The 233,192-nt window shown below is 48.3% G+C and overlaps 4 protein-coding genes across 18 annotated transcripts; 2 read left to right on the top strand and 2 right to left on the bottom strand.

The window, feature by feature from the left end:
* Positions 1-23,656: 23,656 nt before the first annotated feature.
* On the bottom strand, positions 23,657-161,070 carry RGS3 (regulator of G protein signaling 3). 11 transcript variants are annotated; one of them, XM_007968341.3, is made up of 23 exons: positions 160,871-161,045; positions 139,066-139,116; positions 135,422-135,480; positions 134,377-134,471; positions 132,977-133,045; positions 123,091-123,151; positions 121,534-121,624; positions 120,858-120,913; positions 113,511-113,592; positions 112,575-112,680; positions 111,427-111,778; positions 110,475-110,514; positions 104,409-104,605; positions 101,134-101,217; positions 95,704-95,815; positions 89,526-89,569; positions 81,845-81,967; positions 37,065-38,039; positions 30,057-30,121; positions 26,912-27,013; positions 26,464-26,525; positions 25,680-25,846; positions 23,657-24,626 (listed from the first exon to the last, which is right to left on the bottom strand). In XM_007968341.3, exons 1-23 carry the CDS (start codon positions 160,947-160,949, stop codon positions 24,441-24,443), a joined length of 3,258 nt encoding a protein of 1,085 aa, XP_007966532.2. In that variant the 5' UTR covers positions 160,950-161,045; the 3' UTR covers positions 23,657-24,440. The 11 variants fall into 11 exon arrangements, with proteins under 11 accessions (XP_007966532.2, XP_007966534.2, XP_037839801.2 ...); XM_007968345.3 differs by lacking the exons at positions 23,657-24,626; positions 25,680-25,846; positions 26,464-26,525; ... (1 more) ...; positions 30,057-30,121; positions 37,065-38,039 and adding an exon at positions 69,089-77,445 and having other exon boundaries at positions 160,871-161,070; XM_007968343.3 differs by lacking the exons at positions 120,858-120,913; positions 121,534-121,624; positions 123,091-123,151; ... (3 more) ...; positions 139,066-139,116; positions 160,871-161,045 and adding an exon at positions 117,370-117,572.
* A 26,786-nt stretch (positions 161,071-187,856) lies between these two features.
* On the bottom strand, positions 187,857-207,903 carry C12H9orf43 (chromosome 12 C9orf43 homolog). 2 transcript variants are annotated; one of them, XM_007968338.3, is made up of 14 exons: positions 207,438-207,903; positions 204,985-205,184; positions 204,735-204,870; positions 198,646-198,703; positions 196,577-196,677; positions 195,195-195,231; positions 193,963-194,135; positions 193,130-193,280; positions 192,373-192,430; positions 192,033-192,103; positions 191,723-191,810; positions 189,229-189,305; positions 188,506-188,569; positions 187,857-188,291 (listed from the first exon to the last, which is right to left on the bottom strand). In XM_007968338.3, the coding sequence occupies exons 2-14, from the start codon at positions 205,133-205,135 to the stop codon at positions 188,062-188,064; spliced, it is 1,395 nt and encodes a 464-aa protein (XP_007966529.1). In that variant the 5' UTR covers positions 205,136-205,184; positions 207,438-207,903; the 3' UTR covers positions 187,857-188,061. The 2 variants fall into 2 exon arrangements, with proteins under 2 accessions (XP_007966529.1, XP_037839786.1); XM_037983858.2 differs by lacking the exons at positions 204,735-204,870; positions 204,985-205,184; positions 207,438-207,903 and adding an exon at positions 199,185-204,728.
* A 111-nt stretch (positions 207,904-208,014) lies between these two features.
* On the top strand, positions 208,015-211,498 carry POLE3 (DNA polymerase epsilon 3, accessory subunit). Its single transcript, XM_007968351.3, has 4 exons — positions 208,015-208,212; positions 208,299-208,384; positions 208,701-208,819; positions 209,441-211,498. Exons 1-4 carry the CDS (start codon positions 208,147-208,149, stop codon positions 209,611-209,613), a joined length of 444 nt encoding a protein of 147 aa, XP_007966542.1. The 5' UTR covers positions 208,015-208,146; the 3' UTR covers positions 209,614-211,498.
* Positions 211,499-216,976: 5,478 nt separating this feature from the next.
* Positions 216,977-230,423, top strand: ALAD (aminolevulinate dehydratase). 4 transcript variants are annotated; one of them, XM_007968356.3, is made up of 12 exons: positions 216,977-217,086; positions 224,240-224,426; positions 225,379-225,429; positions 225,927-226,023; positions 226,622-226,757; positions 226,875-226,958; positions 227,059-227,147; positions 227,737-227,792; positions 227,889-227,976; positions 228,050-228,136; positions 228,468-228,597; positions 229,216-230,423. In XM_007968356.3, exons 2-12 carry the CDS (start codon positions 224,287-224,289, stop codon positions 229,275-229,277), a joined length of 1,020 nt encoding a protein of 339 aa, XP_007966547.1. In that variant the 5' UTR covers positions 216,977-217,086; positions 224,240-224,286; the 3' UTR covers positions 229,278-230,423. The 4 variants fall into 4 exon arrangements, with proteins under 4 accessions (XP_007966547.1, XP_007966545.1, XP_072877964.1 ...); XM_007968354.3 differs by having other exon boundaries at positions 225,213-225,429; XM_073021863.1 differs by lacking the exon at positions 216,977-217,086 and adding an exon at positions 220,936-221,227.
* The last annotated feature ends 2,769 nt before the right edge of the window (positions 230,424-233,192 follow it).

Here is a 233,192-nt window from a genome sequence, read left to right as displayed (position 1 = left end):
AGAACATCTTTATTTCTGCCTTCATTTCGTTATGTACCCAGTAGTCATTCAGGAGCAGGTTGTTCAGTTTCCATGTAGTTGAGCGGTTTTGATTGAGTTTCTTAGTCCTGAGTTCTAATTTGATTGCACTGTGGTCTGAGAGACAGTTTGTTATAATTTCTGTTCTTGTACATTTGCTGAGGAGTGCTTTACTTCCAATTACGTGGTCAATTTTGGAGTAAGTACGATGTGGTGCTGAGAAGAATGTATATTCTGTTGATTTGGGGTGGAGAGTTCTATAGATGTCTATTAGGTCTGCTTGCTGCAGAGATGAGTTCAATTCCTGGATATCCTTGTTAACTTTCTGTCTCGTTGATCTGTCTAATGTTGACAGTGGAGTGTTGAAGTCTCCCATTATTATTGTATGGGAGTCTAAGTCTCTTTGTAAGTCTCTAAGGACTTGCTTTATGAATCTGGGTGCTCCTGTATTGGGTGCATATATATTTAGGATAGTTAGCTCTTCCTGTTGAATCGATCCCTTTACCATTATGTAATGGCCTTCTTTGTCTCTTTTGATCTTTGATGGTTTAAAGTCTGTTTTATCAGAGACTAGTATTGCAACCCCCGCTTTTTTTTGTTCTCCATTAGCTTGGTAAATCTTCCTCCATCCCTTTATTTTGAGCCTATGTATGTCTCTGCGTGTGAGATGGGTCTCCTGAATACAGCAGACTGATGGGTCTTGACTCTTTATCCAGTTTGCCAGTCTGTGTCTTTTAATTGGAGCATTTAGTCCATTTACATTTAAGGTTAAGATTGTTATGTGTGAACTTGATCCTGCCATTATGATATTAACTGGTTATTTTGCTCGTTAGTTGATGCAGTTTCTTCCTAGCCTTGATGGTCTTTACATTTTGGCATGTTTTTGCAATGGCTGGTACCGGTTGTTCCTTTCCATGTTTAGTGCTTCCTTCAGGGTCTCTTGTAAGGCAGGCCTAGTGGTGACAAAATCTCTAAGCATTTGCTTATCTGTAAAGGATTTTATTTCTCCTTCACTTATGAAACTTAGTTTGGCTGGATATAAAATTCTGGGTTTAAAATTCTTTTCTTTAAGAATGTTGAATATTGGCCCCCACTCTCTTCTGGCTTGAAGAGTTTCTGCCGAGAGATCTGCTGTTAGTCTGATGGGCTTCCCTTTGTGGGTAACCCGACCTTTCTCTCTGGCTGCCCTTAAGATTTTTTCCTTCATTTCAACTTTGGTGAATCTGGCAATTATGTGTCTTGGAGTTGCTCTTCTCGAGGAGTATCTTTGTGGCGTTCTCTGTATTTCCTGGATTTGAATGTTGGCCTGCCCTACTAGGTTGGGGAAGTTCTCCTGGATGATATCCTGAAGAGTGTTTTCCAACTTGGTTCCATTTTCCCCCTCACTTTCAGGCACCCCAATCAGACGTAGATTTGGTCTTTTTACATAATCCCATACTTCTTGCAGGCTTTGTTCATTTCTTTTTCTTCTTTTTTCTTTTGGTTTCTCTTCTCGCTTCATTTCATTCATTTGATCCTCCATCGCTGACATTCTTTCTTCCAGTTGATCGAGACGGTTACTGAAGCTTGTGCATTTGTCACGTATTTCTCGTGCCATGGTTTTCGTCTCTTTCATTTCGTTTGTGAGCTTCTCTGCATTAATTACTCTAGCCATCAATTCTTCCACTTTTTTTTCAAGATTTTTAGTTTCTTTGCGCTGGGTACGTAATTCCTCCTTTAGCTCTGAGAAATTTGATGGACTGAAGCCTTCTTCTCTCATCTCGTCGAAGTCATTCTCCGTCCAGCTTTGATCCGTTGCTGGCGATGAGCTGCGCTCCTTTGCCGGGGGAGATGCGCTCTTATTTTTTGAATTTCCAGCTTTTCTGCCCTGCTTTTTCCCCATCTTTGTGGTTTTATCTGCCTCTGGTCTTTGATGATGGTGATGTACTGATGGGGTTTTGGTGTAGGTGTCCTTCCTGTTTGATAGCTTTCCTTCTAACAGTCAGGATCCTCAGCTGTAGGTTGTAGCTGTAGGAGATTGCTTGAGGTCCACTCCAGACCCTGTTTGCCTGGGTATCAGCAGCAGAGGCTGCAGAAGATAGAATATTTCTGAACAGCGAGTGTACCTGTCTGATTCTTGCTTTGGAATCTTCCTCTCAGGGGTGTACTCCACCCTGTGAGGTGTGGGGTGTCAGACTGCCCCTAGTGGGGGATGTCTCCCAGTTAGGCTACTCAGGGGTCAGGGACCCACTTGAGCAGGGAGTCTGTCCCTTCTCAGATCTCAACCTCCCTGTTGGGAGATCCACTGCTCTCTTCAAAGCTGTCAGACAGAGTCGTTTGCGTCTGCAGAGCTGCTGCGTTTGTTATTATTTACTGTGCCCTGTCCCCAGAGGTGGAGTCTACAGAGACAGGCAGGTTTCCTTGAGCTGCTGTGAGCTCCACCCAGTTCGAGCTTCCCAGCAGCTTTGTTTACCTACTTAAGCCTCAGCAATGGCGGGTGCCCCTCCCCCAGCCTTGCTGCTGCCTTGCCGGTAGATCACAGACTGCTGTGCTAGCAATGAGGGAGGCTCCGTGGGTGTGGGACACTCCCGGCCAGGTGTGGGATATGATCTCCTGGTGTGCCTGTTTGCTTAAAGCGCAGTATTGGGGTGGGAGTTACCCGATTTTCCAGGTGTTGTGTGTCTCAGTTCCCCTGGCTAGGAAAAGGGATTCCCTTCCCCCTTGCGCTTTCCAGGTGAGGCAATGCCTCGCCCTGCTTCAGCTCTCGTTGGTCGGGCTGCAGCAGCTGACCAGCACCGATCGTCTGGCACTCCCCAGTGAGATGAACCCAGTACCTCAGTTGAAAATGCAGAAATCGCCGGTCTTCTGTGTCGCTCGCGCTGGGAGTTGGAGACTGGAGCTGTTCCTATTCGGCCATCTTGCTCCGCCCCCTCTGTTTGTTTGTTTTTTGAGATGGAGTCTAGCTCTGTCACACAGGCTGGAGTGCAGTGGCATGATCTCAGCTCACTGCAACCTCCGTCTCCTAGGTTCAAGCGATTCTATGCCTCAGCCACCTGAGTAGCAGGGATTATAGACGTGCGCCACTATGCCTAGCTAAATTTTTTTTTGTCTTTTTAGTAGAGATGGGGTTTCGTCATGTTGACCAGGCTGGTCTCAAACTCCTGACCTCAGGTGAACCACCTACCTCAGCCTCCCGAAGTGCTGGGATTACAGGTGTGGTCACTGTGCCCAGCCTGTGTGATTCCTCTTCTACGAGGTACCTAGAGTCATCAAAGTCATAGAGACAGAAAGTAGAATGGAGGTTGCCAGGGGCTGGGGGAGGGGGAAATGGAGAGTTGTTTAATGGGTGCAGTCTTGGTTTTACAGGATGAAAAAGGTCTGGAGATCCTCGCACAATATGAACATACTTATATATGAATATATTTTAAAATATACCGTGGAATGATACATTTAAAATGGTTAAAATGGTTTTTAAAAACTTATCAAATTGTATTTTTTGAAAATATGCAGTTTATTGTGTGTTGATTATACTGCAATAAAGCTTTTTAAAAGTCCCTTCATTAAACTCTCTTCAGGAAAACTGGTGGTTTCCAAACCTGTGTGCATGTTAGAATGTTCTGGGATCTTTTAAAAATTCCCAATCCCGGGCCACTCCCCAGAGCCATTAAAGCACAACCCCTGGGAGTAGGATACAGGCAGAAGGCGTATCTGATACACCCCAGCTAATTTCAACACACAATGACACCTACAGAATTGCGTCCTTCAACTGGGCCATGTGTTTTTTGTCAGGAATCTGCGTAATTAGCTACTTCTTAAGCTTATTGTGAGGATGAAAGGGGATGGTGAGTGCAAAGCATTTAGCACAGCTGCTGGCACTGACAGCGCTTATACAATGTACTGAAAACATCGTTGGTGGTGTTGTTATTGTTATTAGTATTATTTCTCTGGGCCTCCAGGTTGCTGTGGGTCTCAGAGATACTACAGAGGAAGGTAGAGGGGGTATCAGGACCAAAGGCGAGGTACGACAGGAAAGCAAGCAGGGCAGGAAGGAGGGGTGCACTCAGAGGCAGAGAAAGAGGGGAATTCCGTGCTGGCTGGGGAACCTGGTTGCAAGACTGTGAGGAGCCCAGGGCAAGAGGATGGCAGATCTGCCATGATGCCAGGAAGTACCTGCCTCCAGGGGCTGCTGCCAGGCAGCAGGCACCACTCAGAAGCTTCAGAAAACACTGGGTGACACCCAGGGCCATGGAAGAGTTGATCCAGGAAGCAGCAGCCTGCAATGTACATACGCTTACCACTTGAGGACTTATAGCTGTCTGTGCTTGCGGGACTCCTTCTAATTTTTCAGGGTCCCCAACAACCCTTGGCAGCTGTGACAGGCCCTCTCTCAGCCTCTCCTCTGGGCTCCCTGGTCTGAGGCAACCACAGACTGCCACCTCCGTTTACCTGCAAGTGTCTGCCCTGGGGCCCTTCACCTTGCTGGGCTGGCCGTGGTTGGGGGACAGGGGACGCGCCGTCAGGGAGGGAGACGACATTACCTCCCTTGGTTGCCACGTGGGAACTGGAAGATGGTGTAAGGCCATGGTATTGAGGTTCACCAATATGGTGAACTTTTCCGGCCAGCAAAGGATTCTGGTCAAGGAGATGGAGCCACCGGCCCAGCCTGGATTTTCCGCCCCGCAATGGTAGGCCAGGCATCCACTCCAAAAAATATTTCCTAGGCTCCCACTACATGCCTGGCCTGGGGCCCTGAGATCCGATAGTGAACAAGACACCCTGGCAGAGCTCAGGTCTGGCTGGAGGGAGCGGGAGTGCGGCAGGAAGGAGAGGGCCCCGTAGCAGAGCAGCCAGGGGCAGACAGACAGGGCTGACATCCCAGCTCTGCTCAGTACCAGCTGCAGGTCTTGGGAGAAGTCGATCCACCTCTCCAGCCTGAGTTTTGTCTTCTAAAAAGAGGGTGACAAACCCAGCCTCACAGAGCTGCTGCTGGAGGGAACGAGACAAGATGACATGAGGGTCCCATTTGGCACAACTTGGAGTTCCTTTCAGGAACGAGGAGCGAAGAGCAGGCGCCTCCACCCGGTTCCAGCAGAGGCCGCTTGCAGGGGCCTGAGCTGCAGATGAGAGAGGCAGCTCTCTGGGGACAGAGCTGTAGCCAGAGGCCAGCACCTGGGGCTCCAAGAACCACAAACCCACAGCAGGAAATCCTCCTCTAGAGCCTGGAGCGTGGGTGCCTGGGTCCCCACGCTGCTGGCTGCTGACAGCGCTGGGTGAGTGTGGGCAGTCCCTTCCCCAGTCTGGAGTCCACCTTCCTCCTCTGGCCAGCAGAGCTCAGGCGGGACACCAACGAATCCTCCAGCAATGACATTCCAGGAAAACGGAAAGCCCTCACGATCCCTTCTTGCAGGTAGGAAACCAGAGGCCTAAGAAGGACAGTCTATTCAAGGGCACACAAGTTCACACAGCAGAGTCAGAAGTAGAAAGCCAGATCCCCTGACTCCAAATCCATAGCACCTGTCCACACTAGCACCTCTCCAAAGGCTTGTGTCAAAGTACCAGGAAACTCAGTTAGAAGCTGTGGCTCCTTCTCTAAGGAACTCCTCGACAAAGCTCTCAGCTCCCATGAGGTAACCAACCTCCCCTCCAAATACCCTCCAAGATCTAGAGAAGTCACTCCTTTGCTCAAGAACCTTCCACAGCTCTCCATCACCCAGTGAACATCTCACCCAGCATCCAGGGTCCCAACCTTCCTCTCCAGCGGCTCCCCCGGGTCCCCCACCTTTGCCTTCCATCCTGGTCGCCACACAGTAATGACTATCCCCATCTCCTGGTCTTTCTGATTCTGTTTCCCCACCCTAGAACTTCCCTTCTCCTTCCTTTAAGACCATCTGAATGTTACCTCCTCCAGGAAGCCTTCCTGCTCCCCAGGTTAAGCATGGCCTCTCCCTCCCCCAGGCTCCCAGAGGAGGCAGGCTCAGGCTGTATCTGGATACCTCATGTGCCCATCTGTCTCCATGACATGGGGAAGTACTTGGGCACAGAGTCTAAGAAACGCCCACTTCTTGTCCTCTTCTCATCCTCTATGCCAAGAACTGAAAGAGGAAGGGCTAAGTGACTCCTGGACCCACAAGAGGACAAATAAACAGGGACTGTTTGGTGCCCATTTGGGACACAATTCCAGGTCAGAGGTGGCTAGAGGCTGGGCCTGGCGCCCAAACACAGGCGTTGATCCCGCCTCCAACGGCTGTTTCTGTTTTCCTTTTCCCTGGGCAGAGGTTGCGGGGGCGTTCTGGGCCACAGCTGGTTTCTATTGCATCAAGGCTCAAAAAAGCCCTGAGCATATTTTTAGAGAGAAGGGGAAAAAAAGAATCTTTTCTTCCCTGACCCAGGATGAGGGCTTGCTCCAAGTTTCCATCTGCTCTCTCTTCTGGGTGGAGCTGGCCGGGAAGTTTCTCTGCAGGGGGATCCTTCAGGACGGCGGTTTGTGAGCTCATAGTTAGGGCAGAGTGAGAGGCTGCCGGCACGATGCCCGCCTCCCTCCCCGACACACATACAAACACAAATGTGCACATGCACACAACCTCGGGCATGTGATGTGGAGAGGAGAGCCATATGCCTGAGTAAGAACAGTGGAGGAGCAAGAGGGACTTGGAGCCACCAGTGGCTCCAGCCCAATCTTCCACTGGAAGCAGGTAGCTGAATGGTGGCCTGAACCAGGGGTTGCCGCACTTGCACTCCAGAGCCCTGGGATGTGCCGCATTCCCACTGGGGTGCCTGGATCCCCAAGACCTGGGCACATCTGGGCCTGGAATACAGAACGTGTTTGATGCATCTTTGAATGGCTGGTTTTCAATTGTCTGAAGATGCTGTTGGGAGGAATGAAAGACCAAATCATTTTAAGACTCTGAACTCTTAGAGCTTTTGTTGAAATGCATTTTCTCAATCAAAAAATACTAAATGCACTAGCGCTCTGCTGGTATGTGTGTGTGTGTGTTTGTCGTGTGTGGTGTGACATGTGTGTAAATCTGTGTGTGATGTATGCATATGTCCTCTATTTGTATAACATGTATGGTGTATTTGTTGTGTTATGTGGTTGTGTGTTGTTTTTCTATGTGTATTGTGTGTATTTGTAGTATAATTTGTGTGTGGTGTGTGTATGGTGCATGTGTTTGACATGTTTCATATGAGATGGGGTGTATATGTGTGTCATATGTGTTTGAAATGTGCTGTGTGTGTATTGTGTCTGTATGATACATGCTGTGTGTTTGATGCATGCTGTGTCCGTGCTTGATGTGTGCTGTGCCTATGTGTGTTGTGTGTGTCAATGCATGTCGTGTGTGTTGTGTGTTTGATGTATGTTGTATGTATAAGTGTGTGTTGTGTCTGATGTGTGTCGTGTAGCATGTGTGCTGTGTGTGCTGTGTGTCTGACAGAGGCTGTGTGTGTCTAATGTGTGTTGCGTGTCTGATGTGGGCATGTGTGGATGCTGTAATCAGAGGACATTCTTGGTACCAGCCAGAGGCACATCTGAAACTGAGGGAGGGGGCCGTGCAGAGGAAAGTGTCCCTGTTTCCCCCAAGCACACTCTCCAAAGTGACACCTTTTAGAGATGTTCCAGGCCAATCTGTTGAGCAAAGCACCATGGGGAGAGAAGGTAGTTGGAGGGAAAGAGCCCTTTTCTTTTCTTTTCTTTTCTTTTCTTTTCTTTTCTTTTCTTTTCTTTTCTTTTCTTTTCTTTTCTTTTCTTTTCTTTTTCTGAGACAGGGCTCTGTTGCCCAGGCTGGAGTGCAGTAGCGTGATCTCAGTTCACTGCAACCTCTGCTTCCCAGGTTCAGGTGAGTGTCCTGCCTCAGCATCCCAAGGAGCTGGGATTACAGGCGCCCGCCACCACGCTTGGCTACTACCAATTTTATGAACTTGCTCCCCACCAGCCCCTGCCCCTGATGTCAGACCAGTCTTTGCCTCTGGTGGCACCCAGTTTTAAAATCCTCCAGCCCAAACAGCTGCAGGCCACAAAGCCAAAGCACAGAGAAGCACATGGCCCAGCATTACCGACAGGACAGGGATCAGAGCCCAGACCCTTCCTCCCCCTCATGGTCAACCTGGCCTTTAAGGCCCTTCAGTACCAATGAGACAGCCTGCAGAGAAGAGGTAAGGCTGTGACAACGAAAACCACAGCACACCCAGAGTCATCATTACAGCCCAGCAATTGTACCTAGAGCTGGCTCTCAGGGGCCTGAGCTCTCTGCAAATGCAGCCTTACTTCCCTCTTGCACTCACCCATCAAGGGAGTATCATTGCGCCGTTGTACCAAAGGAAACAGGCTTGGACGGGAGACAGAGGTGAAGGCAGGCCCCTGAGCCAGGAGGGTAACTTCCTGGCTTTGGGGATCAGGTAGGGAAGTCGGCGGCAGCTTCCAGGGTCCAGAGGTTTACTCCACCAAGGGGCAGTGCCTTTTCTGTCCTATCTGCAGAGACACAGGCCCTGCCCAGGGTCAGAGCCAGGAGGCAGGTGGGCACACCAGCGTCATGGGCCTTTGCCCTGCCCAATTCTCCACCTTTCCCAGGCAGCTTGGTCAGGCCAGGCACCCTCTTCCCCACAAAGCCCCTTCTGTCCCCAGGCCGGAAGGGCTGCTACAGGCTCACCCTCCAACTTCCTGGAAACCGAGGCAGCCCAGGTAGGGCCCAGGGGAGTTTCTTGGAAGATGGGCTTTTAAAAAAAAGCCCAGATTCAATGCTTCCCCAGTCCTTTGGCCTTAGGCAAATCCTTCTCCCTCCCTGAGCCTCAGTTTCCTCCTCTGTAAAATGAGGCTGCCACCCGTTCCCTCCTGGGATGGTTGGGAGGAACACATGTGGGTGCATGAAGTTCTTGGCACAGGCCTGGCACAAGGGAGGCGTTCGATCCACGTGTGTCCTGTTCCCGTCTTCAGCTGCTCTGGCCAGCCACGAATTGGACTTGACTGGTCCAAAGGTTCCCCTCCTGACCCCAGCAGAGGCTGCAGGGGAGAAATAGTGATTCTTGGAAAGTCACCACCAAATCCTTCCAGAAACTGGAGGGCCACTGGTCAACATGTCACCTGGCATCCACACCAACCGCCAGGCCCTGAGTAGCCCTATCTGACCTCTCAGCTGACCACATCGAATGCCACAGTCCTGCTCACCACTCCATGTCTACCCCGCGCTGGGCACTGGGGACTCATCAAACACCATCAGGCCCTCCCTCTCTAAAGTCATCTCGCTCAGCTCTCCCCTGCTCAAAGCTGCCAGGCTATGTATCAGACAAATGGATGATATCCGTATACATTTACACACATGCCACACCACACCTGCAGAGCACTGCTGCATTTAGCACCAAGTCCCTAGTCTGCAGCTGGGCATTCCAGGCCCCTCTTGGTCAGGCCAGCTTCCCCTGTTGTTTTTCCTGCACCTCTTCAGCCTGCACCCCACACCCAAGCCACAGCCAGCTCCCCACTCCCACATGGCCGCCTGCTTTGGTCACCATGGAAAGAGCTTAGTTTGGGGTCTGGGCCACAGGAAGATGTGATCCGGAGTCTGCAGAACCTCCAGGCTTCAGCCTCGCAGGGTCTCGTGCTTACAATGCCACTACCCTTCTCTAGCAATCTATGACACACGTCCAGACCCACCTTGGTCTTCACCTCCTCCAGGAAGCCTTCCTTGATGCCCACCCCTCCAGGCCAGTATAGGTACCTTATTCCCAGGGGGAGCTGCCTGGTGTCCCCAGATCCTCCTGTCACTGATGTCCCATCAGGATGAAATAGCACTAGTCCCCACCCACCATCCTGGTGTGTCCTCTCCCCATAAATGTGGGTGTCCACCTGCCAGTCCTCCTTGCTCTCAGCACCTGCAGCTGTCCTCTGCCCAGCAGCCTGCTGGGCTCCATTCTGGAGACACCCCAACCCTCATCTTATCCCAAGGGCCTTGCAATGCTGAGTTAACTTGGATAACAGCAATCCCAATGCTGGCTACCAAACAACTTGACATTCAGGGTTAGACATGATGCTTCTTAGGAATTTGTCAACCATCTTTCCCCACAGAGAATCTCTCACAAGCTGGGAGTCGGGAAACCTAACCTCTCAGAGTGTTCTGGAAACTCCTTCTCCCTTCTCGGGTCCCCTCACCCTTCTCATTTCTAATGCCAAAACTATTCAGAACTTCTGCTCCTTGGAGATCCCAGGAGGGGCCTCACCTGACAGGATTTACTCTCTGCCAATATGCAAAAGTGGCTACTGTCAGTCATTTTAAATCGACATTGCTATGGAATGAAAGGTGTCTCCCACATTTCCAATGTTGAAGTCCTGACTGCCAGTTCTGGAGAATGTCACTGTATTTACGGAGGTTATTAAGTTACAGTGAGGTCATTAGAGTGGGAATGACTGTCTTCCTAAGCCAATGTGACAGATGTCCTTATGAGAAGAGGAGATGAGGACACAGAAGGGTGCACAGGGAAGACCCATGGAGACACAGGGAGAAGATGGCCAACGACAAGCCAAAGAGAGCAGCCTCAGAAGAAGCCAACCCTGCTGTACCTGGATCCTGGATTTCCAGCGTCCAGAACTGGGAGGAAATAGATTTCTGCTACTTAAGGCACCACCAGGCTTGGGACTGCATTCTGGCCGCTCAAGCAGACTCATGTAGATGTTTCTCATGCATCTTGCTCATTGTGCTGTTCTCACCTATTAAGGAGCCTGGGCAGATCAGACCATTCATCCCACAGAGCCTAGAAACCACTACTCCCAGAATGCGTGTCCTGGGTGAAGAACTTCTGTGATGAACAGAACTGGCTTCACCGGCTTTTTAAATCGTCAGACACGGGAAGATGGCAGCCGGACAATGTTGCTGCCTCCCCATCTGTGAAGCACCATCCCATACGCCCTGAAAGAAAGGCTCCCCAACATTTTACCAATGAGTAAACCAAGGCCAGGGAAGACAAGTGACTTGCCTGAGGTCATTCATGGAGTCAGAGTCATTAGAGAGGAGAGACTGAAGCCCACAGGTCCCGGGGAGGGGGGGCCTGAGAGGTAGCAGGCTGGTTTGGGTAGCTCTGCAGTGTCCACACTCTGGAAGGAGACAGAGAGGGCCTGGGTTTGAATCCTGACTACTCCTCTTATTTGCTGTGTGTGAGCAGGTTCCTGGCCTCTTTGAACTGGGCCTCAGTTTCCACATGTGAACAATGAGGCTGATAAATATGAGAGGACATGCAGTGCTCAGCACCGTGCCTGGCCCACGGCTCAAGAATTGTTGGAAAGGCTGCTGCCACCGCTAACAAACACAGCATTCCCAAAATACTTGCCGACTCTGCACCTGGCCCCACAGGAAGTCTAACAAAGAGCTTGGGTAGAAGCTTTTCCTGCCAGTCGGCATGGGGGAGGTGGCCACACAACCTCTGTCCACCTCTGAGCACTGCCCCCACTCGCTCTATCATTTACCCTCCTCCTGGCCTTACAGGGCCCAGGCGCTCGATAAGGTTCAATGGCTCATTGTTCTCCATCCAGGCCCAAACCAGGCCAGGCCTGCCGGGAACCAGCAACTAAAAATAGCCCCACCGGGTGTTTGGGTCCAGCTGCTTCTCTCAGTCCGGGGGTCAAGAGGTGCCTGCGCTCTTCCTGGTCACTGCTTTGGGTGAAGGCCAGCTTGGCCGACTGCCAGATCACCCTGACTGGAGAGCCCAGACTCACACCCGCAAAATATTTAATGGAAAATTCAAGAGCTGCTATGATTCCCCAAGGGACAGAGCCTTGGTGCAGACTTTCAGAGGGAGTTCAGAGTTCAGAGGTGGGGCGGGACTCAGCCTGCCAAGGACTGGGAGAAAGGGCTTGGAAGAACAGGCTGCAATTGGCAACGCAAAGAGAGACAGGGAAGGCATCCCAGGTGGCAGGGACAGCAGAAGCAAGGGGTGAGGAGGAGGCTAGGTGTGACAATGAGAGGCTGCAGGAGAGCTGTTTGGCAGAGCAGGAGCGGCATCTTCAAGGGGAAGCCCAGGCTCATTCCAGAAGGGCCCTGAATGCCTGGCGAGACTTAAAAAAAAAAAAAAAAAAGAATAAAAGAATAAAATGGGAAGACTCGCTCTACCTGATTTATTTATTTATTTATTTATTTATTTTATTTTATTATTATTTTTTTTTTGGCGGAGGGGACACAGTCTCACTCTGTTGCCCAGGCTGCAGTACAGTGGCATGATCTCAGCTCACTGCAACCTCTGCCTCCCGGGTTCGAATGATTCTCCTGCCTCAGCCTCCCGAGTAGCTGGGATTACAGGTGCCTGCCACCTCAGCTGGCTAATTTTTGTGTTTTTTTTAGTAGAGATGGGATCTCACCATGTTGGCCAGGCTGGTCTCAAACTCCTGACCTCAAGTGATCCGCCCACCTTGGCCTCCCAAAGTGCAGGGATTACAAGCGTGAGCCACCATGCCCGGCCCACTCTACCTGATTTTAAGACATCATATAGTACAGTAACCAAGACTGTGTGGCACTGGCAGAGAGATGGAAATACAGATCATTGGAACAGAGAACCTAGACATACACCCACAGGGTGTGACCAACTGATTTTTGACAAAGGTGCAAAATTTCACACCCACTGGGATGGCTGTAATAAAAAAGACATCATACGTCCCGGTGCGGTGGCTCACACCTGTAATCCCAGCACTTTGGGAGGCTGAGGTGGGCTGATTGCTTGATCTCAGGAGTTCGAGACCAGCCTGGTCAAGATGATGAAACCTTGTCTCTACAAAAAGTCCAAAAATTAACTGGGCACAGTGGCGGGCACCTGTAATCCCAGTTACTCAGGAAGCTGAGGCAGGAGAATCAGTTAAGCTGGGGAGGCAAAGGCTGCAGTGAGCCAAAATCATACCATTTATACTCCGGTGAGGGTGACAGGAGTAAAACTCTTGTCTCAAAAAAAAAAAAAAAAGTCATAACAAGTGTTGGTGAAGATGTGTAGAAACTAGACTCCTCACACACTGCTGGTAGAGATGTAAATGGCAAAGTTTGGCATTTCCTCAAAAGGTTACACACAGAGCTTGTTTATGACTCAGCAGTTGTACATCTAGGTAAATACCCAAGAAAAGTGGAAATGTAAGTCCCCCAGAGAACTTTGTACATGCCTATTCATAGCAACATTATTCGTAATCGACGAAAAGTAGAAACAATCCAAATGTCCATCAACTAATGAATGGATAAATCAAATGTAGTCTGTTCTGTGGTATGTAAAATGTGGTATACACAAATGGAATATTATTAGGCAATAAAAAGAAACTACTGATACACGCCACAACACGGTGAACCTTGAAAACATTATGCTAAGCAAAAGAGGCCAGTTGCAAAGGACCATATATTGTGTGATACCATTTACATGAAAGGTCTACAACAGGCACATCTGTAGAGGCAGAAAGGAGATTCGTGGTAGTCCCAGGCTGGAAGGGTGAGGTATATGGGAGGGAGTGACTGTTAATGGATATGGTGTTGTTTTAGGGGCTGATGAAAATGTTCTAAAATTGATTGTGATAATGATTGTACAACTCTGTGAATACGCTAAAAACCACTGAATGGTAACCTTGAAAGAGGTAAATTGTCCCATATGTACTTATACCTCAATAAAGCGGTTTTTTAACAAAACCAATTCGGCAAAAGAAGGATAGTCTTTTCAGCAAATGGTGCTGAAGCAACTGGCTATCCTTTTTTATTTTTTATTTTTTTGAGATGGAGTTTCCCTCTTGTTGCCCAGGTTGGAGTGCAATGGTGCGACCTCGGCTTACTGCAACCTCCGCTTTCCGATTCAAGCTGTTCTCCTGCCTCAGCCTCCTGAGTAGCTGGGATTACAGGCAACCACTACCATGCCTGGCTAATTTTTGCATTTTTAGTAGAGAGGGAGTTTCACCATTTTGGCCAGGCTGGTCTTGAACTCCTCATGTCAGGTGATCCAGTTGCCTCAGCCTCCCAAAGTGCTGGGATTACAGACGTGTGCCACTGCTCCCAGCCGCAATTGGCTATCCTTGTGCAAATAAAAAACGAACCTCAACCTAAACCTCACATCATACAAGAATTAGCTCAAACTAGATCAAAGATTTAAGTGTAAAACAATACAATGTTCAGAAGAAAACATATGAAAAAATCTTCAGGATTTTCCTGTACAACCCAGTAATTGCACCCCGGGTTATTTATCCCAGATAAATGAAAAGTCACGTCCCCACAAAACTCTCTCTACAATAGTTCATAGCAGCTTTATATGTAACAGCCTCACTACCTGTACAGCTCCTAGGGCTTAGTGAAAAGCTCTTAGACAACAGCAAGAGCATGATCCACTTTTTAAAAAGGACAAATTGTACTTCATCAACAGTAAAAACTTTTGCTTTGCAATGACAGTGTTACAAGGATGAAAAGACAGGCTACAGACTGAGAACATTATTTGCAAATCGTATATCTGACAAAGGATTCATACATAGACTGTATAAACTCTCAAAACTCAACAGTAAAAAAGCAAACAATCTAATTAGAAAATGGGCAAAAGACATGGAAAGACATTTCACCGATGAGGACATACAGACGGCAAATAGTACATGAAAAGATGTTCAATATCACCAGCCATTGGGAAAATGCAAATTAAGACCTGGATGAAAATCACCACGTATGTGTTAGAACAGCTAAAATAAAACTTTGGGACAACATTAAATGCTGGCAAGAATGCAGAGACATTGGATCTCTCGTGGTACAGCTACTCTGGAAGACAGTTAGTTGGCAGTTTCTTAAAAACTAAACCTATACTTACAGCACAACCCAGCAATTGCACTCCTGGTCATTTATCCCAGAGAAATGAGAAGTTACATCCACACAAAACTCTCTCCACAACAGTTCATAGCAGCTTTATATGTCATAGCCCCAAACTGGAAATGACCAAAATGTTCCTCAAGAGGCAAATGGCTAAACAAACAGTTGTACATCCACACCACAGAATGTTACTCAGCAATAAATAGGATTGAACACAACATAAATAGGATACCCACAACATCTTGGATGAAGCTCAAGGACATTATACTGAGTGAAAAAAGACAGTCTTAAAAGGTCACATACTGTACAATTCCATTTATATCACATTCTTGAAATGACAAAATTATATAGATAGAGAACAGATTAGTGGTTGCGAGGGGTTAGGGATGGGGAATGCATGTGCCTATAAAAGGGTATTGAGGGAGATCTTCGTGGTGATGGGATAGTTCCATATCTTGATTGCGGTAGTGTTTATACAAATCTACATGTGATAAAACGGCATAGAACTCTACATACGTATTGTCCCAATGTCAATTTCAATTTTTGATATGGTACCATAATTATGTAAGATGTGCTCATTGGGGCACACCAGGTGAAGGGTACATGAGACCTCTCTATACTATCTTTGCAATTTCCTGTGAATATATAATTATTTCAAAATTTAAAAGTTTAAAACACATACACACGCTTTCACTGCAGTGAGAACTTTCCCCAGGTAGACCCTGACCCTTCTGCCTGGGGGAAAAGAGTTACAGTGAGCAGATCTGAGCCCAGCCCACAGGGAGGGGCCATGTCCAGCCCAGCTCCTCCTAGGTCAGTTGACTACAGAAGCATAAGAGAGAATAAGTGATGGTTATTTGAGGTCATTGTATTTTGGGGTGGGTTTGATTGATTGATTGATTGATTGATTATTATTATTTTTTTCGAGATGAAGTCTCGCTCTGTCGCTCAGGCTGGAGTGCAGTGGCGCAATCTTGGCTCACTGCAACCTCCACCTCCTGGGTTCAAGCGATTCTCCTGCCTCAGCCTCCCAAGTAGCTGGGATTACAGGCATGTGCCACCACACCTGGCTAATTCTTTATTTTTAGTAGAAACAGGGTTTCACCATGTTGGCCAGGCTGGTGTTTAACTCCTGACCTCAAGTGATCCGCCCCCTTCAGCCTCCCAGAGTGTTGGGATTACAGGCGTGAGCCACTGCACCCGGCCCGGGGTGGTTTGTTTTGCAGCACTGTTGTATCAATAGCTAGCTGACACATACCCACTTGCCCCACTTCCTCTCCATAGCCCTACGAGGATGGACATCTGTCACTGATGACAGTGGCGGAGACAGCTTGTTGTCCCCAACATCTGCTCTGCCTTTGTATTACCCGAGAGTAACAGAACCTCTGATTTTTATCTGGTCATGGCTATCTAGATTAACACTACATTTCCCAGCTTTCCTTCTTCTCATTTATTTACTTATTCATTTTCAGAGACAGGGTCTCACTATGTCACCCAGGCTTGAGTGCAGTGGCACCATCATAGCTCATTGCAGTCTTGAACTCCTGGGCTCAATGGTTTCTCCCGTCTCAACCTCCTGAGTTCACTACCATGCCTGGCTGATTTTTATTGTTTGTAAAGACAAGGTCTCACTATGTTATCCATAGTGAGGCTCATAGTGAGGCTGGTCTCAAACTCTTGGCCTCAAGTGATCCTCCCACCTCGGCCTCCGAAAGTGTTGGGATCACAGGTGTGAGCCACCACTCCCAGCCTCCTTCTAAACAGGTGTGGCCATGTGCTCAGTTCTGGCCAATGGGGTGTAAGGGAAAGTGTCATGTGACAGTTTCTGAGCACCTTCTCAGACACAACTGAAATTTACCTTTTACCCCCTCTTTCTTGGCCTCCAGCCTTGGGTGATGGCTGGAGCTCAAGTAGCCATCTTGGACAGGAAGCGGAAGCTACATTTTGAGGATGGCAAAGTAACAGAAGAGACAAAATCAGGGTTCCTGATGATCACAAAAAGGCCACTAGGCTGCTTCTACCCAAGTTTCCTTTATGGGAGAGATAGAAACTTCTGCCTTGTGTTTTTGTCACTCACAACAGAACTCAGTCTTTACTCATGCAGTGGCTTCTTATCCAGACTTTTTGTTCATGGGCTTGTCCTGTGCAACCCACCGTGCTAAGCAATATATGGCCTTTTATCCAATAAATAATTTATTAAGCACCTCCTATGCACCAGGCACTGTGATTGATAAGGCTGGGGATACAGTGAGAAGTAAGACGGACAGTGTTCCTGCCCTGAGGGGCTTATGGTTGAAAGGAAGAGACAGCAATGAATGAACACATGCCTGTGTATAATTACAACCTGTGACAAGCGCCGTGAAAGAGGAGCAGGAGACTTTGGGAGCAGTCAGCAGGGGCCTTCTTATAGTCAGGGTTATCAGGGGGAAGGGATACAGCCTACTCAAGAGCACAGGCTTCAGAGCCAGCCCAGCCTGAGTTCAAATCCCATTTCCTCTTGCTACTATGGAACCTTGGACAAGGCGCAGTCTCTCTGCGCCGCAGCTGTTTTATCTGAAAAATAGACATTTAGCTGATAAAACATTGATACCGCATTTACAATGTGCCAGGGATGGTTCTAAGCACTCTGCAGGTAGTAACTGTGGAGTCTTACAGCTACCTTCTAGTACAGGACTATTCCTATCCCCATGTACTGAGTACTGGGTAAACTGAGGCCCAGAAAGTAAAGTCAGTTGCCCGAGTTTACACAACTAAGTGGAAGAGCTGGGAGTTCCCCTAAGCCACCTGTGCCCAGGCCTGGCCTCGGGGCACTATGCTGTGGTGATTAATAATAACAGCTCTTAACCCCCAGGATTTTTGGGAGCATGAAAAAAGAAAACGTCAGTCAAGTACTTAGCACAGTGCCTGGAAAATATTACATGTTAGCTATCATCCTTCTCCTCCTCATCATCATTATCATTAACTAAGGGAGCGGGGGAAAGAGTCTTCCAGGGAGGGAGGACTGCAAGTGCTAAGACCCCGAATGGAAGGAAGCGTGGTGCATTCGAGGACCAAAAGGCAGACCAGAAGGGCTGAATGCAAACAGCTCACCCCTATACTGTATTTTATTTGATCACAACAACTGTACTAGGTAAGAACTATTATTAGCTAGTTATAATCTCTTTAATGCTCTATAAATGCGGAAACAGTGGCCCAGAGAGGTTAAGTGACTTGCCAAAGGTCACGCAGTAAAGAATCATCTGAACCTGGACTCAAGCCCAGGTCTGTCAGCCTCCGAAGCCCATGCCTCCAGTGACCACCCTCCCCTGCCTTGGAATGGACGGAACTCGAGAGCAAGCCAGTTCCTGCTGCAACAGCAGCTCAGAAGGAAAAGCTATACAGCCTGAGGCGTCAGAGTCGGATGGTTCCTGGAGAGCACTTTGAACATGCCCCACCCATTTTTAAGATGGGGAATGTGAGGCCCAGTGAGGAAAGGGACCTGCCACAGACAGATTGGCAGCAGAACTGGGCCCAGAGACTGTATCCCCCTCCAGTCTTGGGGGCGCCATCAGCTTTGCCTTTGTTCAGGCCCTTCTTTTTTATATCTCCCTGGTGATAGCAAACTGCGCTGACTCCCCTGAGAGGGGCAGCTCCGGTGGGTGCGGTGCTTGTGTGCGCTGGGGGTAATGTGGGGATGGACTTTGCCTCAAGGGCAGGAGCTTGTAAAAAACCAGCAGATCAGGTCCCCAGCCTGGCTGGAGGACACAGGGGCAGTGCCCCCAGGGGCATGAACCCTGTAGACTGTGGGACTCCTTGGTGAACAGACTGCTCCATCCAAGTAGGCCTTCCAGTACCCTGGGAAGCAGCTCAGCAGAGCCCTAGCAACTCGAATACACAGCTCACATACACACGTGCATACACATGCCCATGCACACACCCCCCGCCGCGTACAGAGGCAGCTTGGCCTGGATCCCAGCCCCTCACACCCCACAGAGCACCATCTGCCCCTTCAGAAGGTCCTCACACAGGAGGAAAAGCTGGATTCTCCTTGTGTGTCAAGAGAAGAAGCCAAGGACCAGAGCAGAGAGGGGCCTCATCCAAGGTCACACAGAGGTTTGGGACAGATCTGAGCGCAGAGCCCAGAACTCCTGACTGCCAGGCCAGCTACCTGATGAGGCAGATGCTATTCGGTTGCCTTTGAAACAGCAGGCAGGCAGGACCCCGCTGAGCCCATGTGGAACCTAGGGCGCAAACCCCACCCCCTTGGGACCCTGCCCGTGTCGCTGAGTCACTGGCCTTGGAGCAGATGCGGGGGCAGCTTCCTCCTGCACAGCTGGTTGGGGCTTGGCCTGACAGCGCCTCCTGGACCAGCCTCCCTCCCTCTGCCCCGCAGGGCACGCTCCCTCTGTGCCTGGCCCTGTGCTGAGGGTTCACACATATTCGTGAACCTGCCGAGTCCACACAAGTCCCAGGAGGTAGAATTATCATTCCCATTTCATAGTTAAAACAACTGAGGCTTGGAGAGGTAAAGCAACGTGTCACACAGTTCTACCAAGAACTGAGATTCCTTGCAGGACCGGACATCCGCACATTCATAAGCTCACTTATTCCTCGAACTTCCTTAGAAAAATTCTGCCCACAAGCCAAAGAGAACCAGCATCAAAAGCCCCCATCTGCAACTCCAGCTGAACCACTAAGTCTCGCAGACTGACTGGAGATGTGGATTCTTTTGGAAAGGCCTGGCTGAGGCTGCCTGGAAGTCAGGGATAGAGGTCCCCGTCCCTGTTCAGCCACGACGGGCTGTCCACTTTCTCTAAACCCTAATTTTCTCATTTGTAAACTGAAAATAATACTCAGTCCTTCCTCCCAGGACTTTGTGAGGATCGATGGCAATGAGGTACGGAATGCATGGTGTGTGCCTCTGCGTGGTCTAGGCTCCTGTTGCTACCTGCCGCCTGGTACCACCCTCCCCACTCCCAGCCATGCCTCCACTCTCTTCTGTACCCGGCAGATGGGATCAGTCCCACAGCTGTTCCTCAATCCCCCACTGCCTCCTCCCACCCAAGGAAGGGGGCACCACCGCAGCAGGGGCCCCAGGGTTTCCTCCTCCCTTCCCCGGCTAGGGAGAGGAGAGGCAAAGCCAGATGTTCCACAGATGTTGCCAGTTGTTAGCAAAACAACAACAAACAAGTGACTTTTTTGAGACCCCTGTCAGGTCCATTGCTTGAGGGCCTGAGAGCTCTGAGGGAAAGGTGGGGCTGTGGGGGAGTCGCCAGGAGCCGGAGGTTTGGACAGGAAGGGAGGTGAAGCAGAGAGGCCTTCTGGGGTGGGACGTCAGTGGGAGGAGTTTGGGGAGGGGACAGTAGGCTAAGGGACCCAGGCGTGCAGAGGCAGGGAGGTAGGGCGGGGAGCTGAGAGCTTGGTGCAAGCGAGAGGAGCAGGGAGGTGTGAAGCTGGAGAATCTGGTAGGTCCAGGGGTGGCTGCCTGGGCAGGAGGCCTGCAGGGATGGTACTAACTTATCCCTCCTTCCCCACCCCGCCCCAGGACCCGACTTCAGATGGAGAGAACTTTGGAACCCCCAAGGGGCTCCCAGGCCCTTCTGAGCTCCGTCATGGAAGGAATCAACAGAAATCCAAGGGTCCTAAGCGCTGGGCAGCAGTTTGAACTCAATGGTCTCTTCCAAGCTGGAGAGTCTAGGAGGCCGTAGCTGGCCCAAGACAGGTCAAGAGAGCACGTCACTCACGTGGCAGAGGCCGAGAGCGTGAGGGACTTGACTCTCCCACCAGGAGCCTGGCTGCAGTTGGCACCTCTGCTGCTATCATCCAACTGAGTGGCACTGCTGTGCCCTCTTGCCTCTCCACCCACCACAACCTATTTGCCAACTGACCCCAACTGCTCCCGGCAGGGCCAAGACTGGGCAGCAGTACGGAACAGGCTGTTTCTGACTTACTCCCTGGAACTGGCTGGCTTTGTCCTCCAGCAAAACTGTTCCTGGAAGGACAAGGATATGGGGTCTGAGACTAAAGGGCCCCTATCTTCTCTGGCCTGGGCAGGTGGAGAATGAGTTTTGCCACTCATCCTGTGACCCTGAATAATGAGATTGCTAACAGCAGCTCATGTTTATGAAGCACCTACCCCACGCCATGCACTGAACTAAACTTGTTGCATGCACGACCTCGCTTAGTCATTGCAACTCTGGGGTAAGTGCCAATGTGCACAATTTATACATGAGAAAGCCGAGGGAAAGAGAAGGTACGTGACTTCTTCAAAGATTTGCAGCTAGTAGTAAATGGTGGAGTCAGAGACAGAGCCCCAGAGCCTGACTCCAAGGCCCTTCACCTCTATGGTGAAGAGTCCGGCTTCCCTTCCCTCCCCTCAGTCTTCCCATCTGTGGGATGGCGAGGAGCTGGATGGAATGACCTCACAGCTTTGCGATCCCACATTGACCGCCTGGAATTGCCAGAGACCAGAGAGCACTACTCCTTCCTCTCCTGTGAAAGAAAATGGGAACCAGCCCAAATGACACTGTACAGATGAGGCAACTGAGGCCTAAGCAGGCAGATAATGTACCTAAAGTCCTCCAGGGAGCCCAGGCAGGGCCCAGGGAAGGGGGAAGGGGGAAGGGGACCCAGACACCTTTCTAGTCTGCCCTCCAGCTGCTCTGCACAGCCAAAGCCGCTCGGAGGCCAAGGGAACCAGGGTGTGTGTAATGGAAACCAAGCAGTGGGGCCTTCCGAAATGGGAATTCCATCTGCCTGACTTTGTTCTCCCGGACTTTGGTTTCCATGGCAACTCTGGGAACCAGGAGGTTGGGAAGGTGGAAGAGGGAAGGCCTGGTCCTAAACTGAATCCCTAGAATCTAAAGAACTGGAAAGGTGGGTCTCCTTGTGGACCCAGTGGCTCCTCCCAGCAGAAGATGTGAGAGAGGCCAGGTCAGGCAGGGAAGTCCTAGGCTCAGACCCAGTGCTGCCTCTACCATTTTGGGGGAGTAGGGAGTAGTATTATAGTCCTCCCTGGGCCCCAGTTTTCCCAGCTGTCAGGCCCCCACATCTCAGGCCTGGAAAAAACCTGGAAGGTGCCCTTGTTCAGAATTAGGAGCATGACTGTTCCCAGGCCCTTCCAGCCTCAGTGAGGCCGTGAGTCTCTACAGTGGGAAAGCTCTTCATAGTCCGTAAAGCCCAATGACACTCATTGCGAGGTCCTGGAGAAAGACCCAGTGCCGCTCCTGGAGGGGCTCACACTCTGGTGCCAACACGTATCCAGCACCTACGGTATACCTGACCCCAGGTTAGGACCCTGCTGCAGAACTGGCTCACCAGCTCTTCATCCCAGCGCTGAGAAGACAATAGAATCATCCCCATTTTTGCAGGCTCAGGGATGGGCAGTGACTCGCCAAGGTTACAGAGCAAATCAGTAAAGACAAGACTCAAACCCAGGACTGCCTGATTCCAAAGCCTGGCAGCCTTTGGAGACAGAAGAACCCATGCCTGACTCAGTACACGTGGTAAGGGCTAGTCAAGGAGAGGCCACGGCCGCTGGGGAGCAGAGGGAAGGGGTTCTCTGCTGACCCGGGCTACTGTTGTTGCACAGAAGATTCTTCCAAAATGGGTTTCAAGGTTTGAAACCAGTTACAAGGTTTCAATTGTTTGATCTGCTGGTTTTTTACAAGCAATGTTTCAAGCAAGCATTAGGGATCCCATTTGCAAGAGGGGCAGGAAAAGTCAGGTGCGGTCAGAGCGGCAGTCAGACAGCCCACCTCTCCCTCCTGATGAAGGTCTACCCAGCACCTGCTCCACACCCAGGCCCTGGCCCTAGTCCCCTGTAACCCTGAAGAGGGCTCAGTCCAACTCCCTGAAGGCCTCCAGAGACCAACAATTCTGATCCTCTCACTGTGCAGAGGGGCCAACAGGGCTGGCCTTGCCCAGGGAGATGAATGAGGGGAGGCAGGGCAGGGAGGAGGGAGCTGTACATGTCGTCTGCAGCTCCAAGTCTCCAAGACCCTGGGCAAGGAAGAAGATCCAAGGAGATAGGGCCCAGCTCCTCCTGCATCAACTCCATCTAGCTTCATCTAAGACAGCCCTGCTGAGCCAGACCCCACCCTGGGCCATGCCCTGGCCCCTGGGAGGTTGTATGTGTGGGGTCAGCTTTGGCATCAGCTTATACTGGGCTCTTGGCCTCTTCTGCCCACTTCTAGGCAAGTGGCCCAGGTCCTCTCTTGAAGGATGCCCTGGGCCGTTCCTAAATTTGCATCTTCTGTTAGGTAGGAGGGGAAACAAAGGTACAGTGGGGAAAGCCTTGCCCAGGGCCACAGAAAGACTCTGTGAGTCCTATCTCCTGTCTCTACAGCTGTTCCTTCTGTCCAGAGGCCTCCACAAGCTCACCACCACCTTTCCCGAGATTCTGGCCCCATCCACCTTCACCAGCCATCCCTGCACCAAGTGAAAGTTCTATTCGAACCTCAGGGTGTGGCGAGGCAGAGAAGTGAAGGAACTTGCTGAAAGACATGTGGCCAGCTGGCGACAAGCAAGGACTCCATCCTGTAGCCGGCAGAGTGCAGGCTTTGCAGCCAGTCAGACTTGGGCTGAACCCCTGCCACCTGCTGGCTACGTGACCTTCCCTGTCAGTGCTTCGATCTCCTCATCTGTAAAATGGGGATAAGCCCTACCTCCCAGGCTTGGGGAGGAGATGCAGTGACCACTAGAATGAGTGGCACGGTGCCTGGCACAGAGGAAGGCGTGCGAGAGCAGCCCTCACTAGTGTATCAGTGTATCTGGCTCCAGGATGGGGGCAGGTGATGGCCAGAAAGAAGTGGCTGAATCAACAGCCCAATGACCAACCCTCCCAGCCCCAGCCACCCTGGGAAGGCTTGAGACCAGGAACACACAAAAAGGGTCATGAACAAGAAATAACACAGGCCTTTTATTTGCTCCAGAACTCGGCTACTGTGTGGTCTGAGGGTGCCATGCTTTCCCAAAAGCCCCCAAGGGACACCCCACCCAGGGGGTGCCAGATCTTTGTGTGCAGCCAGACTGCAGTGTCCCCCAAGGCTGCCTCAGTCCAGAAGGCCAGCTGCCCACCACTGGTGCCCGGGACAAGCACATCCCCTGAAGCTGAAGAATGATGTCCACCTTTGCGTGGTAGCTTCTCACAAGGCATTGGCTAAAATATTGCACTTGTAAATCAGGAAAACTGATGAGGCAAGGGTTTCCTATTACAGGACAACGTGCCAAGCATCCAAGTACTATTTAAATAAATAAAACTCAAAGTGGGGGTCTGAGCTGCGAGCTCCAATGGCCCTCCAGGAGGGCCCGAGAGCCCAGGCCTGGACTTCCTGCCCCATCAGCCAGTTCTTTAAGGAACTTGGTCAACATGAAGCCTCCGCGGTCTCCGAAGCAGGGAGCAGCAGCTCCAGATCTGGCTCGGCCGGGGCCCCTGAACTGCCAGGGTCCTTGGGCCCCCTCGTACCGGGGCAGTGGGGACCCCACGGGGCCCATCCTTCTACTCCTCCAGTAGCCTGGGCCTCTCTTGGTCCAGGCCTCGCTCCCGTATGTCTATCCATCTGTCCAGAGACACAGCCTCTGGGGGCTTGCTTGCCCCCTCCGTCACAGTGGGGAGGGAGGCAGGTGGGCAGGAGACCCAGCCCGCCTGGTGTGAACGCTGAGCTCGACTCCAGTGGCCGGCCCCTAAAGCGAGGGACTCATCTTCTTCTGGTTAATAAGGTCCAGGTAGAGGTCAGAACGGAGAAAGCGAGGGTACGAGTCCTTTTCCATGAGCCCGAAGATGCGCTTCTGTGCCAGGTCGAAGCAGCCCCGCGTGACGCTCTGCAGGTTGTCCTTGGTGTGCTCCCGCGTGTAGGAATCCAGGTTGACCTGCGGAGGCAGAGGGGCACGTGGTCAGGGTTGCCTGCTGGGGACTGACCGTAGGGCCCATGTGCCTGGAAGGGACCCATCCAGCCTCTCACCTCCAAGCCCCTCTGCCCACATCTTAAGGTTCATCTGAAGTGGAGACCCTCAGACCAGAGGATTCAAGTCCTGGCTCAGTCATTTCCTGCGGGGCTGGCAGCATTTATAAGGCTGAAAATACCACTCCGAGGGTTAGGCTTCCTGGGTTCAAATCCTAGCAGTGCCACACCTGGGTGTGTGACTTTAAGCAAATCACTTAAGTGCACTGAGCTTCAGTTGTCTTATCTACCAGCTAGCAATAATAGTACATTCCTCAAAGTGTGAAAACCAAGCAAGATCATCCATATAATGTGCTTTGCACATCCTGCCTGGCACACAGTAGACGCTAAATAGATGGGAGCAATTAAGATTTATCTCTCTGAGGCTGTCTCCTTTTTCTTTTTTTTTTTTCCAAGACAGGGTCTTGCTCTGTCACTCAGGCTAGAGTGCAGCGGTGCGATCTTGGATCACTGCAACCTCTGCCTTCCAGGTTCAAGCAACTCTCCTGCCTCAGCCTCCTGAGTAGCTGGGACCACAGGTGCCTGTCACCACACCTGGCTAATTTTGTAATTTTAGTAGAGACGGGGTTTCGCCATGTTGGCCAGGCTGGTCTCGAACTCCTGACCTCAAGTGATCCGCCTGCCTCGGCTTCCCAAAGTGCTGGGATTACAGGCATGAGCCACCGCACCCAGCCTGTCTCTTTGTTTCACAGGTTGTTGTGAGGATTAAACCTGAGAGCACATACATAAAGGGCTCAGCACATGCCTGGCATGTGGCAGTGCCTTGGTGGTGGCCATTTTTATTACTAACTGGGATTCTGTTCTTCCCCTGATCTTAGCTTGCATCTTCCCCGCTGGGGACCTGGGCTCATGGAGTCATTCTGGCCTCTCCCCTTCCTATGCTGCTGGCTGCCACCTTGCAGCTGAAGAGCCACTGGGTCCTGGGGATTGGAGGGGCTGAGGGTCTGCCCTGAGGTCCTACCTCCTTGCATGCCTGGATCGCAATGTATTCAGCAAAGATCTTCTTGGCCTTGGATGCCATCTTGGACTGTGACTTGACCTTCTTGAAGTCCTCACAAGCCAACCAGAACTCCAGATTCTCCTCGCTGAACTCAGTGCGAAGGAAGGCTTGGAACACTGCTAACCCGTCTGTGAGGAGAACAGATCCTGGGGTAAGAGGCAGAGTCAGCTTCTCCTACCCTTAAGACCCCCAGCTTACCCCTACAGGACTTTGAATATGGGCGTGCTGGGAACTGAGTACAATGCCCATCTCTGACAGCCAGGAGCCCTGGGATGTAGCCCCAGCCCTGCCACTGCCTCTTTCAAGGTCTCAGCCGGGTCTCTCCCTCTCTATGCCTCAGTGTCTTCATCTGTGAAATGGGGACTATCGATTCTGTCTCACGGAGCCATGAGAGGAGCCGATGGGACCAAGTCCATGAGATGGCAGGCACATTACTCCCCGTGAAAGCCCTCAGTACTTAGAAATGTTTATTCTTATTCTGGGAATATGGATCTGAGCACACAGGTCCCACGGGCCTCCGGCAGGCAGTGCCAACTCCCATGGATGGGGAGGGGCTGGCAGAAGCTGGCTCAAAGGCCAGACCAAGGGCCTTGGCTTGGGCTCAGCCTCTCTGCAACAGCAAGGACACCCTGACAGCCCAGGAAAGGGAAGGCAGCCTCTCTAGCACCAGCTACACAGGGTCTGGATGGGGGCGAAGGGGAGAGGGAGGGAGGGTGCAGGGAAGGGGCAGGCCAGCCCAACTTACATTTGTGAACCAGCAGCTTCTCCAAGGACTCGCCCCACTTGAGCGCTTCCTCTGAGGTGGGCCTGAGGGGTGAGGGAAGAAACACAGTGAGGGCACTGAGAGGCTTGGGGACCTGGGGGGAAGCTGGACCTGGAGGCCTTTGTTTACTGCCCTGGGCCCAGGCTGTAGCTGAGCCCAGCTGGGGCGCCCAGGAAGGAGGCCCACCCTCTTTCTTGGGGCCAGGGTCCCTTCCAGCCCCCACCTCCATCCCACCTAGCCTGTCCCCTAGGGCAGCCCCTCCCTGTGAGGGCAGCTGCTCGCCAGGTACCCGGCTCCGTCTGTGAGAGCCTGTGTCTCCCCAGAGCTGGATCACGCTGGCAAGCCCCTTCCCCTCAACCCAGCACTCAGTCCTACTCCCCGGAGGGACAGTGAGTCCCCAAAGGGTCCCAGGGTGCCAGGGAGGACCTACTTGAATGACTTCATCATTTTGTCTGCCTTGCCCGCGGGAGGGGCTCCAGGGGACTCGTTCCGCCGTCTGAAGATGCCCAGCTTGTTCTTCATGTCCTTGGCTCTGGGGGCAGAAGCAGAAAAGAGGATTGCTCAGCCTGGCCCACTCGCCCCCGCAAATACAGGGTCGGGAGAGCTGGCTCAAGGGCACCTACTCCTTCATGGTGTGTCGCCTCTGCAGGTTCCCGTTGCGAGTGAGGTACATGCCTCGGAGCATCTCTGTAGGGCCCCCCACCTTGGGGCCGCAGAATGGTCTGCAGGAAATACCCCTCTGGCTCCTGTCCCCTACCCCGCGTCCTGGGCAGCTGGCAGCAACGGTGCAGGCTGCAGCCACACGCGCTCGCTGGAATCCCGGCCTGATGACTGGACTCCCGGGCACAAGCCGGGCTGGGACTCAGACAGGAGGAGCCAGGAAATGGGAGGGACCAGGACGGGGAGCGGAAAAAAAAATTCCTTCTGGCCAACCCTGAGAGGGAGCCGTGAAAGGGGCATATGTCTGCAAGGGACAGCCTCTGGGGCCGCCCCGGCAGGAAGCCAGTCCCAGCTATTTGTGACTGGCCTCCTCGTTACTATGGCAGCAGGAAGACAGTGGTTGGGGGTGGGGGACAACAAGTCAGCAAATTGCTGAGAGGGAAGGAGGGAGCCAGGGGAGGCTCTGCCCACCAGGGTGGCAAGACTGGCTATTTTTAGCCAAGAACCATTTTTAGTTTTGTCAGTCCCCAAGGAGGCAGCAGAATTCAGCACTGGGTGAAACTGCTGGCAAGAAAGGGGTTAAATGCCTCTTGCTCACGTTCGCCCCCGTTTCCCCCAGACCCCCTGTACAGGGCACCTCCCAGAGAATGGCTCCTGCCAGCCGGCCTCTCAGCCTCAGTCACCCGCATTGGCGACTTCTAGTCATGAATATACAGCAGTTCCCCAACGTCTTAGTAGTTTTAAGCCTGAATAACTTCAGAAGCAGAAGTCCTATAAACTTACAAAAACACCATTTTAAAGTTTAATTATGTAATGTTGTGTGCATAGTTTTGTGATTTTTGAATAATTAATTTTTCACTTTAAGTTTTGGTCTCCATCCTCCCAAAGATGGAAAATGCTCACTGAAACCAAAAATGAAAATGAAAAATTGATTATTCAAAAATCACAAAGCTAAAGACATGCAAAAGAAATTTTAATTTTAATCTTTCAAGGGGGTTTGGTAAGTTTGAAGCATTTATACCTCTGAAGCTCTTCAAGCTTAAAATGGCACTAAGACCTAGACACCCTGTCTAATGAAGGAGAGTCCTACGGGGAGGCTGAGCCCAGGCTTTGGAGCCAGACAGTCTTGGGTTCAAATCCCAGCTCCAGCAGTTACCAGCTGTGCGCCCCTTGACAAGTTTCTTGACCTCTCAAGTTTCCTATCAAGCTTTTTTCTCCGTCAAGCTGTTTCCTGTCAAACAGAAGCCAGCAGGCCAGGTCTCCAGGTCCCAGCTCCACCACTTTCTTACCATGTAACTTAGCCTCTGCACAGTAGTTCATTCATGTGTAAAATAAGGGTAAGGTCAATAAGAAAGAACGGAATGTGAAATAAAAGTAGTGGTAAAGATTACATTAGATCACATATGAAATACGCACAGAACAGTGCCTGGCATAATAAACAATAACGATTATTTTTATTATTACCCTAGATGTTCTAAGACTCTTTGTCTAAGCTTTTAAGAGTGTGAGCTTCGGAGGCCAGGCGTGGTGGCTCATGTCTGTAATCCCAGCACTTTGGGAGGTTGAGCCTGGAAGATCACTTGAGGCCAGGAGTTTGAGAACGGCCTGGCCAACATGGCAAAACCCCCGTCTCTACTAAAAGTACAAAAAAAATTGCTGGGTGTGATGGCACACACCTGCAATCCCAGCTACTTGGGAGGCTGAGGTACGAGAATTGCTTGAACTTGGGAGGCAGAGGTTGCAGCCAGCCAAGATCGCACTCCAGCCTGGGTGACAGAAAGAAACTCTGTCTCCAAAAAAAAAAAAAAAAATGTGTGGGCTTCAGGCAATTCAAAAGGCAGCACCTACACTGAAAGGAATCTAGACAGGGCAGCTCCAGCACCTGGGGTGCCTGCCCTCTGCTGCCACACACTGCTTCCCTCACCTCCCACTTCAGCGCCACATTCAACAGTCCTGGCACCCCCTGGACCCTCTCTCATCCTACCAAAGGTTAAGTGAAGATGGCTGGTGCAAAGGACTGTTTTGGTTTGTGCATTTCACCTTGCTAAGAAATTGCAACTGGCTGTGGAGTAAGAGAAGCCAACAGTTGCTGCAGAAAACTGGAAAGGTCAAGGCAGCTGGGGCGAGAAAGGTTTTCTAGGGTAGTGGACCCCACCCAAGGTCAAAGCTAGGGAAAAGGGTTGCAAGAGGCTCCTCCCCATAGACCAATTCCTGCCTAGTGGTGGGTGCTACAGGACCTGGAAGGGAGGGGCTGCCTCTGGCCGAGGGGGGGGTCACTATGCACGTACCCCACTGCCTCCTCCCTATACCTCCCCCGAGTCTCCAGGGCCTTAGGCCTGGGGATACAAGGAGACCTGAGGAGAACCCACACACACGTCTTTTTCATTGACACATCTAACAAACCCCCCAAAATAAGAAGGCCTGAGTGTGGCCAGAAAGGCTTGGGGAGTGTGGGATTTGGCAGCTGGGCCAGCAGCGCCCCCTCCCGGCAATGCCTGAGACTATTAGCATTCAGGAACTCAGGAGGAGAAAGAGGAGCCCCATGACTGTTAGTTCCACCCTTTCTCAGGTCACTCGTGGGCCCAGAGGGAGCAGAGGAGTTGTCGAAGCCATTTGGCCCATGCTTGGCTCAGAAGCTGGGCTAAAGCCAGGGCAACCGGACTGGTGGCCTCTGGTTCACTGTCTTCCGGGTACTGAATCAGCACTTTGCCTCACTTGGAGAGAATGCTCAGGACCCAGGTGACCCCACTCTGGGGTCACTGCAAAGTTCCAAGATCCAGATTTTCCCTGGTGTCTGTCTGGGGTTGTGGGCGGGACCAGGCGCAACCCCTTCTCCCCACCAGGACCCCTAGAGGAGAGACCTCTGGGGCAGGGGAGGAAGAGGAGTGCAGAAGCCAGTGATCTTCCCAACTTACAGGTTTTTGCTCTTTCTCTTCCGGGAGGCTTCGTCATCATCCCCAACGGTGTCGGCCCCGCTCACCTGTGGAGAGAAGACAGACACGATGTAGTCTGGGCACTCAGGAGCTCCTGCCTAAGCAAAGAGAGGCTCGGAGACCCAACAGTCCCTGCCACCAGCTCCTCCCATCCCCAAAGCCCCCACCCCCGGCACACAGGTGAGGGAGGGAAACCCCCCTGCTGGGAACAGCCTGGCCATGAAGTGGAATCGGCCTGGCAGACCCTCTGGCCACAGCGATCTCCTCCTGGGACATTCAGGCCCCCAGCTTACTGGGGAGAAGCCAGACAGCTGGCACTCATGACAGAGGCTTCATTGCAGGCAGTGAGCAGGTGAGAGAGCAGGGCTTCTGCTGCGTCACTAGGCCAATCCCTGCCTCTTTCTGCACCTCTGTTCCTTAATTTCTAAAATCAGGATCATAATGATTAAGTCAGGATTCTGAAGCTCAAAGGAAACCTCAGATGGTCAGCAGTGTATAAAATAAATCATTACATAGGCCTGAGCGCACATCTCTTGCCTTATAGCTTTCCATGGCTCCCTAGTGCCCTCAGGATAACGTCCAAACTCCATAACATGACTGGATCTACCATCTTAGGATTAGGGCAGAAAGTTCCATTTTAATGTCAGTTATAACTCCTTCAGTTATCTCTCCAGCCTGGCCCCTACTTCAGCAACCTCCTCAACTCTGCCTTCCAACCAACAGAAGGTCTTCATCTCCATGTGCAATTCCTTCCCTGGAGAATGCTTTTGTGAGTCTCCCACCTGCCTGCCTGGATGGATGGATGGATGGATGGATATAGATGGATAGGTGAATGGATAGATGAGTGGATGGATAGATGGATGGATGAATATATGGGTTGGTGGGAGGGTGGGAGGGTGGATGGATGGATGAGTGGATGGATGGATGCATGAGTGGATGGATGGAAGAGTGGATGAGTGGATGGATATATGAATGCATGGGTGAACAGATGGGTGGGTGGATAGATAGATGAATGCATGGGTGAATAGATGGATGCGTGGGTGGGTGGGTAGGTGGATGGATCAATGAGTGGATGAGTGGATGGATGGATGAATTATACCTTCATTTAGCTCATACTATAGGCCAGACCCTGGATGGGGCATAATTCAGATACTATCTCATTAAACCTCACAATAAACCTATAAAGTAAATAGAGGCTCAGAGAATTTAAGTCACTTCCCCAAGGAGACCCAGCATGTAAGTGACAGAGGTGGAATCTGCCTCAATTCAAGACCTGTGTTTCTCCACCAGAGGATGCTGCTACTCAAAAATGCAAGGTCAGAACACATTTTAATGTTTCCCGTGAAAGACTCGGGAAGTGCTGCCTCCTTCCTGAGAATGCTGCCCCACCAGAGTTGTAAACACACGTGTGTATGTGCACACAGAGGCACACACCATATGGTGTGTGATTTCAGAGCAAGGGTTTAGAACCAGACCTGGATATAAATCCTGCTTTCATCAACTTTGGGTAAGTTTCCTAGCCTCTCGGCTTCCGTTGTTTTAGCTATGGCTTAGGCATAGTGACAGCCACTTCACAGGGCTGATGGAAGGTTCACCAGGATAAACTCTGCACCCCAAGGCCCAGTCCTGGCACCTACACTAACCTCAGTAACCAGTGGTCATTGCCCAGTGAGTGTTACCACTGTCACCATTCAGTGCACCCTTCAGTGCACACACAGGCTGCAGTCATGCTGGCCCGGTGAGGCCATGCCCAAGGCCCCCACCCGTGGGAAAGAGCCCTCGGGCCCTGGGTTTCCTCCCATTCTAACCTCAGCTTCCGTACTTTATCGGCTCCACACAATGGGCCTGGGGACCACTCCCACCCAGCGGCCATCCCCAGCCTCTGTGCTGCTTTGAAATGGGCTCTTCCTTCCACTGAGGGGAGGAAAGTGTCTTCAGCAGGGACTGACCCAAGCCCAGCAGCCTGACAGAGGTGCTGGGCAGCTCTGGCCCTGGGAGTCTGCCCCCTGGGCTGCTGGGGAAACCCCAGCACCAAGAAGAGGCTGCGGGCCAAGGAGAAATTGAGGTGAAAAAATTGGGTTCTGATTCCCAGCCCTAGGGACTCCCCATAGCTGCCAGGAGGCTTTGGCCTCTGACCTTGGAGGGGGCCAGAGTGGCCCCCCCGACTCCTCCCTCCCACAGCTGCAGCAAGGCCTGCCCAGGGCCCAGCCTACAAAGGCCCTCCAAAGCAATTCTCCTTTCCATCTTCTCCCTACTGTCTCACTATGCGACCCTGTCCGGCTGAAAAGCAGATGGAGGTGAGTCCAGGATCACGCAGCCCTTCCTTCACTCCAGGCAGAATCCCCGGGCCCTGCCCAGCCTCATCCAGCCACCTCCAGGGACTAGGAGCTCACCACCTCTTGGAACAATAATTATAATTCTTACTGTAATTATAGTAAAGTTAAGAGTGTAGATTTTTAATTGCCTGGATTTGAAGCTTAGCTCAATCATTTATTAGCTCATTGACCTTAGCTCAGTTACATCCCTCTCTGTGCCTCAGTTTCCTTATTTGTAAAATGTGGATAATAACTGGACCTCCCTCAAAGGGCTGTGGTGAGGATTATGTAAGCTAACACAGGGGATGTGCTCAGCACAGCAACCAGCACACAGCAGTGAGCAAGTACTCTCAGCTAATGTGGGTTTTGCTATTATTTATTGAGCGTTCACTACATGCCAGGCGCTGGGCCAAAGTGTTTTAATATACTTTATCTCATTTAATCTTGGCAACAATTCTAAGAGCTAGTTACTGATATTTCCCTCAGTATGCAGCTGAGGAAACCGATGCCCAAGGCAGTTTGGTAACTGTCCTGGGCTCTCTGAACTGGCAAGTAGCAGAGAATTGTGGTCTGGGTCCAGAGCCCACTGGTGACAGAAGGCTCGTCTGTAAGCAGGGCTCAGCTGGTTTCCCCTATTGGTCCTGGTTGAACTTCTGGGGCTCCCTGGCCATCCATGGCTGCCCTCTCTGATCCAGCCCAGCCTGGCAGGCCCCATGGAACCACGTGGAAACAGTGGATCTAAACTCTATACTTACTTGTTTACACATCCGAAATAATTCTTTAGGCTTTTTAAAAATAGGAGACTTGAAGGTATTATCATCTTGGAGCTGGAAGGCATTTTTTGGGTCCTCCTGTCGGACCTCTGACCTACATGGGAGCTTATGAAACAGGGCTGGCACCCTCTGTGGACCACCTCTGCCCAGGCCAGTCCCCTGTAGGGGAGGAAGGAAGCAGGGCCAGGGAAGGGCTGCAGCCTGTGGTCTCCTCACTGTCAAAGAATAGCCCTGACCCTCTGAGCTGAGCCAGAAAGGCTGGAATAGAATTCAATGGCAGCATCCTGGACCCAAACACAATGATTCTTCAGGGCTTCCTTGACTCCCCAGGAAAAACGCCTGTGGATCTGCTCTGCAGGGCCTCCAGGGAGCAGCCAGGAAGGCAGGGGTCTGGCGGCAGGGGGCACCATGAGACCACTCAACTCAGCACAGGGTGCCAGACCCAGAGGACGGACAGCTGGAGAATTGTGGGGGATGGGGGGTGGCAGCGGGGGCGGGGTGGGGGGGGTAGCAGAGGGGGTGCTCTCCCTCTCTGGACTCAGTTGGCCTATCTGTGAGATCACCATGGCTGAGCTGACCATCTCTGAGGTCTGCCTGTTCTGACATTCCTACTTGCAGTAGAAATTGCTCAGCACACAAGACAGCAGGATAACAGGAGTGTGGAGTGGTGACAACAGCGAGACTGAATGTCATCCTGTGGCAGGCAGCATGCACTCTGGACAGCCTCAGTTTATTTGCACGGCAGCACAAATGACCAGCCCGAGCTTTCTATGTACTGCTCCCTGGAACCCTTGGGACAACTCCTGGGGGACTCTGTGTTCCATTTATAAGAGAAAACTGAAGCTCAGAGAAAGAAGCAACTTGGCCAAGGTCTCAGAGCCAGGGAGGAGGAGGCAGAGCTGAGACTTGAACCTGGGTCTGTCTGACTCCACAACCTGAACACTTCACCCCTCCCCTCTTTACCTCTTGCCTGGCATTGCCTGGGAATAGTGGCCCATCAGCATCAGGGAACCCTCCCAGAAGAGCCGGGCCAAAGCCAGGAAGACAGAAGTCATGGGGGAACCCACCGCGGTCCCTCTGCCAGTCCCCCACCCCTGGACCCTCATCAGCATGAGGTCACAGGGTCTGCAGTAGAGCCACAGAGGAGTGACTGGACAAGGGTGAGACCTTGTCCAGCGCCATCATCACTTGCTGCTGTGTGGCTGGGGACAAAACATCTCTTGCTAGCCTCAGCCTCCCACTGTAAGACAAGTGCCTGTCCACCTTGCAGCAGCGTCAGGAAGGTGAGAAATGGGGTCTGCTGATACTTTGAATGGTGGCACAGCCAGTACTACCCTGGTTACTGCTCTTCTCTCCCTCCCCCTCCTCATCACATGATTACCATTTATGCAGCACCCCCCAGGTGCTGAGCGCCAGGTACTCCCCTAAATGTTTTACCTGTGTTAAGCTATTTAATTTTCCCAGCAACCCTAGGAAGGATTATTACCATACCCATTTCACCAGTGAGGAAACTGTGGCTCACAGAGGCGCAGGGACTTGCCCAAGGCCCAGTACCAGTAAGAGATGGAGCTAGACCACGGTGTTTGTCCCATCTGGGCTTCATCTCCTTCTGACAAGGGTGGGTTTCGTACTGAAAGCTGCTGGCAGGACAGGGCAGGATGTGAATGGCAAAGGGTTCAGGGACTGGGGTGTGGAAGCCACATGGAAGGGTGGCCACCACCAGGCTGGAGGCAGTCTCAGATGTCTCTGCCAGCTCAGCCACTCAAACACAAGAAAGGAAGTGACTGGCTAAAAGTTGGTGGGACAGGGGAGGGTGCCAGTGGGAACCTTGGAAACCCAAAGGAGGAAGCTGAGACAAAAGAGAGCTTGTCCAGGCCTGCTGGACTCCCAGGCATAAGTATCTGTCCCAAAATAGAAGCTGAGGCCAACAGAGCCGGGGAATTAGATAGATGCATACACATGAATGTGTGTGAATTTATCTGTATATAAATAGTTTTATTGGAGCAAGTGTGGTGGGGGGAATGGAACTGGGAAGGGTGTAGTGGGGGAATCAGGATTGGGAAGCCCAAGGCAGGTGGGCCTCAACCGCCCTCCTAAGAGGAGTGGCCAGGCCTGATCTGAGTGAGCCTGAGGCCTTGCCTTGGAAGGACAGCATTCCGGACTCTCTCGTGTAGAAACCATCAAGAAATGACCTAAGATGGTGATATTCAAACTTTGGCAAGATCATGATCCCTCAGGGCATGTTTAAAATACAGGGTCTGGGAACCACCCCTAGAGATTCTGATTCTAGAGTTCTGGGTATGGGGACTAGGAATCATATATTAATAACCTTCCCTTGGTGATTCCGGAGCACACCACAGTGTGAGAACCACACATGCTTACAGATGAGGAAACGGAGATTCAGTTCCCAGGCCAAAGTTCAAGACCCTTTTCTGGAGGGCCCCAGCCTGCCCTTTGAGAATGACTAGCTTTCAGCAGAAGGCATCTCCCCAGATGCCAAGTCTGCCTTCTTGCTAGTGGCTAAGAAGCTAAGCAGGCTTCTGAGGACATGTCCCAACTTGGTGAGGAAGTATGCTGGAATCCGTTAGTGATGTCTGCTGCTGGTTGGAGGGAGGAATAGCAGCACCTGTGCCAGGCATCTGCCCTTTAGGAATGCTCTGCTCTAGCCAAAGAATGCCTGCCTCTACCTCTCTGTTTATTCTAATCCTGCTCAACCTTCAAGGCCAGGCTGAGAGGTATCTTCCTCCAGAAGCTTTCCCTGATGACCTTAGGCCCTGGGGTCTGTCCTCCTGAAGTTCTAGATCTCTGAGTCAGTTGCACTCCATGGGCACTGACCATCCCTATTCACCTGGCCTCACACCAACACCTTGCACAGGCTGTTGCATTTCAGGAGAAGGAGTGGGGCCCATCATTCCCTGAGGGCCACCGCTCATGGGGCTAGTGTTGTCAGACACCAGCCTCTTCCATTCATCCTCAACTGTTCTGGGATGTGAGTGCTATTAACCCCTACTTTTCAGAGAAGAAAACTAAGGCTCAGAGGAGTTGAGTGACTCAACCAAAGCCACGTAGTAAGAAACAGAGCCCAGACCCAAAATAGCTGGTGGACTTCAAGATCATGGCACAATCTGTTCACTGTTAGGCCACTTTCGAGGCTCACACAGATAACTTATTTCTCTCAGGCTGAGACCGGCCTCACACACTTCTGTGGCTCCTGCCTTGTTGCAGAGCGCAGGGCCTGGTACACAGCAGGAAATCAATAAATACTTATTTATCTACATACAAATATTCATGAGAGGCAAATAGTGTGGTGGTTGGTTAAGAGCACTGGCCCTGGAACCAGATTCTAATTCTGGTTCAGACACTGATAAACTGTGTAACCTGGAGCAAGTTAGATAACCTTTCTTTGCCTCAGTTTCCTCTGCTGTAAAATGGGCACCAAAATACTATCTACTTCAAAGGGCCGTTGTGACAGTTAATGAGTTAATGTAAACTGCTTAGGATAATGCGGATATGGAATAAATGTGCATTGTCGTTGTGACTGGCTGATGGATTTCTAGTCTGGCTAAGCTGTAACTCTGTTTCTCCAGCTACTACCTCAGATCTTTTAAATCCAAATACACAATGGCCTGGGCTAAGCTACACCTGTTCTGCTTTCTGTGGGGACCAGTGAAGCTATAAGAACATAGCATCTAGAGTCCTAAAGTCATGGGTTTAAGTCCAGGCTCTGCCTTCTTGGTCCCATTGGGCCTCAGTTTTACCTTCTGTCCAACAGGTGGAAGGTTCGCTGGGAGGCTGCTGGGACAGTGGGGGTGGAACATGGTGACTGCTCATTCCCTGCAGCCCCTGGACCAGCCCTCCCCATATTGCATGTATCCTTCTCCTTCCCCGTTTAGCTTTCTCACCTTCCTGTGTCCCGTGAAGAAGAGGGAAAGGTGGTGCATGGAGCCACCATTGCGGCCCAGCTCTTTCTTGAGGGTGCTGGGCGAAGGCATGCCCCAGGTGGAGGCGGCGCCCTCACCATCTGAGCAGTGCAAGGTGGTGTCGGAGGCGAAGCAGGGCCCTCGGGGTTCCTGCAGCAGGCTGCCCTCACTGTGCGTCCGGCGCCGCAGCGAGTTCTGCACACGCAGTGAGAGGCCACCCTCGGCCCCCTGGCCCGTCTCGATCATGCTGCTGCGCTTGGCCTCACTGCGCTCTCCATAGTTGTCATCGCTGGTGTCCTCATCCTCGTCCTCCTCCCCTTCCTCCCCTTCCTCCCCCTCCTCAGCCTCTTCCTCCTCCTCATCTCCTGAGCAGCCCCGCTCTGCCCCTGCCTTCTGGCTGTAAGTGCTATCCAGCCGGACCTCGGGGATCACGAAGGCTGGTCTGGAGGCCGCAGGTTGGTCCCCGATGGTTGCCAGTGGGTCCCCAGAGCTCACGGTGCCCTCAGTAAGGGCCTTGGCCGGCAGGGAGACCTGGCTAGGAGGCAGATCTTGACAGGGTGGAAGGTCCTGGGTGGGGGGTTCCTGGACGGCAGGGAGGTCTTTGGTGAGTAGAGGGTCCTGGTGAGGCAGGGGTTCTTGACCAGCAGGCAGGTCCTGGCAGGGTGAGAGGTCTTGGGCTGGTGGGGGTTCCTGGCATGGTGGTGCATCCTTGCTGGGTGGGGCGTCTGGGCCTGGAGGGGACTCTTCACAGGTAGCTGAGTCTTTGCTGGACAGTGGTTCTTGGCTGGAAGTGGATTCCTGCCCAGAAGGGGAGTCCTTGTTGGGTAGAAGGTCTTGTCCTGGAGGAAGCTCCTGGCCAGGAGAGGGCTCCTTGCTGGGTGGGGAATCCTCGGCACCAGGCCCCTTCCCTTCCTCCAAGGACATCTCCGTCTTCTCATCTGCCTCCGTCTCAAACATCTGGGAAACAAAAAGAAAACAAGAACGGTTCAGAAGAGGAGGCTCCGAGATGCCAGACACCATGCATGAGCTGACATGAAATCAGGCAGTACCCTGAATCCTGGCCCCCCAGTCTGAAAGCTGAGGTGCCAGATGGAACCCCAAAAGCCCCTTTGACTTAGCTGTGTAACAATTCTCACCCTGTCTTCTTGCTTGAACTTTCTGCTCCATCGAAAACACAGCTGGTCATTTACAGGAGAAGAGGGAGAGGTAACCACTGTCTATCTAGCTCCTGCCTTGGCAGTTGCCAGGGCAGCTTGACCCCACTCTCTCATATGGCCTTCCCAACAACCTTATAAAAGAAGCATCACTGTCTCCATTTTACAGAAAAGGAAACAGGGTCAAAGTCGCCTCCGGGGATAAAGGAGAACAGGCAGTTTCTGCTCATGGACCAGAACCAAGTCAAGCCCCAAACCCAGGGCAGTCACTGAACCCAGCCCAGGGTGTCTCCTACCTGAACAAAAGTTTTAAAAATCCTAATGAGTCATTCAAACAAGAATATGCTCTGAACGCTTAAGTATCTTTTTGAAAACAGTAAACTGGAATGAAACCGGAACTTTAAAATATTGTCCATACCTGGACTCACCAGATGTCACAGAAACATGGAACCTCCCTGAGAAATCACCCACCCAGGGATTTTTAAACTGCTTGGAGGAACCTCAAGGATTCCTCAAAAAACACAGCATCTCCTGCCTCACACACAACCCTCGAGATCCCAGGGGGTTTTGCTGAGTCTCAACAGTAGATTTCATGCACAAAAAGAAGAATGTTTCTCTTGATGAAAGTCTGAATAGCAGCTATGTCACCAGAAGATTCGGGCCCCGAGAAAGTCAGGAGTGTCCATGGTGCCACAACCACACAGGGAGGCAGTTCTCAAGCCTGGGCTGGGCCCCTCCCACTCAAGGTCCAGGAATGCGGGAGGTGGAACTATTTAGAGCCCAGGTTCTGTCCTTCAAGAAGCCATAGCTGCTGAGAACAAATGAAAGAGAAATACCCCACTCATACTCAGGAACTGAACAGATGCTTGGGAATGTGTGCACATGTGGGCACATGTGCACACTGGCAGAAAACTTCAGAGGTAAGTACCCCCAGAACGTGGGTTAAGACTCTCATTGTAAAAATTATTAATGTCCATTTGATGGATGACAACACTGAGTCGAAAGGCCAGTGACTTACTCACTATTATACAGCTGCCCTGATACCCAAAAGGCCATGCTCAAAGCTGAGAAGTCTTTGAAGCCCCGGGGGGTCTGTAATGGTGAAGCCCCACAGCTGGGAGTCAGTGATCAGCCATGGCTTGGGGCAGCTGCAGGCTGCTGCACACACGTGTCAGGGGTCACGCTGGCATCTGGGAGCACAGATGTGAGCGGATGTGAAAGCGCGGCACGGGTAAGAGCCACAGCCTGGGAGCGTGAAAGTGAAAGTGGAGCCCTGCAGAGCAGAGACGGTGGCTGGACAAGGGAGGGGAGGCCTCGGAGGACTCTAGCATGATCTGGCCAAGGTCAGGAAGGGCATGCCTTAGGCTGTGGCTCATAGGCCAAAGACAGGTACCTGCTGATGCTGTGGCCTTCTTGCCCTGGAAATCCTGCCTGCAGCTCAGAGGTGACTCCACACAAGGGCCCTCTCAGATCTTATAGTCTCAGACTCTGGAACAACAGCGATCTGAAATCCCCACTGCATAGACAGAAAGGCTGAGGCCCAGAGGAGCAAAGGGCAACCTAGAATCACACAGGGCTGTCAGGTAGAGCCAGTCACCAACCTTCAGGCCTCAAGGTGTCCACCTATGAAACGGGATAACCAGCGTGTCTGAGTAACAGATCAGGAGCGTATGCTGGAAAAGGCGGAAAGCTCCTACAGGAGATGGTGGTGTTGGAGGTAGTGATTTAAAAAGCATTGATCTAGAGGGAAATTCTGAAGTTAAGGACCTTAACCAGTGGCACATGTTTCCCACGTACCCCAAACTCTGTCAAACACCAGAGTCAGTGTTGGCAATTGTAATGTCAGGGCCTCCAGTCCAGAATTCTCATCTGAAAACTAAGGGCTGTGCTTCAGTCCCATCAGGCTGTTCCCAGGTGGACAGAAAGACCCTCCATTGGGTAGACAGGAAGGCTGAGGGCCCAGTCTGGACAGTGACTTAGTGACTTGCCCAAAGCCACCCTGCACAAATCTGGGGCTAGGCTGGGGCCAGAGCCTAGGCCTTCTGGCCCTGTTCTTCTCAAGCCCACTTCTGATCTCTGTCCCCATGAGCAACCCAGTCCCCAGCCCATCTCTCCACCCACCAGGGAGCATTCTCCATCAGGAGGAACAAACTGCCCTGCAGCCAGCTCCCTGGGGCCCCTCAGTCCTATCACCCTACCGCATGGCCAGACCTCCCCCTGACCCACCCCCCGGCCCAGCCACCTGCCTCTGATAGTCCTTGGGGAAAGGCGGAAGGAAGCAGCAACCGGGTGCCCTCAGGGCCTGGCACGGAGTGGCACTGAGTGGGGAGCAGGCTGCATTTCCCCTTTCCTGGGTGGTGAGGGTGGGGCCCAGGCCTGTCCCAGCGGTGATGACAGTCGGAGCCCGCCCACCCCTTGGGGAAAGTGCAGCAACAAACCCAAAACCAGAAATGCAAGTCAGCCTGCCTCTGCCAACTCTGTTCTAAATCGAGGCCAAACCAAACAAAGCCAGGAGGGGAAGTGCCGCTTAGGCAGGGGTGCTGTCCCCAGAGGGCCCCTACCCAGAGGGATCAGCTGAGAAACTAACCAAGACGGAAGGTTCGCAGAGGACCCAGTGGTTATGTGCTCAGATACCCGAGCCAGGCTGATTTTGATCCCAATGGGGCCACTTTTTAGCTGTGCAACTCCGGCCAAGCCTTTCAAAGCTTCAGAGCCTCTGTTTCCTCATCTGGAATTGAGCCCAATGATATCACACTGGACTTACAGGACTATTTGAGTCTCCTCACAGTGCCTGGCCCTGGAAAAGCTTTTGACACAATGGGAGCTATCAATGGTCTTATTTTAGAGATAAAAAACCTTGGGTGCCAGAGGGTATGGGAATTACCTAAGAATGAGAGGCTGATTCAACATTAGAATTCACATCTCCTGCCCAGGGTCTCTCCGTTTCCTTGCAGCCTTACACACAAGTGTTTGGGGCCCTCAGGGGGCTGTAGAGGGAGGAGGAACAGCTCGGAGTCCTGCCTGAGGCCCCTCACCTGGGTGCATCCCACACCAGCAGATGCTGGTGAACAGGGCCTAGAGCTCATGGTTTTCTGTGCTCCCAGGCAGGCCTGTATGAACTGGGACTGCATGCAGGTTTGGTACAGCCTGTGTTCTTGGGAGAGCTGGGGTGGGAAGTGGTTTGACGGGAGCTCCGGAACAATTACAGGACACCCGAGAACCCAGGGGTGGGGGTGGCAAGTGTAGGAGAAAATTAGGACAGGAGGGGAGGCAAAGATGAGGGGGAGGTTGCAGAACACATGGTGGGCATGGGATTGCCCTGTGAGCAACGAAATGCCACAGGCAGAGCTGTGCTGTGTCAAAGCTGCTCTGGGGAATGTGGGCAGGATTTGTGGGTGGCAGGGAGGACTGGGGCATGCACACATTCATGCATTCATTCATTCATTCTCCAAGCACTGAGGTAGGTACTTGGGGGATGGCAGGGAACAAGTCAGACACAATCTCTGCCCTCACTTAAGCAGAAAAAACAGAGGTTAGACAACTAGTCTCAAGGAGCATGGGATTGCTCTGATAGAGGAAGTACAGGCAGCTGGGGACCCTGTGAGGCAGCTGTTACAACCAGCTGGAGTAATAAGAATCCAGCCAGGGTGCCAGGGAGACCAGCCTGCTCACCCAGGGCCTTGGGTCCAGAGTGCTGGAAGCCACTGCCCCGCCCTTCCGAGGTGCGGGTCTGTGTCTTTCCCATCCATCACTTCTTTGGCTTGACTAGACCAGGTTAATTCTGCCCATGTCTCATCTGCTGTAAGCACACAGGAAATGAACCAGGCCCTCTAAATGGAGCCACTGTTTAGGACCTAATCAAATCCTCTCCCAAATCCAATCCAGAGCTCGGAACAGGCTAAGGAGGGATGGCAGCTGTAACACCCAGAGTTCACACTCATACCAGCTTTGGCTCCTGGGCCCCAGACGCCTACTGGCTGTTGAGTTGGGGGTAGTGGTGGGCTGCTGGAAGTGACTTGTCCAACATCACACAGCTACTCACTGAGCAGCCAGGTCTGCTGACCCAGGGACAACCTGCAGCTCTCACTCCGATGATTCATCACAGCCACCATGGATGCCGGGCTCCGCATCTGCCCTCGAAAACCACTTCCTGCACTGGGGGGTGTAAACTGGGGTTTGCCTCTGTCTCAGGGTGGCCCTTAACAGCCAGGATTTTACCAACAGAGCACTGGACATGCAGCCAGAAGACCTGGACTGGAATCCTCACTCCATCATTTGCTAGCTGTGTGACCCCAAGCTACCCCACTCCAAGCTTGGTTTTCTCTGCCACGAAAGAGGGTGAGGATGCCTGTGGCTTCCTATGCCAGAGACTAAGGGAACCAAGTCTGAGAAAGGGCAGGAAGGCACTCTGTGAACTGTAAAGTCCTTTGAGAAAGGGAGAGGCTGTTAGAATTCCTGCCCCGCATTGGACCTCCAGGCTTTCAAGATGGGCTGTTCCTTCAAGCATGGCATGCTCTGATTCCCTAGCTTCAGGTCCCTGACTCAATGCTAGCTTTCAGGAACCTTGACGGCTCAGCTAACACTTAGCTCTCCCAGCTCAGCGTCAGCCCAGCTCCTCCAGCTCTGGCCTCTTGACCACCCAGAGGCTGGCACATCCAGTGCTTCCTCCATCACCAGCTCAGAGACCCTCCAGGCCATTCTCCTGTCCCCTCTACCTCCACTCTCTCCAACACAGCAGGTTTGGCAAAATTTAGGAGGATAGAGGCGGTGCTTATATTATGGGGAGCTCCAGATACTAACTTCACACTTACTTGCTGGGTGACCTTGGTCTTAACCTTTCTGTGCCTCAGTTTCCTTAGCCATAACATAGGATTTCTAGAATACAGGATTTCTAGAACCTCCTCACAATGTTGAGAGGAATAAATGAGCTAACGAGTATCCAGAGCTCAGCACCATGAGGGCACACATGAGCACCCAATAAACAATAGCTACGGTCACCCCAGCACGGCGTGGTTTTAACATCTCCCTCCCTGAATTTCCACTGACCCCTTCTCCATCCTCTCATGGGCCTGTCTGCCTGTCCCTCAGGACCTGCTGCAGGGCCCCTCTCATCACAGTCCTGTCCACTCCCTTGGGAACCCATCCACTCCCCAGGCCACAATCACTATCTGTACCATCTCGCTACTGATGACTCGCAGTCCACACTGCTAGCCCAGACCCCTCTCCTGAGTTAGATGTCACAGGCATTCACCAAATCCTCATGGAATAGTTCTGCATCCAGACACTGTTCTAGGCTTTGTGCATAAAGGAAGGAATAAGAAAGACACGATCCCTGTCCTTGTGGAGCCTACAAACTAGAGAGGAAGGAGGGATATTAACCAAGTCATCACTGCTGTAAACACAGGATAAACAGAAACCAAGATCTGCGGTGTGAAGGAAAACCCTCGGGTGCTGTGAGAGAGTCCAGGGGAGTGTTGGGAAGGCCGCCCTGTGGAATGCCTGGAGACTGAAATCTGCAAAAGGGGCAGGGCGGGGCTCACTAGAGGAGGAAGAAGCATAGGCCAAGGCCCCAGACCAGGAAGAGCCTTAGCATGCTGCTGAGACAGAGGACAGCCGTGTGGCTGCAGCCCAGGGACAGGGATGGAGGCCTCCTTCTGCATATCCCATCAGTGCCCCCAACTCAACAAGCCTTACACTGAATGTGTGATCTCCCTACAAGTCCATCATCCCTCCTCTCATGACCCCTGTATCAATGAAGCCACCACCAGTTGCCCAAACCAGGGAACTGGCCAGCATTTTCTCCTCCTTTTCCTCCACGACCACCCCCATGGTCAGTCCTCAAATCCTGATCATCACTTATACAACTTCAAGGATCTTTCCACTAGGGAGGTTGGCAATAAGGAGGACAGAGTATATGGGAACTCTCTGTACTTTGTGCTAATTTCTAAGGCTACTCTAAAAAATAAACATTGAGGCCGGGCACCATGGCTCAAGCCTGTAATCCCAGCACTTTGGGAGGTCGAGGCGGGTGGATCACCTGAGGTCAGGAGTTCGAGACCAGCCTGGCCAATATGGTGAAACCCCGTCTCTACTAAAAATACAAAAATTAGCCAGGCGACATGGTGTGCACCTGTAATCCCAGCTACTCAGGAGGCTGAGGCAGGAGAATCCCTTGAACCCAGGAAGCAGAGGTTGTAGTGAGCCGAGATCATGCCACTGTACTCCAGACTAGGCAATACAGTGAGACTGTCTCAAAAAATAAAAAATTAAAAAATTAAAAAGTTGATTCATCTTTTTTAAAAAGAATGTTTCTACTCTCTCCATGTCCACCGCCACCACTTCCCTCCAGACCACCATCATCTCCCATCAGGATGATGCGCGGCTCACAGTGGCAGTGCAGACCCTGCTGGCCATTCTTCGTGCTGTGTCGGGAGCTGTCTACATGCAAACCTCAACTTGTCACTCCTCTGCTTAAAACGTTGCTGTGGCTGGCTCCCCAGTCCTCTCAGATAAAGTCCAAATTCTGTGGCCCTGGAAGACCCTGGGCTCTGTCTCCCTCTAGCCTCACATCTGATCACTCCCTACCTGAAGTGTTTGATGAATGAATAAATGAATGAAAGAACAATCGCCGGGCGCGGTGGCTCACGCCTGTAATCCCAACACTTCAGGAGGCTGAGGAGGGCGGATCACGAGGTCAGGAGTTCGAGATCATCCTGGCCAACATGGTGAAACCCTGTCTCTACTAAAAATACAAAAATTAGCTGGACGTGGTGGTAGGTGCCTGTAATCCCAGCTACTCAGGAGGCTGAGGGAGGAGAATGGCTTGAACCCGGGAGGGGGAGGATGCAGTGAGCCAAGATCATGCCACTGTACTCCAGCCTGGTGACAGAGCAAGACTCTCTCTGTGTCTCAAAAAAAAAAAAAGAAAAAAAGAAAGAAAGAACAATCCAGTGAACTTCACAGGACCATCTAGACTCTTAGCCTCAAAGTGCAGCCCAAGAGTCAGCAGCAGCAGCACCCAGGAGCTTATACAAAATACACACTCGTTTTTTTAAAATGCTAAGGAGCATCTTAAAAATGCCTGTCTGGACCCAATCTAAGACCTACTGCATCACATTCCCTACGAGTAAGGCCCAGGCCTTTTTACTTTTTTCTGACTCCCAAGACAATTCTGGAGAGTGGCATCAGGTAACAGGCAAGGTAACTGTCTGTTATGTGAGGCCCAGAGAAGGGAAGTGATAAGGCCAAGGTCATACAACAGAATCAGCACTAAAATCCAGCCCAGAACCTTGCCCAGGACCAGTTCTAACACATAAAACCCTCTCTATAATGAGGAGCCTATGCAGAAGAGGCATGACCTTGGAGCAGGATTGGGGGCTGGCAAGTTCCCTGGAGGCAGCTACCCATTCATGTTTCCCAAACAGAGGCCCAACTGCAGGAGGAGAGAGGGGCAAAGGAGGAATTCAACCACAGACTGAAGCTCCTCTGTCAGAGGTTCAGGAGGGCGGCACACCACAGCAGGGAGCACACCCACTATACAGAAAGCAATACTGAGGAACAGAAGGTTAGCTCACCCCTGCACAGGGACAAAGCCAACACTCACGGAAAGGGAATCCCTGAGGAAAGAGGAGATAGGAGGGCGCCTCAGAAACCCTCCCTACTCTTGGCTATCGCCTGACCAAGCCAGAAGGACATGCCATTTGCAGCCTGCTGGAGACCCACCACCACCTGCCTGGATGCCCAGCTTCTCCCTGGGCGGGGAGGCGGCTCCTGGGGTCTGGGTTTCAGCATGGTGCTGCCCTGTCACCCCCCCACCAGGCCCCTTCTCCTCTCGCCTCTGTTTCTGACACCACTGCTTCAACGTGGGGTGGACTTGTAGTCTCTGTCCCCACCCACCACCCCAAACACCCCTTCGACACCTCCAACTCTCTTCTCTGAAAGGCAGAGAGTTGAGAGTTGAGAGCAGGGGAGTTCCCAGTCTCTTCCTGAGCTAGTAGTGACTGACACCTTGTAAGAAGGGGAACTCCAGGCCCCCCTGGGGCTCTGCTGAGGAATCGGTTCGCCTGTGGGATCCATCCTCACTCCCCTTCCCACCCGACACTCTGCTTTTCTGCCTGCTCCGTGTGTGTGTGTGCTGGGGCCATCTCATTTCCCTAAGCTCTCTATCCCTCAAGTCCACTTCCTGCCTATCCCTGTGAGGACTGGTTCAATCTGCCTCAGATGCCCTGGCTAGAAGGCTCTCTGCTGCCCTGCCAAGACCCAGCCTGCCCTGCTGTCATGGCCCTGGGCAGGTCCTGTTTGGCTCATCAGAATCATGTCTGGCTTATTCACACCATTTCCCTCAAGACTTACTCAGCAAATACCGACAGAGCTGCAGCCATGTGCCAGGGCCTGTGCTGGCTATTGCTGCCAAACAGCAGCAAGCCATGTTCCCTGCCTTGGAGGTGCCAGATCAATCTCTCACCCACCTGCTACCACCCTAGGAAGCTGTGGAAGTAGAGGCAGCAGCGACAACTAGGATGGCTCTGGGAGGAAGTACTGGGAGAAAAGATGGGACAGGATATTCCAGGCTGAGCCAGAGCCAGCAGGGAACATTCAAGGAAGTGGAGGTGGTTGGATGGGGCAGGAGCATGGATATATTAAGGAATTCCGACGTTACCCTGAAAGCAGTTTTACTTAGTGCTGCAGAGGTAGGGAAGGTAAAGCTAGAGGTGTTTGAAACAGGTAATGATGACAAAGAGGAGAGCGAGCGAGAGATCATTAACTGAGCATCTACTGCACACCGCACACTGTGACAGTTGCCTTATACTTCAGGCTCTACTTCCAACAATCCTGTGAGATCAGTATCATTTTTAATAAGAAAACTAGGAAATAGAGACGTTAAGTAACTTACACAAGATCAAAAAGCAAGTCAGTGGAAGAGTCAGAATTGAAACCACTGTCTGCCTGGCTCCAAAGCCCTGCTCTTTCTACTCCTCTGTGATCCTCTCTTCACTTCCTCCTTCCCTTCCTTCAAAGGATGCTTCCTGAGGACAAACCTGGGCCAGGCTCTGTGCTAGGCAGTGGTGAGCAATACCAGACGCAGGGGCCCTGCTCAAACTCCACATGGTTGGATATTGAGGGGCAGGAAAATGACACCTGGTGTTGGGAGGGGCAGTGCAGAATTCTGTATACCTGGTGACCCTCCCAAATCCTCTCCCTCCCAGGAGCCCCTTCCAGGTGGGGAGAGCTAGAAGCGTGTGGCTTCTCTGTGATGTTTTATGCTAGGTTAATCAGAGAAGCTCTGCCATGCCAGGACGACCTCAGGGAAGGACACAAATAGCGCTGCAGTCATGAGGTCAGCATTTGGAAGCAGGAGGGCCTGGGGGTGAATCCCACTTCCTACCCACGTGCCACCTCCCTCACAGCCAGTATGCCGCTTCCTCACAGGGCTGCTATGGGGCATACGGAGGCAGTGCCTGGCACACAGTAGCCCATGGTGGTGCACCTCTGCTCCTTGCCTTCCTCTCCACAGCTTGACTCTCTCATGAGTGGGCACCAGGGACCAACCCAAAAACTAAGGTTTTAACTCCAAGCAACAGCTCTGAGAATAAGGACAACTGAGAGCCAGAGGTGGAAGGAAGGAAGCCTATTGCTGATGAAGAACTGGGGCTTGGAGACCAGCAAATCTAGCTTCAAATCCTGGCTCTGCCACCTCCTAGGTCAATGCACTGCACAGGCTGCTTAACCTATTCAGGTTTCCTCATCTGTAAAATGGCAACGTGAATACTGAGTATCTACATCACAGCTCTGTGGGGAGGGCTTAGCATAGGGCCTGGCACCTAGTAAGTGCTCAATAAGCATCTGCAATTTCTATAATCATAATTGTTACTCTCATTATGATCACTGACATCATCAGCTCCCTCTCCTGCATCCAATTCCGGGACAGGGCACTTGGCATATTCTGACCCTTACAGCAGCCTAGAACAGGAGTCCTATTAGTTGCAGGTTTCAGGGAAGGAAACTTGGAAAGCTGAGAAGGCAGAGGAGTCTGTGCTCAGCCTGCCCCTAGGTTGGGTCGGACTGGCTCACTGCATGGCCTGGGCCAAATCACTGCCCTCAGTGGGTCTTGCTCTCCCCAGCATGTCTGTCCAGCTCTGCAGCTCAGCTAGCCTAGAAAGATCAGAGTTCAGGGCCCAAGGCATAGCCAGGTCTCCTTGTGGGGGCATCAAGGGCAGGAGGAACAGAAAGGTCCCCCTTTCCAGATATGCTCCCTTCCTTTTCTGTCTGCCCCAGTCGGCCCCACTGCCCTCCTCCTTCAGGGCCTGCAGCTCTGGGGGAACTGGGTGGTGGTGGGGGGTCCACCCAGAAAAAAGAGGCTTTTTCACTCGAGGACACTGGAATGGACATGTGGACATGAGACTAAGCCACAGCCCTGTGGCTGAAGGTCACCCTCCCAAGCCCCTGGTACCCTTGGCCTCACTGCTGCCTTCTGAGGCAGGCGCACCCTATCTCTGCTTGGGGGTGATGTCAGGGTTAGGTTTGGCTGAATTTACCATCTTCTCCAAACCCACCTTCCTGCCTCCCTCTGTCATAAGACTTATCTTATCTCCCTCGGCCCTGCACCAACTTGCCTATATTGTTCTCCTGCTCAAAATGTCTCCATCCCTCTAGGATAAAGTCCCATCCTCTAACCCTGTGTGTTCTGCCCCCGCCAACTTCTCCACCACACTGTTTCTCCTCCTTTCCGTCCAGCCAGTCTGATACACTGTACCCTCAGGCTCCTCTAAACCTATGCTCACACCATACGTCCTGCCTAGAGCATCTTCCCCTCTCCCATCCACCTGCCGAAGCTCTACTCATCCTTCAAAATTCAAGTGACCCACACATGTATTGCCCCTCAATTTCTGACAAAGGTGACACTGCCCTATAGTGAGACAGGATAGATTTTGAATACATTGAATATTTATCCAGAGAAAATGAGTCTTGACCTGTACTTCATATAGTGGACAAAAATCTATTTCAAGTGGATTTTAGATCTAAATATGAAACATAAAACATCTAAAAGAATACATAAAAGTATATGTCCATAACCTTGTAATAAGCAAAGAAACAGGACTCAACAAACACTCTCCATAAAAGAAAAAAGATTAACAAATTGGACTGCGTTAAAATTAAGAACTTCTGTTCTTCAAATATACCCTTAAGAGAGGGAAAAGGCAAATCTCAGAGTGGGAAGAGATATTTGGAATGTTCATATCCAACAATAAACACATATCTACAATATTGTTTAAGCTCCTACAAATTAATCAGAAAAAAAAAAAATCCAATAGGAAAATGGGGGAAAGACTTGAACAGGCACTTTTCAAAACAGGTCATCCAAATGGCTAGTCAACACATGAAAAAGGGACTCGACCTCACCAGACATCAAGGAAATTCAAATTAAAGCCACAATTAGATATCACAATATCTAATACCAATAATGTTGGTATGGACATGGAATAACAGGCTCTTTCATGTACAGCTTGAAGTGAGTGTATTCCCGCCACACTTTGGAAAATAATATCATGGTATTTACTAAAGCTAACTCTGTATAACTCTATGACTCAGCAATTGCAAAACTTAGGTATTTATCCAACAGAAGCATCCATAGTACATCAAAAGATATGTATGAGAATATTCATAGCAGCACCATTCACTATAGTCTCAAACTGTAAACAACACAAATGTTCATCAACAGTAGATTAGATAAACTGTGGTGGTATATACAAGGAAATACCACAGAGCAACAAGAAAAAACAAAATAAAACTTGATACAATATTATTGATGAATCTTGCCATCAAAATGCTGATTGAAAGAAGACAGCATTAAATAATATGTACTCAATGATTCCATTTACACAAAGGACAGGCTACACTCATCAATGAGAGAAGTCAGGACAAGGGCCAGGTACAGTGACTCATGCCTGTAATCCCAACACTTTGGGAGGCCGAGAAGGGCGGATCACCTGAGGTCAGGAGTTCGAGACCAGCCTGGCCAACATGGTGAAACCCCGTCTGTACTAAAAATACAAAAATTAGGTGGGCATGGTGGCACGCGCTGGTAATCCCAGCTACTGGGGAGGCTGAGGCAGGAGAATTGCTTGAACCTGGGAGATGGAGGTTGCAGTCCACTGCAACCTAGCCTGGGCAACAGAGCGAGACTCTGCCTCAAAAAAAAAAAAAAAAGTAAGTCAGGACAGGGGTTACTTTTGAGGTCACAGAAACTAAAAGAGGGTTATTTGTGGGGATACCTAGGGTACCAGAATGTTCTATTTCTTGACCTGCATGGGGTCTATGCTTTGTGAAAATTCATTGGCTGTATTCTTCTGATTTTTCTGGAAGTATGCTATACTTTGATTTAAAAGGTTTATTTTAAAAACAAAACCCCTCATCCCAGTGTCTCCTCCTCTGCTCCCTGGGCTGAGGCTCACTGCTCCTCAGTGAGTTCCTTGCTTTGTACACATCTCTGATTGCGCATTCCAACTGCTTCCCTCCAGCAAAACGCTGCCGTGCTGCCTCCTGAATGCCTGCTCATGCCAAGCGCCTCACGTACATCGCTGCATTTAATTACAGCCACCCATGAGATAGGCGCTAGTGGCTCTCCCACTGCTAGCAGGACACAGAGTCCATTCACATGAAACATGTCTAAGTGCTTTACAGCTATCATCTCATTTAACCCAAGGAGGCTAGACCACTGCTTGAGGACATGAAGGCAGGAGAAGCTCCATTCTTGTCCGAGAGCACATGACTGTAAGGTAGGAGAGAGCCTTCCCTCAAGTCCAGAGCCCATATTCCTATACAACCTCCCTAGACAAGGAAGAGCATGAGGCTGGACTCACAAAAACAATTTCCATGGAGGGAATCACATCTACATCTCAGAGGGGTGGATAGACTGGAATGGAGACCTGCTCTTCAAAGCGCAAGAATCTGTACAATCACCTTCAGCTTCACCACTTGTAGGAAGCTTTGCTGAGGCTCCCAGTCTGAACTGGGTGCTTCCCTGGCAGGTCCCACAGCTCCCCCCCACCACCCTGTGCCTCTCCCTTAAAGCTGTGTTGTTAATGTCCATTACCTGACCATCCTGGCACTAAATTAAAGATTGGAACTTTTAGATCTATGCCTCCAGTAATTTGCAAGTACATGGCACACAGTAGGTGCTTAACACACATGGAAGGAAGGAAGGAAGGAAGGAAGGAAGGAAGGAAGGAAGGCAGGCAGGCAGGCAGACAAGGAAGGGAGAGAGGCAGAGAGTACAGCACAGAGCTGCTGCTGTTTAAATCAACTGGGAACTAACTGCAGGAAGTGAGGTCTGAGAAGTGAAGATTTCATGTTCTGGTTGGACATTGCTTACAACCCTTGACTTGAGGGGTGGCACAGCCATGCCACCTCCCATTCCATGGTCCTTCTCCTGGCTGCCTCTAGCCTGCTGTCAAGGTTCCTGCCAGTCATTTGGTCCCCAGAGGCGCTACCAAGACCTTTCTCTGCCTCTCCCCTTGTTCCCTTACCCTCTGCCACCCTTCCCCAAGTCCCCGAGCTCTGCTATTTGCCCAAAGCTAACCCCAGTAAGAGGTAACTGAGGACACCACAGAGAACCCTGGTTATGTAGTGAAAAGCATGCCCAGTTCCAAGTAACTTCCTGCACACCCCCCTTTCTAAGTTGGGAGCCGCTGACAGTTCTCCAGCAGCAGCCTGAGCCATGGTGCCAGGTGCAAGCGGGCTGGCCCATGGAGGGCAGGGAGAGGGGAGAAGCCCTGGGCCATCTGGAGCACAGGGCATACCTGACAGCTATCCACACATCTCAAGTGATGACTTAGCCCACTGCCAGAAGGAAGAGGGTATCCTGGGACCCTCTTCCCTCTCGTCTGTGCCTGGAAGCTCTGATTTCCCAAGAGGCTTACGGCTCTAACACCCCTCCCACCATCCTGCCCCCATCCCCACTCCAATCCTGGAAGCCAGGGTACAGCTGGTTGTGTAGGGGCAGGCAGCACTCCATGGGGCTGAGCCTGGCTGGTCTGCTGTGAGTGGCTCCAGCTTCTCCAGGCTTAGGGGGCTGAGCCATAAGTAGCCTTGTTTATTCCTGGGAGGAATGATGGTTTTCCCTAAGCAATGACATCTTGGAAACCATCTGGCTCCACAAACAACAACAAACCTCCCAGCTTCGGCTTGGGCTGCAGCTTGCAGTGAGAAGCCTCCTGCCCAGAGGCACCTGGGGAACAGGCTGGGGGCTGCTTCCCTGCTGCACCAAGCCCTGGCCCTGACCATTGACTCTTGGAAGCCAGGAAGAGGAAACGGCCTGCAGAGAATCAGAGAACTGGATATTTGGAAGGCACCTGGCAATACTTGGCCCAGTCCCTGGTTGCTACAAAGGGGAAACTGAGGTGAGAAACAAGGCATATTTGCCTGAGATCATCAGTAAGAAGGGACTAGAAGGTGCTGCAGTCTCCAGCCCACGGACCAAGGGCTTTGTCTATTGCACATGCTGCTTTTCGCAGAGGATAGCAGGGCTCTAGTCAGTAAGCCCGAAGGTCCAAAAGGGACATGTAACTGGTGAGTCCAGAAAAAGAGAGCCCCAAGATGGAACCTGGATACTCAGACATCCAGTTGGTGCAGTACAGAGAGGCCTGGCTTGGGGAACCTGAGCTTTTGTCTCTGCTTTCCTGCTGAGTCGCACGTCACCTCAGGCAAGTCCTTCCTCTCCTGCCTCAGTTCTCTATCTAGCTATCTATTAGGTTGGTGCAAAAGTAATTGTGGTTTTACATTACTCTTAATGGCAAAAACCGCAGTTGCTTTTACACCAACCTTATAGAAGGCAAAGAGACTGCCATCTCCAGGGCCTTAAGAGGCCAAATGGGAAGCAGCTGTTGGCCCCCAGGGACCCAGCTGGGGCTAGGCACTCTCTCCTCAGCTGTGCCTGTTCTGAGGAAGCCACACAGATCACTGACTTGAGGATCAATCCCCCCAGACCTACTCTGGTTGGCACCATCCCAAGAGGGTCCAGGGAGCTGAGTTCCAACCCCCTATAGTCTGTTCAAAGGACCTTGAGCACTGCATTTCAACCAGCCAGGGATACCCCTCCACTCTTCATGGCCTAGGCTATGTTGTGGATACCACCTAGCCCAGCATGACCCCTGGTCCCTGACATGATGAAGCCAAAATTCTCCCCGCCTCACCTCCTATTAAACCCAGCCCACATCCCTTGGCCCTATGGACACAACTTTGACATTCAGAGCCTAGACCTCTCCTAAAGGGGCTCCCTGACAGGCCCTCTATGCCAGGCACAGAGCTAGGAAATGGGCAGACACAGCTGACTTGCACGTCAGTGTTTGTCCTCAAAGAAAACCTGCCCTAGCCAGGACAATGCAAAGCCCCTCTCCAACCATGCCCCAGGCCCCTGGCCAGGTCCTTGCGACTAAGGGATGAATAAGGCCCAGATTCTGCATAAATAGGATACAAAACAATATTCATGGGTGCCACCACCAATGGACAGACTCATTCTGGCTGGAGTATTTGCTCTAGCTGTGGAAGTTTGGATAGAATAAGACATGCAGAGGGGACGGGAGGGGAGCGGGGGGGAGAGGAGGGGAGAGAAGGGGAGAGGAGGGGAGGGGTTTCCAGGTAGCCGGAACAGCATGTGCAAAGGCAAGGAAGGCTGGAAGTGCAATGATTTCACTGATACCACGTACTTATAATCAGAAGCCCCATCAACAATTTCTGGCTTAAAGCCCTGGAGACCTCTCACAAGGAGTGGTCACTTGCCTCAACTGCCTCATCTTCACCATCTGCCTGCTTCTCAGAAGCCAGTCTGGGCTTGCAATGAGCCCTGTTGTGGAACTCGGCTCCCTGAAGGACCTGCCCTAGGCTAAGCCACACCACGTGCTAGGGCGAGGGAAAAGGGGAGGTGCCCCTTGGCTGGGCGCAGAGGACTCAAGGGGCCTTGGTGGAAACTTTGACTATGCCTGCAGTGCCCTGGCTGGGATCCCGCAGGCACCAGCAGGGCAGCCTCTGCAGCTCCTTCCCTCGAGGAGATGTACCCACTCTAGCACTGGGAGAGGGAGCCAGATAGCCACCCAGCCAGAAGGCCTGAGGGCAGCAGGATGTGGAAAGTTTTCAAGCATCGCTGCGGGGCCTGGTGTACCAAGCTTCTCAGGCCAGGAGGGTCAGATTTAAAGTTGAATTATAATGCTTAGCTCAGGTCAGGGAAATGATTTCCCACATATCCTGTTCTTGCTGTTCTAGGAGGCAGAAGTCCTCCATCCTGGTCCCTGCTCAGCCAGAGACCTGCTGCTCAAACTTGGACTAGGCTCCTCCCTTTCTGGGTCCAGGTTTATCCTCCTGCCCTGAGTCCTAGGGTTCAAGGGTTCTTCCTGAACACCCCGGAACAAGAATAGAGATGTGGACCCTCCAGGCTGGGAAAATAATTAGCTTCTGTCTGCTCACAGTGGCCAACTCTGTGGTGTTAGCCTGTCTCTACCACCACCCCCTGCCTGATGGGTCTCAGCTGGAGCCAAGGAAGCAGGTGCAGGTCCTCTCCCACGGGGTTGGAGCTCGGAGGCAAAGCATCTTTGCTTGTGCTTCCAGTGGACATTTCAGCAGAGGCCGTCTCTGGGACCAAAGGCTACCCACTGAGACTAGTTCCAGAGACCATCTCTTCCCCTGCCAGTGAAACTAGACACAAGCTTCCATCCCTGGTGCCTGGTGTGCGGCCAGCACCCCTGACACAATAGCAAACCCTGCTGACTGAGCGCTCCCCTCCCATGCAGTGTCCTGACTTCTTGGCCACCAAACATTTCTTGTTTCTCCCAGAAAGAAAAGCTGGCCAGCCTAGAAGTGGGGAGCAGCCAACAGAGGAAGCATCCCCCCAAACCTGCAGGGCTCCCAGCCCCTGAGACAGACAGCTGGACAGACACACACACACACACACACACACACACACACACACACACACAGAGCTATCTCAGAACATAGCACAAATGGTTTGGTTGCAACATGCCTATCAATGGCTGCCCTGGGGAAGAAACAATAGAAACAGGGGCACAGGGTGGCTTGGACTCCCGCCCACCACATACACAGCCCTGTCACCAAGGCACCTACCCAGCACACTCCAGCAGGAACCCAGGCGGCTCCTGGCTGCTGCTCCTGCCAGCTCGCCCGCCCGGGTCTCCACCCGGCTCCTCCCGCAGGCGGGCGGCCGTGGCTGTGGCAGCTCCTGGCGGCCGTGTCAAGCCGCCTTCCCCAGACAGAGCTCCTTTGTGTCAGCAGAGCTATTTATGGACTTACCCAAGTTCCCCAGGGGAGCAATACCTGCTAGGAAAAGCAGAACCAAATGACCAGGTTCCACCTCCCACATCTAGGTAGCGCTTTAAAAACCCTTGCATCACCCATCCCTCCTCCTCTTCCTCCTCCTACTTGTCCTCCTCCTCTTCCTCCTCCTCCAGCGTCTTTCCCAAACACACACCCTGTCCAGCCGGCCACCGCCACTCTGGAGAGAGGCTGGATTTCTTTCTTCCATTAAACAGAAAACTCTGTGGTTTCTCAAAGCACTTTCATCCGAGATGGAGTCCGGGATGTCTCAAAGAAGAGTCCTGGGCCAGCCCGTCCTTCTGCCCACCCTGCGAGGGGCCCAGCTGGCTCCCAGGTTACATGCTCACACGCATGGGCTGTGGGTCCCCTGCGGCTTGTCCCCAGGGCCCAAGCTGGCCCCAAAGTGCTGCTCCAGGGGGAGAGGCGTCCATCCCTCACAACAGCACCCCGTGGCACTGGGATCCCTAGCAGGCTCCACCCCACACACATCCTGAGGGCTCCCAGGCTGGGGCAGCGCAAAGCCGCCTCCAGCCAGCCTGCCGGCAGCCGCTCCCTACAAGACCAAGCCAATCATCACCGAGGCTTCCCTGTCACACCCCCACCCCGATGCCGTTCCTGTCCCAATGGGAGGCTACAACTGAACCCAGGGTCCTGAAGCCAGCACACGCTGACTTCCAGAATGTGACCGCCCCCAGGGTGGGGGGCGGGTGGCAGCTTCAGTCCCTTCCCAGCACACAGCTGAATCTCTGAATGCTAAACTCTGGGGAATCCTAGGTGGAAAGAGAACTTGGGGCTTCCTCTCCCGGAAACAGACAGCTAGGAGGGCAATTTGGACTGTAACAGCCCATTACAATTAGTGAATGACAGACACATCCCCAAGGAGGAACTGCGGGGGCAGTGGAACAAGTCCTGGACTGGGAGGAGAGGGTCCCCAGCTCCAGTTCCAGCTCCAGCACTAGTTGATTGGGTGTCACTGAACAAGTTCCTGCCCCTCTTTGAGCCTCAGTTTCTTCACCTGTAAAATGGGGCTGCTAACCTTGACCCACCCACCTGTGGGATGAGATGAATAGAGGATTCTCTGAGCTGGCTCTTGGCTACCCTTTCTTGACCATGAACTCCATGCCAGGCCCTGTCCCCAGAGCTCTGCCTGCATTAATTCACTGAATCCTCACCAGCAGCTTGTGAGGAGGACTATGATTATCCCAGTTACAGATGAAGAGTCCGAGGTACAGAATGGCAAAGGAAGTTGCTCACAGTCACACAGCCAGTTGGCTGTATAGCCAGGACTGAAAACTACTTGCTCCTACTCACCTTGCCCACTCTTAACCACCATACAGCCCGACAACTGCAAGACGCTGCTGTGCCAGCACAGAGCTGTTCTCTGGCACTGCAGCTTGTCACGATGTCAACAAATGCACCCTGGGCTGTCCCTGAGACCCAAGTTGGGAATGCCCAACTTGTGACTGGCTCCCACCAGAGCAGCAGGCATCCTGGGATGATGGCACAGAGAAAATGGACTGAAGGAGCCTCTATTTTCCCGTGCCCAGCCCGCCCACCTTGGCCACCTAGGCTGAAGCACAGTCTCTCTGTCTCTTTCTCTCCCTATGGTAGAGACCCCCCCAGGGTCTCGGGATGTTTCTGCCTGTATCCCTGCCCCTGTCTATCTGTGACTCTCTGTTCCTGACTCTCTCACATACACAAGCATACACATGAACACTGCTACAAGAAAACATTCTTTATCAGGTCGACTCGCCCTCCTCTGAGTTGGTCACTCACAAACTCCAACCAGTGTTTCATCTTGTCCCTGGGGGCAGAACCAAGGCAGTCCTTGCAGGGCCCAAGAACCTTCTAGATTGGAAGGCTGTCATCCTGCTGGCTCCTGAAAAGCAGGATTCACCCTTGGCCTGGGAAGCTAAGGAGGTGAGTCTCAAGAGATGGCCAATTCCAATGGAGCTGACCAATCACCAATGAGGCTGGCTGGTTTCCAGGATGGAATTTCTGGTGCATGGGATAAGATTTTCTTAAGGTAGGGAGCCTGAATATAGGATTCCTTCACGTCAGAGGTGCCCTCGAGCTTCAGCTGAGGTGTCACCATCTTTCAATCAACAAACAGTTACAGAGCATAGACTGTGTGCCAGGCACTGTGCTGGGCACCAGGGATGTGGTGGCGAACTGATAGGCTGGGCCCTGCATTCACAAAGCTGACAGTACAGTGAGGGAGGCAGACATTAGCCATGGAGTGAGACTAATGACTCCAAAATTACACCCTATGCTGTGATGGGCAAAGCAGCTCTGCCAACCCAGTGCGCTAGGTCCAGAACGAGTCCAGAATACATTCATCAAAGCTCTGGACCATAGCATGGTGAGGAAAGGGTAGAGCAGCTCAGTGCCTCAAGGCCCAGAGCCTGCCAGGCCCGGATAGGACAGCATCCAATGACTGGAGGAGCCCTGGGGCAGCCACTGCCCTCTGCCTCCCATAGCTCCAGACACAAATCAGCAGGGTTGGGGGGCCTCCCAGTGTATAGCCTAGGGCAGGATAGGGGAGTCGCTGGCAGCCAGGCTATCTAAGCCAGAGGGCCCTCAGAGATCTTTCACTGTTGTTTCCCATTTACAGTCAGTGAAACTGAGGCCCAGAGAGGGAAAGTAGCTTTCCCAAGGAAACACGGCAACTGAGTGGCAGGGCTGGGATTGCTAGCTCCCAGTCCAGTGCTCCTTTCACCACATCCCAATGCTTCTCAGAGGTACATAAGTGATTGTGCTGTTCAGTACGGGATAAATTGGGATCTCAAGAGTGGTAAGATCTAGGCGGCCCACAGGCCCAGGGGTCAGCACCCGGGCACTCAGGACCTGGGCCCCAGTCACTGATCCACATATTTCACATAACAAACACTTATTTGACACATGATAGCACTGCTCTAAGTACTTTCTGAATACTGATTGATTGATTGATTGATTAAATCCTCATAACCCTATCAGATATGATTTCTTTCTTTTTTTTTTTTTTTTTTTTTTTTGAGACAGAGTCTTGCTCTGTCACCCAGGCTGGAGTGCAGTGGCACGATCTTGGCTCACTGCAACCTCTGCCTCCTGGGTTCAAGCAATTCTCGTGCCACAGCCTCCCAAGTAGCTGGGACTACAGGCGTGCACCACCACACCCAGCTGATTTTTTGCATTTTTAGTAGAGATGGGGTTTTGCCATGTTGGCCAGGCTGATCTCGAACTGCTGCAGGCCTCAAGCAATCTGCCCATCTCAGCCTCCCAAAGTGCTGGGATTACAGGCAAGAGCCACGCGCCCCACCTCAGATATGATTTCTAATATCCCCATTTTATGGATGTGTAAGCAGAGGCATAGAGAAACTATGAAACCTGCCTAAGGTCACACTCTAGTAAGTGCAGGGCTACAGATGAAGCCCAGTTCACTTTCCACTATGTCCTGCACCATGGCCCAGGGCAGCCCATGGAGCAGATGAGCCCATCGGTTACACGGAGAACTGTACAGCCCAACCACACAGGTCAAGTACTGTGCTGGGCCCTGGGGATGTGGTGGAGAACAAACTCCCCACTGTTCACACAGGTTGGCAGCAGCTCCCAGGGCTAGGACCAAGGAGGTTCAGCAGGGACCCGCCTCCTATTTTTGGAATACAGTACCCTCAAGCAGAGCCCAGGTCTTTAGACAGAGATGCTGCAACAGCCTGGGATGCAGCCAGGTGCCAGAGACGGGCTGTTCCCCTACAGTCCACACCACAGCGAGGTTTCCACTGTCTTCCTTTACTGCTTCCACTGCGTGAAGACCAATGCACCTTGTGGGTTTATGCTCCCAAGACCCCATCATGAGCATGTAATTCAGCACTTTGGGAGGCGGAGGTGGGAGGATCATTTGAGCCCAGGAGGTTGAGACCAGCCTGGGCAACATAGGAAGACTCCATCTCTACAAAAAAAAATAATAAATTAATTTAAAAAAATAAAAATTAGCTGGGTATGGTGGTGTGTGCCTGTGATCCCAGCTACTCAAGAGGCTGAAGTGGGAGGATGCTTGAGTCCAGGAGGTTGAGGCTGCAGTGAGCCATGATAATTGTGCCACTGCATTCCCACCTGGGTGACAGAGCAAGACCCTGTGAGAGAGAGAGAGAGAGAGGGAGAGAGAAAGAAAAGAAAAGAAAAGAAAAGAAAAGAAAAGAAAAGAAAAGAAAAGAAAAGAAAAGAAAAAGAAAAGAAGGAAAGAGAAGGGAAGGGAAGGGAAGGGAAGGGAAGGGGCCGGGCACAGTGGCTCACATCTGTAATCCCAGTAGTTTGGGAGGTGGAGGCAGGTGGATAACTTGAGGTCAGGAGTTTGAGACCAACCTGGTCAACATGGTGAAATCTCATCTCTACTAAAAGTACAAAAAAGTAGCTGGGCATGGTGGCATGCGCCTGTAATCTCAGCTACTTGGGAGGCTGAGGCACAAGAATTGCTTGAATCTGGGAGGTGAAGGTTGCAGTGAGCCGAGATCACATCACTGCACTCCAGCCTGGGCAACAGAGCGAGACTCCATTTCAAAAAGAAAAAAAGAAAGAGAGAGAGAGAGAGAGAGAAGCCAGGGAAAGGTGAAGGTGTGGTCCCAGGAATTCACTAGCCCCTTGCCCCTACTAAGCTGCTTAGCTTTCATCACCCCCAGACACCCCAAGACTGTGCTGGGTACACACCAGCTTCAACTTCTGCAGAGCCCTGCCACTGTCCCAACTCACTACAGAAGAAAGTGACTACCCCAGGCTGCTCTTTGAAACTCTGTGGAAGTGTCTGTACATGGCCACCCCAGTCCAAGCTTTGAATCTGCTAACTCGCTTAGAAAGTTCTGAGCTTTTACTCCCTGGGGCTCATAGCCCTGGTTTGGGGGTCTAGAGATTCTATGCAAAAAGGCCCTCCCACTGCAGAATCGGCCAAGAAACGTTAATTAGTTATTTCAATAACCACTGAATCCCTGCTCTGTGCTGGAGCCGGTACTAGGAACTAAGGACACAGAGCTGCCCGGAGCAGCCCACCCATGGGATGGAACTTGTAGGGGGTCATGGCAGATGAAGCCACTGATGCTGCAGGCGGGGGCTGCCTTGCCATGTTTTGGACTCTAGGACCCTAGCCCCTGGGCAAGGGACACATTCTCCTACTGCTTGCTTGGTGTAGGTCTTGCTCTTCCTGGTGGCACGGGCCTTGTTCTGGGGCACCTGCCACAAGTGGTGGGGTGGGGTAAGACAGAGCAGGCATCCTCAGGTTCAGGTTCACAGGGAGCTGTGGCTTGTGGCCTGCAGAACCCAGGGTAAGCCCCTTCCCCTTCCTGACCTCAGTCCTCCATCTCTAAAATGAGACCAGGAAGTGGGTGTCCAGTGGCCCTAGCCCTACTCCTCCCCTCCCATGGACAGTCCCACGCCCCTCCAGGCCCTCTCACTAAAGGAATCAGCTCAGCCAGTGGAATTTAGAGAGAGCATAGTCTTTGGAGTCTAAACAATCTGAGTGTGAATTATCCTGGGCAAGTCCCTTTACTATCTCTGAGTCTCAGTTTCCTCATCTGTAACATGGGCCTCACTGGACCCTGAGGAGGACTAGACGACGTGGTATATGTGGAATGCCTGATTGTTATTGCTATGATGTCATTGTTGCTATCATCTGTGAAAAGACAGAATTCACCTTGACAGGGTTAATGTAAATAGTAAAATTAAATGTGAGAACACCTGTTGAGGGGCTAACAGATGAGGGCCTGGTGTGTTCTAACAGCTGAGAATCATTTCCATTTTTTGATAAACAGGCTATTCTCATCATGCCCAGCTTACAGATCAGGAAACTGAGGTATAGAAAAGTTACAAGGCGGAAGCCCAGCAGGCAGCATGGCTCCCAGGCCCATGCTCTTAACTGTATATTCTGCCCCTAATCTTATTCCCCAGCTGTCTCCCCCTTGATATCTGCCTCTTCCTCAGCAACTTGAGGCAGCAATGGACGATTCCCAACCTGCTAACGGAAATGGTGGCTCCCAACCCAGCAAGGAGAAGCCCACATGCAGCAAAAGCCAGGAGACCGAATGTCCCCCTACAGAGCTAGCCCCGAGGCCTGCTGCTGGCTGGATTCTGCCTCCATCCTGGGGCACGCTTTGCAGTCACCTCAGTAGTATCAGTCTGACCTTGGGCAGCTGTAGCAGCTCAGGATGGCTGGGAGCCATGACTGTCTCCCTTCCTGGCTCCAGTCCAACCAGCCACATGCTGGCCGGAGACTTCGGGGTTTTGGGAGCAATCCTCGACCCACTGTGCTTGTGCCAGCTCCAGGGCCAGGCTGTGTCCTGTCAGCCCATGTTCCTGGGAAGTGTTCAGCACAAAGCCACTGACTCAGCTACGGGGAGACCAGGCCTGTGACCTTGGTTGCTGGAAACAGTTCTCCACACACTCCCCTGGGTCCACCCACTGCCTGGACTGTTGGGGTTGAGCCCAAGCCATCAAAACAAAGGGTCAGTGGGGGAAAGACCGAAATGCTAACTTTGCTGCTGCCTTCTGTGAACCCTGGGGCAAGGCCAATCCCCCCTACCACCTTCAAGCCTCAGTTTCCCTGTCTCTAAAATGCACTGGGGTTGAACTAGATCAGTCCACTCAAAATGTGTTCTGCAGAACCATGTGGGTTCACAGGCTGCTTGTTACCAGTCTGCAGTGAGATAGGTAGCAAGACTGAGTGTGTTTAAAGACCTTCAACTTGACATTGCCACGTCCAAGCATGAGATGAGTGGAATGGTCTCACTGAATGGGGCATGAGCTGGCTCGGGTGTTCTCAAGCCAGCATAATAAATCACATGCAGTGTGATGCTACAAAATGTCAAAGCCCCTCACCATAGGTAGCTTAAGGAGTCCTGATATAAATGGCTTTGTGTCACGAGAACTCACTAACTCAGACCCTATCATGATACTTACATCTACAGTAGGACTCAATCCTGCCACCCAAACCACTCCTCCTCCACTGCTCCCAACTCAGAGAATGGCACCAACTGTTTCCCTGAGCTAGACTTTTTTTTTTTTTTTTTTTTTTTTTAGGATGGAGTTTCACTCTTGTTGCCCAAGCTAGAGTGCAATGGCACAATCTCAGCTCACTGCAACTTCCGCTTCCCGGGCTCAAGCAATTCTCCTGCCTCAACTTCCCAAGTAGCTGGGATTACAGGCGTCTGCCACCACGCCCGGTTAATTTTTTGTATTTTTAGTAGAGACAGGGTTTCACTATGTTGGCCAGGCTGGTCTCAAACTCCTGACCTCAAGTGATCCACCCGCCTAGACCTCCCAAAGTGCTGAGATTAGATGTGTGAGCCACCGCGCCTGGCCTGAGCTAGACTTTTGAGTACCATTCTTCTCCCAAACATTCCCCGTGCAATTAATCACAGAATTTTGCATACCCTTCCTGCTATACATCCCGTGGATCTCTCATCTCTCTCAATCCCTGGTGCCTCCGCCCTAATCCGAGACGCCATCAGTTCTCCCTGGCCGAGGGTAATAGCTCCATACTGCCCCCTGCCTCTCACCTTGCCTTCCTCCTCACCATTCTCCCCTATGAGGCCAGCATCAGCAACACCCATCAATACCTGCGCTCAGGATAAAGTCACACTTCTTCCTACAGCTTCTCAAGACCAGCGCTGTCTGATCCTGAACACACCTCCAGCTTCATCTCATGCTCTGTTCCCCTTCCTTGTCTTCCCACCTACGCTGGCCTGCGTTAGGGTCCCCACCTAGAACAATCCTTACATCCCAAGCCTCCCCTGCCTCAGAAACTCTCCCCAGGTCCTCCCAGTAGGCGCTCTCATTAGGCCCTTTGTCACCACTGTCATCGATTTATTATATGCTGTTCATGACTAGTATCCTGGCCCCACATTAGACTGTCAGCTCTGTCTGGTGAGGATCATGCTGTTTGATGAGCCGGGAAGTAGAGGACATCTGAGATCTACCTAACCAGACCCCATTCACTTGAGGAACTAACCTTCCCTCTCTCATTCTCAAGCCAGGTGATTCACAAGGAACCGACCCATCTCCTGCTCCAGGGAAAGGCATATGACCCAGGACTCAGTCCATTAGTTTAACCCATCCCACTGTCCTCAGTGGCTGGGATGGGCTTGTGATCCTACTTGGGCCAATGAGGCTCAGGCCCAGGGACTTTGATGAAATGATTGAGGGAGTCCAACTCCAAGGCCATGGCCATAACCCTGGCCCTTCTGGCAGCAGCACTGTTACCACTAAGGGAGTGAGCTAACACCTAAGTAAATAGAACCAAGAGATGAAGAGGCTGAGGCCAGTTCTCAGTGACATTGCTCAAGGGTCTGAATCCATCTAGGCCTGAAGGCTATCCCTCCTAATCCAGTAAATTCCATTTACTGCTAGAAGCTAATCTGAGTTGGGTTTTTGTCACTTATGCATACTGCATTGCCAGTACTTAGCACAGTGTTTGATGCACATTAGGCACTGTAAACTTCTTTGCTCACTCACACAGTCATTCAACAAACACTCAGCAGTGTGAAGGTGACCGCGTGTGTTCTATAAGAAGAGTCATCATGGCTGCTGTTGACAGAGGTGACTACATGGACAGGAGTAGGAAGAGGGAGACCCACAAGAAGCAATGCAGCAGTCCCAGTGACAAAGAGGAGGCCTGAAGAGGGTGGCTGAGACCAAGGGAAGAAGAGGGAGGGGAAGAGTCCCAACTCTAAATTCACTGGAGAACGTTCTCTCTGACAATCCCTGCCCGTCTCCGGCCTCAGTAGCCCAGTCTGTTTCAGATCCATCGTCCTAGCATCCCCAAGCTTTCCCCCACTGATTACAGAGTCCCTGCCTGTTGATACTCAACACTGTCACTGGAAAGTACTGAGGGGAAGGGCAGGGTGGGCTCTGGGGTTGGGACCCAACAGGCAGGGAGTATAGTATAGCAGCTAAGGACACAGGCTGTGGAGCCAGGTGCTCGGGATTAGAACCTGGCCTGCACCTCCTAACTAGGAGACCTTGTATAATCTGCTCAATCTCTCTTTTCCTTTGTTTTCTCATCTATGAAATGGGGATAATAACAATAGTGCTGGGAAGATTATATATTATCACAGAAAGAAAGCACATTTTAATGTTAGGCACCATCATTATTATTATTATTATTATTATTATTATTATTATTATTTGTAGTAGGAAGTCCAGAAAGAGGAGATTGAATACATAGAATAGAAACCATTCCTAAATTAATAGAAAATTCCCCTGAACTAAAGGAAGACTTGGGTCTTCAGACTGAAAGGACTTACCTAGTTAGGACCAGGAAAAATTACCAAAAGAAAACAAACAACTAGAAATAATCTAGGGAAATTTCTGAATTCCAAAGATTGGAAAGAGGAATCCTGGTTGTTTCCATAAATAAATTTTAGAGAATCAAGGAAAAACTGCTCTTAAAACACTAAATACTGGGGAAACCATAGAACACTGCTCTCAGGCTTCTGGGAGAGAAGGACAATTCACTCAGAAATTTCTATTCAAGCAAACTATGACTCAAACATGAGGACAAATATTTTCAGGCTTACCAGGATAAGAAAGGATACCGCCCACAGACCCTTTCTGGAAAAATTACTCAAGAAAGCTCTACAGACAAAAATGAATTAAAATCGAGAAGTCAAGAATGAGATGATGTGGTATGTGAGAGACAGAGGCAAGCCATGAAAACGGAAACATTTAGAGCCTTAACTACTGATAACTAAAAGTGCAATTTTAAGTAAATGATTCTTAAAACAGAATGGTGCTAATGTTTAAAAATAGTCACAACCGGCCGGGCATGGTGGCTTACACCTGTAATTCTAGCACTTTGGGAGGCCAAGGCAGGCAGATCACAAGGTCAGGAGTTCAAGACCAGCCTGACCAACACGGTAAAACCCTGTCTACTAAAAATACAAAAATTAGCTGGGCGTAGTGGCAGGCGCCTGTAATCCCAGCTACTCAGAAGGCTGAGGCAGGAAAATCACTTGAACCCGAGAGGTGGAGGTTGCAGGAGCTGAGATCGCACCACAACCGGAAACTGAAATTCCAGATAATTAGAACAATACCTAGGAGGTATGGAGGAAAGCGGAGAAGTATGGTCCAGCCGACATGATCATTATGGGTTAGAGGCCATGAGGACAGGCTACTATGGATCTGGTGTCATTCCTAATGTTGAAATATGTTTGTGACAAAGGTAACGGTAAAGCCACTAGCAGACTAGAATTAGGATGTGTAACTCCAAAGGAAATTTTGCAGAAGAATAATAGGGGTTGGCCTTGGGATGTTTACTACTAAACCATATTCTGAAGCTAAAGTCATTAAGTCTAACCTGATGTAGGAATAGACAGATCAATGAGGGAGATGAGAGAGCTTAGAAGACAAACCACCTATATGTGGAAATTTGGTCTATGATAAGTGAAGAAAGGAAAGACAATTCAAAAAAATTGGGTTGGAAATGCTGGCCAAACCATTTGGGGGAAAAAACTAATAAGAGTTCCATCTGACACCAGGCACTAAATTAATTGCAGATGAATTTAAAATATAAATGCAAAAAATAAAAGAATAAAAGTACCTGAATAAAATTTAGATGAATATTTCTCATAATCTAGGGGTAGGAAAGACCTTAGAAAACATAGGTGCTCCCAACCCCCCCAAAAAAACTTGATTACAAAAAAAGTTTACTTCTAAATGATAAAAGATACTATAAAGTTAGAAGGCAAATGACAAACTAGAAAAATAATTATAACCCATATAATAAGCACATGATTAATATTCTAACCACATAAAGAGCTCTTACAAATGAGATAATGCCTCAGTCAAAAACTGGGCAAATGACATGAACTGACAAGTCAAAGCAGAAATATAGGTGACTGATCAATATAAAAAGAGGCTGGGCGCAGTGGCTCATGCCTATAATTCCAGCACTTTGGGAGGCTGAGGTGGGTGGATCACTTGAGGTCAGAAGTTCAAGACCAGCCTGACCAACATGGTGAAACTCCATCTCTACTAAAAATACAAAAATGTAGCTGAGTATGGTGGCATGTGCCTGTAATCCCAGTTACTCAGGAGGCTGAGGCAGGAGAATCGCTTGAACCCGGAAGGTGGAGGTTGCAGTGAGCCGAGATGGCGCCACCACACTCCAGCCTCTGTGACAGAGCAAGACTCCATCTCAAAAAATAAAATAAAATGAATCTCAACCTCACTAATAATGAAATAAATGTAAATTAAGATTAAATATATATTTTCACTTCTTGTACCAACAAAGAATTAAAAGCAATTTAACATTCCATTTTATGTAGGGTGAACTCTCATTCACTGTGAGTAGGAATGCAAATTGTACATGTACTTAACCTCTATTCCTTTGGTTTCTCAATTATAAAATGGGATAAGAACAATACTGTTGGGGAGATGACATGTGTAAACAGAAGGAAAGCATTTTTAGAGCACTTCGGCAGTGTGTGCCACACTCTCTCCTAACAGAAAAGTGCAGCAAGATATTTATTGCAACATTGCTCAGAATATCAAAACATTACAAACAATCTAATCATGCATCAGTACATTAAATACATTATGGTAACTGGGACTACAGGTGCCTGCCACCACACCCAGCTTTTATACATATATATACATATATTTTTAGTAGAGACAGGTTTTCACCACGTTGCCCAGGCTGGTCTTGAACTCTGGACTCTGGATCGGCCCGCCTCAGCCTCCCAAAGTGCTGGGATTACAGACTTGAGCCACCGCGCCCAGCAGTACAGCCACTTTGGAAAACAGTCTGGTAGTTTCTCAAAAAGTTAAACATTAGTTACCATTTGGCCCAGCAATTCCACTCCTAGGTATACACGTAAGAGAAATAAAAATATATGTCCATACAAAAAAACTTGCACACAGATATGTATGGCAGCATTACACAGAATAGCCAAAAGGTGTAAACAACCCAAATGTCCATCAACTGATGAACGATTAAACAAAATGTGATATTCTATACAACAGAATCTTATTCAGCCATGAAAAGGAATTAGGTGCTGATACATGCTACAACATGGATGATCCTGAAAACATTACGCTATATGAAAGAAGCCAGTCACAAAAGTCCAAATATTATATAATTCCCTTTATATGAAATGTCCAATATAGGCAAATCTACAGAGACGAAAAGTATCAACTAATGGTCGCTTCGGGTTAGAGGAGATGGGGGAATTAATGGATGATAGCTAAGTAGCATGATTTCTTTTTGAGATAATGAAAATGTTCTAAAATTGATTGTGGTGATGGTTACACGAGTGTGTGAATACACAAAAAATTATTGAATTGTGTACTTTAAATGGGTGAATTGTATGGCATTTGAATTAAATCTCAATAAAACTACTCTAAAACAAATTATAGATATGACTAATAAGTCAGAAACATCTGTAGTTTAAAGAAATTATAAAAATAAAAGGCTAACATACAAATATCCTTATTATAGAAAGAGCTCTTTGTGAATTAATAATTAAACTATAAAAGTCTCAATAGAAAAATGAGCAAAAGACTTGCACAGGCTATTCCCAAAAGAGGCAACACAAGTGACTAGAAGGCATATAAATAAATGTTTAACATCTTTAATAATGAAAAAAAGAACCTATTAAAAAATGTAACAATATACCGTGTTGGTAATGATGAGGGGGAATAAACATTTTCTTATCCAGACTATCTCAGTTTGCTTGATTTGACAAGATTTTCAGTGCTAAAAAGGGAAAATCCAGGCAAAGCAGGATGAGCTGGTCAATCTAGATGAGATTAGAAATCAGTACAAACTTTCTGCAGGGTAATTTGGCAATAGGATCAATAATCTATTTTATAAATATATAACCTTTGACCCAAAACTCTACTAACAGGCGTTTATTCTAACAAAACACTCATTCATTCAACAAATACTTGTTTATTTCATTCCTTTTTGAAATGAAGTTTCACTCTGTTGCCCAGGCTGGAATGCAGTGGCACAATCTCGGCTCACTGCAACCTCCACATCCCAAGTTCAAGCGATTCTCCCACCTCAACCTCCCCAGTAGCTGGGACTACAGGCATGCACCACCATGCCTGGCTAATTTTTGTATTTTTTGGTAGAGACAGTGTTTCACCAAATTGGCTAGGCTGGTCTCGAACTCCTGACTTCAGTGATCCACCCACCTTGGCCTCCCAAAGTGATGGGATTACAGGCATGAGCCACTGCACCCAACAAATATTTATTTAGAGTCAAATGTGTATTAGGTGTTGAGCTGGATGCTGGTGATGCCAAGATACACCTAAGAGGATTTTTTTTTTTTTCATTCAGAGACAGGGTCTCACTGCTGGAATGCAGTGGTGTAATCATAGCTCACTGTAACCTCGAACTCAGGCTCAAGCCATCCTCCCACCTCAGCCTCCTGTACAAGGACTTTTATCTGAGGTTTTTGTAACAAAGAAAAATTGCAAGCAACCTGAATGATAAACAACCGAAGATTACTTAAATAAAGCATGTTTCATCTACACAATGAAATACTCCACAGGCACTAAAAATGATGTTGTAGAAGAATATTTATTGAAATGGAAACATGGATACACTACGCTGTTAAATGGGGGAGAAAAAGCAGGTTAGAAAATTGCACCAGTAACCCCAATTTGCAAATAAGATATATGTATGTATAAACGATTGCCTGACAGGACACATTCCAAAATGTTAACAGTGGTTTATCTCTGGGTGCTGGGATTAAGGATGAACTTCATTCCCTGTTCCTGGTTCATCTGTATGAAATGTTTTCTTCATAATAAACATCAATCACATGGATTACTTTTGCTACAACACAACAACAACAACAACAACAAAAGTCAACTGCATTAAAACAAACAAACAAAGAATAAAACAACTTCCCATGCCCCATGAGTGGAGGCCCCAAGGAAGGGGGTTATAGAAAGTCAGATACATGTTCATGGCTTGGTTTTGCAACAAGAGCTACTATTAAGTACCTACTGCATGCCAGGCATTACAACAGATCCCCTTTGATCTTCACAAGACCCCAGTGAAATCAGCGTTCTTGTCTCATTTTACAGATGTTCTGTGACCCACCAGTAATCCCACGGCTAGTGAGAGGAAGAGCTAGGATTTGAACCCTGGCCTGTCTGTCTCTAAACCTGCAGGAGCCTGCTACCACCTCAGCTGCCTCTGTTCCTGGGGAGGGGCAGGGAAAGGTCCTAAGCTACTAAGGCCTGTGTCCTGCAGGCCAGATCTAGGCTGGTCCTTGTCCTCCCTCCCTGCAGGCAGTCCAAAGAAAGGAGGACAAGTCAGCAAGGGAGGGGACACCAGCAAGAGGAGGTGTGGCACGGACAGTCGGCTGGCTGAGGTCAGGGCTCAGGATGGGCTAGCTAGGGACTCCTCGCCTGCCAGGCGACTCTCAGGAAGCCTGACCACATCCGGTCCCAGGAGTTCCCAGGCTCTGTGCACCCAAAGGCAGTGACAGCAAACCTCACAAGGCCTGCAGCCACTGTGCTGAAACAGCCAGGGAAAAACGGCCTGCCAACTGGGCCCTTCTCCCTGGGTTTGCTCGCCACCAGCCAGTGCTTTCTGCTCTCCGGGCCTCCAGGGCCCTCCTCGCCTATATGAGGAGGGGGTGTGAGAGCTGATGGCTCCAGGACCCTCCCAGATGGAATTATGTGACTCCATGGGACTTGCGCACATCAGGCCTGGCAGGAAGACGAAGGGGGTGAGGTCTCCCCACCCAGCTCCTAAAGGAGCCCCCTCCTCTTCCCCTCAGCTCCATTCCCACTGCTATTTTTAGAACAGACCTCAGGGAACGTCTCCACCAGTCCAGCCATGCTCCTAGCTGCAGGTAAAACACAGCAGCCCCATTCATTCTACTCCAGCAAGCACATGCCAGGAATTTACAGACAAGCCAGAGGACTAGACAACCTCTCCCCGCGCCATTAGCTGAGCTGCTTTCTCACTATTTCCATTACAGCCCAACATGGTGACTTGTATTTCCTAAGGCCAACACAGTGAGTCGCTGAGTGAGACAACTCTGAGACCATCGTGCCCCTCCTCCACCCCCAGCCCAGCAGAATCTTCAGAAGTCACCAACTACATGCCCTTGGCCAAGTTTCTGCCTCTTTCACTTGGTTTCTACAATCTAGCTTGTTAATCAATTGATCTCAGTGAGGGAGGGAGGAGGCTTTCCAGCTCCATGTTCAAAGTTTCTATGGTTCTAGCAATATTCTAGTCACTCATAAAATAAATGTTATATTCCCAAAGTCCACCTGAGTATTGATTATAGGCCTCTGAATGCATTTTCCCACTCAAAAGTATGTTATAAATGGTGGTCAGCTTCCTAGGCCAGCCTACTTAACCTTTAATAGTCTTCCATCAAGTAGAAACAGTAGAAAACCATATTGCAATAATAGACTTAAACCAAAACAGAAACCCACTAACATTTAGGACAATTTTTTTGAAAATTTATCTTGGGTAGGGTTATCCCAGCAGAAGTGGGTAGGTACTAAAGGTAATGAAAAAGTCAATGGCAGCTTATGGGGAAGAGTCTGAAGGAGACTTCTGACCACACCAGAAATGAAAGGACTGCAAACCAGTGACCACAAATTCCACACGGAAATTAGCCTGATGCCTTGGACTGGGAGTTGGAAAGGTTAAAGAATGTACTTGCATACATATTCGGTTGGTGCCAAAGTAATTGCAGTTCTCATCATTACTTTTAATGGAAAACACCACAATTACTTTTGCGCCAACCTATATATACGTGAAGTTGAAACAAAAGAGTTCAGTGTGTGTGTCCAGCCACCTGAGCAGAAAGGAAGGAGGGAATGGGAAGATACAGGGTTGGAGAGCCCGTCTTGTGCTGGCCTCCCACGAGGGAGGCTGGAAGAGGCACCTCTAGGAGAGAGGAGGCAGTAATGTGCTCATAATTTGGGTGTCTGTGATGAGGACCACTTTCTGTCTAAAATATACCTATGTGTGATGAGTACATGATGAATATTCACCAGGAACAACATTTGCATAGGGCCATACACATATACTCTGTTTCAATGTGAAAACTAAAATGCCTGTTCCCTTTCTTCTTTTCGCCTGGTATTAGAGTACCGAGGCTTTGCAGTCTGCCCATTCTCCCCTCTGAAATCCCTCATGGAACTGTTTCTATGGAATACGTATGTGTCTCTAGACAGTGACTGTGATGAAGAACCTAGCCAATTCTCCCCCTAGACCAGGATCTCCACCTTTTCTGAGGGGAGTAGCTACTTTATCATACTCATCTTTATTGTTATATCCTGATAATCTGGAATCAGACGACTCCTGGAGACCATCTGAATTCAACTCCCTCATTTTTCTTGGTAAAGGAACGGATGATCAGAGATGTGAAGCAATTTACTCAAGGTCACATGGTGAGTACCAGCAAAATCAGGACTCGAGGCAAGATTTTCAGAATCGCCCTCTGGTTTTCTCTGCGAGCAAGGGGCCCGGTGAGAGGTAAGCTCCGCAACCCATAGCAGCAGCTCCAACTGGGTTTCCTTTCCCTCTGGGAATTCCCCAGCGTCAGTGTGGGAACACGGTGGTATCCATGACCCTGAAGTGAAACTGGTCAGACCTTCATAAACCAAGTGTAGATCCATGTTCTGGTCTCCACAAAGCTGAGGTGCAACAGAAAAAGCTCTGAATCCAAAGAATCAGGAGACGTGAGCTCTGGTCCTGGCTCTGATACTAACCTTTCTCATGATCCTGGCCAGGTCATTTCTCTTTTTGCACCTGTTTCCTCGTCTAGTTCTAGAATATAAGAGAGTTGAACTGGACAGCCTGATTCAATCCTACCTCTACGGAGCACCTACTATGGACCACACAACAATAGAACCAAAGACAAATAAAATATAACATCCACTTGCTCCCAAGAAGGAAGCTCATAGTCATCCAGGTGCTAAGGATGAATTGTGCTAAGGCAGAAAAAGTACTCTGCGAACCACGAAGGGGGAAGTCAGGACTCCTGATGCATGCCTGAGAAAGGTGTTCTCAGAGGAGCCACTAAGCCTCGAAGGTTGAGGATTACATCCGGCGGGGACAGCCAAGCAGGGCAGTCAACATCAGGCACATCAAACACCCTAACTGTGAATGTATACAGTGAGTTTAGAGAAGGGGAAATAGTGCGGTGTGGCTGGGCTCCAGGTGCAAAGCAGGAGTGTAGTGTTACCAAGGAGAGCCTGGAAAGCCAAGCTTTATTCTGAAGACAGTGGCCTCCCACAATGGTCTTTAAGCAGGAGTATAACAGCCCAGCCTCCCTGGCCCTCCCAGCTTGGATGGTCCGCACTTACAGGAAAGCTGTATAGCTAAATAATCCAAAGCAGGTATCCTGGAGCTGGGCTGCCCAAGTTTCAATCCTAGCCACCCACTAGCTGTGTGACCTTGGGCACGTTTCTTAACTTCTCTGAGACTCAGCGTCTTCATCTCTAAATTGGGCATAGTGAGAGTAAATGTATAACAGGGATAACACATCTCATAAGTCTGCATGAGGATTAGATGAGACAGGGTAGGTGAAAAGCTTGGCCCTGTGCCTGGCTACTCTTGTAAGAGCCCATCAGATTACCTTCTGGTATAATTCTACCTTTAAAACCAAGGATCTGGGCCCAACAGTTTGGAGGATGGATGGCTCTATTGAGAGAAAGTCTTCAGGGAAGAGAAGGCAAAGACAGGGTAGAGGGTAAGGTTGCACTGTCTTCTTCAGGAGCTAAAAAAAACAATAGCAAGACAGCTGAGACCAAGAGCAAGACAGCGAAGAAGGCAGTCTGTCCACCAATATGGCAGCAGCAGGGAACAGGGAGGAGAGCTGGAGGCTGCCTGGAAACAGCTTTTTAGGGAGAAGAGTCTGCATCTCTTGGGGGAGATGGCTGAAATCAGATCCAATTCCCTGTTATTCAGGGCTGAGAGTCTAAATCAGTCAATTAGCAAAACCTGGGCACAAAACCTGGCAGGTTCAGCATGGGCAGGAGCTCTCCCTGCCCTCAGCTGGTCTCAGGTCAAAGGCCTCCTTCCAGTACTTACGCTGGGCACAAGCCACCCTGAGCCTGAAGTTATACCTCTTTGCCTTTGGCCAACATTCCATCACTGCCAAGCACTTCAGGACTCTGTCTGCTGATCCTTTTGATGCCAAATTCAAAAGGGGAAGGGGTGTAAGCTACCCATTCCAGAGCTCCCCGAGAACCTGTCTTAAGGAGCTCAATCTGATCTCTCATTTTAGTCTTTTTTCAAATCTTGTGGGAAGCTATTGATCTTTTCAGCCTGTGCCACCCTCAGGAAAATGCATTCTGGAAGTTTATTCTCCACTGGGTGGAAATTAAGGCATCTCATTTTATTTATCCTAAAAGCATCCCCTCTACAGCTTGATGGGCCACAGCTTCTGACATGCTGGATATCCCTCTCTTGCCTCTTCCTGGAGATGATTGATTTCTCTTACTTCTATCCCTAAAAGGCAAACCTTTTTATCTGAAATGAGCGGTAGATGAGGTTCAAAGGCCTTGGCTTGAGGGCAAGCTTGGCCCTTGCCAGCTGTGTGACCTAGGATAAAACATCTAACTTCTCAGAGCCTTGGTCTCTTTCACCCATAAAACAAGGCTGCTGGGAGGCTGAGGGGAGATCATGCCTGGGGACCCCAGTTGCTGTCTCCAAAGTTCAGGCTCTCACTGTGGGGCTTTCACTGTGGGGAGTCCTTCCACATTGCAAAACTGCCTGCATCTTCACTTTGCAAAACCCTCTTGGTGCCTTGGTGCCATGTGTGACAAATGAGGACTTTGGTGGGAGAATTCATGGGGAAAAAATAAAGAATAAAAATATAAGACATATATAAATAAATGTCATTATTTCCAAAAGGTCTGCAATGTCCCAACTCCCAAATGGCCAAAAGACCCAGGTCAGCAGAGATCCAGGACTGATGGCTTACAGGATAGATGAAGAGTTTTAAAAGACCCAGAGCCTGAGGCATTAAAAACAAACAAACAAACAAACGTGAAAGTAGGATCAGAGAGTAGGGGGTGAGTGGTGAACTAAAGAATAACTTTGTATTCAAGTTGCACAGATGGTCTTTCCAACAATAAATGGTTGTGCTCCCATCCTCCCAGCTCCTGGGCCTAAGACACCAAACCAAGACAATTGGCCCATCAGGAAAGAGGCCATTGTGTGCTTCTTAGCATGATTTATGTAGTAGGGAGGGGCTCGGCAATGCTTCCCGTGACTATAGCTCTCAAGTGCAATTTCGATAGCTTGTTCATCATCCTGGACAGCTAGGATGGACTGGGATGCTGGACAGCAGTGGCCATCAGGTCATGTTTCATCTTTTTGAGCCTGTGGAACCAAATTAATTGTTCCATCGATTTGAGAGGCAGAGCAGCAACGGTGCTATGGCTCACCACAGTCACTGCCCAAGGCCCACCAGGAACTGATGTCTGCTTCCCTAACAGCTGGGCCTGGGACCCTGATGTGAGCATCTGCTCGACTCAGCAGCTTGTCAGGACAGGCTAGGTGAAAAGTCCTGTCCCCAGGGCTGTGTGCTGCATTCAGATTGTCCATTTCTTTGTGGCCAGAGCTTCTGTCCTCTGCACCTGTCTGGTAGACACAGGTAGGTCACCAGGTCCAGGAGAGACGAGCTTGCTGCCTTCCCAGACAGGTGAGTCTCCTGTGCCTCACATTCCCCTTATGTCATTTTGTAAGGGAATCAAATGAAATCAAAGTGCAGCTTGCTGTCTGCGCAGACCCAGCTGCTCAGCCTCTCACAATTCCCCCCGGCAGGCTGAGCCCTGGAGGACAGAGATACTGTGTATCACTGGTCCCAGTCCAAGCAGCGTCTACTCCCCTGCTGGGTGGGGGGCATTGCTCTGGTCACAGGCAGATCCAGCCCATCCCCTATTAGACTGCTGAGTCAATATGTCTGATCTTTCCTAGGTTGAGAGGAGGATAAGTGGGAGGTAAGGGGTGTATTCTCTTCTAGGCCACTATTTTTGGGGTTCAAGTGGCCATAGCAGCTGAGCAAGCTCACAGGGGCACAAGAACCTTTCTCTAAAGATGCTGAGGTCTTACACAACATGAAGAATGTCCACGGTCAGGCAGCCTCTCTGGCCTGAGCCAGTCCTCAGCCTCTCTGATCCTCTTTTCCTATGCAAGTGACTCTAATCCTCTTGATACACTTTTGCCCATGAGCCGTGCAGCAGGCAGTCAGTGGGGTGGGCTCATACTGCTGTCCCCTTGGTTGGTCTTCCTTCAGCCCTGTGGCAGGACAGTGTCCACTAGAGCTGCTAGGCCACCTCCAGCCTAGTCCCTGGCCCTTGGGAGCCCCACAGAAAGCAAGCCAAGTCAGTTTCCAGGGCACTGTGTGGCAGCTTCTATCACAATGCTCAGCATAGGATGGAAAGACAGCACAGCGGCCCCTCCTAAGGCCTGGGCAGCCGTGAACTCTCCCACCTAGCCCAGGCCGAGCACTCACTGCTCCCAACTTCCAGGAACATTCCTAGAACTCAGCACTGGCCCCCTACCCAGGCCTGGCCAAAAGGTGGCTCTGTGAGGAAGGTCCTAATCCTCACTCACATCCACTGAGAGAGGGGCCACTGAGGAGGAGGGTAGGCAGGGGGATGAGGCAGGGAGTCATCTCTTCTCCTCCAGAGCCTGGCATTCAGGCACCCACCTCCCCAGCTACCGTCCAGCACAAGCCACCAGGACAGACCTCACCTGGTTAACTGAACGAGCCCTCTAACTGATCTCACACCCACTTGGGTCCCTCCTATGTGTAAACTGATCTTGTAGAAATGTACCTGCAACTCCCTTCCTCAAAAGCCTTCAATGGCTCCCCAGTGTAACTAGAATGAAATCAACAAGACATCGACCACCAAACCCTGCACAGTCAGGCCCTCGCCCACTGTGTCTTGCCCCTCACTAAGCTCCAGCCACACTGGCCTGCTCACCATTCCTCCAGCCCGCTGAGCTCCTTCCCATCTCAGGGACTCTCCACGTGCTATTCCATCTACCAGGAACACTCTTCCCCAAGTCCAGGACTGGCTCCTTCCTCTCCAGCCCACAAGTCTAGGTTTAAAAGTTATGTCCTTTCCCATCTCTACCCCCACACACAGCAATCTAAGTACAATTCCCTCTTGAAGAAATCTGTGTTTTCCTTCATAGATGATCACAGCTTGCCATCACGTGTGTGCATGTGTGTGTGTTGGTGCTGACTTATTTAGTGCTCACTCCCAGCTGGACTGAAATCTTGATGACAGCGAGACCGTATCCGACTTTTTCTCCACAGTATACCCAGCTCCTAGCACAGAGCCTGGCATAAAGTAGATGCACCCCACATATCCATCGAATGAATGAGCCAATGTGTACAGGTGGAAAATGAGTGAATGGGCAGAGATGTCCTCTCACAGCAGCAGATCATGGCATTGTTCTTCATCAGGGTGACCTCTCCCAACCTCTCCTGCTGCCCCCAAGGCAGGTCCAGGAGCCATCACTGGAAGCCCAGATGTGGAATGTCCTCCTCCTCCTCCTCCTTGGAAGGAAGAAGCCTCTGAGTCCTCTCCTCTTGAGGCTTTCTGCTGCCAGTCTCTGCATGCCCACAAGGCCTCTCACACCACTGTGGTCCTTCTGTTGACGCACCCTTGGGACCACTCCCTTCAGATGACCCTAGGCCCACCATCTTGGTCCTCTGTTTTGGGTCCAGTTGAGGTGAGGTTACTGTGTGGTAGGGGATGCCCAAGAAAGGGTTAAGTTGCCAGAAGCAGAGTTCTGCCCTTGGGTTTGCTCAGCCAATCAGAGTCTGTCCTGATGAGGTAAAGCTTCTATCCTGGGTGGCATTGGTTGAGTTGACCGGCCCCATCTCCTGCTGGAGAGAGCCGAAAGGGTGGAGTTTCTGTGGAACCAGACAGAACTGGAATTAGCTCGCTTTCTACTCAGGCCGGGCTGCCTGACTGCAGGACCTGCCTCTGCTCCTTTCTAATGCACTCACCACCCTGGCATCTCCAGGGCTGTCTCTAGTGGCCCCAGTGGAGATGACAAGGTGGCACACACCTCACTGTCACATCTGGGAGAAGTCTTAGAGCCAGAGCAGACAAGGAGGCCTCAGTTTCCCTGCCTGGGCCCCTGGAATATGGCAGGTGTCTACCAGGAAGTGACATGGAGCAGTTGTCACATGTGCTCCGAGCACCAGCAGCAGCTTCAATGAACAAGGCCCCGATGAATCTTCCCATATGGGCAGCACTTTAAGACCATGACAGTGAGAATGATAGCGGCTAGTTCAGAGTTCATCTTGCACGCCACTTTGCAAAGCACATCCTGAGTTCAATCCTCACAAGAAGCCTCTTAATCCATCCACTTTACTGATGCAAAAACTGAGTCTCAGAGAGGCTAAGTGGCTCACCTGAGGTCACATTGCTTACTACGTTATTTTGAACTATCTGTCATGTCTGTCTCCGCCACCAGACTGTGATCTCCTGAGGAAAGGGAGTGATGAATTGTTCTGTGTGTCCCCCCCGTGGAGCACAGGACCTGCCCTGAGAACAGGGCCAGGCCCCACTGCACTGTGTCTGCCCTTATCCTAAGGGCTCGGTTTCCATGCTTCTCAGAAGGCTTCCTGGAGCCCAGCGCAGCACCAGGCACATGAAGGGTACTGAGCAGGAGGCTCATGGCATAGATGATGCTTGGATAGCCAGGACCCCACTGGATCCTTCTTAGGACCCGCAAGCATGGCTTTCATGCTTAGATCACCACTCCAGTGCCCTCCTCACCTCTCTCCTATTAGGAGAATTCCACAGGGACAGGGACCAGGTCTCATTCATCTCTGTGACCCCAAAGGATCTAAACCAGTATCTGGCACTGAGAAGGCGTTTATTATGTATATTTGCTTGAATAATCAAAAGAATATATAACTGCCTCTCCCTTCTAGCTTAGAACCTGAATGGCCACAGGTGGGCCCGGCTCTGGGTTATTCTAGATTAGAAGCCTCGCAGCAGTTCCCCATGCAGGGAGTTTAGTACAAGAATTCCCAGGCAGAAGAAGAAAGGTAGGTGGCCCCCAGCTACAGATAATGAAGCAACAGAGGGGCAGAGCTCTGAAGAGGAAGGAGGGGATGATGAACAGGAGTAGGAAGTTGAGACAAGAGAGAAAGTAGTTCATTTATTTCTACAAGAAATGGAGACTAGATGGCCCCTGGCCCTCGGCTTTCACGAAAATCACAAAGCTTGGAGAGACAGAAAGAACCATGGGCCCAGTGCTCAGATGGGACTACTGAGGCCACAGCAGTCAGCAGCTGCTGAAGGTCCCACAGCAAGGGTGTGACCTCCCAACTGTTCTTTAAGTCCATCTTCCCCTGACTCCCTCCACCTTCCCAACAAGCATATATTTCATCTTTAAGGTAAATTGCACTTATTATGTTTTGTGAATTTGGGAAGAGCTTTACATTCCTTAAGATATTTAAAGAATCCCCCACATCTGGGTGTCAGCAGACACTATTGAAAGGAGCATGGGAGTTTGGGGAGTTGCCTTACAAACCCCCTTTTGCCTGAGAGGCATTTGGGTGGGGCAGGGGTAGGGTGGGGGGGTCTAGGCAGTGTTTTCCTTTGTTCAGCAGAAGGTGGAGCATCCGCAGAAAGAAGAAAGAACACAGAAAAGGCATTCAAAGGTGTGCTACTCTTGAGGTCAGGAGTTCGAGACCAGCCTGGCCAACATGGTGAAACCCCATCTCTACTAAAAATACAAAAATTAGCCAGGCGTGGTGGCATGTGCCTGGGGTCCCAGCTACTCAGGAGGCTGAGGCACGAGAATCACCTGAACCCAGGAGGCAGAGGTTGCAGTGACCTGAGATCACACCACTGCACCCCAGCCTGGCTGACAGAGCAACACTCCATCTCAGAGCAAATTGGTCCAGCAGGACCCTTACACCTGAAGAGCAAGCAGTCAGCCTCCGAGCTCTGCTTGGCCCTTCTTCTTCTGCCCTGGAGACAGAGACCTTAGTGGCCAGCCCTTGGTAAAGAGGTTCCTGGTCAGCCTGAGGCTGCCAGGACCTGATAGAACTGAGCACAAGTGGACAATGCTGTGGACCAGCTGGACACCCAGGTGGGCCCTGTCAGTAAGGTTGCTAAAGCACTGCTAGAACTACCTAGGGCTGGAGAGAATCATATTTACCGGAATTCCTCTCAGGAAGCATTCCATAAGTGTCTAGAAGGAGTAAGTTGCTAAGACTCTTTGCATGTGCATGCTGGTGGTAGGGATGGGGAAGGCTGAGCAGTGAGACCTCTAGGGCCTGCCTGACAAAAGACAGTTATATCATGGGCTTCTTAGGAGGGTGGCCCAAGTGGAGTGTGCCGGTGTGGCGCCAGGCCCAGTTCTTAGGCCTGGGAGATAATTCTGAGGCTGTTCCAGCACTCGGGCCCCCTCCTTCATCCATCTCCTGTCCAGCACACAGCTTCTCCATGGAACACGCATTTGAAGAGTTTGGGTTTGAAGAGGTGTCCAAACTGCTCTGCCCAGGATTCCCATACATCCTAGTGTGGCCCTGAAGCCAGGCCTCAAACCCTCGGGCCCTTCCAGGGTCAGCCAGCCAAGCCCAAAGCCCTTCAGGGACCAGAGCCTGACCCAGAAACAGCCTGCCTTCAGTCACCCTCTGTCCTCCCGAACCTGAAGATTGAGAGATTCTCCAAGGTATTGAGAAGGCTGCTGCTAACACACTCCAAAGTCAGCAAACTCTGATGGTGAGGCACAAAGAGCTCTTTCCCCGAGAAGAGGAGGCACAAGCCCAAAGGAAAACAAACTGAGGGCATGGGTTCAGCCATTCGACGTCCCAGAGGCCACCCCAATGAAGAAGAGTGGCCTGGATTCTGACTGTGACCAACCCAGGATCAGTGGGGCAGAGCAACCTATAGGCATGGTGACAGGTTTCTGCTCAGTAGAAGAACCTGACAGTGGCAACCAGCCAGTGTTGCAACAAACCACCTGGGGCTGGGCAGGGGGCAATGCATTCCCCACAGCTATGGTTGAGCAAGTGCCTACTGCATACCAGGCACTGTGCTATAGCCCGTATATGCACCCTCTCATTTCATTCTCACAACAACACTTTGAGGGAAGGATTATTGTCCCAGGTTACTGGTGGGGACATCAAAGCACAGAGCAGCAAAGTGACTTTCCCAAGTTCCCACTGCCAGTTGGTGGTAGAGGGTGGCTCAGAAGTCCGTGCTCTTCCTACTGTCTTCCCTCATCCAAGTTATTCTTGCCACTAGCTAGTGTAAAACAAGAGAACGTTCACAGCTAAGATGATGTAATTCTCAGATCCTCACTCCTTTCGGGAATAGCTGGGGAGCTGCTGTCCACCACTGGCCCTCAGAAGAGGTTGCCAACTGCCTCTTCCCCACCTCCTGCCTCAGAAGGCCTGACCCCCACTGCCCCCTGCATAGGCCTGCTGCCCATGGCATGGGGGCCTGAGCGCACCAGGGAGAAGCAAAAACGCCAGCAAGTTCATAGGCTGCAGCTCTCTTTCATCTCTCCTCTTCCCCCAGATCCAGCAGAGCAACCACCTCAGCAACTTTTGCAGCCAACCAGACCCAATTCCCAAATGCCCAGCACTCTTAGCAAGAGAAGGGACCTGAATGACTCACAAATGAGGTAATATAACTGTATGCTGTGGCTGCCATCGGAGTGTCAAAAGGGAAGGCTGTGTGATCCAGCTCCTATTCTGTCCCCTCTCCCCAGGCACTGGATGGGCTGAGCAGTGCCTGGCCCAGAACAGCCTCCCCTGGGAGTCTCTAATCTTCCCTGATGCTCCTGCCAGCCAGTCCCCAGCCCCCAGCAGTCGGCTATACTTGGCTCTGGCCCACATGGAACTATACAGCATACAACAGCTTCTGCCACAAACATCCCCTCTATCGCATCCGCCTGGGGCCAATGTTAAACACCAGTGTGCTGCCCCTGGGCACAGGCTACCCAATGGCAGAGGTGAACACATGCCAGGCAGCATCAGGGAGGCCAGCCCAAATTAAACCTTGCCATAGGCAAACCGAAGAACAGAGTGCAGAACTGATGGGCCATGCTTAATTTGGCTCTGTCGCTCTACATGAGCACTGTCAGACCCACTCAGCAGACCCAATGACATGCCAAGGGGGAGACACATTCGGGCACAGGCCCCCGCTTGCCAAGAGCTCATTGCCCAGAGCCAAGTTGGAAGCTCAGGCTGGCCCCCAGCTCAATGCAGAGGCTCAAGGGTCCAGGCTGGCTGAGGGGAAACAAGGCAGTCAGGCCACAGCCACTGTCAAGGCCCTTACCTTGCTGTCCGGGGGCGATGCTGCCAGCTGTTGCTGCTTGGCGATGTTCTCCGACAGGCACCAGCACACTCTCTTCTTCTGCTCCTGTGAGTGCGCTTCCAAAGTGAATAAGCACTCTGCCTTCTGACGTCAGGGAAAATAAAGAAATGGACAGTCAGGGCTGCTCCCTGGTTCAGGGGGCTCCCAGGCCCAAGCCCATCCCTGTGCTCCAGAGGGTGAGGCTGCAGGCGGGAGGGGAGTGTCCGCCAAAAGCCGCAAATGCACACTAATCCCCAGTGACATCGAGGCAGCCAGAGGCGCAGGGAAGTGGGTTCAAGGGCCAGCTGGCGAGCTGTTGGCCCACAGGTTGGGGGAGGGGAGGGAGGCAGTGGCTCCCAACACAGCAGAAGCCTGTGGAGAGCTGCAGGACAGAGCCGATGAGGTCACCCCCAGGGGCAGGCAGCACAAAGCAGCAGCTGGGAGAGCACGTGGGGAGCCCAGAGGGCCAGGGCCTCGGGCTGATGCTCTGTGGAGCCAGGAACCCTCCCCACCTCCCCCGGCTCACAGAACCCATCTCCCTCACAGTGCTCTCCTCTGATCCCAAGGCCAAGGCTGAACGGGTGGTTGGACGGGCATACCAACAGAACCCAAATAGCAACTCAGGGCCCTCTGGAAAGTCTTTGACGGGCAGGGTCATGTGGCCCTTTGCAGCCCCACTGCCCAGCACATGATCTCGGTCTAATTAGTGACTGTTCGGCTCAGTCGAGGGCAACAACATCCCTGGCACTGCTGACATTTAGGTCCCGCTTCACTGTTTAACCTTGTTAAGTACTACAGTCTCCTCTCCCCAACTAAACTATAAACCCCTTCTAGAAAGGCCTTTTTCATCTAGGCCTCGTATAGTGCTTAGCAAGCAATGGCCTTGGTAAGCTCTGGTTGCCAGGAGGGACTTCTGGGATGAGGTGAAATCCAGGTCAGCTTTGGCACAAGCACCAGGGAGCTTCAGGGACCCAGAGAGTTGCCCCTAAAGCAGTCAGAGTGTGCTAGGGGTGGGGTAGGGATGGTGGTACATGCCCAGGGTTGCTATCCACAACCGGGTACTCTCATCAGGGGATTATAAGCTCTGTCTGCCTCCACTGGAATTTGATTATAACCCCAAAGGGCTACGATTAGATGAACTCAGCCAGGGAGCTAAGAGCATCAGCTGATCCCTTAGAACAGAAAAAAAAAAAAAAAAGACAGTGTTTCTATCCAGCCCCTTCTCATTTTGCAGTTGGACAGGCCTGGTTTGAATCCGAGCTGGGCCACTTCCCAGCTGTCAACCTCAGGAAAGTCCCAAGCTGCCTGTGAAATGGGGTTATAATGGCATCACTTGGCTTTCAGAGCTACTAGGAGGGCAAGCAAGGAGGACAACAATCAGGCCTCAACAAACAGTCACTAATATTACTATTCAGCAATTCATTTGTTTAATAACTATTTATTGACTGGGCGCAGTGGCCCATGCCTGTAATCCCAGCACTTTGGGAGGCCAAGGTGGGTGGATCATGAGGTCAGGTGTTCAAGAACAGCCTGGCCAACATGGTGAAACCTCGTCTCTACTAAAAATACAAAAATTCACCGGCATGGTGGCACACGCCTATAATCCCAGCTACTCAGGAGGCTGAGGCAGGAGACTCACTTGAACCTGGCAGGTAGAGGTTGCAGTAAGCCAGGATGACACGACTGTACCCAAGCCTGGGCAACAAAGCCAGACTCAGCCTGGGTGACAGAGCAAGACTCAGCCTTGAAAAAAAAATAAAATAACTATTGAGCACCTGCTCTGTGACAGGGATAGTCCTAGGCATTGGAAATAAAGAGATAAATGAGACATTTATCTCTTAGGGACAGTCCTAGGCATTGGAAATAAAGAGGTAAATGAGACAGACTAAGCATGGGCTCTCAGGTTAGGGGCAAATACAATAATATTTATTATTTATACAAATAAACAATTAAAGAAATAATATATAGCCCTCCGTATCCATGGGTTCTACATCCATGGATTCCACCAACAGAGGATGAAAAATATTTGAAAAAATATTTTAGGCTGGTCACAGTGGCTCCCATCCGTAAATCAGCATTTTGGGAGGCCAAGGCAGGGGGATCATTTGCGCCCAGGAGTTCTAGACAAGCCTGGGAAACACAGTGACACCCAGTCTCTACAAAAGTTAAAAAAAAAAATTAGTTGGGTGTGGTGGTGTGTGCTTGTAGTCCCAGCTACTTGGGAGGCTGAGGTGGGAGGATTGCTGAAGCCCAGGAGCTTGAGGCTACAGTGAGCAATGATTGTGCCACTGCACTCCAGCCTGGGTGACAGAGCAGACCTTGTCTCAAAAAAAAAAAAAAAAAAAAAAAAAATTCATCTGAACTAAATATGTACAGATACCTTTTCCTGCCATTATTCCCTAAACAATACAGTTTAGCAACTATTTACATAGCACTTACATTGTATTAGGTATTATAAGTAATCTAAAGATGATTTAAAGTACATGGAAGGATGTGTATAGGTTATATGTGAATACTACCCCATTTTGTATCAAGGACTTGAACATCTTTGGACTTTGGTATCTGTGGGGTCCTGGAACAAATCCCTGGTGGATACTGAGGGACAGCTGTAATTACAACTTGGGAAAATGTCATCAAGGTCATAAAGGGAGAGGTCGTACTTGAGGTGATCAGAAAAGGCCTCTTATACAGGCCTTTTATACAGGCCAATACACAAGCTAAGCTAAGACATGAACAGTAAGAAGGTGCCAGCAAAAACAATGTTTGGGAGAAGCTGTTCCAGAAACAGCGAATGCAGGTCTTGAGCTGGGGCGGACTATCGCATCAGATGATAGCATCTAGGGACTTCTTCTACCCTGCACCCGACCCAACCCTTAGGAATGCCACCCTTCAGAGTGGAGGCACATCCCACGCTGAGTGCCAGCCATTCCTCTCAGGCCCGAAAGTGCTCAGAAGTTGATCTTCCTAAAAGCATTTGGGGAAAGAGGAAAGAAAGCCCTGCCCGCTGGTTTCAGGGAACTGGGTGGTGCGCTGAGGCACTCCTGCAGCTTCCACTTAACAGCTTCCCTCCGCTGCCCAGAACCCTCTAGCCCATAGCAGGGGAAGGATATGGCCAGCAGAAGACCCCAAGATTTCCCAGGGAGAAGCCGGGTGAGGCAGATGCTGACCAGAAGGCCCTCTGCTCCCTGTCTCCAGTGTTCCCATGTAAAGGTTGGGGGTGAGGCACGAACTGTGGTCCCTTCCAGCTTGGAAAGGCCATCACTCCATGAACCTGGCCCTGGCCCGAGCCTCCCAGTCCTGCTTCTACCCAGCTGGGTGCCATTCCTTAATCTCTCTGAGCCTCCATGTCCTCTCTCTTTCTGTTCTGAAGCAGGAATTCTGCCTTACTAATAATTCCTTTTGTCTAACTATCAATTTTAAAAAGAACTTTCCAGCTGGGCGCAGTGGCTCATGCCTGCAATCCCAGCACTCTAAGAGGCCGAGGCAGGCGGATCACCTGAGGTCAGGAGTTCGAGACCAGTCTGGCCAACATGATGAAACACCGTCTTTACTAAAAATATAAAAATTAGCCAGGCATGGTGGTGTGCACCTGTAATCCCAGCTACTCGGGAGGCTGGGGCAGGAGAATCGCTTGAACCCAGGAGGCAGAGGTTGCAGTGAGCTGAGATCGCACCTTGTACTCTGGCCTGGGTGACAGATTGAGACTCTGTCTCAAATAAAAGAAAAAGAACTTTCCCAGCCATGATCTCATGTTGATCTTGGCAATGCAGTGAAGAGACAGGGATGGTATGGATTGTTGTCCCCATTTTACGGAAGGGAATGGCCAAGGTTCAGAGCAGCTAAGGACCTCCCTGAGTCTCATCGCCAATGAGGAGCAGAGCTGCAGCTCAAAGCCTTGGAGAACCACATGCTGGGATCTCATCTCCAACACCTGGGGAGGTCTCATCACCTGGTCAGGCTGCCACATCTGTGGCTGGCAGGAATGTTCCCCTTGCAAACTAGACCAAGAGGCAACAAGAATGCAAAGCCTCCAGGAGAAATTCTGTAGGTAGCTGGGTCTCAGAGCAGCTGCAGAGTTCGCTGGCAGCTTTTTGTATAACTGCCCACTGCTCTAAGCTCCAGGATGGGGTCCCCCTCCCTACAAAAGTATGGAAAAGTTCCCCCCTTGCTGGGAGGGCATCTCACAGTGAGAGCCACCTACCCTCAATACAGAGACAGCCCCCTCAAATCCCATGCCCTGCACAGTGCTAAGACACTTACCAGTGATACCTTGACACTTCTTCCAACAACTTTGCAAGGTAACAGCCGTGATTTTGCCCGTTTTACTGACACCACAAGAACCACCCTCCGCTGCCCTGCACCACGGGAATCTCCTTCGGAAAGCCATATTTCTTCACCTGAGATAGTGACCATATTGCCTGTCTCAACAGCAGAGTGTAGGGCTGGGTCTCTGGCTCTCAGAGCTTGAAGCTGTAATACTAGAGGACCCAGAAGGCTTCCAAGGCAGGGGCAGAGCTGGCTGGCTTAGACGGGCAAACATTTTTGGGAGACCTAAGCTTTGGCCTGGCCAAGAGAGAGAGCACTAAGCCAGCTCCCTCCAGGGAGGCTGAATTCCCATCTGCCTAAATCTGTCTAACTGGGGACACTCATTACCTTCCTGGCTTCCCTCACAAGTAACCCATCTCTTTTAATCCAGGGTGTGATCCAACTCGTCGGTCTCAACACTGATGCCCACTGTGCCCTCAATACCAGGCTCTGGGGTCAAGGCCATAAGCCGCCCTGAAGGCCTCTTCATGTAACTCACTTAGACGGTGCCTCCTGACTATGGAGTGGTCAGCCAAGCACAGACCTTTCAGATCCACTGGCCCTGGCCCAGAAGCACTGGGCACAGACCTGTGTATTTAAACACGGGCATCCTGAAATTCAACCAGACACCAAGCTCCTCTTGACCTCTTTAAAATCCCCTCTTGCCTTACCTCCTTGTTCCTGAATTAACTATATCTTTGTAAGAACCAAAACCTCTTCACCCATAAATTAAGTTGGTTCATTTGCTTTGATAAAAATTCTGTCATTTAATTCAGTTCTCCTAATGACCCTATAACATAGGTAGGAAGGAAAGCAGCTGCTACCATTTTTCACATGAGAAAACTAAGGCTCAAAGAGGTTATGTCACTGGCCCCAGGAGGTCTCGGTAGAGAGAGATTCACTGTTTGTCTTCTGCCTCCTCCAGAGCCTGTGATCTTACCATATTTGTATAACTGTATATGCACATTACAAAGAATATGAGCTATTCCTCTTAGCTTTCTTTTTAAAAGACCAATAAATCATTTGTGATTTCTCTAATGGAGAGTAAATGAATATGAAAAGCCCTTCCCCTTACTCTGAAATTGACAATAACAGTAGCTACCATTTATTGAGCCCTCGTTGTGTGCCAGGCTCTGTGCTAAGTGCTTTGGATGCAAGTCTTACTGAATCTCATTTAATCATTACCACAACCCTGCAGGCCTCATCAGCCCCATTTCAGAGGTGAGTTTGTAACTTGCCCCAGATCACTCAGAAAATGGAAGAGCCAAGATTCAAATCTAGGTCTTCCTAACTCCAAAACTCTTAAATTAATGGAGCCAACATCAGAGTCTAGGTTAGAGAATAGTCCCCGACCAATGTGCCCATGGACCCAACTGACTTCAGAGCCCCCTGTGTTCTGAAGCCAACTGTGGGCTGCATCTGTCCAGTGGATTTGCAGGAACTGAGAAACACACCTGTCCAGGCAATAGAGACCCAGAGCCCAGGACTACTTTAGGATAACACCACCCAGGACCTTGCAGCTAGAGAACAATCAGAGCTGCCACCACCCAGGCAATTGGGCCTTTCTCAATGCAGAGTCAAAAAATGTCTCCAAATCTTGATTCTCTTTTTCTTCTCTGGGTGCCACCTGCATGTCAGGCAATGAAGAGAAATCACTTTTCAGAAGTTCCAACTAAGATGTGAGTTTCAGGCTCTTGATAGGATCCAAAACCACCTATGTTAAGAGTGGCCCAGGCTACAGAGCAAACAGGCATCTTGTCTTCCCTGAATTACAGATGTGCTTCTCCTAAATAGCAACCCACTAAGAGAAGGGAGAGGCTTCTAGCTGCCTATAAGCTCAATCCCACAGCCCCTGGGGATCAGATCACCTGGCACTTTACTGAAACAAAAAGCCCCAAATCAATATCCCTTCACAATCTCTGGAAGCTGGGAGATCACAGATCCCAGGAAACCAATACAGCAGAAGTCCTTTTCTCTGGGAAACACTAACCCAACCTGGCAGGAAGCTCTATTGGCATTAAAGAACCTGGAGCCTCCTTTCAGGGACTGCCCCAGAGAATCAGAACCCAGTGTGGTGAGGCTGGAGAAGGAGCCTAGCCTGGTCATGGCTTCTCCTCTCTGCTTGCTTGGCTCTGTGGAACTAAACACCCTCCAGCACTGAAGTGATTCCACCAGCCACTTCCTGTACCCCAAGGGGAATGTGGCTGACACAGGGGAGGACATCCAATGCCCTCTTGGTCCTCAGGTCTGCATTTCAGGCAGCCCAGTTCCCCAGCTGTGTCCACTGCCTCTTTGGAACTCTCTGCCCTCCGCTAAAGCTAACTTCACATCAACTGTCTTCTCCTCCAGGGGACTGTTGAAAGACTCTCTCTTGGCCTTGCACTTCTTAGCCAGAAACTGAAGGAATGGTTTTCAGTCACAAACTGTGTACAATTCCTTCTCAAAGGGGTGTGTTCCTCTTGGCCAGCCAATACAGACCATGTCCCACCTCCCACAAAACAGGTTCCCTGGACTGTTGCATGAGACAAACAAGCGAAGGCAGAGGGCAGGAATGTGTCTAATGCATCCTTGCTTGGAACAGACACTGCCCTGTGGTGAACAGAAAATTCACTGAAAATTGAAAAGTATTTGTATAGCTCAGTGGCTCTCAATTTTTTCATCTTCAAGGATCTCTTGAGTGAAACCCCAGCCTGAATGATATTTTATCTACCAAGCCATATCAAGTAATAAGTTACTTGCCAGATGTTGCTCAGCAAAGGCACAGCACTGCCTATCTAAGCTTCTGATCAGACTGAGATAACCAGGAATCTCAACCACACTGAGTGGGTATCATTCCAGACTGAAACCCTGACACTTGATGTTTGCTTAAGCCTGTATTATCTGGCCCAGGTAAAGGTACAAATACCTTCAGACCTTTTGAAACACTGACAAGACCCTGTACGAGGGGTCGTGGGTGGTACTTCCTGGGAAACATGGAAGCAAGAGGCAGGTGCAAGAATCACGGTGATCTCTAGAGGAAGGGCTATTAACCAGTAAACAGGGTGATGCACAGCTGCCCAGCCACACCCCCACTGAGATTCCTGCAGTTCAGGAGGTCCTGCACAGAAAATCTCAGGGGTCTGTTCTAAGCACTTTCCTTTCCACTGCTCTTTAACACAGAGGTGAGAGACGCATGGGGCAGGAACAGCTAGTCCCATTCTACCTAGCAAAAAAACTGCTACTCTGGCCTTGCCCAGGACTTTGGCATGAGTGGGTGTGGAGGCTGGCATTAGAACACTGGTCTAGATCCCAGCCCAGTGTCTCCCCTCAAGCACCAGGTCGAAGATCTCTCTCCTCAAATCCAGAGGAAAGGACTCACCTCTGCTAGATAGAGCACGCAGAATTTCAGGTCTTCTGAAGAACCTTTGAGGGAACAAAAAGTAAGATTTGCATTAGAACTGGCTAAAGAGCCTCAGTAGTTTGCTCCAGCAGAGTCAGCTGTCTTGCTCAGAAGGCTGTGTGTGGCACCTCCTGGGAAAAGAGAGAGGCAGGCATGGGAGGCAGGGAAGTCTCTGGAGGAAAACTGGCTAAGTAACTAACCAGGGTAATGTACAGCTCTAAGGCATTTGCCTGCGGGTCAGCCTGGCCCAAGGAATGCTGAAATCTCCTCCCTAGGAGAGGTAGCCAGGAGCACCCTCTGGGCATGAGGTACAGGGAGGGAGCCCTCATTCACCCCAGGAGGCCTCCTCCCTTCCATGATTTCTGCAGTGAGAGACCTGGAGGCAGCACACATCTGGATTTTCCTTTAAATGCTCCAACTGCCTTTGCCATTTTGAAATTCAATAGGGAGGCTTGTTTTCCACCACGGAATGGTGGGCTGTGCAGTCATAGACTGGGTGGAGCCCAGAGATGGCTTCCAGGCCCAGGCTTCACCTCTCTGTGTGTTTTCCTAGAGACTTCTAACCCCTGGTCCAGGATCCCAGTCGCAACCATTCACTAACTCTTCTCTACCTGGGAGGCATCTGGGAGGGCTGTTGGGAACTCCCTCCTCCAGCAGAGGAGCTAAGGTCCAGTGTCAACCCCGAGGGAAGGTGATGGCTCAGAGTGCTTCAGAAGCAGGAGGGCCAGGAGATAACACTCAGATTCTGGGAAAAGCTTCCTGAAGGAGGGTCCTGTTGAGTTTGGACTCAAGGTGAGAAGAAAGGACATTCCAAGAGAAGTACAAATTGTGTTCAAGGAAGAGCAAGTGCAGAGAAGCAGACTGTTCCCTTCCTCCAGGACACTGGCCCTGCCCACTGCAGCCACTCTTCAGGGCCTGGCAGCACTCCCGCTTAGGGCACTTGTCTGGGCATGGGCCCGGGATGGTTCTCCCTGTGACCGTGCAATGGGCCTCGTTGGGCAAACTGTCATTGTTGAGGGAAGCAACCACAAGCACGTAAAACAGTAAATGCTTAAAGGGATAGGATCTTGGCGCACCACAGTGCTCCATGCCAACCACTGTTCCCTATGCTTCCCATGGATATGCTTGACCCTCACAACAACCCCTGGAAGGCAGGGCTCTTTTCACCCAAGAGTCTTGAGAAAACTGAGGCACAGATGAATTGAGTAACTTGCCCAGGAGTAAGAAAGAGAATCAAGATTTAGACCCAGGTAGGCTGGATCCAGAGCCCACACTCCCACCACTACACACCCCACCTCAGATGCCCACCACATAGGCCCTATCCAGCTCCTCTGTCCTCTCAAGGCACCAGACCAGTGTTGAGCTCAAGGTAGAACCCTTAACACATACTTGAAGTAAAGAAATTGTCAAAGACACCAAAATTAGTTGCAAAGAGAAGACAGCAAGATAAAAATAGAGACTGTGGATCAAGTCAATTCCTAAGAAAAGCAGTGAATAAGGGCCCTGGTGTGGGTGAAGTCCAGGGCCCCTTGAAGCAAAGTATATGGGCAGTTCTGAGACAAAGCTATCCCTAGGGTCAGGGGCTGCCAGCCAGAGCCAGATTAAAAAATCTCCCATAAGTAAATGAGGGTTCACTTCAGACTTAGGGAGAATAAGTCTTTCTACTTCTTCCCACCTAGTGATGGGCTGGGGAGGGAGGGAGTCTTGCCTAAGAAGTCCATCATGTTTAAGAAAACTGTAATTTCAAAGCTTCTGCTGGTTCCTTGTGTTGCTGAGGGTAGAGACAAGAGGAGGTGGTTTCTTTTGTTTAAGAGAACACACTGGGACATTTCTTTGGCTTTCCAGAAGCAGATCCTAGTGCCAAGTGAGAGTCAAAAAGATCTATGTAAGAAAATAACAGAAATTTGGGGGTTAGAAGCTGGCAGCGAGAAAAGAGAAGGTTCTAGAAGGGAGAGGAAAGCCCAGGAGATGAGAGCTTCAGGGAAACAGGAGGCTGAGGTTGGGGGAACACTCCCTGAGACATATTCCCTATGGCAGGGAATGGTGGATGGATTGCCTTGACAACTTTTCTGTGCTGTGCCACCCTTGCCTCCTTCCCCAATCTCCCTGCATTACTGCAAACTTTCCCTGAAATCTGTTCCACGTCACAGCCTTGTGCTGGCAGCACTTTGAGAGGAGGATGGAATGGGGGCAGCACTCAGCATGGTTCAGAGCCTCATAAAAGAACAACAAACTGAAGAAGCCAAGGGTGCCAGAGAGGAGCTGCAGCTGTAGAAAAGCAGGCTGCAAGGGGCTGACCCAGGAGAGAAATTCTGCCCCTCCTAGAACATTAGAACTGGGGGCTAGGAGGGAGGAGAACGGCAGCACACATCTGGGTTTTCCTTTAAACATTCCAACTGCCTTGGCCCTTTTGAAATTCAACAATTAGCCACTGGGTTCCAGAGTGGGCCTCGCTTCCCGCAAGGAATACATGGACCATGCAGGAGGGATCCCCAATCACGGGCTGGGTGGACCCCAGAGATAGCTTCCTGGCCCAGGTCTGACCCCTCCATCACTTTCCCAGAGCCCTCTCTCACCTGGTCTGTGATCCAAAACTCAACAATTAAGCAAACCCCCTTCGCTGTCTGAGGCAAGCAGGAGGGGTATTGTCCCCATTCTCCAGATATAGAGACTGAGGCCCACGGAGGGAGAACAACATGAATAGGACATACAGTGAGTAAGTGGCAAAGCCAAGCTTTGAACCGAGGACTGCCTGCCTTGTCACACTTCTACCCCTCCATGGGTTACTCATCTACATTCCACCAGGCTCTAAGCCCCAGAGGTGGCAATGTGTCCCTTCCACTGCTACCACCCCAGCACTGCTATCACTGATGTGGGCTCTGAGGACGTGCTCAGAAAATGGGGACTGGCCAAGAGTTAACTCCAAACATTGCAGCAGCTGAGACCAATGCAACTGACTTTCTGCAACTGCCTACCTGGCTCCAAGGTGAACGGAGAGCCCAAGAAGCAGCAGAACATTTCCAGGCCACTTCTGAGACACCAGAGCAGGCCAGAAAGACACACTATGGGTGTGACGCTGGCCGCCTGGGAGGCAGCAACACAAAGAGTAGCAAAGCCAGCAGGGCGGCAGAGGCAGGAAGAGACCACAATGGGCCCCGGCTGACCGGAGATGTCCCAATTGTTAGTGCCAGCTCTCCGCCTGTTCCCATTACACTGCCATTCGGCCCTGCTGAAGCCTGGGGGAGGCTGGGCAGGACGGGAGCAACAAGATTTAAGTGACTACCACCCAGGAGCCCTGGGGGAGAGGTGCACCCCCAGCTCCTGAACTGAGGCAACACTTCTGCTCTTTTAGTCATTCATTCACACAACAAACATTGATTAGGCACACACAGTGTTCCATGCCCCAGGCTAGGCCCTGGGAGTATGCTTGGCCAATGGAGCTAAGGACTCTTCAGACAAGTTACACAGGCAGACCTTGGTCCCTAGCGTGGGGCTGCTTCTCCCCGGCCAGGGAGCAGCCCTTGCCAGCCCCAGCCAACCAGAAAGGTTGGGTGCATTCCTTGTTTGCCATCTTCTTTGCCCCAAATTGAATTCTGCATACATGGTGATTTGAAAGAGACAAATAAGAAACCTAGGAGTCATGAGCAATATTAATCAGAGACCATTCTGCCAACAGAGGCTCCAGCTGAGGTCCCAAATGCATCCCTTAAAAGCCTCAGGCCCTTGCTGCTGCAGCAGGTCTCCTGGGGCACAGGGGAGGCAGGCAGGAAATTGGACGCCAGGACTCAGAACATTGGGTCCTGTGGCTCCAATTTGGACTGCAGGAGAAGTGGTCACTAAACTTCCATGAGCCTCTGGACCCACAAGCCTATCTCAGGGAAGTGGGGGCAGCTGGGGGAAGGCAAGGGCTCCATCGGTGCCTGGAAAGAAATCTAAGCGTTGGATTGTGCACTTATAAACGGAGCCATTTCCATCCTCTCAGCAGCTCTCAGGCTCCCTGGAGTCTGGCCCCAAACTATCTGTCCAAAAAATCCAGGGCAGGCAGACACATGCACGTACACACACAGGCCCTTCTCCCACGCCAACCCAAGGGGCTCTTCTGGCCATGGTGGTCTCTCCTGAGAAGTGCTGCCTTGGCCATCCTCAGCCCTTGTGCAGCTCACACTCCATCTGCAGGGAGAGGAAGCCACAGTGCCAGGCTTGCACAAGGCTGCGGCTCAAACATAGCTCAGCACCTGGAGAGGCTCTCTGTGACACCCCAAGTCCCCACACCACCCGCCTTGACCAACACCCAGTGGAGGATGGAGCACACCCCACCCCTAGCTTCAAGTCTTGGGCCTGGGGCCTCTAGAAGGGGAGATTCCAACCAATTCCCCATCCAACCCCCAGAGGGATAGAGGCACGATAGTATAAGCATGGTCCAGCTGCTCACAGCAAGCTCTGGGGTTCTGTGTGGGGGTGTCAGAGCTGGGAGGGACACAAAGCGCTGGCCCCACCCTTAGTTCCCAGTCAGAGAAACTGAAGCCTGGCAAAGGGAAAGGGCCAGCTGAAGCCACACATCACAGCACAGCAGCACCACACCCAGACCCCAGACTCCCAGTCACTGCCCTCAGCTCCTCTACTGCCTTCTTCCTACAACCTCCATGTCCACCCAAATTACAGCCACTGTGAGCCTTCTCTTCCCTCCCTCCTCGCAGGAAGCTGAGCAAACCAGGGTCCTGGGTTATGGCCTCAGTCTTGTAACGTGCAAAACAGAGTGAGGGTACCACTTATACCAACCAGCGCATATTACTGAGCCCTACCCCATCCAGTGCTCCTCCCTCAAATGTGACAGGGTCCTAGACTGTCTGGGCTGGGGGCAGGGAGGGGGAAGCAGAGAAGAAAGGACTCAGTGTCAGTGCACGTGTGAATATGCACACTGCAGCCAGGCTGAAGCGACAGGGAGAATGGGCATATGGGAAGCTGGGTGTGACGGAGCCAGAGAGCGGCTGGGGGGTATGGAGAGGATGGCACGGAAGCCCAGGAACAGAGGCCACTGGAGCTCCAACCTGCTTGCCTCCAGCAGGCATGGGGAACTCTGGGAACGCCAGTGCTGGAACTGGGTTGCTCAGGCAGCTCATTCTCACTGCCCTGTGGTCTGGCTGAGCCCGCCTGGAGGGAAGAGCTGACCCAGTGAGGTGACTTGCTTTTCCCTTCCATGGGCAGGGGAAAGGCCAGAGCCCGAGATGGAGAAGTTGTCAGTGGCTTCCTGTGGGGAAGTGAGAGTGGAGGTTCTCACACTGAATGGGTTTCCGAGGAGGAGGAATACTCGGGCACTGAGCACACAGGATAGTTTGCAAACAGCCAGGAAGCTTTCCCGGAGCAAACCCCACCAAAACAGAATTCTTTCACTGGGTAATATTTTCCTCTCTGCCCCTGTCACTCATCCTCAAACAGGTCTGTTGTTTTCATGATCTGGGAGAGGAAACCGAGCCCCTCTCAGCGGAGACCTCAGGCGCCAAACCAAACCACCGACAGATAGTCCCAGCTGGCTTCCCCTCCCACGAGTGGAGGGCATGGTGGAAAGTTTGGGTTAGAAATTCCCTCCACGCTCCCACATGCGCCTGAGGCCCAGCAGCTTGGGCTCTGCAGGGCCATGTAGCTGGGTAGGGCCAAGTTGTGGTCTCTGACCACAGATCTGTAGGGTGAGTGGGTGGCAACAAGTATTTATTGGGCACCTGTTATGGGCCAGGCACTTTGCATTTATGACCTAGCTTAATCTTCACAGCAACCTTGTGAGTGACTATTTTTCTCCCTATTTACGCAGGAGGAAACAGGCTCAGAGAGGCTGAGAAAAGTGCCCACAGTCATCCTGGTATGGAGGGACAGCGCCAAGATTTGAACACAGGTCTGTCTGAATCCAAAGCTCCTCCTACCCCACTCCATAGCCTTCCTGGAAAGTCTCTAGAATAGAAACTTCCCGGAAAAGCTCAGGTATATCAGAAGGCTTACCAGTCTGGAAGAAATGCCAGTGTCTGAGACCTACTGACCCATGGACAGAGCCCAGCAGCACACACTCCAGTGCCCTGTGGATGACTGGCAGCCAGGGCCCAGAGGGCTGCCCAGAGGGACTGGGGCAAGTTGAGAGGGGCTCCGGGCACCTAGAGCATCTGCTTACCTTCCTGCAGCTTCACACTCTGGAGGTAGAGGGGGTTCCTCAGGACGTCGCAGCGGCCAGGCTCGTCCTCCTTGGTGAAGAGCAGCAGGTCCGAATAGGCAAACAATGTCACCTGGGTTGACAGAGAGCAAACATAACTGGCTACTTTGCTGTCCTCTGGAGGCTGGGAGCCACAACCTCCCTGAGAAGGTGGGGAGTCATAGCCTCCCCAGGTAACACATCCTCATCATCTCACACAGAACCAGGAGCAGTACTCAGTACAGCCTCAGCCAAGGGCAGACCTGACCTGCAGTCAAGATGGCCCCACCACCCTCCAGTTTCCTATACTTCTACTCCTCAAAGTAGGAAAAAAGCAAACAGAAGGGGGAAAGCGGCCCTCATGGCAGCTGGTCTCTGCAAGCTTCTTCACAGCCTGATCCCCTAGGCCTACCTCTCTGACCAAATGCTCCTGGAGTCTCCAGCCCAGCACCTGGGGCTTGGAGCCACCCTTAAGCTGTAAGATTTTCCATATTTGCTTTTATTCTGCTGTAAGTGTCTGGCTGAAAGAGCACTGGACTTGAGAGTCAGAAGTCAGGAGACTCCTATCCCAGCTCTGCCACTAACTAGCCACAAAAAAATTGGCTTAAACTCCCTAACCCCTTCAGTTTTCTCAACAGTCCAAACAGGGAGAAGAGTCCCTGCCCGGCATTCTTACAAGCTCCTTCCACAAGCTCTTTGCAGACTGAGTAAAGCGCCACACAATGTGAGCTAATATTACCAAATTCCTTGCAGATAAGTTTAATTGCATTAATGAGAAATCAGTTCAAGAAACAGCCAGTTACTCACACTCTAGTACAGACATGCACATCACTTTTATCTCTTTTATGCATTAGCTGCTCCAAAAATAAAGGCAGAGGCTATTCTTAGACTTTATAGGTAAACCAACAGGCACGCTCAGCATATTTTTATGCTAAGAAAATCCACTTGATCCTCTAATGCCACTGAAGATTACACTGTTCTTTGTTTTGCAAATCCTGCAGCGGACTTTAGTCAAAAGCAATAAAATCCAATTTTAGATTCTCCAAATAAAATAAAATGTTATTAATTATATGAACTTCCCTTTGAGGTATCAAACACCTGACACCATGTCTCTTCTGAAGAAGAACCAGCCAGAAGGGCCTGGCACGCACTGAAAGGTACCATGAGTGTGTGTTGCACTGTTGGTGACATTTACAAAGCCAACAGGTTAACATTCAGCTATCAACCTGTTAAAAATGACCCCACAGCCCCATTTCTGAGACTCTGTCCTACAGAAATACTTACAAGGAGGTATCAATATGAACATACGAGGATGTTCTCAGCAGCATTTTTGTAATTTAAGAAAATGACAAACATTCATCAAGAGAAGATGAATAAAATGAATTATGCTACCTTCATATGGCAGAATTGTATGCAACTATTAAAAAATTAAGTAGAGCTATGTGGGCAGAAATAGAAATCTGTCTATCATAAATCAAAACAGTGCAATGTGCAAAAATACCTAGCATAGAGTCCAATTTTGTAAAACAAAACGATAAATTTCTCATAGTTATACCTTTTTAAAATAGCTAAGATGCCACACTCCTCACTCCAGGGAGTGGAATTTTAATTGATACATTTTAATTTAATGTGTATTATATTTGCAATCACTGTTACTTTTGTAATTTAAAGATATAGAATATATACTAAAAGATGGCTTGGCTTCTTGAGTGTAGCACAAATACAGAGGCTTGAGGAAATCTGGGCTGCAGAGACAACAGGGAGATGTCCCTGAAGGAGCTCTCGGGGGCTTTGGCTTCTCTGATGGGGCCCAAACATGAAGATTCCAGAACTCTGGGCTATAAGGCATCTTGGTGGTGACCCTAACCCTTCCCACCACAGGCCTGTCTCAATGCAGCCCAAGAGAAGCCTTCATGTGTTGAACGCTTACTTTCTGCTCAGTGGATCCTCACTTGTAAATAACACCACTGCCCTCATTTACAGACGAGGACCCTAGAGATCAGAGAGGTTAAGTGACCTGTCCATGGCCACACAGCCAGGGACCATTACCCAGGTATGGCTGACCTAAAGCTCTCACTATACAGAGAGGTAGCAATGTGCCTACAGCTGTTTAGTTCCTGAATGTGAAAGAATCCAGAGACCAGACAGGAGGAGCAAATGAGGCAAACATAATAAATAATAATAATAATAATGTTAAGAAAAGAGGGGAAGAAAATGACCCAAGAGCTCAGAAGGAGTCAAGGAATTGGTTGTCTGAGAAGACTTCAAAGTCTGAGCGATGGAAAGAAGGCTCTAAACTAGCCAGAAACACAAGGCAAACACCCTCAGAGTCCCACAAAACGTGTCTTCTCTGACTCAAGGGAAATCTGGTAGTCACCTCCAGACCCAGAGGGAGGCTGGCAGGGCAAGGGCTAGAGCCAACAATCTGTCAGGAGCCTAGAAAGTTAAAAAAAAAAAAGAAAAGAAAAACAAAACAAACAACAAAAAAAAACAGCCCAGGCCCAGAGAGGGGTGGAAGTAGGGCAAGTGAGAGGAGCCACCAGCAACTGGGGAAGAACCATGAGCAAGGTGAGAAAAGGCCCAGGCCACCACTCTGGCTCAGATTCCCAGGGCTGAGAATATGGTCTAGACAGGAAGTGATTAAGACAAAAATGAAAAATTTCCCAAAGGTTGGGTCAGGGAAAGGCCAGAACTGGCACACAGCTAGAGGCAGAGCAGAGGGGCAAGCGCGCCAGGGAGGGCATGTAGACTCCCCCATCTCACCAGCACCAGCAGGGGCCACGGCAGTCCATGGGAAAGTGATGCCCATCTCCATGGCCCAATCACCTGTCGCGTTCCACAGCAGGCCACGGGGGTCACCCGGTGTCTTTCCCACACTTGCTCCAGGGACACATCTGATTTTCCAAAGGGACCACTTGGTAAGGGGGTCCTTACCACTTGGACGGTGGCTTCTCCCAAGTGGCCCTAATCAAGCTTCTTCTTGGGAATCTGACCTAAGAGCAGGGTTTACTGAAAACACATTGGTGCCTTAGTTAATAGTAAACTCCATGAGTCAGTGTGTAAAGGGAGGGTGTGTATGTCTTGTGCTTCATGGTATTCCCAGAACCTCGCACAGGGTGATAGACCTCAGGGCACATTAATCAAGTCTATTACTTCTGGAAGTGGGGTGTTATGAGGGTAGTTCATGGTGTGGGACTGGATCAGCTCACAGATGTTAGCAAACTTGAGTATGCCCAGAGAAGTGATGGGACAAAGAACCAAGGAGGAACATTCCACATATAAAGATTTCTGTTGAGTGTAAGGGAGAATGCTCTACAATTTAGCCCTCCCCAGTAACAAAACCACTGCTCTAATGGCTACCCTAGAAGATTCAAGCACCAATCAGAAAACCATTTAACTGGAAAGTTACAAGGAAGCAATTAGAATGGATGACTCCTGAAAGCCTAACCAACGCTGAAATTTTATGAATTTATCCAAATCCCTTTGAATTTTTTTTTTTTTTTTTTTTTTTTTGGTGTGAGTAGCATGATAGGGTGCCCAGATCTACATGTTTGGTTGCTATCATACTTCAAGAAAAAGGAATATATTAATATTTATTTTACTTGTCTTCAAATTGCTTCCTTCAATCTTCAAGGCGAAGGGAAAGGAGTCTCTTTGTTCTAAGATTCCAGAGATCTATAAAGCAGGGTTTTTGGACGAATTGCAACTGTCACAAGGCTCTGGCTTCAGCTTGTGTTCCTTAGTTTGTCTTTATGCAGACATGCCAGAAGCAGTGTGGGGTCATGGAAAGCATCGCTGAGCCAGAAAGACCCGAGTGCTAATCCCGGCTCCATTCCTTACCAGCCTGGAGACTCTTGGGTCCTGGTGAATCTCACTGGAGCCTCAGTTGCCTCAACTACAGAGTGGGGACAATCGTGCCTCTCATGGGGGTGCTGCAAGAGCTAATTGGGGTCAAGTATGTAAAATGCATACACAATGAGGATACACAGTAAGTGCTCAATGTTTGCAGATTCAAGGGTAAGTGCACAAACAGAAGAGTGAATTTAGACTTATGTATACGTTTCAGGGTGGCTGCCATCTCTAACTGGCTTCTTGTGAGTCTGGTGAATTTAGGGCCACACCTCAATTTCTGACCCTTGGATGCCTGACTTAGCTCCACTACATTCTCATTCACCAAACGTGGCTCTAAGTGACTTCTCATCCCTAAAACTTAAATCCCTCCCAACAGATGAAGTTTTACTCCCACTGAGATAATTCAGAAGATATGCAAAGATTTTTAAGTTCCTGAAGTTTGCAAAGTTCCCAAGAAGAGGTTCGGAGAAGAGAGGTCCAGACACGCAGCAGACAATAGCGAGCGGTGGAAGGGAGCATGCAGCCCCCCAAGGCACTCCCTTGAAAAAGATAATGTGCATTTGGAATAGATGAGTTCCAGTCCAGTCTGCTTACTTAAAAAACAAACCAACCTCCTGCTTCAGCCACAGTCACACATAGTGTCCCAGAAGGCTGAGGTTTAAAGGGTCCTTAGAGACCAACCTCTGACCCTGCCCTTACTGCCTCAAATACACACATACTGCTGCTGCTGCTCAGATGGGAAGACTGAGGAAGAAGGAAGAAATCACATGTGAGCCAGCAGCAGAGCTGGGACTCGATATAGACTTCCTGTCTCCAAGTTTCCTGATCTTTCCACTACCCCAAGCTGCCACTCGGCTCAGCCAAGGCAGCTCTATACTGGGGCCTGATCTGCAAAGAGTCTGCCACCCTCACCCCATGACCCCAGGTAGCCAGGGCAGAGCCCAGGGCTCCAACTTCTACACCCAAGTAGTTTTAAGCTCAGAGACTGAACTGGCCAGCTCCGGGGTTATGTGGATGAATGAAGTTCTCCCAATTCGAGAAAAGCATCCCAGGCCAGCTCCCAGAAGGGTGGCACAGCTCCCATGTCAGCACCCTGCTGGGAGAGCTAGAACCCAGGCGAAATCATAGACTCGTCTCTCAGAAGAGGATGTGGGATTTGGGTTAACACAGGCCCAGAAAACTTGGGTAAACTGATGCTGGTCTAAAAATTCACTTCGGCTAATAGCTTTACTCTTCCCACCACCAAAGTTACCCCCCACAGCCAGGGTAAATTGCCATCTCTTCTGCTCCTGAGAGGAAGGTAGGGTAAACAATGGGGTGTCTTTAGGGGCTGGGGAAACTTTCTAACCATCAAAGAAGAATTCAACAGCTTTGAAAAGAGATGTACAAGAAAAAGCTGTAGCCTTTGCTAGGGAGAGTGGAGGGGTCCTTTTCAGGTCTCCCCTACCCTGAGAGTGTACACTTCTAAGATACTCAGAAAGAGACCCAAGTGAGGGTCCTGAAGGATGCCAATGAAGCCCACAGAGAAAGCCCCCTAAAAAACGCAGGTGAAAGTCTTACCTGGGCAGCCTTGTTCCTCCCTTCGTACAGCAGCAGCTCCTCTGACAGCAGGAGGGTCCGGGCAGGGTTACAGAGATCTAGAGGCTGGAAATAAAGCAGGTTGAGTGGGCAGTTCAAAAAGAGGCTGGGTGAGGAGCTGGGGGAGGAAGCGGCAGCTTGTCAAAGCCAGCCACAGAGAACCCTCTGACCCAGAGAAGACTGTCAGCCCGCCACCAACCCGAGAACCCACACACCCCCTCATACATAAGATGGAAACAGAAAGACAGACGCTGCTGTCCTGTGGAACTGTTGCTGCTACCTTCCCCATCAACCTTCTCCGTGAGAGCTACACTCACTGACAGGAAGTCTAACCACAGGCTTAGGCCCTCTGCAGTCCTCAGTCCCAGCTCCCACCCCCCACTGCACTGGGTTCCTGGGCCCTCCCAGCCCCCGTCATCCCCCATCTATCCTGTTCATGCCTCACAGGACTAGGAGGCATCCTGAGAGCCACATGCCAAGAGATTTGGTCACTTGAGTTCCTTCAAGGCCAGGCCAGTCCCTGCTCTGCATTCATAACACACTTGAACTGACTGTCTCCTTCTCAGCCAATCCCCATAGGGTCAATTCACACCCAAACCTCTCACCCTATTCCATCACCTTGCCTAGCCCAGCCCAGAGGAAGCTCCCTAAGCTCTGGATTACCCAGCAGCACTTGTCCTTATGACTGTATATTTCTTTTTTTTTTTTTTTTTTTTTTTTTTTTTGAGACGGAGTCTCGCTTTGTCGCCCAGGCTGGAGTGCAGTGGCCAGATCTCAGCTCACTGCAAGCTCCGCCTCCCGGGTTTATGCCATTCTCCTGCCTCAGCCTCCCAAGTAGCTGGGACTACAGGCGCGCGCCACCTCGCCCAGCTAGTTTTTTGTATTTTTTAGTAGAGACGGGGTTTCACCATATTAGCCAGGATGGTCTCAATCTCCTGACCTCATGATCCACCCGTCTCGGCCTCCCAAATGACTGTATATTTCTAACATGGCTTCTAAGTACATGACATCAAGTAAGGTACTTAAAGGAAGATCATGAAACAAACAGCAAGCTGGACCTGAAATCCCAGCTACTTGGGAGGCTGAGGTGGAAGGATCACTTGAGGCCAGGAGCTTGAGGTTACAGTGAGCTACGATCATACCACTGCACTCCGGCCTGGGGGACAGAGCAAGAGACTGTCTCTTGAATAAAAGTAGTTTCTTATACAAATATTAAAATGAATATGAAAATTAGACACAGGCCGGGTGCAGTGGTTCATGCCTGTAATCTCAGCACTTTGGGAGGCTGAGGCTGGTGGATCATCTGAGGTCAGGAGTTCAAGACCAGCCTGGCCAACATGATAAAACCCCATCTCTACTAAAACTACAAAAAATTAGCTGGGCATGGTGGTGGGCACCTGTAATCCCAGCTACTTGGGAGGCTGAGGCAGGAGAAGCGCTTGAACCTGGGAGGTGGAGGTTGCAGTGAGCCGAGATCGCGCCATTGCACTCCAGCCTGGGCAACAAGAGCGAAATTCCATCTCAAAAAAAAAAAAAAAAAAAAAAAAAAGGAAAGAAATTAGACATTGTAGATGCCAAGAACTTTGTGTCGCATGCTAAGAAAGAGAAGAGACCCACAGAAAGGCCAAGGCCAGGACCTGCTGACAGAGTTGTCTAAGGGGAGGCATGTGAGCTCCCAGAGATGTGTTGCATCCTAACAAAGTGTGCCTACTGGACAGTGACAGGCCCAGACTGGGATGCCAGGGAGACCAGAGAGGCATAGGCAGAAATGAAGCCCTTGGGGCCAAGTCACGTCTATGTTGCTGGTAAGATGATAAACCATTAGAATCTTCCTGCAAAACAATTTGTCAATATGTATAAAGAGTCTTTAAAATGTTTATGACCCATGACCCAGTCATTTCCCTTTCAGCAATCTCTCCCAAGGAAAATAATCAGAGAGGCAATCCACGAGCAAGGATTTTCATCACAGTGTTATTTACGATAGCAAAATAGTAGACAGAAGTATCTGAATACAGAACTGGTTAAATAAATACAGTATACCCACGTAATAGAAGAGAGGGCAACTACCATAAAACACAGAATATTTAGTGGTGTGGGAAAGGTTCATGCTACAATTTTCATTTTAAAAAGGCAACATGACATAAAATATAGAATAAGATCTGTTTTTTAATGTGTACATGCACACAGAAAAGATGCTGAAATGTTCACACTATCATATCTGGGTGTTGGAATAAATAAAGGTTTTCGGGTTTTGTTTTATTTTGTTTTGTTTTGTTTTTTTGAGACGGAATCTCACTCTGTCTCCTAGGCTGGAGTGTAGTGGTATGATCTCAGCTCACTGCAACCTTCGCCCCCCAGGTTCAAGTGATTCTCCTGCCTCAGACTCCCGAATAGCTGCGATTACAGGCATCTGCCACCGCGCCCAGCTAATTTTTTTGTAGTTTTAGTAGAGACGGGGTTTTACTGTCTTGGCCAGGCTGGTCTTGAACTCCTGACCTCAAATGATCCACCCACCTAGGCCTCCCAAAGTGCTGGGATTACCAAGCCACCATGCCCGGTCCAATAAAGGTTATTTTTAAAGAGAAAGAGAGATAAATGGGGAGGAAGAGGGGAAAGAAGAAGAAGCTGGAGTACAGTGTTATGATCATAGCTCTCTGTAACCTCAAACTCCTGGCCTCAAATGATCCTTCCACCTCAACCTCCCAAGTAACTGGGATTTCAGGCCCAGCTTGCTGTTCATTTCATTATCTTTCTTCAAGCATTTTGTTTGACGTTGGAGAATAAGAGAGATCTAGTGAATCGCAGGCCACCAGTGAATACAGGTCAAACATGTTTGCAGAGACCAGGGAGACCAGATAAGCCACAGACCCCAAGGGTCTCCCCTCAGTTGTTTCCAAATAAAAAAACCACTGAGTGAGCCAGGGAGTGGGAGCATCAGCAAACAGGCTCTGTGACATGGCAACAAGCAGCTGGGGTCCACCTGCCCTGTCCCCAGAGAAAGGGGAGGCAAGGTAGGGGAAGGAGAGGACCCTTTCCTTGCTGGGCTCCCCCGGCCTCACTTTTTCCTGTGTATCTCCCTGGAAATCTCTGCTCCCTCAGTATAAGCCCCTAGAATCCTGTGCATCTAAAGCTACTTATCTTTCCCAAAACGGGGCCCTCAGTCCTGGGATAAGGCATCATCCCTGAGTCCTGGGGCAAGGGCCCTCCTCTTTCTCCGTTCCTCCTGAGGGAACCCTTAGGACCATTCACGGGCTTACCTGAACAAAGACGGGGAACACCAGGACTTTAGGGGCCAGAGTGACATAGGTGCCATAGCTTGAGTGCGTGGCATGCGGCCTCACGACTGGGCAGTTTTGGTAGTTCCCATGGCCCTTCATGGTCTGCACTGTCTTCATCAGCCGTGACTTCTTCCCCAGGCCCGTGTAGGACTTCCCTTTACTGGGACTCCCTGATTCTGTGAAACAGAGATGGGGGACTATGATACATTTTCATCACTCCTGCAAAGGTGTCCCCTCTGTAGAAATGGGACATGGACTCATTCTGTCAACAACCACTTACTGAGCAGCTACTTTGTGCCAGGTCCTGCGCATGATGCGAAACACAGGGAGGCCTCACATGGGCTCGGGCCTCAAGGAATTCCCTCACACTCTAGTGAGAGATGTTGACACATGAGAAAGCAAGTCCAGGACTAGCACAGCGCTGGGCACTACCAGCTATGACAGAGGCAGCATGCTCCACCTGCTGCCCCAGGCCTGGATCGGACTTTCCAGTTCGGCCTTACGCTTTTAAAAATCAAGAAATCGCTCATATTTGAAAAATCAGAAGATTTGGCCTCACTGAGCCCACAGTCCCATGTGGAACTATCAGTTAGAACAGAGTGGTGACCAGCCTGTGTGGCAGGGCACACGCTCTCCTCACCAGACCCCCACACCATTCCCACTACTCCCTGCACAACCTCAGCCCAGCCCAACCTGTTTCCTCCCTCCCTGCCCCACAGACAAAAGTCCACAGCAGCAGCAGCAGAGACCAAAGGCTTTCCCAGGATGTACTGGAGTCCGCCCTCTGCAGCCAAGGGAGCTAGAGCAGCCTGGCCCACTCCAGTCAGTCTAGAATAAGGAGTAGCACTTGCTGCCCCAGGTCACAGTAAAGCACACAAGCTTCAAAGCCAGGTGGCTGTGCTCAATCCTGCTCCCCTGCTTACCAGCTGGGTGAGCTTGGGCAACTTATTTCACCCTCAGAGTCTTGATTTCCTCAACTGTAATAACAGTGCCAAGCTCACTGGGTTACAGTGAGGATTAAATGAAATGCTCTAAGTGAAGTCTTTGGAACAGTGCCTGGAACCCAGTAAGTGTGTGATAAAAGTTAGCTGCTAACTCGTTGTTTCGTTGTTGTGATTTCTCCACTTGGAAAAGCAAGTTTGGGAGTCAGGTGCCCCGTAGGACTCTGGGAGTCCCAGGCTTCACTGTATTCAGGAGGTACTCCAGCTTGGCCACCAACTCACAAATCATTCTAATCATAAGGAAAGACAGAGAGAGAAACAGAGAAACAAGGCCACCCCCAGGAAGGAGAGCAGAACCTGTAATGGCGGTGGGAGGGGTCCCTCTTTGAGGGCACACTGATGGACACACACCCCTCACCCTGAACAAGGGATGGTGCCCAGGTTTTTTGTTGTTTTTTGTTTGTTTGTTTGAGATGGAGTTTCGCTCTTGTTGTCCAGGCTGGAGTTCAATGGCCAATCTCAGCTCACTGCAGCCTCCGCCTCCCAGGTTCAAGTGATTCTCCTGCCTCAGTCTCCCAAGTAGCCGGGATTACAGGCATGCGCCACCACACCTAGCTAATTTTGTATTTTTAGTAGAGACAGGGTTTCTCCATGTTGGTCAGGCTGGCCTTGAACTCCCGACCTCAGGTGATCTGCCCACCTCAGCCTCCCAAAGTGCTGGGATTACAGGCATGAGCCACCATGCCCAGCCTGTGCACAGGTTTTTATCACGTCCCATCTAGTGGGCAGAGGGACAAAACACAAAGTCGCTAAAAAGTCAGGGGTTCCTGGACCAAGCAGGTGGGAAGGAAACTCCAGAGCAGTCAGGGGAAACTCCACACACTCCTGGGCCCCTTCTAAGGCATTCCTGCTACTGCGTGGCAACTACCAGGTCCTCACTGACCTGGGTGCCCAGCCTGGTCCCGGGCGCAGGCCTCCTTCTGCTTCCAGCAGCCCTGGCCGTGAGGGGGGAGCCAGTGGCCTGACCCCAGCTATACCTCAGGGAAGCGCCCCACCAACACGCACCCACAGTGTCGGAGGAAAAACTCACCTCAGAAGGTTTCACACTTGCTTCCTCCTCCCACCGCCTGCCCCTTCTCACCGAGCAAGGTGAGAAAAACAAGTTGACTCCCCCCATGCCCCTGACAAGTGACCACTGATCATAGACGAATCTGGGGGCAGTGCTCAAACCACCATAACTCAAACCACTTCCTGCCTCTTCTGTGAGTCACACAGAGAGGAGCAGAATGAGCATGAGCTCAGGATGGGCACAGGAGGAACAGACACAAGGAAGATGTCACATAGCTCCTTGTCTGATCTGGCCCTGCACATCAGCCCCAGAGGGGTGTGTGCTGCCAGGCCCTGGACCCTTTGCTTAAAGCACCATCCTGAGTCTCAAGATCCTCACTGAATTTGAGTTGGATAAGACACCCAAGCTTGATCACTGACTTCCCAAGTCAGAGACAGTCTGTGTAACCCTGAACAGCTTCCTTCCTTCTCTGAATCAAAGTTTTCTCCACTTTGAAGTGGAGATAATACTGATTGCTGCCTTGCTTGCCACAGGGCCAGTGGGAGGTTCACACAAGAGACCTGATGGAAGAGAGCTTGGTGGATTGTACCACAGTGTGAGTAGTCAGGGCATTATCACAAACCCTAAGCCTCCAAGTAATCCACCTATCAGGGCTAGTAGAAGGACAGGCAGGGCTGCTGGGTCTCAAACTGTGCTATGAATGAAACCCCATGGCCAGCCTGGATCTAGACAGTCTAATTTAACATGGTCAAGCCTACAGCAGAGAAGGCAAAACCATGCAGGACTGACAAGTAGGTGACTGGAGCAAAATAGACCAAAATTAAAGATGGGTACCCTTTGTAGATGCCAAAATCTGGGTCCTGGGCCCCCAGTCTCAGATTTAAAAATTGATTTCTTCCCTTCTCTAGCTCAGGAGCCCAGGGCTGTCACAGAATCCTCACCAAGGGCCTCACCTAAAGCAACCAACACATAACTCTGCCTTCAGAGAGGAAAAGTTGGCTCAGCCCCATTTGGTAGACAAGGAAACTGAGGTCTGGAATGGTAGGGTGACTGGTCATTTGGTCAGTAAATTATACAAGGCAGGATTAACCCAACCCATGCAGCAGTCATGCCCTCGTGTCCAATCTCCACCCACCCCTGGATAATATGTGCCCAGTGGGAGTGGCTCTGGCTCTGCAAAACTGATTTTTTTTTTTTTTTTTTTTTTTTTTTTTTAGAACAGTACAGCTTGCAACCCAGTTACTGAGCTCTGTGAAGGCAAACTCATTTACTTCCCACCTGCTACCGATGTCTGGTCCAAACCCCCATATCACCCTTTTTTCCTCCAACACCTGCTTCACTGACCAAATACAGTAATTACAGGGCTTTGCTCCCAGATTCTGAGGCGAGCCCTGGCAGCCACCCTGCCCTGACAGTGGCAAATCTGAGGCCAGGTCACCTTTACAGGGCAAAGACAATGCCAAGGACACCAGCAGCCCTGGGAAACATGCCAACCACAGCCGGGCAGGCACTCCAGGCTCCGGAAGGGTACCAGACCCTATTCAACTCAGGATGGCTTAACTCTCCCTTCTATTCAATTCAGGATGACCCAATACTCCTGAAGGGCTATGTCTTGGCAGCCCAGCCAGAGGAGGGGGACTGAGAAGCCAGCACCCTGGTGAGAGCCTTAACCTCTGGACAACCCCAAGTGTGTTTAAGGGAAATTATGTGCCCTGAATTTCACCCTTTCCTCTGAATCCTAAAACTGTGAGCTACAAAGACTTTATCCCTGGTAAAGAGTGAAGATTTATTATTATGAAGAATACATAAAGTCAAGATCTTAATACAATATATTCAAAGAGCTACCATGGTTATTAATATCATCATCATTTCCTCACTTGTCCCTTTCCCCATGGCTCAGATGACTGTGCTCTTGCTGACTTACTATGTATTATACTCTCAGAGGGGAATGCAACATGGATATAGACTAGGGGCACAGCAGGGACATAAAGAGGTACCTCTAAAACTGAGAAGGGATCAACCCCAGACACCAGCTGTGTGCATGGGCCCACTCCAGGCAGCACACTTCTCCAGTCCCCCTCCTCCACGACCAGACTCCAAAGCCTCAGAGGCAACCCAAGTCATTCTCCTTCAGTCAGTCACACAACCAAAATTCTACTGAGTATCTGCTATCTGCCAGGCCCTGCGTCCTGCACTGGACCTACACAAATGAGCCAGACCCAGTCCTTAACCCTAATGAAGTCCCTACTGAGCAGCGGCATCTCCACTCTAACCTAACGTGCCAACCGAAAGCTTTTTAAAAACTCATCGTTGATGGAATACTACTCAGCCATTAAAAAAAAGGAATGAATTAACGGCATTTGCAGTGACCTGGATGAGATTGGAGACTATTTTTCTAAGTGAAGTAACTCGGGAATGGAAAACCAAACATTGTATGTTCTCAACGATACATGGGAGCTAAGTTGAGGATACAAAGGCATAAGAATGATACAATGGACTTTGGGGACTTAGGGGGAAGGGTGGGAGGGGGGCAAGGGATAAAAGACTACAAATAGGGTGCAGTGGATACTGCTCAGATTATGGGTGCACCAAAATCTCACAAATCACCACTAAAAATCTTACTCATGTAACCAAATACCACCTGTACCCCAAGAATCTATGGAAAAATAAAAAATAAAAATAAAACTCATCATTGAATTGCTGTGGGACTTCTCTCCAGAAGGAACACAGATTTATTTCCAACTGACCAGGCTCAACTGCCCAAATGCCCTAGACCGGAGAGAAAGAAGGTGTCTTCCATCAGCGTTCCTGAGCCTGATAGGAGTGCTTTACATACGCAAAAGGCACAAGCACTTTTCCAACTACCCCTATAAGCATCGCCTTCACACCACTGAGAGAGGAACAGCAAGGAAAAAAGTCTATGAGTGGCTAAGCAAAAGCCACTGTCAAGGAAGGCGGTCCAGACACTAGATGGACTTCTGAGTCAAAGCTCTCTGGCAGGCACTTGAAGGATCTCAAGGATTGCCCAGCCAGCTTTAGCCTCAAGACCGATATCTCAGCCTTCCTGGGAAAAGAAAGTGGTTTTGAGCTCAGCTTCCATCCCGATTTTAAAAGCCAAAGAAGAAGAATCCATCCAACAGCAGAGACATCTGTGCATTTCAAAGACAGCTACCCTCCGTATAGCATCTCTCAGTATACAGGCAACTACTCACAACCATTCTCTCATGGGATCCTCCCAACAACCCTCTGAGGTAGGAATTATTGACCCCATTTTATAAATGAAGAAACTGAGGCTCAGCGAGGGGACATGATTTTTTTTTTTTTTTTTTTTTAGACAGAGTCTCTCTCTGTCACCCAGGCTAGAGTGCAGTGGCATGATCTTGGCTCACTGCAACCTCCGCCTCCCAGGTTCAAGTGATTCTCCTGCCTCAGCCTCCCGAGTAGCTGGGACTATTGGCGCGCACCACCACGCCCAGCTGATTTTTGTATTTTTAGTAGAGACAGGGTTTCACTGTGTTAGCCAGGATGGTCTCAATCACCTGACCTGGTGATCCACCCACCTTGGCCTCCCAAAGTGCTGAGATTACAGGCATGAATCACCATGCCCAGCTGAGGAGACATGATTTACTCAAAATCACATAGTTAGAACTCTAACTCAAGACCTCCCAGCTCCACGCTCCATGACTCCCTTCCATGCAAGCCCAACCACATTGCCTCTGGCACCTAACATATATTAGTTGCTCAGTAAAATTGGATGAATCTCAGTTGAATGCCTGAGGCCTGGACACACTGTCTCTTAAATTGCCCTGGTAAGATCCCCTCTCCTCCTTCTTAGTTCTGGCTTCAAGGAAGAAAGACATTGGTTCCGTGAGGGAGAGAAGGTACCACATGGAAAGAGAGTCTGTGTCGATAGGCTAAGTGACCTTGACGCCATTGGAAAGGCCTCAGAACTCAGGGGCAGAGGCTGGGCCAGGCCTTAGCTGATCCTTGATGTCTCTCTGAGGTAGGAGGGCACAGCAGCAGCAGGAGACTCACCTTCGGGGATGGTATCCTCCTGGTACACAGGCCGGAGCAGCTGCAAGGGAAAGACAGGAGAACCACCTCAGCCACCTCAGCCCCAGGAGCAGGGCAGGACAGCCCAGGAGGCTGCTGGACACAGGGGCCCCAGGGGAGAGGAAGTGGAGCACCTCAGGGCACAAGAGAAAAACAGCAGTTCTGGTAACCAGCTGAGGGAGGAGGCAGGGAGAGAACACAAAATCCCAGAATATTCAAGTTAAAAGAGGCTTTATGGGTCATGAAGTCTAACCCCTTGGCAAGTCCCCAACTTCCTTTACAGCAGCTCGTTCCAAAGTGCATTCCATGGAACACTGGAATGGTAAGACGGTACCAACCACGCCCTCAAGGGTGCCCCCATCAGGCAAGTTTGGGAAATGCGGTGTTATTTGGGTGACACCACCTGCTGTAGTACAGGATGCCAGCAGAGCCTCTACTAGGCTCCTTTGCACTGGGAATCTCCTAGATGAGGAAGAGTACAGGATATGTCTCAAGCTTATCTGACCTCAGAACACCTTTTTTCTAGAGTATCTCATGGGACTAATGTTTTGGGGAGTGCACTCCATCATCCCACCATGCAATCAGGCAGTGTCTGCTTTTACCCCTCCTATGATGGGGGCTCACCACCTACCAACACAGCCCATTCCACTGGGGAAAAGCACAGGCTGGTAGAAAGCTCTTCCTTCTGTGAGTTGAAATCTTCCAGCCTGTGCATGCCCTGCTCTTGGATCTGTGCCCTGAGGCCACATAGACCCATCCGTCCTCCCCACAAAGAACAGCCTTGCAGAAGGCAGAGCTAGCACATACCCCATCTCCTTGCCCAACATCGCAGCCCCTTGCAGGCTCCTCATCACACAACTTTGGGTCTTCAAGTCTTCCTGGCCTCCCACAGGGACCCAATACCCTTCACCTTCCCCACACCAGCTGTCCATACCTGGCTCCCAGGATTCAGCGGGGCCAGGATGATGTAGTTGGGGTCGGTGGGGGCAGTGGCACGGGACAGTGCAGGCAGGGTGTGCTGGCCTCCACGCTTGGCCACCTCGGTGTAGCGCTCCCAGCCGCCAAGCAGCAGCCCATCAGAGCTGTCACATACCAGGTGGCAGCTGTGGCGCTGCTCTGGCCGTGCCTGGGCCCCATGGGTACAGTTCTTCTCCCGTTTGTTGGGGGGTGACTGGAGGTCATGTGTCGACTTGCAGGAGGCCCGCCGCAGGACCCCGCCATCTGGTCCTGGCTTGACCTGGGGGACCATGCGCCACACGAGTAGGATGATCTCACTAGGGCAGCTCCTAGAAGTTGGGGGATCACACAGAGAGGTTGAGCCTGGGGAAAACCAGTATCGGCCAGAGTGAGGGCCCACAGGGCAGGGAGGATGATGGGGGGAAGAGGAGGCAGACGCGGCAGGGAAGCCCCCAGTGTTGGGGCAGGAAGGGATGCAAGAAGCCATTTAAAGAAGAGACAGCAAATGGGTCACCTAGGTCAATTCCTATTGATGGGCAGTGGCTGAGAAGGACCCTGAGGTCAACGCCAGGTTCAACAGGAAAGAGTTCCATACTCAATCCATGATGCTTGTCATAAGCAAGATATAAGCAAGTAAAGCTCGGAGGTTACCTAAGTGCAAGCCCTCATGTGGCATTCCAGAAGCAGACCTAAAATCAGGCCATCGGGGTTTTACCCTAGGAGATCAAAATTTGGGAGACTCCAACATTTTCAAGAATAATTTTTTAATTGTGCAATTGAAACATTTGCAACATCTTCACGTCCTTAAATAACAAATGGACTTAGCTCTAAGGTAGCAGAAATAATTAGCTAAAGCAGAAAGCAACCCCCTGGTGCCCCGTCCTGAACCACAGAGTCTGAGAGCATCTTCCCTGCTGTTTGCTCTGGAATCCGAAAGTGCTCTGAGCCTGAACCTTCCATTCTCAGGCCAAGAAACAGATTCCTTGAGGAGCAAAAGGAATTGCCTGCTCACAGCTGAGCAAAGGAGGGAGCAGCAAGAGCTGGGCCAGGCAAGGCAGTGTGCCCAGGGGTGGGGAGGGTGTGCCATCAGTCTGAGGCCCCAGGCCACCCGCTGCCGCCTGTCACCGGATCTCGTGGGCCAGCTCCACACATTTCCAGTGCTCCACAGGCCTCTCGTTCAGCTGCAGCACCGTGTCCAGCTGCTGCAGCCCTGCCCGTTCTGCCGGACCCCCTGCAGAGACAAAGAAAAGCCATTCAGGGGCCCCTGAAGCCCAAGACCCCTTCAAAGGACCTGGAGTCCTTTGCTGCCATGGTGACCTCAGACAAGGACCTCCCTTTTTCTCTAAGTTTGTTCATCTGTGAAATGAGAGGCTGAACTTGGTGCCTCTCAAGAGTCTTGAAAGAAGGCATCCCTTTGCCTTCCCTTCTCCCTGCTTGCCTCCCCTACTGCTGGCTCACCTCTCTGCAGTCCACCCTTCCACCCAGGCCCTTACCCCTCCCCAGGGCCTCCTACTCCATTGAGAACCTTCCCTAGGGCCAGGCTCCCACACTCCATTCATTCCTTCTCTGTCAATCATTGTGCACAAACCTCATGCCCACCCCTGTGCAGGCACTACAAACACCCTGACCACTGAGCCCTGGCTTCTGTCTTTGAGATGCTCACTCTGTGATTAACAGAAATCTTCACTTGTGAAAAGTAGGGAAGGATGGCTCTTTTTAAGCGCTGATCAGGCTCAGGATAGGATACAATACCAGCTTCAAATAGAGTTCACAAATGACTCTCATTTTCCCATGCAGCCATTGCTGAAAATATAGGTTTAGTTCCTGTTCAAACTGATTGGGAAACAAAATATAAAAACCTATTTTCATTTTGATAAAAACAACAAAAAAAGTGGGCATATTTTATAAATGGCAGTTTCATCTATGGTCACTTAAAAATATTTTGAAAAGCCAGGACACTTTGCTCCAGTTTGGGGCTCCCCTTTTAGTTCCAGCCTCTGTTAGCAAAGCCCATATGTGTGGTGGGCAAGGGGAGCTGGCATCCCCCTGTCACTCACTTACCGGAATCCACGGCCTGGACTCGGACTGGAGAGTCACAGCAGATGGTGAAGCCAAAGCCGTCCTTTCCCCTCGGAATGGTGATCTAGGACACAGTCCTGCCCAGTCACTGCCAGAAGCTAGAGGCTCCGGCCTCTATCCCAAGGTCAGGAAGCCCACAGCCCACCCCTGCCAAGAGCCACCCTCCTCTCCAAAGGAATCAGAGCCACAAAGGAGCTGGCCAGCCCCTCAGTGTCCCTATCTCAGCCCAGACAACTTGAGCACTGGGTTGTGGGCCAAGCAGGAAGGCCAGAGCTCAGCAGGTAAACCCATGCCAATGTGGGGAGGGCCTGGGATGGACAAGGTCTTGAAAAGCAAACCTTGCCATCCTGAGCCCCGGCAGCTCAGCCCTTGACCCAAGGGCCCATCAGCACTGCACAACTCGGCCTCACCTTTGATCCACTGTTTTCCTGGCTCCCTTCTTCCTTTCTCACAGAAGTTCACAGAGCATTAGCCTGGGGCTGGCCCTGTGCTAAGGGCCCAAAGACAAGACCAGCCTGGTCACTGCTCTCCCAGAGCACAGAGGAGGGAACACTGGGACACACTCACTCCATCTCAGGCCAAGGGTCAGAGGAAGAGAGCTGGGGTTCTGGGGGCCAATCTGTGGCCAGGGTCCCAAGGCATCCAGTGAGGACTCCCAGGTAAGGGGCAGGTAAGGTCACAGATAGGCTTCCTGTGACCTGAACTAGCCACTGACTCATGTGCCTGCTGAGGCCCATTGGCTTGACAGGTCCACAACTCCTACTTTCAGAAGTCCATGAGAGGGCCTTGCCATCTGGATGCTCTTTTCTTTTCAAATTGGCACACAATTATTGAGTTCCTACTGCATGCCAGGCTCTGCAGACGTACAGAGGCACACAGCTTTGGTCTCTGGCTCCCAGAGGAGCATGAGGGTACACAAACCTCTCCATAGCAAAGCAGGGCACAGCAGGCACTAAAGTAAAGCAGGAGGACTGGGCCATTCTCAGTCCTTTATGCTCCGACTGTGGACGCCATGCTTGGCACATGATAGGAATTCAGCAGAGGCTACTGTAGGGAGGACAACCTAGCAGTTTCCCACCCACAGGAGGATGTAGGGTGGTATGCCAGCCAATTCTGGCTGCTAAAGGCAGCACAAATCAGAAAAGGGATTCAAGGGGTCCCAAGAGACCCCCTAGAGAAAGTGGGACTTGGGGTGGGCCCTAGTGAGGCACAGGGAAGGGTGTCCCAGGCAAGTTGAGAAAGAGGCAGCTCAGCAAGCCTGGAAAAGGTCAAGGGTGCCGGCCTTGTCAGGAGACTTCTGTCTCCTTCCTTTGAGGGTTGTCCCTGCAAGACTGGGCACCTGCACTCATTCACCTGCCAACCATCCCAGGGCCAGGCATGAGGAAGGTGAGTGGGAGGGAGCCCAGAATGACCAAGGGCCTTGGAAGCTGCAGGGACCTCTGAGGCTCTGCTTCCCACCAACCCCGGGCCTGGATTCAAAGCGAGTTTGTAAAACAGGAAATCTGACAGACAAGGGGAAGGGGGAGGAGGCAGGAAAATACCCTGTTCCCATAAGAATTCTGGGAAAACACGCAGCTAAGACAGGAAGAGAAAAAAATGGAAAGAAAGAAAGAAAAACAAACGCGGGTGTGAGTGTGGAAAGCTGGGGGAAAGGAGCAGCCACTCGTTGCCAGGCCCGCCTGAGGCCAGGGAAGACGCCAGGAGCCTGGCCCCCTCCATGGAACCAGCGAGGATTTTTTAGGGGTCTCACAAGCCAACCCTCAACCCAAGCACAAGCCGGGGTCCCAAAGCCCATCCAGCACTTCCCCACCCCTACCCCACCCAGGGCCAAAGCCCCCTGCATAGAAAACCCATGCCGGCACCCTGGGCTCTGGATGGCCAGTTTTGGGGCAGTAGCTGGAGAGTGGGGTCTGGGGAGGAGTGTGCTCCAAGAAAACAGCCTCCTCCTCCCACACCCAGACCCCACATCCAAGCAGGACTGTGGGCTGGGGCCCCTTACCCTCCTGTGCCAGCCCAGACCACAGTCCAGCCAGCTGGGGGTGTGAAGGAGGGGAAGAGGAGAGGGTGCCAGGAGGCAAGCTCATCTCCTAGTTCGGAGGAAGCAGAATTTATGCTCTGTCCACCATGATCACTGACCACATTGAGAGGGTAGTGTCCAAAGAACCTGACCATCCCTGCAGCCCCCAGGGAAACGAGTAAACTCATTTTACAGAAAGGAGATAAGACCCGAAGTGCCACCCCCTCCTGCTCTCAGCCCTGCTCTGACCAGGAGGTGAAGGGAGCAGCCCTGCCCCAAGTCCTTGGCAGCTTCTGACAGAGCCTGTCCTTCCTGCGGGTGGTTCTCACTCTTTCCTGTCCAGGGCAGGAACAGCCACTGCTCCCAGGTCTTACCCATGCCAGCCCCTCACTTCTGCTCTCCTGCCTAGTTTCTGCTCCTCTGTCCTGCCTAGACTGTAACCCTAGATAGATATGCACAGCAGACACTGAGCCAGGCTCTTCACACACATCATCCCATTCACTCCCATGGCACCATTGCTGCATTTCATTATCCCTATTTTACTGACTAGGAGATAAAGGCTCAGAGAGGAACAGTGACTTGCTCAAAAGCTGCAGCTAAAGAGAAGCAGAGCTAGATTTGAGCTCAGACCTGACCAAAAGCTTGCTGCTCTCAATTCTGTACTGGTTTCTAACACAGAAACCATCTTGAACTCTGAGTCCCTGAGCCCTAGGTCTAGCCCGCAATTGCTCCTGGTCCCACTCTGATGGCGAGCATGCCCCATCTTCTAGCCCATAGCCCCAAGGTGACCAAGAACTTCTAGATGTCCCATCCAGTGCTCTCTCTGTCTCACCACTCTGTCATCCAGATGCTAGTGTCGCAGGGGCTGCTTTTCCCAGCTCCAGGAGAGCAGGAAACACAGAGTGGGGCCTGCAGGGCAGAGCCTGAGAGCTGGGGAGGGCTAGAGAGAGAATACTGGGTCCCCTAGCAGGCAGGTGGGAGGGGGGGACAGAGGCCCCTCTGGGCATCCTCCTGGGACCTAAGCACTGCCTGTCAGAGGAGTCAGGACCCACAGTCCAGTCTGGTCATTAAAACCAATAGAGGGGCTTCTCTATGTGATTTTTAAAAAATCAGAACAATTTCAGAACTCCCTTCCAGATTAGATATCACTTGCCTTCACCATCCCGGATCCCATTCCTATTTTATTTTATGAGAAAAAATGGTCCATCGCAGTTCTAGAAGAGGCACAGGGGGGCTAATGGGATCATCATGGCCCACTCTGCCCCCTTTCTAAGACCGGAGGCTGAGGCCAAACCCTCACTGTAAAGTTGGATTCCAAAGCCAAAGGAATCCTGAGCCATAGTGAGGCATCAGCAGTAGGGGGGAGGAAAGTTATATGTATGTACATAAACATGAAAACACCCGACCTCACATATGAGCACACGCCAACACACACACGCACAGGGGGCAGAATGGGCACCGCTGTCCCGTCAGAAGCAGGAAAGTTAGCAAAAATACAAACTCCGCTCCCAGCTGCTCTGCAACCACGGCATTTTCAATCTCACACCCACAGCCCCTCCCCAAATAAAAAGAACAGAAAGCTAGCTGGATTATCTCACCAAAAACACCACCCAGCCAGTGGTTAGTACTCCACACAGAGCTGGGCCCTAAAGGGGCCTCGGGTCCAGCTCCTGCCTCTATCCTCCTCCCCATATCCAAGTGAGCCTGCAGGGAGCAGGAAGGGGTAACAGAAGACCTTGTTGGGAGCGAGATCCTGCTCTGATGGTCCCTCTACCCCCATCCCTGAACACTCCACAGGCTCCCCACAAGAGGCCAAGCACCCACCTGGCGGTAGCGGCGCTCCGAGCACACCTTGCAGAGCCCATTGAAGCGGTTCATGGCTGCGGGTCCTGCCTCGGCTGCCGCCCCATGAAAACCCAGCTCTCCCCCAGCAGTGGGAGCCCACACTGGACCCGTCAGCCTGGCATGAGCACCCTGGGAAGCCCGCCCCACAGAAGAATGGCAGGAAATCACCTCTCACCTCCCCAAGCCCTGTCTGTGCTGTGTGCCTCTGCACGATAAGCCTGAAGGCTTCCTGAAACCTCAGAATGACAAGGAAGAGGGAGAGTTTTATATTAAAATTCCTGTCAACTAGTTAGTATTCCCCTGGCCCGGCGGGGAGAGGGCGCCTTTGTTCTGGCTGCATTCTCCGCCATGGGCCACTTTGTGATTCCAATGTTCTCACAAACACCCCTCACTGGAGGAGAACCCAGGCAGAAAACGCAGCTGCTCTATAACAACACCTCCTCCCCCTGCAAGTCCCAGGGTCCCTACTGGAAATCCAGGAGACTACCCCAGCCTAAAGTATCCCAGGACACCTTGGGGGGTTACACTCACAGACATCCCATCTCAAGACAGGGAACATAAAACATTTGGAGTCTGAAGACCTGCCTGCCACTTGGAAACTACTTAAAAGTCAGTTTCGGCCAGGCGCAGTGGCTCATGCCTATAATCTCAACACTTTGGGAGGCCAAGGCAGGTGGATCACTTGGGGTCAGGAGTTCGAGACCAGCCTGGTCAACATGGTAAAACCTTGTCTCTACTTTAAAAATACAAAAATTAGCTGGGCGTGGTGGCAGGCACCTGTAGTCCTAGCTACTCAGGAGGCTGAGGCAGGAGAATCCCTTGAACCCAGGAGGCAGAGGTTGCAGTGAGCTGAGATCATGCCACAGCACTCCAGCCTGAGCGACAGTGCAAGACTCTGTCTCAAAAAACAAAAAAGTCAATTTATTTGTCTTTTGTCCATGGAAGTGGGTTGCTGTCAGGATCTGGTGATACATGGACCATGAAGTCAAATGTAGAAGGGATTTCCAGGCCATCAGGCAATCCAGCCTCCTCATCTTACTGACAAACAAACTGAGGCCTGGAGAGGTTATGATCAAACAGCAGGGCAGTGTGGGGCTAGGACCAGAACCCGGGTCCTATTTCCTGCCTGGCAGTCCCAGGATAGCATCCTGCAGAGCAGCACATGGTGAGCCCAGCTGCTTTTGCCCATCTCAGAGCCCCTGGGGAAGCCCAGCCACGCACTCAAGTCCTTGATGACAGAGGGTTCCTTGGTTCAGCCCAGCTTTTGTTGCTGTGTGACTGTGGGTAGGTCACCCAGGTTTCTGGGCCTCCATCTCCCCACATGCACAGCACAGGAGCTGAAGAGATGGACTCCGGGGGCTCTCCCCGAGCCACAGCCAAGCTTCTGACAAGGACACCCTCTTTGCTGAGTCCCACAGACATCTCTGAGCACACAAGCTCAGGAAAATCCAACACACCTCAGAAAAAGGCCCCCAGGAGCTTGAGGCCTGTGTGCAGAATCCAGCATGCAGCAGGATTTTACAAGCCACCAAGAAACCTATGATGCTGGAGGAAGCAAACATGGTGTTGACACCCATGTAATTTCCATGAATCATGAGGGAGATCCCCTGATCACCATGCTCTTTGTGTGTGGCAAGTAGAGAGACGGGGGAAAGGTCTTTGCAGTTCCCCACAGAAGGCAGAGGAAAGCTTTTCAACAAATGAAGCCACAGAAAACAAACCTGACAAGTTACTCCTGGCAAGTTTCTCTGTCTAACCCAGTCGCAGCTAGACACATGTGCCTGGTAAACTGAAATTACTTAAAACTAAAGTTGACACTCAGTTCCCCAGTCACACCAGCCACATTACAAGTGCTCAGTAGCCACAGGTGGCAGGTGGTCACCACATCGGCCAGCATAGCTCTAGACTGCTCCATGGGGCAGGGCCTTGGACAGGTCCAGAAATGCATCCCAGCACCCAGCACAGGGCCCAGCCCTAGGTGTAAATATTTAATGAATGATGAATAAGTGAATGACTTGAGTCAGTGAACGTGAAAATGTTTGGTACATTGTAATATGCCGATATTGTGTAATATGTAAGATACTATTAGGAACTACAGCAACGTCGTATATTCCCAGCTAGGCCATGCACAGGAGGCAGTGTGCCACAGCACACTGAAAAGGCAGCCAGCCCTCACTCAGAGCCTGCCTTCACCACCTGCCAACTGTGTGGCCACGGAGAGGGCCTAATGCTCTGAACCGTGTATGTCCCTCTCATCTGTGAGATGCCGAAGTAACACCTGCCACAGAGTGGGCAGTTAAGATTAGGTAAAAGCACGTGGTATACAGGGGCTAATGAATTGCTGGGAGTTTGTTTTGGCTGGAATGCAGTGGTGTGATCTCGGCTCACTGTAACTTCCACCTCCCAGGTTCAAGCAATTCTTCTGCCTCAGCCTCCCAAGTAGCTGAGACTACAGGTGCCCGCCACCGTACCTGGCTAATTTTTGTATTTTTAGTAGAGACAGGGTTTCATCATATTGGCCAGGCTGGTCTTGAACTCATGACCTCAAGTGATCCACCCACCTCAGCCTCCCAAAGTGCTGGAATTATAGGCGTAAGCCACCATGGCCAGCCTTTTTTTTTTTTTTTTTTTTTTTTAAATTGAGACAGAGTCTTGCTCTGTCGCCCAGGCTGGAATGATCTCTGCTCACTGCAACCTCCGCTGCCCGGGTTCAAGTGATTCTCCTGCCTCAGCCTCCCAAGTAGCTGAGACTATAGGCGCCCGCCACCATGTCTGGCTAAGTTTTTTGTATTTTTGGTAGAGACAAGGTTTCACCATGTTGGCCAGGCTAGTCTTGAACTCCTGACCTCAGGTGATCACCTGCCTCAGCCTCCCAAAGTGCTGGGATCACAGGCGTGAGCCAGCATGCCTGGCCAAGTAATTCCCTCTCTTATTTGTTAAAGAAAACCATAGATCCCCTGCCACGCCCTGCAAAGAGATGGAATGAATTTTGGAGAATTCTCCCAACTCCTTATGTGAAAAAGGCTCCTTTCCAGACTTTAATCCCTAATAGAGTGAGAACCCCTTGGTCTCAGGTTCAGAATCACAGCTGCCCCCTGACATCAAGCAGGTCTAACCTGAGAGGGTGATTCAGCCTCAGTCCCAGGGGAAGCAGGGGGCCAAGAAGGCCTGTGGGAAGTGGAGGACTCGGTTTCTAGAGGCCCAAAGTTAGTAAGATCCAGATGCTTGCATTTCCAGAGGTGGGTGCCTGGCCCTTTCCCCACCCCTGCCACAATCATGGATACCCCAAGAGGAGCATTTATTTCCTATAATACATCTCAGGAAAGTCAAGAAATCATGCCTTCCAAGTGCATGACTTGCTGAGTTTCAAGCACCAAATGCTACCCCTTTAGGGGTTTCCTGGGCCCAGGGGCTGACAAGGAGGAGATCCAGCCTCTGGAACAATGCCCTAGCTTGTCCCCACCTACCTTTAGTTTCTTCCCATTCTCAGCGTCCCCACCTCCTGGCATTCTCAGCAGTGGGTCTGGAAGGCAACAGAACAGAATCAGAAAACGCCTGGTGGCATAGAAGGCTCCCCTCCTCAGACCACCCAGAGTACGGTGCTGGGAAACAGGCCCATGGGTTTGCCCAGGACCACTCCTGGCCTCAGGATGTGGGGACACCTGAGGCTCGATCCAGACAAGGACTCAGGAGCCAGGGCTGCATGTGGGAAAGGCAGAACATAGAAAAGGGCCATGAAATCCGTGTTTTGAGCCTCAGGGATCATGGCAGGACCTAAATGCCCTATCTGTAGAGGTGGGTATCCCAAGGTGAGCAAGGCAACCTGGGGGATCCCTGAGACATGGAGCTGGGAAGGAGCCATTGGGGAAGCATAAAGTACCCCACAAGCAAGGGAGCTAAACCACATGGGGTCAGGCCATAGCCTCTCCAATGAAAGTCCAACCAGACAAGCAGTGGAGGCATGGGCAAGAGGCTGCCTGCAGCGTGCACTCTAGCAGGTGCTCCTGAGAAGTCCCTGCACCCAGCAGGCTAATAGCAGCCTGGGTGGCAGGGGCCACCAAATACCAGAACTGATGCCACTATGCAGGAAAGGAGGGAGGGGGCAGGTCCTGGGAAGGGAAGCTGAAGGGGGTGTGCAGGTACCTCTCAGTGGCCGCAGTCGCCGCCTGGCTACCTTCAGGTGCTTGGTCCGGCCCAGGTGCTCCCCTAGGAGGTAGTACCAACCACTGATCTCCTGTCACGAGAGAAGGAATGACACACTCAGACACAGGAGGCAGAGGCACAGGTCAGGCAGCCACCAATCCCCCTCCAAAAGTAGCCACTGGACACCCTCCCACAGGAGAGAAAGACTCTCCAGCCTTCCTGCCCCTGAGCTGCCACACCTGTACCTCCAGGAAGCCTTCCATGATGCTCAGGGCAGAGCTGGCTCTCCCCTCTGCCGAATTCCCACAGCCTCTTATCCCTGGAGGACAACCATCTACTTGCCTGTCTCCCCCACTAAGTCATGCACACGCTCTTTGATGTGCTTTGCACTATGCCTGGTATACAGTAGGAGCCATATTTGTTGACAGAACAGAAGTGAAGGAGTGAAAGAGGGATGGAGAGGCCAAAAGGCATCCTGTGGCTCCTGAGCAGTCTCCAGGGGGAACATCTTTTCCAGGAGAATGAAGCCAAGGCTGCAGTCAAGAGAAGCTCTAGACCAGGCGTGGTGGCTCACACCTGTAATCCCAGCACTTTGGGAGGCCGAGACAGGTGGATCATCTGAGGTCAGCAGTTGGAGACGAGCCTGGCCAACATGGTGAAACCCTGTCTCTACTAAAAATACAAAAATTAGCCAGGCATGGTGGCAGGCACCTATAATCCCAGCTACTCAGGAGGCTGAGGCAGGAGAATTGCTTGAACCTGGGAGGTGGAGGTTGCAGTGAGCCAAGATCACACCACTGCACTCCAGCCTGGGCAACAGAGTGAGACTCCATCTCAAAAAAAAAAAAAAAAAAAAGAGAGAGAGAGAGAAGCTCTTTAGGACTCACAAGCAGGATAAAAGTTCCTCAGCCACCCACCCCAGGACACAAATCTGCATGGCAGGTCATGCCACAGGCCACCAGAACATTTCCAGGGATGTGCAAAAGGAGTGCCCCCCACCCTCCACCTTCCAGTTCGGGGGGTCCAGTGCAGCATAGAAATTGATAAGGGACTGGTGACCCAGAGCAAGGAGTCTTGGGTCCCAAAGAGTCCTCCTCCAGCCTGAAGGAAAGTTCCACAGAGGATGGTGCTGCTCACTCCATCCTTGAGCACCTGTTAGGCCCAGAAATATCAGGCCTGGTAGACACAAGAAGAGGACCCCTGGAATGAACCATGGGTGCACCTGGCCTTCATCTTCTGGGGCAGGCCCAGGAGTGCTCTGGGCCCCAAGGGATCTGCCAGTATCTTCAACAGCAGACACCAGACTCAGAGCCTCCTGGGAAGACTTGGGGCTGCCTAACAACTGCTCTCTGGCAAGACAAACCAAGAAGGGGACCCAAACTCTCAGCCAGGCAGGTAACAAACACAGTGCTGCTATGCAGGCCACCCCACCGGGCAACTGTCTCAGTGGGGCACCATCTCACAGAGAGAAGCCTTGCTCAAGGGCTGACAGAGAAACCCCCTGTACCGGCCCGGTCCAGTTGGGATGATCCTGACAGAAGCGTCCTTAGGACCCACCTTGTCCGGAGTCAGGAGAGACTTCACCCCAAAGCTCATGCAGCCAATGAGTCCACTCTGTCTGGGAGAACAATTGAGGCTTGAGTCAGTACTTTTTGTTGGGCTCTATTGGGAGGTCCATTATCAAGCATAGCATGGGTTTGCCTGATGCACTGCGGTTTACAAAGCACTTTACCCGCATCATCACGTTTGATCCTTCTGACTCTGTGAGGCAGGCTAGAGAGGAGCTATTATCTCCACTTTACAGAGGGAAAAATGGAGACTCAGAGTTGGTCCCTTTCCCAAGGTCAGAGGACAAGTTCAGCACTCCCTCTACCAAACACAAAAGCTCAGAGGTACTTCACGAGTTTTAACTGTTCTGGTGCTGGGTAGATCTGAAGAGCTGGTCCCCAGAGGGAACCTCCTTGCCCACATCAGTTGGTGATGCTCAGTGGAGAACAGTTATGGGACCTCAAGCTCAACAAGTTTTGTCTCAGGTCCAGGAAGGAGCTGAGCAGTTCTTAGATGGCTACACATCAAGATCCAAACCAACCTGACACAAAAGCTGCTGAGACCAATCTGACCTGGCCACCAGCAGGGCAGATAGGCATGGGCCAGGGTCAGGCTTCATGGGGATGTCAGACTATGGCAAGGGGCTAAGTTCAATCTTCTTGGTTAAAAAGAATTCACAGCTGGGCATGGTGGCTCATGCCTGTAATGCCAGCACTTTGGGAGACATAGGCAGGCAGATCACTTTAGGTCAGGAGTTTGAGACCAGCCTGGCCAACATGGCGAAACCCTATCTCTACTAAAAATACAAAAATAGCACTATGTGGTGGTGCATGCTTGTAACCCTAGCTACTCAGGAGACTGAGGCAGGAGAATCACTTGAAACCAGGAGGTGGAGTTTGCAGCCTCGGTGACAGAGCCAAGACTCCGTCTCAAAAAAAAAAAAAAAAAAAAAAAAAAGAAAGAAAGAAAAGAAGAAAAGAAGAAGAAAGAAGAATTCAGAGTTCCTGAAGAATGTCCACCATTGAGGCTCAATGTCCAATAATCAGGGAAGAAGAAAGAAGAAAGAAGGAGGAGGAGGAGGAGGAGGAGGAGAAGAAGAAGGAGAAGGAGAAGAAGAATTCAGAGTTCCTGAAGAATGTCCATCATTGAGGCTCAATGTCCAATAACCAGGGACGAAGATTTGGCAGCTTTTAATAATGATGGCATGGGCTGGGTGGAGTGGCTCACACCTGTAATCCAGCACTTTGGAAGGCATCACTTGAGCCCAGGAGTTTGAGACCAGCCTGGACAACATAGGGAGACACCATCTCTACAAAAAAAATTTAAAATAGCAGGGCATGGTGGCATGAGCCTGTAGCCCCAGCTACTGAGGAGGCTGAGGTAGGAGGATCACTTGAGCCTGGGAGGTCAAAGCTGCAGTGAGCTGTGATTGTGTGTTACTGTTCCTCCCTCTTGGGAAGTGGCAAAGTCAGCACTAACAGGAGGCAGTTGCAGCGACACAGCGAGACCCTGTCTCAAAAAAATAATAATGATAACATCGATTAATATTAATAAAGTCCAAAAATATCTTGCTATTGTTAGAGAAAAGGAAGTTTACAAAGCTGTAAATTTAATGAGTAATGTGAGTTTAATGAGAAAGATACCCACAAAAATACTAACAATGGTTATATCTGGTAGATGGGATTACTAGGGGTTTAATTTTCTTTTATGGGTTTTCACAGTTTTCATACGGAACAAGTACCCTTTCTGTAATCAGGAAAAAAAAAGACAGTATCAGTCTACTTCTAAGGACTTTTATTGTACCACATCTAGTTCTATCCTGACAGTAGGGGTTTTTTTTTATGTTATCTTTTTGTTCTCCTCTCTCTTACCCCATCCTCAACTTGGACTCCCTCACAGGTTGGTTTAATAACTATTAATCAAGAAACATCATGGATATTTAGGCTTGAGCATAACCCTGGAGGCTGGCTTCAATAGCTGGAGGACCCATATAGCTCAGAGATTTGGCATGTCCTATGGAAGGCACAATATCAAAGCCAAAGATGGAACAGGCTGCAGGATAGGTAGTAAACTCCCTAGAGATGCATTTTCCAGAACCTGGTCTAAGGGAGCCTGAGCTAGAGCAGTGGTTCTAGCCAGAAGCGTACCACAAATCCACCTGAACAGCCTGTCTGAGGTATATGGCTTAGGACTTCTTCCTGAGCACCCAAAACTAGTCGGTCCAAGGTGGGGTTTGAGCATGGGAGCCTGGAGAAAGCTTTCCAGTGGATCCTGCCAAACACCCACTTACACCTGCCCCAGTCGAAGACCAGTGATCTAGAAGGTCTTGATAAAGACATATTGTTCAGATTCTCCGGAAAGGGTGGCAGCTTACCACCTGACAGTCCTAAGCAAAACAAAACTAGCTTCTCACAGGCAGCCAAGTCACGCGAGAGGTGGGGAGGTGGATGCCAGGGGATTGTTCCTCAAAACTGGTACACCTGCCTGCAAACCCATGCTCTGCCCCATGGCCCAGGGCTGAGGCCCCTGCTTCTGGCTGTCTCTTAACAGCTGCTCTCAGTTCATCACTCCTCCTGCTCCCAGTTCCTCCAGCCTTGGCTCCATCTGCTCTCTTCTTTCTGGCCTCTCTCATCATCCAAGGCTTTATTAATAACCTATTCAAAAGGGACAATGCGCTCACCCCAATAAAACGACCCTTCCATATCCACCTCCCCAGCCCACCACCAAAAACAAATACTCCTCCCCCTTGGGAAGTAGCCAAGTCAGCACTAATAGGAGGCAGTTGCAGTGACTATCATAAACAGCTGACACTAATCTGAGCTGCCATTCCAGAAAAGCCTTGGCAAGACTTTGCCAAAGTCCTCAAACCGATTTCATTTTATTTGTCACACATTTGAGAGAAATCCAGCTGCTATCCAGGTGCCCACACTACTCTGCTGTACGCTTCTTTCCTACAGGGTAGGGCTGAAACTTTCGAAGTCTCCAGGCCAATGCATTAGCTCAGCAGCCTCTCTCTGCTCTTCACTAAGTGAAATTTTCATTCCCTGTTGTTTAGAGAATGTTAAATGGTTAATAGCCTCCCATGAGTTTTACTTCCTGCTAAGGGGGCTCCTATGATTTCACGATAACTCAGGCAGGGTAAATTGCCACCATTAAGGTCCATAAGCAGGAACCTCTCTCTAAGTGTTCTTCAATTAGCTATTTCTTACGCCTGCTTTTGAAAAATCTTTGGAGGAAGAAAGACTTCTTTTAAAGCAACCTAAGTATATGACAATACAGCAGTCAGTTTATTAACTTGGGAACTAGCACTCACCCTGAGGAGTGCCTGAACTCTCACTAGATGCAAAGTCTCCAGAACCAAGCCTTGGTTAATTCTGACTGCCAATCCCTCAGCTCTGGGCTTGGTGCACTTAGTGAAGGCTTGACAAATGGATGAATCTATCATGCCCATGGTTGGCAGGCACTGGGCAAGGGGCCACAGCGTTAAGGAAACAAGACAAACATCCAGGAATTTAAATAGCAGTTCAAGACAGCAATACAGGGGATGTCACAAAACAGGGTGAGATTGACAGATGAACAGTGCAGGCAGCATATTCTGAAGGTTCGGGAACACAAGCGGTAGCTTCGGGCTGAGAGGCTGGAAGAAGACCTATGAATTGAGCCAGAGAGAATGAAGAGCATTTTGGGCAGAGGGAACAGCCAGTATAAAGGCTTAGAAGTAACTTCATGCAGCACATATGGGGAATAGTATTCAGTTTACTTTTGAGCATAGGGTTGCAGACTCATTGCAAGATGAAAAAATCTATTATTTTTTGAGGAAAAGCACTTTAGTTCTCCCTCTCAGGTAAACTATTTCTCTGATAGGGTTATACCATTTAATCCTAATTGATTTTTAATTTGATGACTTAAATTGAACTTAGATTTTTCCATTCACTTTTTCCTTAACCCATCGCTGGTCACAAGCTTTCTAACATTAGGCCACTATACTTGGCACTGAGATCTCATTTATAAAACAGATTAAAGGACAGTGTACACTTACAGTGCCTGGGACAGTGCAGGGCAAATCACAAGCAGAATCTCCTTAAATGTAGCTACTATTAGTATAAAAGATTATGCCCTGACCAGGCGTGGTGGCTCATGCCTGTAATCCCAGCACTTTGGGAGGCCAAGGCAGGCAGATCACTTGAGGTCAGGAGTTTGAGACCAGCCTGGCCAACATGGTGAAACCCTGTCTCTACTAAAAATACAAAATCAGCTGGGCGTGATGGCATGCGCCTGTAATCCCAGCTACTCGGGAGGCTGAGGCAGAAGAATCCCTTGAACCCAGGAGGTAGAGGTTTCAGCGAGGTAAGATCGCACCATTCCACTCCAGCCTGGGTAACAGAGAGAGACTTCATCTCAAAAAAAAAAAAAAAAAAAGATTATGTCCTTGGTTGGGCATGGTGGCTCACGCCTGTAATTCTAGCACTTCGAGAGGCCAAGGCAGGTGGATCACCTGAGGTCAGGAGTTCAAGACCAGCCTGGCCAACATGGTGAAACCCCATCTCTACTAAAAACACAAAAATCAGCCAAGCATGGTGGCGTGCACCTGTAGTCCCAGCTACTTGGGAGGCTGAGGCAGGAGAATCACTAGAACTTGGGAGACGGAGGTTGCAGTGAGCTGAGATCATGCACAAGAGTGAAACTCTGTCTCAAAAAAAAAAATTACTTAAAAAAAAGATTATGTCCTTTAATTACATATATATAATGTTCTTTAATTATATATAATAATAAAGAATTGTATATTATTATATATAATTTATATATACCTATATATATATATATATATATTTTTTTTTTTTTTTTTTTTTGAGACAGGGTCTTGCTCTGTCGCCCAGGCTGGAGTGCAGTGGCCGGATCTCAGCTCACTGCAAGCTCCGCCTCCCGGGTTCACGTCATTCTCCTGCCTCAGCCTCCCAAGTAGCTGGGACTACAGACGCCTGCCACCTCGCCCAGCTAGTTTTTTGTATTTTTTAGTAGAGACGGGGTTTCACCGTGTTAGCCAGGATGGTCTCAATCTCCTGACCTCGTGATCCACCCGTCTCGGCCTCCCAAAGTGCTGGGATTACAGGCTTAAGCCACCGCGCCCGGCCATACCAATATATAATTATAATTAAGTTATATATAATTATATATACCAATATATAATTATAATTAAGTTATAATTATATTTTATATTTTATATAATTTATAATAATATGTAATATTGAAGATAATCTTTGGAGGTATAAATATAATACATATATGCATTTTTTACCTTAGTACATAACATTATAATTCTCTCCAAGTCTGTTCCCTGGCCACAAATTCTGAAAATGCTACGATTAATACTAGAAGCTTCAATTTGGCTTTCGCCATATTATCAAACAGAATTTTTAAATAGCTGAGTTCCATATTCAATGGCATATTGAGGAATTACTATTAATTTTTAAGTGTGATAATGTCATGATTTTTTTAAAGCCATCTTTTAGAAATATATACTGATGAGATGAGGTTTTAAAATAATTAAATTTGCTTTAAAATAATTCACTGGAGAAGGGGAAAGTGGATGGGTGTAAATGAAATAAGATTGGCCATATACTGATAATTGATGAAACTGCTATGAGTATATGAGGGTTTATTATATGATACTTTCTACCTCTGCATGCATTTGAAAGAGCCTATAAAAAAACTCGCAGAACCTTGAAGCTGAAAGAAACATTAGTGATCACTGCATTTTACAGACAAGGAAATTGAGGCTCAGCATGGCAAAAGGACTGACCCGTGGTCACACAGTTAGTCAAAGCTAAGCCAAAATCTACTGTGCTGAGGCCTGGTTCTCCTCAGTTCCCACTGTGATCACCATGATGAACTGAAATCATCTGGCCCTCCCCAGAACTTCTTTGTAGATCATCTTGTTCTCTAATACAAGTTCACAGCCATCCCTGGAAGGATAGTGAGAATTAGCGAAACAGACGCTTTCCTGTTATCTCCTATCAGTTTCAAAAGGTGACCATCACACATTTGGCTGAATAATTTATATAAAACTCCACTATAAATTCTGCAGTAGCTCATGTCTGTAATCCTAGCACTTTGGGAGGCTGAGACAGGAGGAGCACTTGCAGCCAGGAGTTGGAGACCAGCCTGGGCAACATAGCTAGGCACCATCTCCACAAAAGCAAAAAAAATTTAATTAGCTGGGTGTGGTGGCACGCACCTGTAGTCCCAGCTACTCAGGAGGCTGAGGCTGGAGGATCATTTAAGCCCAGGAGTTTGAGGCAGCAGTAAGCTCTAATCATACCACTGCACTCTAGACTAGGTGACAGTGAGATCCTGTCTCAATCAATCAATCAATCAATCAATGAAACTACACTATAAATGCAATGAGAAGCAGCCTGAGTCCTGAGAAGCAAGCATACTGACACAGAAAGAGTATGCTCTGGAGTCATTTATCATCCATGTGAGATGGTCAAGTGTACTGTAATGTGGCTACAAGAACCTGGGCTTGGCGTCAGCTTGCCTGCATTTACATCTTGTTTTCATGGCACCCTATCTGTGTTACCTTAGGCAAGTTACCTAACGCCCCTGTGCCTGTTTCCTCACCTATAAAAGAACAGTAATAATAATACCTACCTCTTATGGTGTTGTGAGGGTTAAATTGGATAATGTGTGCCATGTGCTTAATGTCCACACACAGTAAGTGCTTGATAAATATGAACTGTTACATAACCTCAAGCAAGTGCCTCGGCTTTCATAAGCCTCAGTTTCCTCTTCTCTAAAGAGAGGGGCAATAATAATTCCTGCCTCTCAGGATCATGATGAGGATAAAATGAGGTAATGTATGTAAAGTGTTTGGCACAGAGAAGAATTCCGTAAATGTTTGTTTCCTTCCTTCCACAACTGTCTTTCATGTTGATAAGTTGAATGTCCGTCCTTCGGAGAGGCACAATTTGATTTGAGAGCATTCAGCAGAGCTGAAGTTTCCTGCAATCACTGCCTCCTCCAGCTCAGAGGCCTTCTTGCTCCGAAATGCATCGACAAAGGAGAGAGGATGAGGAGAGTGCAAGGAGACCGGGCCAGCCTGCATGCTGCTCACAGCTTCACAGGGCCCTCTGCTCCAAAGGCCCTGATCCTCTTGAGCTTCGGGCTGGGACTGTGACTGTGAGTTTGGCTGTAGTTTCTTTAATAAGGCATCTCACTTTCCCAAAATAGGCAACACGTGGAGACACTGCCCCATGATGCTGACTCACTTTCCCTGGCCTCATTCTCTTTTCCAAAAACCATGAAGGGCATGACCAGCTCCTTCTCCAGCAGTTTGGTGTCTGCTTCCACCCAAAGGGCTTGCTGGGTGTCCATATGCCTCTCTGACACTCTGCTGTCTCCTTCAGGACCTTCCCTTCATTGGCCTGTCCCTTCAAAGACAGGGATCAGACCCTGGGTCCTTAGCACTCGATGTTCTTCCTTGACATCTCACTTGCTCAGAATTTCACCCACTGCCTTCCTGCTCGTGGCTCCCATCTCTCTGTCTCCCAAGTTACAGGTAGGCAAAGACAAGCCCTCCTTCACAGCTTTGACCTGGCTCCCCTCCAAGCACCTGCATCTCACCGTATCCCAAGCTGACTCACCTCCACCTCCAGTAACTCTGTCTTAGGGGGAGACACCACCAGCCACCCAGGAGTTACCCTTGACTTCTCACACTGCTCTCACAGCCAAATCACCACTAAACACTACTGATTTAATCTCCTAAATATGGCCTGAGTCTGTTTTCCCCTCCCTAGCCCCAAAGCCTCTCTCTCACCCCAACCTTCCAAAGACCTACCAACGCGATAGATCTAGAATGTGCATCCGTCATTCCCTGGCTCGACACACTTCAATATCTCCCAATGGCCAGACATTCCCAAACACCAAAGTGGCGGCAGGAGGTTCACCCTGCAAACATGTTTAAATGCAGATTTCTCAGCCCTGCCCATGAAGAGTTGGATGTAATTAATCTGACATGGCACCTGAGAATCCAGGTTCCTGACAAGCAACCCAAGGAATTCTGATGCATATCCAGGATGGAGAACCACCGGCGCTTAGGAGAAACCTCACACTCCAAAGAGAATCTACAGAATCATCTGACTTGGCTTATACCAACGTCTTCAGCTAATCTTTAGCCAGTCCCTACTTTGTACTTAACCTTCCAGCAACATCAATGAGTTTACAGATCCCTCCTCACTCCACTCTTGCCCTGCCCTCTCTACTTTACTGGCTCTTTCTTCTGTCCTTTCACCTGTCCACCCATGAGTCAGTACAGTGTTGAGAGGAAGGACCCCGGGGTCCGACTGCCTGGATTCCATCCCGGCTCTATTGTTAACTGGCTGTAGGACCTTAGGCAAATTCCTAACCTCTCAAAACTTTAGTTTCCTCTTCTGAAAACTTAGGACAAAACCATACTCTTCTTAGAGTTGTTGTAAGAATTAAATGAGTTTTAATCTGCACTGTTAACCTCTGGCTCTAGGTCAGCACCCAGTCAGCCATTGCTCTTGTTATTAACATGATGTCCCCCTCCTCACTCTCAGCTCCAAGTCTCTATCAGTGATCCAATAGGAAAGTCTTTGACCCTATGCATGCATCCCCAGCATGTTGTTGCCACAGTGATACCCAGGAAATGGCAGCTGGATGGATGGATGAATGAATCAATGAATGAGGTTTATTATACTATACTACCCTATGATGAAAAGTGGATACTTTATTGAAAAGGAAATCCTTCATTTTGTAGGTTAAATACACCCTGACTTTAAAATCATATTAGCTAATAACATTTAGGGTACTAAAGAGCATTGAACCCAAAAATGTTTTCCAGGTCTCAGATGTTGACTTGAGCTGATTTTCATTCACGGAAGCCCCTTTTCAGTCACCATTCAGTGATGTGATTGCTCCACAAATGATCCTGACAATGGGGTATCCCAGATTCGTTACGCTGCACCAGCCAAATGAACCACTGCCGCTAACCGTGGGCCATGGCAGTCCATTGCTGTCACTTAACAGCCAATTATCATGCTCACCTGCCCAGCACTCCTCCCCTGCTCTGCTCTAACTGCCGTCACTAATGGCCACTTCTGCCCTCCTGTGTCCTGCACTGCCTGCAAGACCAGCCTATTAGGATTCTCCTACACAAAACTTCTACACTCCTCCACCTGGTCTCATCATGGCAGCCTGAGCTTACAGCGAGTATTTCTGCCTCATTGCCTTTGCTCATGCTATGCTCTGCCTGGAACGTCATTTCCAACCTTCTTCTTTAGTTGTATTATTCTTCATCTGTGCCCAAGTTCAAAATTCCACTTTTTCCATGAAACCTCCCTTGATCATCTCAGACCACAGTGAACTCTCCCTCTTCCCATACTGATGATCTTTATTACTCATGTCATTCTTTTATTCATGCAGCTAATATCTAATAAACACCTATGTGCTAGGCACTAGGTACCATGATGACTAAAAAAGAAATAAGCCTGGTTTTCAAGGTGCTTAGAGTCCTATAGAACTGAGCATGTACATGTTGTCATTGTAATTTCTCTCCATGCAGTGCCTGGTGTCCCCACCTGAATAGTGGGCACCTTGAGAATAAAATTCGTGTGTAGGCTGGTCGGCATCCCCAGTGATCAGCACAGTGCCTCGTTTGATACCAAGTGCTCAGCAAATGCTCATTGATAACACAGTCCTTGGTAACACCTGGAGTGATGGGGACTCAAGGAGGGGCAGCCTCTGCAATTTAGCATTGCCACTAACACTCATTTATCCAGAAAGCACTAATTGAACCCCTGCTGTATGCTGGCCACCTGGCTGTCACCCACTAGCCCAGAGCAGAGTTCCCCTCCAGCTCAGCAGCTCTCCTCACCTGGACTGGCTGGCCCTGTTCCACACAGTAACCAAGAGACGCTTCTGATCATCCTCCTCTTGGACAGGACTGCAAAGTTAATCAGACCATTGGAGTGTTAGTAAGGGCCGAGCTGTAGACCATGGCTGACTCACAGAGTCAGTCATAATTCCAAAAATGTGGAAGTAACATCAACAGCTGGTTAAATAAACTATATTACAAATAAAGTAAGAGATGAGTACCTCCATGCATAAAACGGTTTATATTATGTTGTTAAGCATAAAAAGGAGGTTACAACATGCTATTATAAAACAATTCCATTTTTGGGCCGGGCGTGGTGGCTCATGCCTGTAATTCCAGCACTTTGGGAGGCCAAGGCGGGCAGATCATGGGTCAGGAGATCAAGACCATCCTGGCTAACACAGTGAAACCCTGTCTCTACTAAAAATACAAAAAAATTAGCCGGGCGTGGTGGCGGGCGCCTGTAGTCCCAGCTACTCCAGAGGCTGAGGCAGGAGAATGGCGTAAACCCAGGAGGCGGAGCTTGCAGTGAGCCAAGATTGCGCCACTGCACTCCAGCCTGGTCCGTCTCAAAAAAAAAAAAAATTCCATTTTTGTAAATAGACACACACAGACATACACACACATGCAAACATACACACCCACACAAATTAAAAGGTCTGAAAAGAAATACAGTAGGGCATATCTGTGAGTAGGAAGGCAATAGGTGTTTTCTATTTTCTTCTTTTTACTCATCTATATTTTCTATTTTCCTATCATAACCAAAATTACTTTATGTAGTAAGAAAAAACCAAAATATTATTATTAATTTTCACTAATAGGAAAATACAAAATGACCCTTACCTTCCCATTGGCCCCAGAGTTTAGAGATTGGGGAAAGAAATAATAATAGCTGGTACTCTGTGTTATGTTATACTGTCCCATTTATACCCCACAGCTCTCTGAGGTTGCTACTATTATTAGCCCCATTTTACAAATAAGGAAGCCAAGGCTCAGAGAGGTTAGAAAGTTGAAGTAAAAAGGGGGGCAGGGAGGTAAAACATCCTTCAGCTTGGAAAATTCCTTCAGCTAAAGGAGAAAGCTTGGTCCAAGGCACAGTGGGAAATTGCCTACACTTTTTAGGGGCTGCCAGACCCAGGCTGGGCATTTTAGTTATGAGAGACAGCCAAGTGATACCTTATCACTATGGACCTCACGGCTGGGCCCGGTGCCAGGGATGCAAGGACATGAGTGAGTGAGAAAACAAAGACATCCTTTAGAAGGCACTGTTTTGTTGTGGGGTTTTTTGTTTTTGTTTTTGTTTTTTCATAGACCTAGTTCTAGATTTGGCAAACAGAGCTGTTTCCAGATAAACACTCCTTCCCTCTCCTCTCTAGGGCCCAGCGGCACCAGACTCTTACAAGAAGAAGTGCTCGTGGAAAGCTGGGTCTCTGCAGTCTGGAACAGTCTGCGTCTTCTGATGGTGTAGTCTGTTATCTTCAGGGATCAAAGAAATCTTGAATTGGAAAAAAGGAAGCATGATTAGCGGATCTCATGGCCCACCTAAGCTCAGCAGCTGACTCTGCACATCTCCAAGTTGGAACAAGGAGCCCAGAGCAAGAAGCATTGGAAGCAGATGCCAGGACAGGGCCTCATGGTGGGTGGTACCAAAAAGGCAGCCACGGCTCAGTCAGAGCTGTGGTACAACTTTATCATCTCTGCTCTTCCCCCAAGCAGAATGGTTTCCCCAGAAGTGAAAGGCCTCCTCTCTTATAAGTTCCCAGCAGCTGCTGAATGTTCCCTTCACAAAGGTTCCAGGTCAGCCTCCTGCCAAGGCCCCAAATCCATGCTCTCACCCCAGGGCTGTTCTAGCCCTGCTCCTGATCAAGTCCTTGCCAGCAGGGGCCTCTGATCAGCCTGAAGGCTTCAGGAAGAATGCTGAGGGCCAGCACCTGGCACCCCAGCTGCCACACTTTAGGAAGTTCCTGGCCTTTGGCTCTCACTGAAAGGAGAGCCCCACTCCTGCAAGGACCCTGTCTTTACAGCAAAAGCCAACCCAGAAGGATCTTCCAGCTCTCAGAGACACTCCCTCCACTCTACTGCCCAAATCTGGCCATCCTGCCCCTAGTTTGGGGGGAAAGTGGATGAAAACGGTGCTTTTCACAAGAAGGCTTGGGATCGCCTGTGGATTTCAGCCATCCACATACTCACTGTGCCCACCTATGTGGATGACCAAGATCTCCCTTAAGATTTTGGCTATTGCAGGAAGTGCCAGGGACCCAGCTGAGCTAAGGGAATGGGTCTGTTCCAGCACTGGGCCCAATAAATGCCTATTGACAAGATGAGTGAGATGGCAACTGCCTCCTCAAAGGTCACCAGCCCCACAGGTGTGCTGGGACCTTGGGACTGAGCCCAGTAACATGACCCCTCAATATCCCGCTCCCCACCTCTGGCCCCACCACATACCTTTACATACGGATCACAGGCTCCAGGCTGTTTGCTGATCAGGCCTTTACCTTCTATAACTAAAAGAGAATTCAGACATTGGGGTGGATGAATGGAAACATACACACACACAGCGAGAAAGAGAGACACACATAGGAATATCCACCCACACGAATAAAGAGACCTGAAAAGAAAAGCATATCTGTGAGTAGTAGGGCTATGACCCCTACTACCAGGCCCTTAACCTGCATAACCACCATCGGCTATTAACCTGCTCCAGTCTAGGCCATTCCCACCATCTCCCACGCTCTGGCAGCACCCTCACCAATGCTGCCAATTCAATTCACCAAATGAATGGAGTATATTCAATTCCCTGAATCTTACAGCTGGAAGAGAACTACAGTTTATAGAATCCAACCCCTCATGTAATGGGGAAAATGAGGCTTCAGTGGGGGAGGGCACAAAGATAGTAAGAAACTTGCCCACAATCACAGAACAATGGGAATGACTGTTGGATTTGGAACCCATGTCTCTTGACTCCCAGCCCAGTGCTCTACCACACAAGACTGCCTTCTAGGAATGAAGGGGCCGCTGACCGTGTGCCATGAGCCATGCTGTGGCACTCACGGTGTGCCGTGAGCCTTGCCGTGGCTGGCAGACAGCACAGCACAGGCGTCACAAGCTGGGGCCTCAGGGGATGACGGACCCAGGCATGAATCCAGCTGCACTGCTTACTCACCATATAAGCTAGAGTGAGTTGCTTTGCCTGGGACAGAATTTGCCATTTTAATGGATTAGTGATAATAACATGCACTTCACATGGTAGTTGTGCCAATTAAATGAGGTAATGTGTCTGAAGCGCTCAGAGGAGTGCCTGGTAAATAAGTAATTGCTCAAAACATGTTTTCTAAAGAAAAATAATAATAAATAAAGGCAAGGGGAGAGGTAATAAATAAAGGCAAGGGGAGAGGTGTGGGGTGGGTGCAGGTGTGGTTCCAACACTAAGCAGCACCATTTGCCTGAGGTCTATAGAAAGCAGACAATAGACCTGATAGAACCTGAGCCTCTGTTCTATCTCCTTTTATATCTGTTTTTTTGTTCGTTTTTGTTTTCTTTTCTTTTTGTTTTTGTTTTTGTTTTGAGATGGAGTTTCCCTCTTGTTGCCCAGGCTGGAGTGCAATGGCACCATCTTAGCTCACTGCAACCTCCACCTCCCGGGTTCAAGTGATTCTCCTGCCTCAGCCTGCCGAGTAGCAGGGATTACAGGCATGTGCCACCACTCCTGGCTAATTTTGTATTTTTAGTAGACACAGGGTTTCTCCATGTTAGTCAGGCTGGTCTCAAACTCCTGACCTCAGGTGATCCACCCGCCTCAGCCTCCCAAAGTGCTGGGATTGCAGGCGTAAGCCACTGCACCCAGCCTTATGTCTGGTTTTCATTGAGCCCTAGGGTTCAGCTCAGACAGTGCTCCCAGTAGTCTGAGGTGCAAGGTCTGGGAAGCCAAAGGAAGGAGTGGGGACTGGCGGAAAGGGATGAAGGGCCTGAGACTGGGGTGAAGCCAAAGCAAACTGTGCAGGACAAATGGAGTAGTGGAGGCCAAGATGTATTTTGCAAAAACTGTTTGCACAGCCACAGTCAGGCCCTGGCAGGCAGAGAACACCCCTCTACTGCTCCTTGGGAACTTCACTTTAAGCCCCCCATGGCCAGGACCAGAGGACCCAAGTGCCTACTAGTCTACTCTGCCCAGTATCCTAGTTACTGTTCCTGTGTGCATCCCTTCCCTCAAGGGCGTGGTTCTTGAGGGCAGGACCCAGGCCTGGTGACCTCCTGGGTCTGTCTGGCCAGCAGTGGCAATGAACCGGACCCAGTCCCTGCCCTCATTGCATTCTCAGTGTGACGGAGAGACCAGACACAGGTGGCACAGTGTAGTCAGGGCTGTGACAAAGACACAAAGCAGAAAGCAATAAACCCAGCCCAGACAGGTGGGTCGGGGGGATGATTCCTGGAGGGGGAAATAATAAGGCAAAATGAGCCTTCCTTCCTGAGTCTTAATGATGATGAAAGCAGGCATATTTCTTCCAAAATCAGAGCAGAGAGAGAGTTAGTTTTCAAAAGGAGTTCAAAAAAAAAGATAGGTTATTCCAGGCACAGTGAACAGCGGGTGCAAAGGCACAGAGGCAGGAGCAAGCAAGATGAATTCAAGGGAATGCGTGTAACTGGATAGAGCTGGCGGTGGAGGGTACCTTCAGCAGCAAGAGCCAGGGAGGCTGGAGAGATAGGGTCTTCTGCGCTAAACAGAAGCATCCTGGCAGTGGGGGCCATGAGAGCAACTCATGTAACTATTTATGTGCTGGATGGAAGGATGGACACATGGACAGACAAACAGGTGGAGTATGAACTCTTCCTGTGCTGTGCTCCAGCCATGCTAGACAGCTCTTCAAATGCATCCTGCTCTCTCTGACCCCCAGGCCTTTGCACTTGCTAGCCCTGTGCATGAAGTGCTAACCATACCCTCCCTGCTCCTCTCTGCCTGGCTCACGCCCATTTCTCCTTCAGGATACTGTGTGGTTATCACCCCCTCCACCAAGTCTTCCCTGACATCCCATCAACACCACCTGGACAGGGGTGGGTGCTTCTCCTTGGTGTTCCCAGCCCCTAGCACAGAGCTAATGCTCAATCGCTATTTTTGGAATGTATGGTTTTCTTTGTTTTTTTTTTTTTTTTTTTTTTTTTTGAGAGGGAGTCTCGTACTGTCACCCAGGCTGGAGTGCAGTGGCATGATCTCAGTTCACTGCATCCTCTGCCTCTCAGGTTCTAGTAATTATCCTGCCTCAGCCTCCCAAGTAGCTGGGATTACAGGCATCTGCCACCATGCCCAGCTAATTTTTTTGTATTTTTAGTAGAGACTGGGTTTTACTATGTTGGCCACTACGTAGGCCTGGGCACAAACCCCTGACTTCGTGATCTACCCGCCTCAGCCTCCCAAAGTGCTGGGTTTACAGACGTGAGCCACCGTGCCTGGCCAGTTTTCTATTTTATATAATAAAAACTTATACAGGATTGACTACAAGTTCAGCACTGTTCTAAGCACTTTACTAATAGTAACTCATTAATCTTTGTAGCAACCTGTAAGATACATACTATTACCACCACTACTTGACAGATGAGAAAACTGAGCTTGTTCAAGGCCACTCAGCAAGTATCAGAGCCAAGGTTCAAATTATAGTGGTCTGGCTCCAAAGACTGTGATCTTAGCCATGATACCATGCTGCCTGTCAACCAATGAATAAACGAATGAATGAGAAAAATAGAGAAAAGAAGAAATGATGGAATTAAAGAAGGGAGGGAAGATAGGAAAACTCTTCTGTGACCCTGCTCCGCTGGGGCCAAGAAGGAAGTTGAGATACCCAGGGGCAACTGTAGCCTGTCAGTGAGAAAGGTCTACCATGTGGACTCCAGACATATCCAAGGCAGGACCAGGGCTGCCCTGTAGAAAGAGCCCCAGGTGAATACTGGCTTTCATCAATAGACACATGGCAGGACACTATACAAGGATGAGAAAAGAAGCCTTGGCTCATGGTGCCACCATCCCCTGACCCCAGCCCCAGGCAGGAAGCTGAGTGGCCCGCCCCTTCCTTGGTGAGCTTGCACAAAGCCGTACTCACTGTGAAGCAGCAGAACCCGGTCCTGGGCATCAATGGACAGCCTCAGCTGACCTAAGGAAACAGCAACAGAAACAACCTTGCCTCAGCTCCCTGGTGGGTATGGTGGAAAAAACTGGAGGAAAGGTGACAGGAATGCTGTTTTGTTCGTGTGAAGCCATTCAAAGATTCACACAGTCTCTGGCTGGAAGGGACCTCAGAGTTCAGTCCCCCCTACCACATCAGGTGTCCCTTTCGAATGCCTCCAGCAGTGGTGTCTAGCCTTGCTTGCGCCCCTCTGGTGATGGGAAGCTCACTACTGTACGGGCAGCCAGGTGGATGCTGGGAACTCTCACTGCTGGGCCATTGTCAAATGTTGGTAAAGGTGTAGGAAAACAAGTACTCTCATTCTCCGTTGGAGGGAGTGTAAATGAAGGGTAATTTCTGCCAAGATCTACTGAAATTTAAATGTGCATATTCTTCCACCTAAAAGTCTTCATTCCAGGTCACTATTGTAGACAAACACAAACATGTGCACACAAAGGCTGGCACTACAGCATTGTTTAAGGAAAAACTGAAAATACCTGAAATGTTCATCAATATAGAAATAGTGAAGTAAACCATCTATAGCTGTACATGGAATAGTATGAGCTGTTATAAGAATGGAGGAGCTCCATATGACCTGGCAGGAGAATATAATTGAGAAGTTTTAGGTTTTTTCGTTTTGTTTTTGAGACAGGGTCTGGTTCTATCACTCAGGCTGGAGTGCAGTCATGTAGTCATAGCTCACTACAGCTTCGACCTCCTGGGCTCAAGCAATCCTCCTGCCTCAACCTCCCAAGCAGCTGAGACTACAGGCATGCACCACAGTGCCCAGCTATTTTTTAACTCATTTTTATAGAGAAGGACTCTTGCTGTGTTGTCCAGCTTGGTCTCAAACTCCTGGGCTCAAGCGATCCTCCCACCTCAGCCTTCCAAAGTTCTGGGATTACAGGTGTGAGCCACCACACCCCACAAAGACGAGTTTTTAAAGGAACACGCACATTTCAGAACAATACAAAGGGTATGTATCTGGCACGGGAGGGGGGTTTCTGAAAGGATGCCAAATTAAAAACAGTGATCCCTTCTAGAGAACAGACTAGGAATTGGAGGAGGGTAGTCAAGAGGAATTTCAGTCTATCCCCATTGTTGTTTTAATAATTGGAATATATCAATGAACTACAGCATTTCTATAATTAAAAAGAAAGGAAAGAGGAAACAAAGGAAGAAGGAAAGAGGCAGGAGAAAGGAGGGGAGGAGGAGAGAGAGCAGGGAGGAAGGGAGGAGAGCAGGGAGGGAGAGGACATGTAAATAAAACAGAAGGACGAGGCTGGAAGGCAAGGCAAGAATGAGTGGCCAGGTGAAGCTTATCCCCTGGCTTTTCCATTTTTGTTTAAAATTTTTAAAAAAAGAAAAAAACAGGACAAAACTTCAGGTCATCCTCACAGACACCCAATGGCCTCCAGCCAAGACAGAGAAGAGACAGAGAGGGCCACACTCCTCTTCCTCAGTGAGAGACATCAAAAATGTTTCTCTCAGTCCAGTAGACTTTCCCTGGGACCTCAAAAAGCTGCTGAACTCAGTCCACCCCATGGACAGGCACGGGAGACATCAGAGAGCAGAGCAGGGTACATCTACCAGAAAGCCCAGGCATGGCTCCATCTATGACGACCCTGGCTAGCAGTGCCCTCCCCCTTTCCAGTCACCTGTAGCGATGGGGACCTTGCTTCCTGCGGTGGGAGCCCTTTCCCCTTTGAAAGAGCTCTGATTATTCAATGCTGCATCTTATATTAAGCCGACAGTGGTTGCTCAGTAACTTTCATTGCCCGGATCTAGTTCTGCATTCTCTAGGCTCTTTCCTCTAGACCTGAACTCCAAAGTCCTTCCACAATCCCTCGCAGCACAGTGAGACATCCGCTCATCATCCCATCTGGCACCTCTGGACATGCCTCATGAAACTAGGCTGGCGGCTGGGGCTGTGCTTTGTTGCTGGTTAGAGGACAGGTTTGGAGAACCCTTCGTGTCTCCTAACTCTGAATAAGTCCACCAATCACTGTGACCCAGACATCACTTGACCCTCATACTTCTGGTGTTTAAGCTTCAGTCCCAAGCAATTTAGGGTCCTGCAAACCCTGGCCCAGCCCTTCATCCATCAGAAATATCTGCTGTTCTCCTGTCCAGGACCCAGATCTCAGAAGCCCAGGGATCCTCTTTCAGTTCCAGCCCTAACTGCCCTCTTCTTTCAGGACCACAGTGGCCATGGATGTGAGGTGGAGCTAATAATAGGGGTTATGGCACTCTCCAAGCTGTGATCAGATAACACTGGTGGGTGAGGAGGACTCCTCGGATGAAAGGCGTCGGGAGAACTGACGGTATCATTATCTCAAAGTCTAAGCAATTACTTCACTGTGGCTCCCTAGGGTTGAGAAACCTACGAAAACTGTGCCCGATCTAGTGTGGGGTGGGAGAGAGGGAGGTTTGGAAACAGGCAAATGAAGCCAGTAGTCATGGGCTGAATTTCACCAACTCAAAGACACCTATGTTTAATATGAAACATTTGTTCTGAAACTACTACCTGTGCAAAGCCAGCTCTGGCACAAACATGCTTGGATCCCAAAGTCACAGGAGCCCTGTGCTCCACAACACCTATCACCTAACAAACAGTGGCCCTTTGCCCAGAAGTCAGGGTCAAGACATCTCCAGACACAAATGGTCACAAATTCCATTTAGCAAATATTTGCTGGGCATCTGCACGAGGCTGGGCAGGTGCCTGCCCTCACAGGGCTCACAGCCCAGTGGCTAGGACAGGGACTTGGGCAAGGCCAAGCAGGAAGCTGGAGCTGACGAAGGGCTAGGGACAAAGGCTGACTCGGGATTGAGACGAGTCTGCACCGTACTGCACAGCTCCCATTCCAGGTCCTGCCAGCCAGGGGCTTCTCAGGAAGGCCAGGGTGCCCTGTACCCTGTTACAGCAGAGAAACCAAACCCAGCAGACCAGACTCCAGGCTCCCCAGGCCAGGACACACCAGCCCCAGTTCACAAGATCCCTCCCTCGGCCATGCCTGTCCCCTCCTTCCCCTCATCAGGCTACTCCACCAAATGTCTGACACACAGGTCCCTGAAGTCATCTTGTCCAGTCTCCTCATTTTGTAGCCAGAACAGTCATGCCTGAGACGGAAGGTGATTTGCTCTGGGCCCAGAGAATCCAGGGCTGGAGACTAGAACTCCACCCCGACTCCAGCATTCTTTTCTGTGCACAGTCTTCTGGAACACCCACAGCCCTCTAGCAAGCACCTCCTCTACTGTGCCCACTGTGTTTGCCAACACAACCTTCAGATCCAGGGGCAGAGAGAGCCATCAGGGACGGTACCAGGTGCCACAGCTTCTCTCAAGAAACCAAGAGGTTAGCTGGGCATAGTGGCACATCCTATAGTCCCAGCTGCTTGGGAGGCTGAGGTGGGAGGACCACTTGAATCCAGGAGGTTGAGCCTGCAGTGAACCGTGGTCACACCACTGCACTCCAGCCTGGACCTTGGGGAACAGAGTGAGACCTGTCTCAAAGAAAAAAAAAGAAAATGAAAAAAAGAGAGGGCAGCCTCCTAGAAATGTCTCCAATCTAGAGAAAGAAACCTCCAGGTGAAGGGGAAGTTGGGCTTAATCCCTGGAGACTTCAGCTCACCTAGGCACCAGCTAATTTGGCATCCTTTCAGAACCACCCCCCACCCCACCACTCACCTCCCTCCACAGATACATACCCTATATATTGTTCTGAAATTTGCTTGTTCCCTTAAAAATTTGTCTTTGTGGGGTGTGGTGGCTCGTGCCTGTAATCCCAGCACTTTGGGAGGCTGAGGTGGGAGGATCGCTTGAGCCCAGGAGTTTGAGACCAAGCTGGACAACACAGCAAGAGCCCTTCTCTACAAAAAATTAATTTAAAAAATAGCTGGGCACTGTGGTGCATGCCTGTAGTCTCAGCTGCTTGGGAGGTTGAGGCAGGAGGATTGCTTGAGTCCTGGAGGTTGAAGCTGTAGTGAGCTATGATTGCACAACTGCATTCCAGCCTGGATGACAGAACCAGACCCTATCTCAAAAAACAAAAACCTAAAACTTTTCTCAATAATATTCCCGCCCCTACACCTCTGGTTTTTTCAACACTCCCAGTTCCTCCCTAGACTCGGGGAGTGTTCAGGCTAAACGGCTTGAAGTCATCCTCATCGAGTTTGGGCAGGGCCCTTGGACAGGGCATGTCCCCTGTTCCAATGAGACCGCAGTTGGGCACCAACACTATGTGCAAAAGGTGGTGATGGATGCCCAGAGAGGCTGCAAGCATGTACCAGGGCCCAGAGCCAAAGGGAAAATAGACAGGGCCCCATATGGCAGGAAAAATACTGGACAGGAGTCAGCTTCAGAAAGCCTGGAAAAGGCAACAAACCCATATTCTGCTGGGCACAGGACTTGAAGAGCTCAGACTTACTGGGCACCATGGAAATGGATGTGGACACCAGCTAAAGAAATTCAATCTGGCAGACAACACTCAATAGAGGACCACAGGAAGATGAACTCTAACCCGCAGGCCACCATTAGAAAGAGACATACTCAGACAATAAAGGAAGTAGATGGGGACTGCCCACCTTTGCTAGACTCAGGGATCAGCTGGAATGTGTCCCAGGGGGAGCCCATGCCACCCTGAGATGTGCAGAGAATATACCTATGATGGACTTGCCTGGTTAGCATCAAGCAGCAGGCATCCTAAAATCCAATTCACCCCAGAAGCCGCTGCCCATTTAAGAACTGTCACATGTTAAAAGCTACAGGAAGGGTGATAATATCCAGACGAACATACAAAGGCAGCTGGTTCTACATGGAGCCTAGCCAGCCACTAACATCCACAGATTTCCCCTCCATCTATGAGGACACATTTGTACTCAAGTCTTGCTCACAGGAGAGAGGGAGCCCAGCCACATGCCAGGCACGCCCTCTCTCTGTGGTCTTCAGCTGCCTCATCCACACCCCAGCCCTGATCCAGGCTCAGAAAGGGTTAAGCATGTGTTTACCAATTTCACTGCCTGCTTGATCTAAGGGAGAAATGGTAGGCTGTAGTGGCACTGGGAAACAGGCAGCCACACAGCTCTACGGACATAACCCAGGAGAATCTCCCATGGCTACTGTGTTAAAAGAGGGAGAACCTTGAGTTCCATTCAAAAAAGTGGCCCTGGTTTGTGAAGGTGAGGACATAGGACTCACAGTGCCAGGATAAAAATTTTGATGGGTCAGTTCAATCCCCTGGACTCTCTGCTTCCTGTGAAAGCTGATACTAATGTGGTTTCCCGAGCTCTTTTTCCTTCCAGAAAGAGATTGCTCTGGCCAGCATAAGCCAGAAATTCTATTTTTCAGCATAAACTAATAAATTAGCATTCAGGTCTCTTGATAATTTAGATTCCCATGGATCACTCACAAGGGATTCTAGGTCCATCTGGGCAAGCTGGTAAAATAAAACTCCTGAATCTACTGCAGTTAGCATCTAATCCTTGGCTAGCAGTCCTGTGGCGGCTCAGACCCAAACATCCTACAGGCTTCATGCACATCTCAACCCAGAGTTCAGGGCCATAGTGAACTAACAGGCTAGGCACACACATGGAGAGAACAAAGTCAGTGTTTCTTAGAGGTTTACTAGGTACTCAGCACTTTACTAAAAGCTTTTTATTTCCTTTATTCCTCATGATAACTCCATGAAATGGTTACTACTTTTTTTTCCCAATTTACAGGCAAGGAAGCTGAAGATTATTAAGAGGTAAACAGGTTGGCTGGGCATGGTGGCTCACACCTGTAATCCCAACACTTTGGGAGGCTGAAGCAGGATGATCACTTGAGGCCAGGAGTTTGAGACCAGTCTGGGCAACATAGCAAGACTCTGTCTCTCCAAAAACTTTTTTTTTTAAATTAGCCAGACATGGTGGCGTGCACCTATAGTACCAGCTACTCAGGAGGCTGATGCGGGAGGATCACCGGAGCCCAGGTGGTTGAGGCTGCAGTGAGCCATGATCACACCACTGTACTCTAGCCTGGCAACAGAGTGAGACCCCAGCTCAAAAAAAAAAGGGCTAAAACAGGTTGTCCAAATCACACAGCCAGTAAGTAGCAGAGCTGGGGTTTGCATTTAGGCAGTCCAGGGCCCCCACTGTTAGCCTCTCTATACCTATGATGGGTTTAAAATTTGTCAACAAAGTCTTTGATACTCTTCCTTTCAAGAGGTGAAGCCTAGTTCCTCCCTTCAGACATGGGCTGGACTTAGTGACTTGCTTCTAACAAACAGAATGTGGTGGAAATTACAATGGATGACTTTCAACATTAGGATATTAAAGGCATTATGAGTTCCTTCTTTTTTTAACAGCTGTATTGGGATATAATTAACATATCATACCTTTCATCGATTTTATTTATTATTGAGATGGAGTCTCACCCTGTCACCCAGGCTGGAGTGCAATGATGTGATCTCAGCTCCCTGCAACCTCTGCCTCCCAGGTTCAAGTTATTCTCCTATCTCAGCCTCCCGAGTAGCTGGGATTACAGGCATGCGCCACCCCACACCTGGCTAATTTTTTGTATTTTTAGTAGACACAGAGTTTCACCATGTTGGCCAGGCTGCTCTCGAACTCCTGACCTTAGATGATCCACCCACCTCAGCCTCCCAAAGTGCTGGGATTGAGCCACTGCGCCCAGCCACACTTCACCAATTTAAAGCATGTAATTTTCTTTTAGTATATTCACAGGATTCTGTAATTAACCACCTCTAACTAATTTTAGAACATTTTCATCCTCTCCTAAAAGAAATCCCATACTCTTTCTCAGTCACATCCTATTCCCTTCTCCCCTCAGCCCCTGTCAACCACTAATCTGCTTTCTGTCTCTAAGGACTTGCCTATTCTGGATACTTATGTAAATAGAATCACACAACACATGGTCTTTTGTGATTGACTTCTTTCACTTAGCATAATGTTTTCAAGGTTCACCCATATTCAAGGTTCACCAAATACGTATCGGTATTTTATTCCTTTTGTGGCCAAATAATATTCCATTGTATGGATATACCACATTTTGTTTATCCACTCATCTGGTGATGGATATTTCAGGTTATTTCGACTTTTTTGCTATTATGAATAATGCCGTTTTGAATACCTGTGTACATATGTTTGTGTGATCATGTGTTTTCATTCCTCTTGGATTTATACCTAGGAGTAGAATTGCTGGGTCAAATGGTAACTCTACATTTAACTGTATGAGGAACTGCCAAACTTTTCCAAAGTGGTTGCGCCATTTTACATTCTGGCTGGCAATGTACAAGGGTCCCAATTTCCCCTCAACTTCTTCAATGCCTGTTATTGTCTCTTTTTTTTATTATAGCCATTCTAGTATAATTGTATCTCATTATGGTTTTAATTTGCATTTCCCTGATAACTAATGACATTGAGTATTTTTTCATGTGCTGTTAGCCATTTTTCTTTGGAAAAAATGTCTATTCAAATCCTTCACCCATTTTTGAACCGGGTTACTCATCTTTTTATGGAAGTTCTTTCTTGCTTTCACTTTTGTATCACTTGCCTAGAGGGAAGCCAGCTGCCACATAATAAGGAAGCTCAAGCAATCCTACGAACAGGTCCATGCAATGAGAAACAGAAGCCTCCTAATTACAGGTAGCAAGGAACTGAGGCCTCCTGCCGAGAGCCATGTGAATGAGCCCTCTTGGAAAGGGACTCTCCAGCCCCAGTAATGCCTGCTTGGGCAACTGCAGGTAGGCAGGCAGGCAGGGAGAAAGGAAGGAGGGATGGAGAGAGGGAGCGGGGAAGGAAGGGACGGAAGAGGCAGGGAGGGAGGAGAAAAGGACCGAGAGAGGCAGAAAGGGAGGAAAAAAACAAAAACCAACTCAAAAAACTTAAAAAACATATATAGGGGACTTCCATTTCTGGGATGACAGATCCACTGAGGAAAACTAGAAATGCTAAACAAAGTATGTTAAAGCATCTTCTTAGATAAACGAGAGAGAGAGGAGCTACCAGGCAGGATCTAGGGGGATGGAGGACTGTAGAAGGAAGCCTAGTGTTTTTCTGGGCTAATTTTCTCCTGGAGTGTTTTCAAATTCCAGAGGGCTGATTGAGAGATCAAGAGGCTGAGTGAGTTTCTGCCTGCCTCTCAGGGCTAGAGGAATAGGAACTAGGGACCAGGGCCCAACGAGAAGCAGGGTTCTTCTGAGCCCCACCTTTTGCGTAGGGACCCTGAAGGGTTGCTCCACAGGAATAGGATGAACTGTAATCAGACACAGCTCCTCCAGGGACTACAGCTCAACTTCAAGTATTCTCAGTCCTAACCCTGAATTAAGACTATCCCAGTGACCCTAAGCACCTGACAAACAAAGATTTTTTTGAAGGAAAGTATCATCCTAGGTCTGCATTGAGAAGAAAATAATAACTCTGTGCCTGTACTGTTTGTTTGTTTGTTCTGAGTCATGGTCTCACTCTGTCACCCAGGCTAGGGTACAGTGTCACAATCATAGCTCAGTGTAGTCTTGACCTCCTAGGCTCAAGTGACCCTCCTGCCTCAGCCTCCCAAGTAGCTAGGACTACAGGTGCATGCCATCATGCCCAACTAATTTTTTTTATTTTTTGTAGAGATGACGTCTCACTATGTTGCCCAGGCTGGTCTCAAACTTCTGGGCTTGAGAGATCCTCCCGCCTCGGCCTCCCAAAGTGCTAGGATTACAAGCATGGGCCACTCACCACTCCCAGCCATGTGCCTGTTCTTTGTTATAGACATAGTATGCCTACAATGTAGATCCAGAAAGGTTGAAAGAAAAAGGATGGAAAAAGATATGTCAGGCAAATATTAACTGAAAGAAGTATGGGTAGCTATGTTAATATTAGGAAAAGTAGACTTTATCCCTACTAGAAATAAAGAAGACTTCACAACAATAATAGACTTCATAATAAAAATTTCAGCTCACCAGAAAGATAATAATTCTAAATCTGTATGTTGTTAATATAGCTTCAACATACGTAAAGGAAAAACTGACAGAACTGCAATGGGAAATAGACAATTTTATAATTGCAGTGGGAATTTGAATATATCTCTCTTAGTAATCGACAGAGAAAACAGGAAAAATCAACAAGGATACAGAATATTTGAACAATATAAAGAGCAAACTTGACCTAAACTTGACATACACAAACAGCACTGCACCCAACTGCTGCAGAATCCTTTTCAAGTACACACAGAACATTTATAAAAACTTACTCTCTTTGGGAGGCCAAGGCAGGCAGATCACATGAGGTCAGGAGTTCGAGACCAGTGTGGCCAACATGGTAAAACCCCACCTCTACTAAAAATACAAAAACTAGCCAGGCACAGTGGTGGGCACCTGTAATCCCAGCTACTGAGGAGGCTGAGCCAGGAGAATCACTTGAACCTGGGAAGGGAGGCTGCAGTGAGTTTACATTGTGCCACTGTACTCCAGCCTGGTGACAGAGTGAGACTCAGTCTCAAAACAACAACAACAACAACAACAAAACTAATTCTATGCTGAGCCATCAAGTAAATCTTGAAGAATTTCAAAGAATTAAAAGGATGGAGGTTATATTCTCTGACTAAAATGCAAAGTAAATATAAAAATATTACCAGAAAATCCCCAATATTTAGAAATTTAGAAACATACTTCTAACTAACCCAAGGATTGAAAAAGAAATGACAATGAAAATGAGAAAATATTTTGAAGTAAATGATAAAGAAAAACTACATTATCAACGTAAGTCTTCTGAATACTAGAAATGTTCAATTTTTGACTCTGGTGAAAGTTACAAAGGTATTTCCTTTGTGATAAGTCACTGGATTGCACATTATTGGGGGAGACACTTTTCTGTCTGTCTGTATAATATTTCAAAAATTTTTAAATGTTTAAAAAGAACATACAAAGCCGAATGGGAAAAGAGGACAAAGGGCTATTTACAGGCCAGAAACTTTGAGGAATTTCTGAAAGCTCCCGAGCAGATGGACTCTGAATGACACAAAAGCCAACAAATACTGAGGAGCATGACCAGCAAATGATGAGCTCCTGAGAAACAGTTGGATAGGTTTCCCCAGCCATGCCAGGGAATCTCCCAGGCTCAGAGCAGCAGGAATGGAAACACGTGCCAGTCAGGGGCAGCTGGCAGGGACACGTTGAAGGCCTCCAGCTCAAGGCCTGACCGTGCACTGCCCAACACACCACGCAGCTGGCTGGCATCTGTTCCCAAGCTTCACTCTCACTACAGAAAATGAATTATTTATCTCCATGGCTTCTAAAGAGAGGCAGAGACAGGAGTGGAATGGGCCCCAGCTAACATTGTGCCAACACAACAAACATGAGGCAAAAAAAAAAAAAAAAAATTTAAAATGCCAAGCAAATCAATGATACTCCTAAGTCTACTCTGTCTCCAGAACCACATCTTCCCAACTTCCCTCTGGCAAATCAGGGACTCCAGGCAGTCCTCTAGAGCCTGCATTTATAGCTGCTCCTGACAGCTTTCATTTTGCAGGTTTACAGGGGGCTGGCATTTCTAAAGAGAGGTGCGTTGTGTCACCCAATGTCCACAGCCACCTGTGGACCTCAGAACATGTCCAGCTTGCCCATCATCTCCAGACCCAGACACCCTGTAGAAAAGGCAACCTATTCTCTCTCCTGACCACTCACCACATCCAAGTGACTAGAGATCCCAAGCAAGTTAAAAATTTGGTTCAGAGACCCCAGGTCTCTGATTCATCAGTCAAACTAATAAGTTGGTATCCCTTCAAGATGATATTTTAAAACTATTTATCCAACATTTTTGTAAACTTGGGTTTTTTATTTTCTATATAAAATACTATGCCTAAAATTCATATGGAAACTCAAGGGACCCAGGACAGCCAAAATGATCTTAAAAGAGAAGAAAAAAATTGGAGGATTTACACAGCCTGATTTCATAATTTACTACAAAGCAATAGTAATCAAGACAGTGTGATACTGGAATGATAGTAGACAGATCAATGGAATAGAATTAAGAGCCTAGAAATAAGCCCGTGGGTCTATGGGCAATTGATTTTCAATAAAGGTACCAAGATCATCCAACAGAGAAATAATGGTATTTTCAACAAATGGTACTGGACAACTGGATAGCCACACAAAAGAATGAAGCTGAACTCTTACCTCATACCATACACAAAAATTAACTTAAAGTGGATCAAATACCTAAATATAAGAGTCAAAACTACAAAACTCTTAGAAGAAAACATACAGGTAAATCTCTTGGTAACTTACAGAACCTTAGATTTGGCAGTGAATTCTGAGATATAACACAAAGTACAAGTAACAGAAAAAAAAGTAAATTGAACTTCATCAAAATTAAAAATGTTTGGGGTTCTGGCTGGGCACAGTGGTTCATGCCTATAATCCCAGCACTTTGGGAGGCCAAGGCAGGAGATTGCTTGAATCCATGAGTTCAAGACTAGCCTGGGCAACATAGGGAGAACTCATCTCTACAAAAAGTTTTTTTTACATAAGAAAATTTAGCCAGCTATGGTGGTGCAAGTCTGTAGTACCAGCTACTCAGGAGGCTCAGGTGAGAAGATCGCTTGAGCACAGAAGGTCAAAGCTGCATGGTCAAAGAGGAGCCATGATCGTGCCACTGCACTCCCGCCTGGGCAACAGAGCAAGACCCCATCCCAAAAAAAAAGCTTAGGGTGGGGGGGCGGAGCAAGATGGCCGAATAGGAACAGCTCCAGTCTCCAACTCCCAGCGCGAGCGACACAGACGACCGGCGATTTCTGCATTTTCAACTGAGGTACTGGGTTCATCTCACTGGGGAGTGCCAGACGATCGGTGCTGGTCAGCTGCTGCAGCCCGACCAGCGAGAGCTGAAGCAGGGCGAGGCATTGCCTCACCTGGAAAGCGCAAAGGGGAAGGGAATCCCTTTTCCTAGCCAGGGGAACTGAGACACACAACACCTGGAAAATCGGGTAACTCCCACCCCAATACTGCGCTTTAAGCAGACAGGCACACCAGGAGATCATATCCCACACCTGGCCGGGAGTGGCCCACACCCACGGAGCCTCCCTCATTGCTAGCACAGCCGTCTGTGATCTACCGGCAAGGCAGCAGCGAGGCTGGGGGAGGGGCGCCCGCCATTGCTGAGGCTTAAGTAGGTAAACAAAGCTGCTGGGAAGCTCGAACTGGGTGGAGCTCACAGCAGCTCAAGGAAACCTGCCTGTCTCTGTAGACTCCACCTCTGGGGACAGGGCACAGTAAATAATAACAAACGCAGCAGCTCTGCAGACGCAAACGACTCTGTCTGACAGCTTTGAAGAGAGCAGTGGATCTCCCAACACGGAGGTTGAGATCTGAGAAGGGACAGACTCCCTGCTCAAGTGGGTCCCTGACCCCTGAGTAGCCTAACTGGGAGACATCCCCCACTAGGGGCAGTCTGACACCCCACACCTCACAGGGTGGAGTACACCCCTGAGAGGAAGATTCCAAAGCAAGAATCAGACAGGTACACTCGCTGTTCAGAAATATTCTATCTTCTGCAGCCTCTGCTGCTGATACCCAGGCAAACAGGGTCTGGAGTGGACCTCAAGCAATCTCCTACAGCTACAACCTACAGCTGAGGATCCTGACTGTTAGAAGGAAAGCTATCAAACAGGAAGGACACCTACACCAAAACCCCATCAGTACATCACCATCATCAAAGACCAGAGGCAGATAAAACCACAAAGATGGGGAAAAAGCAGGGCAGAAAAGCTGGAAATTCAAAAAATAAGAGCGCATCTCCCCCGGCAAAGGAGCGCAGCTCATCGCCAGCAACGGATCAAAGCTGGATGGAGAATGACTTCGACGAGATGAGAGAAGAAGGCTTCAGTCCATCAAATTTCTCAGAGCTAAAGGAGGAATTACGTACCCAGCGCAAAGAAACTAAAAATCTTGAAAAAAAAGTGGAAGAATTGATGGCTAGAGTAATTAATGCAGAGAAGCTCACAAACGAAATGAAAGAGACGAAAACCATGGCACGAGAAATACGTGACAAATGCACAAGCTTCAGTAACCGTCTCGATCAACTGGAAGAAAGAATGTCAGCGATGGAGGATCAAATGAATGAAATGAAGCGAGAAGAGAAACCAAAAGAAAAAAGAAGAAAAAGAAATGAACAAAGCCTGCAAGAAGTATGGGATTATGTAAAAAGACCAAATCTACGTCTGACTGGGGTGCCTGAAAGTGAGGGGGAAAATGGAACCAAGTTGGAAAACACTCTTCAGGATATCATCCAGGAGAACTTCCCCAACCTAGTAGGGCAGGCCAACATTCAAATCCAGGAAATACAGAGAACGCCACAAAGATACTCCTCGAGAAGAGCAACTCCAAGACACATAATTGCCAGATTCACCAAAGTTGAAATGAAGGAAAAAATCTTAAGGGCAGCCAGAGAGAAAGGTCGGGTTACCCACAAAGGGAAGCCCATCAGACTAACAGCAGATCTCTCGGCAGAAACTCTTCAAGCCAGAAGAGAGTGGGGGCCAATATTCAACATTCTTAAAGAAAAGAATTTTAAACCCAGAATTTTATATCCAGCCAAACTAAGTTTCATAAGTGAAGGAGAAATAAAATCCTTTACAGATAAGCAAATGCTTAGAGATTTTGTCACCACTAGGCCTGCCTTACAAGAGACCCTGAAGGAAGCACTAAACATGGAAAGGAACAACCGGTACCAGCCATTGCAAAAACATGCCAAAATGTAAAGACCATCAAGGCTAGGAAGAAACTGCATCAACTAACGAGCAAAATAACCAGTTAATATCATAATGGCAGGATCAAGTTCACACATAACAATCTTAACCTTAAATGTAAATGGACTAAATGCTCCAATTAAAAGACACAGACTGGCAAACTGGATAAAGAGTCAAGACCCATCAGTCTGCTGTATTCAGGAGACCCATCTCACACGCAGAGACATACATAGGCTCAAAATAAAGGGATGGAGGAAGATTTACCAAGCTAATGGAGAACAAAAAAAAGCGGGGGTTGCAATACTAGTCTCTGATAAAACAGACTTTAAACCATCAAAGATCAAAAGAGACAAAGAAGGCCATTACATAATGGTAAAGGGATTGATTCAACAGGAAGAGCTAACTATCCTAAATATATATGCACCCAATACAGGAGCACCCAGATTCATAAAGCAAGTCCTTAGAGACTTACAAAGAGACTTAGACTCCCATACAATAATAATGGGAGACTTCAACACTCCACTGTCAACATTAGACAGATCAACGAGACAGAAAGTTAACAAGGATATCCAGGAATTGAACTCATCTCTGCAGCAAGCAGACCTAATAGACATCTATAGAACTCTCCACCCCAAATCAACAGAATATACATTCTTCTCAGCACCACATCGTACTTACTCCAAAATTGACCACGTAATTGGAAGTAAAGCACTCCTCAGCAAATGTACAAGAACAGAAATTATAACAAACTGTCTCTCAGACCACAGTGCAATCAAATTAGAACTCAGGACTAAGAAACTCAATCAAAACCGCTCAACTACATGGAAACTGAACAACCTGCTCCTGAATGACTACTGGGTACATAACGAAATGAAGGCAGAAATAAAGATGTTCTTTGAAACCAATGAGAACAAAGATACAACATACCAGAATCTCTGGGACACATTTAAAGCAGTGTGTAGAGGGAAATTTATAGCACTAAATGCCCACAAGAGAAAGCAGGAAAGATCTAAAATTGACACTCTAACATCGCAATTAAAAGAACTAGAGAAGCAAGAGCAAACACATTCGAAAGCTAGCAGAAGGCAAGAAATAACTAAGATCAGAGCAGAACTGAAGGAGATAGAGACACAAAAAACCCTCCAAAAAATCAATGAATCCAGGAGTTGGTTTTTTGAAAAGATCAACAAAATTGACAGACCACTAGCAAGACTAATAAAGAAGAAAAGAGAGAAGAATCAAATCGACGCAATTAAAAATGATAAAGGGGATATCACCACCGACCCCACAGAAATACAAACTACCATCAGAGAATACTATAAACACCTCTACGCAAATAAACTGGAAAATCTAGAAGAAATGGATAATTTCCTGGACACTTACACTCTTCCAAGACTAAACCAGGAAGAAGTTGAATCCCTGAATAGACCAATAGTAGGCTCTGAAATTGAGGCAATAATTAATAGCCTACCAACCAAAAAAAGTCCAGGACCAGATGGATTCACAGCTGAATTCTACCAGAGGTACAAGGAGGAGCTGGTACCATTCCTTCTGAAACTATTCCAATCAATAGAAAAAGAGGGAATCCTCCCTAACTCATTTTATGAGGCCAACATCATCCTGATACCAAAGCCTGGCAGAGACACAACAAAAAAAGAGAATTTTAGACCAATATCCCTGATGAACATCGATGCAAAAATCCTCAATAAAATACTGGCAAACCGGATTCAGCAGCACATCAAAAAGCTTATCCACCATGATCAAGTGGGCTTCATCCCTGGGATGCAAGGCTGGTTCAACATTCGCAAATCAATAAACATAATCCAGCATATAAACAGAACCAAAGACAAGAACCACATCATTATCTCAATAGATGCAGAAAAGGCTTTTGACAAAATTCAACAGCCCTTCATGCTAAAAACGCTCAATAAATTCGGTATTGATGGAACGTACCTCAAAATAATAAGAGCTATTTATGACAAACCCACAGCCAATATCATACTGAATGGGCAAAAACTGGAAAAATTCCCTTTGAAAACTGGCACAAGACAGGGATGCCCTCTCTCACCACTCCTATTCAACATAGTGTTGGAAGTTCTGGCTAGGGCAATCAGGCAAGAGAAAGAAATCAAGGGGATTCAGTTAGGAAAAGAAGAAGTCAAATTGTCCCTGTTTGCAGACGACATGATTGTATATTTAGAAAACCCCATTGTCTCAGCCCAAAATCTCCTTAAGCTGATCAGCAACTTCAGCAAAGTCTCAGGATACAAAATTAATGTGCAAAAATCACAAGCATTCTTATACACCAGTGACAGTCAAACAGAGAGCCAAATCAGGAATGAACTTCCATTCACAATTGCTTCAAAGAGAATAAAATACCTAGGAATCCAACTTACAAGGGATGTAAAGGACCTCTTCAAGGAGAACTACAAACCACTGCTCAGTGAAATCAAAGAGGACACAAACAAATGGAAGAACATACCATGCTCATGGATAGGAAGAATCAATATCGTGAAAATGGCCATACTGCCCAAGGTAATTTATAGATTCAGTGCCATCCCCATCAAGCTACCAATGAGCTTCTTCACAGAATTGGAAAAAACTGCTTTAAAGTTCATATGGAACCAAAAAAGAGCCCGCATCTCCAAGACAATCCTAAGTCAAAAGAACAAAGCTGGAGGCATCACGCTACCTGACTTCAAACTATACTACAAGGCTACAGTAACCAAAACAGCATGGTACTGGTACCAAAACAGAGATATAGACCAATGGAACAGAACAGAGTCCTCAGAAATAATACCACACATCTACAGCCATCTGATCTTTGACAAACCTGAGAGAAACAAGAAATGGGGAAAGGATTCCCTATTTAATAAATGGTGCTGGGAAAACTGGCTAGCCATAAGTAGAAAGCTGAAACTGGATCCTTTCCTTACTCCTTATACGAAAATTAATTCAAGATGGATTAGAGACTTAAATGTTAGACCTAATACCATAAAAATCCTAGAGGAAAACCTAGGTAGTACCATTCAGGACATAGGCATGGGCAAAGACTTCATGTCTAAAACACCAAAAGCAACAGCAGCAAAAGCCAAAATTGACAAATGGGATCTCATCAAACTAAAGAGCTTCTGCACAGCAAAAGAAACTACCATCAGAGTGAACAGGCAACCTACAGAATGGGAGAAAATTTTTGCAATCTACTCATCTGACAAAGGGCTAATATCCAGAACCTACAAAGAACTCAAACACATTTACAAGAAAAAAACAAACAACCCCATCAAAAAGTGGGCAAAGGATATGAACAGACATTTCTCAAAAGAAGACATTCATACAGCCAACAGACACATGAAAAAATGCTCATCATCACTGGCCATCAGAGAAATGCAAATCAAAACCACAATGAGATACCATCTCACACCAGTTAGAATGGCGATCATTCAAAAGTCAGGAAACAACAGGTGCTGGAGAGGATGTGGAGAAATAGGAACACTTTTACACTGTTGGTGGGATTGTAAACTAGTTCAACCATTATGGAAAACAGTATGGCGATTCCTCAAGGATCTAGAACTAGATGTACCATATGACCCAGCCATCCCATTACTGGGTATATACCCAAAGGATTATAAATTATGCTGCTATAAGGACACATGCACACGTATGTTTATTGCAGCACTATTCACAATAGCAAAGACTTGGAATCAACCCAAATGTCCATCAGTGACAGATTGGATTAAGAAAATGTGGCACATATACACCATGGAATACTATGCAGCCATAAAAAAGGATGAGTTTGTGTCCTTTGTAGGGACATGGATGCAGCTGGAAACCATCATTCTTAGCAAACTATCACAAGAACAGAAAACCAAACACCGCATGTTCTCACTCGTAGGTGGGAACTGAACAATGAGATCACTTGGACTCGGGAAGGGGAACATCACACACCGGGGCCTATCATGGGGAGGGGGGAGGGGGGAGGGATTGCATTGGGAGTTATACCTGATGTAAATGACGAGTTGATGGGTGCAGCACACCAACATGGCACAAGTATACATATGTAGCAAACCTGCACGTTGTGCACATGTACCCTACAACTTGAAGTTTAATAATAATAAATAAATTTTAAAAAAATAAAAAAAAAATAATAATAAAAAATTGGATCTTAAAAAAAAAAAAAAAAAAAAAAAAAGCTTAGGGTTCAATGAACACTATCAAGAAAGTGAAAAAAACCCACAGATTGAGAGAATATATTTGCAAATCATATATCTGTTAAGGAGCTTGCATCTAGAATATACAAAGAAATCTTACAACTCAATAATAACAAAACAAAGAGCCCAATTTAAAAATGAACAAAAGATATGAACACATTCTTCTCCAAAGAAGATATATAAATAATGAGCACATGAAAAAGATGTTCAACATCATGGGTCATCAGGAAATGCAAATCGAAACTATAATGAACATCAATTCACACCCACTAGGATGGCTAGAATTAAAAAGTCAGATAATAACAAGTGTTGGTGAGGATGTGGAAAAACCAAAACCCACATACACTGCTGATGGGAACGTAAAATGATACACACACATTGGAAAAGAGTTTGGTAGCTCCCTAAATAGTTAAACACAGAGTTACCATAGGACCCAGCAAATCTACTCCTAGGTATATACTGTGTGTATATGAAGAGATGAAAACATTTGTCCACACAAAAACTTGTTCACAAATGTTCATGGCAGTACTATTCACAATAGTTAAAAGGGAGAAACAACCAAAATATCCATCACCAGATGAATAAATTTTTAAAATGTGGTATATCGATACAATGAATACTATTCAGCCATAAAAATGGATGGAGTACTGATATCTGCTATAACATTATGCTAAGTGAAAGAAGTCAGTCACAAAAAAACATACGATTCCATTTATATGAAATGTCCAGAATAGGCAAATCTAGAGAGAGAGAGAATAGTGATTGCTTAGGGCTGGGGACAAGGGATGATGGTACAAGCTAAAGAGCATAATATCTCTTTTTGAGGGAATGAAAATGTTCTAAAATTGTGATAATAGTTACACAACTCTGTGAATATACTAAAAACCATTGAATTGTATGGTTTAAGTGAGTGAATTGCATATATCTGAATTATATCTCAATAAAACTATTACAAGAAAAACTAGCAAATATCCTAATCAAAAGAAAATACATAATCCTGGAGAAAAATATTATGTATACCTACAATGACTTCACATTACATCAGTTTTTACAATAAAGAAAAAAATCCCTCTAGAGTAGCTGGATCCTAGCTTCAACTTGCCTAGTCCCTTCTCCTGAAGTAAGGCCACCTCCTCAGAAGGCAGTGTCTTTCAATTAATATCACTTGAACATACCCCTTTTGGGGGACAAAGGGTTGTGTTCATGTGTACACACAAATATATATATATATATATATCATGCAATACTCTCCCCAAAGGGAATTCGGATCAAAACAGTTTTGTCTCTTTATATTTCCATAGATGATTACGCTCCCTTTACATGTCTGTGTTCAGGAAACTACCAGCTAAGCAACATCTTCACCTGGTTCTACCAAGGCAAAGCTCACTGTATAAGGCCAGGGGCTACCTACTATGCTAAGGAAAGGCCAGTGGACTGAAAAACTTAGCCAAAACCTTCACAGTAAAAGTGGTCCCCATTGGCTACAAAACTGACGCTGAATCCATAGCTTCCAAACCTGGATGACAGTCAGAACACTCTGCGGCTTCTTAAATGTTCATATTCGCAGGCTCCACCCCAGACCTATTAAACCAGAATCTCCGGAAGAAGATTCTAGGAATCTGTGTATTTTTAACAGGCTCCCCACATGCTTCTGATATTTGGCCAGGTTTGGAAACCACTGATAAGAATCTTTGCTCATAAGCAGATCAGCAAAGATCATAGTGGATAAAGAAAATCAGCAGCCTGAAAGAGGGGCACCACGACAAATGGCACCCAGGGAAACACAGCCAGTGCAGGAAACAGGAGAGAATTTCTCAAATACTCTCATGAGAGATGTGAGAGGAGCCTGCACAAATAAGAGCAGGTGGCTTCCCACCCCACCCAGGCTCCTGCCTGCCTCCTGCACACTCAGGTCACAGCCACTTCTTCAAGCAGCAACCTTCCCTGATACCCATCGGACTCAGCCCTGAGGCCATGGCTGGGCAGGAAGATCCACTCCCTGCTGGGCCTGAATCCTCCCCAACTTCCCAGATCTGGCAGGGAGATTAATCCAATAGAAAAACATGGACCAATGCAAGGAAATATTCACATCAGGCCACTAAGGAAAACATATGGGTTACAAAATTGTCCATACAAACTTGATCTCAATTGTATTGAAATTTGATGTGTAAATACACACACACACACACACACACACACACACACACAGAGAGAGAGAGAGAGAGAGAGAGAGAAATAGGTATGGAAATAAGCATGGAAGGATATAAATCAGAAAGTTAACAGTGGTCTGTCTCCCTGGGAAGTCAGATTACAAATGATTTTCACTTTCTTCTTTTAACTAAGTTTTCAGCAGTAAACACATGTTACCATGATAATAAGGAGGAAAAAAGCAAACCCATTTTTACTTTTTAATCAGGACACAGCTAAGGTAAGAGGGCCTCACAGCTCCCTGACACCCTTTCCTGACCACTCCTAGCCCAGCCAACACAGATCATCCTGGAAACCACCCTTGTCTCATAGAGCCCTGCATCCCAATGGAGTTAGCAGGAATTGCCTCCTAGGCTGGGGTATTAAGTGAGATAATGCAGGTAAAACACTTGACATAAGGAATGGCAATGGTAAGTGCTCAACAAATGATGGCTAGTTAATTGCCCTTTATCTTCCACCAACTGGACCAGAGAATTCCTGCTGCCAGACGTCAGGCAATTTCAAGGGGCCAAGCCATTGCTCTTCCATCATTCCCTCTAGCCCTAGGGGGAAAAAGCAGGTTGTGGAAAACCAAGTGTGTTGGGCAGGAGTAAGCCTGAAAGTAGAAGAGCCAGGAGCCCCAGGGAGGGACCAACCCCTCGGGCAGTCTGTCTTTGAAAGCTGGGCAATGTCCAGTTATGTTGCAATAACAGCCCCAACCTTTAGAAGGAAATCGTATGCAAGTTCAAACAAAAATGCGCTGGACGGGTCATCTCTTGAAGGCTTGAGCTCAGCTACCAACTCTGCCACTGGCTCATGGAAGACTTCTTAGTTTCAAGTCTTCACAGAGGAAAAATAACCCCTCTCCACAGAGAGTTGCAGGACCAGTGAGGAAATGAAGGGCTACCCTCTAGGGTAGGGTTGTTACCTTTACTATGGCTATCGGGAAGGACAGGTTTGTCCAGGCCTTTGGGCAGCTGCCGCCCAGCTGTTATTTGGGGAAACTCAGTCTGCTACCTAGGGGCTTGGGAGTGAGGCCTACTGTTCATTTCTTTCCACCTCAAACCCTGAGGCAGCCCTGGGACCCTCCTAAGGGATTGTTCTGTCTTGGAGGAGAGAATTCTCCCATCTCCACTGTGGCTCAGATACCCAACAAAGTCAGATTGCAGCCTCCAAGGTGAGCCTGCAAGGCAGCAGAGCCAAAGGGCCCAGCACCTGTCCGCTCCCTGAGCCAAAGGAAAGTGGGTGAATGAGATCTCCTGTTGCTATAACAAGACCTTGATTTAACCTGAGCAGCTTGCTAATGAGAAACTCAGTGGTGACAACCCGGGTCTCTGAAAGATTAACTAGAGTGTGATTATTCCAGCCAAGTGAGGCAGAACCAACTGCAGTTGGCACCAATGGTCGGACAGCAGGTGGTGTCCAGCAGCTTGCTTGGACTGAGCCTGTGCCCTGAGCCCCTCATGGGCAGTCACAGGAGAAAGGGGCCAGAGAAAGTGACCCCAGATAGAAAAAGCACCTGCTCCCAGCCTCGCCTGTCACCACGAGGGGCTGCATTTCCGGGCGCTGGGAACAGGGTGAGGCAGCCCCTGCTGCCGGCCCCAGCGGGCACTTACCAAAGGTGGTGAGGTAGAAGGACAAGTCTGGGTGGGCATGCCGGCTCCCGAGGGAGACGCGGTGCAGGGAGCGCTCCATGGCGTCCCACTGCGACTCGGACAGGAGTGCCTGCAACCCAAGGCGGCTGTGTTGCTCCCCAGTAACCGAGGCAGCAGGCTCACCGCCCCCTGCGCCGGAGTCTCCAGGGCGGGAGGAGCGCGAGCGGGAGGCAGGGCTGCCCCGCGCGTTGGAACGGCCCGGGCGCGCCCGGCCCTGATTGGCCCGCGCGGGTTTGAATGGGGAGAGTTCCACCTGCCAGAGCAGCGCAGGGCCGGGGTGGGAGAGGCGGCGCCGCCGACCCGCGCTGAGCAGAGAGGGCAGCCACCCCAGGAGCCGGCAGGACCGTGCGGCCACCCCGGGGCTCCCGGCCCCAGCACCGCGCTCCCAGTTTGAAGGGCCAGTCCCACGAGAGGCCCCAGTCCGGGGTGCCCACTCTACTCTGGGCAGGCTTGGCCTCCTCCTCCAGCTCTCCTAGACCAGCAATTAGCCGGGTTTATAACCTGCTTTGAAGCTCACACCTATAATCATTAGATCCAAGCAAAGGCAAAGGAGCACCCGATGGTCCAGGGCAATGAGGTTTGGAGAAGTGTCCTCTGCGCTTGAACAGGTCGCCCCCCACCAGGCTGCATCCCCTTCCCAAACCCTGGGTCCTGGATCACTCTCTTGAGCCTCCTCTTGAACAAGTGCTACCTGACACAGGTCCAGATGGGAGCAGCTTGCTCCAACCAACCTGATGGCCCCCCATCCCACAGCCTGATGCCATGGGACAGCAGGACAGGCCCACAGCCTCTGAGAAAGAGGAACGCACAGGAAACGGAGGGGATGGGTGAATCCCCCAGCCTGGTGCAGTGAGGCAGAGTTGGAAGGTCAACCCCTGTGATGCTTTGTGGGCAAACATTTACAGGACACCTCCGGGTAGCAGTTTCACACCAAGACATCTGCTCTGCAAATCTCTGACTGTTGCCACTGTGGGAAGGAAAGCTGTTAGTCTCGTGTAAATCTAAAAATGGGAAGTGTTGGTATTTGTCCCTGTTCCCCAGATTTCATCGCCAAGTGGATATTTGTGGTTCAGTGATCCACTCAAAAATAAGATGGGGAGATGCAAGAGAGAAAGTGGAAAGAAGAGTTATGTGTTGAGTACCAGATGCCAGAGGCTGAGCTGGGCAATTTACACACATCATCTCAGTTAATCTTCAGAGTATGTCTAATAAGTATTAACCCCAATTTACCAGGAAGAAATCTGAACCTTAGGCAGAGAAGACAGGTGACATGCCCAAGGTTTGTAGAGCTAGGAATAGGCACAGCTGAAATTTGAACCCAGGCCTGTCTGCCCTAAACACCATTGTCCTATTCTTCCTTGGCCTCCACATCTGCCCTGTGGCCAACAGCAGGTGCAGAGAGCAAACGCCACAGGGTCAGGCAGCCACCAGTGAGGAGCAGAAACTGGAGAAGGAGCCCTGAATCAGCAAACTGGTGATAAGTCACATAAATGCCATAGGATTGTTTGAATCCTGGCACTTCGTGAAGTCCTGCCCTGCTCTTCACTACACCCCCCACCCCGCTCTTCCCCTCCAACCCCGGTTACACACACACACAGTGAACACTGCCTTTAACAAGAGCAAGTCCTCTCTCCTAGCCTCAAGCCAATGACAGATGGACTTACCTGCACCCTGGACTTGGGCATGCCTGATCCTCTTCCTGGCTGGAGAAGTTTGAGTTCACTCATCTCTTCTGGGTACAGTGATATCAGGGCTCAGTCACTCCATCCAACCAGGGAATATGGGCAACCTCAGGCTCAAGCTACAGGATGTAGACAGGACACTGAGCACAGAGACATGGCAGACCTGCAGGAGCAAGATGGGAGCATGAGTTTGGCCTGAAGATGCCCCATGCAAGGGGTGTTTACTCCCAGGAGGAACTAGAAAGCATAGTGTTCAGGAAACAGAGCAAAGCAAGGCCCACAGGGAAAGGAAAGGTGATGTGCCCAAGATGACAGTCACTTCTTCACAACTTTGCCAGGGACCACTGTAGAGCCTTCTCCCAAAGGGGAGACTATATTGGACTCAGGAGGCTGTGAGCAACCTGCAGGTGCAACACTCAGGAGGGTGAGATCCAGAAGGAGAATTGGGCAGAGGTGTGCTGTCTGAATGTGACCTAGGAGAGAAAAGACCGAGGCCCATACTGGGCACTTACACCCAGTAATGGGAACAAAGATCCTACTGCTTTGTAGGTCCCCTCCTGATTCCTGCCCCACTCAGCAGCTAACCTATTCAGTTGGAAGATTGCAAGGCCAGCCTGATCCTGAGCTGGCCCCTCTGGTGGTAAGGCTCCTTTACTTAGTAGCATGCTGGAAGCTTCCTTTTCCTAAAAAGACAGGTCGATTACCCTTTCCTCAAGAGATGGAGGAGAGAGGTGAGTGGGAGTTTGGGCAGGGCACTTCAAGAGATACTGGCCCTATTAACCCACACTGCTGTCCACAAGCAACATTCAGAAAGGCTCATGGTCATGGCCCTGCTTTCCCCAAGAAGGCAGGAGAGTTTGACCAAGCCTGGCTTTCTCACATGTCCTGAGCATTCTAGCACCCTCTGGGGCCCTTCCACCTCACACATGTCCACACACGCTCCACACATACATCATCATACCACACACATTATAACAATAATACACTCTGTGCATATAAATACACATACCTTAACATATCCCATGTACACAGTCACATCATATGCGCATATACACATATATAAACACACTACATACACACCTCACATACATATACAAACACACCCCACACATTATATATGCATCCTATGCATATATAAGCACACACATCACACAGACACATGCACACAAAACACATACACTACATATATACCATATTCATATACACAGATTTGAAGCACTTAATAAAGTATCAAGCAATGATTTTAGGCTTTTTTTTTTTTTTTTTTTTTTGAGATGGAGTCTCGCTTTGTCGCCCAGGCTGGAGTGCAGTGGCACGATCTCGGCTCACTACAAGCTCCGCCTCCCAGGTTCATGCCATTCTCCTGCCTCAACCTCCCAAGTAGCTGGGATTACAGGCGCCTGCCACCACGCCCAGCTAATTTTGTGTATTTTTAGTAGAGACAGGGTTTCTCTGTGTTAGCCAGGATGATCTCGATCTCCTGTAATCCCAGCACTTTGGGAGGCCAAGGCGGGCAGATTTTAGGCATTTTTTTAAAGACTGACTATATCTGGAAGAATAAGGAACACTTGAGTTTTGAAAGGAAGGGACTAAATGGATTTATTTGGGTGCATTTTCATAATAACTCTCAAAGAATCTTAGTAACTTTAAGATATCATCTAGCCCAATAATAACCAAGAAAACTTAGAAAAATAATAATAAAGGGAACTTGGACTACCAGATGTTAAATGGTGTTAAATAATATAAAACTAGAAAATAAAACTAGAAAGAAAAGACAGATCAATGGAATAGAGTAGAAAGTTCAAGGGAATAATTTATTTAGAAAATAACAAAGATTTAAAGTGTTTTAACTAAAAATTCATTTCAAAAAGTCAGAAGAGGAATAAGCTAATTCAGAAGAAAAAAAAATTTTTTTCCAGATAGTGTCTCGCTCTGTTGCCCAGGCTGGAGTGCAGTGGCGCAATCTCGGCTCACTGCAAGCTCCACCTCCCAGGTTCATGCCATTCTCCTGCCTCAGCCTCCCGAGTAGCTGGGACTACAGGCACCTGCCAACACGCCCCACTAATTTTTTGTATTTTTAGTAGAGACGGGGTTTCACCTGTTAGCCAGGATGGTCTCGATCTTCTGACCTTGTGATCTGCCCGTCTTGGCCTTCCAAAGTGCTGGGAATACAGGTGTGAGCCACTGAGCCCAGCCAGAAGAAAATTTTAAAAGGAAATAAAGTTAAAGAGGTAGCAGTGAGCTGAGATCGCGCCAGTGCACTCCAGCTTGGGCGACAAGAGTGAAACTCCATCTCAAAAAAAAAAGAATTTAAAATGTTTATAAAATATATGGCAAATATGTACAAAGAAATCTTATAAGTCAAGTAGAAAAAGACAGATGTACCAAAGAACATGAATAAGCATTGTACAAGAAAGGAAATATAATTGACTAATGCATAAAAAGAAAACTATAAATAAACAGCTTTAGGAAAGAGAAAGAAAGCCAAGATACAAAGATATTTTAAATTATAACAGAAAAGCATTGCAAACTGGTTGTATAAATTTGCAAATTTTACAATTAGTAATATGCAAAATTTGAACCATCTTTGCATTTCTGAGATCAATGCCAACTTGATCATGCATACATTGTGGGATTTGGTTTGCTAATATTTTATTAGTATTTTTACATCTATAGTCATCAGTCAAATTGGTCTATGTCGGGATTTTTACCTTTGACCTTTTGTCTATAGTTTCCTATTTCTAACCTTATTTGGTTTTTGTCTTTGTCTAGTTTCCTACCTAGCGCTGACAACCCTTCATTTTTTTCTAGGTTCTGAAATAGCCAAAATTGCATTGGCATCATCTGTTTCTTGAAGGTCTTATAGAATTTGCCTCGAAAACTACCTGGGTTTTCTAGTAACCAAGGAAATAAAAAAGAAAAAAAATCTGGTCACATCATTTGCTTTCAGAAAGTTCAAGCATTTGTATGTATATATGAAGCAACAAAGATGCAGAGTTGTTAACTGAATCAGGTTGCTAAGCTAGTAAATAAACAGTGGGGAAACAAAAAGCCAGCTCCCAGCAAGAGAACCATTATAGAATACCATCTCTCCCAGCAGTCCTCCTGCTCAGAGTGGCGAGGCGGCAGTCTAGCAGGACTGAGACTTCTATGGCTACTGACACATTAAAGTTCAATTCAACAAGTGTTTACTAAGCACCTATGGAGCTGAGCCTTGTAACTGGGCACTGGGGACACGTATAGCAGTGAACAAGATGGAGTTTATAGTCAAGTGGGAGATTGGGTGAGCATTACAATAGAGGAAACACAGCAACCTCCGGAAGCACAGAATAACATTTCACTTAATCTGGGGAGCTAGGCAGACCAAGATGATAAAGGAGATCGGGGAAGACTGTCCAAAGAAAGTCACCTGCAGGATGAGTTAGCCAAGTATAGGAGAGGAAGGAAGGGTTACAGGCAGAAAGAACAAAACATTTAAAGGCCAGAAAGTGAGAGGGGATGTTGTACGTTTGAGGGACTGAACAATGGGAAATGTGGCAGGGAACTTAGAATGTGAGGGAATCAGTAATATGCAAAAAAGCAAACAGGGGCCAAATCATACAGGGCCTCAGCCAGGCGTGGTGACTCATGCCTGTAATCCCAGCACTTTGGGAGGCTGAGGCGGGTGGATCACCTGAGTTCAGGAGTTCAAGACCAGCCTGGCCAACATGGTGAAACCCCATCTCTACTAAAAATACAAAATTAGCCAGTGTGGTGGTGCATGCCTGTAATCCCAGCTAATCCGGAGGCTGAGGCAGGAGAATGGCTTGAACCCAGGAGGAGGAGGTTACAGTGAGCCGAGATCGCCACATTGCACTCCAGCCTGGAAGACAAAAGTGAAACTCTGTCTCAAAAAAAAAAAAAAATCATACTGGGCTTCATATTTTCTTATAAGGAGCCTGGGCTTTATTTTAAGAGCATACAGCAGTTGTCAAAGATTTTAAGCAAGATCTCGACAGCCTTTAATTCACATTTTAGAAAGATTTCTCTGGCTAGAATATGAAAAAAAAAGAATGAATTGGTTAGGGGTGGGGGCATTTGCATGACATGAGGGTTGGAAGCAAAAATTGCTCTTAGAAGTCTTTTCTAGTCATCCGGGTAAAAGATGACAATGACCAAACTAGTGAAATGGCAGTAGGGATGGAAAGAGAGAGAATCAACAGGCCATGGTGATTGAGTAGAAGATGGAATGCAAGGAATTCTGGCTTGAGAAATTGTTTAGAAGTGCCCTTTACAGAGATGAAGAACATGGGAGGCAGGGCTGAACTGAGGGGAGAATGGATGAGTTCAACTGTGAGCCTGCTAAGGTTGAGTGACCCATGTGCCGCCCAAGCGAAGATGTCAAGTGAAGAGTTGAACATAATGGACTGAAGCTCAGCAAAAAATACTTACGCTAGAAATATAGATTTAGGAATTCCCTGTGAGGCCATGGGCATGCATAAGACAGCCCACAGGGAATGTTTAATGTGAGAAAGCTCAAGACAGAACCAAGAATCATACCAACTGAAAAAACAAGCAGAGGAAGAAAGGCCAGAAAGGGGAAGGAAAAGTCAAGGGATGTATTAAGAAGGAAATAACAGTCAACAGTGTCAAATATTGTTAAGAGGTCCAGTAGGTTAATAACTGAGAAGTGTCCATTAGATTTAGCAACAAGACAGTCCCTGCTGACCTTTCATCCTGAAATAAAATGCTGGGGGGCAACGACTTCACATGAATGAAAAGGTACCACATTTACTCTAAAAGGAAAAACACCCTGGGCTCAAAGCCAGACCATATTCTTGGGGCGGGTTTTTTTTTCATGTCCTAAATTTAACCAGCTGGAATGCTTTATTAAGTGGTATTTTATTCACCTTTGAAATGAAGGATTTGCCTTTTAAAAGTGTCTCTGCAAGTCATCCTCAAGGTAGAACAACATAGTATCTTTGGGTTAATTGTTCTCTACAGGAACAGATGCTGGTTGCTGTAAATATCACTGAGGAACTTTAATTTGCCCCAGATGTAAAAGCCTCTAGTGACCTAAATACACAAACAGGGACTAAAGAGAGCCAAGTAAAAGATTCAAGATTTCAAGTGTAAGCTGAGAGATACTGCTTCAAAGTGGAAAAGACCAAACCTTCACCACCAAAGGAATGTGAACTAGTAAGTTAAGTCCAAAGATAAAAGCCAAAGACTTGATAAGAGCCAGAAAAGCAGAGTGCCCCGTCTCTGCTAGAATGACTCAGCGCCCTCGCAGTTAGGCTGGAAGCCCTTTCAGCCTCTTCAAGAGCTGCTTTTCCTGGCCTGATAATGAGAACTTGGCCTGGCATAATCCTACATTCCAGAGGCCCTCAGTTTTTCAAAATTAAAAAACAATATAGACTTCTGCTTCTAGCCAAGATGGAATAACAGGAACTGGATTTTCCCTTCACCTGAAACAACTAAAAGACTGGACAAAATACATGAAACAATGGTTTTTAAGATATCGTACATGAGGCAACGAAGGACAGTGATCCCTGAGAAACAGAAAACAGACAAGCTGTGCCCTGTGATCAGCCCAGCTTATTCCCAGGACAGACTTTCCAAGAGGAAGAGGGAACTCAGACCTACTCCAAATCCCTGAACTGAGAAGTCACACAAAGAGAGAGCCCCAGAGGTCTCCAGAGGGTCCCCATTCACATCTTCAGCTAAGTGCTAATGAGCTCAGGAGTTTGAGGAAAGTATCCCAAGGCTGGGGAAAGAACCACCAAAGAATTACAGGGAACAATTTTTAAAGCTCACACAGGGCCAGGAATAGTTCTTAAGCTCATCAACCGAGTGGAAAGGTCTTCTAATTCCTTAGAAGGTGTTAGACAGAATACTCAGAAAGGTCTTGCCTCAGCTGTGGGGAATAATCAGCCCTAGATTAAATGCTGCACTTGTCCATCTAAAAAAACAAACAAACAAACAAATGAAAAAAAACTTAAAATCAAGACCCAAAAGGATCAAACTGTTTTTGTTTTTGTTTTTGTTTTTGTTTTTGTTTTTTTGAGACTGTCTCGCTCTGTGGCCCAGACTGGAGTGCACTAGCATGATCTCAGCTCACTGCAACCTCCACCTGCCAGGTTCAAGCGATTCTTATGCCTCAGCCTCCCAAGTAGCTGGGATTACAGGCATATGCCACCACACCTGGCTAAGTTTTGTATTTTTAGTAGAGATGGGGTTTCACCATGTTGGCCAGGTTGGTCTCAAACTCCTGACCTCAAGTGATCCACCCACCTCAGCCTCCCAAAGTGCTAGGATTATAGGCATGCACCGCACCCAGCCAGGATCAAACTGTTTCTAAGTAACTTATCTGCATCCCAGAACAAGCTCAAGAATACTTGTAAGAATATGAAAATATCTAGAACCCAAAAAGGTAAAATTTGTAACATCTGGTATCTAATAAAAAGTGAACAGATATGGCAAAGAGCAGAAAAAATATGACCCATAATAAGGAGAAAATCAATAGAAACCAACTCAGAAATGACATGTTAAGTAGGCCAGGTGTGGTGGCTCACACCTGTAATCCTAGCACATTGAGAGGCTGAGGCAGGAGGATGGCTTGAGGCCAGGAATCTGAGACTAGCCTGAGCAACTTAGACCCCATCTCTACAAAAACTTTTAAAATTAGCTGGGCATGATGGCACATGCCTGTGGTCCTAGCTACATGAAAGGATGGCTTGAACTCAGGAGTTCAAGGTTGCAGTGAGCTATAATCACAGCCTGGGTGACAGAGCAAGACCCTGTTTAAAAATTTAAAAAAAAAAGAATATGTTAAGTAAAGACATGGAAGATATATATATTTATTATATTATATAATCATTATATAATGAGTATATTATATATAATAAATATATTTATGTATGTAAATATATATATATATAAAAAAGACCCAATTGAACAACTAGAGATGAAAAATATAATGCCTGAGATAAAAAATACAAAAGGTGGGATTAATAATGGGTTAGACACTGCACAAAAAGAGATCAGTGAACTCAAAGACACAGCAGTAGAAACCACCCAAAATTAAACACAAAGAAGACCAAAATAAATGAAAATAAATGGATCATCAGTGAGCTGTGGGACAACTTCAAGCAGCCTAATAGATACCTATTATTAACTGGAATAGATATGTATAATAACTGGAATCTCAGAAGAAAGTAGGGGATAGGCCGGGCGCGGTGGCTCAAGCCTGTAATCCCAGCACTTTGGGAGGCTGAGACGGGCGGATCACGAGGTCAGGAGATCAAGACCATCCTGGCTAATACAGTGAAACCCCATCTCTACTAAAAAAATACAAAAAACTAGCCGGGCGTGGTGGTGGGCGCCTGTAGTCCCAGCTACTCGGGAGGCTGAGGCGGAAGAATGGCGTAAACCCGGGAGGCGGAGCTTGCAGCGAGCTGAGATCCAGCCACTGCACTCCAGCCTGGGCAACAGAGCGAGACTCTGTCTCAAAAAAAAAAAAAAGAAAGTAGGGGACAGAAAATACATTTAAAGAAATAATGGGCCAGGCACGGTGGCTCACACCTGTAATCCCAGCACTTTGGGAGGTTGAGGCAGGTGGAACACGAAGTCAGCAGATCGAGACCATCCTGGCTAACACAGTGAAACCCTATCTCTACTAAAAATACAAAAAAATTAGCCAGGCGAGGTGGTGGGTGCCTATAGTCCCAGCTACTCGGGAGGCTGAGGCAGGAGAACGGTGTGAACCCAGGAGGTGGAGCCTGCAGTGAGCCGAGATCACACCACTGCACTCCAGCCTGGGTGACAAAGCGAGACTCCGTCTCAAAAAAAAAAAAAAAAAAAAATAGTGGTTGGGCTTTTTCCAAGTCTGATGAAAACTATAAACCCCACAAATCCAAAGTCAATGAACTCTAAGCAGAAGAAACATGAAGAAACCTAAAAGTACATCATTATCAAATTGCTTAAAACTAGTGAAAAAGATAAAATCTTAAAAGCAGCCAGAAAAAAAAAAAACTACACATTACATGCAGAGGAGCAAAAATAAGAATGACATCAGACTTCTCATCAGAAACTATGTGCCAGAAGACAGGGAAGCAATATCTTTAATGTATTGAAAGAAAAAAACAGGCTGAGTGCAGTGGCTCATGCCTATAAACCCGGCACGTTGGGAGGCCGAGGCGAGTGCATGGTTTGAGGATGGCTTGAGGCCAGCCTGGGTATATAAATAATAGCAAGACCCATCTCCACAAAAAAAATTTAAAAAGTAACCAGATATGGTGGTGCATGCCTGTAGTCCTAGCTGCTCGGGAGGCTGAGGTGGGAGGATTGATTGAGCCCAGGAATTTGAGGCTGCAGTGAGCTATGATCACACTATTGCACTCCAGCGTGGGCAAGAGAGGAAGAAGAAGAAGAAGGAGAAGGAGGAGGAGGAGGAGGAGGAGGAGGAGGAGGAGGAGGAGGAGAAGGAGGAGGAGAAGGAGGAGAAGGAGGAGGAGAAGAAGGAGGAGGAGGAGAAGGAGGAGGAGGAGGAGAAGAAGGAGGAGGAGGAGAAGGAGGAGGAGGAGAAGGAGGAGGAGGAGAAGGAGGAGGAGGAGAAGGAGGAGGAGGAGGAGAAGGAGGAGGAGAAGGAGGAGGAGGAGAAGAAGAAGGAGGAGGAGGAGGAGGAGGAGGAGGAGAAGGAGAAGGAGAAGGAGAAGGAGAAGAAGGAGAAGGAGAAGGAGAAGGAGAAGGAGAAGGAGAAGGAGAAGGAGAAGGAGAAGGAGAAGGAGAAGGAGAAGGAGAAGGAGACAGAATTCTTTACCCAGCAAAAAATATCTTCCAAAAATGAAGGCAAAATAAAGATTTTTCTCAGACTTACAAAAGCTGACTGAATTCATCATCTGCAAACATGCACTACAAGAAATGTTAAAGTCTTTCAACTTGCGGGGAAATGGTACCATATGGAAGTCTGGATCTACACAAAGGAATAAAGAGAACACTGGAAATGCTAACTACGTGGGTATATATAAAAGAGTTTTTCTTATTATTTAAATCCGTTTAAAAGAACAATATAACTAGGATAGGCACCATTGACTTCAAAAAAAAAAAAAAAAAAAAAAAAAAAAACACCCAAAGCTCCCTGCATCCCGTAATAAACTGCATATGTTGCCTTCTGATGAGATAATTGCAAGCAGCAAACTCCAGGGAAGCTATTAGCAAGTTAGCAATAGCAGTCATGTGGGAATATGGATTCTACTTATGGAAAAAAATAATATAGATATGTGTAGTCTAAAATGCAACAACCACAGTTGAGATCAGCTGGATCGCACTCAGGTTTGAATGTAAGGCTTACCTACGTAGAGTAAAGTCTGTTTCTGGATCCATGTACTGTGATGGTTAAGTGCCCCTCCAATGGACATAGCCGACCATACTGTAAAGAAACAGGGGCAGAGGTCATGGCATCCAGGGATCCCAAACGTTCTTCAGGGAAATCTGATTGGAAACTAGAGGACATATCTAAGTTAGTTGTACTGGAGCTGGAACTTAGAGAAGTGGCATGTATTCCCTTTGCTTCCAGATTCTTTCCAATCTCTCAAGGACCCCTTTTTTCTTTTCTACTTTTTTTTTTTTTTTGAGACGGAGTCTCGCACTGTCGCCCAGGCTGGAGTGCAATGGTGCGATCTCAGCTCACTGCAATCTCCGCCTCCCAGGTTCAAGCAATTCTTCTGCCTCAGTCTCCTGAGTAGCTGGGATTACAGGTGCATACCACCATGCCTGGCTAATTTTTGTATTTTTAGTAGAGACAGCATTTCACCATATTGGCCAGGCTGATCTCAAACTCCTGACCCCGTGATCCGCCTGCCTCAGCCTCCCAAAGTGCTGGGATTACAGGCATGAGCCACCGCCTCCAGCCTGGGGACCCCTTTTTTTGCCCTCACCACACTGCTGAAACTTCATTCACTCAGCAGTCACCATTGTCTTCTTCATTATATGCAGACCACTTGCCTATTCACAGTCCTCACCCCCTTGCCTGAATTTTCCTGCTGCTTCTCTGACAACTCCTCTATTTTCTGACTCTGCTTACCTTCTTGTGTGTTCCTGGCTGTGGCCTTTAGTCCTCTTCCCTCCTCAATATTATTTCCCTCTGAGAGCTCATGCACGCCTATTGCTATGCTCACCTGTTCTAATGACTCCCAGATGTCTCTCCATTCCCAGGTCCCAGCACCACCTCTGCCTTGACACACCAGCCACCAGTCTCCTTTCCCTCTGCCTCCACCCTTCTCTCTGCTCACCTAGACTGTAGTGCTCATTGTCTGCTTCCATATATTTCTACCCAACTAGACTGTCAGCAGCTCCAATGCAGTGACTGACATGCATTTTCTTAGTCTACTGCCCAACCTGGGGCCTGGCACATGCTTTAAAAAGCAAAATCTGGCCAGGCACAGTGACTCACACCTGTAATCCCAACACTTTGGGAGGCTATGGCGGGTGGATCATGAGGTCAGGAGATCGAGACCATCCTGGCTAATACGGTGAAACCCCGTCTCTACTAAAAATACAAAAAAAAATTAGCCAGCATGGTGGCATGTGCCTGTAGTCCCAGCTACTTAGGAGGCTGAGGCAGGAAAATCAATTGAACCCAGGAGGGGGAGGTTGCGGTGAGCTGAGATCGCAGCACTGCATTCCAGCCTGGGCAACAGAGCAAGACTCTGTCTCAAAAAAGTAAAAATAAATAAAATAAAAATACACAAAAATAAAAAGCAAAATCTGGCCAGGCATGGTGGGTCATGCCTGTAATTCCAGCAGTTTGGGAGGCCAAGGCAGGCAGATCACCTGAGGTTAGGAGTTCGAGACCAGCCTGGCCAAATGGTGAAACCCCATCTCTACTAAAAATACCAAAAAATTAGCCAAGAGTGGGGGTGGGCACCTATAGTCCCAGCTACTCAGGAGGCTGAGGCCAGGAGAATCACTTGAACCCGGGAGGCAGAGGTTGTGGTAAGCCAAGATTGAGCCACTGCACTCCAGCCTGAGCAACACAGTAAGACTCTGTCTCAAAAAATTAAATTAAATTAAAAATAAATAAATAAAAAGCAAAATCTGGCTTGAGAATTTGGTTCTAAAATCAGTGTATAAGACATAAATCATGAATAACCACAGTTATCCTTAAATAATCCCTATGTCAACCATAAAATACACATGGTTGACATAAAATGAGGAACAGCAACTTGACCTTCCCCATCTCACACTCCCTCTGGGACGTATTTTCAGAGTGGTAGAGCTGGAACAGCTCCCATTAGTTGTAGTACATCTTTGTCACTCCCTCCCACTTGGGCTTTTGTTTTAACCCCACATATTGATTGAATTTTCATAAGTAAAATGTATATATAACCACAACTTCATTGTAAAGGTTTGATTAATGATCTCTATCTTTCCTTAAATTGGTTCTTCCTCTTGACTTCACATTTCCAATAATACAGCACCTCACTCCTCCCTCTCCCTTACTCTTCCTTTCTGGTTTCCAGGTTCTGGTTCATTCTTCCTTTGCATAGTATCCCTTTGTCTCCATTCTTATTGACATCTACATAATTCAGACCTGATCACCTCCCATCTTGATTTCCATGATAGCCTCCTAACTGATCTTGCTGGTCTCTCTCCAATTCATGTTTCACTCTGCCATTAGATTAGCATTTTCTAAGGCATTGATTTAGTGCTATCACTCTCTCATTCAAAAGCCATCAATGTCTCCCCATTGGCTATCAGTCGAGGCCCTGCACAATCTAGTCACAAGCTGTCTTCAGTACCACTCCTACTCTTCTGAGATAGGAACACTATGCTCCTTGCCCGCTCCCCAAATTTTTCCCACCTATGTCACTTCCCTCTACTTCAAACACCACCTCCACAAACATCTTCACTTGCCAAAACCCAACCCAGCCTTAAATGGTAATATCCAAAGTGACCTCTCCTTCTTTTCATCACTGTAGTTCTTTCTTTGTACCACTTATCTCACACTGCTGGATTATAAGTACACTGAAGAAAGAAGACACATTATATTTTTTTTCATTTATTCCCTCATTCAACATATATTATTAAGCACTTACAGTGTGCCAGGCGCTCAGTGAGGTGCTGGATATTTATACAGTGAAGACAGAGAGAGCTCTGCCACTTGCAGAAGTCAGTCTGGCAGCAGAGGGTGGCAACAGACAAGCTGTGAACCCTAATAGTGGCTATAAGAGAAAAAGTGAAAGAGGGGAACCTCATCTTAACAGTGGTCAGAAAAAGCTTATTCCCAAATAAGTCATATGTAAGCTGAGATGTAAAGAATGAGTAGAAAATAGGCAGAAGGGGGAAGAAGAAGTCGAAGAAAAAGTACCAAAAAAAAAGTCAGAAGGTAAGAGAGGACATGGTTCGTTAGAAGAACCTAAAGGAAAAATCTTGGCTGGAGCACATAGAACAAGGTGAGAGTGAGCAGCAATGGGGCTGGTGGGAGACAAGCCAGGTCATAGCCCTGCCTTGTGAGGCTTGTAAACCAAGTGAAAGAGGTTAGGCTTGATCCTAAGGGGAAAGGAGAGTTTTAAGGAAAGATGTATCATGATATTCACATGGTGGAAAGATGGAAGAATGGATGGTTGGGGTAAAGATCAGGGGTTAGGCTTGGCGCGGTGGCTCATCCCTATAATCCCAGTACTTTGGGAGGTTGAGGTGGAAGGATGGCTTGAGCCCAGGAGTTTGAGATCAGCCTGGGCAACATGGTAAAACTCCATCTCTACAAAAAATAGCTGGGCATGGTGACACCCACATGTAATCCCAGCTACTTGTGAGGCTGAGATGGGAGAATAGCTTGCACCCAGGAGGTCGAGGCTGCAGTGAGCCGTAATTGCGCCACTGCCCTCCAACCTGGCAGCCTGGGCAACAGAGCTGTCTCAACAAAAAACAAAACAAAACAAAAGACTAGGGGTTAATGCAGTAACCCAGATGCAAGAAGACAGAGACCTGGACTAGGGTAATAGCAGAAAAAGCAGAGAGAAGTGGATAGATTTGGATGTTGCACCTAATATGACTTGGTGATTAACCGAATTCAGATGGGCCATAAAAAGAAAAAGTCAAAGATGATCACACAAGCTTGACCAGTGCTTTGTACATAGTAGGTGCTCAATAAATATTTGAGGAATGAATTTATAGCAAATAAATGAATGAGCAAATAAAACAACGAATGAGAGGCAGAGAAGAATTTTAAAAAACGATTTTTGAAGAGGATTCCGTCCAAGGCAAAGCCATCCCAAGAATATAGACCCCCCCAAAAATTTTATATATATATATATATATATATATCTCAGAATTTACTGGTTTACACCCTCCCTGTATTTTTCTTTCTTTCTTTCTTTCTTTCTTTTTTTTTGAGACAGAGTCTTGCTCTGTTGCCCAGGCTGGAGTGCAATGGTGCAATCTTGGCTCACTGCAACCTCCACCTCCCAGGTTCAAACAATTCTTCTGCCTCAGCCTCCCAAGTAGCTGGGACTACAGGTGCGTGCCACCACTCCCGGCTAATTTTTTTGTATTTTTAGTAGAGACGGAGTTTCACTGTATTAGCCAGGATGGTCTGGATCTCCTGACCTCGTGATCTGCCTGCCTCAGCCTTCCAAAGTACTGGGATTACAGGCGTAAGCCACCAAGCCCGGCCCCTCCCTGTATTTTTTAACAGATGAAATCTGGCCAAGGTAAGCTTAGGGGATACAAAGAATTGTAAGTGCCTCGGATCACTTTTGGTATTTCTGCCCTTCCAAATACTGCCTTCCTGAGTCTCTGCCCAACTGATGATCTGTCAGGATCATCAATAGCTCCTAACTTCCCAAACTCCTAGGCCTTTTGGACATGTGCCACCTTTTTGCCACACTCTTGGAATGATCCTTTCAAAGATCATCGAAATTGTTCAGAGATGGATTCATTCGTCAAGCGTTGATCAAGGGCTTCCTACATGCCAGGGCTATCACCTGGGGTTGTAACCATGAAAATGATAGGCACCGACCCTTCTCTCAAGGAACTACCAGTACCCCAGAGCAATTAAATTTACATGTGTAAATTTATACATGTAAATGGTGGAATGTGTTTTTCTTCATTTACTCACTAAGATGTTTCTTTGGTTGTGGAGACACTGGCCTCAGAAGTGACCAGACGCCTGCAGTTATTTGAAAGGTGTCAAGGAAAGCATGTCATTTTCATAATGTAGTATCACCACCTAGTGGTTCCAGAAAACGTTACCAATTGATCCAGGAAATTTTTCTTACAAAGCTATATTCCTGGAAATGACTCTCCATTTCTCCAGAACTTTTCCTTTCTCTATCAAGATAATCTAGGGGATGATTCTCTAATATGTATTAGGTACCCAATATCTGTTAAATAAATGCATATATACCAGGACAAATTAATTTCATACCCTGGTACCTTATGTCAATGGAAAGAGAAAATTTAGAAATTCCTTCCCAGATTCCTCTGGACTTCTAACCATTTCTATCTAAGAAGGACCTTCTAATCATTTCTATCTAAGGCCAGAAGTATTGCTGTCCTTAATTTATCAAGCAATTCCTTTAGGTGTATTTGAATAAACTGATTTTTTAAGTGTCACTGTATCATGGATGAAACCCTCACTCCCTCCCACCAAACCCAAGGGGCTTTCTATAATTCAAAAACATTTTGGGCATGGTGGGTCACACCTGTAATCCCCGCGTTTTGGGAGCTCAATGTGAGCAGATTACTTGAGGCGAAGAGTTTAAGGCCAACCTGCCCAACATGGAGAAACCCTGTCTCCGCTAAAAATACAAAATTAGCCAGGCTTGGTTGCACATGCCTGTAAACCCAGCTACTCAGGAGGCTGAGGCGTAAGAATCGCTTGAACCCAGGCGGCAGAGGTTGCAGTGAGCAGAGACTGCGCCACCACACTCCAGCCTGGGCAACAAGGGGAGATTCTGTCTCAAAACATACAAAAACAAAATCAATGAAGAACAGCATATGTCACCCCAGAGGTCGGGACCAATACCAAAACAAAGTTCAGCTGGCTCTGAGAGTATGGGCCTAGAATGTCTGAAGATGCTTTCATTGACTCTTGCTTCTACACAGGTGTCAAACTGGGCCAGGTGTCACTAGGAAGTGTGCTTAGAAAATTATGGGCCAGGCGCGGTGGCTCAAGCCTGTAATCCCAGCACTTTGGGAGGCCGAGACGGGCGGATCATGAGGTCAGGAGATGGAGGCCATCCTGGCTAACATGGTGAAACCTCATCTCTACTAAAAAATACAAAAAACTAGCCAGGTGAGGTGGTGGGCGCCTGTAGTCCCAGCTACTCGGGAGGCTGAGGTAGGAGAAGGGCGTAAACCCGGGAGGCAGAGCTTGCAGTGAGCTGAGATCTGGCCACTGCACTCCAGCCTGGGTGAGAGAGCGAGACTCTGTCTCAAAAAAAAAAAAGAAAAGAAAAGAAAATTACGGTAACTCAGGCCGGACGCAGTGGCTCACACCTGTAATCCCAGCACTTTGGGAGGCGGAGGTGGGCGGATCACCTGAGGTCAGAGTTCGAGACCAGCCTGACCAACATGGAGAAACCCCATCTCTACTAAAAATACAAAAATTAGCTGGTTGTGGTGGTGGGCACCTGTAATTTCCAGCTACTCGGGAGGCTCAGGCAGGAGAATCACTTGAACCCAGGAGGCGGAGGTTTCAGTGAGCCGAGATGTTGCCATTGAACTCTAGCCTGGGCAACAAGAGCAAAAAACTGTCTCAAAAAAAAAAAAGAAAAGAAAATTATGGTAACCCAAAGCAAGTGGCCTGTCTCTAGCAGGGATCACAAAGTAGCAAAGAACAAAAGAAACTAAGGACTACTTTCTTGGGAATATAAGCCTCTTAGAACCATATTCCAACAGGTTAAATCTTAAATCCTCTTGTTGGTTTAAATAAGTAAAGTGAATCTCCAAGCAATCCTGGCTATTAATGAAGCCTTACTTCTGCATCCTTAGGCCCAGATGGTGGGAAAATGGCAGTTAGCAGCAGTTACCTGGCTCCTCCTCTCTCAGAACATTGGGAGGCTCAAGCAAGGGGTTCATGAGTGCTCCTCTCCTTCTGTCAATTCTTTTCTACATGGCCTTGTCCTTCCTTTCAGTCTAAGGGTATCCCAGTCTCAGTTGTACATCAAAGAGAAGGAGTCAAAGAGGTGTCAGGATACAGTGGATGAGGACAGGTTCTAAGCCCAGGCCCCTTTACTTGCTTGCCTTTGACTTTTGGCCTCTCCAGCAGGGCCACTAGGTCTGTTGTGAAGGTTGTGGACCAACTCTAGGGGTGCTGCTCATATTACAACCATCTTAGATTTGTATAGTCATTGAGTTACTTTTCAACAGATGATAGTAAAGTGTTTTAAAGGGTGTCTTTTTCTAATTCACTCAAAGGTCCCAAATGGGCTCTCATCAGCCCTGTATTCTGAGCCTAATTTATCAGCTGGATACAGTCCACATCTATCTATATAGTTGGCCAGAGAACCAACTGAAATAGTGAGTGTAAAGCCCCTTGAAAACTAACATGGTTTGGAGATTATATTTCCCAGGGTTCTGTTTGTAATCGTCTAAATTTGAGGGATCGCTATGTGAAAGGTAAAACAAGTTTCAGTCTGCAAGTGTTTTATCTCCCTTTGAAAACAGACACAAAAGTCAGCATTCAGATAGGGCATATCTTCTCAAAATCCACCAGGATTCAAAAAGTAACTGTGTACTCATCAACAGGACTTAAAAGAATGTTTCAATTTCTGAGAGTTGCTTCACTAATAAAGTAGTTGAATTAGTTATAAAATAGTTATAAATTCTCTTCTCTGCCTGAGTCTTTAGATAAAATAAGCAAATGGAAGGCAAACCCTGCCTTGTCCTCATCTCCACCACAGACCATTAGAAATTGGGTTTGCTCCAGAGGACAGGTCTGAGGGTAGGCTAATAAGAAGTGAAGAAAATTGTAGGCTGGGCACGGTGGCTCACGCCTATAATCCCAGTACTTTGGGAGGCTGAGGCAAGCAAATCACCTGAGGTCAGGAGTTCGAGACCAGACTGGTCAGCATGGCGAAACCCCGTCTTTACTAAAAATATAAAAATTAGCCAGGGCGCGGTGGTGAGCACCCTATAATCCCAGCTACTCGGGAGGCTGAGACAGATAGGAGAATCACTTGAACCCAGGAGGTGGAGGTTGCTGTGAGCCAAGATAGTGCCACTACACTCAAGTCTAGGCAACAGAGCGAGACTCCGCCTCAAAAAAAAAAAACAAAAAAAAGAAAGAAAGAAAATTGTAAATTTTTAAAACCCAGCCCACATAAGTCGTTCTGCAATGTAACGCACATTCAAGAAATAATTATTTTCAGGGAAACAGCCCACATAACATCTTGTTGATTCCTCTCCCTATGAAAATTCAGCTAAGTATAGCTCAGTCTACTAACACGAATGATGTCATATACTTTTGATTTGGCTTGGAAAAGAGAAGGCCTGAGCAGGCAGCAGATTTAGCTTTCTAATTTGGCCTGTTTTGAGACAATGTTTTCAAGGAGTTGAACATTTAATCTGCCTTTCCTGTAAGAACTGTACTCAGGGGAACCGAATAATTGATGAGTGAGAAGTTTCACTTTAGAAAAAGATCTCAGGATTGTCTTGGCTATGCGGGCTCTTCTTTGGTTCCATATGAAATTTAAAGTAGTTTTTTCTAATTCTGTGAAGAGAGTCAATGGTAGCTTGATGGGGATAGCATTGAGTCTATAAATTACTTTGGGCAGTATGGCCATTTTCATGATATTGATTCTTCCTATCCATGAGCATGGAATGTTTTTCTATTTGTTTGGGTCACTCTCAGGCCCAAGCCAGAGTTCCACTTTCAGTGTGACACTGAGGACCTCTAAGGTCTGCTCTCCAGTAAAACTAGTGAGAATTGTTTAAAAAACAAAAGAAAACAAAACAAAAACAAACAAACAAACAAACATTTAAAGACTCTGGAAATGGCCCTAAGGACATACCACAAATGAAGAAATATTTGTTCAAGAAAAATCTACAAAAACTCAGAATTTCAAGAATCTGAGGTATGTGAACCAAGACCCAAGCCCACTCTGTCCTCCCACCCTCAATTCAGTGAGGCAAAAACTATACTTCAGGCTGCTTCAGCCTAGAACACAGGGCTGCCTCTCCCCTCAGCTATCTTCCCAAGACGGACAGGATGTCAGCATTTCTCATCCTTCCCCACTACTTGTTGCTGTAGGCAAAGTTCCAGGTGAGTACAACTGATATAAATCCAACCTCCACTTGTGGAAATAGGCTCTACCTTGGGCATGGTACTGTTGAAAATACTAGGACTCTGGGTTTGCCCCAGCTCATGGGCAGAGTTCCACGCTGAGAGGCAAGCCAGGAGACCTGTGACTGCTGCCTCTCCCATCTACCAAGCACTCAGAATCTAATATGGGGTGTCACTCAGGAATAAGCACATCACTGTTCCCATGCCCACCACCAGGAATTTGGCTCAGAGATTTCCTCAGATAAAGATATAAGTCACAGAACAGAGAAATTTGGGAAACTCTTAAGTACATGGAAATTAAACAACGCAGTCTTAAACAACCAATGGATTTTTAAAAAATCAAAAGAGAAAATACTTTGAGGTGAATGAAAATGAAGATATATCAAAACTTACAGGATACAGCTAAAACAGTACATAGAGAGATATTTATAGCTGTAAATGACCATATTACAAAAGAAGAAAAGACCTCAAATCCGCAATCTTATACCACCATAAGACTTTGGAAAAGAAGAGCAAATTACACCTAAAGCAAGCAGAAGGAAGGTAATAAAGATTAGAGTGAAAATTAATAAAATCAAGAATTTTTTAAAAAACAGAAAATCAATGAAAACGAAACTGGTTCTTTGAAAAGATAAACAAAATTGACAAACTACCTAACTGACCAAGAAAAAAAGAAAGATGACTCACATTACTAGAACCAGATATAAAAGAGGGGATATTACTACCAACCTTTAAAGGATTAAAAGAAATACTACAAGTAGGCTGGGATTAAAAGAAATACTACAAGTGACTCACGCCTGCAATCTCAGCACTTTCTAGGCCAAGGCGGGTGGATCACCTGAGGTCAGGAGCTCGAGGCCAGCCTGGCCAACGTGGTAAAATCCTGGCTCTACTAAAAATACAAAAATCAGCCGGGCGTGGTGGCAGGTGCCTTCCAGCTACTCGGAAGGCTGAGGCAGGAGAATCACTTGAACTAGGGAGGTGGAGGTTGCAGTGAACCAAGATCATGCCATTGCACTGCAGCCTGGGCAACAAAAGCAAAACTCTGTCTGGAAAAAAAAGAAAAGAAAAGAAAAAGAAATACTACAAGTAAATATATGCTAATAAATTCAACAAGTTAGATGAAATGGACAAATTCCTAGAAACACGCAAACTACAGAAACTGATTCAAGAAGAAATAGGACCAGGTGTGATGGCTCACGCCTGTAATCCAGTACTTTGGGAGGCTAAGGCAGGTAGATCATCTGAGCTCAGGAGTTCAAGACCAGCCTGGGCAATACGAAACCCTGTCTCTACCAAAAATTAGCCAGGCATGGTATGACTCATGCCTGTAGTCCCAGCTACTCAGGAGGCTGAGGTAGGAGGATCACTTTAGCCTGGGAGGTGAAAGTTGCAGTGAGCCAGGATTGTGCCACTGCAGTCCAGCCTGGGTGACAGAGTGAGACCCCATCTCAAAAAAAAAAAAAAAAAAAGAACAACAACAACAACAACAACAAGAACAAGAAATAGGCAATCTGAATAGGGTTATATCAGTAAAGAGATTGAACAAATAATCAAAAAAACTACCCACAAAGAAAAGCCCAGTCCCAGACTGCCTTACTGGTAACTTCTACCAAACATTTAAAGAATTAATACAAGGCCAGGCACAGTGGCTCACACCTGTAATCCCAAAACTCTGTGAGGCCAAGGCAGGCAGTCACTTAAGGAGTTCAAGACTGCCCTGGCAAACATGGAGAAACCCCATCTCTACTAAAAATGTAAAAATAAGCCAGGCATGCTGGTGGGCACCTGTAATCCCAGCTACTCAGGAGGCTGAGGCAGAAGAATCACTTGAACCCAGGAGGCAGAGGTTGCAGTGAGCTGAGACCACACCACTGCACTCCAGCTTGGACAACAGAGCAAGACTCTGTTTCAAAAAAGAAAAGAAAAGAAATAATAATACTACCACTCCTCACAAACTCTTCCAAAAAACTGAAGAGAAAGAAACACTTCTCAACTCCTTCTACGAGGTCCTCGTACCAAAACCAAAGACATCACAAGAAGACTACAATATCTCTTATGACATGGATGCAAAAAAAATCCTAGCAAACTGAATCTAACAACATATAAAAATAACTAGACAACATGATCAAGTAGGATTTATCCCAGGAACACAGATTGGCTTACATTCAAAATTCAATTAATGTAATACACCATCTCAATAGAAGAAAAACCAAAAATACATGATCATCACAATAGATGCAGAAAAAGCATTTACAAAATCCTACGCCTTTTCATGATTAAAACAAACACACACAAAAACAAAAAAACACACAAGCACTCAACAAACTAGGCAAAAAAGGGAACTCAAGGCTGGGTATACCATAGCTCACACCTATAATCCCAACAGTCTGGGAGGCTGAGACAGGAGGATCACTTCAGCCCAGGACTTTGGCAACACCGCAAGACCTTGTCTCTACCAAAAATAAAAATTAAAAAATTAGCCCGGCATGGTGGTGCACCTGTGGTCCTAGCTGAGGTGGGAGGATCACCTCAGCCCAGGAGGTCGAGGTTGCAAGCAGTGAGCTATAATTGTGCCACTGTACTGCAGCCTGGGAAACAGAGTGAGACCCTGTCTCAAAGAGAGAGAGAGAGAGAGAGAGAAAGTAGTGCCAGGCGTGGTGGCTCACACTTGTAATCCCAACACTTTGGGAAGTCAAGGCAATAGGAGCACATGAGCCCAGGAGTTCAAGACCAGCCTGGGCAACAAAGTGAGACCCCATCTCTACAAAAAATACAACAAAGTAGCCAGGCATGGTGGCACACACCTGTAGACCCAGCTACTCAGGAGGCTGAGCTGGGAGGATGACTTGAGCCCTGGGAGTTCAAGGCTGCAGTGAGCCATGATGGTGCCACTGCACTCCTGCCTAGGCAACACAGTCTGTAAAAGAAAGAAAAGAAAAGAAGAAAAGAGGGAACGCAATATAATAAAGGGCTTCTATGAAAAACTCAAAATGAACATCATACTTAATGGTGAAAGACTGAATGCTTTGCCCTAAGATCAAAAATAAAACAAGGATGTCTAATTTCTTCATTTCCATTCAACATTGTACTAGAGGTTCTAACCAGGACAATTAAGCAAGAAAAAGAAATTAGAAGCAGGAAGATTAAAAGGAAAGAAACAAAAACATCTCTATATGCAGATGATATAATCTTGTATATAGAAAATCCTAAGAAGAGCTTCCAGATAGCTGAACACATGGAGATTCCTGAAGGGTGGCTCGCCCAGGGAAAGCATGGAAGCCCCTTTCCCCATACCTCGACCTACACATCTCTTCATCCGTATCCTTTGTAGTATAACAAACCAGCAATTGGGCAGGTGCAGTATTAGCTCCTGCTAGATGAAAGGAATGATAAGCCAAAAACGAGTTGGGCTGCATGTCAGAAGGCATCTTTCTCCACTTTGCCTGCAGGAGCATCACATTAGAAAAACACACTTCATTCATGAAGTGGAAGCCTCAGGACCATGTGACCACCCTAAAGTCACCTTGACATGTTAGGGATGAATTTGGAAGAGGACAATGATGGGGTTTAGGACATGCAACCCCAAAATATGGCACCTTGCCGTTTGAAAACACAGCAGAACCAGGAAGGTCACTCTCATCATTCCCTCCTCTCCCCAAAACAAGTTTCTCATTTTGAGAGGGACCCTCCCTATACCCAAAGGAAAAGAATATCCTTAGCTCTGAAGACACAAGGGACACAAAGAAGAATCTGCACAAACAGGCCTTGCTAAGTTCCCCCAGTTTATTACCATTAGATCATACTCTTTTGTCCTCCAATCACATTTCTCCACAACTATCTACTCTTCATCAAACAGCATAAAAATACCCAGGTTTCCCTGTTTCTTTGTCTTCAACAGGGAGGCTCCCGTGTCATGTAAAACTTATATTAAATAAATGTGTATGTTTTTCTCTTGCTAATCTGTCCTTTGCTATAGATGTCTCCTAGCAATAAGAGAGAAATGTTTCCTCTGTCCCCAACAACACTATCAATAAAGGCAAAACACTCCAAAAAAGAGAAAGAAAATAATAAGAAATCCAATAAAAAACTACCAAAACTAAATAACAAGGTAAGTAATGTTGTGGGATACACGATCAACATGCAAAAATCAGGCAAAGATTATTATTGGCCGCTAAGACCAGAGAAGAGACACCCAGACATTATGGGCCTCCTGATGGAAGAACACAATGCCACCTATGAAATTTTCTTGCCAAAAAAAAAAAAAAAAAAAACCTCGTGAAGCAGTTCAAGCCTCTGGATCTAACAGTTTGCAGGAAATAAAGAGAATGAAGAAATGTGTTCACACCATGAGGATACAACTGGCAAAATCAAGAATGTAGGAATCTACAGACCAAACAACCCAGTTTCTTCAGCAAATAAATTGCAAGGAAAGAAAAAGGAAAAAGGAGAAAGTGGGACCTATAGATTAAAGGATTTTAGGGGCCAGGTGGCTCCCACCTGTAATCCCAGCACTTTGGGAGGCCAAGATGGGAGGATCACTGGAGCCCAGGAGTTTGAAACTAGACTGGGCAACATGGCAAGACCCCATCTCTACAAATAATTCTTTTTAAAATTAGCCAGGTGTGGTGGCGCATGGCTATGGTCCCAACAATTTGGGGCAGGAGGATCACCTTAGCCCAGGAGGTCAAGGCTTCAGTGAGCGGTGATTGTGCCACTGTACCCCAGCCTGGGTAACAGAGTGAGACCCTGTGTCAAAAAGAAAAAAAAAAAAAGAAAGAAATTTTTGAGCATATCAACTAAATACAATTTATGGACCTTATATGGATTCTAGTTTGATGGTATCAACTGTGAAAAGAAATTAGTAATAGAGGGAAATTTGAATTTGCCTGGATATTTGATATTAAACAGCTATGATTAATTTTTGTAGTTATTTTTAACACTTTTCTTTTAGAAGTATATGCTGAAATATTTATGGATAAAATGACCTTTGCTTCAAATAACCTTGTTCAGGATGGGGGTGTATGTATATGAAACAAGATTGGTCATAAATTGATAATTCTTAGGTAATGGACACATGGGAGCTCATTAACTTTTGTATGTTTCCAATTTTCCTGATTAAAAAAAAAATGGAGCCAGCATCCTCGGGACCCACATTAATCAATTATAGAGGAAGACAGACAGCACACCAGGAAGGAGAGGAAGTCAGACTCGGGTTAAATATGATGATGAATAACCTACCATTGTTTCTGGAGAATGAGGTGAGAGAACAGCAGAGTGGAATAATGAAAAGAGCTCTGACCTAGCACTAGGAGAGCCAGATTCCAGCTCAGCCCCACTTCCCAGCTCATGAGCTCAGTCAAGACATATCCCCTCTCTGAGCCTTGCTATCCTTACCTTTAAAATGGGGCTGCAAATTAATGATCTCTATATTGTGTGGTTAAATTCTTCCTCCTTAAAATTTGTCCCAAATGATGGCTCTGGGCAGTCCTAATGTTTTGCAGGACTCAGGATAACTGTACAAAAACAGGTCTACTAACCATGTCTGAACATTTAAAAACTATAAATTAAGCTAACAAATTGTTAAATAAAACATGCTCTAACTTGCTATCTTGATCAGTATACCTTCATGATCTAGAAAGCCAGGTTCATTCAAAATCCACAGATTCCTTGAAGTTCCACACTAACATGCAGCACTAGAAGAACCAGCCCTCACTTCTCATGATCCCATCCTTACTGGGAAAGGCCACAAATGCTGATACGCCAGTCCATCTGCTCAAGCTCTGGACAAATTCCTCTCCAAATACCCTCCTGTTACCCCCCTGAACCCAGGGATAGTCCACTCTTGGGAGGATGGACCCACAAAAGAGGCCTGCAGAAGCCATGGAAGTAGGCAAGAGGCCACTGGGCAGGGAATTCCAGGGTTCCAAATACCAGGAACAAAGTCTAAAAGGGGAGTCACAGACTCCAGCTAGGTATACATTCACTTGGCTCTGCAGATTTCTCTGCCATGAGGGGCAGCACAGCCAGAACACCAGAGGACTTTCTAAAGCACGGGGCCAAGGGCGTTCCTTGCCCAGATCTAAAATACTGAATACATCAAAGTTTCATTATATTATTCTCTTTTCCTTTTACGTAATTTTGAAATTTTTACATTAGGACTAAAACATGAAAAAAAAAAACCCTCCAAAACCAAGTTAGAGATTCCCTGAGACTCTGAAATTCTGAGCCTTTATGAGCATCACTGAAACTTTCCTGGACTCAGTTCCTTAGAAACTAGAGCTTTTCACCGGGCGTGGTGGCTCATGCCTGTAATCCCAGTCCTTTGGAAGGCTGAGGTGGGCGGACCACCTGAAGTCAGGAGTTCGAGACCAGCCTGACCAACATGGAGAAACCCCCGTCTCTACTAAAAATACAAAATTAGCCAGGCATGGTGGCATATGCCTGTAATCCTAGCTACTCGGGAGGCTGAGGCAGGAGAATCGCTTGAACTCGGGAGGTGGAAGTTGCAGTGAGCCAAGATCATGCCATCGCACTCTAGCCTGGGCAACGAGAATGAAACTCCATCCAAAAAAAAAAAAGAAACAAACAAACTAGAGCTTTTGGCTGGGCACAGTGGCTCCTGCCTGTAATCCCAGCACTTTGGGAGGCTGAGGAGGGAGGACTGCTTGAGCCTAGGAGCTTAAGACCAGTGACACAATGAACATTATTTGATAACAATGTAGATCTCATCTCCAAAAGAAACCATTTCTAGGGAATGAGAGAAAAATCTAGGGAGCACCATGGCAGCTCCCATGAGCCAAATTCAGCCTCCTCCAACTGGAAACCTTTCAGAGCTTCAGAGATAAGAGTGACCCAAGAAAACAGATACCAAGAGACATCTTTCCCTTCCTCCTAGAAACAGAAAATGAGTCTTTTAATTGAGAAGCAGTTGTGTTTAATCACCAAAATTATACTGACCCTAATGCAAGAGAAATAATCTAAATTTAAAAGGGCTGGGGATTTTTCTCCTACATTTATTTTAGAGGCAAGTAGAGGTGAATGAAGAAAACTGAATCCCTAAGCTCAGATCTCAGGCCCTGGTAAAGGCTCCAGAGAGCAGAAGCCCCTCTCCTCTTGCCCTTACGTGAAACGTTGCTGCCCTCAGGATACCAACCATCCCACTTTGGAACACGGCTGCCCCAGGGGATGCCTTCAGTCTATTCCTCCAGAGGCTTCTCTGCCTCAGAGTACTGGTTCTCCTCATCCTCATCATCAGTCTCCTGAAGAATCCTCAGTAGTTTGAGCTCAGAGTTCCAGCCTGTTCTAACCATGATTTCCGAAAAGTTAAAGGAGATCTTCTTTTGCCTGGCAGCCTGGGCTTCTAACACAGCTTCCACCGGAGCACTAATGTCCTTGTTAGTGGGTTCTGCTTCATACAATTCAGGACCTAAAAGAAGATGTAGTCATTAATTGCACCTGTAAACTCCTCTCAAATAACTACGACAAATGGAGGACAGAAAAGGAAAAACTGGGATGTTTTTTAGGACTTGTCTGAGATAGGGGAACTGTGCCTTCAGGGAGGTAAACTATCCTGGACAACACAGGTTCAACTCTCCCTATCCTCAGTCACTTACTAAGGTTCCTCTACTTTAGTAACTTACTTTTTACATTGTGGTGGAAATCCACATGGTCACAGTAGTCCATCTTTGGTCTCTCTGTGGAATCCTGAAATTCATCGGGGTATAAGGAAATTTGAATCAAGACTTTAGGAAACTAAAAGGATTTTTCTAAAAGATGCTTTTCTTGAAGAAATTAACATCTAAGATGAGCCAGAGACCCACCTCTTGGGACTGAAGAGAAGCTTGTATCACACGTTCTTTGCCCTCCATGCTATCCAAATGAACCTAGAACCACTCCTTCCCATTTCCTGCAGTCAACTAAGGGCAGATGGCCTCCAAATATGGCTTCCAACTATTCCTTCCATTCCAGTATGCACATGCTGTTCCTCCCATCAAGAGACAGGGCCTATTTCTTCTCTTACTTACTCTGGGACGGACTTGTTTCTTCTTTGGCCAAGAAAATGTGGCAGAAGTAACAATGTTTTAGTTCCAGGCCCATCCCTTAAGAAACTGCTTTCATGAGACTACTATGCTATCAAAACGCCCAAATAAACCACATGCAGAGGCCTCAGGAAGGAAAACCAGCAACTTGGCCAACAGCCTCAGCCCAGCTGCATTAAGTGACCTCAAGCAGGAGAAGAAGAACTATCAGGTCAACCCACAGAATCATTAGAAATAACAAATCACTACGGTTAAGCTTTGGGGTTGTTACACAGTAATAGATAACTGAAACCGGGTCCTAGTAGAGGCCTGGTACATTGTCACCTGTTTCGAGGTGGTTCCTTTTTCCATCTGCTGCTGCTGCTTCATGTCACTGTTCTGACCTGGCAGAGTTCTGTAACCTAGTAACCAAAAAGTCAATTCAATCTTCCTCTTATTGGCATATCATATCCTCTTTTGGGGTTTCTAGGTGACCCCTAGTCTACAAGTGACTCCACATCCAGGAAAAGACATGACCTTGATGGCAGGTAAAAGGTAGTTAGACCTTCTGAGTTTTATTTGAGATTCTGCTCACCTGGGACTGTAACTTTATCTATTACAGAATTAGAGATTACGGTCAAGTGTGTGTTAAAAGACCCAGGATTCCTCCAAGAAACCCTAATCTACCTTTTCACAGAATGTGACTTATCTTACCAGAATGTGACTCATCTTCTTGTGCCATCCCTCATGCACCCACAAACAAAGCAAAAACAAAAACCTCTAGTTTTATGTTTCTTTTGCATCAGCTGCTTCCCCAACTAGTCCGTAAGAAGATTCATTCATTCTTTTCTCAATCTCCCTTTCCCTAAACAAACATCTTCCAAGCTGCCACCTGAGGCATTATGCTAAAATATAGCATTTCCATCGACTCCCTACTAGCACTGGTTCTCACCTTAGCTGTACACTGGGAGAACTGAAGAGCTTCAAAAAACAAACAAACAAACAAAAAACACTGAGGCCTAGTTTCTACCACCAGAAATTCTGATTTAACAGCTGGGATACAGCCTGAGTATTAGAGTTTTAAAAGCTTCTTGGCCGGGCGCAGTGGCTCATGCCTGTAATCCCAAAACTTTTGGAGGCCGAAGTGGGCAGATCACCTGAGGTTGGGAGTTCGAGACCAGCATGACCAACATGGAGAAACTCCATCTCTACTAAAAATACAAAAACTTAGCCAGGCGTGGAGGTGCATGCCTATAATCCCAGCTACCCAGGAGGCTGAGGCAGGAGAATCGCTTGAAACCGGACCCAGAAGGCGGAGGTTGTGGTGAGCCGAGATCGCACATAGCACTCCAGCCTTGGCAACAAGAGCGAAACTCCGTCATAAATACATACATACATACATACATAAAAGCTTCATAATTGGTCTTAGTGTACAGTCAAGGCGGAGCACCACTGGCCTGGATGATAAAGGTCAAATGACTCAGCAGTCCACACAAGCCCCTGCCTACCTCTTTGGCGTGGTAGACCACTCTCCCTTAAATACCCAACCCCACAACCACACTCAACTGCTCAGTGTTTCCTGAGCAGCTATGATCCTCCTAGATGCCTTTGCACAGGCTATTCCCTCTCAAGAGTTATTTTCCATATCAGGAAAACTCCCACACATATTCAAGATCCAATGCAAAAATCATCTCTTCCATAAAGCCTTTCTCAACTTAGTGAGGACTGGCCACTGCTCTAAGAACATGACTCACAGGGGCACCCCAGTCACCCAAGCAAAACTGCTCCTATTGGAGGCATTGGGAAGGGGTACAAAAGGCACCAGAATGGAATTCAGAGTGGTCACCCTAGATGGAGTGCTAACCTTGGATACATCACCTCCTGCCCAGGGTCAAGCCCTGATTCTGTCCACCTCCCATGAGAAGGGCAGGAACCTTCTAACCTTCAGGTTAGAGCAGATCATTGGCATCAGACAACTAAGTGAGATAGGAAGAAAAGCAAGAGGGCAGCATCCTTCTACAGGAAACCTCATCTCAGCCCTCCCAGTGCCCCAGGATTGGAAAGCTCTTTCTGATGATTAAACAGTTGTTTTCATATTAAAGTCAGCAATGTCTAGTCTGAGAAGGGCACAACCATCCTCCAAGATTTGGGGGGATTCTTTTTCCCTCCTCCCATTCTCCACTCAAGTTGAAAAATTTCAGAGGGATAGGGGTAAGTATATGCCTGAGCTCAGACACGATAAGGACTCCAAAAAGGGGAGATGTCCATTCTCGTGTCCAGCATGAGCACTGGAGCAAAAGAACTGCCTGACGAGAATCGTCTCCCTGACTCCTGGATGGAGCTAGACAATGTGTGTGACTTTACCATGAGGCTCTGGAGACTCTCTACCTTGTGGCAGGAAAGTTAGGGGGCCCTGGAGCTCTGCTTCCTTAGAACTCTTTTGGGGTTCTAGTGAGGAGCCCCAGCTCTCCCTGCCTCATTGGACAATGGGCCCTCAGGGTTTTCTCTTCAATAACCTGGGCTTGCTGGTCTCCTGATCCTCAAAGTGCTCTGCCTTTTCTAAGGTAGAACCTGAGGAAAAGATGACTGTGATTCATGTTCATGGTCATCTTTCAAGCCCCCATGTGAAGCAGACATCTGGCCCAGCTTGTTTGTTTAGTAAATTTCTGAAGAAAAGATGGTGCATGAGAGACCAGAGGGACTGAAGCATTCCAAGAAATTCTGAGTGCCTGACAAAGGCAGGTCTCAAAATGACAAGAGCATGGTTAGCTTTTCCAGCCCTCAGATACCTACCCCTCAGGTATCCTATCACCCCCAACCAAGCATATATTCCCCTTACCATAGAGAGGGTCATGAACAGTGGTAACTGGATGTTTATGTGAAGTGCTCTGGCTCCCTGGATCACTCTTGGCTTTCTTTTTAGCCTCCTGAAATCCACATCAGGAGGAACAAATTAGGATTTTTGGAAGTAAAGAAAACCTTTTTCAAAAGAAATCAAAAAGAAGGAATTTAACATCTACAACCAGACAAGAACTTTATATCTATAACCAGATAGAAAACAAGGAGACTCCCACCCTTCACACATCCCTTCCCATTCCAGACTGTAGCTACCTCTCCCAGTCCCAGCAAGCCCCTCACTGCCACTCTACCTGTTTCTTAATAGGTGTTTTCACTTTCCTCTGTTGCTGCTGCTGCTGCCACTGCTGCTGTTTCCTGTAACCTGGGGACCAGAGAGCCAGCTTGATCCTCTTCTAACAGCCCCCTCTCTCCCACTGGAATGCCTGCTGTGCCTTCCTTCACAATGGTGACTCTCCCTGGTAAGGACCAAGTCAGAGGGGCTGCTTCCTGAAACCATTGTTTCCTGAGTTCTACATGTGACCCTGTATGACTGTGGCCACAAATACAACTGAACTGGACCATGTTAAAGTATGAGAAATGTGGGCTAACAGAAAATGGTGCTTAGTGATCCAGCAGCAACAGCAAATCTACCTTCTGTCTTCAGGTTATGTAATTTCTTCAAACGTTCAGGATATCGCAGTGCGGGTCTCTGGAGAAAGAAAAAAGAAAAAGAAAAGCTCTACTGCAGGTCTTTCCTTTTCTCCAAATGTATCCCCCAAATGCGTTTATTCATCCAGTCAACAAGCACATTTTAAGAACCCAGTGTTTTGCAGCATTGTACCAGGGGCTACGGAGGAAGGGAAAAGGTGTGGGGAACAAAGTGCAGAAGAAACAGAGAACATGGCCAGGCACGGTGGCTCATGCCTATAATCCCAGCACTTTGGGAGGCTGAGGTGGGCAGATCACCTGAGCTCAGCAGTTCGAAACCAGCCTAGGCAACATAGTGAGACCCTGTCTCTACAAAAACTTAAAAATTAGCCAGCCATGGTGGTGCATGCCTGTAGTCCCAGCTACTCTGGAGGCTGAGGTGGGAGGACGGCTTCATCCCAGAATGTCAAGGCTGCAGTGAGCCATGATCAACCACTGCACTCCACCCTGGGTGACAGAGTGAGACCCAGTCTCTCAAAAAAGAAAAGAAAAAAAAGAAAGAAATAGAGAACATTGCTCTCTCAACACTTCCCCCTTGACTGACTTTTACCTACATAGAGCCCAGCCTTCTGTGGGGCTTGGGTTCAGAGTGGAAAGGAAGAAGAGAGATAAGGAATAGAATGTCAGCTCTTCCAGATTTGAGGAGAGATGGGTTTGAATTTTCACATAGGCTTCTTCCCTACTGCTTCCTTGCTCTTACTTCCAGGGTGAGGCGGTGTATAGACAGAAACATTTTAGAAGAAATCGCACTGTCAGGTCGGTTCCTTTCCAAGGGAAGATTCTTTTTCATCATGGCCAATTTTATCTTCATCTCCAGACAGGGCATGGTTTGCTTTCTATCTGGCAAAAGTCTGAAGGGGACAGAGGACAGCCAGACAGTCAGCAACAGCTCTTCCTAGAAAGCATGACTGAGGAGAAAGAGATGTAAAGGGCTCCAAGAAATCTCCACTTTGGGTCTGAAAAGGCCTGTACCAACAAGTGCTCATACGGTAACACCTTTCTGATGCAACTACGATCATCATGGCTGCACATACCCAGCGCTGATTCTATGTCAGGCTCATGTGCTTTGTAACACTGAATCCTTACAACACCTGAGAACAGATATTATTTCCACTTTGCAAATGAGGAAAATGAAGTTTTAAGAGGCTAAATACATTACCAAAATTCACATAGCCAGTTAAGTTTCAATGTAAAATTCAAAGGTCATCTCACTGCAGACCACACATTCTGCCTACCACTTATTCATAATTCACCTATAAAAAGAAGAGAGTGACGGTGCCTACCTCCTAGTCGAAATTTAAATGAAAGTACATGTGATGTGCCTAGCACAGGGCTGGGCAAACGGTAAGTGTGATAAATAGTGGTGGTTATGATGGTCATCCCTGCCTGTTGGTAAGTCTAAGAGTTCAGTAAACAAGTTGGGGTGATTGTTTTCTCCCAGCCCTACTCAGAAAAAGCACACCATTTAGACCCATCTCAGCTTCAGTGAAAAGCAGGTGCTCTGGCTCTCCCACAGACATACATGATACTTACTCCTTCAGTAGATCCTGAGGTAATGCTTCGGATTGAGCCCAGAGAGGTAGGAAATCTGAACTGAATTGTTTAGACAATTGCACTGGGGTTGGGGGAGGCACAGTCATCCCTGGAGTTCCTACTCGTGTTTCTGCGGACTGATTTTCGGAGAGACCCAGAAATGACTTGCTTTTCTGGAAGAGAAACAATGGAAAGAATTCTCCAAAGCGGTCTTTTTGAGCCTAGTCCTTTCCATCAACATTCTTGCCTCTCAACACTACCCTGGCATGTACTCCAGCCACGCTTGCCTCCTCTAAATGATGAAGGCCACCTCATGTTTCCCTCTCAAGCTCCCAACTCTATTGTTGTATACTGATCACACAGGGATTCGTTGTTTTGTTTCATTTTCCCAAAAGGTCATTCATTTCTTCACTCAACAAACTGAACAAAAATTTATTGTCTAATTGTGTGTCAGGCACAGGGCTAGGGATGGGGATTCACCAATGAACAAAATGAACCAAGACACTACTCTCATGGACATAGAAGTCTTACAGTGACTTATCCAAGGTCACATTTACCCATAAATGGTACACTTAGAATTAGCCCAGGTCTTATAACTCCTAGTCCATTGAAATTCTATCTCATCACATTGGAGATTAGTTTTTAATTGACCAAAAACTCCCCTGAATACACAACAGTTCCTCCTATTATCTCAAGGTGCTCTTCATCTCCCTACAGGGAGGAGACAGAGAAAAGGAGTCTCTGAATAGAGAATGGTTTGGTTAATTATTCCTAAAGAAGGGTTTTCTTTTCTTTTTTTTTTTTTTTTTTTTTTTTTGAGACGGAGTCTTGCTCTGTCACCCAGGCTGGAGTGCAGTGGCCGGATCTCAGCTCACTGCAAGCTCCGCCTCCCGGGTCTATGCCATTCTCCTGCCTCAGCCTCCTGAGTAGCTGAGACTACAGGCACCCGCCACCTCACTTGGCTAGTTTTTTGTATTTTTTTTTAGTAGAGACGGGGTTTCACCGTGTTAGCCAGGCTGGTCTTGATCTGCTGACCTCGTGATCCGCCCGTCTCGGCCTCCCAAAGTGCTGGGATTACAGGCTTGAGCCACCGCACCCGGCCAAGAAGGGTTTTCTTTAGCAGATTTGGATCATTTCAGGAAAGAATGGGGGTAAGGTGGAGGAGACCTGAAAGGAAAACAAAACTCTACATAGCAATATTATAAAGATTTGCACAAAAACATCAAACTCACCACTGTCAAGTTCTTCCTTTTCTTCTTCCCATGCTGGCTGGAGAAAAACAAAACAAAACAAAACATGCTTCTCAACTGGACTTGAAATAAGAATAAGCACAGCTTATTCCCAGATATCTTAAACAGAAGCTCCAAGGATATTTGTGAATGATGACCACAAAGATTCCTATCTTTGATCAGTACTTGAAGATAGCTGGTTGGGAGCCCAGCAGTACCTGCTGCCCAAGCACCTTCTGCTAAAAAGACCCCCCATCCTCCTATCTAAATTAGGTTTCCCATTAATCTCTCAGGCAATCCAGTTATCTGCTTTCATAGTATGAATCCAAATTAGAAATGATATATGTAGGTGTGGTTATGTCTGTAATGGCTGACTCGCCCTGACAAGGCTCCAACAGGACAGGGACCAAATCTATTTGGTTCACCAAATCCTCGCTACTTGACACAGAGAGGTTTCGTAAGAAGTATTTTTTGCTCTGTCTTCTTCCTCCTTGCCTGGGACATGGATATGATAGTGGAAGCTCTAGTAGCCAACTTATACCTTAAAAGCACCCATGAAACTCCTTAGAAGTTGGAATTCATGGGCTAAGGAGATGGCCCAAAAAGCTAGAAGGAGCCCCGGTTTCTGATTATCTCATGAAGCTCACATGCCCTAGCCTGCCTACTTCTGAGCTTCTTTCACATGAAAGGAAATAAACCCTTAGGGTTGTGTTTCATTTGTTTATACCATATATACACACACACAAATGCATACATATATAGAGAGAAGCACTCATAGCATTATTTTTTAAAAAGAAAAACAAAATGAAATAAAAAGAAATTCTTAAGTTTCATCATCTCTAAATGTCACTTAAGAACCTGAAAGCCTCAAGGATCAGGAAAGAAGAACCAAACACTTTCCTGATGGTTGTCAATATTAGCAAGCCTTTGGGCCTTCACCAAATGATCTTTGTCACACTCTGTTTTGTACACAAGTCCTACATGCTATTGCTTTTGTACACTGTACTAGGCCCTGGGGTTGAGATCAGAGATTCACATGCTTCACTGAGAACTTTTTCACTTGTTGCAAGTGGTTAACCAGAAAAACTAAGAGAGAGCATTTATTTCTTAGTCAAGCCTTACAAGTAAGTTGAGCCTTATCTTGTATGCTATTTACTGCCATGTGAAATTTGATATGGAGAAATCCCACAGCATGAATCTCAAAATGCATTACGTTAAAATTCCAGTGTAGCAAAAGGCAGATAAAAAAGACCACGACCTTCTCTGCTTGGCCTCCTGCTACTTGCAATGAGCTGGCTAAAAGGAAGATCACAAAAAGGAGGCCTGCATAAGACATCAGAGATTTATAGAGTCAAAGGCCTCTGAGTTCCAGATATGATACTCACCTCCCATGTATCTCTGTTTCTTCTGGGATCCACAATACAACCATATTTCTAACATCTTCAGGGCAGGGAAGTTGCGTCTCATTCAAATTCAACACTGGAAGCTAAGAGAAAGATATAAAGCCTATGTATGGCTTGAGGTGCTAAACTCCTGTATCAGATTAAGGATATGCTAAGCAAAGAGTTTGGTGGCACAGAAGATGATTTTAAGTTTCCCATCTCCAAGACATCTTCATAATATTCTCCCCCCCCCCAAAAAAAAAAAAAACCGGCCTCCTCCATCACATATCAGTATAGGTATCTGCAAGAGTTAGTATTAATAAGCAAATAATCTCCCCTGCTTCCCTGTGCCATTAGGGTAGCATTTAGCACCTCACAATCCAATCCCATATGAGGGTGCCCTGGGGCTTGCCTACAGGAACACTACTTATCCTGCCTACTCCACGCCAAAGACTTAGATCCTGCAGACATTACAATCTGCAGCTTGGGAGCAGAAAGAGAACTGATAGAAACAGAAGCAAGGTGTTTTACAGTCTGACTACAATTATAGGCATCTATATAAAAGTCAAAGGCTAACTCTTCTCACATTTAGCTATTTAGGATCCTAGAACACTAGTGCTCAAGGAAACCTTGTAAATCACCTAGTTCATATTCCTGGTAAGATACACATACGAAAAAACTATTCAAAATAAGGTTGTCCCTGTGAAGACGAACTGATGGACTTGGAAGTAATAGGAGAGATTCCTTTTCATTATAAACCTTTTAATGCTTTTTGAAGTTAAAAATCATGTTCATACATTATCTCTCCAAATAATTAACTTAAAATAATTTAATCTAGGCCAGGCATGACAACTCATGCACTTTGGTAGACCAAGGTAGGAGGATTGCTTGAGGCTGGGAGTTTGAGACCAGCCCGGGAAACATAGTGAGACCTTGTTCCTACAAAAAGTTTTTAATTAGCCAAGTGTGGTGCTGTGTGCCTACAGTCCCAGTTACTCAGGGGTCTGAGGCAGGAGGATGGCTTGAACCCAGGAATTTGAGGCTACAGTGAGCCATGGTCATACCACTGCACTCCAGCCTGGGTGACAGAGCAAGACTCTGTCTCTTAAAATAATAATAATCATTATTATTGTTGTTGTTATTATTTAATCTAATCCTCTTGTTCTAAAGAAGTCAAAGAGGTAAAGTGATTAGTCAATTTGTCCATTCAAAGCCATCTACCATCGCAGTTCCTTATACTCTCCATTACACATAATATTGAAAAGTGAAGCATCTCATGAAAAAAATAAAAGGCATCCAGTAGGACTGCAAAGAATAGTAAATCTCTCTTTACCATAGTTAAGTAGGAGGGATTTTTCTTTCTAAAGTTCTAATTTAGCTCTACCCCTAACTAGCTGTATGCTTTAGCAAATCACTTCCCAACTGAGTTTCCTCACCTGTAAGATATATAAGATAGACTGGGGTCTATCAAACCATTGTAGTGTTCTTCAAACTGCAATTGCCAACTATTCATAGGTCATAAAATCAAGTTTTTTGAATCACAGACCATATTGTTTAAAAACGAAATAGAATAAAACAGAATAGGACAGAAAATATTAGAGTACATCACTCATAGTTAGGTAAGGATTGTTCCACGATTTTTTTTTTTTTTTTTGTAAAATCTATTTCTTACTGTTGATCATAAGCTGAACAGTTTGTAAGTTATCAGATTAGATGACCTTAAGACCTATTTGGGTGTGACATTCCAGCATTCCAGTTTCCCTGATTATGAGATGACAGTATTTACTGAGTAGCTGAACATGTTCTATGCAGAAAAGAGACAGAAAATTCTCACCTACACCAAACCTATACAAATCAATCCCACTGACTTCTAGGATTTCTGAAAACAATATGGCATGTAGATAGCACAGAGTCTAGCATATAGCAAGGACCCAATATTAGATGGTTACTATCAACATTACTATTCAGATTATAGTCCTCCTGAGGAATAAATTCAAATAAAGGCAGAATAGTTTATTTCCACTAGTAAAGAAAAATTGTTGAGCAAGTACCTTTTAAAATCTGTGACTTACTTTGGGAAGTCTATTAGTACAGTTGATCAAACTTTTGTCAGGTAAACCCTTCGGAGGCCTAAAAAATGAGTTCCACACATAAAACAGAAACACAAAACACTTATTGGAATGATAAACTTAGTGCTAAGAGGAAACCCTTCTACTTATCTACAGAAAACCTTGGGCTTTATGCTTACCAAACGAGTGTAGGGTCTCACCATATCTTTAAGTTTGGTTTGTTTTTCCTGGAACAGCTCCTAAACAGACATTGCACACTGCAAACACTTCACAACTATTTGTTCCATCAAACAGAATTCATAGCCTACTCTTCTCTCCAGCTAGAGACAGTCATATCACCATCAATAAAAGTTTAAGTACTTTGAGATAGATGCTCAAAATATAAAATAACATAAAATATAAAATAAATAATAAACAAATAAAATTTAAAAATTTATTATAAAATAAACAAAATGCAGTATACACATACAATAGAATACCATTCAGCTTTTAAAAGTCATGAAATTCTGATACAGTAGTCCTTTATTCATGGTTTCACTTACCCGCAGTCAACTATGGTCTGAAAATAGATGAGCACCTGTAAGTAAGGTATTTTGAGAGAGAGAGAGAGAGAGAGACCACAAGAGACCATATTCACACCATGAGTTTTTATCACAGTATATTATAAGTGTTCTATCTTATTGTTGTTAATCTCTCAGTGTGCCTAACTTATAAATTAAACTTTACTATAAGCACGTATGTATATGTAAAAACATAGTAAATATAGGGTTTGGTACTATTCACAGTTTCAGGCATCCACTGGGAGTCTGAGAATACATTTCCTGCAAATAAGGGGGGACTACAGTATATACTACAACACTGGAAACATTATACTAAGTGAAATAAGCCAGACACAAAAGGACAAATGTTGTGTGATTCCACTTATATGAGGTACTTAGAACAGTAAAGTTCATAAAGACAGAAAACAGAATAGAGATTACCAGAGGGTGGGAAGAGGAGGGAATGGGGAGTTGCCGTTAATGGATACAGTTTTTGTTTGACATGATGAAAAAATTTCGGAAATGGATAGTGGTGATGGATGTACAACATTGTGAATGTACTTAATGCCAATGAATTGTACACTTAAAAATGGCTAAAATGGTCAATTCTTGTTATGTATATATTTACCACAGTAAAAAACTCATATCCTTATATTTTCAAATCACTTGCTATTTTTCCTATTTGTTAAAAGACATGTTACATACATGGATGAATGAATAATGTCAAGGGGTAAATGAAAACGACCTTTAGGAATGATAGTAAGATGAGTTTAAAAACAATAAAAAGATAAAGACCTAACACTCAGCCTGCTTTATGAAGTTCTACACGACACAGACACCTGCTTCCTGTTTCTACTGCAGCTCCCCAGCCTCATCTCTGACCACTCTTCCATTCCTGCTCTATGTTCTAGGCACAGTGAACTATTTTCCTGATACAGATAGAATTTCCTCTTGCCTCCAAGCCTTTGGATATGCTATTCCTATGGTTTAGAAATGTCTTCCTGCCAACCTCCCACCTACAACCCCCATTTCACTAGACTGCTCAGACTTCCAGTCTAGGCACAGATGCTACTTACACAGAAGACAGTGCCCTGGTTTGGGAACCCTTTCTGGTGTTCCCACACACCAGGGAGCACTCCTCTCATGACACTCATCATACGACCTGCTTATTTCTTTGCCTCCCCAACTAGGCTGAAAGTCCCTTGAGGGTAAAGACTGTATGTTGTTACTGTTGTATCCCCAGCATTCGCCGCAGTGGCCCCCACTAACATACAGTTGTGAATTGAATGACTAAACAAATGTCATGGCCCCTGCTTTCAAAGGGCCTAAAATCCAGCTGGACTTAGGAGATAAACATATAAATATCAATAAGCATGTCAGGGACTCTAAGTACTAGGGGTAGTTTGGAAGAGAGAATATCAGAGGCTAATGGGAAATGAGAAAACTCAACCTTGACAGAAGAAAAGGACCATATTCTCTCAGTCAACAAATACTTATTATGTTTCCACTATATGCCATGCATTATTGAAGACATAGGAGACAGAGCAGCCAACAAAAGAAACATACGGTCCCTGCTCTTGTAGGGACTGACATTCTCATGAGAGGCGGCAAACAAATCAATAAAAATCATTTCAGATCAGAAGAACTGAAGAAAAAGGATGCTTGGTTAAATGATGATGAGGGTGTAAGGAAATTTTCAATAGACTGGTCGAGGAAGACTTCTGTGAAAAAGCAACATTTAAGCTTAAACTCAAGGACCGACAGGAATTAGCTGGAAGGATCTAGGGCAGTATATCTCAACGAGGGGGCAATTTTGCCCCCAGGGGACATCTGGTAATGTCTGGAGGCATTTCTGGTTGTCATTACTGGAGGCAGGGTACTATTAGTATTCAGTGGGTAGAAGCTAGGGAAGTAGCTAAAATCAGATAATGCACAAGACAGCCCCAAAGGACAAAGAATTATCTGGTCCAAAATGTCAATAGTGTTTTGTTCTTTTTTTTTTAAAAAAAAAAAAAAAAAAAGAGGAAAAGTGTTCTACTCAGGGGAAACAGTAGGGGCATAAGCCCTGGGGTGGAAGGTGTGGCATAGATGAGGAATTGAAAGAGCAGTGTGGCCTGAGCCTATTCAACAAGGAAGGGAGAAGTGCGAGATGAGGTCCAGTAGGAAGGCCAGATAAGGCCAGGCCAGGGACTTAATGAAGTGACAGGAGGGAGGAAGGCCTTTACAGTTAAGGAAACTGCATGACAGAAAAGCACAATCAGAAAACCAGTCTCGCACAGAGGAAAAGTTGGTGTTCAAGAAGAGAGGACTCTGATTAGAGAAGCCAGACAGTAAAGAGAGAGGCCATCAGTCCAGAGTTGGGAGGTTTGAGTCTGTTCTCTAGTAAACAAAGTGCTGATAAAGGGGCTTTTCGAGCAAGGAAATGAACAAAGCAGTATTTTTGGAAGATTAATCTGTTGGCCATATGTAAAATAGCTTCGAGGAGAAAAGGCAGAGAAGCCAGTTCAGAAGCCACTGCAAACATCCATCATGTCATGAGGGACTGGTCTCCGACAGAGAGTGTAAAGCAGAAAGCAAGACACACTGAAGGAAGAAGATGTGGAAACAGGGAACTGACTAGAGGAGGCAGCTCTCTCACAGCTCTGCGCTATACACGGAGGGCATGGCAGGGGTGGAGTGTGTCCCTGAGTGTGAATGTGAAGCACATCATAGGTCCTGACTGAGAAACACCACTATTTAACCAAAATTCAAGTCCTAGAGAACATGAAAGTAGTCATGCCTCTTCCTATACCATTGTTAGCCAAAGAGAAATCATCAGGGGCTACTTAAATGGAACAGGAGAAAAGAAATTACTATAAGAGCCATCACTGGTGCTTTGATTCCAGGTAACAAAGTCTTTGAATTTTTTAAGTCTAAGCCTTCCACAGATACCTGTCCCTTAGTTTCGTGTATCAGCAAGCACTCATTGGGTACATAGACATTGTAGGAGACTCAAGAAAAGAAAAAAAAAAGCCACAGCTTTTTCCTTTAGGAGCTTACAAATAGTTTCACACCTAAAAATAAAATATTATTATAGAAAGACAGCGGCTGGGCATGATGGTTACAAATAGTTTCATACCTAAAAACAAAATATCCATACCGGGCATGGAGCTTACAAATAGTTTCATACCTAAAAATAAAATATCATTATAGAAAGACAGGGGCCGGGCATGGTGGCTCACGCCTGTAATCCCAACACTTTGGGATTACAGAATAACCCCAACACTCTGGGATTACAGAATAACCCCTTTATGTTATTCATTCATCCATGCATGTAATATGTCTTTTAAAAAATAAGAAAAATAGCAAGTGATATGAAAATATAAGGATATGAGTTTTTTACTGTGGTAAATACACACATAACACAAATCGACCATTTTAACCATTTTTAAGTGTACAATTTATTTGAGCTCACAAGTTCAAGACCAGCCTGGGCAACATGGCGAAACCCTATCTATACAAAAAAATCCAAAAATTAGCTGGGTGTGGTGGTGCGTGCCTGTGGTCCCAGCTACTTAGGAGGCTGAGGCTGGAGAATCACTCGAACCCAGGAGGTGGAGGTTGCAGTGAGCAAGTTCGTGCCACTGTACTCCAGCCTAGGTGACAAAGTAAGACGCTATTCCCCACCAACAAAAAAAAAAGAAATAGAAAGACAGGGTTGGACATGGTGGCTCACACCTGTAATCCTAGCATTTTGGGAGGCTGAGGCGGGTGGATCACTTGAGGTCAGGAGTTTGAGACCAGCGTGGACAACATGGTGAAACTCCGTCTCTACTAAAAATATAAAAATCAGCCAGGCATGGTGGTATATGCCTGTAATTCCAGATACTCGGGAGGCTGAGGTATGAGAATTGCTTGAACGTGGGAGGCAGAGGTCATGCCATTGCACTCCAGCCTGGATGACACAGTGAGACTCTTGTCTCAAAAAAAAAAAAAAAAAGGGCCGGGCGTGGTAGCTCAAGCCTGTAATCCCAGCACTTTGGGAGGCTGAGACGGGCGGATCACGAGGTCAGGAGATCGAGACCATCCTGGCTAACATGATGAAACCCCGTCTCTACTAAAAAATACAAAAAACACTGGCCGGGCGAGGTGGCGGGCACCTGTAGTCCCAGCTACTCGGGAGGCTGAGGCAGGAGAATGGCGTAAACCCGGGAGGCGGAGCTTGCAGTGAGCTGAGATCCCGCCACTACGCTCCAGACTGGGTGACAGAGCGAGACTCCGTCTCAAAAAAAAAAGAAAGAAAAAAGAAAGATGGCATATATGGACAGTTTTCTGATCTACAGATGCTGATAAGACTGGCTGAATTGTGTCCTCCCAAAAATCGTCTGTTAAAATCCCAATTAGTACTTCAGAATTTGACTGTATTTGGAGATATGGTTTTTTAAAAAGTTATTAAGGGCCAGGCGCAGTGGCTCACGCCTGTAATCCCAGCACTGTGGGAGGCCAAGACGGATGGGTTGCCTGAGGACAGGAGTTCGAGACCAGCCTGGCCAACATGGTGAAACCCTGTCTCTACTAAAAATACAAAAAAATTAGCCAGGCGTGGTGGTGTGCGCCTGTAATCCCAGCTACTCGGGAGGCTGAGGCAGGGGAATTGCTTGAAGCAGGGAGGCGGAGGTTGCAGTGAGCTGAGATCAGGCCACTGTACTCTAGCCTGGGTGACAGAGCAAGACTCCATCTCAAAAAAAAAAAAAAAAAGAAGTTATTAAAGTAAAAATGAAGTCACATGGGGGGCCCCAACCCAGTAAGACTGGTGTCCTTGTAAGAAGAAATTAAGACACAGAAGTGTAGAGGGAAGACCATGTTAACACATAGGGAGAGGGGCTCGGTACGGTGTGTCATGCCTGTAATCCCAACAATTTGGGAGGCCAAGGCAGGAGGATCACTTGAGGGCAGGAGTTCAAGACCAGCCCAGGCAACAAAGCAAGACCTCATCTCTAATAAAAGCAAAAAACAAAAAAATTAACCAGGCACGATGATGCACACTTGCAGTCATAGCTACTTGGGAGGCTGAAGTGGGAGGATCGCTTGAGCCCAGAAAGTTGAGGCTGCAGTGAGCTATGATCACACCATTTTACTCTAGTCCAGCCTGTGTGACAGGGTAAGACCCTGGCTCAAAAAAAGTAAATAAATAAAAAGGACACAGGGAACAAAAAATTACCATCTACAAACCAAGAGTGGTCTCAAAAGCAAACAATCTTGGCAACACCTTGATAATGGACTTCTAGCCTCAAGAATTATAAGAAAATAATTTTGTTGTTTAAGCCTCCCAGTCTGTGGTACTTTGTTATGACAGCCCTTCCAAACCAATATACCTCCCAAATTAACCAATTCCTAGAGCACAAGCAGGAAGTGTTTCTTTCTGTCTCCCACTGCCTATTCAGCACTTCTTTAACCAAATTGGTATTTTGTTTTTAATCTGGCTTTCTCAAAGTATACTACATGGATAAGGAAAATCATAAGCCAGAATTTTGAGACAATAGGCTGTTAAAGGAAGATTCCATCATAATTTACCTGCCATGAAATTTGGAGTAAAACTTTGAACTCCGAGACAATAAAGAACGGGCCTTAGTAACGGTACATTCTGGTAGATGACGAGGTGCAAAGCAGGAATCCGAGATGTTTACCACGGTGAGCACTGGGAGTTTATCTGAGAAAGCAGACCAGAAGAAAACATGTTAACATGCTGCCTGGAGAAAGGAAGTCACATACATAAATACATCAAGGACCTCGTGAGGGAGAGGACAGAAGCTGCCTAATTCACCTTCAGCATCCAGGGGAGTTTTGCAGGTTGAGCCAAGGATTCGAGGATGGCCCCTCTCAATGCGGCGGATAGTTGCCCAGCATTGTGGGTGCTGACAAACAGCAAAGCCACAGGTGGTTTCATCCCACTGGCTCTCATCTGGCAAGTCCATACCTAGAAATGGTTTAGGCCAAAGGCCAACCCTGCAGCATTCTAGTCCTCTGGAAAATCAACAACCACATAATTAGGGAGTATTATACATTAGCCATACGGTCCAGATCTTAATTTGAACTCAAAGTATAAAATATTTCTGTTGAACCTATACAGGTAAATGATGGCCACAAAATAGTTAAAGACTGGATAACAAACAAGTATGAAAATATCTCAGCATGAGGTAGAATGGCAAGAGTTTGAGAACAGAATGACTTCAGGTCTCCTAATTGGCTATTTAATAGCTGAGTGACCTGGGACTTAACCAGTCTGAGCCTGTTGACTTCACTGTAAAATGAGGATAAGTTTATTTCACAGGGTCATTACAAAAATTAGTTACTGAATATTAAAAGCCTGGCATATTGTTCCAAATAAATATTTGCATCCTTTCCTTTTCCCCTTTGTTAGTCATCAGGGAGAAGATGCCACCATCGCCAAAAAGCATTATCAAATTATGACCAAAGTAGTCACAGAAGTGTCTCAGAAGGCCCAAACTCCTGGAAGACACGTTTCATTTTTCAATGTGCTTCAGTTCCCACGCAGGCAGATAAAATACCCACCAGCAATGAATGTGTTTGCTCAAATAGCAAATCACTAGACACTCCTAGTTGCATCAGAGGCCATTAGCTTTTCATTTACTGGCCATATGGCCTTGGACAAGTGACTTCACACCTCTCTCTCAAGTAGGGGGAGGGGTTCTGACTTGGTGTCTCAGGTCTGTAATCACAGCACTTTGGTAGGCCAAGATGAGTTACCCCCTCTCTACAAAAAAATAATAAATAAATAAAATAAGCAGAAGGAGGGGAATCCCTAAGTAGGACTGCAGAAGTATTAAATGAGATAATGTACTTTTACGCATGGGAGGTGCTCAATAAATATTATCATCTTTTCCTTTCTAGAGGTGTTTTAGGCAATCAATAACTACTACCATATCCCTAAGAACTTTTTAAGGACAGCGCCCATTTCTTTCTATTATTCAACACATTTATTGATTACTAAATATGTGAGGGGACCTGCTTCGGACATGAACAGTAATAAACAAACTCCCTGTTCTAACCAGTTTATAATTTAGATCAAAGATCTACCAGCCTAGGATTGCACCTGGCCTATGACTTGTTTTGTCTGGCTGGCACTTTGAACCAATTTTAAAACTGAAATAGCCCACAGTGTCCAGATTTCTGATTCCTTTTAGGGACCAAAATACTTGACAATACTGAGCCCAATTCCAGCTGAACTGCAACTGATTAGCGCTGAGCAGCCCTGACGTTTTCAGCCAGGTCTGTTCTATCTAAGCGGAGTTCCCCCACCAGACCTTATGGTCTCTAATAGAAGCACTTTCAGTTGCCACTTATCATAGCATTTGCTCTTTTGTTTTAAAATATTTCCCTGTAAACAGGCTTCTATCGAAAGCAGGAAAACTAAATGGCGACTTGAGACTTCCCTTTTGAAGGGAAAAAAGCAGCATTAATTCTCAGTAGGAGGCCGGGCGCGGGGGCTCACGCCTGTAATCTCAGCACTTTCCGAGGCCGAGGGCAAATCACTTGAGCCCTGGAGTTCGAGACCAGCCTGGGCAACATGGCGAAACCCTGTCTCTACGAAAAATACAAAAAAATTAGATGGGTGTGATGGAACGTACCTGTAGCCCCAGCTATTTAGGGGGGCTGAGGTGGGAGGATCACCTGAGCCCAGGAGGTCGAGGCTGCAGTGAGCCGAGACCGCCTCACTGCACTCCAGCCTGGGGGACAGAGATCCTGTCAAAAATACATACATACATACATACATACATACAAACAAATCAGTGGGAGTGAGAATTTCCACAAACATAATATAAAAATAACTTAAAAACAACTTAAAACGCCATTGCAAAACCTTGAGAATGATTTTAACTGGAAAAGAGGTATGATGAACAATTTAACTGAAAAATAAATACAATTTTAACATGGTTTGTTTTTGAAAGCGAATGTAATGTTGCATTCTTCTTACAATGATTTTAACTGGAAAAGAGGTATGATGAACAATTTAACTGAAAAATAAATACAATTTTAACACGGTTTGTTTTTGAAAGCGAATGTAATGTTGCATTCTTCTTACAATGAAAAGGCTGCTTCTCGCCCTTTCGTTACCTGCCCAGCCCGAATAGACTCCTGAGACCTAATCAGGCGCATCTCTATATGGCCAACATTATCCCCGGGCTACATAAATAGTTCACGTTAAAAACAAACAACAACTACAACAAAAATCTAAATAACACTCAGTTTTAGTACCATTATTACAAAGCTGTGAGGGGCGAAAAGATTAAAAATGAACATCAACTTCGGTAGAGATGGAAAAAGATTGCCCGCTCCATTCCAGGAAAGAAAAAAAAAAGTGGGAGAATCTGATCACGACCGGCTGAGGTCCCGTAAGAGCAAAGTGGATTCCAAACCGCTTAGGGTTGCTAAAAGAAGTGGTAAAACGCGGCCCCTTGCGGCGCGGTGAGGAGATTAACGGACCCGGCCGGCCACACCCTGCCTCCGGTCCTAAAGGGACCCGCCCAGCCGCGTTAGCCACGCCTCCGTCTCCCACACGCTACGCCCGGCTGCACCGTCGCCAAGCAGCGGCGCAGAGCACCATGGAAAACGGACGGAAACTCCATTGAGCCATAATAAGCTGGTGAGAAGGTTCCCGACGCTGCGATGGCGAGAGGCAGAGAAACGGACCTGGGGAGGGGCGTGCGGGGTGGGGTGGGGTTGGATGGAAGCCTCGGCGGGCCAAAACCACTGCGGCTTCAAAATCCGGATGCGCCGGTATTTGAGGCGGAGGCGGGGCTGGGGGGAAGAGGGAGGCTATGGCGCGCGGAGCACTGTGGGACACTGTGGGCCACGTGGGGCGGGACGGAAGCTCCGGAGGGTCAGACTGTAGCGACGCGGGAAGTCCGGACGCAGTAGCTGCCTGAAGCGGAGGCGAGAGGGAGGCTCAGCCCCGGCGGCGGCAATGGCGGAGAGGCCCGAGGACCTAAACCTGCCCAACGCCGTCATCACCAGGATCATCAAGGAGGCGGTGAGCAGCTCGGGGGGGCGGACGAACGGGCAGGAGGGAAGCAGGTGCTGGACCGGCAGCTTTGCTCACCCCTGGTCTCCTCGCAGCTCCCGGACGGTGTCAACATCTCCAAGGAGGCCCGGAGCGCCATCTCCCGCGCCGCCAGCGTCTTCGTGCTGTACGCCACATCCTGGTGAGCGGGGCAGTGGCATAAGGGAGGCGCGGGGATACCTGGCTGGGAGTTCCTGGCCGGGAGCCCACAAACTCCAATGATTATGTCCTCCCTCGTTCGGGACAGGTTCACAGTCCTCAGCCTACAAGTTCTGAAGCAAAGTAACGCAACAAAATAACTTTGCTTAAGCTTTTTTGTGCAGAGAAGGGAAGGATATATCCGTGTCACACCAAAATCCATGCATGTAAGAGGCAGGTGTTCCGGTTCCACCTCTGGGTGCTCCTTTTCCCGCTCACCCCTTACAAACAAGAGTCTGACAGCCTTTCTCTTCCCTCAGTGCCAACAATTTTGCTATGAAAGGAAAGCGCAAGACGCTGAATGCCAGTGATGTTCTCTCAGCCATGGAAGAGATGGAGTTCCAGCGGTTCGTTACCCCATTAAAGGAAGCTCTGGAAGGTAACGAGCCTCCTGTCTTCTAAACCACGTAGATGGTCATCCTGTGTGACCTGTTCATCTGTCCCTGAGACTTTCTCAGCGCGGGTCCCTTTAAGTCCTCTAAGCCAGCACTTGATGTGACTCAACCCAGTTCGATGGACACTACCTCGGATCTGTTTTGTGATGCTGAGCAAGTTATTTTTCCTTTTCTGCCTCCGGGTTGTTTTTTTTTTTGGTTTTGTTTTTCTTGTTTTTTTTTTTTTTTGAGACGGAGTCTTGCTCTGTCACCCAAGCTGGAGTGCAGTGGTGGGATCTCGGCTCACCGCAGTCTCCTCCTCCTGGGTTCAAGCAGTTATCCTGCCTCCGCCTCCCAAGTAGCTGGGACTACAGGTGCATGCCACCACGTGCGGCTAATTTTTGTATTTTTGTAGAGATGGGGTTTCACCATATTGGCCAGACTGGTCTTGAACTCCTGACCTCAGGTGATCCGCCCGCCTCAGCCTCCCAAAGTGTTGGGATTACAGGCGTGAGCCACTGCGCCCACCTGCCTCTGTTTTTCCAGTTGTACAATGTAATTAGCTCCTGCAGTCAGTCTGGCTCACTTTCAGCTCTGTCTCCTAACCCCTTCTTTCCTCCTTACAGCATATAGGCGGGAGCAGAAAGGCAAGAAGGAGGCCTCAGAGCAAAAGAAGAAGGACAAAGACAAAAAAACAGACTCAGAAGAGCAAGACAAGAGCAGGGATGAGGACAATGACGAAGATGAAGAAAGGCTGGAAGAAGAAGAACAGAATGAAGAAGAAGAAGTAGACAATTGAATAGGATGGGAGACTGTAGCACCTTGGAAGGTACCACTTGAGATGAGACGTGCTACGTGATTCTGTGAAGCTTTTCCTTGCTGGGCAGAGTAGTCTCAGGCAAAAGTGCCTGAAAAGATCAAAATAAAAACTGACTAGAAATATCATCAAAACCAGCACTTACAAAACTGAAAGCATCTGAGTAGCAGGATCCTGTTTTCCTTCATCAATCTGAAGATTATGACTTTTTGACAAGAGGGATTCTGAGCGGCTAAATTAGTTTGATCGCTTTTGGTTACTTAAATGTATGGTTAGATGGTTTTTGATCTGCAGTCTTCCCTCTTCCCCCAAATAAGTAATAATAACTTCCATGATGCCTGCTGTGTTCCAGATCACAGAAGCAGCCAAGGCTCAGGAAAAATTGGGGCTTTGCTTATGGTCAGCCTATGTTTGATTGCACAGTCTTTGACAGTAGCTTACTAAGACTGCTCAGAATGAGTAAGCTTTGGGAAAGTACTAAAATGCTGTGGGAGAATAACAAAATCTGTCTTTTCACTTGACAGGAGCATTAACTGGGTTTTGTTTTTCATAGACCCGCTTGGCTCAAAACCTTTCTATATTGCCTGCAGATGATTGACCTGCTGGTGTGGTGGTAATCTGATCACAGATACTTTTTTTTTTTTTTTTTTTGAGACGGAGTCTCGCTCTGTAGCCCAGGCTGGAGTGCAGTGGCCGGATCTCAGCTCACTGCAAGCTCCGCCTCCCGGGCTTACGCCATTCTCCAGCCTCAGCCTCCCAAGTAGCTGGGACTACAGGCGCCCGCCACCTTGCGCGGCTAGGTTTTTTTTGTATTTTTTTAGTAGAGACGGGGTTTCACCGTATTATCCAGGATGGTCTCGATCTCTTGACCTCGTGATCCGCCCGTCTCGGCCTCCCAAAGTGCTGGGATTACAGGCTTGAGCCACCGAGCCCGGCCTGATCACAGATACTCTTAAATCAGCAGTGTAGAATGGTATTAGTCAAGCAAGGGTGCCAGTGTCTTACTTTTACAGAAACCGATGGCATAGTGTCAGGTGTACCTTACTCTCTGCCACTATACAGCTTTAGGATTTGTCATCACCTCCTGGAAGGTGTAAAACCCCAGGCTTTCTCTTCTTGAAGTCCATCTCCCAGACTTGTGACTATAGCTTTTCATTCTTCAATTCATGAGTTCCGAACTTTATTTCCTGTAGGCACAGCTTTCTCCCTCTGTGCCTCTTGCTTCCTTTCTCTCCTCTGCCTCTCCTCTGTCCCCCATCCCACTTTCTCCTCTCCCTCCTTTTCTCACTTCTGTCAGTCTGGAAGCTTTGATTACCTGCTTAATACTCCAAAGTGTGAGTTCCTGTGATCTCTTGTTTCCTTAGTTCTTATCTCATGTTTTGTTTTGTTTTTAAGAGATGGGGTCTCTCTGTGGCCCAGGCTGGAGTGCAGTGGCATGATCATAGCTCATTGCATCCTTGAAATCCTGGACTCAGGTGATCCTCCCACCTGAGCCTTCTGAGTATCTGGAGCTACAGATGCGTGCCACCAAGCCTGGCTAATTTTGTCTCGTGTCTTCTAAAAATTATTTTGTGAAGCCCCTCTGAACCTTAAGGGAAATCTGATGGTGCTCAGGAATCTAACTGTCCCCAAACCATCCTCTTTAACTGCTTCTAAAATATCTCTGTTGGCCTTTCTTAGTTTTTTTCTGTTTCCATTCAGTGCTCCAAGCACTTTTTGTTTCTCTCTAAGTTGAGCGCTTGGGGTTTGACAGGTAGTGACGTAGTTTGACACTGTTAACTTGTTAAATACAGTGAAAAGTTTGTGAGTGAAGAATGCTGAGAAGATTGTAATGCTTTGTACAAATAAAAGTCTTGTTAAAAAATGATGCCTCCTGTTTCAGGCCGCTTGTTCGTAGTGTGTTTTTGGAGAGAACCCCTGATGATACTCTCCATAAAAGTTTTTGGCATGTGGACTTGGCCAAACCTTTGTAAACATGAGATCCTGCATCGCCTTGGATGACCAGCAGGTGCTGCTCATTCACAGCCAAGGGCTCTGAACTACTGCAAGAGTGTTTTTTTTTTTTCCTTTTTTTTTTTGTTTGAGACAGAGTCTCAATCTGTCACCCAGGCTAGGGTGCAGTGGCATTATCTCGGCTCACTGTAACCTCCTGGGGTGCAGTGGCATTATCTCGGCTCACTGTAACCTCCTTCTCCCAGGTTCAAGCAATTCTGCTTCAGCCTCCCAGGTAGCTGGGATTACAGGCGCCGGCCACCACGCCCAGCTAATTTTTATATTTTTAGTGGAGACAGGGTTTTACCATGTTGGCTAGGCTGGTCTGGAACTCCTGACAGGTGATCCACCCGCCTCAGCCTCCCAAAGTTCTGGGATTACAGGCATGAGCCACCACACCTGCTGAAAGCTTTTTTTTTTTTTTTTTAATGGATCCTTGCTCTGTCTCCCAGGCTGGAGTGGCGTGATCTTGGCTCACTGCAAGCTGTGCCTCCAGGGTTCACGCCATTCTGCCTCAGCCTCCCAAGTAGCTGGGACTACAAGCGCCCGCCACCATGCCTGGCTAATTTTGTTTTTGTATTTTTAGTAGAGATGGGGTTTCACTGTGTTAGCCAGGATGGTCTCAATCTTGTGACCTCGTGATTCGCCTGCCTGAAAGTGCTGGGAGTACAGGGGTGAGCCACCACACCCGGCTGGTGCAAGAACTCTTCACAGGTCTAGCTATGTTGCCCAGGCTGGTCTCCAACTCCTGGACTCAAGCAATCCTCCTGCCCCGGCCTCCCAAAATACTGGGATTACAGGCGTAAGCCACCACACCCAGCCCTAAGTATTAACTCTTAAACCCTATGAAGCAGCACTGCTGTTACCTCTATTATCTCTTAATCACAGTGTTTTATTATCTATGTAAGCAGCTTTTTCTTTTTTCTTTTGTTTTATTTTGTGACAGAGCCTTGCTCTGTCACTCAGGCTGGAGTGCAGTGGTGCAATCTGGTCTCACTGCAGCCTTTGCCTCCCGGGTTCAAGCAATTCTCCTGCCTCAGCCTCCCGAGTAGCTGGGATTACAGGTACCGGCCACCACATCCAGCTAATTTTTTGTATTTTTGGTAGAGACGGGGTTTCACCACATTGGCCAGGTTGGTCTTGGTCTCGAACTCCTGATCTCAGGTGATCTGCCTGCCTCAGCCTCCCAAAGTGCTGGGATTACAGGTGTTCCTTTTTTTTTTTTTTTTTAAGAAGGACGTTTGCTCTGTCACCCAGGCTAGAGGGCAGTGGTGCCATCTCAGCTCACTGCAACCTCTGCCTCCTGGGTTCAAGAGATTCTCCTGCCTCAGCCTCCCAAATAGCTGCGATTACAGGCCTGCGCCACCACACCTGGCTGAATTTTGTATTTTCAGTAGAATAGGATTTCACCATGTTGTCCGGGCTGGTCGTGAACTTCTGACCTCAAGTGATCTGCCCGGCTCGGAATCCCAAAGTGCTGGGATTATAGGTGTGAGCCACCGTGCCCGGCCAATCTATATAGCTTTTTCAAATCATAAATTTATAAATAACATTTCACAAAGATACAACCCCCAATACTCATTAGATCTAATAGCTTTTTCCTTCACAGTAGAAACATCCTTTCTTAATTCCCATGAGCACTGCTCAACTCCTGTGGCTTCCTTTAAGCTCAGTCCCCTGCCTCATCTCCTCTTCCCCTAGCTTCCTCTGTGGATTACTTGGCATGTGGATCTTCCTGGAGCATTGCTGGGTTACAGACCCTCCTAGTTTCCTATTAAATATATACTTAAACCTATTATTCAAAGCCTGCATGAGAAGGGCTCGCCCTGCTACCAATTTTAACTGGCCACTCTAACAAGGCTGTGTGCTCTAGTCAACGATGAATCCCCAAAAGAACTCTTCCATATGGCTTTAGTTAATTCTGTCCCATTCATCACCAAACTTGGACTACCTAAGAAAAACATGTTTCCTAAGAATAGGGACTATTACTTTAAAACTACAGAATTTGGCCAGGCACGGTGGCTCACACCTGTAATCCCAGCACTTTGGGAGGCTGAGGCGGGTGGATCACGAGGTCAGGAGTTCAAGACCAGCCTGGCCAAAATGGAACCCCTTCTGTACTAAAAACACAAAAATTAGCCGGGCGTGGTATCCTGTAGCCCCAGCTACTCGGGAGGCTGAAGCAGGAGAATCGTTTGAACCTGGGAAGTGGAGGTTGCAGTGAGCCAAGACTGCACCACTGCACTCCAGCCTGTGTGACAGAGCAAGACTCTGTGTGAAAAAAGAAAAACCAAAAACTACAGAATATAACAACTGGGAAAAATCTTTGACATTACCCACCAGTTTTTCCCCCACCACACTTCTATCACTACTATAGTGGTTATCTGGACTTTTCAAGTTCCTTACTAGGCTAAGGTAATGTTACACTTTTAAACCATAGCCCTTCATGCCCAGCGATGCTGATTTGGATTTGGGGTGGGGGGGGAGGTTCTCGTCCCTACCCATTCAAAGCTACTTTTACAGCCTAACCTCCTATTTTTACTGATAGGAAATTGAGGTTCTTCAGAGAGAAGTGACTTGCTCAAGACCTTACCACGAATTTATGAAAACTGGGATTCTGTTCCAAAGACCTTTGGCCTTGCTCTGTTTTTTGGGTTCTTTTGTTTTTTGGTTTTTTGGGGTTTTTTTTAAATAAGCTTTTTGTATTTCAACAGTTTCTCTACTTACGTCATTTTTCGATTACAGGGGCCAACCCAGAATACCACATTGTATCTAGTGAACTCACGTTTTAAGACTGAGATGAAATTCAAAGAACAGAATTAACCGTTTTTAAATGAGCAATTCGGTGGCATTTAGAACATTCACAATGTTGTGCAACTGCTACCTCTATCTAGTTTCAAAACATTGTCCTCAGACCCTGGCAATCAGCAGTCTGCTTGCTTTCTTGTTCCTTGTTTATGCTTTTCACAGCATTTAGCACAATGCCATATACCTACCTAGGAGACACAATAGTTTAGTTTTAATTTTTTTTATTGAAATATAATATACAAACCAAAAGATACAAATAAGTGTGGAGCTTAATGAATTTTCACCAATTAAACACAGCCATGTAACTCACACCCAGACCAATAAACATTAACTGCATCCAAAGAAACCTCTTTAATCTCCCCCGCTGCCTTTTTTTTTTTTTTTTTTTTTTTTTTTTTTTGAGACAGGCTTGCTCTGTCACCCAGGCTGGAGTGCAGTGATATGATCACAGCTCACTGCAGCCATGACCTCCCAGGCTCAACCAATCCTCCCACCTCAGCCTCCCAAGTAGCTGGGACTACAGGTGTCCACCACCACATCCAGCTAATTTTTGTACTTTTTGTAGAGATGGTTTCACCATGTTCCCAAGTCTGGTCTTGAACTCCTGGGCTCAAGCGATCCACCAGCCTTGGCCTCCTAAAGTTCTGGGATTACAGGCATGAGCCACCACACCCAGCCTAATCTCCCTTTCAATCCTCCCCATCTCTCCAGTGGAAATCACTATTCTGAGTCCTAACAGCACAGCTTAATTTTGCTTGATTGTGTAGTTAATATAAATGAAATCATATTATATACTCTTTTGTGTCTCACTTCTTTTACTCAACAATGTGTTTAAGATGTATTCATATTATTGCATTCACAATACTGAAAGATTAAGGTAAAATGTTTCAAAAGGTGGAGGCTGGGGGGAGAGTGGGAACGGGTCTTTCAGTCAAGAACAAGAAAAGACATAAAGGAAATAGGTTACACCAAACAGCAACATTTTAAAATCTCCCATTCTATTTGGGCTCTTAGATGGTCCTAATTATTTTTAGTTATTAACCTCAGGGAGGGAACCGGTGTCAGGAAAGAAATGTTGGGCAGGGAATCTGGGAAAAAACAAATAATAATTGCCCCTATGGAGCGTGGTTATTAGCAGACATCGCAGAGAGAGCCCAATGTAACATAGGGCAAATTATTTAATCTAGCTGGCAATTGTTTTCCCACTCTGTAAAGTGAGAACAGTAACATCATTGCTGTCAAGATTAGATAAATGAATGTAAAATGCATGGTACTGTCCCTGACTCTTTAATGCACAACAAACCTTATTTCCTTTCTACCCCCTTTCTTGTTGAATACAGATCAGAACTCTAGTAGCTGGAAACTAAGCAGTGTCATATTTCCCTAGCCTTAGGCCGCTATGCCCCTTAAATTTAAAATAAAAAGTATACAACAGGTTTGGGGTACAGGTTTTGAGAAATAAAAAAAAAAATTTTGAGACAGAGTCTCCCTCTGTCACCCAGGCTGGAATGCAGTGGCATGATCTCAGCCCATTACAACCTCCGCCTCCCGGGTTCAAGCGATTCTCCTGCCTCAGCCTCCCGAGTAGCTGGGATTATAGGAGCCTGCCACCACGCCCGGCTAATTTTTTGTATCTTTAATGGAGACAGGGTTTCACCATATTGGTCAGGCTGGTCTCGAACTCCTGACCTCAAGAGATCCGCCCGCCTTGTCCTTCCAAAGTGCTGGGATTACAGGCATGAGCCACCGAATCGGGCTGAGAAATAAAATCTGAGAGTAAGTGTAATGTGACCCACTAGTGTCCTCTACATTTCAAAGTCAACTTTTCAATAATCCCTGAAGAACCACTTGAAAGACATTCCTTCGCTAGGGCGATGATCCCCGATCGCTATTTTACCCATTCAGTCCTACTAGTTTACCCAAGCCCCCATAAGCCTCATCAGATCCCTCCTGCCTCTGCACATACAGACCTTTGGTCGGATCTATCATTGTACCTATCGTAGGTCTGATGCCCCTATCAGGACTTGGAGTTTTCCTAAATGCCCATGTCTTTCACATCACATCTCTCAACTCATAGCATTGCCGTACCCTGGGAAATAAATGACACTTGTACAAAATTTCTCTGAAACCTTAGAAGTCTGGCACTGAACTCAACAACTTTAGCTTAGTCCGCAAAAATGGACTAGCTAATACTGTGTTAGGCATAATGGTGCTGTTTTAACGGCTTTGACATCCAATTATTCTTTCACCAAGCCATTAACCAGAGCCAAGTTTGCCCTAGGCTGGGAAAAGTAGTGCTGTGAAGTGAACCCTGGGCTGTAACCGCCTCCGAGGCCGGCTCACACCCAGGGACCCTCCCACGCGGTTCCTGCGCCCCCTCGTGGTCGCGCAGGACCTGGAGCTGGGAGGGGCGGGCCCTCCAGGCACTCGGCACACCCAATTGGCCAGGCCGCAGTGCGTGTGGGCGGGGCTGCGGCTGGAGCGGAGGAGTCTCCAGAAGAGCGCCTTCAGGGGGCGTGGCCTGGATTGTGGAGGGGGCGGGCCGTGGGGGAGCTGCTTCCGGGTGAGCCCCCCCGCCCCCCACATGGTCCCTGGGAGACGGGAGCGGGAGACAGCGGTGACAGGCGCAGCGACAGGGAGGCCTTAGGGAGGCAGGTGAGCGGGGGCTGGATGCGGGGAGATGGCGGACTTGGAGGACGGCTCCAGGGCGAGGCGGGGACTGTGGCACCAAGAGTCCCGCGTCCCCAGATTGTGCTGTGCGCCTGAAGCCCTGGGGGTGCAGCCGTGTACGGAGTCCCGTGGAGCGTTTGGTCTAGATTGTTTGGTCTAGATTGTCCCACTGCAGCCGGGGTTGGAGGCCCGGGTTCGGGGCTCTGCGCCTCTTCTCTGGGGTTTACCCCCTCGGATACCGCCGGGGCAGACTCCATCGATGCAGAGCCCAAGGTGTGGGTGGTGGTTGGTGGTGGGGGGGTGGGTAGGGAGGTGAAAACACTAACAGCCGTTTTGTACTAAGCATTGTGTGCATTGACCCTTTTTTTTTTTTTTTTTTTTTTGAGACCGAGTTTCCCTCTTGTTGCCCAGGCTGGAGTGCAAGGCGCGATCTTGGCTCACTGCAATCTCCGCCTCCCGGGTTCAAGCGATTCTCCTGCCTCAGCCTGCCAAGTAGCTGGGATTTCAGGCATGTGCCACCATGCCGGCTAATTTTTGTATTTTTAGTAGAGACAGCGTTTCTCCTTATTGGTTAGGCTGGTCTCGAACTTCCAACCTCAGGTGATTCACCCGCCTCGGCCTCCCAAAGTGCTGGGATTATAGGCATGAGCCACCATGCCCGGCCTGACCCATTCATTTCTTACAACAACCCACTGAGGTCGGTTCAAGTCCCCATTACTAAACAAAGAAACTGAGGTCACACAACTAGAAAGCTACAGAACTAGGATTTGTACCCACATCTATCAGGCTCCAGAGCCCACACACATAACCATCCTGCTACCAACAGCAACTAGGTCCAGAGTCAGTTCACCCAAAGCTCCCCACAAGCCCAACATGCTGGGAAACAGATTTGATATCTATCCTTAAAGTATGGAGGTGTCATGGCAGGCACTGAGGACCGGGCTGCTGGAGACCTTCCCCCAGATCTGCCGCTGACAGATCCTGGGCTTGATCCTGGGCCTGTGTCTACCCCTCTCTGAGCCCTGTTTCACCCTTGTTTCAATCAGCAAACTTTAAGAAGCCTCTTAGCCAAGATATTCTAGGATTCTGGGAATGGCAGCTTCTCCTTCTACGTCCAAATGGCTAACCCCAGAGAGGGTCAGGCTCTTCCAAACCCCAGGGCAAGGCTGGGTTCTCATTCTTCGCTTTAATCCCTGTGTCTAGCACTTCAGCAGGCCCATAGTAGATATTCAGGAAATTTGGGTTGGCCAAATGAACATTTCGTCCCTTTTGAGAACTGCTTGACAGCCACTCTCCTGGGCCTTTGTGGGGCTTTGGATTTCTCAGTTCTGGCCACCTTCTACCTAGCTGGCTCTCCTGACTGCCTCCTCCCTGACCAGTGGCAGAGCCTGCCAGGGCTGGCAGCAGGTCCCAATCATCTGTGCCAAGACCCACAGCCTCTGGAATCCTCAGCATAGTACAACATGCGGGGGTGGGGGGTGGCGTATGAAACTCTGTCTCAGCCCCTCCTGGTGGCAGCGCTCAGGGCCCAACTTCAGTTACTCCCAGTTTGGGGATGTTGCCTTCCATGGAAGGAGATGCTTTCATATTAAATCTGAAACACTTATTATCCTTCACTGTCCCCTCTTCCATGAAACCACCCTTGACTCAGAGACACAGTCCCTTTCACAGCACCTGGGCCACCCCTCTACTCTGGCAGCTGGATGGTGATTATTTTGTTTTTCCTTCACCACATAACCTGCTGGAAGGCAGAGACTCCACTTCAGAAATCTTGGAAAACCCTGTGGCCCTCAAGGGTTTGAGCACATATTCCCATCTGGTGTGGTGCAGAAGGTACAGAGCTGTACCAGGACATCTTGTTCCAACCCAGCCCCACTCCTAATAGTAATAAAATTAGCTACATGTTTACTGTGCAGCTACTTGGTGCCAGACACCTACCTCAGCCCTATCAATAATCTCCACAGCCTTGCAAGTTAGAGATATCATGCCTATTTTGTAGATTATGAAACGAACACTGAAAGGTCAATGACTTTGCCCAAAATTACACAGCAGAGCATAGACCTTTGTAACTGGGACTGTCTGACCCTGAAACACAGTTCTTTCTGCACCGCCCTATACTCTGCATCCCAGCAAAGCTAACCTGTCTGATGTGGGTGGACAGAGGTGCTGGACCTCCTGGTGGCTCGCTCCTGTCTTCAGTGTGATGATGTCACAGGAATTTAAGTTGTGGTTTGCAAGCTCACTTGATTTGGGAGAAGTGCCCTCCCAGTCTGTGAAATCCTCCCAAACTCTAAGGGCCTTTTTGCAAAGCAAAACCCATCCTGCATTTGGCTCTGCCAAGTGGAGTGGGAAACTCCACTTATTAAGCACCTCTTAACAATGGAATGACTCTATGGTGTAGATATCAGGGCATTGAAATAGAAGTCAGGAGCTGCAGGGTCAGTTTCTAGCTCTGTGTGTCATTCACTGTGATCTCCAACAAGTCCCGTTGCCTCTCTATACCCCATTTACCACATTAAAATGTAAGGGATTAAACAGGATTGGCAATTTTCAAGCTTTTAATATTTTCAGCACTGACACCCGTTTCTCAAATCAAATCTCTCTCTGAATCTTAAAATTCAAAAACAGATCAAAGTGAACTGCTATAGTGAGACTGTTCCCTTTACTCTAACCCTGCCCTGGTCTCAGGGGCTCCTAGGCAGCCCTGCCGCAGGGTTTCTGCTAAGCAGGAGCCAGTAGTTCCCTCAGCTCCTAAAGGCGATGAGGAGTTGAGGCCAGTGGAATGCAGCTTTGGATTCTAGAAGCCAGAAAACAACAGAAGTTGTTTGTGGGAAGTGAATCAGAGAGATTAGCCCTCTCTTCAACATCTGACTAGACTCTAGAATGGCATTAAGCAAGTCACTAAACCACTCAGAGCCTCCATTTCCTTATCGCTAAAAGTTAGAACAATTCTTGCAATGAAATGAGATACTACTACGAAGTACCTTAGTGCTGTGCCCAACACAGAATGAATACACTCAGTATGTTTTCCTTTTGTTTATTCTGTCTCTCCAGCGCCCAAAGCAGAAACAGTATGGGCAAAGAGACGCCTACTGAATCAGGTGTTTATCAGTATTAAGGAATACGGTGTATAAAACCCAGCATTTGGAGTCCAGAACAAATTCAAATTCTGGCTCGGTCACTAAGTAGCTATGTGGTCTTGGGCAACTGGGTTACATTTTGGTAATTCTCTCAATATTCAAAAATAGTCTCTCAGCCAGGTGCGGTGGCTCACACCTGTAATCCCAGCACTTTGGGAGGCAGAGGCTGGCGGATCACTTGAAGTCACGAGTTTGAGACCAGCCTGGCCAACATGGCGAAACCTGTTTGTACTAAAACTACAAAAATTAGCTGGGTATGGTAGCACATACCTGAAGTCTCAGCTACTCGGGAGGCGGAGGCAGGAGAATCACTTGAACCCAGAGGGTGGAGGTTGCAGTGAGCCAAAATTGAACCACTGCACTCCAGCCTGGGTGACAGAGCCAGACTCCATCTCAATTAAAAAAAAAAAAAGAAAAGAAAAGAAAAAGAAACTCCTAGCAGACATGAGAGCAAAATCAAGTAGAAAATGGGTACTCAGGACTATCTACTGAATCATTGTCTGTTTGGAGGTTGAGATGTGACTGGGGATGCCTGGCCTGCCCCTGTGTCAGGTGATGAGGCTGGCCCACCCAGGGGTGTGGCAGCAGGCTGGCCCCTGTGTGACTTGTGATAACCCCACCCTACCAAGGAGGAAGACCGGATAAATGGGCCCCTGAGATGGCTGTGGGGAGCCAAAGGGGCCTAAGAGACTATGGGGAGAAGGACAGCCGGTTCCTAGGCAGCCCTGCCCCATTGTTTCTGATAAGCAGGAGGCAGTTGTTCCCTCGGCCTCCTGAAAGCAATGAGGAGTTGAAGCCATGGGAATGTAGCTTTGGATTCCAGAAGTCAAGGGCCTGTTACAAAGGTGGTTTTCTGGGAAGCAAATCAGAAGGATTAGACCTGGCTTCAACATCTGACTTGACTCCAGCCTACCAAAGGATCTCCCAGTTCACCTGGGAGTTAACACACCAGGGTTCTAGTCCTCTTACTTGCTGTGTGGCTTTGGGTAAGTCCTTGCCCCTCTCTGGACTTTGAGGTCCCATTCATACAAAGTGTAGTTGGACTCAGGCCTGCCAGCCCCCATTTTTGTGGCTCTTTTCCCCCCATCCTTTGGCTATGGGATATTCTCCCGGGCACCTCCAAAAGGAAGTGTCTAAAACAGAGCTCTCCACCCCCTCTCCAAGCCCAGCTCCCCACTGCCTTCTTCCTGCCCTGTCCCTGTCTCCGCTGCCCTCCAGGTCAGGCAGGCAGGCCTAGAGCATCTACCCTGAGACATTGCCTCTTGGCTGCCTTAAGACGCCCCTTTCTTCTCTGCCCCCAGCCTCTGCATTCCTCTGCTTCCCGTCTGCTGTGCTCAGCCTCCAGGACTGATCTTCCTAAAGCCAGGTGTCAACCAGGCCACTAACCCTACCCACTGTTCAGAAATCTTCCCACAGCCTCAGCCTGGCCCCCTCTCATCCATCCCCTCCATACACACTTGCCCCGATTGCCTCCTCAGCTCCTCAGAACAGTCCACAGCCATCCTCCTTCCCCACCTTTGCCCCTTTCTTCCCTTCCTAAGGAAATGTTGGCCCCCTTCTCTGCACTAGGCTGAACCCATTCATCCTGCAAAACCAAGTTCAACCCCCTGTCATTTGGTTTTTTTTTTTGAGATGGAGTCTCGCACTGTCGCCCAGGCTGGAATGCAGTGGTGCACTCTCGGCTCACTGCAACCTCTGCCTCCTGGGTTCAAGTGATTCTTCTGCCTCAGCCTCCAGACTCTGACTGCAGATGCATGCCACCACACCCAGCTAATTGTTTTATTTTTATTTTTATTTCTGTTTATTTATTTATTGTGAGATGGAGTTTCTCTCTTGTTGCCCATGCTGGAATGCAATGGTGCCATCTCGGCTCACTGCAACCTCTGCCTCCCAAGTTCAAACGATTCTCCTGCCTCAGCTTCTGAAGTAGCTGGGATTACAGGCATGCGCCACCACACCCGGCTAATTTTTTTTTAATTTTTAGTGGAGATGGGGTTTCACCATGCCGGTCAGGCTGGTCTCAAACTCCTGACCTCAAGTGATCCGCCTGTCTTGGCCTCCCAAAGTGCTGGAATTACAGGCGTGAGCCACCGTGCCTGGCCTAATTTTTGTATTTTTAGTAGAGACAGGGTTTCACCAGATTGGCCAGCCTGGTCTCAAACTCCTGACCTCAAGTGATCCACCCGCCTTGGTCTCCAAAGTGCTGGGATTACAGGTGTGAGCGACCACACCCGGCCCCTGTCTTCTTCTGATACACCTCTTCTGACCTCCTCACTCCCACTGGAGCCATGGCTCACTTCTGGTCGGGCTCCATGCACTCAGTCAGCCCTGCCTCACAGGACTGCAGTACCCACTCAATGAGAAATCACCCGTGAAAATGCCAGGCATGGTCTGGCACACAGTAGGTGCTCAAGAAACAAATGTTAATGCCCCAGCTTCCTTCTGTCTTGTATCCACGAATTTGGCATTTGGGGCTTATTTTTGTACTTCATGTAATTAAATATTTACTGTGTGCCAAGGTCAGTGTGTGACAGAGCACTGTAGGGGAAGCAAAAATGAACCAGCTCTGGACCTTGCCCTGCAGAAGCTGTGTCTACTGGCACGAGATAAGACAGGTCCACAAATAACTTATAGAAGAGAGACTGCAATCTGGACAAGAAAGCCTCAGTGGGAGAGGGAAGGAGAATCCTGTAGATTTGGGTGTGGGGAGAGCACAGCCTTTCAGGTAAAGGGACAAAGTGAGGAAAGCAAGAAGGTGTACTTGTGCTCGTGGAGCCCAGGAAACTCCTTGGGCTAGAAAAGATTTGGTGGCACTCTATACAGTGTATGTATGTGTCTGTCCATCTATCTGACATGAATGGTACTATTTTCTCCTGTTGGTGTGCATTGTACCTAACAAGAAGTCCATGTCCCAAGGTGTTAGCAGTACTTTTCTCTTCTTTCTTTCTTTTTTTTTTTTTTTTTGAATGAAGTCTTGATCTGTCACCCAGGCTGGAGTGCAGTGGCACGATCTCGGCTCACTGCAACCTCCTCCTGGGTTCAAGTGATTCTGCTGCCTCAGCCTCCCCAGTAGCTGGGATTACAGGCACACACCACCACGCCCAGCTCAATTTTTTTGTATTTTGAGTAGAGGTGGGATTTCACCATGTTGGCCAGGCTGGTCTCGATTTCCTGACCTCAAGTGATCTGCCCACCTCAGCCTCCTAAAGTGCTGAGATTACAGGCGTGAGCCACCATGCCTGGCCAATGGTACTTTTTTCTAGAGGTAGCATTGCAGGGGATTTTTCTCTTTTTGCTTATCTGCACTTTTCTAAAAGTTCTGCCATGAACATGGGCATTTTTTGTGGAATAAACAAAGTTGAAATGTTGGCTTCTCAACATGCCCAGCTAGAAAATTATTTTTTTGGCCAGGCACCATGGCTCACGCCTGTAATCCCAGCACTTTGGGAGGCCAAGGCAGGCAGATTGCTTGAGCCCAGGAGTTCGAGACCAGCCTGGGCAGCATGGCAAGACCTCCATCTCTACAAAAAATACAAAAATTAACTGGGTGTTATGGTGCACACCTGTAGTCCCAGCTACTTGGGAGGCTGAGCTGGGAGAAGCAGTTGAGCTGCAGTGAGTCGAGATTGTACCACTGCACTCCAGCCTGGGCGACAGAGACCCTGTCTGGAAAAAAAAAAAAAAAGAAAAGAATTTTTTTAAAACAGTCGTTGCTTGCTCAGATGTTTACTTTAAAAGATAATAATGAACAGAAAGCAGTCATATAAAATACAAGCCCAAATTTTATATCATTAGATTCTGATTATTATGAAAGTTTCTAAAGACTTACTTTCATTTCTCAACTTACCTTGTTGACCAGCAGGGACTGGTGAACCATGCTATGAGTAGCATTAGGCTAGAGAGAGGGGAGGCAGGAATCTGGAAGAGCTGTCTTCCAGATGTGACCATCTCCTGAGGACAGGGACCATGTCTCATGTGCTGCCCATCTCGCCCCACAGAGCCTGCAGCCAACAACGCCCCAGGAGCCCTCGGTTCCAACCAACTGATGCCCCTGTGCCCACTGGCCCATGCCATGCAGCCCCAGTCCGTTCTGCACAGCGGCTACTTCCACCCACTGCTTCGGGCCTGGCAGACAGCCACCACCACCCTCAATGCCTCCAACCTCATCTACCCCATCTTTGTCACGTGAGTCTCCAGGAATGGGCCAGGCCTCTGCTCTGCTGATAGGGGTTGGGGAGGGAGTGTTGACTGCAGCGGGCATCAGTATTGCTAGGGGTGGCAAAGTGAGCTGTCAGCTTGAAATTCAAGGTACTGGAAGCAGCCTACTTGGATTAAGGACAGGAATCTTAGGAACAAAACAAACTTTGAAAGAACTCATTCATCCCATTTGGAAAATTAGAAGAATAACCCTTGCCTGCCATCCTGAGCTCTTGCAATAAGACAGAAGCTGAGAAGGTGCTCTGTAGGTTGTAAAGTGCTATGTACCTGTAAGAGATGGCAATCGTGATTGTTAATAATAACACAGACATTTACTGAGTACTTACTCTGTACCAGGTACTACGCTAAGCACCTACACACATGATCTCATTCAATTCTGAGAGCATTTGTATGAAGAAGGAGTAGCTATCCTCTAGAACATCAGCTCCTTGAGGGCGGGGATGTTTGTCTATTTTGTTCACTTTTGTATCATCAAGGCCTAGAACAGTACTTGGCACATAATAAGTACTCAATAAATATTTGTTGAATGAACAAATTAACCACGCATGATAGATATGAAGACCTAAGTCTCCAAGAGATGACAGAACTTGGCCACGGTCACCCAGGCAGTAAGTGGCTGGGATAAGAAGCAAGGACCTGCCAAATTCAGAGTCCAAGTTCTTAACTACTTATTTCTTTCCTGTAATTACCATTCTTTTAGTACAGTTGCTACTGTTGTCACTGTTATTTTTGTTGTTCCTATTATTATTTCAGGCCCTGGGCTTGACCAGGCAGGGAAGCCAGACACTGGATCCCACCCTCCTCCCACCATCTCCACTCCCATATTTCTTCCCTGCTTCCCAACCATCCCTCTCAGTTGCCCCCTCACCACTGGCCCTTCCCACAGCCACCAATCCATATCCCACCCCCACTCTTGCAGGGATGTTCCTGATGACATACAGCCTATCGCCAGCCTCCCAGGAGTGGCCAGGTAGGAGACATGGAGTTGGGGGGCCAGGGGGTGGTGGAGGGAAAGATTCCACAGGTGGAAGTGCCGGAAGGTAAAAGCAGACCTAGGAAGTAGAAGATGCGGACAGGCAGACATCAGCTCAGTAGAGGGAAGGGTTTCCCCGGGGCCAGAGCTGTTCCATAGTGGGAGGGGCAGCCCTGTAAAGTAATGAGCTACCCATCACCAGAGGCGTCGCAGCAGAGGCTGTTGCAGAAGGGAGCTGAACTGCAGATGGGAGTTCAATAAGAGGGCCTTGGAGGAGCCTTCCACAGCCGAATTCCAGAAGAGCTCTGCTACTCAGGGCCTCGGTCTTCCCTCCTATTTAGTGGATGTGTCCCTGCCCCTTCCTGTCCTGGGGGCTTGAACCCTCCTGGTGCCATATGCAGCTTGGTTTCTAACAGAGGCACAGTGTGGTGGAGTTCAGAGGACCTTTGCCTGGGACCTGCCTTCCTTCAACCCCTCTACCCACCCCCACACAGGTATGGTGTGAACCGGCTGGAAGAAATGCTGAGGCCCTTGGTGGAAGAGGGCCTACGCTGTGTCTTGATCTTTGGCGTCCCCAGCAGAGTTCCCAAGGTGAAGAATCAAAGGAAGGGCTAAGAAGGGAGGTTGTGCTCACACCCATAATCCCAGCACTTTGGGAGGCCAAAGCGGTTGGATCACTTGAGCCCAGGATTTTGAGACCAGCCTGGGCAACATGGCAAAATCCCATCTTTACAAAAAAATACAAAAGTTAGCTGGGTGTGGTGGTGTGTGCCTGTAGTCCCAGCTACTCAGGAGGTGGAGAGGTGGGAGGATCGCTTGAGCCCAGAAAGACGAAGCTGCAGTGAGCCAAGATCGCGCCAGTGCACTCTAGCCTGGGCAACAGAGCAAGACGGTCTCCAAAAAAAACAAACCAGAAAAAGGAAGGGAGGTTGGGCGAGGGTGAGCTGAGGGTCCACACTGACCGCTTCCTCACTCCCACGTGATGCTGGCCCTGGGGCCACAGGTAAATGGACATGGTCCCTGCCCTTAAGTCAGCACCCAGGTAGGGTCAGTCCTCTGTGCTTCCTTATCCAGGGGCTGTGACGATGAAGGAAGGAGAGGGCCAGGGCTGTGCTCTGTGATGGCTGCCATCCTGCCTTCCGAAGCAACATGTAACAGATACACTGCTTTGTCCCTCCCCTGGGCCTAGGACGAGCGGGGTTCCGCAGCTGACTCCGAGGAGTCCCCAGCTATTGAGGCGATCCATCTGTTGAGGAAGACCTTCCCCAACCTCCTGGTGGCCTGTGACATCTGCCTATGTCCCTACACCTCCCATGGTCACTGCGGTGAGCTCCCTTCCTCCAGCCCTGCTGGCACCCACACTCCCACTGCCCACTTCTCACCAGGGTGGGGACAGGCTAGGGCCCAAAGTGCTCCCTAAAACCCAGTCATCTCTCCTGCAGGGCTCCTGAGTGAAAATGGAGCATTCCGGGCTGAGGAGAGCCGCCAGCGGCTAGCTGAGGTAGCACTGGCATATGCCAAGGCAGGTGAGTGAACCACCAGCAGGGATGGGTACCTCTGGGTCAGGGAGGTCGCAGAGTGGCTAGGAGGGTCCCAGAATTCTGAAGGCCACCCTCTGCCCCACAGGATGTCAGGTGGTAGCCCCGTCGGACATGATGGATGGACGCGTGGAAGCCATCAAGGAGGCCCTGATGGCACATGGACTTGGCAACAGGGTAAGGGCAGGGAGTGCAGCACGGGGTCGGGAGGAGAGAGCCTGCACCAGCCCTGCCCCCGTGTCTGCTAAGAATCACAGAACTGCCAGGAGCAGTGGCTCACGCCTATAATCCCAGCACTCTGGGAGGCTGTGACGGGTGGATCACTTGAGGTCAGGAGTTCAAGACCAGCCTGGCCAACATGGTGAAACCCCGTCTCTACTAAAACCACAAAAATTAGCTGAGCGTGGTGGCAGGTGCCTATAATCCCAGCTACTCGGGAGGCTGAGGCAGGAGAATCGCTTGAACCCAGGAGGTGGAGGTTGCAGTGAACTGAGATCATGCCACTGCACTCCAGCCTGGGCAACAGAGCGGGACTCTATCTCAAAAAAAAAAAAAAGAATCACAGAACTGAAGACAGTGCTGGATGAGGTTTTGAGGAACCATGTCAACCTCTGGGCCTCTGATGGGGAAATCAAGCCCAGCACTCCAACAGGACCAGAACACAGGCACTCTCCCTCCCAGCCTAGGTTCTTTCTTTCCCTGCCACATCACCCTGGGACACCTGCCAAGGGCCGACTAAGCCAAGATCCCCATTGTCTCCCCATAGGTATCAGTGATGAGCTACAGTGCCAAGTTTGCTTCCTGTTTCTATGGCCCTTTCCGGTGAGCAGGGGTGGGCGGGGTGGGCAGGGGTCTGCTGTTAAATCCCTGCCCATTTGGCCCAAAGCTGGAGCCCACCCGGATGACTCTGTTTTGCAGGGATGCAGCTCAGTCAAGCCCAGCTTTTGGGGACCGCCGCTGCTACCAGCTGCCCCCTGGAGCACGAGGCCTGGCCCTCCGAGCTGTGGTGAGTCACTAGGACTTGAGCCCCACCCTCAGCCCCTCCCAGACACCGCCCACACTCGACCCTCATCTCTTAGGACCGGGATGTACGGGAAGGAGCTGACGTACTCATGGTGAAGCCGGGAATGCCCTACCTAGACATCGTGCGGGAGGTAAAGGACAAGGTGAGCGCAGGTCCGAGGCAAAGGGGGCTCAGAGGGCTGGGACAGAGTTTGCCACAGACTCTGGCATCTCAGTGTTGGAAGCAGTCTGCCCTTGAGCAGAAATCCTCTCCTCCCCATCCCTGCCCAGCAACCACCATGGCCTTCTGTGTCAGGGCTTGCAGGAGCCTCAAACAGCCCTGCTTTAACAGTTCAAGAGTGGGCCAGGCTGCTGGCTGCAGTAACCCAGGACACGGGGCTCAAGATGGTCACAGATTGAGCAGGGGGGAAGGGACGCTCCCAGAGCCACATTAACCCTCCATTTCAGCCTGTCTCCCTGTCTGCTTCCCTGCAGCACCCCGACCTCCCTCTCGCCGTGTACCATGTCTCTGGAGAGTTTGCCATGCTGTGGCACGGAGCCCAGGCTGGGGCATTTGATCTCAAGGCTGCCGTACTGGAGGCCATGACTGCCTTCCGCAGAGCAGGTAGGCAGGCAGGGGTTGGGTGTTTTGACCTGTGCCACAGGGACTGATAAGCACTCTGCCTAGATCAAGGAACGAAGTCCTGAGAGCTTGGAGTCTTATTTCGGGAATTACTAGTGATCTAAACAGACACACGTTGAGGAAGAGATTTGGAACTGCAGCATAGAACACGACATGGTGAAGCAAGCAGAGCCCTTCATTCATTTTTGGTTGTGAGAACGTGGGCAAGCCACTTCTTAGAACCTCAGTGTCCTCACCCATAACTGGATAACTGGGGACAAGATACCTGGTGCGTGGTTGTCCTGAGGATTAAATGAAGTAATATCACTCCATAAAGGGGGCTCATTTTGTTACAACTGTACACCAGCACAGGAAGGGAACTTGCATCTTACCTATATCCTTCACTGTGCATATTATTCTTTGGTAAACTGAGGTCCCAAGAGAGAAAATGACTTGCCCAAGAAATAGAGCTGCCCAAAGCTGGACTCTGTCTCATGTGGTGTGCCCACAGGCTGTGCCTCTTCATGGTAGCCTTCTTCCCCACCTGTCCTTCCCATCCCAGAAGGTGTGCTCAGAGCTGATCACCGTCCCCCGCAACTTTCCACATCTCTCCCAACACAGGTGCTGACATCATCATCACCTACTACACACCCCAGCTGCTGCAGTGGCTGAAGAAGGAATGACGGAGACAGTGCAGGCCTGAGAACTAGAACTTTACAATGTTCCCGGGGCCTCAGAGAAGTGAAAACCAAAGTAAATCCTGCTTTTAGAACTGTGCCCTCGTGCCCTCTTCCTGCTCACATGCTGGCGGGGCCCAGCAGCCCTGGGTGGTTTTGCCAGCATGCTGACGCTTGTAACTCGCAGCTGCATCCTATGAGCTCTCCCAAGCTTCCCCGCCCCTCGCCTGGGTCAGCCATGAGGCTCACCTTTGCCACCCTCAGCTCTTTCCTCTGGTGTGGCTTCAGCTTGAAAGCAACCTGGAATCGGGGCACAGGCTTTGGGGCATGGCTGGGAGAGAGTCTTGGAGCATTAGGGGAAGAGGAGAGCAGAGGGATCTCGGGGCCTGAGAAGCCTTGGAGCGCTTCTGGCAGCAGAGCTGGGTATGGGAATGAGGCCTAGATCGATATCCCTGGGTTAGAGTTGAAATTTGCTGCAACTCTACTGGAAGGCATTTCCCACACAGGCCAGAGGTTGCCAGGCTGCCTGAGGTCTCCTGTTCTACTCTGAACCATAAACCCAAAGAAGAATTACTCATTAAGCAGCAGAAATACTGCCTGAGGATCAAAACTCAGAGGCAAAGAGGGAGTTCCTGACTGCTGGAGATGCCACCACCACAAATACTTTTTATTCAAGAGATACTTTTTGAGAATCTCTGCTCTGTTCCTAGGTTCAGTGCTGGGTCCTGGGAATACAGCAGGACAGACCTCAGCTTGTCTCTTCATAGAAATTATACAAAGAGGCCGGGTGCGGTGGCTCAAGCCTGTAATCCCTGCACTTTGGGAGGCTGAGACGGGCGGATCACGAGGTCAGGAGATCGAGACCATCCTGGCTAACACGGTGAAACCCCGTCTCTACTAAAAAATACAAAAAACTAGCCGGGCGAGGCGGCAGGCACCTGTAGTCCCGGCTACTCGGGAGGCTGAGGCAGGAGAATCGCTTGAACCCGGGAGGCGGAGCTTGCAGTGAGCTGAGATCTGGCCACTGCACTCCGGCCTGGGCGACAGAGTGAGACTCCGTCTCAAAAAAAAAAAAAAAAAAAAAAAATTATACAAAGAGAATAGGGGCGACAGCTAAGAAGAAAACAAAGAAATAAAGCAGTTACAAATTTGTGATAAGTGCTCTGAAGGAAATAAGGGGTCTGAGACAGAGAACAACAGGGCAGGGGCCTCTCTTGAAACGGTAGTTGGGAAGGAGGCAGACATGCACCGGTGATGTGGTGACAGGTGCTGTGAAGGAAGTCACCAGGACTTGACCTGCTTTGAAGGATCAGAAAATACTTCCCTGAAGTACTGACATTTGAGCCTAGACCTGAAGGGTGAGCCATCAAACTAAGACATAATTGGAGAAGAACGTTACAGGGAGAGGGAGGAGTTGTGCAAAGGCCCTGGGGCTCCTAGCTGGAGGAATGCAAGGCTAGCCTGTCTGGAGCACTGAGAGGATGGCCTGAACTGAGTGGAGACAGACCAGGACCAAACCATGCAGAGATCAAGGGCCACATTCACCTTTTCAGAGTGACTCAATCAAATTTTGCAGTTTGTAAAAGTATTTTAACAGCCCTGTGGCAAAGTGGAAATGAAAAGTCTTGATGGCATGGACTGGAGCGGGGACAGTGGGGATGGAAAAAGGGGAATGGATTGTGGATGTGTTTAGAAGGTAGATTAGATGTGAGGGATGAATCTGACTTGATCTTCTGGGTGGCTGATGGGCCATTTACTGAGCTGGGGCAGCCTGGAAGAGGAACAGAAGCAGGGTCAGGGTGGAGGGAGAATACTAAACTTAGCTTGAGACATTTTGCAATGAGGAAGCTATATCTAGAGAGCTTATGGGACTCACCTAAGGCCACTCAACAAGTTTGTGGCAGAACTGGGTTAGAACCACCCAGAAAACAGCCAAGCTGGGATCTGAACCCATGTAGTCCAACTCCAAGGCCTCTGCCCCTAACCACTGTGCCATACTACCTCCCAGTAATCAGCAACAAAAGTATGGGTCTTACAATGTTATAGAGATACCCCTCCACTTATGTGATGGGTTTGCATCCTGATAAACCCATCATAAGTTGAAAATATGATCATAAGTCAAAAATGCATTTAACCTACCAAACATCATAGCTTAGCTTAGCTTAGCCTGCCTTAAATATGCTCAGAACACTTACATTAGCCTACAGTGGCCAAAACTATCCAACACAAAATCTATATTGTAATAAAGTTATAAAGAATTTTGAATCAAAATTCAGTATTTGAAGTACAGTTTCTACTGAATGTCTTGTTTTATACCGTTGCAAAGTCAAAAATCGTGAGTTGAATGATCATAATTCGGCGACCATCTGCAGTTAGTTCCAGTTATAGGGGGAGACCAAGGAGACCAGGCACCTACTTGGTTGCAAGTGATGGAAATCCAGTTCAGTAGTGAAGAAGGACATGATTGGTTTTCATAACTAGATTGAGATAAGGACAGGTGTGGTTGGACCCAGGGTCAAACCCCATGGAGGACTCTGTCCCTTTCTAGCTCTTATCTGTGTTTTCCCCAGCTTTATACTCAGGTGGATTTTTGACACTTGCCAGCAACATGATCCTCAATAACTCTAGGCTTAAATAGTCGTTAAGATTTGTAATCCCAGAGAAAGTGCCTTCCTGTCCCATCACTCACATAGCAAATCTCTGGAGGGCTCTGACTGGGCCTGTTCAGGTCACATGGTCCACTCGGCTCAGTCACTAAACAATGGGATGGGAGATGGGAGACCAGGTAGGCCTCATTATACAGAATGCTGTCTTGGACTGAGCTTTTGCACCAGTGGCCTCCTTGGCCTGGAATGCTTTTCCCTTAAATCTATATGGCTGTCTCTCTCGTTAAGATCTCAGTTCAAAGCGTCCCTTCCTCCGAGAAACCTGACCCAACACCCAATCTAAAGTCATTCTTGTGGCTGGGTGTGGTGGCTCACACCTGTAATCCCAGCACTTTGGGAGGCCAAGGCAGGCAGATCACTTGAGGTCAGGAATTCAAGACCAGCCTGGCCAACATGGCGAAACCCCATCTCTACTAAAACTACAAAAAATTAGCCAGGCATGGTGGCAGGTGCCTGTAATCCCAGCTACTTAGGAGGCTGAGGCAGGAGAATGGCTTGAACCCAGGACTCAGAGGTCACAGTGAGCTGAGATTATGCCACTGCACTCCATCCTAGGCAACAGAATCAGACTCTGTCTCAAAAAAAAAAAAAAAAAGAAAAGAAAAGGTCATTCTCCATCACTCTGTATTAATCAGGATTCAGGTTCAGTGGATGTAACAAAAGCCAAAATACTGATAGCTTGAGATGCAAATTTACTTCTAAGCAATCCAGGGCTGATATGTCAGTGATATGTTGTGAGAGGGTCTCAGCTCTTGCCTCGTTCTGTCATCGTCAACACGTCTTGCCCTCCATCTCATGAATAAAGATGGCTGGTGCTGGGCACAGTGGCTCGCACCTGTAATCCCAACACTGGGAGGCTGACATGGGTGGATCACTCGAGTCCAGGAGTTTGAGACTAGCTTGGGCAACATAAGGAAACCACATCTCTACAAAAAATAACAAAACTATCTGGGTATGGTAGCACATGCCTATAGTCCCAGTTACTCAGGGGGTCAAAGATGCAGTGAGTCGTGATTGCGCCCCTGCGCTCTAGTATGGGAAACAGAGTGAGACCCTATTGCAAAAACAAAACAAAAAAAATGGCTGGGCCAGTTCCCATCATCAAGTCCTCTTTTCAGCCAGCGGGAAGAGAAGAACAAGTGGAAGGCGTGGCCCTTCTTTATAAAGTCATGACCCAGAAGTTGCACACATCATTTCTGTCTACACACCCTTGTCTCAAATTAGTCACACGGTCATGCCCGGTTGTAAGGGAGGC

The sequence above is a fragment of the Chlorocebus sabaeus genome, chromosome 12 (assembly GCF_047675955.1).
Source record: "Chlorocebus sabaeus isolate Y175 chromosome 12, mChlSab1.0.hap1, whole genome shotgun sequence".
NCBI lineage: Eukaryota > Metazoa > Chordata > Mammalia > Primates > Cercopithecidae > Chlorocebus > Chlorocebus sabaeus.
Note: the sequence above shows the minus strand (reverse complement) of the source record. Positions and strands in the feature narration are given on the sequence as shown.

Bases quoted from the DNA above. Each gene is read 5' to 3' on its own strand.
- C12H9orf43 (XM_007968338.3), bottom strand. From the start codon at position 205,135: ATGGACTTGCCAGATGAGAGCCAGTGGGATGAAACCACCTGTGGCTTT. The intron at 198,704-204,734 runs GTAAATTATGAT...CTCATTTTTTAG, and splicing joins TACTCCAAATTTCATGGCAG to GCCTCCGAAGGGTTTACCTG. The intron at 188,292-188,505 runs GTAAGTTACTAA...ATCTTCTTTTAG, and splicing joins TTTCCACCACAATGTAAAAA to GTCCTGAATTGTATGAAGCA.
- ALAD (XM_007968354.3), top strand. From the start codon at position 224,309: ATGCCATGCAGCCCCAGTCCGTTCTGCACAGCGGCTACTTCCACCCAC. The intron at 226,024-226,621 runs GTGAAGAATCAA...CCCTGGGCCTAG, and splicing joins TCCCCAGCAGAGTTCCCAAG to GACGAGCGGGGTTCCGCAGC. The intron at 226,758-226,874 runs GTGAGCTCCCTT...TCTCTCCTGCAG, and splicing joins CACCTCCCATGGTCACTGCG to GGCTCCTGAGTGAAAATGGA.
- POLE3 (XM_007968351.3), top strand. From the start codon at position 208,147: ATGGCGGAGAGGCCCGAGGACCTAAACCTGCCCAACGCCGTCATCACC. The intron at 208,385-208,700 runs GTGAGCGGGGCA...CTCTTCCCTCAG, and splicing joins GTGCTGTACGCCACATCCTG to TGCCAACAATTTTGCTATGA. The intron at 208,820-209,440 runs GTAACGAGCCTC...TCCTCCTTACAG, and splicing joins ATTAAAGGAAGCTCTGGAAG to CATATAGGCGGGAGCAGAAA.
- RGS3 (XM_007968341.3), bottom strand. From the start codon at position 160,949: ATGGAGCGCTCCCTGCACCGCGTCTCCCTCGGGAGCCGGCATGCCCAC. The intron at 135,481-139,065 runs GTGAGTACGGCT...ATTCTCTTTTAG, and splicing joins CCGGGTTCTGCTGCTTCACA to TTATAGAAGGTAAAGGCCTG. The intron at 110,515-111,426 runs GTATGGACAGCT...TTTCCCTTGCAG, and splicing joins CGCTGAATCCTGGGAGCCAG to CTGCTCCGGCCTGTGTACCA.